A 276,196-nucleotide genomic window follows, 5' to 3' on the forward strand; every position below is an offset into this window, starting at 1 on the left:
CATTAGCCCAGCTGGAACTATTCAACAAAATTCAAGCATAAAAGTCAGTAGATAAAATGAAAGCGTATGCATACGAACAGTCAAAGGTAAAAACGTCTGCATGATGTCATGCACTGTGAAAGATGTGAAGAAAAAAAGTGTTTTTACTGCTTCAAACGATACGCTTCGTTCTTCTCCGATAAAGGAAGTTGAAGAAGTTTTGAATTTTACATGTTAAATTTTAAGTTTAAAATGTAAATTACAATAGCCTGTAGATATATGAATATCTGGTTGTAAACCTCTATGTGCACATGTGTGTGACGGACGACCAGCTCTGATTTACTGTGGGTAGAGACGGCGCACCATGTACCGGTCCACATCAGGATGATGTTATGGTACTTGAATAATTCCCACAGCGTGTATCTACTTGATATCATATATTGATATGCATACTTAAACTATATGAAAGTCAATTTGAGCACTACAAATTCAGTAACAAAAATTTCATTTAAAAATTTCTTGTTGACGATTACCTAAAATGAAATATGTAATCAAAACCTGAGCCGATGAAATACATAATTTTGGATAGCTCATGATATAAATGTATGGTCATTATTGAAGGTGTAATTAAACCTCCCTAATCCGGTCGTTATGCTGTCCGGGTTAACGAATCGTGGTGATCACAAGAACAGAACATAGGTACTTTGATTGGAAGATCTGGGCAGAGCCACTCGTCTAAAAATACGAGTCGCAGAGAGCATGGAGGGTGAACAAAATTTCAATAATATTTTCCTTTACAGTAAAGTACGTTTATAACGAATACGCTTATAACGAACTGACGGATATAACGAACTGATTTTTTTGTCCCGACTATTTGCTATTGTTATACTGTATATATGCTTATAACGAACTACGGTTATAACCAACTAAAGTTAGTGGTCCCTTTGAGTTCGTAATAACCGTACTTTACTGTATAAGCGTAGCAATGCATCTGGCTTGTAATTTAGGGTTGCCCTTTAGAAGGTGAAACAATTCGGATTCATCATCACTCGGAGTCTCCCTGTAATATTTATTAATATATTTAATTCTACAAAAATTGTATTTACAAGTTTATGCAATATTATTGTAACAATTCAAATGACTATACAGTACATGTTTCATATGACGGATCACTATGTGGTTGTGTTGCAGTATATGTGTGGATGCTCTTAACAGTAATCGCCCCGAAGGCGGGGTATCCGGATTAACGGGGGTCAACTGCATTCACAATTATCCTGTGATCTTCTATCACAAACTGTTTTCACATTCCGAGTACGGACCTGGCGGGGCGCGCGAAAAGGATACATAAAAATATATTTAGACAGCGTCGTCACTTTTAGACATATATATGAATGTAAATAAACAACAAAAAAGACGAAAAGCCTATATGATCAGATTAAACAATTTATTCTAATTTTATCGTCACAGTTGGACTTGGTTTAACCAATCAATATGAGCGGTGTCGGTGTAAGGGAGATAACGCTCATGTCCCGAAATGCCCTACCTTGTCACGCTATTTCATCATTGCATTAATGCTGTCCTCATCTGCAGTGTCACATCAAAGGGTGTTACCCGGATTTCTACAAATATTTTTTTTCTTCTGAATGGCTGATGTAAGTTTTATTTTTTATCTTTTTTATTTGTAATGATTTATTATGCATTTGAGTTAGGTGTGCCGATGTACACTTACATTAAATATAGGCTGTTTGCATTTTCGTGTCAAATAACATGATTATCGCATAGTGTGACCTCCCGACAAGGGTCATGTTTACATATGTGGCGCAGCCACTAGTGAAAATGTCAATTGTGTCAGGACACAAGATGAGGCAAACATATTTTTTACAATAAAACATATGTTATTTCTGCGAAGACCACAGAGTCATTGAGGCAGATTGAAAGTAGTTCAGGCATAAAGCGTTATTTCACTCGTTTAACGCATGTTATTCCACCTGAGTGGGATACAGATTGAATATTTTCAGATAATTACAGTATTTCATTACTAAATAAATAACAAAATATTATTAAGAATAAAGATAAGTTAACTCTCAACAGAGGGACTTATCTGTCTGGTATTTCCATACTATTTCTCAACATTTTCCTCATAATAATTTCACCAGTTTAGGCACACAGCTCTTGGCTACATATGGCCAAAGTGCTCTCCATGTATTGCAGATGAATTTCACTATCTTTGAAAAGTCCTTATTTTAGGTCTCATGGACATGTTATTTGAGAAAAGAGGTAATTTGGACAAGCGTTATATTAAACATAGATGTGTCATGCCCTAGAAGATTAAAAGTATTACCAAAAATAATCTAAATTATTTCTATTATTCTCACTACTGTGTACAATAAAGATTGCTGTCTAACATACCTGTATGTATGTGTCTGCCTTTCATCACGAGTAATTATGTACATGGTTCAAATAAACATTTACCTGACTTGACTTGGCCGCATGTGATAGAATTTGAATGGTTGGTGGTGATGGTGTGTGTGTGTGTGTGTGTGTGTGTGTGTGTTGGGGGGGGGGGGGGGGGGGGGGGTATTCGTGTAGCTCTGTCTTGTATCGAACTACGGATGATCATGACTCGATATGTTTCAATAGTCCCTCGGCCAACGCCGGATTTTAACAAGATGTAGCACCAATATGCTTCACTGACTGTTTCGAGTTGGTCAAATTAATTTCTTTGCATCTAATTAAGTCACATTTGTCGAACAGTAACGGACATGATACTGATGATACACATAGCTATAGGCTCGTTGCGACAATGAAAATTAATAAATTGCATTTTTGACGTCAGTCCTGGTTTTGTACATTGGCAAATATATGCCATGTTCCTCATTGATAATGGACAGACCGACAGGCAGATTGTTTATTAAAGTCTCACCTCACATTAAATGGTTACGTACAAAAGTACATCATTAAAAGTAAGCCATTCGTTAAGAGTTACGAGAGTCTATTAAGTATTAAAATAATACACATACAAGATCATACAACACATTTGAATCATAAAATGTATAGGCATTAGCATATTAACTTTATTAATAAGTAAAAGTCATTTCATTACATTATATTATGCTTATATAAAAGTACACAGAAATTATACTGAAAATAATATCAATGTTATACAGTAAGACTTTTGCTTCTAAAAAAACATGCACGTTTTGCATGTGAACTGTATAATATCTGGGCTTGACATAATAAAAATCACTTTCAGCGCGTCATTAAAAGCACTAAAACTACACACATTAAAACAAGCTCTCTCCACAAAATTGCGTTGGCGTACGCATGTGTTAATCGGAGTGTCAGAAGTAGGGATCAGTACACTGTGTTAAGATGCCTCATAAATCCGGTTGTTCACAACCTAGAAACATTTCCTTCCTACTGCGTTTTCAAAATATACATCAACAATGGACAAAGAGCGGAAACAACATTAACAGCTGTCCCATAACGGTTTCCAAACCGTTACATATTAAAATAAAATAATTGTTTTTACAATGGAACAAATGTTATTTGTGCGAAGACCACAGTGTCATTAAGGCAGGCTGAAATTAGCTCCGGCATAACAAAAGGTATTTAACTAGAGTAAAAATATTATTATTCCACTTGAGTAGGATAACGATTAAATAATATCAGATAAATACATATATATAACTGTTATTATTCATGTCCAGTAACATGCATGAAAGTGACAAGTATACCAAACGAAGTATAGACATATCACGTTAACAGGTAAGGAACCGAGTTTGATCACACGATGTGTATAATACAATTCAACAGAAGGCTTTTTGAAATATACTTCGAATACAAATGTGCCCCGAGACCAACATATTTAAAACATGTTTTAAAGAACTGTTACAATCCGACTTTTCAAGTTAAATCTCATTGTTGCAGCAGATTCCAAATTTTTGGACATTCGATGCCGTTCGTGTACAAGGGAGCCGCATTGGACTCGGGTGTGTCTGACAACGTACAATGGAACTACGTTTATTTTACATATTTGTAATAAAACAAACCCATAAATTCTCCCCGTCACTTTGGAAACATGATTGTCACGAGAAAGATTATTATTTTTTTTACTCAGAAAACAGGTTTAACAAAACTTTTGTGAGACACAAGATCTAACTGATGAACTAATTACAAATCAACAAACAACGAAAAGATAAGACTGTATTACCTATTCGTTCACACCCATCTACATATCAACAGGTAATATATAGTCAAGCTTCAAAAGTCCATGAAATGTGTGTCATCAATAGCAACTATTTTCACATTAATAGAATTGCCTTTACACAAGTACGTATTCAAAGTAAAAATAATGTACTATATACATCTGTACAACTAAAACGCAAAATAATTATGAATATATGGACAGTGTGGTCTCTCAGATGGATGAGTCTTGTAATTGTCACTTGTCAAGACAAACCTGGGAAGCCAGATCCCGTTATAATGGCTACAAGATCACAGAAGAAAGTCACAGATCAGATGTTCTTTCCTTGTCAACATGTGGGCAATAGAAGTGACAAGACATTTAGCCATAACTTGTGCAATTGGACCAGAAATTGATCGAAAGAATTGGAATTCTGAAAAAAAATTTATGTTGTGAATTTGTGAAAGTCTGTGGGTCCCTAACATCAATACGGTCAACCGCCCAAAACGAAGAGGGTGCTATAAAGTCGAAATATAACTCAGAGATTGATGACAGTTATTTTTTATATGTACATGGTAAGACTTTAGCACCTACTAATGATGATGGAAATATGCAGCAATGGCGGGAGACACACTCACAGACACAGACACAGACACACACAGACACACACACACACACACAGCCACACACACACAGACACACGTACACACAGGCACACACACAGACACACGTACACACAGGCACACACACACGTGCACAGACACACACACAGACACACACACATGTACACAGACGCACACATACGTATACACACACAGACACACACACCCACGTACACACACACACACACACGTACACACACAGAGACACACGTACACACACAGACATACAACACTCACAGACACACGTACACACAGGCACACACACAGACACACAACACACAGAGAGGATTGAAACATGGCAGTAACTGTGGGCTGCCTAGAAATGACGCATTTGATGCACAAAGTTTCACCGAAAGGAAGTCTCCTGCGATCGAACCACAAACCAACAATAACAACGATTTTTAAACAAAAACTGTCACGTGTAATGTATCTGAATACAGCGCCAGTAAAATGGTGCTAAATGTCATCACAAATCATGCTCGTTATTCCCGGTAGAGTTGTCTCCCTTTATAAACATATCCATGTTGCTGTTTCAAGAACACAGCTAATGAACAATGGCGGCAGACGCAGCTCAGCTTATCTTTCTATTACACATTCGCCAGTGTGTGTCTTGTGTTGCATAATGAAACACATCAACACATTCAGGCATCGCCATCCAGGGAACGAAAACCAATATTGTCATAACGCCCCCTTTTCGTGTGTGAGTGGCCATCGGTAGTGAAGGACACTATTTCGTCTTTTACACCTTTTACAACTGAATCGGCAGATGATTCTCATGGGTTGACATTTTATAGTTTCCTTCCACACACGATACCATGAACGTGTTGACGTCGTAAATACGTAACATGAACCCTTCCAATGCCGAGTGGGTGATGGGTGGACACATGTTCAAATGGACCACCTTGCGCTTTCAATTTCAATTCCCGGGTAGTTGATCAAACGCTGTTAGAAATTCGAAGTTTGGACCAACATTCCTGTTTCTTTTGTCCTTTGATGTCGACTTTGCCGTGCGATTCCAGAGAACATTGGAAATTGTATAAGTTTAAAAAAGTACCATGATATTACCTGACCTGATCGAGAAACATGATATAATAGTTCATCCCAATGATCGTTGTGATGCATTCTACTGATCCTATATTCTAATAATCCTATTTTGTATTATCTCATAATTGTGCGATCATTGTTTCATAGCTATCCGTGTTGTAAATGTAAGGCTCATCACATCGAAAGTCATCCAAGTTTACAACTTGGTGAAAGCCACGAGCCCGTGTATTGTGCTGACAAAGCAACGATGACAATCAGGTGCATCCTTACCTTGTTGAACGGAACGCATTCCGAGAACTGAAACTTCGAGACATTCAAAAACACATTACAAGAAACGCTTCCCGACATATACATAATCTTTGAGTCGACCAGGTACGTAAACGATACAATAGGTTTAACATGCCTTGTCTCGAAGTTAAACGAAACTCACAAAACGTTTCGAGAGAACCGGCATATATGTTAGTATGTATGTGTAAGGACAGGTGTAAGGTCATTGGTTAATTACAGTGCCGATATTTGTTTAGAGTTAGTAAACACTATTAGTACTGCAACTATCGTAAATCTATGCTAAAGTATGTAAGTATCGCTGAGATGGACCCAAGGATGTCTTTAGGCAGACTGCAGCCGTTTCAGCTTCCTTCTGTAATAGTTAGGCGCATGTTGTCCATATACAGTGTTCACCGTCTCCATATCAATATCACCCGACTTCATCATGTTTTTAAGGCTTGTCACCATGACCCTCACATCATTCACGAAAGTCTTCATCTCGTTGTTGCTTGGATCTGGCCCAGCCTCCTCCAGCACATTGCCCAGCTCCTTCAGAATACTCCCCACCTTCACCCTCGTGTCGATCATGTTAACTCCCGACGAGGGAGGTGCAGATGACATGAACACATACTTGTAGTGCAGGGCATTGATGTCCGTATTGCGAACCTTCTCAGCAAACTGCTCCATCTCTTGTTCCTTCTTCTCAACCTCCTCAACACACTCGTCAATGTCTGACTCCGACGTCAAGGTACGTTTCAACACCCATTTGTCCTCATAAAACGGAGAACTGTATTCGGCATACACAGAACATGTTCCGGAATAGGAATTGGCGTACGAACCAATGTCCTTGCTGAAGGATGAGCCGAACACCTTCACCCCGCCTTCTGATGTTGAAGAAGACCTGCTCGAATCCTGCTCGGAATCCAGTTGGACTGTAAGAGATGCTTCACCCCCGATACAAATAGTATTGACAAAGTATGTTGCCTTTTTGCAGATGTCTTTCCTACAGCGTCTTTCCTTCATAACTTTGGGGGTCTGGAGTGAAAGGGTGCCTTTCTGTATCCTGCAAGTGCTTTGTAGAGTGAGGGAGTTGTTGCTTCTGTTCGTCGTGTCGTGTTGACTGTAACTCGCCGATGCCTCTACCAGCCCCCACAGGACAGATACCTTCCCCCAGGCCTCTAGATCCCGTGAGTGACTGCTGGTGTCTCTACCAGCCTCCCGTTGGTAACCACAATACAGATGTGGATTCTCAGCAAAACCCTGAAACACATTCAACAACATTCAACGCCTCCGTAATTGTTCACGGAATAATTGTTTTGGTTTATTTTCAAGAAAATTAATATTACCATTTTCAGATTCACATGTTTTATTCTTGTATTCCCCCTGTTTTCAGTACCACGAGCTTGTCATAAGTGTCTTACAAGGGTCGGGTGGTGGATGTGTGACATGGTTGAGTCTCAACAATATTCTAGTTATATCACAGCGTCCCGTATATTACCGGTCAAAATGTGTCGTCTCTTAGGACAAGCCGTATACTGTTGGGCACCTGTTCTATCCGGGGTCCCGACGAGTACCCGACCAATTCAAACGAGATCGGGTCACTAAGAGTGACCAAGAAAGACTAGATAGGTTAATTATGGTGACCAAGCGGACTAGACTGGGTAACTATAGTGACCAAGACAGACTAGAGATGGTAATTACAGTGTATATGTTACTTTCATTTGTATCACGGGTGTATTCGCATGTAGTGTGCAAGTGGGTAACTAGAAATACAAGTCAACACAGCAGCGAACACAGTCGTAAAATCTGATGGACTGGACCAGTCATGTTGAGAAAAAATCATACATTTTGCGACCCTTCAGACAAACCCTTCCTACTTCATTCAAACAGTAAACAATGTGAGCGGAAACTAAACGATGCATTTGTATTTATGGTGGTTTGCATGAGTGAGTCAGTGCGTGAGTGTGGGAGTCTGAATGGCTGAGTGGAGAATGGCTGAACTAGTGAGTGGCTGAGTGAGTGAGGAAGTGATCATGCATTGATTATTTGATAATGCATTTGTATTTATGGTGGTTTGCATGAGTGAGTGAGTGAGTGAGTGAGTGAGTGAGTGAGTGAGTGAGTGTTGTTTCACGCTTCTCATAGCAATATCACGGCGATGGACACCAGAAATGAAGCATTAGATGTTATCTTCGTAATTGGTGTTGGACAGCTTGCCGATCAACAGTTCACAAATGTTGACAATGAATACCCTTTCTTCACGACAAGACAAATGGCTTACATACATATTGATAAAAACTGTTTCTCGTATTAATGCTCCTACCTCCGAAATCGGGTTTTGGACCATCGGAACTCCATGCGGACAATCGCCAAGCTTCAAGGACCGATGACGGCTAGGTATGTCTCTACACAGGACTTCCATTATGAGACCTAAACAGAACAATGGCTGATCTCATGTGTTCAATAAGGCTGAAATGGAACAACTCACCAAGTTCAAATTTACATGCAACATTCTTCTGCTCGGAGTGAAGTGTAGTTACATCAATCACGTTTACATTCTGTCCATAGAAGCACGTTATGGATTTTTTTATTTGGACATGATCTTATTTATAAAATGACTGAAGTGTTGAGAAAGATATATGCAAATTTAAAGGCTTGTGTTAGAAACAAATTGCCTGAAATATTTAACACTGACCTTGGTGTCAGACAAAGCTGTATCTTAAGCCCCTTTCTATTTTCATTCTTCATCAGTAAACTTGCATTGCACATTCATGATAACGGTGAAAATAGTGTACAATTACATCCAGACTTTGTAAATTATTCTTGTACTATTTGCTGATGATATTGCATTGGTATAAAGTATTATTTCTGCCATTTTCTATCTCTACAAATGCACCAACTTTAACAGTTATGAGTGGAAACTAACCGTTAACTGGAGTAAAAACTAAAGTAGTAGTTTTCAAAAATGTGGGTAAATTACCTAGAAATGATAAATGGTTATTTATAATTCTTCATATCACTATTTTTACCACAAAGGACTTTGATCTATACACAATTATACTTAGTGCGTGTGACTTCGTGTTTACACTGACAGGCAGCAACCATTTTTATATGGAAAAAGAACTTCGATTACAATTGTAAGACAACAATTATTTAAATGTGGTTATGACAAGCTCTATCAAAATTTAGATGTTCATCACATACGCTATTAATTACCAAGGACGAAGGAAATACGTACACAGTGTAAACATCATAGAGTTAAAGATGAGTAATACTATCATTTTCTGCTTGTATGTCTATTCTATTCGCAGTTTAGAATTAAAAAATACCATATGTATACATTGTAAATCCAATTATACATACATTTCTTTCCGTAAAAAGTTTTCATACACTTATTTTAAGAAACATCTCCATATATTTGTAGCTGCAAAGAATGCACGTAACATTAGTCAATTACTCAACATTGTATTTATATTGTACTATAGGCCTGTGGCCTCCTGAGTACTGACATGAAACAATTGACACACAATTGCATGTACATTAAACAGTGTAAGGGTATTTGTAATGAGCCATGCAAGGACACAGGATGACATATTAACAGCAACATCAGACTAATTCTAAGATCATTAAAACATCGTTAAAATTCAGCTTCAGGTCGGCCTACGGGGGACCTATTTTGACCCGGACTCACCCGTAATGTCACGATCCAAATAAAACCTTTTTTTAAACTTAAAATCAACAATCAACATATCTTTGATCCCAGCTAGTCAAAGGGACATAACTCAAGATTCATTTTCTCCGAGAAATCCGGTCTTCATATTCGATGTGGGCATTTCTTGATCTTAGATCTTTTTACTGACCTCCCCGTTCCTGGGACATATCGAAGCAGTTTATTACGACTGATCGACAGCAGGACAGGCGGACAGCATTCGTGGATGATACATTGTTGAGGTATTTGAGCCGGAAACATGTCCTCAACTCGAGTGTATCCTTACGTTTACAGAGATATTGTACCATCTCTGTATCTTAACAGTCCAAGTTAACGTGTTGGATAGATGACCCCAATTGCCATCTATTGTGTACACGAAGTATGCAGCCATTTGACGTGTAACTTTAGTTTGGGGGACTAATACATATACATATTTACCTGTGCTGTTACCTCTTCTTCCTGGTTTCGGTTTAAACGAAGGGAAGCAACTCTTGTACGCCGTGTGGAATATGTGTGTCGCTTCTTGGAGGCCTATTCACCAGAATGACCGGTAGCTCTGAACACATCTCCTCGGCAATATACCCACATGTAATCCTGTGCATTTAATTCAGCACGATGCATCTAAACTAATGCTTTCGTACATGTTCATATGATAGTGCTTCTCCGTGAAAGTAAATTCTGAAACATGTAGGATAACGATTCGTGAGGTATGTCTATATGTGCATGAGTCGATTGAGAAAGATAAAACTGAGGTTTGATATCATTAGGCCTGAGGGATTTTATGTATTATTACCAACGCGGTGAAGATACAGGTGGTAAGATACTAAATCCGTACGACACACGTGGGTCGTTATAAGGTTGAACTCGTTTTATTCGTTGTGATTGGATAACCGTGACCTCTGTCACACCGGGACTACTTTTTTCATTCATAAAAAAAATCTTTCATTTTGCAACTAAAAGACAGATTTATGCAATATCAAGAGAGCGAGAGATATAGAACCAAACAAGACAGTCACACGCATTAAATTGGGTTTTCATTCTATATGCATGAGCTTCTACAGACATTACATAATCGAGCTATATCCATTTACAACGTACGACTACCGATCAATAGATCGAGGGTCCCCATGAGCGTGACGCATCCGACCACTTTCGCAACTTTCCATTTGATTTAACGTAAAAGGGTAAGCGTGGTGAAATGAAGTCTGTTTAAACTATCTGGACAGATATCTTTGGACGATCGCTTTGTGAAACGGGACCCAGTCCTTGTTTTATTCCCTTAATACCGAGCGTTATAAGAGAGGAATACTAATAACGTGTGCTGACCTTATTTTATTTATTAATATTGGATGAAATCTACCGATTTGTTTATGTCAATTCGTCATTCCTAGTCAGGTGGCGTGGATCGTTGTTAACAAAATCAATAACTGGATTGTTTGGTGCAGACTCGATTATGTACAGGCCGTCGTCATACAGCTGGATTATTGCGGTGTTAAACACCTCCCACATTAAGACTGACTCGAAGAGACTAATTTTAAAATACTACTCAGCGGCGTTAAAACAAACACTCATTCACTCATTCTTCTTATAAGAACCTTCGCACTTATTCTCCAGCCTTCATACGACGCTGCATTTCATTGAGGCATTTGTTGTAGAATTAAATATCACACGCCCTGAGACATTGTCGTTTATTTTGGCTCCCGGAGACATTGTCGCTTATTTTGATACAAGTTGATATATCAGGCAGACGCTAATAGAGGAGGCCTACCCCTGGTCACACCGACAGTCGTTCCAGCCACATTTCTTTATCCGATAACGCCAATTTTAGTATGTTGTATGGAGAAAAAAAAGACAACAGTAACAGGAGCACACAGAGTCAATGTCTCAGTATCATACAAGACTCAAATTAAACATCTAGGCTTAGCTTAGGATAGATTAGGATGCACTAGGCACTGGAGCAGAATACCCCTTTGAAGGATGGGGCTCTGCAGGTCAGTGGAGCGGAACCTCACTCATTCACAGCTCCGTATTGTGCATCAAGATTTCCGTGATTGTTGCGTCTTGGGGTGTGGGACATTCTTTGTGCACGTAACACAGAAGACGCAAAACTATATGATACATACAGAAAAAAAGTATTTACCATCATTACAAATGCTTTCTCCATTGTAATATAATAAAGCTGGTTTTGGCAGTGAAATATACCTCATGTATAACAGTACACTACTACTCCTACTACTCCTACTACTACTACTACTACTACTACTACTACTACTGCTGCTGCTGCTGCTGCTGCTGCTACTACTACTACTACTACTACTACTGTTTCCTTGTGTCATTTTCAAATGATATCGGCATGTCATGTACATGTGGACTCGACAAAAGAAACATTCTTCGTCTGAAACGTGGCAAGGTGGAAGATTTGATTGATTGATTGAGTTCGGTTTTATGCCGCTTTTAGCAATATTTCAGCAATATCACGGCGGGGGACACCAGAAATGGGCTTCACACACTGTACCCATGTCGGGAATCGAACCCAGGGTTTCGGCGTGACGAGCTAACGCTTTAACCACTAGGCTACCCGACCGCCCCGCAATGTGGAGTAGGGCGAATCAGTCAGTTTACTTGGGGGAAGAGTTATTGACCATCTTGTGGAAGGTCAGGTCTATACGTATGGATGCAGGTTAGAGACAAATCCCAATATGCCCATATCAAAGACAAACTTCGGGCAGAAGTGCAGACTTAAGAAAATCTAGAGTTCAGAGATGAATGCTCACAATGAAGGCAAAGCCACAAATACTTATGCTGTAGCCGCCCTTTCGTATTCTGTTGGTGTTGTTGATTGGACAAACCAAGAAATTCGGGATATTGACTCCTTCACACAAAGAATCATGTCAGACAATAGATCCCACCACCCTCGCTCTTCCCTCAATCGCTAATATTTACCAATCATAATGGGAAGGCTCTTCATGATAGAATTGTTTGTGCACTTTTTCACACGTTTATTTGTCTGATGATCCTCTTGGGAAGCATGACAAGACTCATGATGATAACAAGACATGCCACGGTTTCCTTAAACAAGCCAAGGATGTGGGAAATACTCTCCATATTAATGTTGATTTAGCTGATGGTTCTGTACTGCTGGACGTCATATCTGAAGTGTCAAATCAAATCAGCCCAGACTCATTTACACCATGACGGCCAGGACATCTCTTTATAACCAAGATGGGGTATACCATGACGGGCAGGACATCTCTTTATAACCTACTTGGGGTATACCATGACGGGCAGAACATCTCTTTATAACCTATATGGGGTATACCATGACGGGCAGGATATCTCTATATAAGCTATATGGGGTATGCCATGACGAGGAGGACATCTCTTTATAAGCTATATGGGGTATACCATGACGGGCTGGATGTCTCTAACCTATATGGGGTATACCATGACGGGCAGGATGTCTCTAACCTATAGGGGGTATACCATGACGGGTAGAACATCTCTGTATAACCTAGGTGGCATGTACCATGGCGGACATGACATCTCTTTATAACCTATATGAGGTATAACATGACGGGAAGGACATCTCTTTATAACCTATATGGGGTACACCATGACGAGGAGGACATCTCTTTATAACTTATATGGAGTATACCATGACGGGCAGAACATCTCTTTATAACCCGGATGGGTTCAAACATGAGCAAGACATCTCTTTATAACCTAGGTGGAATACGCTATGAAGAGGACATATTTATAACCTAGGTGGGGTACACCGTGGCGAGGAGGGCATATCTTTATAACCTATATGGGTATACCATGACGGACAGGACATCTCTTTATAACCTATAGGGGGTATACCGTTACGGGCAGGACATCTCTGTATAACCCGGGTGGGTTACAACACGAGCAGGACATCTTTTTATAATCTACATGGGGTAAACCACTACGGGTAGGACATTTCTTTACAACCTAGGTGGAATACACCATGATGACGACATATCTGTAACCTAGGATGAGTACACCATAACAAGGAGGACATCTCTTTATAACCTAGGTGGAATACACTATGAAGAGGACATATTTGTAACCTAGGTGGGGTACACCATGACAAGGAGGACATCTCTTTAAAACTTAGGTGGGGTATACCGTGGCGAGGAGGACGTTAATTTATAACCTGGGTGAGGAAGACCATGACGAGGAGGACATCTTTTTTAAAACCGAGGTGGAATACACCATGGCGAGGACATCTCTTTAAAATCTAGTTGGGGTACACCATGACGAGGAGGACATCTCTTTAAAACCTAGGTGGGGCACACCATGACGAGGACATATCTGTAACCTCGGTGTAATACACCATGACGAAGAGGACATCTCTTTATAACCTAGGTGGGGTACACAGTGACGAGGAGGACATCTCTTTATAACTTAGGTGGGGTACACCATGACGAGGAAGACATCTCTTTTTAACCTTGGTGGGGTACACCATGACGAGGAGGACATCTCTTTATAACCTAGGTGGGGTACACCATGACGAGGAGGACATCTCTTTATAACCTAGGTGGGGCACACCACGACGAGGACATATCTGTAACCTAGGTGGACTACACCATGACGAGGAGGACATATTTGCAACCTAGGTGGGGTACGCCATGACAAGGAAGACATCTCTTTATAACCTAGGTGGGGTACACAATGACAAGGGTGATCTCACTTTAAAACCTAGGTGGGATACACCTGGACGAGGAGGACATCTCTTTATAACCTAAGTGGAAGACACCATGATGAGGAGGACATCTCTTTATAACCAAGGTGGGTTACTCCATGACGAGGACATCTCTTTACAACCTAGGTGGAATACACTACGATGACGACATATCTGTAACATAGGTTGAGTACAACATGACAAGGAGGACATCTCTTTATAACCTAGGTGGAATACACTATGAAGAGGACATATTTGTAACCTAGGTGGGGTACACCATGACAAGGAGGACATCTCTTTAAAACTTAGGTGGGGTATACCGTGGCGAGGAGGACGTTACTTTATAACCTGGGTGTAGTACACCATGACGAGGAGGACATCTCTTTAAAACCTAGGTGGGGCACACCATGACGAGGACATATATGTAACCTAGATGTAGTACACCATGACGAGGAGGACATCTCTTTATAACCTAGTTTGGGTACACCATGACGAGGAGGACATCTCTTCATATATGTAACCTAGGTGGGGTACACCATGACGAGGAGGACATCTCTTTATAACCTAGTTTGGGTACACCATGACGAGGAGGACATCTCTTTATAACCTAGGTGGGGCACACCATGACGAGGACATATCTGTAGCCTAGGTGGAATACACTATGAAGAGGACATATCTGTAACCTGGGTGGACTACACCATGACGAGGACATATCTGTACCCTCGGTGGACTACACCATGCCGAGGAGGACATCTCTTTATAACCTAGGTGGGGCACACCATGACGAGGACATATCTGTTGTGTGAGACGATCTCTACTTCCGTCGGAGACATTCGGTTTCCCTCGGAAGTGTTCGGGCAGCCGAGGCCGAGGTGCACGTGGCCGAGCGCTGCCGGAAAAGGGATCGTCTGCAACGAAGCTTCGAGAAAGGTAAAATCCCTAGTTCTGAGCTAACAGTCGCGGACCGCAGTTTAGAATAACACTACGCAGATCGTGCCGGACGATCACACTATTAATTGGCGAAACCATCAGGGCAGTTAATCACCATATTGTTCGCGGAAGTAAAATCACTACAGTGGCGCTGCGAACAAAAATACGATTTCTGCTTTTGAACGGGCCGCCATTTTGATTGTTTTGACCGTTGCCGATCTGAAGTGAAAATTTTGTCGTACGATTGGAAGATATTTTCCATGTACGGCAAATATTGTAATTATTGATGCTATATGTTATTATATGTATGTCTCAAACATTTTTCATTCATGTGCCACGCGAATTAACGTGTTTGGCAGATTTTGAGAAATTTTGACAGTCTGTTGCGAGCGTCAACAAAACCTCTGACCTCGTGACCTTTACCCTCGTCCGTGATACTTTGCATACGAGCGATTGTTTGTATGTATATGTATTTTCTGAACGAAATTTTTGTGTGAGATTGATTTATTACCACTTTTGGTCCACCGTGATACCTATTCATCGTGGATTAATCGTATAATAAAATTGAAATCTGTTGAATATTCTGTGGTGACAAGACAACACAGGAATCGTCAATATTGTCGAGTTTGGGATCACACACTCGCTGAGTTTTGCGATAATTTTTGCAAAATACAATATTGCTCAACAATTTGAAGTTTGGATCCCACACCTGCTGTGTGTTGCGATAGATTTTGATAAAAACATCTTGTTCATAAAGTGAATTAGGACTTCAAAATTAAATCAAACCATGGCAGAAGACAAAATTTACATTAACTTTTGTGAAATTCAAGATTTGGTCACAGTGCCTGGCATCGGCCGTTCCATAGCAAAATTAATAATGGCACACATTGAGAATAATGGGGAAATCACCAAGGAGGAATTTCTAAATTTAAAAATTCATAAAGTCACCTCCTTGGCTGACTATTTTGATTTCTCTGCACCTGGAAGCCCTGAAATAGGAAGCCCTACAATGGATAGCCAGCCTCTGGCTCAAAGCCTTCTACAACCAGGTATATCAAGTTCAGCCAACATGGGGCCAAATTCTGCGGTCGGTATGTCATCAGGGTATGGGGGTTTAATGACCCCAGTACATCAACCACCACCTGCTGGCGGTGTTGCGAGCACCCTTGCAACACCCACTCATATACCACCACCTGTTGGCAGTGTTGCGAGCACTCTTGCAACACCCCATCATATACCACCACTAGTTGCGAGCACTCTTGCAACAGTCAATTGTATGCCACCACCACTAGTTGCGAGCACTCTTGCAACCAGCATGCCCAACACATATCCGCACATCCTGGCACAGTACTCGCCTTACCAGTACTCACCATACTCACCGCCAGCGTTTGCTCAAGTCGCAGCACTCCGATATGAGGAAGAGTTGCGTCAAAGAGATGCATTAATTCAGTCATTATTGGCAGAACGCCAAGAGCGGACACAACAGGTACCGGTAAGCAGCCGAGTCCAAACCCCAGACCAGAATATCCATGGTGGGGTTCGACCCAACGTGCCAGCACAGGCAACAGCATCTCGGATTCAAGATGACCGATCAAGACAGCAAAATCATTTAATTTCTGTCATTGACAAATATCAGGCCACACATGTTCAAACAATTCCCCAGTCAGGAAGGGTCGAAAACCAACCAGGAAGAGATATACATCCTGGGCAATTTCTCAGTGACCGAGAGTATGGGGCAGGGGATGTCAGACGACGCACTCAGATTATTACCGAGCCTGGTCGCCCAAGTAACAGAGAACCAGAGATTTGCATAGAGCCAGCGCTTGATCATGTTGGTGATGACGAATACAGGTTTCCTAACCCAGGAAGGGCCAGACAGCATCAACCAAGGCAGAGCTATGCAAGTCAGGACAGACACAGCCCGGCAATCAAGGTACCTAGGGCCCTGGTCTTTGATGGAAAGAGTCGTTGGTCGGCTTTTATTTAAAGTTTAGGACTTATGCCAAACGAGAGAACTGGAATTCTGAGGAGTTACGGGACCAGTTATGCTTCTGCATGAAGGACGAAGCAAGTGAATACTTCGCTTCTTGCATTGAGCGAGATCCCGATATCCCATTTGAGGATCTCGTTAAGAAGTTTCAACGGTGGTATGATCGCCAAGAACTTCCAGAAACAGCGCAGGTGAAATTCAACACCATGCGCCAACAACCTGATGAGTCCCTCGAGAAATGGTCGGAACGGCTCACGTCAACAGCAACAATTGCATTTGACAGATTGCCAGAAGACTATGTTGAGCGACAAGTCATCATGAGGTTCTGTCTTGGATGTGAGCAGAAGGAGGCAGGTCAGTATGCAGCCAACCTACATCCCTTTTCTCTTGAGAAAGCAATGGATGCTGTGCGCACATTCCAGCACACCCATCAGGCCATCTATGGTAAGCCGAGACAGATAAGATACCTGGCATCTGATCGAGAAGAGGGTGGAGATTTTCAAGTCAGGGCTGTATCAAGGTCACCAGTAAGCAATTCCAGAACCCCAACCCTGGAAAAGAAAATGGACCAGCTGGAGGCAAGGTTCGACAAGATGGAAACCATGCTATTCAAAGTAATGGGAAGGTTTAGCAATAGGCGTTCCCGTTCCCCTAGTCCCGCAACATCACCTGGTCGCAGCAACAAATGTTACCAGTGTGGCCAAGTGGGACACTTTAAGATAAATTGTCCTCAGAGAAGCCCGATTAAAGACAAAAGGGTAACATTTCGAGAGGAACAGAGTTCCGGGGAGAAGGAGTTAAACTCCAACGGGGTGGGTCGAAAGGCCTAAGTCCTACCCCGCACTGGAGTGAAGGCCAGCTGGAAACTGCAATCAGGGCGCCACAGCTAGGTCTCTCAAATTCCTTTAAAGGTGCCCACGAGGAAGTCACTGCTCACGGCAATGGTCCTAGCAGACCACAAACTGCTGTGAGTAGTGACATCTTCAAAGGTCTATGCCCTGAAGTTACCATCAATGCAGTGCATCATGGAACAGTTTTTACCATCCCGCTATTGGTCCAGGGCACAAAGGCAATAATTGATACTGCAGCAGAGGTGAAGCTATTCAAGAAGCTTCAACATAAACCAGTGAAGAACCATGATGTCACCTTACGCACTGCTGGACGAGAATTGAAGATGCAGGGTTTTCTCACCAAACCAGTCACATTGCAGGTCCAAGACAAGCATTTCCAAATGCCTGTATATGTGGCTCCAATAGGAGATGATATAATCCTGGGCTTTGACTTCTTGCTGAAAAATAGTGCCGAAATTGACATGAAAAATCATATCCTAACCATAAATGGAACAACAGTGGACATGGTTTTAAGGGAGTCAGGTAAACCAGTTAATGTATGTCGCATCATGATACCCCGGCGTACGTTACTACCACCCCATTCAGTAACCAGGACACTCTGTTATATGGAGCAGGTTTTGGACGTCCTCGTCTTGGATGAGGGCGCCTCAGAGTTTGATGGTCAGTCCCTTGCGGGTCCCATCTCACCTCAAGCCATTGACTCTCATTGTCATCTGGATCGTCTCCAACTTAGACAGTTTGGCAAGTACCTAGAAAGTAGGTCTTTGGAGGACACCCTAAAGCCAGGACCCCAGCAACATCCAGATCGACCATTTCAGTTGGTTAGTGTGGTGTCCGTACATTGTGACCCGGGCACATATCCAAAGGTCACAGGCCAGGACACAAGGATCCACCACGCTATTGGTCTGCATCCTAAGAAGGCAGACCAATTTAACCAGGCTATCAAGGAGAAGATCTGCCACCTCCTGAAACAGCCTCAAGTCGTCGCCCTAGGGGAGATCGGTATCGACCAGTCCACCCCTCCAGCCTCCTGGGTGCGACAGAGGGAGGTGTTCCAAAGCCTGCTTAAACTCAAGCCATCAGGCCTACCGGTGATAGTCCATTGCCGTGGCAACGCAATGGACGAAAAGAAGAATTTTGGTGCTGTGGCCCATTGCCTTGCTATAGGCATCCTAGATAGGCACTGCCAGGAATCCAAAGCAGATAGTGTATCAGTCATGGCCATTCATGTCCATTGCTTTGGGGGAGATTACCAGGTTCTAGAGGCCTGGTTGGTCAAATTCCCCAGGGCCTACTTTGGATTTTCTGGAATGGTGGCGAGATTCACATCTCAACAAAAGAGAGCTGTAAGGAGGGTACCAGAAGATAGGCTACTCCTAGAGACAGATGCACCCTACCTGTCTCCGAGAAATAACAGGATCAGCACCCCCAATGATATAGGCGAGGTGGCCTACTTGGTATCAAGGATCCGTGGGACAACAGTGGAATCGGTTCTCGCCACCACCACAGCCAACAGCCAAGCCCTGTACCACTTCTAGTAAGTGACTAGAAGGACACCCGGGTTACTCCTGGGGGTCAGGAAAGTGGTACAGCCACGATAAACACAACTCACCCCATCAAGTACCCGTGTCCATTCATGGGTATTTTGCATCTTAATTATCCGATGCTAATTGTGGGGTACAAACCCTCAACACCTCGCCTGATTGAATGTGTGGAGTAGGGCTGCAAGGATTTAAAAACTACGTACAAGGAAATACAAGACACAGTGAATCAAGTACCCGTGTCTATTCATGGGTATTTTGCATCTTAAATTATCTGATGCCATAGGCTGTGGGGATACCATTAAACCTACAGACCCTTAACACCTCGCATGATTGAATGTGTGGAGTAAGGTTGCAAGAATATAGAAACTCCATATTGACACAGTAAATCAAGTACCCGTGTCCATTCATGGGTACAAACCCTTAACGCCTCGCATGATTGAATGTGTGGAGTAGGGTTTCCAGCAATATTAAAGCATCCCTCCCAGCGATGACGGACGTCTTCGGATGTGCCAGAGCGGCTAAAAAGTAAGGTGTTCCTCCAGCAATGACGGACGTCTCCGGATGTGCCTGAGCAGAAAAGATGGGGGAGGACCTTCAGCAATGACGGACGTCCTCGGATGTACCCGAGGTTAGAAAACAGGGAGGAGTGTTGTGTGAGACGATCTCTACTTCCGTCGGAGACATTCGGTTTCCCTCGGAATTGTTCGGGCAGCCGAGGCCGAGGTGCACGTGGCCGAGCGCTGCCGGAAAAGGGATCGTCTGCAACGAAGCTTCGAGAAAGGTAAAATCCCTAGTTCTGAGCTAACAGTCGCGGACCGCAGTTTAGAATAACACTACGCAGATCGTGCCGGACGATCACACTATTAATTGGCGAAACCATCAGGGCAGTTAATCACCATATTGTTCGCGGAAGTAAAATCACTACATATCTGTAACCTAGGTGGGGTGCACCATGACGAGGAGGACATCTCTTTATAACCTAGGTGGAATACACTATGAGGAGGAAACATCTGTAGCCTAGGTGTAGAACACCATGACGAGGAGGACATCTCTTTATAACCTAGGTGGAATACACTATGAAGAGGACATATTTGTAACCTAGAAGGGGTACACCATGACGAGGAGGACATCTCTTTAAAACCTAGGTGGGGCACACCGCGACGAGGACATATCTGTAACCTAGGTGGACTACACCACGACGAGGAGGGCATATTTGTAACCTAAGTGGGGTACGCCATGACAAGGAGGACATATTTTTACAACCGAGGTGGACTATACCACGACGAGGAGGACATCTCTTTATAACTTAGGTGGGGCATACCATGACGAGGACATATCTGTAACCTAGGTGGACTACACCATGCCGAGGAGGACATCTCTTTATAACCTAGGTGGGGCACACCATGACGAGGACATATCTGTAACCTAGGTGGGGTACACCATGACGAGGAGGACATCTCTTTATAACCTAGGTGGAATACACTATGAAGAGGACATATCTGTAACCTAGGTGTAGTACACCATGACGAGGAGGACATCTCTTTATAACCTAGGTGGAATACACTATGAAGAGGACATATTTGTAACCTAGAAGGGGTACACCATGACGAGGACGACAACTCTTTAAAACCTAGGTGAGGCACACCACGACGAGGACATATCTGTAACCTAGGTGGACTACACCATGACGAGGAGGGCATATTTGTAGCCTAGGTGGGGTACGCCATGGCAAGGAGGACATCTCTTTTTAACCTTGGTGGGGTACACCATGACGAGGAGGACATCTCTTTTAAACCTAGGTGGGGTACGAGGAGGACAAGTCCCTAAAGTTTAAAGCGTGTCCTCGTTTCTCCCGTTTACCGGATTTTACAGCAGTGCAACACCTGGTCCCCCGTAATTCCCCTAGCCAACGTGTTATATATCAAACGCCGGCATCTGTCACAGGGAGCAGTGTTCAGCTATAACACATCGGTTCCGGCATGCACATGTGTTCATTTATTGCACCTGAGTGGTACTTCCAGGTGAAACAAGAACCCTCTGATAATCCCGTGTAAGTGTTACAACCCTTTCCCTGCCATAAATCTGCCGTAAAGAATATTTCTTATCAATTAGAAACAGCCAAGATGGAGGTATTGTGTTTGAAAACTGGTAACGTGCCTTACATTCAAATCAACATCTTTGTGGGCCAAAATGGTGTTTTGTTTTCCTTTTTTTATAATTTTCACAGCTATTTTCGATAGTAAATCCAGTGGAATCTGTATTGGAGGGTGAAACTTGGTATTCTCTGGCGTTGACGTGTTATATATATATATATCTGAATCATAGTTTTATAAGAGTTCTTAGATGTTTCACCCCGATCTTTATTCCCCGGTGCGGTCGGGTGACCTAGTGGTTCAAGCGTTCGCTCGTCACGCAGAAACCCCGGGTTCGATTCCCGACATGGGTACAATGTGTGAAGCCCATTTCTGGTGTGACCCGCCTTGATATTGCTGGCATATTGTTAAAAGCGTCGTAAAACATACTCGTTCACGCACTCTTTATTCCCCATTCACCCATCCCTGTTCCATAGTGGGGGCACGGGTGGCCCAGTCGTCTAAGGCGCCGCGATTCACTGTGCAGAGTTGCGTCCCTTGGGCACGCCAGAAACCTATGATTGTGGGTTCGAATCCCGGTTCGCCCCGATTATGTTTCTAGGTTTGTCAGCACCATACCCGTGCTCGAGGGTTTTACCGAAGTGGTAAACGTCTGAGACCTGCATCACTTCGGGCTTTCCTCCCACATTAAGCTGACACGCCGTGATATAACGTGAATACTGTTAAAAGCGGCGTTAAACCCAAATCAGTCACTCACTCACTGTTCCATAGTGTGTTGTACGTCGTTTTCAGGTTTATCAAAGCAATATATTACAACACGAATATTAGGAATGGGCTTTACACATTGACGCATGATCGGAATCGAACCCAAATTGCAAGCATGACAAGCCAACACTTTACCGTGCGCTCGAGGTTACGTTTGGGGGTTAATGCTCCATAACTCACCTTACACGGTCGCGTCCCTTAGGATCGTAGGTTGAATCCTGGTTTGCTAGTTTGGTTTAACGCCATTTTGAACAATCTTTCAGTCATATCACGGCCTTACGGCAGAGGATAGCATATGTCAAACACGATAACGGGTATAGTGCTGACAAACCAAGAAACATAATTAGGGCTAACCCTGGATCATAAGTTTCTGACATGTCTAAGGGACGCACCACTGCATATGGAATTGGGGCTCTTTAGACGACAGGGTCTCCGAGAATAAATATGAACAGAAAATGGCAACTAGAGCAACGAAGCATTGTATACTGTATACTGACCGTCGTTTACCCCAACTCACTCGATCATTTACTCACCATCACTCACTCATTCAATAACTCATTCATCTCCTCACTCACTCACTCACTCAGCCACTCACTCGTTCAGCCACCCATGCACTCAGCCATCCATACTCCTCATTCACTCACTCACTCGTGCAAACCACCATAAATACAAATGCATAATCAAATATTCAATACATGATCACTTACTCACTCAGCCACTCACTAGTTCAGCCACCCATGCACTCAGCCATCCACACTCACTCACTCACTCACTCACTCACTCATGCAAACCACCATAAATACAAATGCATAATCAAATAATCAATGCATAATCACTTCCTCACTCACTCAGCCACTCACTAGTTCAGCCACCCATCCACTCAGTCATCCACACTTCCACACTCACGCACTCACTCACTCATTCACTCATGCAAATCACCATATAATGTGTATAATCAATGTATAATTAGCCACTCACTCATGCAAACCACCATAAATACCAATGTATAATCAAATAATCAATGCATGATCACTTCCTCACTCAGTCAGCCACTCACTCGTTCAGCCACCAATCCACACTTACTCACTCACTCACTCACTCACTCACTCATGCAAACCACCATAAATACAAATGTATAATTAAATAATCAATGCATGATCACTCACTCACTCACTCCCTTTATTCACTCACTCATGCAAGCCACCGTACATGTCAATGTATCACCAGCTAGTTGGTATGTCCAAACTACGTCATACTGATGCAGAAGAGATACATGCGGCTCTGCGAGATATGTTCAAAAATATATTTCAAAAGACAACTGTGCAAAAGATATTTATTTTCTTAACAATTGATGTATGCAACTGTTAATCGTGATGGTAGTGCCCCCACACTGACAAGAGTTACGTCAGCGAAAGTCAAGGACAACGGTCTCCTTTCGCGTCATCTACATGTCGAAATGTACAGCATCCTACACGGCACGATATACAGTCTGCATCATACGGGAATGCCTCTTAGTGCATCAGGACGTATTCCTGGTAGACATATGTTGGCATTACAAGTATCTGCTTTTACAGCTTCAATTACATGGCGTAAATCAGAAGAAGTGAGAAAGTTCTGTCTTTAAAGCCCAATCATCTACAATCGGAGAAGAGCCAAAGTTGCCACAGCCATCGTAAAGAACACAGAGCACTGGACGAAAGCTGCCCCACCTGAAATAGAAACAAAATTTAAGTCCACAACAAAATATATATGGTGAGACCGATTTAGTTACATGACGCGTAGACGTTTGACATTCACGAGAGAGACATGCTGTGCTAAGAAAATAATGAATGTCAGTGGTTTTATGCCGCTTTTTGCAACATACATGTAGCAATATCACGGCGGGGGAGACCAGAAATGGCCTTCACACATTGTACCCATGTGGGGTGTCGAACCCGGGTCTTCGGCGTGAAGAGCGAACGCATTAACCACTAGGCTACCCCTTCGCTCCAAGTAATGAAAGAGACTGAGATGGTGACGTCACGTTGGTGAAAGCTTTGGTGGCGAATAGAGGTAAGATATGCTGGGTCAAACGATGTCAAAATTGCGCAGTTATAAACGCTTATGTTTAACAGTTATATTACAAATCTGGATTCATATTGTGCCAGATGCACTTATTTACCAATGATCCAAACACATAAATGTACTCATCTCAAGGGGCACTCAGGGATAAAACAGGTTGTGCTAACAGTAATGTAATTCAATGTTGAACTGATCTTTAGTGAATTTAAACATACTGTCGGCTTTTAACTTCCTCAACGTGTTACAGCCAGTGGCGTTATTTTTAGACAAACAATAACAGTAGAAGCATGTCCTAGTTGTATTTTGGTTGTTTGTTGTTTAACGATGCAGTGAGTAATATGTCAGATATAAGGCGACGGTTTGTAAATATTCAAGTCAGGACCAGACGATGCAGTGATTGAAATCATGGTTGTTTGTTTTGTTTGTTGTTTAACGGAATGTGATTGTTTCAAAACATTCTAGCTGAAACTAAGAGATTACATTTAGTGAGTGAGTGAGTGAGTGAGTGAGTTGGGTTTAATACCGCTCTTAACATTATTCCAGTTATATCACGGCGTGTCAGCTTAATGTGGGAGGAAAGCCCGAAGTGATGCAGGTCCCAGACGTTTACCACTTCGGTGAAACCCACGAGCACGGGTATGGTGGTGACAAACCAAGAAACATAATCGGGGCGAATCGGGATTCGAACCCACAATCATAGGTTTCTGGCGTGCTCAAGGGACGCAACTCTGCACAGCGAATCATGGCGACTTAGACGATTGGGCCACCCGTGCCCCCACATTACATTTAAGATAAATAAGAGAATATTATATTGACGAAATATACAGTTTTGATGGGCGGAAATAATACCGACCACATTATACTTACTAATAGAGAATATATTCATGTATCAAGTATGTAAAAAAAAAGTTATCCCTGGAAACATTTTTTAAGATATTACATGATATATTCAAGACAAACATTTATTGCAAATAGAAATAAGAAAGTTTTACAATTTGAAAGAAAAGTCAAGTCAATTAAATGTATTTTCTTAAATGCATGTACTGAGGAATTTTGCCATCTACTCCAGAAAGTGTCCTCTACGAACATGCACATGTTATTCATATGAACACCGACTCCTTTGTCAAACTATGTAATATTGTATATGTGACCCATTTGTACCCACTGATTTATACATCGGTAACTGATACTTGCAATTTGAAACTTGCAACCAGCGTATGAATATCTATCAACGATCAATATTTCATATTACTTATAGTCTGAAATGTGAAGATTCCTTGTGCACCTTGTCAATTGATTACAGTGTTCGCAGTTTATTGTATGCCTAAATGGCCCTGTTCCACAAATCGACCATAGCTTTAAGACAACCGTAACCCATACTTGAACTAGACTTATGACAGTTGTAGCGTTTAGATCGGTTTGTGGAACGGGCCCCAGGATTCACTAATGCAGAACCTGGGACCAACACAGATGTGAACATACTTGGTGTGGTCGTTTGTGGTGCCGGGGTCGTGCCCGTCCCTGCCGAAGTGCTACTGCCTGTAGCGCCGGGATCTGGTATTGAGGACGATGGACCTGCAGCTGGAGACGATGATGAAATTGCTGATGCGAAAACACCAAGACAAGCTGAAAGAAAATTAAATGGTTGAATCTGCATGTATAAAAATAATGTACCGTGATGGGTTTCGAAAAAGGGTCATCCAATGTATGTGATTTATGGAAACTCGCGTCAATAATCCACGTATCTTTCTACAAATAACCAAATTTAGCCCTAAGGCGCCAACATGGATGTTGGAGATTGAGATGGTCATGCGTTGTGAGTCAATAGCAGATCATGAATTCTTTTTTCCGATGAGAATCGGTTCAAACTCTTTAGAAATAATGTTAAGTCTCCGACGATACACGTTGTTGTGTCCAGGAGTGCAAGTGCACGGCGGAGGAATTGACGTGGTGTTGGGATGACGTCAAAACAGACCTGGCCGTTTGCGAAGCCAATCTGACTGCCCAACGACCAGGTACTTGTCCCGTTGGCCTGCCTTTTCTGCAACAGAACCCTCAGAACAAGATCCCGCAACACAACGACAGACCGCACACGGCAAGGATTACGACTATCTTTCTTTGAACACTTCTTGCCGTACGATGTGCGCTGTACGCTGTACGCTGTGCCTTCAAAATGAAATTATTTGTTGTCTTTTAGCAAATGCGTTGTTGTGTTACATATCGTTTGTTTTGCCCTACGGTTTATGTGAAATATCCAGTTCGAAAATCGGAATTTCGGATTATCTGCCCATGAATGGATGCTGTGGTCTTCGATGTTCCCCATCAATTTGTAGGATATCGTTGTATCTGCAGAAATTAACCTCGAGCTATGAGGATTGAGGAAATCGGATTATTTGTTCCGAATGAATTATGTACGTCAGTTCTGAGTCATGGTGAGGACCTGAGGTACATTAATCATTGGGGACAAACAATCTGAGTCATGGTGAGGATACCCGTGAAAATCCGGGGTTTTCAGCAACCCGTGCTTGCCAACATAGGCAATTATGCTTGTTGTAAGAGGCGACTGAAGGGATCGGGTGGCCAGACTTGCTGACTTGGTTGATGCATGGATTTAATTGGATCGATGATCATGATGTCAGTCACTGGATTGTCTGGTCCATACTCGATCATTTACATACCGCCGTTATATAGCTGGGATATTGCTGAGTGCGGTGTTAAACAACAAACAAATAAACAAACAAAACAACAACAAAAATCCTGGTGAGGAACATTCACCAATATTTCAGGTCGGACAAATAATGTGCAATTCCGAGTACATTATTCGTTATATATAATACACACACAACCGCCCTTTTCCAAGCATGTATAACGTCATGTCAAGAAAGTGTGATCATGTAATGTCATGTTCAGGTGGGCCTCTTCGCAAATAATAACAGAAGAAAATGAAACATGTAAAAGTACAAAGCCAATCAGAAGGAAGCAAATAAGCAAATAATAAGTAAGGATAAGAATTTATGGAGCGACGTTTCGGTGTAGGTTCTAACACCGTTATCAAGCAAGTTATACACCGAAACACGTCGCTCTTAATTGTAATAAAGAAGTTGTTCATCCATAAATTCTTATCCTTACTTAGTACTCCAACTTCTAAATGCCTATCAAAAAAGCAAATAATACTCAGTGAGAATACAAGCCATGACCCTTTCACTAATGTCAACTGAATGTATCTTAATTTCTGACGCTGTTTGGTAGCATTTTCTATTCATTTAGTCAAATGTTATATGTCTTTGTTGATCAAGTCAAGCTGCATTGTGCGCTCCTAAACCAGGAAGTGAATTGTTAGTGTCGTCATTGGAGGAACACTATCTGTACAAACAATTTCGCTTTGTTTGCTAGAAGAACAGGAAAACTATTTCCTCAGCAGTTTCCACACGTTATATAGAGCTAAATGAATGCAAATGATTAATACAGGAAATGAGTTGCGATTATAGACCAATAATTAGCTAAATTTTAGTAGGGTGCACACCTCTGCACACACACACCCCTCATCGCAAAAATCACCCTCCCTCGCACCCTCGCCCCTCTGATTCCGCATATGATATCTGGTTGTAGTCAATAATAAAGGACGAGATATGAATGGCGGCCTGTGATGAGGAAGACAATGTGGATCACGCTTCTTGAAACTGTTCCTGTTGATCACGGGAGACATTGAACATGCAATCACTAAGATTTCGATTTGGTTTTCACATTAAATCGATGAACTTCAGAAAAGAGTGAATATGATTTTGCGCCGCTTTTCTCAACAAGAAAGCAATCACGACATTGGACATCAGACATGGGTTTTACACATTGTGCTCGTGTTTTGGAACTGAACCTGGGCCTTCAGTGTGGCGAGCCTACACATAAACCACTTGTCTACCCCCCAACGCCCTCGGTCGTCAAGATTTTAAACTTAAGGAAGATTAACTCTTTGCCTCAACTGTAAACCGCCATTGAGTCTTGAGCCAACTGAGAAACAAAAGGGTCACCAGGAGATGACATCGTAACAGATCCACCGAAATGGATTTCATTATCATAAAGGGCAAATAGCTGTGAAAGTTATATGAATAGACCACTGAAAATAAGTGATGACACCAGGTCTTCGCGAACAGGGAAGCATGGCCTGCCCTATAGGTATCACCTGCCATTCAAACAATGTGCATAAAAAAAGTAAGTATTACTTACTTTTAATGATTAAATGATAAATTTGAACATAATCACAGGCAATTTTGTCCTTGAGAACATATCTGGTCGACGACTACCCGCCTTGAAAATAAGATAACACTCACCGAGAACAACAAGGATAGAGAATATCGCCTTCATGATGTGGTGGGTGAACACGCGGTGTTTGCTGAACACGATATGCCTCTCAACTGCCGTTTTCCTGCTGACGCTATCGCTTTATACACAACGGGCCATAAATAATTCAGGGTAGTCATGTACAAAAATTCCGATCTGCTGATCTATTAAGGAAAGTCTCCCAGTTCGTGATTCGCTGTTCAATTCAAGTAGCACTTGTGGTATTGGATTATTTTTTTTGCTGAACATCAAACGAACGCCCTAATTGTTGATTTACCTGGGGGGGGGGGGGGGGGGGGGGGGGGGTCGGATGATGGTATTTTCAATGGTGTTCCTGGTTGTTGTGCGGTCAAAACATGTATGATACCCAGCAACCCAATAAAATGAGAATCGGATGGTCACAATGGATTTGGATGAGTGAGAAGTTGCTCATGCTATCAACCATTGTGGGGCGGTCGGGTAGCCTAGTGATTAAAGCGTTCGCTCGTCACGACGAAGACCCGGGTTCGATTCCCGACATGGGTACAATGTGTGAAGCCCATTCCTGGTGTCCCCCGCCGTGATATTGCTGGAATATTGCTAAGTGGCGTAAAACCATACTCACTCACTCACTATCAACCATTGTACTATATTATTCGCGGACCTCTGTTATACGGCTTGAACATTTCAGGCTGCGGCGTAAAACAATTATCATTTAAATTACGCTTAGTGTATCTAAGTAGGAAGGGATGCGCAAGACTGATGTATCAAATAAATTGAACTGCAGTGAACTACGGTTAAAATCGAACTCAAAGGGACCTCAATTTTTAATTTGTTATGACCGTAGTTCGTTATAAGCATATGTACAACATATTACAGAAAATAGACGGGACCAAGAAACAGTTCGTTATATCCGTCAGTTCGTTATAAGCGTGTTCGTTATAAACGTAGTTTACTGTATTTGAAATACACAGTAGAAACACTCAGAGTGTACACACAAATCTCTTGCGTGATTATCTTTCTTTGCGTTGGTTGCACTCTACTAGGTTAACTTCTGACGTCGTACTGACACTCCGAATCTACTACAATAGTCCAGCTTATGATTCATAAAGTCACATTTATGGACTTGTTGTGAACAAATCATGAATCATGTATCAAACAAGCGCTCGAATAAAAAGGGCGCTTACGAAATGTATAAATACGTCACAAAACACATTCAGGAAATATGTTCAAAATGCATAAACCAGGAAGTTGACTGATTCATCTTGTAAACTTTGATGAAAAAAATAAACACGTATCAAATATTCTGTTCCTGGTATGCTTCGGCGACCGCTCGGCCTTAACCTCGTAGATAATCTCATTAAAATTAGGTCCTTTCTCAGAGATCACTGTGCATCAGGATCTAAGGACACCTCGTCATGTAAAAGCTTAGCGGCTGTTACCGCTCAAACCAAATGAAGCATGCGCGGGGTCTTGAGCCAATCAGATGTCAGCTTCCTCAAACTATTCGGATTCATTTTGATTCGGAAACGTCGATTTGCAGTGAGTGAGTGAGTAAGTGAGTATGGTTTAACGCCGTTTTAGTAATATTCCAGAAATATCACGGCGGGAGACACCAGAAATGGGCTTCACACATTGTACCCATGTCGGGAATCGAACCCGTGTCTTCGGCGTGACGGGCGAACGCTTTAACCACTAGGCTACCCGACCGTACAAATGAAACCAACAAGGAACACATTTATTCCTTCGTTGGTACTCCCATGTGAGTGCCGATGCCACGTGGCTGCGAATCGACAAGAGGTATAACATCTCCACATCAATATAAAGGTGCGACTTTATTTTATGGAAGCCGGAAGTACCAGAAATATCAGATATGCTGGTCTGAATATTTCGCTCACTCGTGCCTTATTTATTTCCCTCAAACACAACCCCCTTCGCCGCACCTACTCAGTGAGGTATCAGAACCATTCACTGTCTCAACGTGTTCACATCATTGCGATCACAGAAGTGTTAGTGAGTAAGTGAGTTTTTTTAACGCCGCTTTCAACAGTATTCCAGTTATATCGCGGCGTGTCAGCTTAATGTGGGAGGAAAGCCCGAAGTGATGCATGTCTCAGACGTTTACCACTTCGGTGAAACCAACGAGCACGGGTATGGTGGTGACAAACCAAGAAACATAATTAGGTCGAACCGGGATTCGAACCCAAAATCATAGGTTTCTGGCGTGCCAAAGGGGTGCCTTAGACGACTGGGCCATCCGTGTCCCCGGTTACATAAGTGTAGTATCAGAACCTTTCACTGCCTCAACGTCTTCACGTCACGGGGATCAGACAATGGTTACACTAGTATGTTATCAGAACCTTTCACTGTCTCGACGTCTTCACGTCACGGGGATCAGACAATGGTTACACTAGTATGTTATCAGAACCTTTCACTGCCTCAACGTCTTCACGTCACGGGGATCAGACAATGGTTACACTAGTGTGTTATCAGAACCTTTCACTGTCTCGACGTCTTCACGTCACGGTGATCAGACAATGGTTACACTAGTGTGTTAACAGAACCTTTCACTGCCTCAACGTCTTCACGTCACGGTGATCAGACAATGGTTACACTAGTGTGTTATCAGAACCTTACACTGTCTCTACGTCTTCACTTCACGGTGATTAGGCAATGATTACGCCAGTGTGTTAACAGATCCTTACACTGTCTCAACGTCTTCACGTCACGTTGATCAGGCAATGATTACACTAGTTTGTTAACAGATCCTTACACTGTCTCAACGTCTTCACGTCACGGTGATCAGACAATGGTTACGCCAGTGTGTTAACAGATCCTTACACTGTCTCAACGTCTTCACGTCACGTTGATCAGGCAATGATTACACTAGTTTGTTAACAGATCCTTACACTGTCTCAACGTCTTCACGTCACGGTGATCAGACAATGGTTACACTAGTGTGTTATCAGAACCTTTCACTGCCTCAACGTCTTCACTTCACGGTGATCAGACAATGGTTACACTAGTGTGTTAACAGAACCTTACACTGTCTCTACGTCTTCACGTCACGGTGATCAGACAATGGTTACGCTAGTGTGTTATCAGATCCTTACACTGCCTCAACGTCTTCACGTCACGGGGATCAGACAATGGTTACACTAGTGTGTTAACAGAACCTTACACTGTCTCTACGTCTTCACGTCACGGTGATCAGACAATGGTTACACTAGTGTGTTAACAGATCCTTACACTGTCTCAACGTCTTCACGTCACGGTGATTAGGCAATGATTACGCCAGTGTGTTAACAGAACCTTACACTGTCTCAACGTCTTCACGTCACGGGGATCAGGCAATGGTTACACTAGTGTGTTAACAGATCCTTACACTGTCTCAACGTCTTCACGTCACGGTGAACAGACAATGGTTACACTAGTGTGTTAACAGAACCTTACACTGTCTCGAAGTCTCCACGTCACCGTGATCAGACAATGGTTATACTAGTGAGTTAACAGATCCTTACACTGTCTCAACGTCTTCACGTCACGGTGATCAGACAATGGTTACACTAGTGTGTTAACAGAACCTTACAGTCTCTACGTCTTCACGTCACGGTGATCAGACAATGGTTACACCAGTGTGTTAACAGAACCTTACAGTCTCGACGTCTTCACGTCACGGTGATCAGACAATGGTTACACCAGTGTGTTAACAGAACCTTACAGTCTCGACGTCTTCACGTCACGGTGATCAGACAATGGTTACACTAGTGTGTTAACTGAATCCTTCACTGTCTCATTCTTTTCACGTCAGTGTGGCCAGACAATGGTTACACTAGTGTGTTAACGAAACCTTACACTTGTCTCAACGTCTTCACGTCATGGTGGTCAGCCAGTGGTTATGATAGTGTGGTATCAGAACCATTCACCTTTCTCAATGTGTTCAGGTCAGTGTGATCAGCCAGTGGTTATAGTAGTGTAGTATCAGAACCTTAAACTGTCTCAATGTGTTCAGAAGGTTACATGTCTCATATTTTGGCTTCAGATTAAACATCTATAGTCGATTCAAAACGTCAAAGCCAGAGAAAAAACAGTTTTGATTAGTGTTCTGCCGAATCAAGCAAAATACTGATGAAAACTGTTTACGAATGTATCACTAAAAATCAGTGACACAGGCGTTCGCGAAAAGGGAAACCCCTGCTCTCTCCTGTTTATGGTAGCACTGATGTGTATTTCGGCCTTGTCACTGTATCGCACTTAACGCTAGTTAAGGAAACCTCTTGTGTATATAAGACAGGAACCAAAGGCAAGTACACACTTGCAGCAAACACCCTTATCAGATAACGTCATGTTGACACCACAGATTACATAATCCTACACAGCTGTCTATTATCTGAGTGCACAACTATATGCTGTAGGGTGTAGGCATTCTAAATAGTTGATAAAAAGTTCCATATATCAAACGTATGAACCAATCGATGTCAAATACTTGAAAGCAATTAATCGCAGATCATTTGAAGCCTTTTTTAAGGGTCAACATATGTGTGCATGTCCTGTCAAATATGTGCATGTTCTTTCTATATGGTCCCTTCACACACTAATATAACCATCAGCTGATAATATTGTCGTGAACACATTTAGATAAGTCTGTATGGGAGGTGATAAGAGGGTGTGAGTGTGAAAAGGAGATAAGAAAAATGTGTGTGTATATATGTGAGAAGGGGAAGAACATGGATGTGTGCGTGTGTGTGTGTCTGTGTGTGTGTGTGAGAGAGAGAGAGAGAGAGAGAGAGGAAGGAAGAGACAGAGAGAAAGGTAAGGGACAAGGGACTGGCTGCGTGTTTATGAGAGTGTGTGTTTGAAGGGGAGAGGACAAGGATGTGTGTGTGTGAGAGAGAGAGAGAGGGGGGGGCGGGGGGAAGGAAGAGACAGAGAGAAAGGTAAGGGACAAGGGACTGGCTGCGTGTTTGTGAGTGTGTGTGTGAAGGGGGGGGGGGGGGGGGGGGGGGCAAGGATGTGTGCCAACAGCAACGGTGTATTCCAGCAGGACAACGCTCGACCGCATACAGCACGGGTCACAAGAGCCTGTCTACACAACAACAACGTTGATGTTGTTCTCCCCTGGCCCTCCAGATCCCCGGGTTTGAACCCGATAGTGCACCTGTGGGATGAATTGGATAGACGGCTACGCCGACGTCAACCACAACCCCAGACGTTGCAGCAATTGGCTTTTGCGTTGCAGGACGTGTAAGCTATTCTCCAGGATGTAATTCGTATACTCGCCTCATCCATGTGCAGGAGACGTCAGGCCGCTATCGACTCCAACGGGGAGCATACGCGTTATTGATGCTAGCTGACCTTCACCTTCGACTTTTCCTGTGCACCGATAACTGAGATGGCTACAATCACCAAGTGTTCTCTCCACAACGTTTTGGCTCAATACCTTGTACGGTTCCTCGTATAAATGTATTGTCCTACCTCACACAAACCTGGCTTTGCGTTTCTTTTTTAAAGGGTATAGATTAGGACAGGGTCAGCTATTTGTATCTGTTCCTGTTCCATGTATATGACATATGTATCCCTTCCTTCATTATCAAAAGAAAGTAATTGTCGTTCATATTATACGGTGTGCAGGTTTTACAGGCGAGGCAGCGGAGGAGCATTGAAGGCACTATTTGATTGAAAACAGTCTGGTGGATATTATTGCAAACGTCAGCCAAAGAATGGACCAACTGAGCCAGCGTTACCAGTTGGCTCTGGTCCTGATTTAGGCATGGTTCTATCTAAACCAACAGAAACAGTCGATCATGGCAGTACAGCAATGTTATGCTGCTCAAAACATGTTACAAGACGTGTGGGCAGGCCTTATCCTGGTGCAGTGTGACGGTACGTCCCTGCATTTGCACAAAGCATAGAATGTGATCTCGAACTTCCACTGCACGTCCACCCCCAAACTGACCCCGCTGAAACGTTCTGCTGGACGCCTGTTGACCGTTCCACGACCATTAGAGCTGTCCAGATGAAACCTGTAAATAATATATTGACCCAGTCGTGTCTTCTGAACCTCAGATGTTGTCTACACAAACCTATATAGTAAGGCGTGCCTGACGGTGACGTGGAAGCACAACTGGGCGTATCGGTGGACGTCGGGATCGGACGTTGTGCTCTGTCAGCCGGTTGTGTACAGTTCTTCCACTAATTCGTCTAAACAAAGAACCGTAAGAGGCGACTAAAGGGATAGAGTGGTCAGGATCGCTGACTTGGTTGATGAATGTCATCGTATGCCAATTGCGTGGATCGAAGTTCATAATATCAATCACTGGATTGTCTGGTCCAGACTCAATTATTTATATAAACCGCCGTCATATAGCTGGAATATTGCTGAGCGTTGACAAGTTGACATGACCGGAATTATGTTCTGCGTTCAACCCATCTAACGCACTTTTCCTATAGCTTTTTAAACTGTTAATTTTTCATTACCTTCGTCAATACAGTAGAAACGACTAGGAGCACTCGTGAAAACCTGTCACAGAGTCCTACCACACAGTTGGCCAGGCCGTCAAAAGCACCGAAGTTTGCTGTGCAGAGTTACGGCCCTTCGGATCGTAGGTTCGAATAACCAGGTTTTCTCTGATCATGTTTCAAGGTTTACCATACATTGATCAAGGAACTGTTTTCTTCCCACACCAAGCTGACACGAGGTATTATATCAAAACTACTGTTCAAAACGGCATTTATCCCAGCTCACCCAATCATGATTTACATAATCTATTTAATTTATAACACAGTGGGATTTAATGTCTGAGCATGCTCACACTTGCCATGTCTCCCAAACGTAGCAATATTATGAGACATATAATTTATAAAGTCTGTCCAGTCTTTGATACTGTTTTTTCATGAACACAGTTTGTGTTGCAGTTATGTAATTGTCTGTATGTAATCGAGGTTAATACCATGAGGACACACAATCGAGAAATGGAACCATCCGATCCTCAATTTAGTCGGCTACACGAAACGAATGGGCGCTGATGTTATACCGCATTCCTCCTGTTACATACCCATGATTAAACGACCCTTACTCAACCACAGTTCCGGAACTCTATTCCGGGGGCGAATGGGTCCGCTCGGATTTTGTAGCCGACTTTTGTGTGAAGAAACAGGCATTGTGAGGCATTGTGTCACAAAGTGCATTTAGCAGCCTCGATGGCCAATCTGTCCATGATTTCGGGAACACCTTCACCAGCCTTTGTAGGCTGTCGGTCCGTGATACAGGTGACACTTTCAGAAGCCTCTTTTGGTCATCTGTCCAGATTACAGGTAACTCTTTCAGAAGCCTCTGTTGGTCGTGGGTGCGTGACACAGGTGACACGTTCAGCAGCCTCTTTTGGTCATCGGCCCGTGACACAGGTGACACTTTCAGAAGCCTCTGTTGGTCATCGGTCCGTGATACAGGTGACACTTTCAGAAGCCTCTGCTGGCCATCGGTCCGTGACACAGGTGACACTTTCAGAAGCCTCTGCTGGCCGTTGGTCCGTGACACAGGTGACACTTTCAGAAGCCTCTTTTGGTCATCTGTCCAGATTACAGGTGACTCTTTCAGAACCCTCTGTTGGCCGTGGGTCCGTGACACAGGTGACACTTTCAACGGCATCTGCTGGCCATCGGTCCGTGACACAGGTGACACTTTCAGCGACCTTTGCTTGCCATCGGTCCGTGATACAGGTGACACTTTCAGAAGCCTCTGCTGGCCATCGGTCCGTGACACAGGTGACACTTTCAGCAGCCTCTGCTTGCCATCGGTCCGTGAAAAAAGGTAACACTTTCAGCGGCCTCTGCTAGCCATCGGTCCGTGATACATGTGACACTTTCAGAACCCTCTTTCGGTCATCTGTCCAGGATATAGGTGACTCTTTCAGAAGGCTCTGTTGGCCATCGGTCCGTGATACAGGTGACACTTTCAGAAGCCTCTGTTAGCAATCGGTACAGGAAACAGGTGGCACATTCAGAGGTCTCAGTTGGCCATCGGTCCAGGAAACAGGTGAAACTCTCAGAAGCCTCGTTGGGTTATATGTCCAGATTACAAGTGACACTTTCAGAAGCATCTGTTGGTCATCTGTCCAAAATACAGGTGACACTTTCAGAAGCCTCTCTTGGTCATCGGTCCATGATACAGGTGACACTTTCAGTAGCCTCTGTTGGCCGTGGGTCCGTGATACAGGTGACACTATCAGAAGCCTCTTTTGGTCTCCTGTCCAGATTACAGGTGTCTATTTGAGAAGCATCTGTTGGTCATCGGTCCATGATACAGGTGACACGTTCAGAAGCCTCTATTGGCCATCTGTCCGTGACACAGGTGACACTTTCAGAAGACTCTGTTGGCCATCGGTCCGTGACACAGGTGACACTTTCAGCAGCCTCTGCTGGCCATCGGTCCGTGACACAGGTGACACTTTCAGAAGCCTCTGCTGGCCATCGGTCAGTGACACAGGTGACACTTGCAGCAGCCTCTATTGGCCATCGGTCAGTGACACAGGTGACACTTGCAGCAGCCTCTATTGGCCATCGGTCCGTGACACATGTGACGTTTTCAGAAGCCTCTGTTGGTCATCTGACCAGAATACAGGTGACTCTCCCAGCAGCCTCTGTTGGCCATCGGTTCGGACACGACATGATAGTAGTGACACGTTCAGCATTTTTTGAAGACTATCGATGCAGGATATATTGCGCTAGGAATAAAGAAGGATATAGTTCGATGATTTATTATGATTATGGAAAGGATTTTGTCACTTTAACTTTTAAACGCTTTAGGCCACGCTCCCAAATAGCTTAGCTTTGAAATCTGATTTCGGAGCGTGTGGTTTTGGCACTTCCCCGTGGACATTTCAATACTTTCTACGAAAGTTTTGATTTTTGTATCGGGAATTGATTAAATGTTCCCAGGGAAAACTGTTATTCGCCCCCAAATCCCAATCAATTCTTTCACGTTATTTGCAATTTAACGCTACATTACAAGATTACATTTAATAAATTGAAAAAAACTAGTTTTCGGGTATCTTCGTCTGAATTGAATTAAATGTTTTACAATTATTAAAAAAGTGAAATGTTTATAAACGTGATTTTCGGGAAGCAATTTTCTTATATTTGAACATGAACATGTACCAATGAGATTTTCTCAGGAGATGTAACTAAAGTTTATATAAATGTGGGAAAAAATATCTTTGGTCAAGGACATTGTCTTAAATTATTTCGTGAATAACTCGCTGAAGTTCTGTAAGTTCATGTCATGCGTTCAATCAATAACAAGACATAACAACTTTTCAGAAGTTTTCAGACTTCTGAAATATTGTTATGTCTGGTGAAGATATGATAAACACAAACCTGACATTGGCCTCCCTTCTGGTATAGTATTCTATCATTGCATGGAAGAGTAGAAATACTAGTATATTTTGTCTGGGCAATTCTTGACAGCTGTAGTGTTTCCAGAATGTGAAATAAAATATTCGTTACCTTAATAACAAATACTCCTTTCTTGCAGTAAATTCGGGAAGTAATTTCTAAGCAATATAACACATATGACAATTTGACATCGAAATGTCATTTTTTATTGATATACAATGTAATTGTTTTTCTTTATCCCCAAAATATTTAATAAACGAAAACATCATTTTTAATCTGACTGCTAACATCTCGTAATGAAATGATTCAACGCAATTCCTGCCTGTCTATATTGTATTTGAAAAACTAAAAAAGTCCCAAATCCTTAGCTGTATTTGTGTTTCAGTTTTAGATATTGAGAAAGATATCAAATTAACCTGCCATCCATTTTGTGTGCATGTATGTATTATTATATTTGTGTGACTAGTGGACTTAATTAATTAAATGACCCGTGAAGATTCCGTTGTAGAATAGGTCTTCAGCAACCCATACTTGCCGTAAAAGGCGACAATGCTTCTCGTAAAAGGCGACTAGCGGGATTGGTTGATACATGTCATCGATCCCAATTGCGTGGATCGATGCTCATGATGTCAATCACTGGATTGTCTGGTCCAGACTCGATTATTTTACAGACCGCCGTCATATGGCTGGAATATTGCTGAGTGCGGCGTTAAAGAATAAACAAACAAACAATAATTAATCAAATAAGATAACAATACAGTTTTTTCTTGATAAAGTCACCCAAAGTGGAGCTATACAACATTTCGAGATTGTGAAATGCAATAACCATCTACGAAACTTCAGAATGTATAAATGTGGTGTATGCGTCAACGGGGAGTCTCCTGGGCTCCTTGTTTTGAAGCATGAGTAGCATTTATGCGTTTGGTGGTTTATAGACATATATAGGTGATCGTGTACCCTAAGTGCTAAAGTATAAACTGACTCACTCAGTGATGTATGTTCAATAAATATAACACGCCTACCAATAAACCCAATTGTATCACGGGTTATTTGCTTTCGTCATGCTTTTGCGTATTTGCCTCTCCTCGTGTGTTGTGATATTGCGTCAATATCGCCGTCTAAACCTTACAAAATCCAGGAAAAGTCTTACGGCTAGTACTTGACAACTTTGCACACGACCCTATGCGGTATGTAAGGCATTGATAACAACTATATGTAGATGTTTGTCCAATGACTCATTCATTTTTGTAAGTTTTGTAACGCGTAGGTTTCGTGGAATTATTCCTAAACTTTAACGATCTTCACAGGCAAAGAGGGCTGGTGTAGTGGATAGATGGTCTGCCCGGAAAACGGAACCCGTGGTTCCAGTCCGACCACGTCAAACCAAAAGACGTTGACTTAGGTTACTTGTTGTTACCCGGCCTGACGGTCGGCATTGAAGGGTAACAACAAGGGCGGATCGGCTCGGAGTCAGTATACTGTTTCTGAGTGGGGTACCATGTTAAAACTTCGGCATGGTATCTCAGTGGCCTATGACTATACAACCGGCATTTGTCAGGATTAATACAAACACAGAGATCGTGCACGTCGCTGTATAAGTGCAATAATCTAGTGCGACATTAAACCCCACCTCACCTAGACTCGCTTACAATTTCCTCCAAGTCCTGGACCTTGTATGATAACACCTACCCATCATACCTTTCTCCCCATGCACTGAGTTATTGAGTGAAAACATGTCGGAGACGCCATGTCATAGTGATCCTGTATTGCGGTGACGAGACGGTGTTTTTTGTAGTCTTAACAGAACAACTCACGGGTTCGCGTGATATTTCATCTTCAGATTATATGCTTCTCGTTGACAAGTATAACATATAACGTCGTGGCCAGAGAATAACCAGACCCAATTATCCGACGAAACAGATTCCTTTGGCTTAATAGGCAAAATATTGGTGACAAATATATGAATGTATCAAGTCAGGGACGCCACCAGCTTGTTGCGAACACATATCATCACAGTGAGACTGTAGCAAGAACGCTTAAAAAAGCCTGTTTGGTTTGCTTTGTAGTCCGATCTTTAAAGGTGACTATTTCGACATAAGACGCCAGGACTGTTTCCAGTTATATAGAGATTTATTGTTAAGTGTTGCACCGGGTGCGCTCAGTAAACATTGCGTAACTGGCATATGCAGACTTAGCGTCAAGTAGGATCTTTGTGCAAATAAAACCCAGAGGAGTGTCTGAATAAACTGCCGGGGGAAAAAAAGCATGCACCCATGTTTGATGGTGACTGAAAATGAAACAAACAAGAAATGGAGTTTCGATGTAGATGTATTTGATATGGGTATCATTGATTACTGGTTATTCTCTGGCGTTGACGAAGGTTTTGAACCTTAAGTTTGAATTGTTTCGGCGACTGTTTTCAACGTAGTAACGTTTCGATAAAGGATGTAACATCAAATATTGAAATGTATACTCTTTTGCCCCGCAGTTTATATCAGCACCCGAAGAGTGGAATTTCTTATTATTCTTACATTTTGCATAAACTGAAATTAGAAAAATATATAATCACATTTGACAGAAGATTTTGGTCAACTCTCATTTACAATTAGGAGAAATAAATTTCATCACCACTGTTCGTAAAAATTGTGAATAATACGTATAAAACTATTTGTTCTAACAAAACAAACCAATCAATAATCATTCAGTATCGTTTTTCTACCCGTGAAGATCCGGGATATAATAGGTCTTCCAGTAACCCATGCTTGCTGTAAACGGTGACTATGCTTGTCGTAAGAGGCGACTAACGGGATCGGGTGGTCTGGCTGACTGACTTGGTTGATACATGTCATCGCATCCCAATTGCGCGGATCGATGCTCCTGATGTCAATCACTGGATTTTCTGGCCCAGATTCGATTATTTACAGACCACGTCATATAGCCCGAAAAGTGTTGGAGTGTGGAGAAACGAAGAAACAGATAGCACCATTGTGCAATCGAACTTCCTTGATGGAAGGACCTTGTTTTATAACTGTTTTTTAACTTATATTTTTTTTCAGCCACCTGCAATGAATTTAAGGTCAATTTGTAAGCCAACTAATACAAAACAGAAGGCCTTGATGTTCAAATGACTTTCCTATTAATCTCAATAGTGTTGACGGTGTGGTTCATTTAACCTATTAGTGTATCTTAATTCCTCGTGGATGTAGGCAACACTGTGTCACTATCACTGATCACGGCAGATTAGGTTTAAAACTATTAAACTATTTACGTATATGTCCAAGAAAATATAGCATGGACTTGTTAAAGATCAAGGAATGGCATATAATAAATCTGTCTGCTTTGGGGGCTACATTGCGATCGTGAAAACTGTTTGTTGTTGGTAGTGATGGTAGTGGACAGTCACTTCACTATCAGACAGGCCCATACACGTCAGTTTGTGATCATTTCAAGGAGTTTCGTGACACACCAATGCAGCCTACTCGTATGACTGTCGACTCTTGTTACAATCTTGTCACTGTAATAAATCATCTAGAGTGTACCTGAAGAAAGCATTCATGTGGGTGGTAGGGTTACCAAATGGTTATCTGTACCTCAGTGGTGAGATGTGTACATGTACGTCGCAGACATTTTGAGCTTCTGAGATATTGCTCGACATGGGGGAATATCTAGTTTCTTTCCCACTCTGAATCTGAGATCTCACCAACCTGTGTGGTGAGAGGTGAGTGGTGACGATGTCGGTCGTTGTCCTAGTGACGAGAGTACAGATGAACACACACCGTGTCAAGAAGCAACATAACTTGTAGGGTTATTCTCACTTGTCGAGTTATCCCCCGAGTTATGATGTCCTTATGAGCAGATTCGCAACCACCTTTCAACTTTAATAATTAATTACGTTTTTTATGCATATCTTTTCTATTCGACGTTACAGTTACGATAGAAATACAAGAAGTTACAATGGTAAAAGTTTAGTTCACGACGTCCTATACAACATATAATACATGTATTTTCCATTAAAAATATAAAATGCTCAATCCTTTGTGAACATCGCAGATTTGAGCTATTGCTCGACATAAAAGGAAAGTTGAGAGCTGATATTGACTATTGACATTCATACAGATGATATCTGTCGAGGATGATCTACTCGTAATTCTCGAGGAATGAAAAAGTACATCGTTCACCTGTTCTCGTTAAACCACGCTCCCCGAATACTTTGCAAATCAATTTATGCATATTTTTTATTAACGGACGTCTATGAATTTTATCTACGGGTCATATTGCGTAATGCCATGTTAAAGATATGTTTGTGAATATTTTATACCAGGAAGAGATCAACATGACATGGGTAGGCGGGTCGCGTTGACCTCTGTTCTATCAGCTCCATACTAAAACATAAACTCAATATCGTAAACCATAATAATTGTTACGATATTCGTCACGTTCATTTCAGTTTACTGCCAATCACATTCACCACAAATTATTTGCAAATTATGACACAATGTGGTTTCTATATTCAACATTTTATTTCAGTAATATGTACAATTTGAGCACTAAGTGACATACTTCACGGGAGGAATAGCACAGTACAGTAAGCTGTAGAGTCTGCTATCGCATCTTGGATATCTGCAAAACAATAGAATATGTAAGATGTTACACAAGTTCGAAGACATGCAGTGTGTTTTATGTGTTTTTTATATATTATTTCTCAGTTCAAGGTCTTCTTTCAGTTCTCATCACAGGCATCAGATGTTAGTTACTCACCATCTGAAGGAACAGTTTCACGTGTGGTCGTTTCCTGTACGGGGAACCAGACTTGAGAAGTTCAGGAAGTGTTTCGGCGGTGATGCATCTGGCTACGAACTCCCAACAAGCCTTGCGCAGATCTTCCAACTGGTACTCAGTGGAGGCACATATTAAACCTAAAAGAAAATAGTTTTGTATTAAATAATGTACAGTGTTATCGACGCAAAGGTCACTGTAAAAATGCAAAGGTCACTCAGTAGGAACTACTTTGAGACACTATACACAACAACCAACAAGACACGTTTGTTCAATATTGACCGACTATTTTACTTTTTCAAACGCGATTCAAGGTACTTTTTAAACATAAATTGCGTGTATAATTGCGCCTTAAATATCCTTGTGTGTTCTGCATTGCATATTAATACGCATAAAAGTTATGCATATGGAACCTCCTCCAATCTCTCTTTTAACCACGTGAATACACATATGACAGGTACAATCACCAGAACTTACCCATGACAGTGTCTGTCGTCACAGCCACGTGACCTAGGTGAATGAATGACACAACCCTCCTGAATACTTCGTGGTCGTAGTCGGGAACAGGGATGGTGATGTGGTTGTCTCCGGCGTGACAAGCTTGAGTTGAAGGCACGGATTCGCCTTTCGCCCTTTTCTTGAAGAGAGAGAACACGCCCCTCTTAGTGCGTGCTTTCTTCTTTGAGAGAAATAGTTCATAGAAGAATCTGCAATCCAATACGAAAAAGGTATCGATATTATATTCTTCAATATTGCCTATATTAATAACAAAATATTATGATATTTTACTGTACATCAGTCACTCTCACATTTTCCAGCCACAGACTAAAAACTCTTTCTTGAAACTCACCTTGATCGTGACCCCATGACCGCCTGCAATCCATAAACTGGTTCCTTCATTTTGCCAGCAAGGAATGTGACGTCACACATTTCCTTCACGCAAAGGATGTACTCGAGCGTGTGGATGAGCGGTTTCGTGTTCTCAAACACCACTCCGCCGTCGTCAACGTCGCTCAGATCATGCGGGCTGCTGGCACGGGAACTATATCCAGACGTGGCTGAAGACCCTGAAGGAAAAATGAGTTTTTATTGAAACTGGAATAAAACGAGATATATTGTTGAAAGTGTGTACTCTGCATCCATTAAGCGTGTACAGAAATTGATTATGATCGTGGGTTCGATCAACCCAGATTGGAACAGATTATTCTGGATGTTTGTCATACCGTTTGTCATAAAATGCTTGCAGACTCTTACCATCTGAGGACGATTCATCATCGGAGGAGTAAGCATCGTTCACAAACGCAATACGGCGCCCGTTTCTGGAATCTGAGATATGAAACAGAGTTAGATGTGGTGACATATTGCAATTCTTATTCAACTGTACCTTATTTTGTTGACATGAACTGTATTTGTGTATACGTTATTGTATCATCTTATGGCTTTTTCAAAATCCAAGAAGGATTTTTAGATCGGTACACTTAACACCTGGTTATATCCAGGATGGTGCTGTGCATTAATGTTCAAAGTGCACAAATGACATACATGAAGCCAATTTATTGAAGTCAGTGTTTTCTGTGAAACAAATAATGCTACTCAAATAAAACTACTCAAATCTTTTGCTTTTGACAATGAAGTCGTGAAATGATATCCGTGTGTGTAGAACTACTGACGGAACTAATGCCACGCTTTATTGTTTTAGGTCATTAATTTTGATCCAGATCTTCAGGGGTCAATCATATATTACGTACATCTTAAACAGTGATGACACTTTTTTCTGTTTTGATATGTTAAGGGATATGTTCTACGCGTTCATCTCAAACCTGATATAAATAAAGATCTTACCTCGGGATTCTAAGCCATCAAAAGAAAACATACTCTCGTACTGGGCGTTGTTCGAGTTCATAGTGGAGGCTCCGATTGTCAATGTTCAAAAGATGCGTCAGAAAATGATTGCACTTGTCGGATGTTTGAACAGATATGCCCTACAAGTTCGATTGCAGCATATTTATAATACCCACCAGCAACAGCTGAGGCGTGTGAGTTCGCTCACCAGTCATGACGCACGACATACGACAAGCCATGACGTCACGCTGGCGTGAGTGCAGTTCACACCTGATTGCCGCTAAGTAGTGGTAAGTTGGGATAATGCAGCTGTTTCCGTTGTTTATTTATCTATCAAATTGTCTTTCTGATAACATCTCACCAACTTGCGTCGTGACAGGTGAGTGGTGACGGTGTCTGTCGTTGTCCAATTGATGAGAGTACAGATGAACACGTACCGTGTCAAGATGCAACATAACTGGTAGGGTTATTCTCACTTGTCGAGTTATCCCCCTTGATGACATTAGCAGATTCGCAAACACCATCAGCATTAATAAAAAGTGACGTTTTTTATGCATTCTTTTCTATTCGACGTTACAGCTACGATAGCGATACAAAAAACTACAATGGTAAAAGTTTAGTTCACGACGTCCTATACAATATATAATACATGATTGTATTTTCCATTATGCACTTATGGTAAAAATTTAAAAGACTTAATTGTTTGTGCACGTTGAGTCAGTTTTAGCCCCGAATTGAATTTAATCAATTTAATTTGCCAGGGTTATCATTCCCGATGTCAGTATCGTATTGCCTCAATGAGATCAATAAAAGCGACAAAACTCCATATCCATAAGAAAACCCTGCTAAAACACAGAGTAGATCTCGGCTTCATCTTGATCATGTATGAGTCACTATCAAATAGTGATGGTGCCAGGTTACAGCGAAAGTTAGGGTGTATCCTACCTCGCAGGTCAAGTAACGCATACATTGTTTATCTCACACCATATCCTGCTGAAAGGAAGAAGGTTTCTACAGATTGCTGGTTGTATTGTTACAAAGAAAATACATGCAACAATATTGTCAGAACGACGTTGTATCATTTGCCAAGACTTCCGTTTAGTGACATTTGAAGAAGGATAGGTCCGTTACAGGGAAACATTGCCCGAGGTAGGTGTTAAGCAAGAAAAGCTTTTTACTGACGCGTCAGTATTATAATATGATTTCAGCTATTTACCTTGTATCTGAATGTAAAACATACATGTTGATATTTTATTAGTGTTTCTTGTCAAGCTATTTAAGACTTGTGATGTCGCTTAAAACTTTTGCTACACAACACCATGACAGTACGACGAGGTTCTACTGGTCTGTTCCAAACTCTGATATGTACATTTCGAATTTACATTGTATTTATAAATTAATACAAAGATATGGGTCATCTGAAATAATGAAAACGAAATTCCGAGTTACCGGTCAGCAGTAAAGGGGGCAATGAAATAGTGATACCAACACTGTAATTTGACGACGTCACTTAATATGTATGATGTCAAATCATCTTTTGTACTTAAGTATGAAGCCAGCCGGGTAATTTATTATTTAAACATGCTCACAGGGGATCAGGTATAGTTTAATAACACTATTCAATATTTTGCCGGATGTCGTGCACCGCAATAATCAATAAAAATTAAAATGTGTGCTTTATTTTTCGGCCAGCGAGATAACAGATCAATATTCTGTACGGGAGGGACCATTTGTTATTCCAGGATGACTAGCCAAAAATAAATATATCTCGATGGATGGTCAGAAAAAGAAATATTTAGTCTCTATGTACAATCGTGTATAAAAAGTTGACTCTCGGAGAAAGACCAGTCCCAATTATTCCTTCATCAGGGAATATCTTCTCAACCAACTGTGGTCACACCTACCTTTTCATCAGCCACACTTGTTTCACTTGTGTAATAAAATGGACGATAATGCACAAACTAATGATTTCTAAATTGATAAATATAGGGGTATATACATAAAAGAGAAATCCGCATTATTAAGGATTTCCACATGTTCCTTGGGGGCTGACCACGTTCTACTACCTACATGTTGTAGCAAATCAACAGAGTAAATTGTCTTGCGTTTAGTGTTTGAGACGGAAGTTCTTTTTAATAAGCGCCACCAAAAACATATTTCGCACAACGCATTATTTTCCTGGGCATCGAGCGTCTCCACTTTGTTTGTTGTTTAACGCCGCACTCAGCAACATTCCAGGTATATGAAGGCGGTCTGTAAATAATCGAGTCTGGACCAGAATATCCAGTGACATCAGGAGCATCGATCCACGCAATTTGAATACGATGACATGCATCAATCAAGTCAGCGAGTCTGACCACCCGACGTAAAGGTAATTAAACTCGCATTCAACCAAAATGTTTTTGATTACAATTGATGGCAAGATAAGTTTGATCCAGAGGTACCACACGGCGCAAAGAAATGTTGTAGCATACCTACCTGTTGATGCAAGTACTTATACTGTCGTAAAGCGCAAAGGTGAAACCCAGAAGAAAAACAAATTGTAATTTGCATGTGGTACCTTCATAATCAGGAATGAGAAGTTTCAGTTTAAATATTTATGTTATATAAAAGTATGAAATAAACATATTATGAAAACAAAACTGGTAATATGTTTTCACAACAATGACTTTTTCAAACATTCGGTGTTGTTTTCAAGGAACATGGGGTATTAAGTTGACACAATCATGGTGGTATACATGGTACTGTTGACATTGATATATCTACAGTGGTAAAGTTATTAATATTTTTTTTCAAATTAATCTTTTCAAAGTAATAGCTATAATGTTGTAATATTATTTTATAAAGAAGTTATTCTGTAAATGGAGACAAGCAGATATTGTCAAAATTGAAACCCAAAACATGGGGAGAGTGCGTATGTTATTTTTAACGATAAACCATATTTCTCTATAAAAGTTTTCCCTGTTGCCTGACTAGCGTTTAGGGACTATTGTTTGTTGCCTGTTCATACCCGGCGCATTTGGATGTTTGTGTGTTTGTTGGGAGCATGCTACTTACAAAAGGGTTTCTTTGTAATGAGAACAATGATTGTTCAGCTTTCGGGTGCTCATAAAAACACTTTTGTTGAACCGTAAATAATGCTTACTCAATGCCACAGACTGTTGAAAATCAACGTCGGAAAATTTTGCCTCATCGAGTAAATGAATGTTCGAAAAATCGTGGTGGTTTTATGCACTACTGGTCGTACTTCACTTCCCAATTTGTTCAAAATTATCATGCAAATATTACTAGAAACTAACATCTCTTTAGTTACTATTCCGGACATTTTAAGTTATTGTTGGAATATCCATATTTATGTATTTAGGAATGTTCATAGAATTTTCTTTTATGCTAGACAATTATGAGGCTTGCAACGTGGACGTTAGCCACAGCGTGGATGTCCTTGTTGTGCATTACCTCTACTACATCACAGGGTACAAAGGGTGAGTATGCTGGGGAGTCGGGGAGGTGGAGAGGCTGTTCCACTGAGTGATGCTGTTGTCCTTTAGTATAATTTATGATGAATATAATCATAAAGGTGTCAACATTTGCCCTTCTTTTTTGGCCTTGAATCGTTTACATATTCTTCATGTGTGACCATTTTATTTATTTTAATAGGTTGCTCAGGGGCATACACAGCTTACGTTGTCGTAGATGGATCGGAGAGTATCAGTAATTCAGGTTTTGAGGAAGTTAGGAATGCGTTGATTACGTTTGCTGATCAAAGTATCAGAAGCAACAGCCTTACCAAAGTTGGCGTCGTGCTATACAGCGATGATGTGACAGCTGTTATCACCGCATCCTCTGACATCAACTCACTAGTGAATGCAATACGTATGCTTGCTCATCCGAACTCAGGAACATTCACTCATCTTGGTATATGGAGAGCAAAGGGTCTTTTAGACGCGGACACGTCTGGTAACAATCACATCATGATTGTGATGACCGACGGTTTGTCAAACTTTCCAGCAGATACTAAAGCTGCTGCTGCAGAAACGAAGAACGCTGGGATAAGAGTGATTGCTGTTGGTGTAAATCCTTTGCTTAACTTCCCATCATCACCATACAAGAGACGTTATGAGCAGGAGTTAGTGGATATTGCCTCGGATAATGCGACAGCAATTCAAATCGAAGACTTCAGCAGTTTAGTCACAACAGTCCAAGACATTGTCCAAAGCTTGTGCCGTCGTGACATTGGCAAGTATTTTAAACTTTAATGGAATATATCAATTTTTAGCCAATGGCTGAAATAACATTGCAAACACGAAAACGTCGTTTTTTCCGAATTTGGTCATGCGATGAAAAAACGACTCAATATTCATTAAATTTGGTAATTGGTGAGCGTCGAGAATGTGTCTGTAAAAGCGTAAAATGGACGGGAAAACGATGCTTTTTGCTGCGCTATGTAGAACTGTTAACAGCCAATCAGATAGCGCTGGTCCCCTGACGCATGTGATGCCCAAGGCTTCCTTTAGGGAATTAGGTTTAGTATTAGGTTCCGTATGTGGCATGCCTTACTCTAGTATCTGTCGCACGCAGTGCAGTAAGATTTGCTGATAAGTCAGTTTTAGGATATGAAACCTGTTACTGGAACTCAGACACGCGCCAAGACGTCATTCCAAACCATGTTACCAAGTTTATTGAGATAACATATCCCTCCGCTATGCACAGTTATCCCTATCGGACAATGGGTTGTGTTTTATTTGGTTGTAACGGTAAATATTTTTGTTATGTGAAGTTTACACGATATACGGCTTTTCCTTTGGACGAGTGGTCGGTCACATGACCGCGAAACTGAAGTTCAATAACGTTCAACAACGGACTACTTGCATATTCCTTGGGGAAATCCCTGGGAATTCCCTTGCATGAATTACATACAGAAGCGTCGTTTCTCATCATTTAGACCCTTTAATTTTGAACTTAGCGTTTTCGCATACATTGGGAGAGTTTGATTGCTTGCCCGGTTAAGGATATCCTCTGTACAACCCATCCTAAAGAACAAAACGAAGAAAAGCACATCCAAACCATCGCTGTGACAGTCTACAGCAATCTATGAATGTACATTAGTATCTAATTGACACAACGTTACACTCACATTTCAATGATCAGCCAATTGTTCAGTCATGAATAACACTTGAAATGGCCACTGGTGCTTTAACGACTTCGGAAATATCTCCCGCCACGTTTTATCGTGTCGGCCATTTTGACGTCTTGTACTTGATGTAAATGTATTAAGACGCTCTGTCGTTGTGACTGACGTACTGGGGTAGTTCCTAACAGACCTTTCTCATCTTATGGGGATATTTTTGGAATAAACATCTTGAAAACAAAGTTTACTAAAACAGATGTTCCTGAAAAGCAAATTGAGCATACATACGCTCATGTGACCTCTCTTTTCAGGGAAATATTTTATTCCGCGATACGGCTTCTTGTTGTATGGCTGTGGGTGTAAACAAGAGGTCACACGTATAGATCTAGCCACCTTCACTTACATTGTAGACTCGACCAGGCAGCCGGTAAAAATAGAGTACAATACAATACCCCAAAACATGAAGACAAGTACCATAAAACCGAGAGGATTATGAGAGACATAATGTCATTAACAACATAAAATATACAAAGTAATGTTATTGTAAATATCGGAATATGAAGACAGAAATACTTTTCACAGACACATTTCAGTCTCCCTCTAACCCCAACCCTTTACACACGCAAACATACGCAAACATACACAAACACACACAAACACACAAACACACACACACACACACACACAAACTGAATGATATCAGGTCATCGATATACCAAAGCTTGAGCACATTCATCCGCACAAACACCCGATTACTCCTGACATACATGCACACACGAACCCTTTCGCACATCAGGCTGGTAAAACCGCACATGCGCTCACACACCCACACAGAGAGACACACACAAACATATACACTTAAGTTTATACAAACATATTTTCACACGTACATCTATTATATAATACATGCATGAATAGCTTAGTTAAATACCGGTGTTCTTATTGAGATACAATAGGCGAAGACATAGTCAATTAATAAGACATAATACATGAGTAATTGTTTGTAAAACTATTTTCTGTGGATAAACATTTTACAACCCACGGTAACTTTGGGGGAGCGGGGAGGTGGAGAGGCTGTTCCATTTAGTGGTGCTGTTGTCCTTTAGTATAATTTATGATGAATATAATCATAAAGGTGTCCACATTTGCCTTTTTTTTTGGCCTTGAATCGTTTACATATTCTTCAGGTGTGACCATTTTATTTATTTTAACAGGTTGCTCTGGGGCATACACAGCTTACGTTGTCGTAGATGGATCGGAGAGTATCAGTAATTCCAGTTTTGAGGAAGTTAGGAATGCGTTGATTACGTTTGCTGATCAAAGTATCAGAAGCAACAGCCTTACCAAAGTTGGCGTCGTGCTATACAGCGATGATGTGACAGCTGTTATCACCGCATCCTCTGACATCAACTCACTAGTGAATGCAATACGTATGCTTGCTCATCCGAACTCAGGAACATTCACTCATCTTGGTATAAGGAGAGCAAAGGGTCTTTTAGACGCGGACACGTCTGGTAACAATCACATCATGATTGTGATGACCGACGGTTTGTCAAACTTTCCAGCAGATACTAAAGCTGCTGCTGCAGAGACGAAGAACGCTGGGATAAGAGTGATTGCTGTTGGTGTAAATCCTTTGCTGAACTTCCCATCATCACCATACAAGAGCCGTTATGAGCAGGAGTTAGTGGATATTGCCTCGGATAATGCGACAGCAATTCAAATCGAAGACTTCAGCAATTTAGTCGTCACTGTCGAAAACATTGTCCAAAGCTTGTGCCGTGACATTGGCAAGTCTTTTAAACTTTAATGGAATTGATCAATTTATTCACACGATTTGTACTTTTTATACTGTTGTGCATTTCCATACAGGTTGGATCACGTGTTGTTTGAGGTCTCGATTCAGTTGACATGTTAATGTCGCGTTTGTTTCAGCTTCTATTACACATTCCCAGGGAGATTTAATAAATGAGTAGGCGTTATACTGTTTTGAGATATCTTTATTCGACATCACAAATAATGAAGATCTGGAACACAGAACAGGAATCAGAACTTAATGCAACACATGATTGTATAATGTACACTGGACAAAATATCATCCATTCCAAACAATCCAAAACTTATTTCCAAGCTTGGATTTGTTTTGGATTTTTTTTGGATTTGTTTGGATATGTTTGGATACGTTTGGATACGTTTGGATACAACATGTCATAATCATATCTGTTAAACGTTGTACAACTTTTGACCTTATGTGAGATTAGTAATGACATGAAAGTAAATAATTAAGAGTATTTTGGCACTATTTACCACGAAAAGACCAAATCATGAGCAAATTTAACTAAAAGAATTTCTGTCATTTAAAGTGGCTACTCTTTATATTTAATTTCTTATCTTCCTTGTCTATAATCATATGACATTGACTATGAACTTTGAACAATTAAACAAATATTTTGTTTTCCCATACCGACTTACGGTTGTCGTAGAACAAAGACCGTTTCGAGAATAGAGGGCCTCATTATTATAATTTGAACTAATATACATATGTACATAATAGTACTAGGTATAAATGAATTTTGATAAGTGTTCGTACAAGAATATGAACGAATTATCTCGGAATTATGCGCAACACATAGGGGTGGAAATTTTATAATTGGTCTGGAACTATCTGACGGTAATTCAAAACAGGGAACAAGATTTCGTCAAATGAATCATTGAGCCAGGAATGCAACGAGTTAAATGCTGACAAAATTAATAAACATATCTGGAACAGAGTAGACTGTTCATGCTGACAATTATATGCTACGTCTATTGCCAATGAAGTTTATCACCCCATGTTATAGCATTTGTTTCACATAAAAGATAGAAGCCAAATAAGTGGGACAATTAGTTGTTATGAATTAGCTTTACCTCTGTGACATATTACGCAACTAAAGGTGAATATGTTTATCAAATAATCAATTACAGTAATTAACCTAGTGTCCTTCTTCATACACAATTTAATTACGTATTGGGGTACAATATATAATACACATATACACGGAATGATTTCTTATTTTGTCAATTTAATCATAACCCAAATCATACAAATCGAACATGTGAAAATAAAAGTAGTGACTAACTTTATGATCAAGGGTATAAATACTCAATTGTATCTATTAATCCTAATAGTATAACAATAAATCCTGTGTATTTACTAAGCATATTTAGATACATCTACGACCGCAATCATATAATCAATCAAGGAAAGTATATTAAATTGAATTAAAAATGTGCTATCACTAAAACAAAATTTTCCGTTATCCACGTAAGCCTAAACCTGGGAGAAATAAAGTTCTGTTCTGTTCTGTTCTGTTCTGTTCTGACTGACTGACTGACTGATATAGAAGATTTAACGTGCGCTTTCCGACTGCAGCGTATTTCGCACACGGGCCTGACCAGACCATTTAGTGTATTCAGAGAAGGGTGAAAGTGGTGTGTGCAACACAAGAGGGGGCTTTTAGGGGTTGCTTATATCGATTTTTTGAAATTTTAAAATTTGGAATAAATGCCGAGGTGGGTGGCGGAGGGAACTAAGGGAGCCGGGTGAGGTGGGTGTATGTATGTTTATTGGATTTTGGATTGGTAGATTAATTTTTTTTAGATGCGCTTGATTAGGCCTGTTTTGATTAGGAATACGCCTAGGGCCTTGAAGTTTTCTAGTTTATTTTGAGGGTTTAGTATTTCATCTAGAGTAGGAACCTTATTTAGATTGAGGTTGGTTTGTAGTGTGGTTCTGTGTGTTTGGTAGTGGGTGCAGTGGATGAGTGCGTGTTCTGTGGTTTCGGGTTGTTTGCAGTGGGGGCAGTTGCCTGTGGTGTGTCTTTTAAGTTTTTTTAGGTGGTTATTTAGGTTCGTGTGTCCTGTTTGGAGTTTTGTAATTAATCTGTCAATTTTGGAGGGGTGTAGGATTTTAGGTTTGGCTAGTGGTTTTCTGAGCACTTTTTGGATTTGGCTATTTGAGTTTTGATATTGATTAAGCCATTTTTTGGTTATTTTTTGTTTGTTTACACTTTTAATTTCTGATTTTGAGGTGGGTATTTCTCGTATTTTGAGAGATAATTTAGCTGCTTTATCGGCGCTTTCGTTGCCGTAAATTCCTACGTGGGCGGGGATCCACAAGAAGGTTATTTGTTTGCCTGCTTTTGTTAGGTCGTTGGAGCTTTTAAGTATTTGGTTTATTAATTTAGGTCGTTTTTTGGTATTTTTGTTTTGGAGGGCTTGTAGCCCACTAAGCGAGTCAGTGAGAATTAGGATATTTTTGTTGTTTTTTTATTGTTGGTTATGCAGGGCTGAGGCCATGCCCATAAGTTCGGCCGTGAATATAGATTGGTTGTTTGGGAGTCGGTAAGATTGTGTGGATATAACTGGTTGTGTGGTATGGACTCCGAAACCTGTGTGGTTGGAGATCGGATCTGAAGATCCGTCAGTGTATATGTGACACCAATTTGGCCAATTTTCGTGTATGTATGACAGTGTGGTGGTTTTAGCTATGTTTGGGTCGGTTTGTTTATTTATTTGGTTAGTTAGCGTTGTGTCTATTTGGGGTATTTTGAGTTTAGGGGTGAAGATATTTGATTTTTTGCAGTTTTGTTTAAGATTTTGAGTTTGGTGTTCATTGAGGTAGTTAGTTATTCTTTGGGATATTAGGGTGAGTAAGGGGTGTTTGCGAGCTAGAGCTTGGTTTCTTGGGCTAATGTTTTGGTTAATTAGGTTTTGGATGAGAGGGTTTGTTTGGGACGCGGCCCAGAAATTAAGGCTAAGATGTTCCCTGCGTAGATTTAGTGGCATTTCTCCTGTAAGGGCCTGAAGTGAGGTGTAGGAGGTGCCATGTTGGGTGCGTGTAATTAGTTTAAGGGCTTGGTATTGTATTGAGTCAAGTTTTTTAGATAGAGAGTTGTTTAGGGTATTGTATATGGCGCAGCCGTAGTCTAGTTTTGATCTAATTAGTGTTGTATATAGTGAGAGGAGGGTATCTTTGGAAGCTACCCAGTTGGAGCCGGTGAGACATCTTAATGTGTTAAGGTCTTTGCTGCATCTAGTTTTTAGGTTTTGGACGTGAGCCTCCCAGGTGAGGTGTTGATCGAAAATAAGTCCTAAGAATTTGGTTTGTTTTTGGAATTTGATTGTTTGGTTGTTTAGCTGGAGGATTGGGTTGGCAGGTTTCATGTTTTTATGTTTGAATACTACTCCTGTTGTTTTATCTGAGTTAAGGGAGAAGCTTTTAGTGCGGATCCATAGGGCTCCATCATCCGCGAATTTTGAAGTGTTTAGTTTAGGGGATAAGCCCTCGAATAGATCATTTATCATTATATTGAAGAGGGTTGGGCTGAGAATGCTGCCCTGGGGAGTGCCATTTTCTAGGGGACACTGGTCCGATAGCGTATGGTCTATACCCACGGTAATTTTGCGATTGTTTAGGAAATCTTGGATGAAGTTTATTATTTGGCCTTTTAGTCCTATTTTTTTTGGTTTTTGTATTAGCCCGTGGTTCCATACCATATCGAAAGCTTTAGAGAAGTCGAGGAATATGCCTATGGTGTATTGCTTGTTTAGCTGTCCTGTTTTTATATCCTGTTCTAGTCGGGCAAGGTTATCGAGAGTTGATCGGCCAGGAGTGAAGCCGCTTTGGTCGGGGTTTATGATGTTGTTTTGGTCTAGGTAGTGCTGTAGCCTATTTTTAGTCATAAGTTCCATTATTTTGCAGAGATTTGAGGTTAGGGATATGGGCCTATAGGAGTTTGCCTGATCTGCTGGTTTATTTGGTTTAGGTATTGGGATTACTAGAGCTTCCTTCCATGAGGATGGGACCTGTCCGTTTAGGTAAACTAGGTTGTATAGTTTAAGTAAAGTTTGGAGTAGTTTGGTAGGTAAGTGTTTGATTACTTGGTAAGAGGTGAGGTCTAGGCCAGGGGCTGTTCCTTTTTTTCTATTGTTTAGTACGTGATTTAGTTCTTCTATGGTGTAAGGTTGATTTATTTCTAGGTTGTCTTGTCTGATTTCTTTGGAGAATTTTATTTCTTTATTTAGTTTATCTTGGAATTTCTTACTGAAGTTACTGTTGCTACTAACTTTAGAGAAGTGTTTGGCTAGGTTGTTGGCCTTTTGGGTGGGGTTAGTTGAGTTGTTTATATTGGGGCTTTTTTTGTGCCGTTTGATGCCTCGGATGGCGTGAATTTTGCGCCACACCTTCCTAACGTCGGTGTGGTGGTTTAGCTCCTCACAGAATTTTTTCCAGTTTTTGGTTTTAGCAGTTTTAACTAGGTTTTGGACTTGGTGGTTTAGTTCATGAGCTGTTTTGAGATGAGAGGGGTCTCGTTTAGCTCTGTTGAAAGCTGATTTGCGTTTTAGTCTAGTAAGCTCTATTTCCTCATTCCACCAAGGAACAGTGGGTTTTCCTGGGTTGGATGATTTGAAGGGGATTGCGGATTTGGCTGCGTTGATTATGAAGTTAGTTAGGTTTTGACAGAATGTTTCGGGGTCTGTTGTTTCTAAATCGTTAAGATTAGCTTCGTTGCATAATTCTTGGAATTGGTCCCAGTTGGCGTTTTTGTACTGAAATTTAGGTTCCTGTTTAGGGGTTTGATTTGGTATTTTTATATTTCCTAGGGTTATATTTATGGGAAAGTGGTCGCTGCCTAGAGGTACTGGGTGGACGTCCCACATCAGACTTTGTGCTAAGTCTGGCGTACATATTGTTAAGTCGATAGCCGACATGGTGTGGTGGATTTTGTCGTATCTAGTTGGTTGGTTATTGTTTAATAGTATTAGGTCATTTTTTTCGATCCACTCTGATATTAGTTGTCCATGGTTGTCTAGTTTATCTGCAATGCCCCAGGTAGGATGATGGGCATTGAAGTCTCCTAGGAAGATGGTTGATTTATTTCCTAATTGGTAAAGGATATCTAGGTCTGTATCTTTAATTGGTTTTAGTGTTGAGTGATAGATGTTAATGATTTTTATTTTTTGGTTATTGATGGTGACTTGGATTCCATTAGCTTCTAGATTAGGAGTGTTTACTTTAACTTCCTCGTAGTTTATATCCTCTCTAACGTAGATGATTAGACCTCCTCCTGTTCTGCCTGGGATGGTTTTGGACCTGTCGGTTCTCACTGCGTTATAATTTGGTAGGTTGAATTTAGTTTTATGTGAGAATTTGGTTTCTTGAATACAAGCTACATGGGGACCTTTATCTATTTTGAATTTAGCTTTAAGTTCAGAACCATGGCCGGCGAGGCCATTGGCATTCCATTGAAAAATGTTTAGGCCTTCCATTGGGAAACTGGGTGGATTTATGTTTGGTTTAGTCTTGGTTTAGGTATTTACTTTAGTAGGTTATTAAGGTTGCTGCTGAAACGGTCAAAAGAGGTGGTGACGAGTTTTAGTTTATGTGCTACACCAAAGAAGGCTTTGGAGCTGGCTTCTGGATTAGACTGCTTTAACATGTAAGCTAGTAGGAGGACTAAGTTGTTTAGTTTTTTGCTTGCTACGTTTTGGGTGAGTTTTTTTCTATAGCTTTTGGTTTTTGGGGCTGACAAGGTAAGATCGTTTATTTCCTCTGAGGATGTGTACTCGTCCTCTTCGGTTAAGTTATCTTTAGTTTGGTCACTCTGTTCGGTGGTGGGTTGCATGCTGGGTTTGGGTGAGAGAGTCTGAGTGGTTTCTGTAGTTTCCCTGTTGACTGGGTGTTAGGGGGGTGCCTGTAGGTTTTGGAGTGTTGTTGCCCTTGTGGCTGTGATGGCTTGTGTTGGTGCTGGTTGTGTGGTGGTCGTTGTGCTTGGGTTTTGCTTGCGGGTGTAGATGTGGTAATTGTAGGGTGAGAGGCGGGGAGGGTGAGAGTGTGAGTTTGTGGGATGTGTGGGGTGTTTGTTTCATTTGCGATGTATGCGTCTCGCTGATTTTGGTCCCATACGGAGACTGGGTATACTGTTTTGCGTGCGTGATTGTTGTTGTTTGGGGGTGGTTTTGGTAGTAGTGGTTTGTATGCTTGCGGTGTGGGTTTTTTGGTTTGGATTTTGGCCGTGTTTATGTCTATATGTTTGTTGGCCTGTTGGGTGAGTGATAGTCTGTGGGGGCATTGGTTCGAGAGTGATGAGTGTTTTATGGATTTGCAGTGGATGCACCAGGGTGTGCATAACCCTGGGCAGTCCGTTTGGGCACAGTTTTTGCATTTAGTTTTTTTGAAAGTACATTGGTTGGCGGTGTGATTATATTGTAGGCAATTTGAACATTGCTTTACTTGCTTGATGTATGGTTTGACCTCTAAGTTATGGTTAGCGCCGAAAGTGATATGTTTGGGGGCTTCAGGGTGTTTAGCTGTTTTTTTTAAGTTTATTATTACAATAGGTGTGGGGGTGGTTTTCCCGTTTCTGTTTGATTTAATCCTGCGGAGGCTAGTTATTTGTGGTTGGGTTTGGATAGTGTTAGCTTCTTTGGCGTATATGTCGAGGTCCTCGTCGGTTTCCCTTGGGTGCACTCGAATAACTCCCCTAGTGTATATTTGCCAGTTAGGTTTAGAGCTATTTACGGTGAATTGGAATATTTGTTTAATTTTAGTTGCTGCTATGTAGGATTCCTGATTTGGGAAGATTATCTGATATCCTTTGAAGCTACGTTTGATGTTTAGGTAATTGATTTTTTGTTGCCTTAGCCACATGCCTATTTTATTTATGGTTAGTGTTGGAGCTAGTTGTACTGAGGGGGTGGCCGAAAAGTAGAGGGCCCACGTGGTGATGAGGGCTGCGGGTGAGAGGGTGTGTGAGGTAGGTGATGCCGATGCGTCTAGTTTGCGTTTTTTTGTGTTGCATGCTTGGGGAGGTGGGGTGCTGGGTTGAGTTTCCATGTAGGAGGCTTGAGGGTCTTGATCGCCGTAGCCTGTTGGAATGAGTGAGGGTGTTGCCCTGTCGGAGGTGTTGTGCGCCTCCGCAGGTGTAGGGGATGTAATGCCAGAGATTTCACTTATCTCGATTTGTCTTTGGTCTGCCATGCTGGGATTGGGTGTATAGGATGTGTGTGTGAGTTGTGGTGTTTGAGGTGAGGGTTTGTGGAGGGAGTGTTTTGGAAGGGATGAGTAGTGTTTGCGGTGTTTTGGTTGTTTTGGGTTTGTGAGTTGTTAAAAGCTTTAAGAGATTAATTGGTAGATGTTGAGTGAATATGACCTGGCATATGATCAGCAACTGTGACTGTTGGTGTGGACGGATATACAGGAGTGTATTTGCGGAGGAACTTCCTGTTGCGTAGAGTCACTCTGCCTGAGCCATCCACACGTACAACATACTGGTCGAATGGGCGAACTTTGATCACACATCCAGTTTTGTCCCATTTCAGTGGGTGAGGACCTGTTTGATTTTGGATTCGGACGAGATTCCCAACAACAAGGGGTGGTTAACTGTTTGGTGTGCTCAGGTACCAGGTAGTATTGGTATAAAGTCCTTTATGGGCCTACCGAAGACGCACATCGCAGGGGATAACTTAGTGTCTCTGTCTGGAGTGTTCCTGTATTGTAGCATTGCACGTTGGAAGGCCTCAGTGTCAAGTTCCCCATTAGGTCCAGTGTTGTTCGTTATCAATCTTTTGATAGTCTTGACACCGACCTCTGCTCGACAATTGCTGTGTTTGGAAGGCAACAGATGACAGGCGATGATGCACACCACATGTTCGAAGGAACTCTCTGGTAGCTGAAGCTGTGAATTCAGGGCCACCATCAGAGGATAGCTCATCCGGAATGCCAAAGGTGAAACATATTCGGCGTAGATAATCAATCAGGCCAGATGCACCACTAGAGGTTCTTTCAACTATAGGCCAGTTGGAGTATCTGTCGACAACCACTAAGAAGTTGATCCCTTTGTAATTGAAAAAGTCAGCACACACACATTGAAATTGGTAGACTGGATAGTCCGGTGGCGTGGGTGGGCCACAAGGTACGGAGGGGGCCATACGGTTGCCGTGATTGCAATCGCTTCTGAGGGCTGTGATAGATGGAGTGATTACAGGCAGAAGACATATGCTTCAGCTCTTGACATCATCGATGACACGCCTTGGTGAGCGGAGTGGAATGCAGTCAGGACATCCTGTCGTAGTAATGGGGGAATCACGATTCGATCCTTATATATGACAACCCCATCGGCCGTATGAAGATGCTCACGAGATTGATGGTATTCATGGCGGAATTCTGGGATCCCTGATTCATCTCCACCAGCTTCACCATATCCTTGTCATTGCTTGTTGCTACCCGAACCTTGTCCCAGGTGATGGACTGGAGGGAGCTGATGGACGACACGGCTGAGAGTATAACTGAGTCCTCAATGCTGTCATCAGGCTTCTCGCTGCATCTTATTGAGGCTAGGATCATGTGACTGACATTTGAACAAGTTTGGAGGTCAAGCAAGTCGTCATCATGGCAGATGGCTGCGACATCATCTATTAACACCATTTTCTCAGGGTGGCCAGTTGGATGGCGAGACACAACATCAGCAGCGCGGTGTTTTGCACCTGGTAAATGAATCATCTGGAATTTGTAGAACAATGTTTTTTACTTTAGGTTTCGGAGTCGATCATAGGAGATGTGTTCGAGGGATCGGTCGCCAACCAACTTGAGGTGTGGTTTGTGGTCGACCGCAACAGTGAGATCGTTACAGCCGAGAACAAAGTACCCGGCTTTGTCTAGTGCATGAGCAACTGCCAATGCCTATCCTTCCACAGGGGCGCGGCGGGATTCAACTGCATGAGTAAATCGACTGCCAACCAGAGTGATTTTCCAACCGTCGTGACAACAGAAAGGCACTGTCTTGGGGCATTTGCAATGTTTTTGGAATAGCCAAAATCCAATTCCACCTTTTGACCAGTCAGTAGCAAGGCATGTCGGCTTGCGTTTGTCAAATATTCGTACACCCTCCTCAATCTCACTGACAATGACTGCCTTTGATTCCTGAAACAACATGTCTAAGTGGTCATCCCATCAAAAAGGTGCCGCAGGCGTCAATAGCTGACGGTATGGTTGCATCTTTTCTGCCATGCAACCAGGCATAAGATACCTGGTTGCTTAGGCCAAACCATGACCGCTTGTCTCAAATATTTCTCGGTGTGGCAAAGTCCAAGATGACATAGATCTCCTTTCGGTTTTGATTGGGGAATCATCACTGGTAGTGTGTGACAACACGTTATTCCAACTGCCAGGGCGGTATCCTCCCAAAACGTAGACCTGCCAAAACGCAGACCCGTTAAAACAACACTCGTTATGGCTGGTTGCATCGTATTTAGTACCCTGTACCCTTAAGTAAAATGGTATCACCAATGTAACAAGAAAGAAAGCTGGGTAGAGTTAACAATTTTTTATTCAAATGTTATTTCATTGTCATTTATTATTATCAGTCACTTTCACTTGTTTATCATCAGTGGACCAACTGCATCCAGGTACTGAAGGGGTGTCTTTTCACGGCGATGAAGCTGTTCCTTCTCTCTCAACATATTGATAATCCCTCATAGCAGGGGAAGTGGACCAGTCCATTCATTAATTAGGTGTGACCAGCATGGCCCAATTAATTAGTGAGCTAATTTTAACTGCTTTTTGGGAGGTCTGCATTTTGGAGGTCTACGTTATGGGAGGGAACCGCCAGGGCTGTTTGGAAATCTCCATCATAAATGAGTAGGTGTTATGCTGGTTTGAGATATCTTTATTCGACATCACAAATGATGGAGATCTGGAACACAGAACAGGAAACATAACTTAATGCAACACATGATTCTATAATGTAAATGTACGAGGGGCGTTCAATAAGTTTTGCAACTTGGGCATTTGTGTTTACACAAACAATGTCAACTTGTGGCAGGTGTGGCACTAGTCATAACATCAGGTTGACACGTGTCATAACAAGTTCAAGACACAACAATAAGTTAGATGTGATGGCTTCATTCACCTTAGGGTGAATCATTACACGTTTTGAATATACGTGTACCACTTAAAAGAAGTTAAGGACCACCCGATTATTTTACTATACTTAATATGCCATGAGATCAGTTATATACAAAGGTGTACAAATATACATACCTTTCACTGTCAAGTGGTATATTTAATCATTAAACGTTTTGGACCAGTGAAGATTCCGGGGTAGAATAGGTCTTCAGCTTCACCCTAAAAAGGTGACTATGCTTGTCGTAAAAGGCGACTAACGGGATCGGATGGTCAGGCTCGTTGACTTTGTTAATGCATGACATCGATCCAACTTGTGTGACGGTTCCGCTATTAGAATGCGCTGCGAATCATTTATCGTTCCAGATTTCAGTCTCGAAGTGCCTAAATGTCATCAATAATAGCGACAAAACTTTTTGTGTAGGATGTGTATTATACTGATATTCTGATCTGCACTGACAGCTAAACACGGGATACAATTACCAGGAATAGCTGTATTCCGACTACTGGATTCATACACATCTACACTTCCAAGAGATGCAATTAAAGCTCTGGATTACCCAGATTCTTTTCGACGGTTAATCAAGACTAGTTATTCTCTGGCGTTGACTTTTATATTTCAAAAGTCCACTCAGACCAAGTTTAAGCTTTCGGCTAAAACTAGCATGCATTGTCCGAAATATTACACAACATCTTCACTACTTTTATGGTAAAATTATTTAATATATTTCACCCCCGCACGCCGCACTACCAAACATCTCACCTGCAAATCATTTTAGTGTCTCCAAGTGCCTGCTGAGCAGACATACCGTATTCGACGTTATAAGCGACCAAGGCGCTCTCAAAATTAGAAATAGGGGGCTCTTATTAGAATATTATTTTGGTGAAAACAAAACAGAGTTGAAAGAAAAATTTCGCGGTTTATGCTAACAGCCTGAAATGTTTACATACGACAGATATATTTTTCCAGAATTTAATTGCCCATAATTAAGGGTGCATCCAACACACAAGTTATACTGACTGACTGACTGAGTATGGTTTTACGCCGCTTTTAGCACTATTCCAGCAATATCACGGCGGGGGACACCAGAAATGGGCTTCACATATTGTACCCATGTCGGGAATCGAACCCGGGTCTTCGGCGTGACGAGCGAACGCTTTAACCACTAGGCTACCCGACCGCCCCACAAGTTATACAAGTTATACACGAATATATAAGTCTTATGTACATTGATCAATCGGAAGGGGTGCTAATTGGGATCGTTCACTAGCCAATATATTAACAAATATCGCCGTGGGCGCTTATTACGTCAAATACGGTATTGCTAATATGTTCCTACTTACAACACATTATGAACTTCTCCACGTGCATTGTCGCCTTCCTAAAACACCAGTGTGCGAGATTTCCCGAAGCTCCCATTCTCGCGATCTCCAAGTCACGCAGTTTATGCATGTTTAGTTGTTTTCGAGATCGCGAGAATTCGTTCAAGTTTCAATATGGCGCCACATACACCTGATCATTGTGAGCATTTGTTAGATTTAGTGTTTGATAGTGTGTCACGAACGCATGCTTTTGAAAAAGTCGGATAAGGACAACGTACTGTGCTTTTAGCAGATATTTCTTATAATCATGGAAAGAGTTTTGTCGCTTTTATTTAGTATTCAAAACGGTAGATCCTCACTTCACCCACTTGTGTGTTTGGCATGTCGTATTGTCTTGTTTTAAAGTTTCTCCTCGTCCCTTGTTCTCGCAATGGTATCTTCATATCACGTTCCCTTAATCTAATAAGTAATGTTTTAGTCAGCTGAAACTGAGTCCGAAGTGAGACTATTTGTGTTTATATATACATATATGTATGTAGTTTATGTATTATAAAAAATCAAATATATTTAAAATACGTCTTGAATAATTCTATGAACATTTCGCCACAATTACAAGAGGGTGTTATTTGAACCCTGCAGGCACACTGCGGGGACATTTACGTATGCTTCGGTGATTATTATAAAAAAATGAAGTTAGCAATATTTTTAACTTTGCTGAAATGTTGTCCATGATTGGTTGGTTGGTTTGTTGTTTGACGCCGCACTCAGCAAAATTCCAGCTGTATGACGGCCGACTGTAAATAATCGAGTCTGGACCAGTCAATCCATGCAATTAGGATCGATGACATGCATCAACCAAGTCAGCGAGCCTGACCACCCGATCCCGTTAATCGCCTCTTACAACAAGCACAGACGCCTTTTACGACAAGCATGGGTTGCTGAAGACCTATTCTATCCCGGATCTTCACGGGTCCCAACTACATGAGAAATGCATGAGTGGTAGTATCTTCATCTGTTAATTCATATAATGTTTTATTGTCGACATTTATATTTTTTAACGTGTACTCTATCTTCATGGACTGGACAATACTTTTAACGGGGAAAATATTTTATGTTTTGGGGTGTCAATGATGTGACAGCCACACTTTCATATCTGTTTCACTCTCACACTATCATTTTGTGATCAAAGAGAGCGCTGTGGCACCTTGTTGATGACTGGCAAAGTTGTCCTGTTCTATTTTGTTTGCATTTTCAAGGAAGCACACTGTCGAGAAAAAGCGTGGTGATTGTGTATTACCTCAGCCCTTCGTTGTCACTTGTCAAGTATTTTTCTAATGGAGTTCAAATGTCTTTCTCCGATTCATCTTCGTGACGACGGCGTTTTACGGTGTTTATTCTTGGATTTATGACAATTATCAGACCAGTGAAGATCCTGGTAGAGATTAGGTCTTCATCAACCCATGGATGCCATAAGAGGCTGCTGTGCTTGTCGTAAAAGGCTACTAACGGGATCGGGTGGTCAGGTGCGCTGACTTGGTTGATGCATGTCATCGTATCCCAATTGTGTGGATCGGTGTTCCTGATATCAATCACTGGATTTCTGATCATTGTTTAGGCGTTGTCTAAAAAATGTGTATTTGTGTTTCCAAATCTTGCAAATCCAGCTGCGCTAACCTTCACCCTGATGAAATCAAAACACCCTTCTTTTGCCTGCATGTTGGATTTTCATCAGCTTATCAACCTCCATGCTGGTCATTGAACCAATCTACTCGTATGTGGGCAGTACGACCTCATCCATGGATGATGGTTTTTTTGCTAGAAAGATGAATTTTTGACTAAGTGGGGTTTTTTTAAGTCGAAGACAACTGTTTCATTGTTGATGGCGGAAATTGAATCCAAAACCTCCTGATTAAATGTTAGACACTCTAACCATCAGACCACAAACCTCGTTGAAAAGGTGGTTCATTGGAAGGTGCCATGTTTATCGCAGAGTCAGATATATTTTACGAGCGTTTCTTTACACATTTTAATACATAATATCAAACAAATATTAATAGCTGTTGTTTCGACGGTTTACAAGCCAGAGAAAACACCTCTCGGTTTGGTTGAGACATAAATCTTCGAGGTTGAATAGCCCCGAGGGTTTACATTTTCAACCAAAACCTCGGAAGCGTGGTTTACCCTATACAAGAGACACTGTACAAAGAGGATAGATGATTCATTATAACGTGGGACGAAAAACCCAATTTTTCCACCATTTATTGCTAATAGAAATATACACATATAAAATCTATCCACTTCCGAACATACAAGAACAACGCCAACTTAAAATTTGTAAATGTTCTTGAACTGAATTATGTGACTGAATGCGGAATGCACTTCATATCAGGAACCTGTTGAAGTCTTTATATTTAGACCAGTCTAGTGTCACTAGAACTTCCCAGAATATGCTTCTATCACGTTTGACATCCATCTATGCTATTCCGGAAGTTTACAGATAATTCGAACATCTAAATGTGACCACTGCTAACACTGAATAGTACTACACTCCTGACAACTAATCTCTGTCGGCACACAATTCAATGAATTTCTACTGAATCTCAACAGAAACAATAAATACAGTTTCAATCATTGTTAAACAATAAATAACACTGCCATTTTACAGGAGTGAGTGAGTGAGTTGGGCTTCACGCCGCTTTTAATAGTATTCAAGTTGTATCACGGCGTGTCAGCTTAATGTGGGAGGAAAGCCCGAAGTGATGTAGGTTTTAGATGTTTACCACTTCGGTGAAACCCGAGAGCACGGGTATGGTGCCGACAAACCTAGAAACTTAATCGGGGTGAACTGGGATTCGAACCCACAATCATAGGTTTCTGGCGTGCCCAAGGAACGCATCTCTGCACAGCGAATTGCGGCGCCTTGGACGACTGGGCCATCCGTGGCCCCCATTTTTCAGGAACGTCAACACAATGTACACGTTACACAGCCTCCACTGCTACTCGACCCTGTAAAGATCGTTAACACACATTCAACCTTGTAAACATACCTTCCCCCCCCCCCCCCCCCCCCCATCCTCACACCATGTAGCCATACCCTCCATCCCAACAATTTAGTCAATAATAGGCATGTTTCAAATTGTTGTATGCCGAACATATTTACAATAAATGCTCCCTTTTGTGCATTGCAGTAGAGTTCGTGCTGTTGATAAATTAAATTAGTCAATTTTTAAATAGACTGAAATGTTCACTAAGGCGGTTTACAAAATGCCGAAAGATTTCAGTAGATTTACAATTATATTTTCGTCATATTAACTAAAAATTATTACAAATTTAATAGGGCTTAAAAACATCGCCTTTGACTAATTATGCCGGGAGCGATAGGCAACAAAAAAAAAATATATACATTGACTTTCGTTTCCTTTCAATAATCTCATTTTCAGTCACTGGGTGATGAAATGGAGCATAAAAATGTTGGCAATTCCTTATCATAATATAATAAATGGAACAATAATTATAACATGTCTGCAATATTTTCGCGTTTGTAAATTTCCTACGTGAAAAGTTCAGTCATTTTACACAATGACTGTAACACACATACGTTCGCGATTCCTGCATTCGATCAGTAAATAAAGATCGGGTGGTCAGGCTCGCTGACTTTGTTGATGCATGTCATCGTATCCCAATTGCGTAGATCGATGCTCATGATGTCAATCACTTGATTGTCTGGTCCAGACTCGATTATTTACAGACCGCCGTCATAAAGCTGGAATATTGCTGAGTGCGGCGTTAAACAACAAACAAACAAACATCAGATATGCGACATGACCCATGTCTTCCTGTGGAAAAACGTACGTTCAAATTGTGCAATGGCTTAAGTTGTCACCCTGCATTAACGGGCATGTGTCGACCACGTGATCATTGTTTAGGCCGCGAGACTGCAAGAGAATAACGTCCAGTGACAAGGATTGCGTTCGATTGTCTGTAATTTGTCCGAGACAGGCTCCGGAATTCAAATACAGTTCCTATGGAAGCGGTCGTTAAATCTCGACCAGATCTTAGTAGACAGTCTGTTTTAAATGCTTATTCCACACTGTCAACCGCCCTGGTTTCAACATTGCCAAGTAGTTTTGTTTGTTTGTTGTTTTATGCCGCACTCAGCAATATTCCAGCTATATGACGGCGGTTTGTAAAAATTCGAGTATAGACCAGACAATCCACTGATTGACATCATGAATCATCGATCCACGCAATTGGGATCGATGACGTGCAAAAACATGCAGCGAGCCTGACCATCCGATCCCGTTATTCGCCTCTTACGACAAGCGTAGTAGTAGTAGTAGTAGTAGTAGTAGTAGTAGTTCTGATTGTGGTAGTTGTGATGGTAGTTCTAGCAGTACTGTCGGCGGTCTTATATGTAAATAAACGAGGAACGATCCCTGCCATCAGGGTGGACGACACGCAAGTAGCCACCCGGATACCCATTTTGGTTGACAAGAAAAAGTTACTTGGGCCCAACCGTATCCTGGATTCACAACACATTATAAAATAAAATATCACAATTCTTATCGACTGCACACACACACACACACAGACACACACAGACACACAGACACACACACACACACACACACACACACACACTCAGAAGAATGTGTCTGAAGCACACCATTTCTAGTCGGAAAAGGTGACAACAATACAATAATTATTGTTTTTTGTGGGTTTTATTTTTTTGTTAAAAATAATTAGTTCCTTGCAACCCATGCTAGTCTGTCGAGGAAATTCAATGGAAAGGGTGGTCAGGCACGGTCACTTGGTTGATACAATGTCTTCCTGAGTGAGCATTGCTTTTAGCAATATTCTAGCAATATCACGGCGGGGGACACCAGAATTGAGCTTAAAACTTTGAACACATGTTAGGAATTGAGCACAGACCTTCGGTGTGACGGTCGAACGCTTTAACCACAAGGCTACCCCACAACCCCATTGTCATAACACCCCGACGGTTTAGATCGTTCCTCATAATATCAATCACTGCTTTGTCTGGTCTAGACTGCATTATTTACAGGCCGAATATGTTTAGCTGGAATATTGTTGAGTGCGGCGTTAAATAAACACACACGCGAACGCGCGTGGGCACACGCACACACACACACACGCAAGACTGTGTAGATTCTCTCGTTTGCCCACATCGATTCCCACAGAGAGTTAACGCAGAGAGGAGGGGCCTTTCGTAATTTGTGCACCCGAATACGTGTGAGCCGTTTCCTGTGTATTGTGACGGCAACGCAGATCGTGTTAAAGTTACAAACACCGAGGAAATTACACAAGCTTATCGTGCTGTCGATGTGCCTGAGTCAAAATCTGTATTGTGTGAGTTTTCAATACATGCAATAACTGTCACATTATGTATGAACAAACTTGCCTCTAACCCAAGACTAGAGGTAAACGCCCATGATTAAACTCTCCTGTGTCATGTCTCCAAGTCGTATCAAAGACACATTTTTGATATGTTATGTTAATGTGTATTCAAACATATCGATCTTCTGTAACCGAGGATTTATCACAAGGTCAAAGGGGATCAGGAACTGTTTAATAACACTTTTCAATATTTTGGCGGATGTCCTGCTCCGCAATGATCAATAAAATTTAAAATGTGTGATTTATTTTTCGGCCAGGGATAACAGGTCAACATTCAGTACGGGAGGGGGACATTTGTTATTCCAGGAAGACTAACCAAAAGTAAATATATCTCGATAAATGTTCAGAAAAGAAATATTTAGTCTCCATGTACAATCGTGTATAAAAAAATGACTCTCGGAGAATGACCAGCCCCAATTATTCCTTCATCAGGGAATATCTTCTCAACCAACTGTGGTCACACCTACTTTTTCATTAGCCACACTTTTTAAATGTTGTTTCAAGGATTTAATTCCAGCTTTTCCACACATGGTCGGTCGACATAAAAATAAAAATAAATAGCAATGTCAATCATTTATTTATTTATATGAAAGTCATTATGTTGTTAAATTGCAAGTGGCCTCTTGAATCACTGATAGTGATGTTGACATGGAATTGAAAAATAACGTTTTATTCATAAGAGGGTCTCTCTCTCTCACACACATACACACACACTCAGAAGAATGTGTCTAAAGCACACCATTTCTATTCGGAAAAGGTGACAACAATAAAACTGTATTTTGTGGGGTTTGTATTTTGCTAAAAAGAATTAGTTCCTTGCAACCCATGCTTGTCTGTCTGTCCTTCTTTTGTTTGTGTTTGTTTGTTTGTTGTTTAATGCCGCACTCAGCAATATGCTAGCTATATGACGGCGGACTGAAAATAATCGAGTCTGGACAAGACAATCCAGTGATTGACATCATGAGCATCGATCCATGCAATTGGGATACGATGACATGCATCAACCAAGTCAGCGAGCCTGACCACCCGATCCCGTTAGTTGCCTCTTACGACAAGTATAGTCGCCTTTTACGGCAAGCATGGGTTGCTGAAGACCTATTCTACCCCGTATCTTCACGTGCTCCAGTTTGTTTGTATAATCTGAAGATAAATGTGTTTTTTCCTCTCATATCCGGAAACATATTTTGTGAGGGTATGTCTTATACGCCGCCATTTACTATATTCCAGACATATCACGGATGGCGTACCTCGGATAGATGTCACTGATCTACTCAATTGAGGAAGCACACCAAGGCATTCGACGGGACAAACAGACGCTTTAATCAAATGTCAACCCACCAACCTACCACATGCAGGTCAAGTGTGACTTGTAGCAGGAATAAAATGCAATGAAGACACAAGCGATATTCTACATTCAATAAATAGCAAAGGAATGTCTTCCTATAGAATAAACCACTTATCAATACTACAGTCAGCTCACAGTTATATGACCCTATACAGCGAACTGTTAATACTTATAAAATGGCGCCGAGTCAACAACTCAATAATGTTGATATGTGTGTGGTGAATAACGCCAGAATATAGCGTGAATTCATGTTATTCATTTGAATTCAGAAGTTATGGCAATGAATAAGTAGCACTGCTCCAAACACACGAACACGTGAACGCCGTGTAGATCCATATATATAGATATATAACACGGCTGCCAACAACACGATCGCTAACACGCACTGAAGACTTATTACAGATTGGAGTCTTTAATCGGATCCTTACAAAGTCACCGCCTTTAAAACTCATTATCTAGCTTTTTTATACATGTAAAAACTCAAAATCGACTGGGCCTCCCGGGATCATTTGTAAAAAAATATGTGCTTTTGCTACTGACATTCTGAAAGTTAAAATCGTGACAAAATCGTTTTGAACACTTAAATATTTCGAGGAGGTCTAGATCTGAACGTCTGATTCCGTCACATGAAGCAACCGAATCCCAATGAGGAGAGGCATGTTTAGCTGAGGCTAGAGCTCGCATGTACGTTAAATGTCTGAGACTGCATGAGTGGAAGAATGCACTTGGAAACATGTGTAACTTGTAGAAGAAATTAATACAAAGAATGGAGACAATACTCACTGTTGTAAGTGATTACGTTACTAACTGAGTTTATAGTGAGTGAGTGAGTGAGTTGGGTTTAACGACGCTTTAAACAGTATTCCAGTTATATCACGGCGTGTCAGCTTAATGTGGGAGGAAAGCCCGAAGTGATGCAGGTCTGAGACGTTTACCACTTCTGTGAAACCAACGACCACGGGTATGCTGCTGACAAACGTACAAACATAATCGGGGAGAACCGGGATTCGAAACCACAATCATAGGTTTCTGGCGTGCCCAAGGGACGCAACTCTGCACAGCGAATCGCGGCGCCTTAGACGACTGGGACACCCGTGCCCCGACTGAGTTTATAATAACATGTTGATATTTGCAGCATATGCACACGCTGACCTCGCAGTGAAACCTTTTAAACTAAAACTGGAAGTCGTTGTATGCTGTGTATGCGTAGTTTCAAGCAGCCAGACGTGGAACTGAAGCATGTTTATTGAGTGAAGTTAATGAGAGACAACGGTCAATTTACACATATGAATTACCCTTTTCTCTTTTCGTAACAGCATTCTTTAAAACACCAATAGGACATATACATTTGCCAGCGACATCAACGTCTTGAATTATAGGAAAAACAATAAATATACTATAAATATCGCCCGTACCAGGTTACTAATATTTGCCATGACTCAATCAAAGAGATACAAAGGCAAACGCATACAAAGGCAAGTCACTAGGAAGTCTACTTACCTATGGCATATATGTGTCCCTTCATGTATCACGCCATGAATCTCATCCCTGTTGGTATTCAGATGTCAAACTTGAGTGCATTTCAATTGGGTTTAAGTGAAGCGGCGCCTGTCAGACACACAAAGCTGCATACACTCGATCTAACCGGTTGTACACTGGTATAAATAATTTCAGTTGTGTCCCAAATTCAGGCGACATGCTTAATACCCGTGAAGAACCGGGGTAGATAGGTCTTCAGCAACCCTAGAATTGCTTTCCCGCAACCTGTGCTGGTCGAGGCGATCGCATCGTCAGGTTGGGTGACTTTGTTGACAGCGTTTTATGGTACACAGAATGAATCCATGGGGGTTCCCAATCACGAATAAATACAGAAGCGTTGTTTCTCATCATTTAGACCCTTTAAGCTTGAAGTTAGCGTTACAACATGCCCGTTCAAGGATATCCTCGCTACAACCCACCACACAGAACAAAACGAAGAAAGCACATCCAAACGATCGTATTACATCGAATCGACCCGTGTCCAGACTACAGTGACAGTCTATAGAAATCTATAAATTGAACTTGGTATCTATTTGACACATCTTTACAGTCACCACAACAGACGTTCACGTCGAGCATGCTGAGTATACATACGTTCATGTCACCTCTCCACCTCACCATATGTTCCTGTGGTACCCTTTTTCAGGGTAACAATTGACTTGCCTTTGCATGTGTTTGTGACGGGTGCTCCCGGTATGGAGGACACGCTCACATTTTGCGAACACTTGGTATCATCACTATTTGATAGTGTTTCATCAACACATGCTGAAGATATAGTCGGAATCGTACAATCGACACTGCGTTTGGCCGAGATTCCTCATGACTATGGAAATGTTTTTGTCGCTTTTATTTATTATATTTATGGATAACTAATATTCGTTTGTCACTTTTATTTATGTACCTTGGGTGTGTGTGTATAATGTTGTACTATACCTTTAGTTTTTTATTGTTCCTCGAGAACTATAAACACACATTACAGGTTTATGGCCTAAAATGAGTATTTTTTACATTAGGTATTCTCCAGATGTTATTGAATGGCATGTGGGGGCACGGGTGGCCCAGTCGTCTGAGGCGCCGCGATTCGCTGTGCTGAGTTGCGTCCCTGGGGCACGCCAGAAACCTATGATTGTGGTTTCGAATCCCGGTTCGCCCCGATTATGTTTGTAGGTTTGTCAGCAACATACCCGTGGTCGTGGGTTTCACCGAAGTGGTAAACGTCTGAGACCTGCATCACTTCGGGCTTTCCTCCCACATTAAGCTGACACGCCGCCATGTAACTTGAATATTGTTACAAGCGTCGTTAAACCCAACTCACTCACTCACTATTGAATAGCATGTATAATGTGTTATATGAACATTTGGTTGCATCGGTATGCGTCAATTCCTTTTTAAGATCACTTGACAGGTTCGACCTCTGCATCAACTTGTATCAACACCGCCTACATCAATTCTTTTTTTTTCTCGTATTTCTTATTGTCTTGTGATAAAACAAGGACTGGCCGGCTTCGATTCAGTATTCTATGTATGGTATGTATGTGATATCTATGCTAAACTGTGGTACGACATTTCAGTGGACTAGCTGTTTGAACTAGTACACGCAGCCACACACACATGTGCATGCACGCCGCTGTGTGTAATAATCATGAACGCCACTTTACCCATCCCGACACACTTCACCTCACCTCAGTCATGTTACTAGTAAAGAAGACAGAATACACCCTCCCAGCTACCTTAGGTCAGGGTCTTAAGGGACAATTTTTTTTACTATATTTAATGTCTGATTTAAAGGTGTGGTGGTGTGATTGTGTGGTGTTGCTAGTACGTTGCTCTGAGATGTAATCGTACAAAATGACACTAAAAGCATACTCCTTGGACTAAACGGATACCCTCAAAGACGTGTCAGAATGAAGATGCATGTACTCTACACAAGCATCCGTGGCAGAGTTCACGAAGAAGGGACAGGACTGTGAATCATGAGATATGGCCTCGTGGACTGCTTTGAACAAAATCTTTCTTTCACAACGCGATCATGACGGCTTTAGGTCGGAGGACATTGGGCGTAGGAGGCAAAATAACGGTGAAAAATACATGAATGGATCACTGATAATCGGTTTGAGACCAGGTGTTCGCGAAAAGGGTGAGCATGTCCTGCCCCACGGGAAGCACCTGCCACGCTCACAATGTGCATCGAAATACGTAGCCTGGCACCGTGCAGCAGTACTCCTGTATTGTGAGGGCGCGCCCTGTGAACAAACCAGGCAATCACGTGATGGACCAGAAAATCCAGTGAAACAATACCGATGAATTAGGGATTATAATTATAAGAGGCGACTAACGGGATCGGGTGGTTAGGCTCACTGACTTGGTTGGTGCACGTCATCGCATCATAATTGCGTAGATCGTGCTCATGATATCAATCACTGGATTGTCTGGTCCAGATTCGATTATTTACAGACCGCCGTCATATAGCTGGAATATTGCTGAGTGCGGCGTGAAAAAACCAACCAACCAACAGAAGGGATTAGTCTAAAACAACCAAACAAACATTTGAGCCAGGCGCCGTAATTTGTCCTCTACAAGGACAACATGTTCATAAATGCACCTTTGACTTTATGGAAAGACATAAACGATAGCGCACGAACATGATATATACATGGGTCACACCATCACGAAATATATTCAGAAAGTAAAAGCAGGACAACAGCGAAATCGCCATTGAACGTTCTTTCAAATGAAGTAACGTTCTTTCAACTGAAGTCACGTTATAGATTGAATACACTAACTGTTGTTGAATACTACCCAGTGATTTATTCACGCAGGGAAACGCATGAAACGCACTCAAATGCCCTATGTGAAGAATGATCGATCCCCAAAGACAACAGTTGTCGTGAGGAAAATAAGTATTTTAGGATCAATACGCGATCCATTGACAATCTAGTCATCTAGTCATCTAGTCATCTAGTGACACAACTGAACGTACGGTGTCGTTCTCATACTAAATAGACTGAAGTCGTAATCACGTAAAAGAACAGTGTACATCACACGGGCAGTTATAACGCATGGCTACATGAAATTGTATTTATCGTAACCGATGTCAAGCCATAACCATAATAACATGACTACTGAAAATAACTGCACGATATCCAACGTTATACCATACCAATTTTAAATGAATGATAAAAAGGTTTATTTGAAAGTTAGGGTCTCCTGTAAAATACATTCTTGTGTCATTTATCATAATGCATAATAACATTCATGTTCAAACCATAACACTTGATCAGACAGGTAAAGATATCGTGATTTGACAACCACGCCCATACCGTCCTTTCTCATGCTGCTTTCAGCAGAGATTTCTTATTAATATGGAAAGGGTTTTGTCGCTTTATTTGGAGAATAATGCAAACGCTACAGGGGACATAAAAAGGAGTAGTCAAGGTTAACATGCATACATTTCTTATAGATTATGTCTCTGGCTTTTCATATTTGCTTCGTCAAAAGTTTTTGCACAATTGTATGAACGCTGTTCTCTTGAAAAGTCAGAACCAACTAATATCCCGTAACTCAGTGGTAGTGCGTTGAATATCCGAGATTGCTATATAACACACAGCACACAGAAGACTCCCACAGTTGTGACTGTACGCTTTGCCATTGATTCACAGGGGAAATGTTCTTCCTTTAACGACTGGGCATCGAGGAGAAGGTAATTAATGTTCTTGATACGTTACGTCTTTCTCATAAAACATCTGGGGGCGGTCGGGTAGCCTCGCGGTTAAAGCGTTCGCTCGTCACCGCGAAGACCCGGGTTCGATTCCCCACATGGGTACAATGTGTGAAGCCCATAAGTAATTTCCTCTCGCGAGAATTTCGCGAAATTTTCTCGCCACTATTGCGTCACTAACGCGGAATTATCGCGCCACTTTTGAGACATTCACATGAAACTATTGCGCCACTATTGCGAAACACTTTCGCGCCATTAAAACATTAACGCCAATCCCACGAAACAGAAAACAGACAGTGATGACAACATTCGTTCACAGTATCACTGCAATCAACTGTCAACATGTACTGTCAATACTATTCCATTGAATCTGAGTTCTAAAATATGTTTACGAACAGCTTTTCTGAGTTTGTATCCTTAACATGTTTGTTTGCAATAAAAGCACCTACTTTTATTGTGGCTGGCGAACTAAATATGCATTGTTATCCTGCAGTGTTTATTGTAACTTTATTTCTGATGACGGAAAGTGGCAGCAAATTGAGGTGCTGTATAACGAGGACTGGTAGTTGCCTTAATTTGGAGTGACCTCCCCTGGTTGTTTGTAGTCCAAATTCCGTCCCTTGACAGCTTCATTAGCCTCCCAGTGGGAAAAGATCCGAGCTGACTTGTTGAGAGTTATCAATGTAAATGAATGTTTGACATATCGTGATGGTATTAGGCACTACTGATCGTGCTTCACTTCCCAATTCGTTCACTATTATCATACAACTATCACCAGAAACAAATATCTCTTACAATTCTTTAAATTTTAAGATATTGTTGAAATATCCATATTTATATATTTAGAAATTTTCATAGAATTTTCTGTTATGCTAGATAATCATGAGGCTTGCAACGTGGACGTTAACCACAGTGGGGGTGGCATTGTTGTGTATCACCTCTACTACATCACAGGGCACAAATGGTGAGTATACTGGGGAGCCGGGGAGGTGGAGAGGCTGTTCGATTGAGTGATGCTGTGGCCCTTTAGCATATTAGAATATAATCATAAAGGTGTCCACATTTGTCTTTCCTTAATATGCCTTGAATCGTATTCTTCAGGTGTGACCATTTTATTTATTTTAACAGGTTGCTCTGGGGCATACACAGCTTACTTTGTCGTAGATGGATCGGAGAGTATCAGTAACTCAAGTTTTGAGGAAGTTAAGATTGCGTTGATAGCGTTTGTTAATGAAAGTATCAGAAGCAACAGCAACACACGAGTTGGGGTCGTGGTATACAGCGATGATGTGTTTGCTGTCATCAACGCATCCTCTAACATCAACTTACTAACGAATAAAATTCGGGTGGTTGGACATCCGAGCTCGGGAACATTCACTCATGTTGGTATAAGGAGAGCAAAAGCTCTTTTAGACGCTGAAACTTCTGGTAACCCACACATCATGATTGTGATGACCGACGGTTTGTCAAACTATCCACAAGATACTAAAGATGCTGCTTTAGAGACGAAGAACTCTGGGATAAGAGTGTTTGCTGTTGGTGTAAATCCTTTGCTTAACTTCCCATCATCACCATACAAGAGACGTTATGAGCAGGAGTTGGTGGATATTGCCTCGGATAATTCAACAGCAATTCAAATCGAAGACTTCAGCAATTTACTCAATACTGTCCAAGATATTGTCCAAAGCTTGTGCCGTGACATTGGCAAGTATTTTAAACTTGAATGGAATTTATCAATTATTTGTCAATGAAAATACAGTAAACTACGTTTAAATCGGACACGCTTATAACGAACTGACAGATATAACGAGCTGTTCTATGTCCCGGCCATTTGCTGTATATATTTTAATCAAAATACATAACCAAAGAACTTAAACCAGTGGTTACTTTGAGTTGGTTTTTACCGTAGTTTACTGTAATACCAAGCACAAAAAATCACACATGTTATCAGATCTAAGGTATGACAGCGGTAAATAACACATCACAACTATGTATAACTGTGCTAAATCTTCATTTCGAGCTATTATGTTTCAGTGTCTGTCGTCAATCGCCCGGTCAGCATTACACGCTTGGTTAATAGCCCGGCATCATTCACAGTAGGCTTCAACCGACAACCAACAGGAGGCTCCTGGATAAAATTAACACCAAGTAGAATCGACTTGACTACTGATAACAGATTCCAAAAAACTGCCAACGGTTTAGAGAGGTCACTGGCCTTAGGCTCTGTAGTACTCTCAGATGGTGGAACATATACATATTCCGTTGGCAGCCTGAGTCCTCAAGCCATGTTAACTGTGTTCAGTAAGTTGAATAATAAAATCTTTGAATGCCAATTTAAAGTTGGATATGTAAAATAACGACATGATAGTATGAATCTTTTTTAAACAAATTTGATGATACATCCTTTTTGATTTTGAAGATTTATTTAGATTTTTTAGTGTATCTAAATAGTTTTTATCAAAGATGCATTCCAATATGTCAAACTGAACACCAATTTATCAATTAACCGCGCTCTCTTTTCAGCCCCTTTATCTAACGTCACAAGCAGCATTGGACAGAGCGTCATTTTTGAGACGCAGGTTACCCCAACCGAGGCAGCTGACGGCTTCTGGTTGAAAGATGGTGTACGTGTGGATACATTCAATTCGAAATATACCATCACGAAGACGGCTTTCGGACGAAGACTGGTTGTGAATAATGTTCAAAGTTCTGATCAAGGAGAATATACCTTTAATCTGAATAGTGTCACGACAAGAGGATTCCTGTCTGTCCGAGGTATATATTCCTATTTGTGAAAAGTGGAATGTACGTTTTGAAAAAGTTTCCATTTCAAATAAGCTTTATGAATTTTCGGAAGGATAAAAATATTTTAAAATGGATTGATACTGGATGTAAGATATAACTCCTCTCCACTCCATATCATGACCTAGGTCTTCAGAAACCCATGCTTACCGTAAAAGGCGACGATGCTTGTCGTAAGAGGCGACTAACGGGATAGGGTGGTCGGGCTCGCTGATTTGGTTGATGCATGTCATCTTATCCCAGTTGCGTGGATCGATGCTCATGATATCAATCACAGGATTGTCTGGTCGAGACTCGATTATTTACAGACCGCCGTCATATAGTTGGAATATTGCTGATGTCGGCGTTAAACAACAAACCAACCAACCATCATGGCCAACGTTAAAGGTCATTCAGACACACGATTTATACTTTTCATACTGCTTTACATTCCCACACATGTTGGGCCATGTGTTGTTTGAGGTCTGCATTCAGTTGACATGTTCATGTCATGTTTGTTTCAGCTGCAATTACAAATAACATGAGAGATGTAACTGTCCTTTCTGGCACAAGCCCACAATTGATAACATTTGTCGATCTTCCCGGTGTCACTAATGGCGTTTGGATGAGGGACGGAGTTGACCTGACAGGTGATAACAGGTATACGAAATATACAATCGGAGCTCTACAGTCACTGCCAATACCAAATGTGCAGACCTCTCAAGCGGGACTGTACAGTTATTCAGTTGATGGAGCAACCACACAGGCTACACTTACGGTGTTGGGTAAGATTTCGTGTTTTGCAATAAATGAAGATAATTAAAAAAATGTACACACTCACACTCTTTCGGTAATGTCTGTGTAAACAGAAGCGTAATAATGTTTTGGAATCATAGGTGTAACAGCACATACTTAAATCAACAACGCCTGAATTTATGTATTCAATCTTGTCTAAATTCTACTTCTATTTCAGGGCTAATGAATAATTTTACGAGGAGTGTGGGCGATTCTCAAAGCTTTCTTGTGAACGTATCTCCTGGTGCAACAGCTGGAGCTTGGTTTAGGAACGGCGTGCCGCTTACTAATGGTGCCAAGTATTCAATAACACAGAACATTGGTACTTTAAGACGCATGACTGTTCAAAATATCCAAACATCGGATTCCGGGGAGTATGTCTATGTGGTGAATGGCGTAGAGTCCAAGGCATACTTGACAGTGATTGGTATGTATTTTTACACCTTGTATATTACTAATGTCATGATATATTAAGTATAGTAATCTGAAATAATCGGGTAGTCCTTAACCTCCTTTGCGTTGTATATTTTATTATTACACGTTTTGACATTTGAGGGAAATATGACATTGATCTTAACGTAATTTCGTAATTGCTTGTACAGAAGCGGCAGTGAATGGGGGATTTTCTGAATGGGGTCAATGGACTGGTCCTTGTCCTGTCACATGTAGAGGTAGTGAACAAAAGACTCAGACCAGGAACCGACGGTGTGACAACCCGCCTCCATCAGGTGGTGGTGCAAACTGTGCTGGACCCTTGAGCGAGACAGTCAGAGTGAACTGTGGATTGATCGATTGTGCAAGTAAGTTCTTAGTCTTAGAGTCATAAAGATAATAAAAAAACATTCAATATATATTCACAACTTTATAAAACACCATATGGAAGAGAGTCAAGTGACGCTTGCTTAAGAAAATTGATCACAGTTACAACGTCGAAGACTAAGTGAGGGTTTTCACATGCCTTACTTTGGGCTTTCCTCTCACATCATGCCGTGATGTAACTGTAATCTCTGTTCAAAGCAGAGTTAAACCTCATTCACTCACTCACTCATTCACTCACTCGAATATTGTAAGGCGATTATTGTCTGTGCAAACCTGACCGGCCTTTCGTCCATGCACACCTTGGATGATATGCAAATAGTCTATATTTGTATTTATTCCCAAACGAAGTAGTTGTTTATTTATACTCTGTCACACTCATACACAATTGAACATACCATCAGCACTTATGCCATTAACTTGAGAGCTTTAGGCGATGTTGTAAACGGGACCTGCATCACCGATACCAGCTGTACATGGACTATACAAAACGGGGTCAACACCAATTCATTATTAGGTGCGTGCACCTCGAATTTTCAATGAAGCAAACACAGTTTCATAGTTACATTTCTGTTGCATTGTCTACATATTTGTTAAAAAAAGTAAGTTTATAACATCATCCTGTCTGAACATGTTTTGTTGGTGCGATGATTTATTGCATAAAGAGGGGGTTTGGTGAAAATTGTAATAAACACTATTGAGTCCATGACAAAAATGACTAGGACCAATACATCTAACTTTAATTTTGGTATTGCTATGATAAGTTGTTCTTTTCACATAAATATACACATATGTCATAGAAATCTCTGTTAAGTCATATTCAGATCCGTGAAGATTCGCTTTAGATTTGGCCTTCACTAGTCAATCGGGCGGTCAGGGTCGCTGACTTGGTTGATGCATGTCATCGTAACCCGATTGTATAGATCTATGCTCATGATGTCTACCACGAGGTTGTCTGGTCGAGACTCGTTTTGTACAGACCGCCGTCATATACATGTAGTTGGAATTTGCTGAGTGCGGCGTTAAACAACAAACCAACCAACCACCATGGCCAACGTCAAAGGTCATTCAGACACACGATTTATACTTTTCATACTGCTTTACATTCCCACACATGTTGGCCATGTGTTGTTTGAGGTCTGCATTCAGTTGACATGTTCATGTCATGTTTGTTTCAGCTGCAATTACAAATAACATGAGAGATGTAACTGTCCTTTCTGGCACAAGCCCACAATTGGCAACATTTGTCGATCCTCCCGGTGTCACTAATGGCGTTTGGAGGAGGGAAGGAGTTGACCTGACAGGTGATAACAGGTATACGAAAAATACAATCGGATCTCTACAGTCACTGACAATACCAAATGTGCAGACCTCTCAAGCGGGACAGTATCGTTATTCAGTTGATGGCGCAACCACACAGGCTACACTTACGGTGTTAGGTAAGATGTCGTGTTTTGCAATAAATGAAGATAATAAAACAAATGTACACACTCACACTCTTTCGGTAATGTCTGTGTAAAAAGAAGCGTAATAATGTTTTGGAATCATACGTGTAACAGCACATACTCATATCAACACTCAGTGTTGAAGCTGATATAAGACGATCATTTTCAAAAACGTCTGAATTTATGTATTCAATCTTGTCTAAATTCTACTGCTATCTCGTTTCAGGACGAATGGATAATTTGTCGAGGAGTGTGGGCGGTTCTCAAAGCTTTCTTGTGAACGTATCCCCTGGTGCAACAGCTGGAGCTTGGTTTAGGAACGGCGTGCCGCTTACTAGTGGTGCCAAGTATTCAATTACACAGAACACTGGTACTTTAAGACGCATGACTGTTTAAAATATCCAAACATCGGATTCCGGGGAGTATGTCTATGTGGTGAATGGCGTAGAGTCCAAGGGATACTTGACAGTGATAGGTATGTATTTTTACACCTTGTATATTACTAATGTCATGACATATTAAGTGTAGTAATCTGAAATAATCGGGTAGTCCTTAACTTCTTTTGCGTCGTATATGTTATTATTACACGTTTTGACATTTGAGAGAAATATGACATTGATCTTAACGTAATTTCGTAATTGCTTATACAGAAACGGCAGTGAATGGGGGATATTCTGAATGGAGTCAATGGACTGGTCCTTGTCCTGCCACATGTGGAAGTAGCGCAGAAAAGACTCAGACCAGGAACCGACGGTGTGACAACCCGCCTCCATCAGGTGGTGGCGCAAACTGTGCTGGACCCTTGAGCGAGACAGTCAGAGTGAACTGTGGATTGATCGATTGTGCAAGTAAGTTCCCCTTTGTATTTAGTCTTAGAGTCATAAAGATAATAAAAAAAACATTCAATAAATATTCACAACTTTATAAATACCATATGGAAGAGTGTCAAGTGACGCTTGCTTAAGAAAATTGATCACAGTTACAACGTCGAAGACTAAGTGAGGGTTTTCACATGCCTTACTTTGGGCTTTCCTCTCACATCATGGTGTAACTGTAATCCTGTTCAAAGCGGGGTTACACCTCACTCACTCACTCACTCACTCACTAATTCACTCACTCGAATATTGTAAGGCGATTATTGTCTGTGCAAACCTGACCGGCCTTTCGCCAATGCACACCTTGGATGATATGCAAATGGTCTATATTTGTATTTATTCCCAAACGAAGTAGCCTTTTGTTTATACTCTGTCACACTCATACACAATTGAACATACCATCAGCACTTACGCCATTAACATGAAAGCTTTGGGCGATGTGGTAAACGGGACCTGCATTACCGATACCAGCTGTACATGGACTATACAAAACGGAGTCAACACCAATTCATTACTTGGTGTGTGAACCTCGAATTTTAAATGAAGCCTACACAGTTTCATAGTTACATTTCTGTTGCATTGTCTACATATTTGTTAAAACATTAGCTTATAGCATCATCCTGTCTGAACATGTTTTGTTGGTGCGATGATTTATTGCATAAAGAAGGGGTTTGGTGAAAATTGTAATACACACTTTTGAACCCATGATAAAAATGACTAGGACCGATATATCTAACTTTAATTTTGGTATTGCTATGATAAGTTGTTCTTTTCACATAAATATACACATTTGTCATAGAAACCTATGTCAAGTCATATTATTTTTAATTAATATTCAGATCCGTGAAGATTCGCTTTAGAATTGGCCTTCAGTAGTCAATCGGGCGGTCAGACTCGCTGACTTGGTTGATGCATGTCATCGTATCCCGATTGTATAGATCTATGCTTTTGATGTCTATCACGAGGTTGTCTGGTCGAGACTCGATTTTGTACAGACCGCCGTCATATACATGTAGTTGGAATATTGCTGAGTGCGGCGTTCAACAACAAACCAACCAACCATCATGGCCAACGTAAAAGGTCATTCAGACACACGATTTATATTTTTCATACTGCTTTACATTCCCACACATGTTGGGCCATGTGTTGTTTGAGGTCCGCATTCAGTTGATATGTTCATGTCATGTTTGTTTCAGCTGCTATTATAAATAACATGAGAGATGTAACTGTCCTTTCTGGCACAAACCCACAATTGGCAACATTTGTCAATCCTCCAGGTGTCACTAATGGCGTTTGGAGGAGGGAAGGAGTTGACCTGACAGGTGATAACAGGTATACGAAAAATACAATCGGATCTCTACAGTCACTGACAATACCAAATGTGCAGACCTCTCAAGCAGGACAGTACAGTTATTCAGTTGATGGAGCAACCACACAGGCTACACTTACGGTGTTAGGTAAGATGTCGTGTTTTGCAATAAATGAAGATAATAAAACAAATGTACACACTCACACTCTTTCGGTAATGTCTGTGTAAAAAGAAGCGTAATAATGTTTTGGAATCATACGTGTAACAGCACATACTCATATCAACACTCCGTGTTGAAGCTGATATTAGACGATCATTTTCAATAACGCCTGAATTTATGTATTCAATCTTGTCTAAATTCTACTGCTATCTCGTTTCAGGACGAATGGATAATTTGTCGAGGAGTGTGGGCGGTTCTCAAAGCTTTCTTGTGAACGTATCCCCTGGTGCAACAGCTGGAGCTTGGTTTAGGAACGGCGTGCCGCTTACTAGTGGTGCCAAGTTATTCAATTACACAGAACACTGGTACTTTAAGACGAATGACTGTTCAAAATATCCAAACATCGGATTCCGGGGAGTATGTCTATGTGGTGAATGGCGTAGAGTCCAAGGGATACTTGACAGTGATAGGTATGTATTTTTACACCTTGTATATTACTAATGTCATGACATATTAAGTGTAGTAATCTGAAATAATTGGGTAGTCCTTAACTTCATTTGCGTCGTATATGTTATTATTACACGTTTTGACATTTGAGAGAAATATGACATTGATCTTAACGTAATTTCGTAATTGCTTATACAGAAACGGCAGTGAATGGGGGATTTTCTGAATGGAGTCAATGGACTGGTCCTTGTCCTGTCACATGTGGAAGTAGCGCAGAAAAGACTCAGACCAGGAACCGACGGTGTGACAACCCGCCTCCATCAGGTGGTGGCGCAAACTGTGCTGGACCCTTGAGCGAGACAGTCAGAGTGAACTGTGGATTGATCGATTGTGCAAGTAAGTTCCCCTTTGTATTTAGTCTTAGAGTCATAAAGATAATAAAAAAAACATTCAATAAATATTCACAACTTTATAAATACCATACGGAAGAGTGTCAAGTGACGCTTGCTTAAGAAAACTGATCACAGTTACAACGTCGAAGACTAAGTGAGGGTTTTCACATGCCTTACTTTGGGCTTTCCTCTCACATCATGGTGTAACTGTAATCCTGTTCAAAGCGGAGTTACACCTCACTCACTCACTCACTAATTCACTCACTCGAATATTGTAAGGCGATTATTGTCTGTGTCTTTCGCCAATGCACACCTTGGATGATATGCAAATAGTCTATATTTGTATTTATTCCCAAACGAAGTAGCCGTTTATTTATACTCTGTCACACTCATACACAATTGAACATGCCATCAGCACTTACGCCATTAACTTGAGAGCTTTGGGCGATGTGGTAAACGGGACCTGCATCACCGATACCAGCTGTACATGGACTATACAAAACGGAGTCAACACCAATTCATGTGAACCTCGAATTTTAAATGAAGCCTACACAGTTTCATAGTTACATTTCTGTTGCATTGTCTACATATTTGTTAAAAAATTAGTTTATAACATCATCCTGTCTGAATATGTATTGTTTGTGCGATGATTTATTGCATAAAGAAGGGGTTTGGTGAAAATTGTAATACACACTTTTGAGCCCATGATAAAAATGACTAGGACCGATATATCTAACTTTAATTTTGGTATTGCTATGATAAGTTGTTCTTTTCACATAAATATACACATTTGTAATAGAAACCTATGTCAAGTCATATTATTTTTAATTAATATTCAGACCCGTGAAGCTTCGCTTTAGAATTGGCCTTCAGTAGTCAATCGGGCGGTCAGACTCGCTGACTTGGTTGATGCATGTCATCGTATCCCGATTGTATAGATCTATGCTTTTGATGTCAACCACGAGGTTGTCTGGTCGAGACTCGATTTTGTACAGACCGCCGTCACATAGCTTGCATTTGTCAGTGTGCGGCGTCAAACAACAAAGAAATAAAGTAATGAATAATTATTTAAATGCAGTGTCAACGTGGAGTGAGTGAATGCTGTTGCAAGTCATAGGCACAGTTGGATAAACCAGTGATTTGTTGTGTGAGGGGACGATCTGCGCATTCTCTCACTAATTGATGTGTATTTTGTATGGTCCTCCCTTTAGCAGGCTAAGATATTTAGCAATTGCACACATACATTGGTATTATATGTAGTCGCTTTTTTTTGTTTAACGCCGCTCTCGGCAATATTCAAGCTGTATGACGGCGGTCTATAAATAATCGAGTCTGGACCAGACAATCCAGTGATTGACATCATGAGCATCGATCCACGCAATTATGATACGATGACATGCATCAACCAAGTCAGCGAGTCTGACCACCCGATCCCGTTAGTCGTCTCTTACGGCAAGCAGGGGTTGTTGAAGACCTATTCCAACCCGGATCTTCACGGGTCTTATATGTAGTGAATATTCATAGTAAAAGCATCAGCAGAATAATGGGTTTGCGTCTCAACGTCATTGTTGAATGACAATACATGTATGTTCTTCCGTCCGTTTTTTTCACCATTTCTACAGCAATGGAGGAATCTTAATATTACAGACCAACTCTAGCTACCATAATTCCTAGAATATATCTTACGGAAATGATGTACCATTGACTTACACAACACCGTGTGTCAAGTCTTCAACACATATTCTTCATATGTATGTAAATATATGCTACTCCTATTTATGTTTTAGTTGATGGTAGTTGGCAACCATGGCAGGGATGGACTGAAACTTGCCTCGCCACGTGTGGCGTGGATGTGAGAGGAATACAACAGAGGGAAAGAGGATGCAATGAACCTTCTCTAGGTGGAAGGCAGTGTTTCGGCGAAAGTCTTCAGACCAGATTTTCATTATGCACTGTACCATCATGCTCTGGTACGATGCTACATCACTACTCGTGTTTGGTACTCTATCCGTACAGTTACAACGAATACATATGGGTCCCTAAAAGTGATATCATTTACATAAAATCGTATCGTTTACAGAATGACAAAACGTTTAATCTCCCAGTATCTTTGAACGATTTATACTCCTTTTTCTCATCACTTACCACAATGCTGTTATAAATTATCTCCGTAGTATAAAGTAATCCACGGTAGTGTATCACTGATGTTGCTATCAGTGTTAATGCACAGTTTAGTATTAATACATAGTACATTTGACAGTCGATCACTTCGCCAGTGACCATCATGTTGCGACAGGCTCTTATAATATGTTGGACTCTACCTTGCAGTTGACGGTGGATTTACAGAGTGGACTTCTTGGAGCAACCCTCCTTGTGGTGTGACATGTAACCACCAAGCCACCAGAAGCAGGACCTGCACCAACCCAGCTCCACTGAATGGCGGCAGAAACTGCACAGGGCCGTATGATGAGATTCGTAATGTGAACTGTGGTCTCCCAGCGTGCCCAAGTAAGTCGTTGTTCTATTATGGACTGGTTGCAACTGACGATGGGTTCACAAATTCGAGTCAGTGGGGCCTGATGTCAAGATTATGTTGAACAGGTCAGGATCGTACGAAATTAAGGGTTATCATTGAAAGGTTTGCTGGTTGAATTTGATTCTTTTGTGAGGATGTAAAGTCCTTTGAAATAAGCTATAGGTTTTTTGACGGACAAAGACCTCTGTTTTGCATATCAAAATGTCTGCGATGTTCTCCCCAGTTACAAGTGTGATTCCCAGTGGACAGGCGGATAACTATGGTGACCGAGAGGGGACATCGCTTTCTCGTTCCATCGCTTTCTCGCTCTATCGCTTTCTCTCTTTCTCGCGGTTTAGCAATATCCCCTCTAGACCACTACAGGGGCCCCATGTGATCTCTGCTGCAATTGGGAGGTAATGTTGAACTTTTCTCACTATTTACTTAAAACATAATTTAACTGTAGAGACGTAGGTGGTTTTAAAACAATCCACAGATTTTTGCGAAAAATGTAATTGATTTTTTTATGGCCCTATTCAGTTGTATGTGACAATCACGCCGTGCAAATCTACAAATATATGTACTTGCATATAGTAATTTGATAGACACCACTGTGAGTGAGTGAGTGAGTGAGTGAGTGAGTGAGAATGGTTTCACATCGCTTTTAACAATAATCCAGTAATATCACGGGGAACACCAGAAATGGGCTTCACACATTGTACCCATGTGGGGAATCAAACTTGGTCTTCGGCTTGACGATCGAACGCTTTAACCACTCGGCTACCCCACTGCCCCCATCGCTGTGGCGTTACCACAGTTGATATGTGTACTTGTGTAAAATACACATATGGAGAGACATAATAATTAGTGTGGCCACATAGTTAATGTGTTTGTGTGTCCGACTCATTGTCTGTGTAAAAAGGTAGTAGATAACTACATAACTCACATCAGAACGCACAATTGTTAACCATACAGTTTAAATAGGTAGAGAATTGCTACATAAATATGTATATTCTTGCCTGAGCCTTTTCTATACTTGGATATCTAGTCTCTCCTGGCGGGAAAGTTAAACTTTATTTTACAAGCACTTATCATTAAATTTAATTCCTGAAGACAGTTTAATCGAAAGTCATTATAAGAAATATAAGAAAAATATTTACAACGCATTTCATTTCTATTGTCCAAGGAATGGGGTTACGGGTTAATGACGCTCACGAAAGTCGTATATGTACTATGAACAAAATGAAAATATGAACAGTGACCATCTGTATTCCGTGAATCTTGCTTATTTATTACACTACAAGAAAATATACAAGCTAAACGAGAAAACATTACGTGTGTATTTTGTAACATATTTATCTACTACAAAATCTAATCATAAGAGGCAAATAGCGGTGAGAATTATAGGAATGGATCACTAAATATTAGCAAAAAACGTTTTAATGTACGGCATTATGGGAAATATCGCTTTCTCGCTCTATCGCTTTCTCACTTTATCGCTCTATCGCTTTCTCACTTTATCGTTTTCTCGCTTTCTCGCTCTATCGCTTTCTCACTTTATCTCTTTCTCACTCTATCGCTTTCTCACTTTATCGCTTTCTAGCTCTATTGCTTTATCGCTTTCTCGCTTTTTCGCTTTCTCGATCTATTGCTTCCTCTAATGACTAACCATGGTCATATGAAAGAATCGGGTGTTCTTTAACTTCTTTTGAATAGTATGTACTGTAAATCTTGAAATTAACGTTAGAGTTAATTATAAATGGAAAAGAAGTAGCGTAGACTTAATTACCGTATTCGACGTAATAAGCTCCTAGGGCGCTCTCAAAATTAGAATATTATTTTGGTGAAAAAAGTTTAGTTGAAAGATAAATTTCGTGGTTTATGCTGACAGCCTGAAATGTTTATGTAAGACAGATATATTTTTCCAGAATTTAATTGCCCATAATTAAGTGTACATATAACGCACGAGTGCGTATTATAGGCGAATAAATAAGTCTTGTGTACATTAATCAATCGGAAGGGGTGCTTATTGGGATTGTTCACAAGCCAATATACACTGACGTCCAAAAGAAACTTTACCAGAGTTTGAAATCACTCTTGCTCAAAAACAACAAAACATACATGCATGAAGTAAAGTGTATTAAGAAGATCAATATATCAACATAATCAACACTGAAAATGACAATTATACCGCGACCGAGAATGACGTCAGAGCCCCCCCAAAGTTGGGTGTGGTACAAAACTCGAACTTTGAGAATCATGGACAATAGGCAGAGTACATAAACAATCGCTCACGTTCAATAACAAGTCATTAGTAGCGTGTGTGACCACCAAATGCCTCATTACACGCAAAAACTCTTCGACGCACAGAAAAAGTCAGTCGTCTGATGAGGTAACGTGGGATTTGACGCCATTCTTCTTGGAGGGCCAAGATCAGTTCTTGCCGGTTGGCTGGAGAGTGTGGTCGTTGTCGAACACGACGATCCATCTAGTCCCAGAGGTGTTCTGTGGGGGACCTGTCGGGTGAGCGTGCAGGCCACGGCAGGGCGTTGACGTTGTTGGCTGCGAGGAAGTTAGTGACAATTCTGGCTGTATGGGCACTTGCTTTGTCATGCTGATAAATGACACCACGTGGCTGCTGTTGGAAAAATGGTAGGACAACTGGACGAAGAATGTTATCCACGTAACGCTAAGCTGTCAAGTTTCCGTCAACGATGACCAGCGGTGTCCTCTCCTGCCCACAGATCCCTCCCCACACCATGACACTCCCTCCGCCATATGGTACGACCTCCTGCACGCAACACGCCGCCGTTCGTTCACCCCTTCGGCGGTAAACACGTTGTTTTCCATTAGCCCTAAACATACAGAATCGACTTTCGTCAGTGAAGACAACCCTCTGCCAGTCACGTCGTTGCCAACGTCGTACAGTCAATCGCAGACGTCAATGTTGCGCTGTCAATAGCTGTCCTCTGTATGGTCTAAAAGCCCTGATTCCATGAGCCCTGAGTCTCCTGTCGACTAAACCTGTGACCTAAGGCATTTGTCGCCGATGACGTCACTGTCAGGAAGCAATTTCGGAGGTGCAAGGTACGCAAGTACCGGTCATTATGGGGCGTGGTCATCCTGGGTCTGCCTGTTCTTGGCGCTGTCTGTCTGTAACGTTGCATCAAGTTGGTAACGGAAACCACGGGAGCAACCGAAGGTTCGTGCAATATGGACTTCCATCTGTAGCATACCCAAGGCTCGTTCACGTTGTTCGGCTGTGAGTCGTGGCATTTCTTTTGTGTTTTTTTTATCACTGTGGATGTCTGACTTGCCGTTGCAATCGTTTTAAACCCTTACCCGCACATGCATTTGCGGTTGTCCGTGGTGCCCGTGTTTTTCACTTTTTCGCGTGTTATCTCGCAAACATGTAACAGACGATTTACATTTTCTGCATACGCTATTGTTGTATTTAGGTTATGTGTTTTAGATAGACTTCATCGAAAAAAATTATACTTTGTCTGAAATTTATATTTTCAGTTGGTAAAGTTTCTTTTGGACGTCAGTTTATTAGCAAATATCGACGTGGCACTATATTAGAGCGGGGCGCTTATTATGTCGAATACGGTAATTATACTTTGCATTTATGTCTCAGAAATGACTGTTGATAAGACGGCCACACTGAACACTTTGAATAGCGGAAATACCAACTTGAATATAAAACCAATCAACTATCTATTTCCACATTATGGTTACTGAGAACAATATGTCATCCAAAAACTAGAAATTACATAATGGACATCCGGTAGTATTACCATTGCTTTGGTGATGACTTCCACTTTGATGACATCTCCTCCACAAACAGAATAAACATTGATATAAGCGTTGTTTTTAGGAAAACACTATTGCTTTTTAGGAAGTACGTACTACTCAGCGCTATTGAACGGTGTTATTTGCTATTTGTTTTTATAACTTGGCCGTGGGGCGGGGGATCCAATAGCTAAATAGGGCCATAAATCAATCAAATTCTTTCTTACGGAGAAATACGTGGATTGTTATAAAAGCACATATGTCTGTATTGTTAAATTATATTTAAGTAGATAGTGAGAAGATTTCAACATTCTGTCCATATGTGTTATTTGAAATGCGACTGGAAAAAGTCTCAGCTCTCTTTTATGATTAACCCCACCCCCCACCCCCCACATCAAAATCCATACTATAAAATTGCCTTACTGTCGCATTCCGAAAGGTGCTGAAGTGCGTATAAATGTTTTCGTAATGAGCAAAATCATTTGTCTAACTCAGATTTTATATCTCTGGTGGTTTGACTGGTATGCAGGATTCTAAAATGAAATTCTTATAAACGAATAATTCACCTTACGAAAATGTGTTTTATTTTCCTTGATTTAAACTCGAACTGTATTGCTTTTCGTACTCTTCAGTCAATGGTGGGGTAACACCTTGGGGAGACTGGTACCAGGTCTCAGACGTTTACTACTTCGGTGACACCCACGATCACGGGTATGGTGCTGACAAACCTAGAAACATAATTGGGGAGAACCGGGATTCGAACCCACAATCATAGGTTTCTGGCGTGCCCAAGGGACGCAACTCGGCACAGTGAATCGCGGCGCCTTAGACGATGAAAGCAAAGCAAGAAGCCAACACGACATTGTGTTTTGGGGGTGCATCCAATTTTTAAGAGTTTAGTTTCTTTTTAACGTCAGCTTATGTAACTGTACTTTGCGTGATTATACTTTAGTAGGAGGGTTTTATTCAAGGATAAAGGCCACATAGTCCAGAATTCGTTCACATACCTGTTATACACCATGTGCATATACACTAAAACATACACCAAAATCATATCTTTACATCTGTAATTTCACCGGAACAATTCTTCTGAAATATTTTTACAATAGATCTTTGGTGATTGACATCATGAGCGTCGGTCACAGCAATTGAGATACGATGACATACATCAACCAAGTCAGCGAGCCCCAACACTCGATCCCATTAGTCGCCTCTTACAACAGGCATAGTTGCCTTTTACGGCAAGCATGGGTAGCTGAAGACCTATCCTAACCCGGATCCTCATGGGTCCTGATCCATTGCCCTGCATAATAATGATATGAAGTTTAGCGCTATATCAATATCCTTATTATTATTGCTATACAGAGACAAATAAGTAAATGCAGCAAAGAGGGTTTGGGTGATCCTGGCACAGTCAGGCTGGTTAGGCTCATCATCAGCTCAGGGCCCTTGCCCCCTCTACACGCAGCCCAGACAGCGAATGGGACTTCACCCAGGAAGTGCTGCCATGTGGAACCCACCCTGGACTTTTCGAAAAATGTGAAGACTCCCCAACACTAAAGCCTTCTGCATTAGACAGATTGTCAGAAGGGCTGCATTCCTAGTAGCAAACCTAAGGCACCGAGAACAATGGGAAATCGGACAACTTCGTACTTGGGATGCAAGCGTGACATTTCCAAAGCGAGGTCCGCCATGTTTTTCCTTAATCTTGTCAATCACATTAGTGTCAAAAGGGACAGAACATTCAATGATGTAAATGGTTTGATTGGATATATGAAAAAGGACAAGATCAGGTTTGTTGGCCTGAACAGGTCCGAGGCTGTATACCGGTCTATTCCAAAGAGTTTTGTCCCTTTCATTTTCAATGACACCCTCTACATATTCGGGGTCGTCCCATGGATGGACCTCTGTGTCAAAACCACAAGCATGACGAAAACGGAAATGAAAAGATCTAGCGACTCGATCATGTCGCTTAAGATACCGTGTTTGTGCCAAAGCTGGGCATCCACTGACAATGTTTTGGGCCGTCTCATTATATTCATTGCAAAATCTACATTTCCTATTTAAATTTGATGCACAATCACACATTAACGGTTTCGAGTGGTCCTGAGCAGCAAACAGAAAAGCCAACAGACTTCATCAAAGCGAAGGATTATTGTAATTATTATTGTTGTTATTGTTATCATTCAGAGGGCAATTGGAGATTTTGGGAGGAATGGACAGAGACATGCTCAGCTACGTGCGGTTCTGGTGTCACGGAAATGAAATCCAGAACGAGAACCTGCTATGACCCATCCGGGACTGATTGTCCTGGACCAAGCAATCAGACAGAGGTGTCACGGTGTAGCCTCCAAGACTGCACAGGTAGGTTTAATCATTTACACACCCACATCCACACCCACACCCACACCCACACCCACACCAACACCCACACCCACACCCACACCCACACCCACACCCCTCACCAAACATCCCACACCCCACACCACCCCTATTGTGATGCAAAACAAACATAGATTTTAAAGGTAATTCATTACCTATAAGCAGCAGAATTTCTGCACTTTCAGACAGTATACTTTAATTCTAAATTAATATGTCACTTCACTGTCTGGTTGACAGGCCGGCGTCTCGCGGCACGAGTACTGCCGTGTTGCGCCTGTTTTGCCAAACGAGACTGGTTATTCTCTGACGATGACAAAATATATTTATCGAGGATTCAAAGAGCGCCACCATGCCTACATATCATTGCAACTGTACATGGTAAATATGAGGTTAACTAATTGCTCTTTCATTTCAGTGAATGGATCCGGCAAAATGGCATTTCAAACGCCGCTATTGGCAGTTGTCATCTTAACCAACCTCCTTGTCTATTAAGACAGGTGATAATCATGTTGATGCCAAAGGACACATAGAAACTCTCAAGGTCAAACTTGCACACCCGGGTCACCTATCCAGCCTTTGTCCACGGCCGTGACCTGTGTGCTGTGCACACCACAACGTGCCACCATGCGTCATATCTAAATAGCATGTCATCATACTCTTTTCTGTGAAAAAATGTTTTTTCATAAATATAGCGACAAAGTCCTTTCCATATCCAATAGAAATCGATAAAGTATATAGTACAGTTCCGACTATATCATGAGCATGTGTTTATTATGAATCACTCTCAAATTGTAATGATCCAAGTGTTCGCGATGAGGAGAATGTATCCTGCCCTACAGGTGGCACCCGTCACAAACACATACAAAGGCAAGTCAATTGTTCACCTGAAAAGTCAAATTAGGGAATTGCATCGGACATCATCTTTGTCACTGATGCGTGACACATTTTTTCCAGGACAACGATATTTCCAAAACAATAGGTGAAACCGAAGGACACACAATATGACAAACAATGTGTTCAATATGCTAGACATGTACGTACACATCGATTGTTTTAGAAACACGTAATTATGAAAATCCTGTTTCCATTTATAGCTTAATAACATTCACGCAAAATAGCTGTTATTGTGTTATTGTTTGTGTTTGATTGGCATTCTAACTGTTTGATTGGTATTCAAGAAGTTGGTGAGTAAATGAGAAAACATACAGCGTTATGGATAACAACTTCTGGTTTTTGCATTTTGCAACTTTTCAATATTTTGTTGTTGTATTTTGTTGCCTAAAACCACATCAGGATCCCAATCATAAATATTATTTAATATATTTGTAAAATACAGTCAAACCCTGTTGTTTCGAACTCTGAAGGTCTAATACCCGGTTGATAAATATTTATCACTATTTTAATCCGGATGTGTCGAACTGGATTTGTGGTTGTCACGAACTCAATTTATAACCATTAGAGTTACAAAGAAGCTCAAAGTTACTCTGGAAGTCGAACACAAAATGTGAGCACAAGTTAGATTGTTTGTTTATTCCAGCTATATGACAGCGGTCTCTAAATAATCGAGTCTGGACCAGACAATCCAGTGATTGACATCATCAGCATCGATCCAACGCAATTGAGATACGATGACATGCATCAACCAAGTCAGCGAGCCTGACCATCCGATCCCGTTAGTCGCCTGTTGCGACACGCATAGTCGCCTTTTACGACAATCACGGGCTGCTGAATATAGTATTCTACAAGTAAGAATAAGTATCACGTTAGAGTGAGTGAGTGAGAGAGTGAGTATGGTTTAACGCCGCTTTTAGCAATATTACAGCAATATCACGGCGGGGGACACAAGAAATGGGCTTCACACTTTGTACCCATGTCGGGAATCGAACCCGGGTCTTCGGCGTGACGAGCGAACGCTTTAACCACTAGGCTACCCGACCGCCCCTATCACGTTAGAATACGCATCAAGTACAATTACCTAAACCTGACATGGCGTCAAACCTCAAAGACAGGAGAGGCAGGAAGGCTTCTATGATCAAGTGCCATGACATGTCAGATTACTCAAGACGACTCAAGGAGGCTACTTCAGCTTTTTAATATGACGCGGGGCGGTCGGGTAGCCTAGTGGTTAAAGCGTTCGCTCGTCACGCCGAAGATCCGGGTTCGATTCCCTACATGGGTACAATGTGTTAAGCCCATTTCTAGTGTCCCCCGCCGTGATATTGCTGGAATATTGCTACAAGCGGCCTAAAACCATACTCACTCACTCACTTTAATATGACGGAAAGGCGAAACATGAGTTTTTGCTTTACCATGCAAACAAAACCCGCTAAACGTCTAGCGTCGACGACGTGAGTTTAGAATGAGTGGCTACTCCTATTCTCACTTTGACCTTCGTCCTTGACCATGACGTAATACACTGGAAAGGGTGACCTTTTACTTCTGCCCAGGTCATCCTAATTTCCCTTCCAAATACATTTTGACACGCCCAAATCAAGCACGCCCAACAATAAAGTCGATTAATCGCGGAGCCCCGGGGTACATCCACACAAGGTAGAAATCTTTACAATGCTCATGTGGCTACCACTTCAGGTTCCCTTGTCATTACCATTTTTGCATCTCGTTACACATCACGACCTCCAACTGACCTTCAAATGTAGGAATGTTTAACACTAAGTTCACCAGAGTATTCACGCAATGAGACATCTGTAGAAATCTGCTATAGCCTTCCGAGCATAAAGGGAATTTCTATCGGTTATAAACAGCCTGTTCAAATATTGAAAATGTTTGAATTTGTAATGATTCTCTCTTTATTATTCGTTTCGGGGGCACGGGTGGCCCAGTCGTCTAAGGCGCCGCGATTCGCTGTGCAGAGTTGCGTCCCAGGTTTTGTCGTTTTTATTTACATATCTGTGTTTTTCTGTTGTCATGTTCTTATATCGTTGCTTTACAGATTTGTTTGATACACGGAGCAAGAGGACTTAATAATTACTTTTATTAAATTGGATTCTCACCTACGTTAAATATTTATTAAAAACATTCCCTGTTCTTGTGTGTCTGAATATTTCTCTCATTCTTTAGCAACTCTAATAATGTCAGCAGTTAGAATTGCTGTAGATATTAGTGACCTATGAACCTTTAAAAAACTTGAACTGATATATGTTTAGATATCTTATAATACTAACGTGAACTGATTTCACTTCTATTTCTGATAATATATAGAAATAAGTACGAATGCACTTATATTGTTAAATTGAAGAACAACACTTCAACTGAACAATATATGACATCAACTGTCAGTGGAAATACTGCAAGAAGGGTCATATTTGAACATGGTCACGTGTTGATTCATTTGCCAGCATTTGTCACAGTTGAAAGTCTTGAATGGGGCACGTGCTTCGTTCTCGAATCCAGGAAACAGTGTTAGAAATAGGCAGATGTGAGGTGAAATTGGGTTTAACGTCGCGTCCAAGATTATTGCACTTATATAGCGACGTGCATGCACGTGTATGTGTGTGTGTGGCTGCTTGTACTAGTCCGGACTGATGCCGATTTATAGTGCTAGCTCACTGAGATACCATGCCGCAGTTTAACATGAATACCTCACTCAGACACAGTATACTGACTCCGAGCCGACCAGTCCTTGTTTTAGCCCCTTAATGCCGAGCGCCAGACAGGGTAACAACAAGTACAATCTTTTAACGTCTTTTTGTATGACGCGGCCCGGGATCGAACCCCGGACCTTCCGCTCTCCGGGCGGACGCTCTACCACAAGACCACGGAGGCGGTCGTTAGAAATAGGCAGAAAGCAGTTGATGAAACTAAAGTGCCAATGCAAGAGAATAAAACACCAGTCTAGATTGTCCTCCGAAACAGATTCCGTTTAGCGTAAAGGGCAAAACAGCGGTGAAAGTAATATGAATGGACCACTGAAAATCAAGACAAATTCAGCTCGCAGAAGAAAGGCCCAGAATCGCCCTCGTTATGCAGGTACACATGTACCCCACAGCCGTGAGGGTACACATATATCAGGCTCTTTGATGGAGTTTGGGGATGTCACCGCCAAGGCCCGAATATTGTCCCAGCACCTAAGTCAAATTAATGCCACTGACATTCAACACTGCTGCCTATAACAGTGAGTGAGTGAGTGAGTATGGTTTTACGCCGATTTTAGCAATATTCAAGCAATATCATGGCGGAGGACACCAGAAATGGGCTTCACACATTGTACCCATGTCGGGAATCGACGTGACGAGCGAACGCCTTAACCACTAGGCTACCCGACCGCCCCTGCCAATAACAAAACAACTGCCACGTGATACTATACCAAAGTGTCAGAAGTACATGTACAAGTACGGTAAACTGCAATGCCAGTGGAACAACATCCTTCAGTTCTTAAACTGAACGCCGTGATATGACTGGAATACTGTTAAAAGCGGCGTTAAACCCAACTCACACACTCACTCTTAAACTGAAACTTCTCTCTCAATATGTGATTTGTCACCACTGCTTTATCCTTTGTTGCAAAACAAGAAACGAATGTCAGACTTGCTTTGTCAGAATGTCTTTTTGGTTACTATATACATTTACAAAAATGTCGGTGACGTGAAATAACATGATATGTCCATGTTAAAGATGTCAAATCATATTTAATGAGGTGTTAGTTAAATTTATAAACATAGCATGTCACATGTTCCAGGAAGCAGTGTAGTAGATAGTTCTACTACATTTCTTCCTGGTACATGTGACATGCTATGTTTATAAATGTTTATTACTCATAAATGTTTGTAAAGCCCATGAACAGATATTACACACAATGCATTTATGTTACCTTCGTTGAAACCTTTTGTTAGATATTGCGTAAACTGGTTTGCAAGTCACGATCCAAGTTTATTTTAGGAAGGTGTTCATCAAAACCACCCACGCATAAGGAAACTCGGATCAAACACATTCAAAACCTGAATTGTGTGACCAACGAAAGCCATATAGGATCATGTTGTAACGGCGGTTGTTTCACCCGAATCCGTAGACTCATTTGAAGAAGCTATCCAACAAGGTGTCCCAGGTAAATATTGCTGACAACTGATTCCTGGTGTCGTATGATATACAAGACTCTTGAATATGAATGAACATGTACCTACATTGGCCTATATATTTGTAGTCTTTGAATGGCATTTAGAAGTGATACACATAAGGAAGAGAATTGATGGACGTCAACTTCTTTACTATAACGAAACATAACGTTTTGGAGTATATGCTTACTCCTTCACCGTTCACCTGATGAAGGAGTAAGCATATACTCTTAAACGTTGTGTTCCGTCATAATAAAGAAGTTGACATCCATAGATTCTCTTCCTCATATATATTTGTATTTGTCTAATGATTTTGTATTTTGACAGGCTAATGTTTAAGAAAGGACTGATCAGTATACGTAGTCGTTATTTATCGTACAATACAACACTGCAGGGAGAATATATCATGAGTGACGCAGACCCGAGTGGTTACTTCCTGCTGTGTTTTATTGTACGATAAACAACGACGACGAGTTGTCGAAGGATAAGTATTTATGGATGAACAACTTCTTTCTTACAATTAAGAGCGACGTTTCGGTGTAGGTTTCCTTTTTTTAACAGTGTATTTGTAACTTTTCTCCCAATACCGATTATCACATCTCTTACATTAATGGATGCGTTCGTTCAGCCATAGTGTTTATCTGCGTTGCCCAGCTACATCTATGGGGAACAACTTACTCGACACTGCCCTTTAAAATATAAGGTCGTCCAATTTACGATCAATTTGCAATTACAAGTTCGAGTCTCCAGAAATGACGTAATGATAGAACAATGTTTTATCGTGAAACAAACAACATACTTGATGCTTCTTTGCGATTTATCGTGTAACTATCTTAAACATCTTGATATTTCATTTTATCGTTACAAAACTATGTTCATGTTGTAGACTTACACCGATAAAGGACAATGTGGATACCACAGGCCTTGGCAACATTATGGATTATACTAACAGTTGTGTCAAATGCCTCATCTCAAGCGACAGGTATTGTATATGAAACATGTACTGATGAAAATGTAACTATATGTAATTCGGTAACAAACTACAGCAACACTTTAGATGATTTGGCAACCACTAAAATATAACGTTTTAAGTTTCGATTTTTTGAGACAGTAAATGTTTTGAATTTAACGCCAGTGTTTTCGGGGGCGTCAACATGGGAGGCATGTTATTAGGTCCTTAGGTGTTTTATTCAACATGATAATGCATACTGAGACACGATTGTATATCGAGTGTCACAACATCGCATGTGATATCCTGTCAAGTGAAATCTTCTATTCAGGTGTGTGATCATTTTTCGATTTTGCAGACAGCTGTTTTAGCACCTCAATCTTCCTATGTTTCAACTTTATTTCACTACGTCTTTCGTTGAATATTGTATTTCCCCTTTCAGTATGTTGAAGCTATAAGGTATAGTAACTCTCATCTCTCAACAATAAATACGACAAACACTTTTTCCATATTCACAAGAAATCTCTGATGAATTGTCCATCGTACGATTCCGACAACATCACAAGCACGTGTTTATGAATCACTATCAAATAGTGATGATACCAGGTGTTCGCGAAAACATTATTCTGCCCCAACAGTGGCACCCGGCACAAACACATGTAAAGGCAAGTCAATTGTTTACCTGAACAAAACATGTTTCATGTTGTATTTTCATAATGACTGCTTTACAAAAATGTTACTATAAGGACAGTCATTTACCTTAAACTATTTCTCAAAGAGCATATTATCATTAATGTAATTCTATAGGCTATCGACACACTTTGTTTTCGTATATTTGTATACACGAAAATTTGCAATTGTTTCACTGGAACGTCAAATGTGTACATGATAACCAGTTGGACTAGCAATGTGCCTCCCAGTTAACCAATGCTAAACAACTGAACTTGTTACTACTAAAACATCTCAAAAAAATTCTGTTTATCTTCGACCGCCTCCGTGGTCTAGTGGTAGAGCGTCAACCCGGAGAGCGGAAGGTCCGGAGTTCGATCCCCGGCCGCGTCGTACCAAAAGACGTTAAAAGATAGTACTTGTTATTACCCTGTCTGGCGCTAAACCCAATTTCACCTCACCTCACCTGTTTATCTTCAACATGAATAGATGTGTGGCCGTCCATACTGAAACACGTGTCAACAAACATACTTTTTATGCAAATTGTGTGAGTGGTAGGCTGTCGATAGGGCACCCGATGTCATCACAGGTTTTTAGTGATCCATTCATGATTTATCACAACTATTTTGCCTTTACGCCCGATGGAATCTGTTTCGATGGATAATCAATCCTGGTTATATGCTCTGGCGTTATTTGTTTTTCAAATCCTCAAGTGAAAACATCCAAATGATGGGGATGCACAGCGTACATAAGATACATAAGGACTGGTAACTTCATATTTCGAAGAAAGTTATGTTTTCCAATATCATATTTAAACCGTTCTATTTGAATATTTTTTTTGTTTCATGTTCTTTGTGGTCTTTAACAATATTTCAGCTAATAACAGCTGGGGTGTTTGGGGAAATTGGATTGAGTCTTGTCTAAGTACGTGCGGCTCGAACGTCAGAGGTATACAGACACGAGAGAGGAGTTGCACCGTTGGAACATCGTGTTCAGGCGAAAGCATTCAAACAAGGACGTCACAGTGTGTCGTGCCAGCATGCCCTGGTGAGCTTCATTGTTGTAAACTGACAGGCAAAAGAAAGTATACACCCATGTTTGAGTGAGTGAGTGAGTGAGTGAGTTGGGTTGAACGCCACTTTTAACAGTATTCCAGTTATATCACGGCGTGTCAGCTTAATGTGGGAGGAAAGCCCGAAGTGATGCAGGTCTCAGACGTTTACCACTTCGGTGAAACCGAGCACGGGTATGGTCCGGCCAAATCTAGAAACATAACCCCCCAATGTTTGATGAAAGCAAAACAAGAAGCCAACACGACATGGTTATTCCATGGTGATGTATCTGCTACGGGTATCAGCTGTGTTTTCGGTCTTCAGTTTGCAGTCTTTCGGTGACTGTTTTCAGCCCAGTAAACGTTTTCATAACGGTTGTTTTTTGGGGGGTGCATCTAATTTTCAAGAGTTTACTTTCTTTTTCACGTCAGCTTATGTAACTGTACTTTGCTTGATTGTGCTTTAAAAGAAGGAGGGGTTTATTCGTGAATAAAGGCCACATAGTCCAGAATTCGTTCACATACTTGTTACACACCATGTGCATATACACTAAAGCATACACAAAAATCATATCTTTACATCTCCGGAACATTTCTTCTGAAATATTTTTACAATAGATCTTTAGTGATTGACAGCATGAGCGTCGGTCCCAGCAAATGAGATACGATGGCATACATCAACCAAGTCAGCGAGCCTCAACACACGATCTCATTAGTCGTCTTTTACGACAGGCATAGTCGCCTTTTACGGCAAGCATGGGTTGCTGAAGACCTATCCTAACCCGGATCCTCATGGGTCCTGATCCATTGCCCTGCATAATAATGATATGAGGTTTAGCACTATATCAGTATCCTCATTATTATTGCTATGCAGATACAAATAAGTAAATGCAGCAAAGAGGGTTTGGTTGATCCTGGCACAGTCAGGCTGGTTAGGCTCATCATCTGCTCAGTGCCCTTGCCCCCTCTACACGCAGCCTAGAAAGCGAATGGGACTTCACCCAGGAAGCGCTGCCATGTGGAACCCACCCAGAACTTTTCGGAACATGTGAAGACTCCCCAACGCTAAAGCCTTCTGCATTACTCAGATTGTCATAAGGGCTGCATTCCTAGTAGCAAACCTAAGGCACCGAGAACAATGGGAAATCGGACAACTTCGTACTTGGGATGCAAGCGTGACATTTCGAAAGCGAGGTCCGCATATTTGCCATGTTTTTCCTTAATCTTGTCAATCACATTAGTGTCAAAAGGGACAGAACATTCAATGATGTAAATGGTTGACATGATGTATGAAAAAGGACAAGATCAGATTTGTTGGCCTGGACAGGTCCGAGGCTGTATTCGGGTCTATTCCAAATTTTGTCCCTTTCATTTTCAATGACACCCTCTACATATTCGGGGTCGTCCCATGGATGGACCTCTGTGTCAAAACCACAAGCATGACGAAAACGGAAATGAAAAGATCGAGCCACTCCATCATGTCGCTTAAGATACCGTGTTTGTGCCAAAGCTGGGCATCCACTGACAATGTTTTGGGCCGTCTCATTACATTCATTGCAAAATCTGCATTTCTTATTTAAAATTGATGCACAATCACACATTAACGGTTTCGAGTGGGAAGTGAGTGGTCCTGAGCAGCAAACAGAAAAGCCAACAGACTTCATCAAAGCGAAGGATTATTGTTATTATTATTGTTGTTATTGTTATCATTCAGAGGGCAATTGGAGATTTTGGGAGGAATGGACAGAGACATGCTCAGCTACGTGCGGTTCTGGTGTCACGGGAATGAAATCCAGAACGAGAACCTGCAATGACCCATCCGGGACTGATTGTCCTGGCCCAAGCAATCAGACAGAGGTGTCACGGTGTAGCCTCCAAGCCTGCACAGGTAGGTTTAATCATGTTGAGGTGAGGTATGTTTACACACCCACACCCACACCCACACCCACACCCACACCCACACCTACACCCACACCCACAACCACATCCCACACCCCTCACCCAACATCCCACAGAACATTCAATTATGTAAATAGTTTCATTGGATGTATGAAAAAGGACAAGATCAGATGTGTTGGCCTGGATAGGTCTGAGGCTGTATACGGTCTATTCCAAATTTTGTCCCTTTCATTTTCAATGACACCCTCTACATATTCGGGGTCGTCCCATGGATGGACCTCTGTGTCAAAACCACAAGCATGACGAAAACGGAAATGAAAAGATCGAGCCACTCCATCATGTCGCTTAAGATACCGTGTTTGTGCCAAAGCTGGGCATCCACTGACAATGTTTTGGGCCGTCTCATTAAATTCATTGCAAAATCTACATTTCTTATTTAAATTTGATGCACAATCACACATTAACGGTTTCGAGTGGGACGTGACTGGTCCTGAGCAGCAAACAGAAAGGCCAACCGACTTCATCAAAGCGAAGGATTATTGTTATTATTATTGTTGTTAATTTTTATTAATCAGAGGGCAGTTGGAGATTTTGGGAGGAATGGACAGAGACATGCTCAGCTACGTGCGGTTCTGGTGTCACGGGAATGAAATCCAGAACGAGAACCTGCAAAAACCCATCCGGGACTGATTGTCCTGGACCAAGCAATCAGACAGAGGTTTCACGGTGTAGCCTCCAAGCCTGCACAGGTAGGTTTAATCATGTTGAGGTGAGGTATGTTTACACACCCACACCCACACCCACACCCACACCCCACACCCACACCCACACCCACACCCCACACCCCACACCCACACCCACACCCACACCCACATCCCACACCCACACCCATACCCACACCCACACCCAACACCCACACCCACAACCACACCCACACCCACACCCCAACACAGCCCTTATTGTGTTGCAAAACAAACATAGTTTTTAAAGGTTATTCATTACTTATAAGCAGCAGAATTTCTGCACTTTCAGACAGTATACTTTAATTTTTAAATTAATATGTCACATCATTGTCTGGTTGCGCCAGTTTATGCCAAACGAGACTGGTTATTCTCTGACGATGACAATATGTATATTTCGAGCATTCAAAGAGTGCCGCTATGCCTACATATCATTGCAACTGTACATGGTAAATATGAGGTTAACTAATTGCTCTTTCATTTCAGTGAATGGATCCGGCAAAATGGCATTTCAAACGCCGCTATTGGCAGTTGTCATCTTAACCAACCTTCTTGCCTATTAAGGCAGCTGATAATCATGTTGATGCCAAAGCACACACTCACTTTAATATGACGGAAAGGCGAAACATGAGGTTTGGCTTTATCATGCAAACAAAACCCGCTAAACGTCTAGCGTCGACGACGTGAGTTTAGAAAGAGTGGCTACTCCTATTCTCACTTTGACCTTCGTCCTTGGCCATGACGTAATACACTCGAAAGGGTGACCTTTTACTTCTGCCCAGGTCATCTTATTTCCCTTCCAAACACATTTTGACACCCACCAAATCAAGCACGCCCAACAATAAAGACGATTAATCGCGGAGCCCCGGGGTACATCCACACAAGGTAGAAATCTTAACAGTGCTCATGTGGCTACCACTTCAGGTTCCCTTGTCATTACCATTTTTGCATCTCGTTACACATCACGACCTCCAACTGACCTTCAAATGTAGGAATGTTTAACACTAAGTTCACCAGAGCATTCACGCAATGAGACATCTGTAGAAATCTGCTATAGCCTTCCGAGCATAAAGGAAATTTCTATTGGTTATAAACAATTATTTGTTCAAATATTTAAAATGTTTGAATTTGCAATGATTCCCTCTTTATTATTCGTTTCGGTCATGAGGGGTTTTTGAAACAGCTTGGAAACTGTTTACTGGTATGCATGTCATCGATTGTGTATCAGATTAGTTAATATTCATATACAGTAAACTACGCTTATAACGAACTCTAAGGGGCACTAATTTTAGTTCGTTATAACCGTAGTTCGTTATAGGGATATGTACAGCATGTATACAGCAAATGGCCGGGACCAAAAAAATATGTTCCTCATATACGTCAGTTCGTTATAAGCGTGTTCACGGTATTTCAATTATGTTGTAAAGTGTTTTCATTGTTGTGTAAACGTGCATATTCTGCATAAAAGATAATCATCATACCTTTTGTAATATATCGCTTTCTTTCAACTACCCGCCTGAGCGCCTTGTCGTGCAAAAATGCGTGGTGTCATCACTGATTTTCAGTGATCCATTCATATTATTTTGTCGTTTTCGCCCTGTGGAATGTGCTTCGGCAGATAATCGACTGTCTGGCGGGAGATATTTAATTGATCGTGCTGACTGCTGATTGTAGTTGAGGTAACGCTGAAATGAATGAACGGGAGGTAGATAGAAACTTCCTTGAGGATCGGTCAAGTTCTACTCCATCTGGATCAATGTACAAATATACAGGGGAAACACTTGTTTTATGTTTAGATAATTCCCATGTGGGGTGAATAACTAGTTCTTACGGTGGCCCATAAGGGACACGGAGTCTGTTTTTCAATATTTTAATATTTCACTTACATTTATCGTAACCTTTTGCAAATTAACACGATTTGTCTTACAAATATGTGATAAATCATGTGTAAAGAAGATATTGAATCGCTGAAAAACGAAACGAAAATGTCAAAAACTAAAATGAAAATGTCAAAAACACAAAACGAAAATGTCAAAAACTGAAATGAAATGAAATGAGCGGTTCAAGCATTCGCTCGTCCATTCGAAGAACTGGCGTCGATTCCCAGCATGGATTCAGTGCCAATGTGACTTTCCAACATATTTTGAATTCATATGTTAATTTGCAAGGTGCGCTTAAGATGTTTCTTGTTGTCAAGAAATGAAGTAAAAGAAAAACAACCACTGGGTGTCGGTGTCAAAATTGGACCATGCAGAGATTCATGATTAGATGTCAAATACGTTTATTATATTCTCACTTTGTGAATCCCAGATTCGCCTTCTGTATCATCTTTTGTGTGTGAGAACACCACCCTTACTCACGGGTTACAAGAAAGAGAAAGCTATCTTGCGTTACTTCGGGTCCCCGCTGTTTAAAAGCAGCGTTAAGGTCCATTCTGTTACTCACAATGGTGTCACGTACGTTGCCTTTCAACTTCATAACACCCGCCCTCTATATCAGACCGCCAAGGAGTATGAATTTGATCGTTAAGAGTAGTCTACCTTGTTATATATGTGTACGAATCGCCTGCTGCGAAGTATACGAGCAGTATCAAGTGGTCATCAGTTTAAAATAGACAACCCTATTATCAAAGGTGAGGTGAAATTGGGATTACCGCCGCGTTCAAGATTTTTGCACGTATATAGCGATGTGCATGCCCGTGTGTGTGTGTGTGTGTGTGTGTGTGTGTGTGTGTGTGTGTGTGTGTGTGTGTGTGTGTGTGTGTGTGTGAGAGAGAGAGAGAGAGAGAGAGAGAGAGAGGGGGAGGAGGGGGTTGTGCTGCTTGTACCAGTCCGGACTAACTCCGGTCGGTTTTATATTGTTAACCAGCTGAGATCCCATGTCTAAGTTAACATGGACATCCCACTCAGAGACAGTATACTGACTAACCAGCCCCTGTTTTGTCTCCTTAATTCCGAACACCAGGGAGGCTAAGAACCACCCCGAATTGCTCTCCGGGTATGTAAGGCGTATCAAAGGTACAAAGGTACTAACATCTTCAGTGAGACTATAGTTGGTTGGTTGTTGTACGCCACACTCAGCAGAATTCCTGGTATATGACGGCGATCTGTAAATAATCGAGTCTGGACCAGACAATCCAGTGATTGACATGATGAACATCGATCCACGCAATTGGGATCGATGACATGCATCAACCAAGTCAGCGAGCCTGACGAACACAAAGTCGGGTTTTACCACAAGCATAGTCGCCTTTTCGGCAAGCATGGGTTGCTAAAATCCTAGTCTACCCAAGATCGTCACGGGTGTAAAGAGACTAACACAATGTTGATATCTCATATGAGTAATTAACGACTCGCGGTCGTTGTTTATCGGAAAATATAACACTGCAAAGCGGTTGTCTGTTACAAATTGTGTCAGTTGTGTCAACTGTAAATATTATTTGTCAATGCAAGAGAAAAATCAGACTCTTCAGTCATTACAAGTAGCCATTCGCATGTCATCACCTATTTCTCGTAGCCCGTAATTTTATCTGTAAGTCGTCATAATCAAAGAGTGAGGAGTTTTGTAGTCACGTCGTCAGTACTTCACCCATATGATTAACATAATCAAAGAACAGGTATACAGTTTATAACATTGCTTACATCATGACTATAAATGGGAACTTTTGAAGCAACCGATGGACCCACGTCGTGTAATCATGGTCAACCTCAGGCTGTTTTGTCACGTGTCTGCGTTGTCAAGGAGGTACTTACATCATGATAATGGTAATCATGGTCAACCTCAGACTGTTTTGTCTCGAGCCTGCGTTGTCAAGGTGATACTAACATCATGATAATGGTAATCATGGTCAACCTCAGACTGTTTTGTCACGAGCCTGCGTTGTCAAGGAGGTACTAACATCATGATAATGGTAATCATGGTCAACCTCAGACTGTGTTGTCACGGAATCTGCGTTGTTAAGGAGGTACTAACATCATGATAATGGTAATCATGGTCAACCTCAGACTGTTTTGTCACGAGCCTGCGTTGTCAAGGAGGTACTAACATCATGATAATGGTAATCATGGTCAACCTCAGACTGTGTTGTCACGGAATCTGCGTTGTTAAGGAGGTACTAACATCATGATAATGGTAATCATGGTCAACCTCAGACTGTTTTGTCACGAGCCTGCGTTGTCAAGGTGATACTAACATCATGATAATGGTAATCATGGTCAACCTCAGACTGTTTTGTCACGAGCCTGCGTTGTCAAGGAGGTACTAACATCATGATAATGGTAATCATGGTCAACCTCAGACTGTCACGAGTCTGCGTTGTCCAGTTTCAATTTATTCTCAGAAAGCCCCGCCAACGGTGGTACATCAGAAAAACGTAGAATATAAATTCATATATTATAATAATAATAATAATAATAATAATAATAATAATAATAATAATAATAATAACCAAGATGACGGTTATTGTGCAAATACTTAATATATATGCATATGGAGTTTAATGAAATATTGCAAAATTAAAATAACACGTATCTCATACACAGATGGTATTGATGAATTTGGACAAGATTTTTATATATTTAGCTCTTATGCTCGATAAACATTTTTGTTTCAATTTAAATATATTAGGCTATTCGGAGAGGTCTTTAGGTATGTACATAGACTGCCACTGGAGAGGAGGTTCACACCAGAAAAAGGTAATGAAACTCGTCACCAACCGCGTGAGAACTGTCATGAGTCTGCACCTTAAAAAGAGCTTACTTCGCATTCTAACCTTAAAACATCGGACTCAAATACGCACGGTGTGTTCTGAAGGAGTTTCACCTTCATATTTCATTACGACGTCGAGCACACGGATCAAAGACATACCGTCCATGCCCAGTTTCACAACTTATTTGAAATAGAGTGATGTCGACGAAGCGCTCATAAAATATATTCTATTGCGTCGGTGTCAGAGGACACAATAAAGTGAAATGTCTGGGGGTGTTGGTGTGTGGGGGAGAGGAATGAGGGTCAGGGGGCTTTGAGGGTGGTAGATGGGAATTTTGTGGGAGCGCTCGACCAGATTTTTCTGAGTACTCATGAATCAAATGAGCCATAACGAGAATGAGCCGGGTATCTGACAGTTCGGACCAGGGGTCGCCATTTTGTTGTTGTTGTGCGCGTCCGCTGTCCCCGTGAACCGAGCCCCCTGGCAGTGTGAGTCCGTGGTTGGGGAAGGAGTTCATGACCCTTTCAAAGAATGCTCCCAAACATCTGTAACTTTCAATTTTGAAATGTGCATTTGATAGGCCACATAATCAGTATTACGACGGGTTACAAAAAAAACATGGTTTAACACCTGTTAAAACACGTAAAAATGGTAACCTTGGTTCATAATATATTCATATTCACAGATATGAGTGAAGAGACTTCAATACGTGTCGGTAATGTTCCGAAAGAATACATAAATATCTTTATTGAAGATTTTAGTAGTCAGTATTGTCTTTATAAGCAAGAATATAACAGACATTACTAGTAGTACTTGACAATTACTACACATGAAGATAATTGATAGATCCCCGTGTTCAACACATACGCACAAGCTGTTTATTTAGAATCGTTCACTGGTTTCTGCTGACACAGCAGGACGTGGAAAGAGAAGCCAGTTAAATATATTATTGATATCCCTTCATGACAACATCGTCATAAATGGTTCTACTAACTAACGGCTTAAGTGACATTTTTAGTGTATGATAATGTTTATATTGCGAATAAAACACTGAACTAATATCCAATATTCGTCCTCGAATACATTATATAAATATATAATATATCATATATCATATGTATATACTATTAATATAAGTCAGTTTAAGAACTGTTTCTGGAATTAGCAAAACATGCAACACAACAGCGGAAGTTTATTTGAAAATAGATGGAAACATGTCGCTTTTTGATGAAAATAATCCGTCGTCAAGATCATCGTGATTTACATATTTACAAATATGGCCTTAATCTATTCGCCGGCGTATTACTGTGGTAGCAACAGCTTGTGTTTGCTTTTAGCCTAGAAATGAATGAGTGTATACCCTTCTTTGAATGGCGATTGTTTACACCCTTAAGTAATTGATGTAACTGGCAACCCGCATTTCGCTTTGCTGGAACATTTATATTTGCCCAGCATTGCGAACGAGAGTGATGAAATAGTATGTATGCATTACCCTTAAGAGAGCGTGTTCCTCACAATGTAGCCACACAAGCTTTTGTGTAGTGGGTTGGTTATTGATATTAAGTGTATGGGAAAAACGCCCTCCCGCCTTCTTTTCTCCGCTCCCATCCCCATAAACAGGTTGTGTTGGTTCGTACCGCGCTATACAAAATGTGTGGTATTTGTCAGACACGTCTATGCTCCATTCAATCAGTTCTGGCCGTGGGCAGAATTAGTAATGGTAGTTTATCGCTCGAGAATATCACTCTCAAATTCTATTCCATATCAAAGTATGGTGCCTGCAAGCAATAAAATCGTATCTCACGATATTTGAAATACGTCCGACAGACTTCGCTTTGAAAAGGTATATATTTGCAGAGCGCTAAATGTAAATTCGCAACCGTTTTGAGCTCATAGGTTGTTTAATATCATAATATGACGTTTTGGCTTGCCTATGTTTGCGTAAAGTGTCACCATACAGTTCAGTCAATATGCAATGACGTGTTTGTTCTACGCTTTATATGAACCAACATTTGAGTAATCAGGCTTTCTGTTAAAACAGATGGTATTTTTTGTATCGACAAAATGTTTACGTTAAACTCTGTTATTATTCTTAATTAATCCGATGCGTCTCAATTGATGTCGGTTTAACCTGTGTCGTTTTAACCTTGTTTTATACTGTGGATAAGACAGGGTATAAGACGTTATGTGAGTTAGTGTGAACCTTTGGAAACACTCTGGATAAGAACAAAATTGGATATAGTTTCATGGATAAAAAACAATTAACGGATGTAATGAACTGACTGAGAGGACAATAATTGCACATGACAATGAGTTAACCTCACGTTGACCCAATATTACCAGATTCAAAATACGATAATGGTAGATAAAAGATCTATAGTGGAACTGCGCCGTTTTCGAAAACCTTCCTCAATCACAGCAAAGAACATATGTTTTTTTATTTATGCTTACCTGAAAAACCTTTCGTTATGCATGTATTTACATATATTCCAAGTAAGCTTTTCAATGCATATGCCCTGGTGTTATATGTCCAGGCATCAAATCCAAATTGGGTAGATAGATGCTCATGATGTCAATCACTGGTCCAGACTTGATTATGTACAGACCGCCTGAGTTAAACAACAACCAAACGTGTCCACGTGCACAATGAACCACACACATACACACATGCATGTACACGTGTCATGTTTTCACATGGAGCATATTGATTATGTGAACGCTTTGCAATGAACGTATTATTTCCTTATTTATAGTGCAGCAGCAAAGTGCTGCAAAACTTTAAATATGAATTCATCTGCTGATCTTCTCACACATGTTTCATAACAAGCATCGCACAACTTGAACTACCGTCTCTTTCAAACACGGAACTGCCTCCTGACATTAGGCAGCAGTTTTGTAGCTTGTGACCTTGACGTTTGTTATGCTAAATAGTGACTTTAAACCTCGGGCATGACGCCATACAATGATAATGTACTCTCACCTGCACTCGATGCAGAATCAACAAACAGTCAAATATGAAAACATTACATGATGGTTAGGAATTTTTGAAGTCATCTTAAAGATTTGACAAAAACAGCAATGCAGCATTTATATCAGACTTTCACTTATAATATTGTAATCAACTGTATTACCTAGAGTAAAGACCAGACCAACCACACGACTAATCCCGTCCATGTTTATTTTTCATTTTGATATTTTAATGTTTTGATTTATTTAAATCACACAACTGATTGATAAGAACATTCGTATGTGAAGCGATCTATGTATGTAATCCATTCGTATTTGTAAATTTGTAAGGATACCAAAGTAAGAAAACATCGTTCCACGGCTTGTTATATAGTCCATGGAACATTTAATACGTAGGTGGGTGACCGTAGGTCGAAAGCACCCGATATGGTAAGGGGGTTAAACAAGTTATATGGCGGTTAACACCCTTCCAGAACCAACCCCAGAGAATAGTGACCAAACGGTCTTACCCCACAGGTTGTGGATTATTCATGCGGCCACTTGAGCGTCTTCCCAGCCCAGCCATTTGACATTTCCATAACAGTTGCCCTAATACAGCCTGATAGCAAATAGACCGTGACGTAGAAATAACTTAAGTATGCTGCCATTTCATAGGATGTATCGCTTCATTAATGAATAGAATTGATCATACTGGTGAGTGGGTTTCAATGACATTGTCAGAATGGCCTACGTACAATATGTATAATCTGGTGACAAGCAATAAATACGTATTCGGATACGCCCAGTGTTTGTGAACCAAACAATACACAAAAGAAGTTCTTATAACCTTGTTGCACGAAACGTATTGAAAAGTCACTACCATCTTAACAGTCACGGTTATTAATTCATATAAAGAAGGTATTTCAAAGTCAATGACCTTTATTTGTGTACATTTATACCTGTGATAAGTGTAGATCGCCATTCCCACCCCTCAAGATTCTGCATATCTTTTATTCAGCACTACCCATGCCGGTATTCGGTAGGGAATTTAATTGTGTAGTGTCATTGGCCGTACATGATACAAAACATAATGGTTATATGCTTTTGCATATATTGACATATTTTCACATTTTGCTAGAAATGTTAATACCTGTATAGTGTTTCAAAAGCGTACCTGGCGATTATATAAACATGTGGACTGAGTTTTTACTGCTCTGGACGCGTAATTTTGTGTATAAAGAACAACTTAAATGTGATCTGGTCAGCGCTACAGTTCCCTGTACTGTGTTGCGTCCCTTTGTAGTGACAGGATCCGCTGCCATGGTCGAATCCAAGAACTGCCATGGTTATGATTAGCAGTATATACCTTCCCGGGGGTAAACCCCTTTCTTTCACCTACATTATTCGTAATTGATTATTACTACTACCAGTATCCATCACGAGCAAAATTTATTCAACTAGTAGCAACAAAAAATGTTAAGCTAATGAAAAATATTGCTATATATTTGAAAAGAAATTTGCCTGTATAATGTATCATAAATATTGTATTGAGATAGTATAACAGTTGTACTACCTGTCCGTGTGCAAAGATTTATCTCATGTATTGTACTCTTGGCCATGTGGCCTTTGATACCGAATAAACTTCTTCTTCTTCTTCGATTACACGCTGTGATATTCAATTACCCAAAAGACTGTTCAAAGTAGCCCTTATCCAACTCAACAGGTCTTTCACCTTGACAGCCAAGGGGCTAAATACGTCAACAAAGATGGTAAAGTTGTAAATCTGAAAAATGATCTCCCATCGAAAACACTCATAAAATCTTTCCATTTCAGTTTGGTTGCACTCTGATACATCTTTAAACAATGATCTCTTGAGTCATGTGTCACTATCAGCATCAGCATCACACCGAAAAGTTATACAGTCCTTCTGATGAACCATCACAAATACTATGCTTAGGCCACCAATGAGATTCTGTTTCGAATCAACATGTGAATGGCCTGTGTCATGGATACTGCGTACTGTGTACTGCGTTTAAGATCATTGCACTTGTGTAGCGTAATGATTCAATTTTATTGTAGCGATATCTGCTTGGATATTGCGTGATCTCATCCAAGCGTTATATCCCGTGGAATCAAGTTTGGGATTATGTACATAAATCTGTTGATTTATTAATTTGACACATTCTCTACACGTTAAATTTGTCAACAGAGGGAATGAAAGGAAAGCAAATATTCTCCTTGAGTGACATAAAATTTCGATGGGATTTTGTGAGAAATTTCTCAGTACGGAACTCGTAAAACGTTTTTACCGTCTCCAATATATTATACAATATTAATTCTTCGTAGTGTTTAATGCGTCGGAGATCCATGACATTGCATAAATCCTCGTGTCAAGAGTGCTCACGACATGTATTGACAAAAATGCCTGCTCCATTCTGTATAGATTTAGCACCACTGTTCATGTCAACCTAAGAATCTCAGTCCTACGCCCTGACTTACTCACGCTGCTAGTACGTCACCAATGATAAATAACCTCCAATCACGAATCAGTTCCACTTGTGACGAATCACTTACCGTTATCTATGAATACTTGCCTTGCTTACGTAACGTGAATAATTTCACACACAAAAATCTCGACATATCAATCGCTTTGTGAAACTCCAATCTATAAAATGCGCAGAACATTAGTATTGTACTTTAAAAGCCTATCTATCCATGAGTGGGAGTAACTATTAAGCACACACCTAAAGGCTTACTCAATCCCAAACCGGTTTTCGAATAAAAAAATCACGCCTGTAGCATTACTATAAGTGACCTTTATGTAAATTTCAAATGCCCCCGCAGTATCATAGATTGTCATACAAACTAGCCAAATGGCGCGCCCTTGTCCATTCATTTTGGGAGTCGCTGGTATGACTGATGCCTTCGCATTTCAAGAAGTGCAATGTATTAATAGCCTGTCATAACTGCTCATCCAACTAAACAGGTTGCAATATTGTATCGACAATCCGTGAGCCGCCACCTCAATTCCTACTCGGCGTAAAGCGTGAAGGGTAACCGGGCAGGCCCTTGTTGAGCGACGGGTATTTTGTGTGGAGGTTGGTTATTATAATAACACAGGGGAGGGAGTCACCTCGCCTACTACACCACAGCGAAGACTCCACACAAATTCTTCGGACATTTTCGTACCTGTTCCCCATTCTAAAATGTTTCGAGACTTTTCGGATACACGTGAACATTGGATTTAATACACGAAAGGTAATTATTCATTGTTATATTTTCTAGTTACAACGATTTATCCATCTTCTCCACCTTTCATCATGTATTAGCAGGTGGATATTGATGAGGGTATTTTTCATGACCAATAAGGTTTGGGAGGCTTTCGTCAAATCAGTCGTTCGTATTGGTAATATCGAAATAACCTGAAAATTTAAAATCAATGGGACAAATGGAATGGGTGGCTAACGGGAGGGAATCTTGTCCCACTGCCTTAATGCAGAAACAGTTTACGGTTCTGTGAGCACATGCTTCCCCATTGTACGGCCTCTTCTTCGTCAGCTTCTCGCTGTTATTGCCATGATGTAAGAAGGGTGCTGTCGGAAGAGGTTGCCCATGTGTGTCGAATAACCCGAGCTACATGATCGTCGGCAGTCTCATTCATCTGATGCTGGAGATGCTTATCGGTAGTACCTACTGAGATTTTGTGTTCAGTTTCAGTCGTGAGCCTTCTCCAAACTTTCGGATTTTCGTTCTGAAGAATGCTGTTAGAAGATAGTGTAGCTTTGTAAGGTAATTATCCTAATTACTTTTTACTATAACTCATGGTGCTTAAAGTCCGTGGGATATGCATGTACATGGTGATCTAGGTTACCCTGTGTGTCACACATATTGATCATTGGGATACCTGATATAATGGTATACACCAACTGAAAACTATCTCCATCTGATGAATAGAAGAGCAATATAGCATTATTATATACGTTTATTATATAACAATTAAGAAATTGACATGTACTATATATTGACCGGGCTTCCAATGTACTCGACATATTATTCGTAGCCATATTATGTGTTTAAAATGCTTGATACACTCACACCAATCGTGTTATTAAAACGTCAAAAGGAAGTTTTCGCGGTATGCGGTGTATTATGCATTGACCCCACCCGAAGCCGGTTTGGGCACGATTGGCGAGACGGGTGTCTCAGCATTTACTACGACTAGAAATACCGGTACATGTTCTCTCCTCCATTGTTAATAAATGGGGAATCTATTTTTGTTTAGGCGTGAATGTAACTGGCTATATGTCTGTGAGCGAAAAGGCCAGTCGACACCCAGCCATGTAACTGAAGCTTCGCTATACATATTGTCGCGAGGAGCACGAAATACTCGTTTGTCAAAGATTATCCTTAAAACAGATTATCTAAAAATGTAGTTATCGAATGTATCCGTCAAGTAATATTCAAGGTTTTATATATTGGTTAAATTAATCAACGAAAGTAGCTGTGAAACGAATGTTATTTTGTCCATGGCATATCACTGCAACGTGTATTCATCAATCTTTATTGTCAATAATAGCGATTAAACCATTTCCATAGTCATAAATTTCAATTGTATGATTAGGACCATGTCATAAGCATGTGTTTTTGAATCAATATTAAAAAGTATGATACCAGGTGTTCGCGAAAATGCGAACGTATCCTCCCCCACCTTTGGCACTCGTCACAAACACGTGCAAAGGCAAGTTAAGTGTTCACTTGAACAGACATTGGAATACATATGGAATATGGAAATGCATTGACTAAATTGTTTACACTGATGCGTGAAATGTGGAAGCATCCTCCACATGTCTACCACAAAACCTTTTGAAAGATGTATTAAGGCCTTGAATGCTGTAAACCCTGATCAAATAACTTTTGAGTAAGAGTTTTTAAAAGAGAATTTGTGAATGTGAATTGAAACACCACTTACTAGCCGGGGAACCGTTATTACACCAGACCACGCTGTCGATGTTCCTATACAGTGACACCTCGTTATTCCGTGATACCTTTGTTTGTAAACTCATAGTGCCGGGTGATGTCTTTGAGAAATGTCTATATATTTTGCAACTGATATTAGTGGGTAGGAGTGATTCGTTAAGCCGGCTTTCCTTTTTATATAACGAGTTCATAGAGAATGTCAAAAATAACTATGAAAATGAAAATCCTGGCCTTCACCAACCCATGCTTGTCGTAAGAGGCGACTAACTGGATCGGGTAGTCAGACTCGCTGACGTGGTTGATACATGTCATCGTGCCCATTTCCGTAGATCGATGCTCATGATGTCAATCACTAGATTGTCTGGTCCTGACAATATGATCTGTATAAACACAACCCAAATTCACGTTTTGCCATCACAGGAAAATACATTCATAACAGCACTCTGTAAAGTAGTACAGGTTCAGGGAACTCCCAATGGACAAAAAGGCGTATTGTACACATTGGTGATATGTTAACGTGCAGACCGCCTCCGTGGTCTAATGGTAGAGCGTCCGCCCGGAGAGCAGAAGGTCCGGGGTTCGATCCCCGACCGCGTTATACCAAAAGACGTCAAAAGATAATACTTGTTGTTACCTTAGCATTAAGGGGCTAAAACAAGAACTGGTCGGCTCGGAGTCAGTATACTGTGTCTGAGTTGGGTATTCATGTTAAACTGCGGCATGGTATCTCAATGAGCTAGCGCCATAAATCGGCATCAGTGCGGACTAGTACAAGCAGCCACCCACACACATACACGTGCATGCACATCGCTATATAAGTGCAATAATCTTGGACGCGACGTTAAACCCCATTTCACCTCACCTCACCTCACCTCGCCCCACCCCACCCCACCTCACCTCACCTCACCTGTTAACGTGCATGCAAACCTTTCAGGGCCTAACATGCAGCTGGAGTTGTATACTCTTCAAGGGACCGAGAAAGTGATTTAAAGTGCACACTTCAATGCATTCTCAGCTCATAAATAAGTATCCGTCAAGTATGTGAATATATTAAACCTCAACGCCAGAGCATCTGTGTTGATTATCTCCCGAAACAGATTGGGCAAATAGAAGTAAAGATGTTATGGATCACTTATCAGTCTTAGCTCTAATTTTCCCTTGCTCCAAATGTACGGTTACAAGTTACCACATCACTAGGCAAAAACTGAAGTTTTACTGCAACCAAATGACGTTAGACGTTTTGCACAGTTAATGTACGCCAGCAGGCCACAGCAATCTGCATCCGGCAGGTGTTTGTTGTAGGGGTTGACGACTATTAATTAACTATTCAGCGACAGAAAACAGCGCTTTCAAGTGTGCTTTTTGGACAGTCTTTAATGGCTGGTTGAACGAACAGCTTATATGGGTTCTTATCCTTAAACATAGATATAAAGGAAGTTTTGGTTTGGTTTGTTGTTTAACGCCGCACTCAGCTATATTCCAGATATATGACGGCGGTCTGTACATACTCGAGTCTGGACCAGACAATCCAGTGAATAATATCGTGAGCATCGATCCACGCAATTGGGATCGATGACATACATCAACCAAGTCAGCGAGCCTGACCACCCGATCCCGTTAGTCGCCTCTTACGACAAGCATAGTCGCTTTATAACGGAAGTAATTATGACATGTACATGTGTGTGTGTCCTCTTATATTTGGTTTAGGACCTGAACCTATACAAGCTGTTAATTTCCACCGACCCTTAAAGACATAAAGCACACTTGATATTACTGTTCTCTATCGCTAGCATCCAGAAGCGAATACATATGTGATCCGTATTCTTATATTTAATTTACGAGAATCTATACTTTACTTAGAAAGTGTTATCCAAAACATAACATTTGTTACATTTGAGCTCTTTCTAAATTCCATTGTGTGTTCATACATTTAATTTCTTGTGCTTTTTTAAAGCATTTAAACATGTACTTTTCCCGTTGTAATCCTCCCTGAACGGTTTGCAATTAGTGTAACCGTTCAGATGGCAAGAGAGTTGCTTAAAGTCCAAGAAACTACACTAAGGCGGCATAACCAAAGTGAATAAACGTGACTAAACTGCATGACCACAGTGCAATGTATGCTCACATGTACTGGAACGTGAAGGGTAATACATGACAAGGATCGCGTTGATATAAAGCGCTTGAGCTATTCAGGTTCGTATATCCACCACAACAATTTCTACTTTCGTTCTCCATGACTGATTTCCAAAGCATCAACTAGTGTATACCTGATAGGACCTCAAGCAGTTTACTGTCAACACTAGGTCTAGAAAAACCGTCACCAAAAGTGCAGAATTCATAACAGAATAATTCTCTCGTCACGCTGTGGCAATGGTTCGATACCAAGCATGTTAAAATATGTAAATGCAAACATAGGTCCCATGGTGTGCTCAACTGAAATATTGCTAAAAGTGGAAAAATCTAAACACACTCCTTGCGGATCATTTTTTAATTGTATTAACACAAACGCCAAGAAACCTTACAGTCGTGAACATATCCTGTATTGTTGTCATTTTTTGTCATTTTTAATGAAAATACTCCAATATAATGTAGCCACAGTTTTAAAAAGACATCGACTAAAGTTGTATCCACTGTTTCTCCAACATGACAGTTTGATCAGTGCTCGTACGACGAATAAAATTGGTTTTGCCTTCCTAGTGTATACGTTTAATGGTTGTCAGTCAAGGTATACCCTCGTGAAGATCTGGGTTAGAATAGGCTCTTCAGCAAAAAGGAGACTATTCTTGTCGTAAGCTGCGACTAACGGGATCGGGTGGTCAGGCTCGCTGACTTGGTTGATGCATATCATCGTATCCCAATTGTGTGGATCGATTTTCATGATGTCAATCACGAGTGCGGCGTTAAACAACTAACAAACATACATTAAAGGTGTATGAATACATTTCACTGTCATTGCAGCGAGCTTTGCTGCCTCTGTTGATCCTCCGATCAATATAGTTAATTTGAATTGGTATTGAAGTTACCACATGAAAGGGTACTGGTTACCGTGTATAGGCCGCTCAATGCACCGTGACTTTAACAATCAGCACACTGTGACTGTGAAGGGGCAGCTTAGGGACTGTGTAATCTAAAACTGAGAACCTTGACCAGTTCAATCTAACTGCATCGTGAGCCAGGTGCTAAACATGTGCAGTACTCCTTTGGGAGATCGTACACGTCTACTTTTCTTGTGATAAGTTAAAGCATTTAAGTAAATGAACAGTTTGTTATAGATGTATGTTTATAAGACAGTGGGAGTACAGTTTCATTTTTTCCTGAAAACAAAACAGGTTATATGTTGTAGGTTGTAAGACATTTTAAAAAAACTGGACGCGTCTGTGACAAAAATTATGTTCGATGTAATTCCCTATTTTTTCTGGTACGATACGTTTCCGCGTTTTGTATTGTGAACGCCTAACGTGTCAATGCATGTGTTTGGGACGCGTGCTTACCGGTAGGGCAGAGTAAGCTAACCACTTTGTAGATACTCGGTTTGACTGGGGACCACCAGAACGCGCTTCACATAATATACTCATGTGGAGAACCAAACCCGGGTCTTCGGCGTGACGAGCGACCGCTTTAACCACTAGGCTACCCCACAGCCCCATATTCACTGGAGACAACACAGGCCACACAGTTTCGCCAAGCAAACATTTGTTGTATTTCTCTGTGTTTATGTCATAAATGATTCGACAAATGTGAAAACCTTAGAACCGGTCACATGGCACCAAAGTATCTATCTGTATCTAGCGCCGATTAAATAAATAAAGAATGAAAGACATCAAATAAATAGCATTTTACAGGAAAAGCTACTTGTTATTCTGGAGGGGCTCGACGGTTTTTTCTTGGAATACGTGTTTGAATTATAATGTCTCAACGAAACAACATTTTGTTTACATTACATAAAGCATACACATGCACAGGCAATATCTTTATTCATGTCCGTATTAAGATATTTAGAAATACATTACGTTTATAACGAACACGCTTATACCGAACTGACGGATATAACGAAAATATTTTTGGTCCCGTACATTTGCTATATATATGCTTATAAGTAACTATGGTTATATCGAACTAAAATTAGTGGTCCCCTTGAGTCCGTTATAACCGTAGTTTACTGTATTCGTTGTATTTTCTTTTATGCTAGATAATCATGAAGTTTGCAACGTGGACGTTAATCGCTGCATGGATTGCATTTTTGTGTGTCACCTCTACAACATCGCAGATCACAGATGGTGAGTACACGGGAGAAGTGGGGGGGTTATTCCTTCAGTTGATGATATTATCCTTTGATATGCTTTATGATGAATACATTCTTACAGATGATGTTTTTTGTGACTCCTGTATAGCCTGCATCGTTTACAAATTCTTCAACGATGATTGTTTTGTTTACAGGTTGTACTGGGGCATACACAGTTTACTTTGTCGTAGATGGATCGGAGAGTATCAGTAATTCCAGTTATGAGGAAGTTAGGAATGCGTTGATAGCTTTTGTGAATGAAAGTATCAGCAGCAACAGCAACACACGAGTTGGGGTCGTGGTATACAGCGATAATGTGTATGCTGTCATCAACGCATCCTCTAACATCAACTTACTAACGAATGAAATTCGGGTGGTTGGACATCCGAGCTCAGGAACATTCACTCATCTTGGTATAAGGAGAGCAAAAGCTCTTTTAGACGCTGAAACTTCTGGTAACCCACACATCATGATTGTGATGACCGATGGTTTGTCAAACTATCCACAAGATACTAAAGATGCTGCTTTAGAGACGAAGAACTCTGGGATAAGAGTGTTTGCTGTTGGTGTAAATCCTTTGCTTAACTTCCCATCATCACCATACAAGAGACGTTATGAGCAGGAGTTGGTGGATATTGCCTCGGATAATTCAACAGCAATTCAAATCGAAGATTTCAGCAATTTACTCAATACTGTCCAAGGCATTGTCCAAAGCTTGTGCCGTGACATTGGCAAGTATTTTAAACTTGAATGGAACTTATCAATTATTTGTCAATGAAAATACAGTTAACTACGTTTAAATCGGACACGCTTATAACGAACTGACAGATATAACGAGCTGTTTTATGTCCCGGCCATTTGCTGTATATATTTTAATCAAAATACATAACCAAAGAACTTAAACCAGTGGTTACTTTGAGTTGGTTTTTACCGTAGTTTACTGTAATACCAAGCACAAACAATCACACATGTTATCAGATCTAAGGCATGAAAGCGGTAAATAACACATCACAACTATGTATAACTGTGCTAAATCTTTATTTCGAGCTATTATGTTTCAGTGTCTGTCGTCAGTCGCCCGGTCAGCATTACACGCTTGGTTAATAGCCCGGCATCATTCACAGTAGGCTTCAACCGACAACCAACAGGAGGCTCCTGGATAAAATTAACACCAAGTAGAATCGACTTGACTACTGATAACAGATTCCAAAAAACTGCCAACGGTTTAGACAGGTCACTGGCCTTAGGCTCTGTAGTACTCTCAGATGGTGGAACATATACATATTCCGTTGGCAGCCTGAGTCCTCAAGCCATGTTAACTGTGTTCAGTAAGTTGACTAATAAAATCTTTGAATGCCAATTCAAAGTTGGATATGTAAAATAACGACATGATAGTATGAATCTTTTTCAAACAAATTTGATAACACATCATTTTTGATAGCAGATTTTGAAGATCTATTTAGAATTTTTAGTGTATCTAAATAGTTTTTATCAAAGATGCATCCCAATATGTCAAACTGAACACCAATTTATCAATTAAACATGCTCTCTTTTCAGCCCCTTTATCTAACGTCACAAGCAGCATTGGACAGAGCGCCATTTTTGAGACTCAGGTTACCCCAACCGAGGCAGCTGACGGCTTCTGGTTGAAAGATGGTGTACGTGTGGATACATTCAATTCGAGATATACCATCACGAAGACGGCTACCGGACGAAGACTGGTTGTGAATAATGTTCAAAGTTCTGATCAAGGAGAATATACCTTTAATCTGAATGGTGTCACGACAAGAGGATTCCTGTCTGTCCGAGGTATATATTCCTATTTGTGAAAAGTGGAATGTACGTTTTGCAAATGTTTCCATTTCAAATAAGCTCTATGAATTTTCGGAAGGATAAAAATATTTAACAATGGATTAATACTAGATGTAAGATCCTATCCACTCTATGTCATGGCCTAGGTCTTCAGAAACCCATGCTTGCCGTAAAAGGCGACTATGCTTGTCGTAAGACGCGACTAACGGGATTGGGTGGTCAGACTCGCTGACTTAGTGATGCATGTCATTTATCCCAGATGCGTGGATCGTCTGGTCCAGACTCGATTATTTACAGACCGCCGTCATAAAGTTGGAATATTGCTGAGTGCGGCGTTAAACAACAAACCAACCAACCATCATGGCCAACGTAAAAGGTCATTCAGGCACACGATTTATACTTTTCATACTTCTGTACATTCCCACACATGTTGGGCCATGTGTTGTTTGAGGTCCGCATTCAGTTGACATGTTCATGTCATGTTTGTTTCAGCTGCTATTACAAATAACATGAGAGATGTAACTGTCCTTTCTGGCACAAGCCCACAATTGACAACATTTGTCGATCCTCCCGGTGTCACTAATGGCGTTTGGAGGAGGGACGGAGTTGACCTGACAGGTGATAACAGGTATACGAAAAATACAATCGGAGCCCTACAGTCACTGACAATACCAAATGTGCAGACCTCTCAAGCGGGACTGTACAATTATTCAGTTGATGGAGCAAGCACACAGGCTACACTTACGGTGTTAGGTAAGATGTCGTGTTTTGCAATAAATGAATATAATAAAACAAATGTACACACTCACACTCTTTCGGTAATGTCTGTGTAAACAAAAGCGTAATATTGTTTTGGAATCATACGTGGAACAGCACATACTCATATCAACACTCAGTGTTGAAGCTGATATTAGAAGATCATTTTCAACAACGCCTGAATTTATGTATTCAATCTTGTCTAAATTCTACTTCTATCTCGTTTCAGGGCTAATGAATAATTTTACGAGGAGTGTGGGCGATTCTCAAAGCTTTCTTGTGAACGTATCCCCTGGTGCAACAGCTGGAGCTTGGTTTAGGAACGGCGTGCCGCTTACTAATGGTGCAAAGTATTCAATTACACAGAACACTGGTACTTTAAGACGCATTACTGTTCAAAATATCCAAACATCGGATTCCGGAGAGTATGTCTATGTGGTGAATGGCGTAGAGTCCAAGGGATACTTGACAGTGATAGGTATGTATTTTTACACCTTGTATGTTACTAATGTCATGACATATTAAGTAAAGTAATCTGAAATAATCGGGTAGTTCTTAACTTCCTTTGCGTCGTATATGTTATTATTACACGTTTTGACATTTGAGGGAAATATGACATTGATCTAAACGTAATTTCGTAATTGCTTATACAGTAACGGCAGTGAATGGGGGATTTTCTGAATGGGGTCAATGGACTGGTCCTTGTCCTGTCACATGTGGAAGTACCGAACAAAAGACTCAGACCAGGACCCGACGGTGTGACAACCCGCCTCCATCAGGTGGTGGCGCAAACTGTGCTGGACCCTTGACCGAGTCAGTCAGAGTGAACTGTGGACTGAGCGATTGTGCAAGTAAGTTCCCCTTTGTATTTAGTCTTAGAGTCATAAAGATAATAAAAAAACATTCAATATATATTCACAACTTACTTTGGGCTTTCCTCTCACATCATGCCGTGATGTAACTGTAATCCTGTTCAAAGCGGACTCACTCACTCACTCATTCACTCACTCACTCACTCACTCACTCGAATATTGTAAGGTGATTATTGTCTCTGAAAACCTGACCGGCCTTTCGTCAACGCACGCCTTAGATAATCTGCAAATAGTCTATATTTGTATTTATTCCCAAACGAAGTAGCTGTTTATTTATACTCTGTCACACTCATACACAATTGGACATGCCATCAGCACTTACGCCATTAACATGAGAGCTTTGGGCGATGTTGTAAACGGGACCTGCATCACCGATACCAGCTGTACATGGACTATACAAAACGGGGTCAACACCAATTCATTACTTGGTGTGTGAACCTCGAATTTTCAATGAAGCCTACACAGTTTCATAGTTACATTTCTGTTGCATTGTCTACATATTTGTCACAAAATTAGTTTATAACATCATCTTGTCTGAACATGTTTTGTTGGTGCGATGATTCATTGCATAAAGAGGGGTTTGGTGAAAATTGTGATAAACACTATTGAGCCCATGACAAAAATGACTAGGACCGATATATCTAATTTTTATTTTGGTATTGCTATGATAAGTTGCTCTTTTTACATAGATATACACATTTGCCATAGAAATCTATGTCAAGTCATATTATTTTTAATTAATATTCAGATCCGTGAAGATTCGCTTTAGAATTGGCCTTCAGTAGTCAGCCGGGCGGTCAGGCTCGCTGACTTGGTTGATGCATGTCATCGTATCCCGATAGTATAGGTCTATGCTTATGATGTCTACCATGAGGTTGTCTGGTCGAGACTCGATTTTGTACAGACCGCCGTCACATAGCTGGCATTTGTCAGTGTGCGGCGTTTAACAACAAACAAACAAAGAAATGAATAATTATTTAAATGCAGTGTCAGCGTGTAGTGAGTGAATGTTGTTGCAAGTCATAGGCACAGTTGGATAAACCAGTGATTTGTTGTGTGAGGGGACGATCTGCGCATTCTCTCACTAATTGATGTGTATTCTGTATGGTCCTCCTTTAGCAGGCTAAGATATTTAGCAATTGCGCTCATACATAGGCATTATATGTAGTTGCTTTTTTTGTTTAACGCCGCACTCAGCTATATTCTAGCTACATGACGGCGGTCTGTAAATAATCGAGTATGGACCAGACAATCCAGTGATTGACATCATGAGCATTGATCCATGCAATTAAGATACGATGACATGCATCAACCATGTCAGCGAGTCTGACCACCCGATCCCGTTAGTCGCCCCTTACGACAAGCATGGGTTGTTGAAGACCTATTCTACCCCGGATCTTCACGGGTCTTATATGGAGTTAATATACATAGTAGACCCATCAGAAGAATAATGGGTTTGGGTCTTAGCGTCATTGTTGAATGACAATACATGCATGTTCTTCCGTCAGTTTTTGTCACCATTTCTACAGCAATGGAGGAATGTCAATATTACAGACCAACTCTAGCTACCATAATTCCATAATTCCATCTGACATACACCAATGGCATAAACAACCCCGTGTGTCAAGTCTTCACCGAACACATATATGTAAATATATGCTACTCCTATTTATGTTTTAGTTGATGGTAGTTGGCAACAATGGCAGGGATGGACAGAAACTTGCCTCGCCACGTGTGGCGTGGGTGTAAGAGGAATACAACAGAGGGAAAGAGGATGCAATGAACCTGTTCTCGGTGGAAGGCAGTGTTTCGGCGAAAGTCTTCAGACCAGATTTTCAATATGCACTGTACCATCATGCGCTGGTACGATGCTACATCACTACTCGTGTTTGGTACTCTACCCGTACAGTTACAACGAATACATATGTGCCCCTAAAAGTGATATCATTTACATAAAATCGTATCGTTTACAGAATGACAAAACGTTTAATCTCCCAGTATCTTTGAACGATTTATACTCTTGTTTCTCATCACTTCCAAAAAGCTGTTATAAATTGTCTCCGTAGTATAAAGTAATCCACGGTAGTGTATCACTGATGTTGCTATCAGTGTTAATGCACAGTTTAGTATTAATGCACAGTACATTTGACAGTCGATCACTTCGCCAGTGACCATCATGTTGCGACAGGCTCTTATAATATGTTGTACTCTACCTTGCAGTTGACGGTGGATTTACAGAGTGGACTACTTGGAGCAATCCTCCTTGTGGTGTGACATGTAACCTACTAGCCACCAAGAGTATCTCCAGAAGCAGGACCTGCACCAACCCAGCTCCATTGAATGGAGGCAGAAACTGCACAGGGCCGTATTCTGAGTTTCTTAATGTGAACTGTGGTCTTCCAGCGTGCCCAAGTAAGTATTTGTTCTATTATGGAAGTTGTATTAAAGAAGTTGTTATCCATCAAATTGTGTCTTTATTTTGGACTGGTTGCAACTGACGGTGGGTTCACCAATTCGAGTCAGTGGGGCCTGATGTCAAGATTATGTTGAACAGGTCAGGATCATACGAAATTAAGGGTTATCATGGAAAGGTTTGCTGGTTGAATTTCATTCTTTTGTGAGGATGTAAAGTCCTTTGAAATTAGCTACAGGTTTTGTGACGGACAAGGACCTCTGTTTTGCATATCAGAATGTCTGCGATGTTTCTCCCCAGATGCAAGGGTGATTCCCAGTGGACAGGCGGATAACAGACTGTTTACCTAATTGATTATGGATTGTAGATATTTATTTCTATCAATGTACATTTCAAAGTAAATATTGACATTACTCCTCAATATAAACAGTTATATACAAATACATTAAAAACATTTTCAGTGATTGTGCGACATTTGATTGGCTGAAAATAATGAAGCTATCCGATCTAATGAACTAATGTTTTCTGATTGGCTGATAAAAGAATGGGCGGGACTTTGGTTGTATTATTCCACTGAATCATATCCCTGATTTTGTACTGTTGTTTTTTTGTTTTTTTGTTGTTGTTGTTTTTTGTTTTTTTTGTTTTTTTTGTTTTTTTTGGGGGGGGGGGGGGGGTTGTGCGCGGTTATGATTATTTATATCATTAAGAAAACTTTACTTTAATATTCTTTTGCGTTTATGGAGTTATGAACGTAAAGCCGGTATTCTGATTTGATATTCAGCCACATAAGATACATTGTGGCAAGATATATTTTCAATATTTCGTCTCATAGTTGTTAATTAAATAAATGTCTGGTTTTGCAGAATATATAACCAGAATATAAAATGGTCGATCCCTGTTATATAACTAACCATACCCCCATTACACATATATACCAAGACCTGCTTTATGAGAGGCAGAAGAAGTCATTTTGACAACCCAAGTTGCTGAATTCCAAGGCTGACTGCAAACATGCTGCTTACATTGCTTATATTGCTTGTGTTTTCACTTGATAATTAGGAGATTTACCTGCTGTGTCTTACGTAAATGTAAATTCTATTCGAATCAGAATGAGTTAATCTAAGGGTTCAAACTTGAAATGATTCATATATACATGTATAAAATGATGGCTTGATACCTATAACTTGTAAACACAGTAGGTTCCTCTCCATTTTATCATGACGAAAGCTTTCATTGTGACAGAAATGATGGATCATATAGCATCGATTGTGTCTATTGCGTACAATAGGTTGAATGTATAAATTCATCAATCAGTGACGATAACCCTGTGTTTTATGTCCCACACCATATTTAGTACCATGGCACTTTAATCACTTTAGGATAAGAGTATAAAAAAAATCATGCTAACGTCCATAGCGAACTTTACAACCCATACTTCTGATTTATAGTGAACTATTTTGACTTTAAGATATCAAATAGAATCAGATTTGATACCTCTGGCGGTTCGACTGGGATGCAGGATTCTGAAATGGAATACAAGAACTATTATCAATGAATAAATCACCTAACCTATATGTACCATATTTTCCTTGCTTTAAACTCTGTATTGCTTTTCGTACTCTTCAGTCAATGGTGGGGTAACAGATTGGGGAGACTGGTCCCCCCCTGCATGTTCCCAGACATGTGGTGTGGGTGTCACTGGATTTTCCATTCGTCAGCGACAATGCACTAACCCCCCACCAACGAATGGTGGAGCAGATTGTACTGAACCATTACAAGAAACAAGCAACAGACCCTGTTCTATTCCTGTCTGTCCGAGTGAGTGCCTAGAACATAGGTTCACTTTCATTTGTAATATAAATCCCATTATATAGTTTGGAAGGTAATTTAAGGTACCGACGTTTACTACAATATCTGAAAAAAACTATCCGACCTACTCCAGTCAAAGTTGGTATGAGATTATTAAACAGTCATGCATAACTGGGTATTACATTTAAAGACAATCGGTGCATGCATAAAAAATCCGTATTTCATCAACAACCAGACCTGTTCGTCACGGGTGGAATGAGCATTCATTGTAACAGCCATCTGCATAATGCTACCCCTGCGTCACAGGCCATATGACACAGTTGAACCAATCAACTCAACTCGAAAGGGTGCACGGGAATCACGCACGCACGAATACGGTGTTGGCGTTGGGCGTCTCAACGTCGGTACCTTAAATTACCTTCCAGACTATACACTGAACACATAACATGACAAAGAACATTTAGTTAACTGACATGCACACTACATATGTGCTGTTTTGTGCATAGGAGATTTATCAGTGCTAGGTCTTCTGTGATTTGATTCACGAGTATACGTATGATCTGTGTTTTATAAAGCCCATGTAAAAGGTTTGATTCAAAAAGTTTCAGTACATCGGATCTTTTTGTTTAAAGGGTGTTGGAATCTTTCATAATGTCTATTGTATGCTACCACCTGCATTTGTCTCATTTGATCCATGTGATAATCGCTTTCTGTGATACATAATCCCGCCTATTCATTGTGTTGGTTCTTAATAGTCGCCAGTCGCTTATAATGCCAGACATGCATTTTTTCGACGCCTGCGCTTGTATCCAATTTCAAACTAAATACTTAACCTCGCATAAAAATGTCCATTCATGTATATATCATATACATGTATGTACAATATATAACATGTAACGAACGTGTTACAAGACGGGATTGTTATTGAGTTGCTTTTATAGATATTTAGTTGTTGCTATTAATGTGGGGGCACGGGTGGCCCAGTCGTCTAAGGCGCCGCGATTCGCTGTGCAGAGATGCGTCCCTTTGGCACGCCAGAAACCTATGATTGTGGTTTCGAATCCCGGTTCGCCCCGATTATGTTTCTAGGTTTGTCAGCACCAAACCCGTGCTCGTGGGTTTCACCGAAGTGGTAAATGTCTGAGACCTGCATCACTTGGGGCTTTCCTCCCACATTAAGCTGACACGCCGTGATATAACTGGAATACTGTTAAAAGCGGCGTTAAACCCAACTCACTCACTGTTATCAATGTCCAACGTAAAGGCACTGTATATCTGTTATCTTCTTGGTAGTGAATGGTTAAAACATAGTAAACTTTTGTTACCCTGAATTCCTGTTTTCAATTACAGCGGACGGTGGGTTCACTCCCTGGAGTGGTTGGAGCCCAATAGTGTGTTCCGCAACATGCGGTACTGGTCAAACCGCCACGGTCACCAGGAGGAGGACCTGCACTAATCCACCTCCACAGAATGGTGGGAGAAACTGTCAGGGCAGCTTCGACGAGTCCCTTATTGTAAGCTGTGGTTTCGCTCCTTGTCCAGGTAAGCTGTTGACCCTTATTTAGTGACAAATGTTCAGGTTTGACATTCCATGACCTATAGTTGGTGAGTGAGTGGGTGAATGAGTGCGTGCGTGCGTGCGTGCGTGCGTGCGTGCGCCCCCCCCCCCCCTCCTCCCCCCCCCCCCCCCCCCCCCCCCCCCCCCCCCCCTGTTATTCTAAATGCTGATCCTTTATACATGATAAATGCGATACTGCATTGCCGAATGCATCGTTTTTAAGTTTTGGATTGATGAACAAACATGCTCATCAGTATCTATATTTATGCGCAGGGAAACGTCCACAAGATCTCATGTGTTCCCAAGTTCATTTTGCATTTCTTTTGAACCAATACGATAACAACACATACTCCTATTCGTTTTGTCATACTACATCAACAAGAAAGTCAAACCTTATATTTTCTTTTCTCTTTCACACTGTCTAAAAGAACACTACTACACCAAAACTGAACTGTAAACTAAAGCTATTTTATCTTGGAGTAATAGTGCAACTTATTTCAAGGTATGCCTTAATGTATTGGTCACTTCTGTGTTACAGTTGATGGAGTTTTTAGTCCGTGGACGCCATGGGAAAACGCAACAGCATGTTCGCCAACATGTGGTACCGTTGCAACAAGGCAAATGACCAGAAGAAGATTTTGTAACAATCCTTCCCCTTCTAATGGTGGTAGAAACTGCACCGGGGCGTATGACGATAGAATCGTTGTGAACTGCTTCATCAACCCATGTCCGAGTGGGTACTTTATTTATCATTCAAAAATATTTCTCGTCTTTAAATAAGTTTTTTTGCACCTCTGGTTTGCTTTTTGCGCCCGGTGGATTCTGTTTCGGGGGATAATCGAGAATAGTTGTTCTCTAGCGTTGTCGTATATTTATCTATGTTAGTGCAACAAACATAGGATTTATATGTTTCGGTCTGACTTAAAGACAATCGATTCAGTTCATAATGATAAATTGAACAGATCTGATTCATGCTTATACCGTCTGTTATATTCAGTTGATGGGGGTCTAACTCCATGGACTGAGTGGAGTGGACCTGCCTGTTTACAGACATGTGGTCCAACATTTACAAGGACGGTGACCAGAACCAAATCCTGCACTAACCCTACACCACTCAACGGTGGGCGGGACTGTTCACTACTTGGAAGTACATTTCAGGCGGAAACAAGAAGCTGCAATCTTCCTAACTGCCCAAGTAGGTCATGCCGAAGCCGTATAAGATATTCTTTACTTGTAACTGCCCATACACTATATTTGACCTCCGTATTCTCATTTTATTACCGGAATGCGTTACAATACCTGAGGTGAAATTGAAATTTGACGGTCAAATACCTGTTTAAGTCAAAAGGTATCACAATAGATTCTACATGCCTGAATATTAGCATTGTAAGGCCGCAAAAAGAAAATATTATATATCTTTTTTAATCATAATTGGCATGCTCAAGAGTTATAATATGCCCATGAAAGTATACTTTTAACATTCCGGGCATGAGTGATATCTTTCCATGTGTTAATGTTTCAGAACCAACTTTCTCAAACATAATCCATCTTTTCAGTTGATGGAGGCCTCACGCTGTGGACCCAATGGAGCAATCCCCCATGTCCACTTACATGTGGTAGTTTTGCTACTAAAGCTGTGGACCGGAGAAGAACCTGTACAAACCCTACCCCAGCCTTTGGTGGTGCTGATTGCCCGGAACAAAACCGTTTTGAGAGTAGAACTACATCATGTTTACTTCCGGATTGCGGAGGTACGTTTATTTGTAATAGTCGTGTTTACTTGTCCCTAATAATCGTTTAATTTTAGTATTACTTCAAGGTCGAGGTGAAACTAAGACAGTTTGATTAAATAGTCAGAGCGGCTAAATAATTTATTTGCACACTTTGGAAATCTATACTGTTTTGTTGGTAGATTGTTTACTTATGTAATAATAACATTTCAACATCGTTCTTCAGTTGATGGAGGTTACACACAGTGGACGCTATGGAGTAATCCTCAATGTACACAGACGTGTGGTCCAACTCTAACTGGGCAGGTGTCTAGATTCAGAACATGCACCAACCCAGCACCACGAAACAATGGCAGAAATTGTTCATTGCTTGGAGAACCATCTCAGTTTTCCAACAGGAACTGTGGTCTTCCATCCTGTCCAAGTGAGCTATATAAAATCATAGTGCATATTTATTAAATTTGTTGAGTCAAGTTGGACTCTAGGCATATCCTCCATGTTTTATACCAGAGATTCTATATTGTTAATTTTAGATTGTGTCATAAGGCGATTGAAATAACACAATGCCAATGTCAGCACTTTATAATTTGATATGAATGATAAAGAATATGTTGAGTACATGACCTCAAAAATCAAATTTCGATATAGAAGTGTGTTTATTGTGATTCTTTTAGTTGATGGAGGTCTCACTCTATGGACTGAGTGGAGTGGTCCTCTGTGTCAAGTGACATGTGGCTCATCCACCAGGAGATTGACCAGAACCAGAACTTGTACCAACCCATTACCAGCTTTTGGTGGACGCGACTGTACTTTCCTTGGCACTACATTTGATACGAGGACGATCAGCTGTAATCTTCCTAATTGTCCAAGTAAGTATTCCAAGCTGCAGGAAGACAGTTTGTTTATGACTATACCCTCCTACAATAATGGCAATTTCGCAAAATTGTCTGATATGATGTTGAAGCCTAAACAATATAGGATGAAAATTGTTGGTTTATATTTATGCGTTCCTGTGTACACAAACGGTTCCTCATTTTACTTATGTCCTTGTAGTCAACGGCACCTTCACACAGTGGGGACCATGGGACAATCCGGCGTGTGGTGCGACGTGTGGACAGACAGCTACAAAGACAGTGAGAAGAACTCGGATCTGCCTCCCCCCTCAGTTTGGTGGATTTAACTGTCTGGGACCACTCAGCGAGACTCAAGAAGTTTCCTGTGGGCTCGGTCGATGTCCTTGTAAGTGAAACAAGAAATGGGTTATGGGTACATGTGAGACTTTATACAGCGTAGTTTGTTTTCTAGACATATGATTTGAATCAAGAATCTTATAGCAAGAATTTCTTTTATGCAAATTGTATGACTGACGGATGCTACCCGGTTGCTACCGGTAGGGCAGGACATGCTTACCCTTTTCGCAAACAACCTGCGGCATCACTGATTTGTATAATGTCACCAAAACCAAACCTAACTATTATCCTTACATTTTCTTTAGAAAAGCGTCGAGATATTTAGTGTATTTTCTCTCACAATCAAATGGATATGAAGCCACTGTAAAACATAAAAATCAAATTTTGAATAGGGTTTTGTCTTTATTGAATTTCAAAGCTAATAACGTAAATTAATAGTAAGTATATTTGATTGTAACTTATGTTGACTGTTGGGGTTTCTTTTGGAAACATTCACAATAGAAAGGAAATGCGATTTTAAGGAACACTTTTGTATTGTGTTTGACTATTTGGTTCTCTGTACGTCAGTGGTAAACGTACACATTTGATTCACGCCCATTTAGTATTGTTACAATAATATTTATGTTTTGTTTTAGTGGATGGAGGTTACTCACTGTGGACGGAATGGAGTGGCGTTGCATGTGCAGGTACCTGTGGTACATCGTACACGAGAACAGTGACCAGAGTTAGAACATGTAACAACCCAGTACCTGCCAACAATGGCCGCGACTGTAGCCAACTTGGGCCTGCGACAGAATCAGTCGGAAGGCTTTGTACTCTAACACCTTGCCCAAGTGAGTACATGTGTACAATTATTGTATAAATGTGTTTTTTTTGCAATTGCAGTTGTCCAACACGGTAATACGGAAGACAGTTAATGATAATGCTAAAGTATGCTTGATTAATCAGTTATAACACGTCCTTCCTTAATATACCGTTTGATATGAACGTCATAAGAAATGTTTATTGTTTACCCTCATTCAAACAAGAAAAACTATTATGAATTATGAATAGTGTATCTGCTTTTCCTTGCAATGTTTGGAATACAGCTATTTACCTGTGTGTAACTTCTGACTGCATCTAACATAACTGATTTTTTAAATATGTACAAGACTTGTCTGCTACCAATGATAGTATCAAAATCAATGAGAGAATCCAGAGATGCTGATTGTGTTCAATGCGAGACACAATCAAAAGCCAACTTATATCAGCGAGCTTCTTGAAGAGTACGTGCCTGGGAGATCTCTCATATCAAGCTGCCAGTCCCTACTCTCTGTGCCTAGTGTTAGAACGGCGACTTTTGGAGGTCGGAGTTTCGCCAAAGTTGCCCTGAGCTATGGAATAGGCTGCCATTGGATATCAGGAACATTGACAGTCCTACTTTGTTCCGATCAAGACTCAAAACCTATCTTTTCACCAAATCTTTCTTGGAGTAGTGAGGCTTTGTGTTTTCCTAGCTGTGTAATGTCTCTTTTTTTGTGTAGACTCATTATCATTATCATTATTATTATTATTATAATGATTATTATATACATGATCATGTCTGATACTTCAGTTGATGGAGGCTTCACTCCGTGGGCCCAATGGAACATTCCTTCATGTGGACGCACGTGTGGTACTTTTGTCACCAGAACAGTCACTAGAAACAGAACTTGTACCAACCCATCACCTCAGTTCGGAGGTGCGTCATGCACCGGCGAAGTATCACAAAGTGAGGTCAGGAATTGTGGACTTCCCTCTTGCCCAAGTAAGTTCCCGTAATCATCTGTCTGTTGTGTCCATACAGATATAGGTGAGGTGAAATTGGGTTTAACGTCGCGTCCAAGATTATTGCACTTATATAGCGACGTGCATGCACGTGTGTGTGTGGCTGCTTGTACTAGTCCGGACTAGTGCCGATTTATAGTGCTAGCGCACTGACATACCATGCCGCAGTTTAAAGTGAATACCCCACTCAGACACAGTATACTGACTCCGAGCCGACCAGTCCTTGTTTTAGCCCCTTAATGCCGAGCGCCAGACAGGGTAACAACAAGTACCATCTTTTAACGACTTTTGGTATGACGCGGCCGGGGATCGAACCCCGAACCTTCCGCTCTCCGGGCGGACGCTCTACTACAAGACCAGGGAGGCTGCCTCCATACAGATATAAGACTGTTAACTCAATGTATTGATTATGATACTTTGTGTTACAATCCACCCTTACAGTGTCATGAGTGTTAACGGGTTAGCTTCCGCAGTCAAATGCCAGTCAAATGCCAACGTCATGATATTGGCTTCATGTGTTCTACATGTAATCCTTGCAATGTAACAACATGGTCATCAGGAATCCATCAATATTCAATATTTATACTTTACATAAGGTCGGGACCCGTGAAGATTCCGGGGTTGAATAGGTTTTCAGCAACCCATGCTTGCCGTAAAAGGTGACTATGCTTGTCGTAAAAGGCGACTAACGGGATCGGGTGGTCAGGCTCGCTGACTTGGTTGATGCATGTCATCGATCCAAATTGCGTGGATCGATGCTCATGATATTAATCACTGGATTGTCTGGTCCAGACTCGATTATTTACAGACGGCCGTCATATAGCTATTATATTGCGGCGTTAAACAACAAAACAACCAACCATCATAAGGTCGGAAAACAGCTTGCAGCCTGTCATGCATCAGTTTCAATACTCTTAATAGTCTTCCTATCTGTAGCGAACGTATTCTAATATATGTGAAGACCTGGGTTAAAATTGGTCTTCAGCAACAAAGACTTGTCATAAGAGGCGACTATCGGTATCAGGTGGTCGTATTCGCTGGCTTGGTTGAAACATGGCATCGTGTCCCAATTTCGTATATCGATGCTCATGACGTCAATCAATGGATTGTCTGGTCCAGAGTTGATTTTAAATAACTGTCGACATATATGTAGAATATTGCTGAAGTAAGTAATTGCTTCCGACACCACTTTATGTCTTCATTGTGTGTGTACTGCTGTTCACAAAACGCATTTGCTGATTAAACGTAAATATTCGTGTAATGTTAATATCCAGATCGTCGATGCTATATAAACGCAATATGATTATTCATTAGCAAATGTTGTTTGTCACAGTTGATGGAGGCTATGGTGCTTGGAGTCCATGGAACAACCCGGTGTGTAACGTTACCTGTGGACGGTTGGCCACCAAGCAGATCGCTAGAAGCAGAAGCTGTAACAACCCTACACCATCGGCTGGTGGTGCCCCGTGTTCAGGGCCTGCTATAGAGTTCAACATCGTCAACTGTAATCTTGGCGCGTGTCCTAGTAAGTTCCCCAGCTTAATAGTCCATAAAATAATTTTATTTAAACTGCATACACTACCTCACATATAAATCAATGTGAAATGTAAAACGAATTATAAAAATAGCGAATATACGACAGGCAGCAAATGAATCACATTGAATGATTTAATTGAATGATTGAATGACATACACTACCTTACATATAAGTCGTTGTGAATCATGAACCTTCAAAACTTTTGTGCAGCACTGGTTAATTCCAATTTAGATGTACAAGATATAAGCTTTCCAATGATGCAGACATAACACAACGTCTTACAAAACATACTGTTGAAAACATTTTTAGATTTTATTTCACGATGCTTTACTAAACTTGTATTATGCGCACAGTTGACGGAGGGATAACGCAGTGGACTCAGTGGGTCGTGCAGCCATGTTCTGTAACATGTGGACAAGGGGTGACTACAGGTGCCTCGAGAACAAGGACTTGCACCAACCCCACCCCGGCTTTTGGTGGGGCCGATTGTACAGAAACTCGCGTGGCTACAGAAAGGAGATCGTGCAGTATTCCGAGATGCCCAAGTGAGTTGTACAAAGATGTACAGTAAACTCCGTTTATAACGAACACGCTTATAACGAACTGACGGATATAACGAACTGTTTATTGCCCCGTCCATTTGCTGAATATGTGTTGATATGTGCTTATAACGAACTTTAAAATGAGTTGTTGTTGTTGTTGTTTTTAAAATAAATTTATATCACCCACAAATATCACGCCTGCATGTGCACTCGGACAAACATAAACAATTTGTCGTTCGGCACCGATGTTTTCTTTTCAGCAACAGTAATTCTGCTATAACATTTTACGTACCCGTTCCAGTTAATGGTGGTTTCAACCAATGGTCCCCGTGGGATAACCCAACCTGCTCTGCAACATGTGGATCTTCCATCACAAGAACACTCACGAGAAGAAGGCAGTGTATCAACCCTTTCCCACAGTTCAATGGTAGAAACTGTACAGGATCGTACGTGGAACAGGAAATAAGAAGCTGTAATTTTAATGCTTGTCCGAGTAAGTCACCGCTCTGTCACATATCACACATCGTATTGTCTTGTAGTGTAAGGGTACAGAAGGGTCGGGCAAATTGTCAAATATGTTTTAAGCCGATCAAAAAACATTGTTTTGCTGTTAACCAAAATCGTGTAATACATATCAATCTATATACTACTCAAAAGAAGTTAAGGATCACCTGATTCTTTCATATTACAATAGTTAATCTTTCATGCCATGACAGATTAACATTACTAATATGAAAGAATCGGGTGATCCTTAACTTCTTTTGGGTAGTATATTAATGATTTATCAAAGTGAAGACACATGTGTCATTGTTACACAAATCCCACATCTGGACCTGGGCTGAAAATGTTCAATAGGTTAAAGAGCATAGTTTTAGTTGATAATCGTCTGTACTCAATGCAATTGTTCCTTTGCAACACGTGTGTCGTGTCTTGAAACAAAAGAGGAGCATGTCAGAGTGACAAAACGTATCCACAAGGCTGTATGACAAGAGATCACTTCAAAATTCAAATATACAGCTTTCCTTTGACGTTGAGCAATATTCAATCAGCTTCATCCTTTGTTGAATTTTATTACCCTTTAGGCTTTTAAACAGCTTAATGTACACAGATTACATTCAAGAAATGTTATCTGTCATTAGTGGATCTTAATTTGAGGACACATTTTGTTAATTTTTTGCAACGTTCAGTCCACCAAACAGGTTAACACATGCATGTGTATTAATGCAACAGCCTTTTAAAACATTTTGCTGAATGTGGTGTGAAACAACAAACAGATCAAAACATTTATTTTATGTGTTTATATTTTAGTCGATGGCGGATACACGCCATGGGGAGAGTGGGCTATTCCTGCTTGCCCTGCAACGTGTGGAATCTCGGTCAATAGAACCGTCACCAGAAGACGATTTTGCACCAACCCCCCGCCTCAGTTTAATGGTGCACCGTGTGTTGGAAATCCCACACAAACGGAAATCAGGAGCTGCAATCTTCAAAACTGCCCAGGTAACGTATAAATTGCATATTCCTTCCAAAACATGTACATTAAACACACTACTCTGTATTTCTTAAGGGGGCGGTCGGGTAGTCTAGTGGTTAAAGCGTTCGCTCGTCACGCCGAAGACCCGGGTTCGATTCCCGACATGGGTACAATGTGTGAAGCCCATGTCTGGTGTCCCCGGCCGTGATATTGCTGGAATATTGCTAAAAGCGGCGTAAAACCTTACTCACTCACTCACTCACTCACTCACGTCACGCCGAAGACCCGGGTTCGATTCCCGACATGGGTACAATATCTGAAGCCCATTTCTGGTGTCCCCCGCCGTGATATTGCTAAAAGCGGCGTAAAACCAAACTCACTGTATTTCTTAAGCTACCTTCAAATTTACTATTGATACACATGACAATATTTTTATGTTAATAGGTGATGGCTTTTACACCCAATGGAACAGCTGGGAAATTCCATCTTGCGGTGTAACATGCGGGTTTACTTTGACGAGGACAGTCACCAGACGGAGAACATGTATTCCGCCTACGAACGGCGGACTTCAGTGTGAAGGGCCAGCCATTCAGACGTTGCTAAGAAGTTGTGATCTTCCCAACTGTCCAAGTAAGAACACCATTTATTCAGAGGTAATTAAAACAGATAACACCGTGTACTAGTAAGGAGCGTGCAGCACCTACATATGCAGCTGCAATAGATACTGTAAACGTTTTTCTTTCTTTTCTTTTTTTTTCTAATTTTTTTTTTACATATATACTTTATTTACAACAAACAACAGACATCAGAATTTGGGTTTCCGCTGTCGCCCTGTGTACTTTGTGTCTGGACGGACATCTCTCCCCTGCCTCCGCCGCCTCTCTTTCTTCTCCCTGATCCAGTCCCGGCTTTTCTTCACCGACTTCCCTCGGAGTCAATTATATATTACGTATTTCAATTATATCCAGCGACAGCGGGGCGGTCGGGTAGCCTAGTGGTTAAAGCGTTCGCTCGTCACGCCGAGGACCCGGGTTCGATTCCCGACATGGGTACAATGTGTGAAGCCCATTTCTGGTGTCCCCCGCCGTGATATTGCTGGAATATTGCTAAAAGCGGCGTAAAACCATACTCACTCACTCACTCACTCCAGCGACAGCAGGACAAGCCCCAGAAGCGATAAGAAGGTAACTGGTTCATGTTTGATGCTGAACTGATTTTCTTATTTTGATTTCAGTCAATGGTGGTCTCTCGCAATGGTCACAGTGGTCCCAACCCAACTGCCCAGACAGGTGCGGAGCAAGCGCGACAGTAACAATAACAAGAACTCGACAGTGCAACAACCCAGTTCCCCAATTTAATGGACAAGCTTGCATCGGGTCCGTTTTTCAACCTCAGCAATTCACCTGTGTTCTACCGGGATGTCCAGGTATGTAACAATGACAAACACAAAACTGTTCTTAAAATAGTAGAAGTAGGAGTAGTCGCAGCTGTCGTAGTGAAAGTAACAACTGTCGCAGAACGTCGTTTTAGAAACACAGAAGTAGAATACTTCCAGTATCGATAGTCTTAGCAGTGGTTAAAGGAACAGACGTGGATTGAGTTGGTATTCCTCATCCTACCTGCAACGATATTCCAATAATGAATACCAAGAACGAGTTTCACAGGTTGTAATAAAGTGTGGAATCGAACACGTATCACTATTTATATTTGTCGAACGTCAGACTCTCAACGAATGAAGCAATCACCCATTATTCGGGACATGCATGGATTAATACATTAAATAGGCATGAAACGTGAGGTGGCGTAATTAAATACAGCGTTTTAACAGTAAACTACGGTTAAAACGAACTCAAAGGGGCCACTTATTTTAGTTCGTTATAACCGTAGTTCGTTATAAGCATATATACAGCATATATACAACAAATGGCCGGGACTAAAAATAAGTTCGTTATATCAGACAGTTCGTTATAAGCGTGTTCGTTATAACCGTAGTTTACTGTAGTTGTTGAATCTGATTATTTCAGTTAATGGCGCATATACCCCGTGGAGTCAATGGGCGGGTACTTCCTGTGATCGAACCTGCGGGATTGACGTATTTCGGGAACTCTCAAGATACAGAAATTGTACCAACCCACCTCCTTCTAATGGAGGGTTGGACTGTGTCGGATCTCCGGCTGAGTATACAAGAACGGTCTGCACTGTTCCCAGATGTCCAAGTGAGCGTAACTTATTCTTGTTTGCCTCATATATCGTATTTGTTTGAGAGGAAATGTTTTCCAATTTACATTAGATTATGAAAGTCGAAATTTATCTTGCAATGTTCTTAACATTAATTTTACCAATATGAAAACACTTTGCTTGTTTTACTGACTTTATGTATATTAATTTTGGTTCATTGTTATTAATCTTGAAATTACATTAACCTTGAAATATACATTCGGGCCCCTTCATAACATGTAAGCTTGATTATACTATTCTCTCGACGGCATTTTCTAAGATATTGATGTTTTTGATGCAGTTAATGGTGGAATATCCCCATGGAGTCAGTGGATTGATTCCGCATGTCCTGTGACGTGTGGTACTGGCCTCAGGACAGTGAACAGATACAGAACATGCACACAGCCTTCACCTCGCTATGGTGGCGCTAACTGTACTGATAGCAGACAGGAGACTATTAACAGGCCATGTACAGGACCAATCTGTCCAGGTAAAGTACCATTGACTCTCACACAGTGAATCGCAGTTAATTTGGACGAGAGCGTTCACACTGAAATTGAATGCAATCTAATGGTCCTTTACATTGCGCTACAATGTCAACACAGTTTTAAAAAGTGGTCAAATGTAAGATATGTTGTATTTGGGATAACAGATTCTGGTACTTTGTTGGGTTGAGTCCCAATCGGGATTCGAACCCACGATACCAGACTGAGGCACCTGGGCGCCAGCACACAAAGTCGCAACCTAACCCACTCAGCTACTGGACTCAACCCTAGAAAGTACTAGAATCTGTACTTTACTAAGAAAGTGTTATCCCAAATATAACATATGTTACCGGTTTAAGTGGCGTTATAATTTTATTTGTTATGTAATCACAAATTTAGATGTCGACTTTGGGGTTGGGGACTCAGCCTTATGATCTTGTATACAAAATGGGAACGACGATATCGTTAGCGATTAAATGACATCAAAGGAATGTTTTCCACTTTAGAATAGGTTACATGCATCGATGTAATGGGAGGCTATTATTCCAGCTTTGCGGTTTCTTTAAAAACTTCCAATTCTCCAAATATTTGTAATGCTCAGAATACGAAACCTGATATTAGCAGTATTGTCTTTGAATTCGTTTGATTTCTTTATTCCAACAGTCGACGGATTTTTTACACAATGGACCCAGTGGGCGGGGACATGTACGGAAACCTGTGGCCCCGCTTCATTGACCAGGGTGGAAACTAGGACCAGGACATGCACGGAACCGACCAATGGAGGACTGGCATGTTCCGGGTCTCGCCAGGAGTCTCGGACGCAGGCATGCAATTTGCCAAGATGTTCAGGTATGGGCCTGACCCACGCCCCCACCCCCCAACCCCCAATACCCCACCTCCCAACACCCCCTACACCACCACCAGAAATTTTATGTGTTTAGTTTATACCCTGGGAAAATTGTGCTCTGATCATAATGTTATATCCTGCGTTATTCTGAGGAAAATGTTAACCAGCATTCATAATGCTTATAATCATATTTATATCATATACAAAACATATACAAACATTCTGCACCGGAGATTTCCGAGCGTCATACTGATCACGGCATATATTCATGTGCCCTATTTCTCTACGTTCCATGCCCAATAAGTTCTATTTTGCTCGGTCAAGGTCCAAATTTTATACGGCCCTTTTGATAATGCACACTGCATAATCATTACAGAACATGATGTGTTATTACTGTTTCTTATGTCAGTGAATGGACAACCAGGACCATGGTCAGAATGGACACTGCAGTCATGCTCAGTCAGCTGTGGTATAGATGCTACTAGAACACAATCAAGAACAAGGCAGTGCAACAATCCGTCGGCAGCATTTGGAGGAAGTCCTTGCTCCGAATCTCTATTTGACTCAAGAACTACAAACTGCGGACTTCAACCATGCCCCAGTAAGTTACCTAGATTACCTACCCACTTTACCTAGATTCTCTCCTCTCTTCTGACCTGTGAAGATTGGTCGTCAGCAACCAATGCTTGCCGTAAAAGGCGACTATGCTTGTCGTAAGAGGCGAGTGGATCGGGTGGTCAGGCTCGCAGACTTGGTTGATACATGTCTTCGTATACCAGGTGTGTGGATCGATGCTCATGATATCAATCACTGGATTGTATGGTCCAGATTCGATTATTTACAGACCGCCGTCATACAGCTGGAATATCGCTGAGTGCGGCGTTAGACAACAAACCAACCAACCAACCAACCAACTATGCCTCCTCTTCCATTGTAATACTCTTTTAATATACCTCTTCTCTATGTAGCTGGAACAATGCCGATCGTGCCATATGACCTTTTACCATCTCCCCCTTTCGTGTTTGTAATACAAGTGTCAGTCAACATCAGGTGTTCTGTTACAGCGCAACTTACATTGCTGCCATCGTTTATTTTCAGTCAATGGAGGGTTTACGCAGTGGACGGAGTGGTCTAACCCTCCCTGCCCCGGGACCTGTGGGACTGCCTTCAAGACTGTGACCAGACGAAGGTCCTGCACAAATCCACCTCCGCAGTTCAATGGAGCCACGTGTGTTGGACTCTCGACGGAAACTACCACGCTACGCTGCAACAATACAAATTGTCCAGGTCAGTGATACATGTACAAGGCGATGTGGTACATGGATTAGGGATAAGAGGGACATGGTTATCAATGTTGCTCGTGTAACGTCTATCTGTGTGAGGTGAGGTGAAATTGTTGTTACCCTGTCTTGCGCTCGGCATTAAGGGGCTAAAACAAGGACTGGTCGGCTCGGAGTCAGTATACTGTGTCTGAGTGGGGTATTCATGTTAAACTGCGGCATGGTATCTCAGTGAGCTAGCACTATAAATCGGCATCAGTCCGGACTACAAGCAGCCACACAAACACACACACGTACATGCACGTCGCTATATAAGTGCAATAATCTTGGACGCGACGTTAAACCCCATTTCACCTCACATGTAAAATCGTTAAAGGTTGCACAGTAACAAGTCACAATATTTCTAAATATTGCTGAGGTGGTGACCTTATATTCAAACTTACCCATGTGTTCGCATTTGATAACACTCTAGGATATTGCAGTAAATCCGGCATATGTTGAGTTGTCCTATGTGAACGTATGTGTGTATCAGTAAGCCGTGGACGGTGTGCGATTCTTTCTCTTACTCTCGTACACCCCCGATTGTACGTGTCATGTTAGTACATCACTACTCGAATTTGGAGCCCCACAAAATGCCTAACCCGTGAAGATCCGGGGTTGAATAGGTATTCAGCATCCCATGCTTGTCGTAAAAGGCGACAAACGGGATCGGGTGGTCAGGTTCGCTGACTTGGTTTATACATGTCAGCGGTCCCAATTGCGTGGATCGATGCTCATGATATTAATCACTGGATTGTCTGGTCCAGACTCGATTATTTACAGACCGCCGTCATATAGCTGGAATATTGCTGAGTGCGGCGTTAGACAACAAACCAAGCCAAACCACAAAATGCCTATTTTGACTGTGAACACATGCTTTCTTCTAGTTGATGGAGGGATATCTCCGTGGACTCAGTGGACCAATGTTCCTTGCCCTGCTACGTGTGGCTTGGTATCAAAGATTGACATCAGGACCAGAACCTGCACAAACCCGAATCCCCAGTTCGGCGGACGGGAGTGTTCTGAAACGAGGTTCGAGACCCGATCGATAGTCTGTCTCAACAATCTTTGCCCAAGTAAGTTGATGTAGAGTTAAGAGATATTTGACTGTACAATGACACCTTTACAAACAGAGCATGATATTCCCAAATCTGCATGTATGTAGTATGTAAGAATAATGCATATCGGTATGTTGTAAGTGAATGATAGAGATTAACCAAAGTGTACTTTAATTGTACTTTAAGTGTAAATTAATTGACTCCCAATGTGTCTTTCATGTCTGTTTCACATTCGAAACAGAGAAAGTTCCTACCCTCGGATTCACATTCAGTTTATCGTATTTAAGATGTCAAGCATGGATGTGCGAACAAAGATGTTAGAAATAGTAATATTTAAATGATCTTGTCTTGTTTCACAGTCGATGGAGGCTTGTCCAACTGGGCCCCGTGGTCTCAACCAGCATGTCCGGTCACGTGCGGCACGAGCTCATTGTCACGCACGAGAGAGAGATTCTGCAACAACCCCACGCCTGCTGGTGGAGGACGAGCGTGTACACAAACGTTGCGTGAAACGGGGACACTCATATGTGGAACTGACGCTTGTCCGAGTGAGTACGAATGGAACATGACGCTTTTTAGAAACTGTTCCGTCAGGCATCCAGCACCAAATGCCACTTCAAATGTTTGTGTTATGCATTGCCATTATATTTCAAAACCTGGATATGACTGGCGCAAAGAAACAGACACATCCAGCCTTAGTAGTGTATCCATAAAGGTGTCAATAGTATGTGTGTCTTAACAGAAAAGAGAAATCTTAGATTAATGGCGTGTTCGCAATAGGTTAAAGTGCTAGAGGACTACGACCGTCAAGAGTATGGAGAAGGTAGGGTTAGGAACTGTTTCCCAAAGTAACACTGTAATACCAAATATTACTTTGCTTCCAGTTGATGGAAATGTCACTCCTTGGGGAAGTTGGTCGCCACCTAATTGTGTTGGAACTTGTGGATTAAACACCACTGCATCAGTTCAAAGGACGAGGACTTGTACTAATCCTGCTCCAAGTCGCGGAGGACGATTTTGCCCTCAACCACTTTTCGAGACAACCGATTTCAACTGTGTTGTTCCCAGCTGTCCAAGTGAGTAGATTTTATCATGACCTTATCATCACGTTGTTAATAGTTGTAGAGGTTATAATATTTTTGTAAGAAACTCATTCCTACTTTCAGGACATCCGTGTTCAAAAACAATGTAATGTTATTCTAAAACGACCACTCTCTTGTGCTGTACAGTTGATGGAGGCCTAACGCAGTGGTCAGAATGGGCAGGTGCTGCGTGTGTCTGTAGTGGTGTGAACAAAACAATGTAACGTTATTCTAAAACGACCACTCTCTTGTGCTGTGCAGTTGATGGAGGCGTAGCTCCATGGACAGAATGGGCAGGCGCTGCGTGTGTCTGTAGTGGTGTGAACAAAACAATGTAATGTTATTCTAAAACGACCACTCTCTTGTGCTGTGCAGTTGATGGAGGCCTAACGCAGTGGTCAGAATGGGCAGGTGCTGCGTGTGTCTGTAGTGGTGTGAACAAAACAATGTAATGTTATTCTAAAACGACCACTCTCTTGTGCTGTACAGTTGATGGAGGCGTAACTCCATGGACACAATGGGCAGGTGCTGCGTGTGTCTGTAGTGGTGTGAACACGCGAACCTTGACAAGGACCAGGAGTTGTACAAACCCAGTACCAAGCAACGGGGGACGACAGTGCACTGACACTCTGTTCGCTTCAGAGACGAGGAACTGTGACGTCAGTAGCTGCCCAGGTAAACCACGAAATTTACAGTATCTCATTTAACCTGCATAATCATCACAGGAAAACTTTTTACCAATCATAACTGCTTGTCGATATGATTCCGAGGGCTTCTGCAAATGATAATGCCCTTAAAAATAGCGTTACCGTTATTATAGCAAAAATGGATGGAATTTGTAATCAAATAAAAAGAATCAACAATATCGGTTTTCAAACATTTACTGCAATCAACACGAATGTCAATGACCTACTTTTACAAATATGGAAACGTCATAGAACAAACCAGATGCCGTCACTATTCAACGTGACGTCACCTATCCCTATCTTATGACGTCACCTAACAACGGGCATGATAAGCGATAATGAGGGCATTATCAAGTTACAGTGCCCCGCTCATTTCTGATAACATGGGGGCGGTTTAACGATAATTCTATCCATTTCAGCCATAAATTTGCTTTATACGCCCAATGGAATCTGTTTCGGTAGCTAATCGAGACTGGTTATTCTCTGGCTTTGACGTATTTACAGAATCGAAAGTGTAATGAACAGTAAATATGTTACCTCAATGCAAGAGAATGCTTCCTCAACGCCGCAGTCAGCAGTCAACATGATGAATTAAATAGAGAATAACAGAGAATAACTAGTCTTGATTATCCACTGAAACAGATTCCAGTTCAGGGTAAAATAGCGGTGAAAATCATATGAATGATGACACTCTTAGTGAATGTTCGTAACGTTTGTTTCCTCCATCATCAGTGGACGGGAATGTCAGTGCCTGGAGTGAATGGGTCGACCAGGCATGCACACAGACTTGTGGGACCTCTGCCACCAGATCAAGATTACGAACAAGAACATGCACCAACCCTCCACCTATCAATGGGGGAACCGGATGCTCAGACCCACTCACAGAAACAATAAGCAACAGCTGTAACCTTGGACCCTGCCCAAGTATGTTCGTTTCGATCTCATATAGGAGTCTGCAGTTGTCTGCACCTCATAAATGTTAATATACGACTGTAACATCAACTTACGATGCACCTCGATTAGAAATCAATTGAATACTACGACCTCGTTTAAAGTAGAAATTACTAAAATAATCTGAAGATGGCTCTTTTTTCCTGACAATGAATCACATTACACAAAAGTATATATTAAATTTTCTTACAATACCAGTGATATGTATCAAGCAGGTGACATTAATGAAGTACAAATGTTTCCTTGCAAGGTTTACATAATGGTCAAACGTTTTAATAAAATCGATATCTGAATTAACTCAAAAGGATTACATTAAAACGTGTTACAAGTAGGTAATGTCATGTTATAGTTGATGGTGGAGTGACACAATGGACACAGTGGACTACCCCTGCGTGTTCAAGAACCTGCGGTCCTGGACTAAGATCGAGGACAAGAAGCAGGACATGCACCAATCCAACCCCAGCTTTTAATGGAAAGACATGTACAGAACTGCTGGAAGATAACGATGTAGTCAACTGCACTGACCGAAACTGCCCTGGTGGGTATATGACATGTCTAAACCAGTCCATCATACATGACCAATGGCCGTATGTTATATACTGTTAACAAAAAGTTATAGAACAACCGATATCTTTCATACCATCATAGTTACGGATGTTCTTAAACTTCTTTTGAGTAGTATATATCTACTATTCTTTGAGCCATTAATAAATGTTGTTTGCACTACTGGTTAACAATAATATTAGCTTTTTGTTTCGAGTAACATTTTTAATGGCGCAGCCATTGGATCAGATAAAGTGACATATATTCTCTGTGTTGTATGAGTTTACTGTCCGATCTTAGTCTGGAAACCATATTCTCATGAGGTTTTATTTCACTCTAAAGACACGTCGATTTAATATTTTCATATCAACATAGTTTTTCATCACGGCAATATAAAAACACTTTTCAGTCGACGGCGGTTACACACCCTGGACTGATTGGACGAATCCCGCGTGTTCCCGTACATGTGGCAATGCAACCAGGCTGATCAATCGATTCAGGTCGTGTACCAACCCTACACCAGCATTTGGGGGAGCAGTATGCACAGGACTTTCAGTTGAAACTAGTACTGTCAATTGCAACAACCCAGCTTGTATAGGTAAGCTTATGTGCGCATGCTATCCACCTGGTTGATATTAAAGTGTATACGGACAGTGTAAATTTCAGAAGACGATATTCAGTGAATTGGAGTTTAACGCCGCAATGATATATTTGGATTCTTGTCGCGGCTTTATTCAGTCGAGATTTAAACAGATGCTAAGATGTGGGAGAAAGGACTCCTGTCAATATAGAGCAGATGCATTATGATGTATAGCAATAGGTTGACAAAGGTTTAATATCCAATATCGCTGCTCTTTTCACAACCATTTGTATTGAAATTTCAAGAGAGAGGAGAACAAAATAAATCATTTTAGACTAAATGTGCAAATGTCATCATTTGAAATAGACAAATGTTTGTGCTAAACTATTCCATTATTACCTCAGTCAATGGTGCCTTTACGGAATGGTCATCATGGGTTACAACCCCCTGTCCCCTCACATGTGGAAACGTGAACCAACGTCAGTATCGATTCAGAAGTTGTAACAACCCACCTGCCGCATTCGGTGGCCTGGACTGTGTCGGGAATAGCTTTGACACAAACTTAGTGAGATGTCTTGTGCCCTCGTGTCCAGGTGAGTTCCCTTTGGTCATCGATTGTTTGTTTGTTTGTTTGTTTGTTTGTTTGTTTGTTTGTTTGTTTGTTTGACGCCGCACTAAGCAATATTCCAGGTTTTTTACACAGCCCGTATGTAATCGATTCTGGACCAGACAATCCAGCGATTAATATTGTGAACAGCTGTCAATGAACGGATGACAAGCTATCAACCAAATCATAAAGTCTGACCACCCAATCCATTTGGTCTCGTCGACCAGGATAGGTTGTTGGATACCTGTTGTGACCCAGAATATCCACGAGCAAGTATCCATGTAACGAACCTCTGTAAATGGCGGAGGAAGAGACAAGATACGTTTCAGAGAAAGAGCATATATTCTAAAATGCCGTGGTAAGGAGATGGAAAGAACGAAGGACACACAGACCAACTTGGTACCCGTGAAGATCCGGGTTAGAATAGGTCTTCAGCAACCCATGTTTGTCGTAAAACGCGACTATGGTTGTCGTAAGTGGCGACTATCGGGGTCTGGTGGTCTGGCCTGGGTGCATGTCATCGTATCCCAATTGCAAGGACCCGTGAAGATCCGGGTTAGAATTGGTCGTCAGCAACGCACCCTTGTCGTAAGAGGCGATTATGCCTGTCGTTAGAGGCGACTAACGGCATCGGATGGTCAGGCTCACTGACTTGGTTTGATGCATGCCGTCGTATCCACATTGCAAGGATCGATGCTCGTGATATCAATCATTGGATTGCCTGGTCCACACTCGATTATTTACAGACCGCCGTCTTTTAGCTGGAATATTAATGAGTGCGGCGTTAAACAACAAACAAAATAATAAAACAAGATAGACTTATTTAGAGAAAAATGTCATAAGAAGTGTGACATTGACTCGAATTTGACATAAATTAGAGCATGAGACGGAGAGAGGAAGGATAACAGAATGAAAGAGTACGATGGAGAGTAAGACAGTGAGATAATTAATGGACACCGAACAGAGAACAAGAGTATGTAAGGATATAGATTAGTTCATGTTTTAAATAACGTTATTATGTTTAGTTGACGGAGGTTTGACGCTGTGGAGCGTATGGAGTAATCCCCCATGTGGTCTCACATGTGGACGGACCGCAACAAAAACTGTATCAAGATTAAGGAGCTGCACAAATCCCGCACCAAGCGCCGGTGGCAGACCGTGTACAGAACCCACTACTGAAACTGACCAGAGAAACTGCAATCTCCCTGACTGCGCTGGTACGTCTTATTACATGTACAATGCCAATATAGTAAAACGGAATATGCTCAAGGATTGTTCAACATCATGATAGACACTGTTATAAGGTAAAAATGCATCCCCAACACCTTAGAAAATTATAACAAAGCCAACCTTTAAATTGATGGTTATAGCTTTAACACGAGGCTGGCAATGAGCCGACAACTTTTTCTAAGATTTTGGGGACGCATTTGTACGTTATAACAATACGTGCATGCATTATAAACTGTATTGTTAGCCAAACACTAGTTCATGTTCATAACGTACTGATATACATGTATAAATGCTGATTTCAAGTTTATATGTACTAAGTCGGTATAACACTTCACTGGAGATACATAATGCTTTATGTTTGATGTGTAATACCAAAATGTCTCATTTTCTGTGAATAGTTAATGGTGGCATCAGTCAATGGAATCAGTGGGTCGATATTCCTTGTCCTGCGACGTGTGGACCTTCACTCACCAAGACTGTCATCAGGTTCCGGACATGTTCCGCCCCCTACCCGCAGAATAATGGACTAGACTGTACTCAGTCTCGGAATGAGACTCAGGTCAGAAGCTGTGGCCTTCCCGCCTGTCCAAGTAAGTCAAGTGTCTTCCTTCAAAGTCATTTCATTGGCCATCAATTCGAACGAGTTTTTACTTGGTACATAATGTTTCTATGTCAGAAGCAGAAGCAGTTTTCGAATAAGCCAACAACAATATGATTGTTCATAACGGAGAAGGAGTAACATCTTTGCGTTGTTTATATGTGTTCGCGAACACCTGGTGTCATCGCCGACTTTTAGTGATTTATTCATATAATTTTCATCGCTATTGTAGTTTTAACGCCCAGATTTTGCCTATTTCCTGCCGTTGACGTCTTCTATTATATTTTGGTGACATATACGAAACGCTTCTTACATATATGTACCTCTTTCGATAGAGTTTGGGTCTTCTAGGGTATTGACTAAGTGTTGGTTATCTGAAAAAGAAATAATCGGTCAAGATCAGACTCTGTTTGTTAAGAATTATCAACGCAATTCTATTCTCCAGTAAACGGAGGATACACACCGTGGACCACGTGGCTTCAACCAAACTGCTTTAGGACCTGTGGACGCAATGAAACTACAGTTGCAACACGGTCAAGAGCCTGCACCAACCCGAGGCCCTCCGCAGGGGGAGAGCCATGCTCAGGCAGCACATTTGAACAAGACACAAGGGAGTGTAACCTGCCCGAGTGCCCAAGTAAGAAAACATTGTAACTCACTGATACATTTACATCAGCATTCTTCTCCAACCCGACCGCCTCCGTGGTCTAGTGGTAGAGCGTCCGCCCGGAGAGCGGAAGGTCCAGGGTTCGATCCCGGGCCGCGTCATACAAAAAGACGTTAAAAGATTGTACTTGTTGTTACCCTGTCCGGCGCTCGGCATTAAGGGGCTAAAACAAGGACTGGTCGGCTCGGAGTCAGTATACTGTGTCTGAGTGGGGTATTCATGTTAAACTGCGGCATGGTATCTCAGTGAGCTAGCACTATAAATCGGCATCAGTCCGGGCTAGTACAAGCAGCCACACACACACATACACGTGCATGCACGTCGCTATATAAGTACAATTCGACGCGACGTTAAACCCAATTTCACCTCACCTCTTCTCCAACCTAGTCACTTACTGAGATTTGTCTTGCTCCAGTATACATATGACTTCATGAAATTTAACTTGTCTAAAATTACATTACTTCGATGTATTACATTTCTTATTCTTTATTAAGAAAACAGGGCTATAAAGAGTGTTAAACATTTGCTAGGCCCATTTCCTATGTACTTTGCATAAGCGGGTAAAAACCTGTTAAAAGGTATACACCAAATATCATGGTTGCAGCCTCCTATCGAAATATACAGAGGTTCATTTCTATTTGGCCAGCTACAGAATTTATCATCTTGTCAGGTGATGAGAAAATAACGGTTAAGGTTAACGATCCAAAACTTGACACAGGCATGTGTGACATAGCGTTTTGACATAGCTCCGGGGCAGGCCTGACGATCATACTATAACATAGACTTGCGATAGTAGTTGAGATACGACAAGGCACTCATCATCAGTCACACCCTCGAACATAGTAGTAATTCCAGTGTAACTTCATCAGTGCTAGCCGGTACCGCCCACACCATGTGTAAATGGGGGTGGGGGTGGGGGTAGGGGTGGGGGTGTAGTAGCCAGCTACCAGTCACGTTATTTCACCATATCACTTTGGTTTAGTTATGTCGGAGTTGTCGGATTCAGTATTGTAACAGATAGTTCAGACAGTTCAAACGAACAATCAGATGTCTATTTAATAGATGTAGCTATGTACGTATATCTCTTATACGAATTACTGCTCTGGAATCTTGTACTGAAGCTTGTAAAACAGGATCAACCGGATATTTCAGCGAACCGGTTTTACCAGCTCTTCTCCCATTCATGCCTTTTATATATAGGTTGACGTGTTACAGCCTTGCATATAATACATGTAATACGCACACTGTCGACAAGTGGGTGGGTGGGATCCTGTTACATGCCTGGTGTTTTCTTTAGGGGTGTTTTCTTAGTGATTCAGCCATTCAGATTCAATATCTACTGACAGTAATTCATCAGAGAAACATAAGTCGTTCCAAACTTTCTTAGGTTTTGCTTCAGTTAATGCATAACTTTTACAGTCCTCTTGGTCCATTGTACACACAATACCTTCCTAGGTCCATGTGAATGTTAATCTTGCTTTTGTTTGTTTGTTTGTTTGTTTGTTATTTAACGCCGCACTCAGCAATATCCCAGCTATATGACGGCGATATGTAAATAATATAGTGATTGGGATCATGAGCATGGATCCACGCAATTGGGATACGATGACATGCTTCAACCAAGTCAGCGAATATGCCCACCCGATCCTGTTACTCGCCCCTTACGACAAGCATAGTCGCCTATTCTACCCCGGATCTTCGCGGGTTAATCTTGCATTTCCCAGGGAACCTACAACGATCCCAACTGATTGCATATGGCTTTTGAGGGACTTGTACAATAAGTTATTGATGCATATTGCATTTGTCCCAGATAGTATGGACATTACATCAGTACAAGTGGAGACATTTGTAGACTTGCCTTGTAAACAAGGGTATTTGGAAACTTGAGCATTTGGTCAGATTTAAATTCGTGGGATGAAGTCAGGAAAGTACTTAACGATAGTTAGACAAACATGTTTTTGTTAATTCATTTTCTAGTTACGTTCAGGAGTATGAGTGAACGCTTGTTTCTTTATCAATATACATGTATTTTGAGATGAGTAAGTTCATAAAATGAAGTGCGAAAGTGAAAAAAATGTTAAATTTTTGAACTTGTTGGCATGATATTTATGTCATTACAGTGATGAAGTCATATTGATAGAATATTACGGCATTAAACAACAAACAAACGTAAGGCTCACTATATAAACCTCCTGGTTTTTGTTACAGTCAATGGAGGTATATCGCAATGGAGTCAGTTTGACAACCCCGAATGTCCTGTCACGTGTGGAGCTTCTGCCACGAAGTTTGTCACCAGAAGAAGGACCTGCACAAATCCAACCCCACGTTTCGGTGGCGCCAACTGTACAGAAACAAGAACAGAAACGACGCCACGGAATTGCCTTCTTCAGGGTTGTCCAGGTAAGATACGAGATGACCAAGCCAGAAAAGCTGTGTTCAATCCCTTATCTTTTATACATTGCCAAATGTGTTTGTAGAGTTCTCAGTCCTCAGGTCACTCCGGAGGGCTGTCTGCGTGTTATCTCTGTAGTGCGACGTTACCTGTTGAGCTTATGACAAAAACTGAACATTCTAATTTCAGTTAATGGAGGCTTTACACTGTGGTCCCTTTGGGATGAGCCTGCTTGTCAAGTCACGTGTGGGGTTGCCTTTAGGACTGGAACGCGAAGAAGGAATTGTACCAATCCAACTCCAAGTTTTGGTGGATTAAGTTGTGTTGGATCAGATTTTGAGACACGAAGGCAGAACTGCTTCCTTCCTGTATGCCGCGGTAAGAAATACCATTTTAGCTATCATTTTCATATAGTTGTAACCATTATGGTTTTATGGGGCCCACTGATCTGATTGGAGTGAGTCAGTGAGTTGGGTTTAGAGCCGCTTGTAACAGTATCGCAGTTATATCACTGCGATTCAGCTCGACCACGCTCTTGCCCTCGTCCTCGACCTCGCCCTCAACAGACCCCGACCTCAAATGGATTACTTTGGGTTTATGCCATTGCGGTTCACATGTGGATGTCACCCTCGCCCTCCCCCTCGTTCTCGCCCTCGGCCTCGCCATCGCCATCGACCTCGAACTCGACCTCACCCTCGCCCTCGCCCTCCTCCTCGACCTCTACCTCCTCCTCGCCCTCACCCTCGCCCTAGCCCTCATCCTCGCCCTCGCCCTCGTCATCGCTCTCGCCCTCGCTCTCGCCCTAGCCCTCGACCTCACCCTCAACCTCTCCCTCGTCCTAGCCCTCGTCCTCTCCCTCTCCCTCTCCCTCGCCCTCGCCCTCGCCCTCACCCTCGACCCCTCCCTCACCCTCACCCTCACCCTCATTCTCGCCCTCGCCCTTGCCCTCATCCTCGCCCTGCCCTCGCCCTTGCCCTCGAACTCGCCCTCGCCCTCACCCTCGCCCTCGCCCTCGCCCTCATCCTCGCCCTCGCCCTTGCCCTCGCCCTTGCCCTCATCCTCGCCCTGCCCTCGCCCTCGCCCTGCCCTCGCCCTCGCCCTCGCCCTCACCCTCATCCTCGCCCTGCCCTCGCCCTCGCCCTCGCCCTCGCCCTCACCCTCGCCCTCGCCCTCGCCCTCGCCCTCACCCTCGCCCTCGCCCTCGCCCTCGCCCTCACCCTTACCCTCATTCTCGCCCTGCCCTCGCCCTCACCCTCGCCCTCGCCCTCACCCTCAACCTCTCCCTCGTCCTAGCCCTCGTCCTCTCCCTCGCCCTCGCCCTCGCCCTCGCCCTCGCCCTCACCCTCGCCCTCGCCCTCGCCCTCGCCCTCACCCTCGCCCTCGCCCTCGCCCTCGCCCTCACCCTTACCCTCATTCTCGCCCTGCCCTCGCCCTCACCCTCGCCCTCGCCCTCACCCTCAACCTCTCCCTCGTCCTAGCCCTCGTCCTCTCCCTCGCCCTCGCCCTCGCCCTCGCCCTCGCCCTCACCCTCATCCTCGCCCTCGCCCTCACCCTCATCCTCACCCTCGCCCTCGCCCTCGCCCTCGCCCTCACCCTCATCCTCGCCCTGCCCTCGCCCTGCCCTCGCCTTTACACTCGCCACCGCCAGTCTGACTTTCTACTTTTTTCAACAGTTGACGGTGGAATATCTGTGTGGGGACCGTGGGAGGACCCACCATGCTCCGTTACATGCGGTGTCGGAAACAGGATCAGAACTCGATACAGATTCTGCAACAACCCCACTCCTCAGAATGGCGGCAGAAACTGCACAGACGCGAGGACACAGACCCTCTTCCAGACATGCAGTGGTAGCAACTGCCCAGGTATGTTCACGAAAAATACTGGACTACGTTTTATTCATGCGTCTTCGGGAAGCCTGTACCTACATGTTCATGAACACAGGACACATTAATATATGTATAAATCGCCCTATGATTTCTGCTTACAACTTGGTTCTTATTTCACATGTGATATTATGTTGCATTTGTTTATCTACAACTGTAATGATATTTTGTACCCTTTCTGCATGAACATGCAATCATTACATGTTATAATGGTCATCTTCTAAGCTAGTCACGTTCCCATGTAACACCCCTTATGATACATTTCTTCTTATCCAAAGAATAATTTGCAAATGTCTAAAATACATATAGAATTAACAAAACCTACAGGGTGCCACCTCCACTTTTAACATGAAACTGTAACGGTAAGCATTTTATGTAAACGTAAAGATCTATAACATGATGCATGCAGACTAAAGGTCACGAAGAACATATATACTGATGCAGACAAGTTGCCAATTTATATTAAATTGTTATAATTTTATGAATCACATGTTTCACGCATTGTGTATATTTGTGTTCAACACAATGTATACTGATATAAATGTGAATAGTTGAACTGGGAAAACTTTTTGTCTCACCAAATATAGTCCTGCGGACGATTTAGATACGACCAGTGGTGAATACCCCTGATGGCAATAACTTTTCAATCTTTGTAATTTCATTAGGAAATGAGGCATGTGTTAAATAGAGAATCTCACCCTCGTGTCTTTTGATATCAAATATATCAACACGAGTTGATAAAAGTGGAAAAGATCCGAGGCTTGCCGAGGATTTTTGCCCTTTTATCAACGAGTTATATTTATTTATCATCCAACATCATTCTTTCAACTTTTTCAATTTGTAGACAGTAATTAGCAGTGTCTTCAGTGTAAAAAGTACTGCAAACAGCTTCAGTAGCAGAGCCATTAGTGATGTCATTTGATTGTGACGTCATGGTAGTGACGTCATAATGGTCTGCAAAGCATTGTGATGTAATTTCATCGCAGCGATATCTACAGTGTAGATATCGCTTGATCTCATCCAAGCGATATCTCCTCGGGAGCCAGTTTTGGATGATAAAAGTAAAATCCATGTATTTTAAGTTGATGGAGGCTTTACGCAATGGACACCATGGACTCAGCCAGCATGCCCAGTCACGTGTGGTCGGGAAGCTACTAAGATCGTCACGCGAACCAGGACCTGTACTCTCCCATCACCAGGCAATAACGGCCGGGATTGTGTAGGGGAACGTTTGCAATACAATACAACGAACTGCAACAATGATCCATGTCCAAGTAAGAATAATATTGCTTTTCATGTATTTGTATATAAACATAAACATCTATGACATTGTAAGTCGTTATTTTACTGTGTCCTTTTTCGTCGTTCGTTCTTCTTGTAACAAAAGGTAGCATTGTACTTTGTTTCTTTAATATAGTTCATGGTGGCTATAGTCCGTGGGCGCCTTGGAATAATCCATCCTGTGCTAGTACCTGCGGAACCGGAGTTACGCGCACGCTCCTCAGAACCAGACTGTGCAATAATCCAGCGCCAGCATTTGGAGGGTTAAACTGCATCGGGATAAGCCTAGAAACCGATGCCAGAGTCTGTTCACTCCCTCTGTGCCCAAGTATGTAACTAAACCATCATGGTTGCAATTGTTACCGTTTACTTAAACATATGTGTAACAAAACAATAGACAAAAAAATATGTTTATAAGATTAATTTATTATTCTAGATTTGTAAAACAGATGAAGATGTACATATTTAATATTGTATATTTAATGGCGACCATCATTTTCTTAAAAGAAAATAATCAATATGTTATCTTTCTTGTCATGATGTGCTACTGGTAGAGCAGGACTTTGTGAGATGAATTGATTATTCTAAATTTGTAAATCAGATGAAGATGTACATATTTAATATTGTATATTTAATGGCGACCATCATTTTCTTTAAAAAAAATAATCAATATGTTGTCTTTCTTGTCATGATGTGCTACCGGTAGTGCAGGACTTACGTACCACTTTCTCGACACTTGATCATCACTGAGTTTCAGTGGTCCATTCCTATAATTTCCACAACTTTTTGCCCTTTACGCCAAGTGGAATCTGTTTCGGAAGAAAATCAAGGCTGATTATTCTCTTGCATTGACAATTTATGTTTACGCATCTTTGATTTCATTTTATTTTTAAGTCAATGGGGGTATTTCGGTGTGGACCCAATGGACAAATCCTGGTTGCACAGTTACATGTGGCACTGGAGCAACCAGAACCGTCACCAGAGAACGAACCTGTACTAATCCTGTACCGCGGTACAATGGATTACAATGTACCGAGACAGTGAGGTTTCAGAGTATCCAGAGAAGCTGCGGACTTCCACCATGTCCACGTGAGTTACACTCTTGTTCTAATAAAATTAAATTACACTTTAGTTTAAAAATACGAACAGCTTACACTAAATTATTTAACACATTTCATCAAAGGCGTGCAGTTTAAATGAGACGCAGAAACTGTATTTGAATTCCTTTTCAGTTGATGGTGGCTTTTCTCCGTGGTCGTCGTGGGACAATCCTCCCTGTGGCGCTACATGTGGTCCTAGAGCTATTAGAACTCTCGCCCGAATAAGAACTTGTACCAATCCAGCTCCTCAAGTTGGTGGTGCCAACTGCACTGGTCTTTACAGGGACACAGAGGTCAGAGCCTGCGGTCTTCCTCTTTGCCCAAGTAAGCTTATTTTTATATGCATGTATTAAGGTCATTCTGTTACAACCATTCTATCATAAAGGATAATGATGTTATAACACATATATTCTATTTGGTTCAACACCCAGCAACGTCTTTTATGAGGTGGCATACGGCTGCTGTCAGAAGCGCCATCATGAAATTATATTACCTGTGAAATGTATTATTTATATGAAATCCGATAAGATTCTCTCCTCTACTTGTTTCCGCTTATCAGTCAATGGGGGCTTGACCCTATGGTCGCAGTGGACAGAGCCCGCATGCTCAAGAACCTGTGGACCTGGAACACGGACAATAACCAGGGAGAGAACATGTACTAATCCAACACCTAGGGACGGTGGTAGAAACTGCACAGGGAATTTGATTGAAGTACAGAGCGGTGTTCCGTGTTTCCTACGAGGCTGTCCAGGTAGGAATCATACTGTCCTTGATTATTTTTTGGACTGAAATGGAGTAAAAGTACTGGTTCAAATGTATGTGAATGATAATAATGCATAGCAGAAAATGTCTTCAAATGATATAGCAATGCAGTTAAATGCGAACAGGACGCTTCACACATATTATATCCGTCAAGCCTAGAAATCTATATATGGTGCCACTATATGATAAGGATTCATAAAAAAAACATGCTCATGATATAGTCAGGACTGTACAACGGACTTTGCTTTTATCAGAGAATTCTCATGATTATGGAAACGGTTTTGACCTTCAAATGATAAAGCCCTCAGCTTTGAACATCTTAAAAATTCTTTAGAATGTGATCCCAAATGATGTTTCAGTTAATGGTGGCGTATCGCCCTGGGGATCGTGGAGCCCCCCACAGTGCACTGTCAGTTGTGGGTCAACCGCCACATCACCTGTCCTCAGACTACGAAACTGTACCAGCCCCTCTCCGTCGAATGGAGGGGCATTTTGTACTGAGCCTTTGCAAGAGACTGCCACTCAGAACTGCGGTTTAAATCCATGTCCAAGTAAGCACAACACTATTCATTGTACTTTGATTGCTGAAATTATATTTCCATTTGAACTGCATTTTTTCCAAAGTCGAACTGATTTCCATCTTTCTTCAAACACCTTTTATCAAAGTTCATATAAACAAACATATTGTGTTTCTGAATGGTACTAATATTATCTCCCGACACGGGTACAATGTGTGAAACCCATTTCTGGTGTCCACCGCCGTGATATTGCTGGAATATTGCTAAAAGCGGCTTAAAACTATACTCACACACTAACTAATATAATCTATCTCATTCAGTTGATGGCAGCTTCTCTAATTGGTCCCCATGGAACAACCCCGTGTGTCCTGCAACTTGTGGACCAGGCATCACAAGGACATTTGTCAGAAGTAGGGTCTGCAACAATCCATCTCCAAGTTTTGGTGGGGCAAACTGTACAGGCCCTACAAATGAGTTGGACACAAGGAGCTGCAACCTTCCCCAATGTCCCAGTAAGTCCGTAGAATACTTATGTCAGTATGCACCTGATATTGTTGACCCAAGAAGATCCAGGTTCGAAATGGTCACCCACGCTTGTCGTAAGAGGCGACTAACGATATCGGGACATGAACTCTTACCTGATGCATGTCATCGTCAATTACCTTGATCAATGCTCATTGTGTCAATCACTTGATTGTCTTGTCCACAGCCTATTATTTTCAGACCGCCGTCGTATAGCTGGGATATTACTCAGTGAGGCGTTAAAGAACAAACAAACGATATTGTTGGTGCCGTGTCGAATAATTGTGTTTGCACTTCTTTCTGAAATATTTTACATGTAATGTATTAATTTGTTTGAGCACTTACTTGCAACTGAAGAAATACATGTAACGCCTTTAATAAAATCTTTCATAGCAGTAGAACTCGCCAAGGAGTGTTACGAAAATAGATTCTTGCCACTTACAGTTGTGGTGTTTTTGTCATTTGCAGTTAACGGTGGAATATCACAATGGTCTCAGTGGTCCAACGTAGACTGTCCGGTTACTTGTGGAATATTAGCAACCAAAATACCGACCAGAACAAGAACATGTACCAACCCTCGCCCACAGTTTGGAGGCAGAGAATGCACACAATCTACCTTTGAAACAAAAAGCGAAAGCTGCAACCTTGGTTCATGTCCAGGTAAAATATTTTAATTTGTCGCCTTATACTGTGTTTATTTTATTTTACCTTAAATGAATTGTCATACGAGAGTTTTTTTCCAACATTTTGTTTCACTGATAACTAACTCAATATCGAAATCAATATCGTCATAATACGTCTAAAATGATAATAATTGTATGTTAATATGTGTACAAATAAAATTACGATTATATTGAAAAAATCAGTCATCTACAAGGATTTCTCCCTCAGTGTAATTAATTGGTATGGGATTGGTATATACGTAAGAGTGTGTTGTTTGAGAGGAAAACTACATATCTGCAAACTAATGCAACTCTTTGTTATAAGATTCCAAATGAGGGTCTTGAAATGCTTTGTGATCCCACTAGTCATTTTATCACCTTGGCAGAAGCATACCACATGTACAACGACCAAACCTTCCGACAATGCACACTTGAAAGTTATACAGATTTACAAGCCTAAGTTCATACTGTATTAGATTCTACTAAAATAGTTCGCATACCGCGAGTGGGATTTCCAGATTTTCCATGAGATCAAATTTATAAATAGATGCTTGTAGCTGCTGGATTACACTGCCATTCTGATAACGATGCTGTTTTGGTTTCAGTTAACGGAGGATATAACCAATGGACTCCGTGGTCAGATCCTCCCTGTGGACTCACCTGTGGGACAACAGCCACCAAATCGGTGACGAGAACCAGACAGTGTAATAATCCAACACCTGCGTTCGGTGGAGCCAACTGTGTGGGACCAGCCTTTGACACCAAAACAACTAACTGCAGACTATCAAATTGCCCAAGTATGCACTGCCTGAACACTAAGACGCCAGATAGATAGATAGATGGTGGAACCTTGTTCACTATTTCACTTAACTATTCAATAAGGGTATAGAAACTAATCACGTTATCTGTTTACCCTACGAACCGACCCACATGTTAGCTACTTGAAACAGTAATGGATAAAGCGATACTCATACCGTTCCAAAAGCTTACATGTATTTTGATTATCATTCACCATAAAGCATTTGGAAAGGAGTTGCAGTATCAAGAACAAATGACAAATAACTTTTCTCTGCAGTCCAGCAACATGTATGGGTTTTGTTGCTCAAAGTAGCAATATTACAATAAATATACATGTATTGCTAGTCTTCTCTTCTTTCCTTAACTCTCTGACCTTAACATGCAGATTTGGTCAAAATGACGTCATGTGTTAAGGGTTGAACACCAATGATTGATAATAGTTACTTTATATGTATTTTCTTTTGTTTTTTTCAGTCAACGGCGGTTACTCCCCCTGGGGAGAATGGAGTGTTGGTGCCTGTCCAAGGACATGTGGAACTGCTTCCAGGACCTACACCAGAGTTAGGGTCTGTAACACCCCATCACCTCAGTTTGGGGGACGCGACTGTTCCCTTCTCGGGTCTTCAACCTCGACTGAAACCAGACCATGCACCTTACCTCTATGTCCAAGTGAGTTCACACAATCCATGACTTACAAGTATCTAATACCTAGGGGCGGTCGGGTCGCCAATATGTACCCGTGAAGATCCGGGTTAGAATTGGTCTTCAGCAACCCCTGCTTGTCGTAAGGGGCGACTTACGAGGTCGGGAGCTCGCTGACTCGCTGACAGCTCGATGCATGTCATCGTATCCCAATTGCGTGGATGCTCATGATATCAATCACTGGATTGTCTGGTCCAGACTCGATTATTTACAGACCGCCGTCACATTGCTGGAATATTGCTGAGTGACAAAAAAAAAAAAAAACCCTATAGTCGTTCTTATTCCCCACGTACGTGCTTTCTGTGAAGTCCTGGGGTCTCATGCCGTGATATTTATTATAATGCTAAACGATGCGTAAAACCAATTTACTCCCATAATGTAAAATTATGTAACATTATGTAAAAACTTTTAGCCACTACGACAATAACAACAGATGGCAGAACACGACATAGAAGCTAAGCGAAACGCCTTTCAGCCGCTGTGATTGCTGTGATCCTTGATGACCTTCTTGTTGTTAACCGAAATATATATATAATCAAACTAATTCCAAATAAAAAAGGACCTCAGTCTCAGTGACATACTGTGATATGGTAATATATGAGTTTTTGTATTCTATTTAATTGTGACACAAAACCCTCAATACCTAAACGGTTCTTATTCATATAATATTACTACCCTTCTCAATGTTTTAAAGTGATTAAGTAAGTGTGCTAAGTGTTTTCAAGGCAGGATGATATATTTATTTTTGACTTTAATTTGATCAGTTGATGGAGGAATCAGTCAGTGGGAACAATGGGCAGGACCCGCCTGTCCTGAAACGTGTGGACCCTCAACACGTACCCGCACTGTTATCAGGTTAAGAACTTGCACCAGTCCTGCGCCTCTAAACGGCGGCCGGGAATGTCCAGAGAGTAGAAGTGAGACACAGGAAAGATCTTGCGGACTTTCATTATGTCCAGGTGGGTTATAGACATGGAAGACTACAGGCCTGGCATTGGAATTATAACGTGTCCAAAACACGTATCAAATGAATATTGGTAGAAATCCCACCACATAAATATACACATTTCTTTGAAAGGCATTTAGAAGTGATACACTTAAGGAAGAGAATATGTGGATGTCAACTTCTTAACAATGAGGAACACAACGTTCCGAGATATATTCTTTAAATATACACATTGTTGCCTTTTTTCGATAAATGGTTGATATTTATCTTGATAAGTTTCTAATAACGTGCATATTTCCTATTTTAAATATCTACCTGTGATTTTGAAGGAAAGAACATAAGTTTCCTATCATATCACTATGATCAGGAAATCCCATTTACGTCCTATTGACATTGCTAGTCAGTGTGTTCTCCGACTCGTGCATTACGTATGTGATTTGTAAACACATGATAAAGTCGGAATCGTACAATGGACTCGGCGTTTAGTAGATGTTCCGATGATTATGGAAAGGGTTTTGTCAATTTACAAAATGACTTATGTTTTTCAATGAAACATCCATTTTCATATTTCTTGTACACTTCCTCTTCATTTCAAGTTAATGGAGGATTAACCATGTGGGGACCATGGGGGCCACCGTCATGCACTGTGTCATGTGGAGCCGGAGCTACAGGGTTAAGCACCAGAATTCGAAGCTGCACCAACCCAAGACCTTCCAATGGAGGCGCTTTTTGTACCGACACGTTGATCGCTACCAAATTCGCCAGTTGTAATCTCAACAATTGTCCAAGTAAATATGTTTTTGTCACTGTTTGCACGTTTATTGCAAATACATTTTAAACGTTTCACATTGGTAATGTATCTTTTTTAATTTGAGTTGAATAGTTATTATTATATTTTATTACTCAATTAATTTCAAATGATCATACAAAATCCCAATAAGGATTACCGTTTCTAATTTATATTTAAGTTGTGATATGCATGTAGAGTTGCCATTGAAAAAGCATACTGTTGTTATGATTTAGGCCGTCTTCTGTTACTGCCTGTTTTTGGAACCGTCGTATTTATTTTGAATCCCAAATTTCAGTTGATGGCAATTGGACACCTTGGACACCTTGGCTGGATGCAGGGTGTCCACAAACATGTGGTGCCGATGTCACGAGAGAAAACTACAGAGTACGAACCTGTTCCAACCCCTCCCCGCGGAACGGAGGAAGGAACTGCACTGGCTCTGATAGAGAATCGTTTCAGCGCAACTGTGGTTTAAGCCATTGTCCAGGTACATTTTTGAATCAGTTACAAGAAGTACACATTAGTAACTCCGACGGAAACAAACTCATAAAAATTAAGACCTGGCGTAGGAAACACCTTTAAACTTCCAACAACATATAATTGACTTCAATAATAGGTACATCACCTATGGCCTTACGAACAAACACACATAATGATTCCATCGATTCCACTAGCAGTATCATCTTTAATCAGAGATACGATTGCTAGTTTTAAATGATTAAGACTTGACACATGTTCATTAGATATTATATGACACAATCGATGTCTCTATTCATAATGCACTATTACATAAATACTATCTTCACCTCGTAGTGTCATTCATTTTGAAAATTATTAACGGAATTTTTGTTTCCTTTGTTCCAGGACAAGTTGAAGGTGAGTACAATTTGATTGCGATTTTAAGCAATGTTGCAAAGGCTGCTGTAGATCCTGACAATAATTGTTACCTACGTCATTGTGCATCAGAGAACAAAATAATTTTACTTCCTTTTTGTTCGCATTGTATTATCCTGAATTTCGTCTCTTGTTCTTTTAGTTATATATCAACAAATATATTTTGTTTAAGTGCCACTACTCATTTCGGTATTTGAATGATAATTTGTCAAGTTATAATTGTGTACAAACATATGTTCACTAAGTCTAACGATAGTTTAACTTGAATGTATTCTTTTCAGGCATTTGTCGGGACACAGTGAACGTCAAGGGCGTGGGATATCGTTACCACCCCGAAGACTGTGATAAGTACATCATGTGCTACTACAATACTACTAGTGACGTTGTTGCTGTCTTCAAATCATGTCCATTTGGTTACTACTGGGACCAGACACTTCTCAGATGCGACCGCTCATGGAAGGTTAAATGCCCCCTTGGTAAGATGATCTGAATATATTAATCACGGCGACGTATTTTCTTGACACGTGAAGATCCGACGTAGAATAGGCCTTCAGCAACCCATGCTTGCTGTAAAATGCGCCTATACTTGTCGTAAGAGGCGACTAACGGGATCGGGTGGTCAGGCTCGCTTACTTGGTTGATGCATGGCATTGATCCCAAAAGCGTTGATAAATGCTCATGATTTCAATCAGTGGATTGTCTGGTCCAGACTCGATTATTTACAGACCGCTGTCATATAGCTGGAATAATGGTGAGTGCCGCGTTAAACAACAAAAAAACAAACATACAATACGTATTTTCGTAATATAGCTGGAATATTGCTGAGTGCGGCGTTAAACAACAAATAAACAAAACATTCATGATCTAACGAAATCTCTTTATCTTCCGCAGAAAAATGCAACTCCGACTGTGAGCCTATCTACGACATGGATGGCAGCTGTCGTGCATACTGGGCATGCACCAACGGGACATCAGAGGCACAGTGTTGCAGTACAGGTTACAGGTTCATGCCAGGGAGAGGATGTATGCCCGATCCTTTCTGTACAGACCCTTGTCCTGTGCCGTGCTTAGATGGCAAAGGTTAGTTGACACAGCAGGCCCACACCCATATCACCCCATACATGACTCGTCCCAACCAGCTGTACTCATTTCAAACCCACAAAGGTATTACAAACCAAACTCCAATCCTAGAACTATTCATCACCAGGGATTGGTATATTTGACAATTATTATTTCTACGGTCGCATATTAACGCATTAACCTAATCCTTTATTGCCCATCCCTTTACAAGCTTGGATTGTCAGATTCTATTTACAATTCGTGTTTCTACTAAGTCTCTACCAGCTATCTCGACATGCCACAACGTGCTTTCATTCCTTCATAAATCTATGTTGTTTTGTATGTTAAGTTTTGTATTCCCAATTTTCACCAACTACAAGTATTCTAACATATTCATTGAAAGCAGAAGAAAGTGACGGAGAGTTTTCATCACTTTTAGTTTTTACGTAAATGACATATAATCATGGTAGTAACGAAATGCAATGGATTTGGTTCATTGATAATAATACTGTCAGCATTGTTGTCATTGAATTTGTGTTAACTTTCGTCATTCCACCCTAGAATCCTGTGACAAGCGCCCCGTTTGGAACGCCAGAACCTCCTATGCCATTCAAGCTGGTTCCATTGGATGGATGAATAGTGACTGTCCATTTGGACAGGTCTATGACATTGCTAAATGCCAGTGTGTTTCCCAAACACCATGTAAGTCAGGTTTGACCTTTATTGGCATAAGACTTAACCTTCCAGATTCGTTTTTCAAAGTTACTGTAGGATGAAATAGATTTCTGTTTAATTTTATAGATTTTGTAGTTTTCTGGAAGAATTTTCTTTTTCATTTTCAAATGTAAAATAAACAGTTTCATACATGTGATTTAAGTCACCTAATCCAGATGTGAAGCAGTAACATGGCATTGACTGTTTGCAGTGACGATTGCTTGATATGTCTATATATTTACCTTTATATCTGTCTTATTTTGTGTTTTAGCATGCCCCCTTGCCTCCTCGGCCGAGTTCAACACTGCCAATCCAACCGGCTGGATCATTCAAAACGCTCCTATACGCATTAATCAATATGGTAGCTTTAACGGAAACAGCTTTGTTTCAACCAACCAAGACCTGAGTCGCGGATCCAACACAGCATCAAGTATAGCTCTTCGTTTCCGATACAGAGAGAACACGCCTGTTGCATCAAGACAACTGCTAGCAAAAAGCGTAGAATGTGCTGACTGTAAGAATGCTAGTTCACTTGTAATGTATCTTGAACCGTCGGCGGTGCGTGTTGAGATGTCGACATGGAGGGGTGGAGTGGTCCGACTTCTTGCATCAACATCGGTGAGATACAGAGACATATTCAATTAAAGACAATCATGTATATTAACTAAAACCAACATCGGTGAGATACAGAGATATATTCAATTATAGACAATCATGTATATTAACTAAAACCAACATCGGTGAGATACAGAGACATATTCAATTATAGACAATCATGTATATTAACTAAAACCAACATCGGTGAGATACACAGCCATATTCAAATACAGACAATCGTGTATAATAACTAAAACCAACATCGGTGAGATACACAGCCATATTCAAATACAGACAATCATGTATAATAACTAAAACCAACATCGGTGAGATACACAGCCATATTCAAATACAGACAATCGTGTATAATAACTAAAACCAACATCGGTGAGATACACAGCCATATTCAAATACAGACAATCATGTATAATAACTAAAACCAACATCGGTGAGATACACAGCCAAATTCAATTATAGACAATCATGTATAATAAATAACAGCAACAAAACCCTTTCCATAATCATGAGAGATATGAGCCGATTGTACGATTCCCACTATATCATGAGCATATGTTTATGAATCACTACCAAATAGAAAACATGGGCCCATCCTACCCCCCCCCCCCCACACACACACACCTACCAGCCCCCCCCCCCCACCCCCAGCCCCCCCCCCCACCCCCCCCCCCCCCCCACCCCCACCCCCATGACAACAGCATTCAAAATGCAGATGTAACCGAACAAAATGTGTGATTTCCAACCAGCCCCACGTAGCATTTGGCTCATTGAGCTAACTTTTTTTCTCCTGAAAAAAGATGTTGTTTAACCGTTAAGTTTTATCATGCAGGGCTTCCCAACCAGTGAGTGGAAGACTGTGACACTGCTATATGAGGCATCGGCTCTGACTGTGGTGATTCAGACCACGAACTACGAATACATCAACAGGGAATCGGGTAGGTCTTTTGTATACGAAATCTATGCTTGGCTTGCAATCTTCTTTTCGGTGTCAATAGCTTACTGCGACCTAAATGATAATAACAGACGATATATAAAGCGCCGGTCTCCACATGACAAAAGGTCATGCCCAAAGCGAATGACATTACTAGCATAACTACCCTAGTCAACTGATAATTGTCATTCACATTACACTCTCCACTGCTTTGAGGGCATGCAACTATCAAAAGGAATACAGAAGAGCGCCTTTAATAATTATGAATCAATCATGTATGCATCCAGCTTGTTACAGTTGACTATCTGTTATCTGGATCTTTCAAAATGTATATAATTGGTTACGTGAAGAAGACACATCAGAGATATTACTTTGCATGTTATTTTTGAAAAATTCATAAACGAATAAATAGAATAGCAAATCTGTGATACGGAAATATTTAAATGATAAACAATCCATAGTGAATACATTTGCTCTTTGTACTTCAGCTCCTGACGCAATTCTGATGACATGTGGTTTCACCTTGGGAGGAGATGGATCTGCAACAGGTGGCTTTACAGGGGACGTCGACTATGTAAGTACCCCATTTGTGTTTAACTACAGTTTGTAGTACACACGCCGCCCTCCCGTATACACACAGGGGGCTAACATTACCATCGTCAGACACCTCAGTTCAGCATTCTTTACAAAACTGCACGCTCTGGCAAGACACTGCAGTCGTGGGAGCTATGCTTTCAGCAAAGTCATGTCAGTACATCTGAATGAAATGAAAGACATCCTTTCATGTCGTAGACTCTGAATGAATACGTTTACATTAAGGATATTTAATATGAATTATCAGAGCTACACCCTTAAGTAATATTCATACTATTGAGACACCGCTTTTCGTTGTTAGGGAAGGTCAAATGCAATCAAATCTTTCAGTTTGTGTTCGCAAATGGCAAGCTGCATATATATACGCCAAGACATTTTTTAGAAACACTGAATTTCGTATATTCCATATGAGACAAATTAAATGTCAATTTCAATGTGCCTTTGTTAATTTAAACTGTCAAATAAGGTATGTCATATCTTTGGAATATAAACTCATAATTTGGTCATCCGTACGTAAAGCAGTGTCCTCCAAAGGTTAGACATTTTATGATCCTCAACGGTCAATGACGCATTGTAATGTTATTTATTTCTTGTTTCGGTGGTACGTTTCCTTTACTAGTTCGTTTAGGTTGTTCTTACCTTTGTTTTTCTACTATGTTTCAGATACGGTATTATAGGTGCAAGCCTACAGATTTCTACTAGGCAACACAGTGCCAACTTGCCATTTCTTAGTTACAGGAACTGAGGCACCTCGCCATGATATCACAAAACATACACCGATCCTTAAAGACATACGTGCATTACGTGCTAAGTGTGTGATTCCGATCGAAATATGAATCACTTATTTTTCATTCTTAATAGCTTATGCTCAATGATAACATATAGTAGCATTCAGTATGATAGACACTTACCAGTGCTATGTATAGGACATACGGCATGTGACAATTGCCATATATACCAATTGCTTTACAGAAACCTCAAGTTATATGGCGAATCTCTGCGAGAGAAAGACAATGGTGCCATGATAGTTCCAACGTGATATTAGTATTGTATTGTTATGAGATTAGTTTGTACAGTACATCGTTGATCGAATTGTTCTTACCTATATAAAGGCTGTAGTTTTGTCTTTAGATAGGTGTTCTATTGTGCTGTAGTTCATGTATGATATATTGGTAGTGTTATGACTCCAACACATGATATCCATTCCCACCTCCAAATGATACCAGATCGAATTGTAATTTTGTTCTTAAACATGTTGTTACCGATTCGAATATTTATTCATATAGTATTTCAATGGATCTCAGTTGTTTTCCGAAGATTGTTCTCCTGTTAATGGTTCATGCCGTAGAAAAAATGTTGTCATTTCCTGTTTGTGTTTCGCTATTTTCATAATAAAATGTTCCTATTACATCTAATATGAGTTTGTCTTGTATGTTTAGATTAAACGTAGCTTAGCCAAACCAGGTAATAGAGCTTAAACAGTCTATGATAAAGGACCGTTCAGTTTATCCTGTGGACGGAATGTATGCCGACTTATTTGTACGTTTAGAATGAATTGACTTGCCTTTGCATGTGTTTGTGGCGGGTGCTACCAGTAGGGCAAAATAAGCTCACCTTTTTGTCGGACTTTCATTTTGTGGAAGCCTCGGTGGCTGAGTGGTTTAGATCGCTGACTTTATGTGCTGGCGATTTGGTGCCTCAAACTGGCAGTCCCGGACGGGACGCAGCCCAAAACTTTACTCAGAAAGCGTGAGCCCACTTATATAACATTTGTTACATTTGACCACTTTCTGAATGGCATTGTGTGTGCATAGTGATACGTTATTTCTCAAGTAATTTGAGGATTCAGACATGTCTTTCCGTTAATTATGCAGGTGGGGGCACGGGTGGCCCAGTCGTCTAAGGCGCCGCGATTCGCTGTGCAGAGTTGCGTCCTTTGGGCACGCCAGAAATCTATGATTGTGGGTTCGAATCCCGGTTCGCCCCGATTATGTTTCTAGGTTTGTCAGCACCATACCCGTGCTCGTGGGTTTCAACGAAGTGGTAAACGTCTGAGACCTGCATCACTTCGGGCTTTCCTCCCACATTAAGCTGACACGCCGTGATATAACTGGAATACTGTTAAAAGCGGCGTTAAACCCAACTCACTCACTAATTATGCAGGTATGAAATTGAATTGTAAATAAATGAGTGCGTATCGTTTTATGCCACAGTCAGCAATATTACATATTATAATGAAGCATGTTATATGTACCAGTGGTTAAAAGCTCGAGAAGACAAGCATGTAGAAGCTCTGGGCAGTCTTAGGTAGACAATAGTTCAACAAGACAGTAAGGTCTAGGAGATGGCGTACACTTGCATTGGTACCCGTCTTAGGTACACCATAGTTCAACAAGACAGTTAGGTCTCGGAGATGGCGTACACTTGCATTGGTACCCGTCTTAGGTAGACAATAGTTCAAAAAGACAGTTAGGTCTAGGAGATGGCGTTCACTTGCATTGGTACCCGTCTTAGGTAGACAATAGTTCAAAAAGACAGTTAGGTCTAGGAGATGGCGTTCACTTGCATTGGTACCCGTCTTGGGTAGACAATAGTTCAACAAGACAGTAAGGTCTAGGAGATGGCGTTCACTTGCATTGGTACCCGTCTTAGGTAGACAATAGTTCAACAAAACAGTGAGGTCTAGGAGATGACGTTCACTTGCATTGGTACCCGTCTTAGGTAGACACTAGTTCAACAAAACAGTGAGGTCTAGGAGATGACGTACACTTGCATTGGTACCCGTCTTAAGTAGACAATAGTTCAACAAAACAGTGAGGTCTAGGAGATGACGTACACTTGCATTGGTACCCGTCTTAAGTAGACAATAGTTCAACAAAACAGTGAGGTCTAGGAGATGACGTACACTTGCATTGGTACCCGTCTTAAGTAGACAATAGTTCAACAAGACAGTAAGGTCTAGGAGATGGCGTTCACTTGCATTGGTACCCGTCTTAAGTAGACAACAGTTCAACAAAACAGTGAGGTCTAGGAGATGACGTACACTTGCATTGGTACCCGTCTTAAGTAGACAATAGTTCAACAAGACAGTAAGGTCTAGGAGATGGCGTTCACTTGCATTGGTACCCGTCTTAAGTAGACAATAGTTCAACAAAACAGTAAGGTCTCGGAGATGGCGTTCACTTGCATTGGTACCCGTCTTAAGTAGACAATAGTTTAACAAGACAGTAAGGTCTAGGAGATGGCGTTCACTTGCATTGGTACCCGTCTTAAGTAGACAATAGTTTAACAAAACAGTGAGGTCTCGGAGATGGCGTTCACTTACATTGGTACCCGTCTTAAGTAGACAATAGTTCAACAAAACGGTGAGGTCTAGGAGATGGCGTTCACTTGCATTGGTACCCGTCTTAAGTAGACAATAGTTCAACAAAACAGTAAGGTCTCGGAGATAGCGTACGCTTGCAATCGTATCCGTCTTAGATAGACAATAGTTTAACAAAACAGTAAGGTCTAGGAGATGACGTTCACTTGCATTGGTACCCGTCTTAGGTCGACAATAGTTAAAAAAACAGTAAGGTTTAGGAGATGGCGTACACTTGCATTGGTACCCGTCTTAGGTAGACAATAGTTCAACAAAACAGTGAGGTCTAGGAGATGACGTTGACTTGCATTGGTACCCGTCTTAAGTAGACAATAGTTCAACAAAACAGTAAGGTTTAGGAGATGGCGTTCACTTGCTTTGGTACCCGTCTTAGGTAGACAATAGTTCAACAAAACAGTGAGGTCTAGGAGATGACGTTGACTTGCATTGGTACCCGTCTTAAGTAGACAATAGTTCAACAAAACAGTAAGGTTTAGGAGATGGCGTTCACTTGCTTTGGTACCCGTCTTAAGTAGACAATAGTTCAACAAAACAGTAAGGTTTAGGAGATGGCGTTCACTTGCTTTGGTACCCGTCTTAAGTAGACAATAGTTCAACAAAACAGTGAGGTCTAGGAGATGGCGTTCACTTGCATTGGTACCCGTCTTAAGTAGACAATAGTTCAACAAAACAGTAAGATCTCGGAGATAGCGTACGCTTGCATTGGTACCCGTAGTAGGTAGACAATAGTTCAACAAGACGGTAAGGTCTCGGAGATGGCGTTCACTTGCATTGGTACCCGTCTTGGGTAGACAATAGTTCAACAAAACAGTAAGGTCTCGGAGATGGCGTTCACTTGCATTGGTACCCAGATGAAGGGGAAATTGTCCATGTCATATTTGAAGTCGTCCCTTCTACCTCAAATTTCGAAGCACTGATGAGTAGAAAAATGAAAAGCAATTCTATTTGGTTGTATATTGGGTCCAAAGTCAGTTAACAAAGTATCAAGTCACCACATTGTTCAACAAGCTGAAAACAAATATTCTATACTCCACTTCTGGAGTTCACATCTACATCCAGATCTTCGTTGGGATTCCGGGTCAGAATAGGCTATCAGTGCCTCGTGCTTGTCGTGAGGGGCGACTCAAATTGATATTGAGTGGTCAGGCTCTGTGACAGATGGCGTTAATAGTCACTTTTTCAATATATCTGGATGAGACGTTATAGTGTGTGAGTGAGTTTGGTTTAACGCTGCTTTTAACAGTATTCCAGTTATATCACGCGTGTCAGCTGAATGTGGGAGGAAAGCCCGAAGTGATGCAGGTCTCAGACGTTCGGTGAAACCCACGAGCACGGGTATGTTGCTGACAAACCTAGAAACATAATCGGGGCGAACCAGGATTCGAACCCACAATCATAGGATTCTGGTGCACTTTAGACGACGGGACCACCCGTACTTCAACCACCCCCACCCCCACCCCCAACCCCAACCCCAACCCCAACCCCAACCCCAACCCCAACCCCCAACCCCACTCCACCCCCCACCCCCGACGTGTTATTATTTACCGGAGTATTATTATCATGGAAAGGGTTTTGTCGCTATTATTTAATTAAAAGTTTAAACGTTTACAGATATACTGGAGAAAGAAAAGTTTAGAGCTTGTAAATTCAAACTGGCAACGCCAGAGCAATATTAAATCTCGAATATTTCATTGGGTGTAAAAGGTGGAACAGTGAAGAAAGTTGATATCATCCTATGCGTCATTGATGACACTATGTGTTCGCGAAAAGGGTATAACGAAAACGTCAACACCTCAAAATAACCAGTCTCCAATATCCGCTGAAACAGATTCCACTTGACGTAAAAGAAAAATTAGCGGTAAGAATGAAATGAATGGATCACCGAAAATCAGTGATGATACCAGGTGTTCGCAAGGATAAGAGTAAGCATGCCCTTTTTCTACCGGTATCACCCGCCATACTTTCGGTCCACATAGCACATTCTCCAAACTTGCTGATGCGCCAGATTGTCACCCAGCAAGTCATCATATCAAGGGACACCGTTTATCGGTTTTGTTGTCAAAGAAAACAGAAGTGGCTGTCTAAGTTACAGCGCCCTACTGGTAACGCCAGTCAGGTGTGGAGATACAGGCCACTGTTATGCTATGACACATCGATGGCGTATTTGTAATGGCGCCTCTTGATGCTCGGACAGGCAGTGTTCAGACAACCTCAAGATAGTTATTACCCGTTCAGCTTGGATAGTCTTTGGCATTTAGGGAACAGAGTCAACTGAAAGAAACACATGTGGGGAATGTCTTCATTCTTGACAAAGGAACCATACATTCATAATGTATTGTACATAATCGACCGCTGTAATAAGACCAGAGTCGAGTTCCACAAAGCGATCGGAGAGATAACGCTGTAGGGAATCCTTGTAATGGGGTTGAAGAAGGCACCTTATGTACAAGTAATAGCAGAGTATATCTTTAACATAGACATACTGTGTCCCCAGATTGTCAGGGGTTATTGAGTGTTCGATTATATCTGGAGGTTTCAAATATTCAAATGATAGGACTGTGAAAATAACACCTTCGAATCTGAAAATACTCACAATGGCAAAAGTAACTTTGATCTGTGAACTTTAACGAGAGACACGAATCCACGCTGTGACCGACATTTGACATTTACGATAAACTACAGTACAGTAAACACGTTTATAACGACCTGACGGATATAACGAACTATTTGTTGGTCCCGTCCATTTGCTGTATATGTGTTGTACATATACTTAAAACGAATTACGGTTATTACGAATTAAAATTAGTGGTCCTTTTGAGTTCGTTACAACCGTAGTTTACTGTAATTGTATAGGAGGACGGAATTTTGACGTGGTGGTTAATGGGTGTTTGCTAACCGATAAGGTTAGGCTGGTTAATATACAGATAGAAATACTGCTTTTACCTGTGTTTCTATTTTATTGACAAACAGTTATATTATGACACAATTTAATGTTTATACTGTATGTACGCAGGATGCTAAATATTTTAATGTAAATGCACATGCCATTGCCGCTCCCAGAGAAGACTTTGTTCTCTTCATATGCTGACTGCTGTGGCAAAAGTATGTGTTTGTTTGTTGTTTAAGTAATATTCCAGTTATATGACAGCGGTCATATACGGGTTGTTGAAGATCAATTCTTTGCCGAACGTTCGCAAGACAAAGCCTAGATACAATCATTTTGATCAATTATTGTTATAAAGTAAGCAGATGCTTTTGTTTGCTATTTGTAGCTGTATATGTTAAAGTGAGTGAGTATGGTTTTACGCCGTTTTAAGCAATATTCCGTCAATATATGGGCGGGGTACACCAGAAATGAGCTTCACCCATAAAAATATATGATTTTTTTCTTCTATTTTTCGATTAGGTCCCTTGTCAACCAGTGTAAAACAATCATCTCTTTATATGTTTTGTCAGTCAAAACTGAGTGATGTACTGTTTTTAAGGCCCTGTCGCAAACACGCAGAGACACGCATGGTTCAAGACGTCATGTACTTAACACTATATCTATTGAAGCGAGCTTTCATTATCGTCAACGAACCTACAACACTGTGTCGTTCCCATGGTTTGCAAAGCGAAGTAATCCATATCCAGAGAGAGATATTAAAAAATAACAATCCTTTTTAAGTGGCTGTATTTATAAAACGTGGGTTCCATATTGATTTATATAAATAAATAACATTATTTAACAAAGAGAAAGACCCCATGCTGCGACTGTTGTTCTCGGACGTTATAGAAAACTTAGAAACAAGATCAGGTTGTTGATTAACTCGCTCATCACATCGATATTTGTCTGTAGACGCAGATTAAAATTTTAAGGAAGTTAATGATTATCCGTAGTTGATAAAGAGATTGTAGCATTCGTTAAAGTCACAGTGGTTTCATATATCATTAATGATCTGGTGTATACTGTTAGTGATTAGTAGTATACTCAACAACAAAAGTTCCTGTGACACCAATATTTTAGTGTATTTTTCAAACAAGTAAAGTTTGGTTTTAAATATTATATACATGTATGGAATCAAGTCACAAAAACGCAACTGCTACAGAAAAGCATGCATTCCATGCAAAAGTTGACTTTTATGCCAGCCTCATGCATTTCACAACCCAAGAATGGGTATAAAAACATGTGCGTTAACGGGATTCCATATGCATTATTTAGCATCGTGCTGATAACAACCACTCAAAACAAATAAAAATTACGCAATTTTCAACATTACGAAATGCCACGCCTGTCCGAAAATGAGCGTCTGCGAGCCATTGGTATGCTTGAAGCAGGATCGAGTCAACGTGATGTTGCAAGACAATTTAACGTCCACAGAAACACTATTTGGTGTTTATGGCAACGTTGGCAACAGACGAATGCAGTCAGAGGCCACGCGTAACCAATAATCGACAAGACACCTGGATTCGAACAACACACCTACGAAATCGATTCCAGCCAGCAACAGTGACTGCAAGAAGCATCCCTGGCCTTCGACGAATATCTTCACAAACCGCACGTCGTCGCCTCAGATGTGCAGGGATTGTCGCCAGAAGACCCGCCAGACGTTCCATTTTGACAGGAAACCATCGTCAAGCACGTCTACAGTGGTGCAGACAGCGTCTACGCTGGACGGCCATGCAGTGGGGACACTGACGAGTCCCGTTTTCACCTCAGCCACAGCGATGGACGGATTCGAGTGTACCGACGTCGAGGTGAACGTTACGTCAATCATTGTCATGGTTCGGGGCCGGCAGCGTTATGGTATGGGACAGAGGACCCGTTTGGTAGTGGTAGAGGGAAATCTCAATGGACAGCGCTACCGCGACGAGATCATCGGCCCTGTTGTTCTACCGTTTTTGCGTCGTCATGGCCCAAGCATTACCTTTCAACATGACAACGCCCGGCCTCATATTGCTCGACTTGTTCAGGATTCCCTTCAAACAAAACAACGTGAATGTCATCTCTTGGCCGACTCGCTCCCCTGATCTCTCACCAATCGAGCACATGTGGGATGAGATGGATCGGCGCCTTCGACGTCAACCACGTGTTCCACAGACACTCCAGGAACTTCGAAGCATGCTCAAGCAGATATGGACAGATATCCCACAGGACTTTGTGCGACGCCTGGCCCATTCCATGAGACGAAGATGTGTTGCTTGCATCGCAACCACAGATGGACACACACGCTATTGATATGTATATTGACATTTTGGCATGTTCATGTATTTTATGAAAAAACTCATTTTCTGAAGTCAGTATGGCAAATTAAACCATTTGAACACTTACAGGAGTCATTAATCTGTTTCAAATTTGGTAAAAACCATAACTTTGCATTAAATCTTATTCAATGTCACAGGAACTTTTGTTGTTCAGTATATGATTTCGGCTATTGTTTAACTGCTTATGACACAATACCAAGAAACAGTGTGCAATGCATGTACAATAAAACGGATAGGGTGAGTGAGTGAATTTGTGTTCAACGCCGCTTTTAACAGTATTCCAGTCATATCACGGTGTGTCAGCTTAATGTGGGAGGAAAGCCCCAAGTGACGCAGGTCTCAGATGTTTACCACTTCGGTGAAACCCACGAGCACGGGTATGATGTTGACAAACCTAGAAACATAATCTTGGCGAACAGGACTTCGAACCCACAATCACAGGTTTCTGGCGTGCCAAAGGGACGCAACTCTGCACAGCGAATTGCGGCGCCTTAGACAAGCTCGGTGACTTGGTTCATTGCGTGTCATCGTACCCCGACGGCGTAGGTCGTTGTTCATAATATCGATCACTGGATTATCTGCTCCCGACTCGATTATTTAAAGGCAGCTGTCATATAATTTGAATATTGCTGAATGCTAAACCCATAGTATACTTGATCAACCGAAACTTAATGACATTTTATATGCACGTGGTTCTGAACTTGGTTGGGCGGGGGTTAGCCTAATGGTTTAAGCGTTCGCCCTTCTCGCCAAAGACCCGGGTTCGATTCCCCACATGGATACAATATGTGAAGCCCATTTCTGGTGTCCGTGATTTTGCTGGAATATTCCTAAAGGCGATATAAAACCATACTCACTCACTCACTCATAACCTGGTGATACTTGGTTGTGTTTCGTTAATAAACTCGTTCTCGACCGAGGAGGTGGAAGTTTCTTTCAGCAATAGTGTAACTATTAAGGGACATATTACAAAAGTATTGACTCAAACACATCATCCCATTTATCCACTTTGAGCACCATTTGACAACGCGCCCACAATTCGACGGTTATACAGTAACTTACAAACACGACAGCGATTTGCTCGCCTTGGGTCACGTTACCCAAGCCTTGATATGCGACAACTGAATGCATACCAATGTCGTTATGAATCCAGGACTCCTTGGGGTGCATATTTGCGCATGTACTCTGCTTAAGAAAACATCTTCCACTGGGGTGTGACAGTGCGTTGGATGTGTCAATGCAAACTCCTCACATGATCTATGAATACTGACGTTGTTGATGTCACCGGTGGCGCATTTATCAAGGGCTTGGAGTATTCAGCAATATGTCCTCTCTCTTGCAGCCATTCAGTGACATAAAACCATGCAGTGAATGACAGAGACCGCTTTGTCAGGAGTACGTTGAACTTGAAAAGTAGGTTGAATTGCAATCTTCCTTGCTAGTCTGGCATGCGCAGACAGTGAAGTTTCATACCTATTTAATTATGCCTATATATGCCTATCAAGCTGACGAAAAATACGCATGTACATTAATAATAATAATAATCCTCCAGAGTCCTTCCCTTGGATGAAGTCGTCTGGCCTGAAAAGTGAAAATGAAGGCTTTCTGTTTACTGCTCAGGACCAGTCACTTCCCACTCGAAACCGTCAATGTGTGAATTTGCATCAAGATGTAAATATGAAATGTAGATTATGTAATGAATTAAATAGACTGTCCAACACATTGTCAGTGGATGCCCAGCTTTGGCACAAACACAGTATCTTAAACGACATGATGGTGTAGCTCGATCATTATATTACCGTCTTCGCAATGTTTGTGGTTTTGACGACCCGGAATATGTAGAGGGTGTCATGGAAAATGATAAATACAAAATCTTTGGAAAAGGCCCAATTACAGCCTTAGACGTATCCAGGCCAACAAACCTGATCTTGTCCTTTCTGATGAATCCAATGAAATTATTTATATCATTGAATTTTCTATCCCCTTTGACACTTACGTGATAGACAAGATTGAGGAAAAACATGGCAAATATGCGGACCTCGCTTTCGAAATGTCACCCTTGCATCCCAAGTACCAAGTTGTCCGACTCCCCATTGTTCTCGGTGCCTTGGGTTTGGTACCTCCCAATCTGTTGACAGAAATTGGGAGAGGTTTGCTGCCAGGAATACAGCCCTTCTCACAATCTGGGTAATGCAGAAGGCTGAAGTGTTGGGGAGTCTTCACATTCTCCGAAAAGTTCTGGGTGGGTTTGACTAGACAGTGCTTCCTTGGAGAAGCCCCATTCGCTGTCTGGGCTGCGTGTTGAGGGGGCAAGGGCCCTGAGCTGATGATGAGCCTGACTGTGCCAGGATCGCCGAAACCCTCCAACACAAAGTGTCATGTTAATAACATTAATTTTACAATACAAACGGAAACTTAGAGGAACGGAAAGCTACATTTAAATGTAATTTAATTCTGATCCCTTCGCTTCCGTTTACTGCAGCTCAGTTGCTGTTCACGACAGGTTAGCAATGCGGACAGTAAACCCACGTAAGTTGATTAATAGTATTCAAAATAACTCAATAATGGTCTTAATCCGAGCAAGTTTTGAAAACCTGTTTTACGTGTCTGATAACAAAACATGACCTTTCCAACCAGTAGAATCGTTATCAGTCCTGCAAACTTGAAGTAACTGGTCCAACACACGCCACTTACATAAACGTGTAAACTGACACTCTACGGGCGGGGACGAGCTCTGTCAGAAACACATCTCCATTGACACTTTCAGTTGTTGTAAATTCCTGTTTTAGAATTATTCGACTCCTGTCTGTTCAACTGTATATGAGCTCAGTGATACCTCGTACGCCTTCTTAAGCAAATGTGGGGGCACGGGTGGCCCAGTCGTCTAAGGCGCCGCAATTCGCTGTGCAGAGTTGCGTCCCTTGGGCACGCAAGGAACCCATGATTGTGGGTTCGAATCCCGGTTCGCCCCGATTATGTTTCTAGGTTTGTCAACACCATACCCGTGCTCGTGGGTTTCACCGAAGTGGTAAATGTCTGAAACCTGCATAACTTCGGGCTTTCCTCCTACATTAAGCTGACACGCCGCGATATAACTGGAATACTGTTAAAAGCGGCGTAAACCCAACTCACTCACTCTTAAGCAAACGCTACCTGTGCGTATACAATTCACACAGGGAGAATAGAATGGGTTTGTACATGCTTATTAGCCCTTTCACATTTCACGGTTTGTAATTGATGTAAATAAAACCGACATAATCATAAAAAATGTTGTCCATTGTACGATTCCGACTATATCACGATCCTGTGTTTATGAATTACTATCAAATAGTTATGAAACCAGGTATGTAGCTGGTTGTCAATTGCTAATATATGTACCTTTGTCACATACATAACTCCCTTATCTGTATAAAACTCGGGACGAAGATTGTGCAACGTTCCCAACTTTCATTTATCTCTAACATATGATGCGTTTTTGCCTTTCAGGCTAACATTTCTTGTATACTATAACACGCTTATTTGTCATATGTTTAATATGATAAATAAAAGCGACAAAATATTTCTGTAATCATAAATGTCCAGTGTACGATTCAGAGTGAGTGAGTGAGTATGGTTTTACGCCGCTTTTAGCAATATTCCAGCAATAACCCGGGTCGTCGGCGTGACGAGCGAACGCTTTAACCACTAGGCTACCCGACCGCCCGTACGATTCAGAAATACATCATAAGCATGTGTCGTTAATCACTACTAGACAGTGACACCAGGTTTTCGCGAAAAGGTCTTTTGTGCAATAACGGTTAACAGGTGGCCGCAAATCGCGCTTCAAAGAAATGTAACTGAACTATTGTTTAAACGACACATAACCGCTCCAATATAACTTGTTATGATTCATAACACTCACGCTATAACGGATACTGTCTGTATAATAGCCGAGCTCGAATCGTAATATACAATGAACTGTTACGGATAACGTTTCTGATTGTTACGGAGTATACATGAAAAGTGTATTGAGGAGTTTTGATATATTTCTTCTTATTTTTTAATGGTTTAATGTAGTAAATCATTTGCAGAGAACATCTTTCATTTTTTGTCAAACTATAATCTGGGAAGGTTCCAAATTCACATTACACATTCAATCGATAATTCGTGCTCACAAGGTCTGAGGGTAAATATCTTATAAACAGCCTACTTATCATATGACAAACCACTTGTTGACTGAATTGGGAATGTTCGACGCCATCGGAGCACGGTGACACAGCACAATCCAGCCAACACATCTTTCGTAACTTGGGTGGACTGGCTTACATGCATGAGATGCTTCAGAGTGAATCTAGCCTCGAGGCACAGGGCGAGAACGCAGGTTTCAGCAGATCAAATAGATGTAAGCGTTCACGATGAGGAGGTTTGAAATAGCATCCTTGATGTGAGGCGGTGTTTTGTTTATTCATCGTGCATGTGCAGCAGGGGTCTAATCTGACACAAATGAATACGTATAACCTATTTGCATATGAAAAGACAAACACACCCGTCCGGCGTTAAAGTGTTAGTGGATAGATTCTCCCTCTGGGCACAATAAAATTCAGTTTTAAATGACTCACTGCATCTCTAATCTTTGAAGTCCTCTTAACATCAGCGTCATTTTATTTTACTGATCATTTATCGGAAGGCGTGTCAGAGGGAATTAAAATAATATACATATTTTGGAAGATACGTGTAAGCAATGTGCAGGGCCATGGAGAGGGTCGTCCAAAAATATTGCAAACATTAGAGGCGGGTTGTATACTGATAACACCAACTAAAACATTAATATCAACATTATCCCTATGTCTATGTTAAGCTATGTTAACGTAAACCTGGTGGGCACGGGTGGCCCAGTCGTCTACGGCGCCGCGATTCGCTGTGCAGAGTTGCGTTCCTTGGGCACGCCAGGAACCTATGATTGTGGGGTCGAATCCCGGTTCGCCCCGATTATGTTTCTAGGTTTGTCAGCACCATACCCGTGCTCGTGGGTTTCACCGAAGTCGTAAACATCTCAGACCTGCATCACTTCGGGCTTTCCTCCCACATTATGCTAACACGCCGCGATATAACTGGAATGATGTTAAAAGCGGCGTAAAACTCAAGTCACTCACTAACGTAAACCTGGGTGCATAAATTTGATGAATTTATGTCCAGTGTAAATAAACGTAAAGATAAAGATATTTAAAATCATATAAATATGCATGTTAATAATGATTCTCTGTCCAGCCTGAAATCTATTGTAAATCTAAAGACATTTTTGTATCCATATTGTTTTATATAGCGCAAACATCGTGATGCATGCTGGTATCTAAAACTTCAAAAATAAGCACAATGGAGTACTACATGGAAGATTCATTGCATCCACTGTTCCCTTCTACGCGACATTCTTGCACACATGCGGGAAACAGAACCACGGCACATGTATCTTTGTATTCACATTTGTATGGGCCTACGTAAGGCGCTCTTCCTTAAAATTAACACCTTGTGTGTTTTATCAGTCAAGCATGCGATTCACAGCACATGAGCAGCTAAGCTTGAAAGCAACAAACAAGATGCACCTGAAGTCCAAACTGTTTTTCAAGAAATTCTAGAATTCGACATTTGAAAGCAGACGTTTCTTAGCGTCTAGACAAATGTACTCGGCGATTCAAGAATGCATGTGAAAGGCTTCTCAGGTGATGTATTATTCATGTGTTGTATCATGCAGTTTACGGGGTACCTCCTGCAAGACAAGTTTTAAGGTGTAGGGTACAGAAACACATGAAGCGTGTCCTGTTGCGTGGATACTCGGATCGCTGTAACATGAGTTAAGTCCCTAATGATAACAGTTCGAGTTGCCAGTTTGCCGAACCAGAAACCTCGGTCAATACCCATTGTCTGGCCTTTGAACAACATTTCAGCACGTGAATTGTATCAGTGACCTAGAGATGTTGGTCGCCGGGTTGATTGTACCCGACTATAAAAGCGACCATTTTATAAGGGGGTATCGTGGGGGTGAGAGAACAGCCCTGTCACAGGGTGCACAATGGAAACCGCCTGGAGTTCACGGCCCACTCGTTGAGAGGATATCGTGGGTGTCTTTGAAATGTGATTTATGTACAAGTCGGTCGATCTAACGTTATCAGTCAACCCCGTGAGTCATAACATATTTAAGGAAGCCATATTGGGATCGAAAATATATTTGATCTTTTTTTATGGTTTAATGTTTGTAATTGGCAATATATCAAGGGCTACCACTTAAATTAGGACTCTGTCTCGAAAGCCCATATGACACGTCATATGTACGTATTGATTTCTGTATATTAAAAAGATAAGATAAGCTATGAGCCACGGGCTTTAGACATTATGATGTTATTTCGACTAAACGTGTGATGGAATTAGAACGAGTACAGTCCCCATGCCCATCTTGGACATCTACGAAACATGCTTGGTCCTTGAATGTTCCTTGTGTACCTGTCAGAAATACTGCGCCGTCATGATCTGTAAATAATCAAGTCTGGACCGGACAAAATTGTCATAGATGATCAATACACTAACCTCTCGGGGCGCGGTGCCCAACAATCAATCAAGTTACTAGGGATCTGACGGGTCGAAAACATGAAGCTTTTTTGAACGGTAATTGCCACACAATAGACATGTTGTCATGAGTCAAAGTACGTCCAGACACTGTTCTGTGTGCCTTCCATGTGGGCACCACGCGTGTTAGAGAAGTGAAGATGTGAGTTATCTCCCCTGTCGGGTATTCTCGTGTGACGTAGAGCTTCATCTTAATTCGACCGTTAGAGAAGTGAAGCCTGAGTTATCTCCCCTTGTCAGGTATTCGCGTCCTTGACGTAGACCATCTAAATCCGACCGTTAGAGAAGTGAAGATGTGAGTTATCTCCCCTTGTCAGGTATTCGCGTCCTTGACGTAGACCATCTAAATCCGACCGTTAGAGAAGTGAAGATGTGAGTTATCTCCCCTTGTCAGGTATTCGCGTCCTTGACGTAGACCTTCATCTAAATCCGACCGTTATAGAAGTGAAGTTGTGAGTTATCTCACCAGGTCGGCTTGAAATGTTGGTGTGAGCATTGTCTCCCTTTCCTGACGTTCATGTTCAGATGCGGGGCGGTGGGGTAGACTAGTGGTTCAAGCGTTCGCTCGTCACGCCGAATGCCCGGGTTCGATTCTCCACATGGGTACATAGTGTGAAGCCCATTTCTGGCTCTCCCCTGCCGTGGTATTGCTGGAATATTGCTAAAAGCGGCGTAAAACCACACTCACTCATTCGCACATGTTTGGATGCCCACTGTACAGCTGAGTGTTCGGTTTGGTTTGCAGCATCCCAACAGGAGTAACAGTTGTAACTAACTGGATTCGTGAAGATGTAAAGCAAACCCCCGGACTCTTTTCATGATACCCCCGCTGGGATTTCGACTTAGAGCAGGGCCCTTTCCACAAAACGATCTCAGTGCTACGTTAATCGTAAGCCTATGATAAAGTATGGGATGTACTACCAACCTAGCACTAAGATCGCTATGTGGATCGGGTTCCAGGTCCCTAGTAGCCTATACGTGTTAGAGGCGACTCAGTGGATCAGGTGGTCAGACACAGGGGACTTGATTAATCGCTTGTCATCCAGCATGGGACGTTGCTGATAATATTAAAAATTGAATTATGTGATCCAGACTCGGTTAATTACAAGGGGTCGTGGTGTTGCTGACTGGTGCATAAAACAACATTCCATCACTCACCGTAATCTAGCCGTTAATTTATTTGTGTTCTGGTTAACACATCCGCCTAACCCAAGAGGAAAAAGTATATATAATATCATATGCATGGGGGTATCCTTACTTCTTCACAGAAACTTTTCAGACAGTAATCGATTCCTGGTAATATCTTAGGAACCATACGTGTGCTCTTGTACTTGAAGCATAAAATGAAAGGGTGACTATACTTCACCCTGTCCGTTTGCAATCTTGGACGTTGTAATTATGTCTAGGCGCTGTTTTATGGGAGGCTTGTGGAACACATTTCCACATTTGACGCATCTGTGAAAACAAATATGTCCACAGATATCCCTATTTCGATTTATACTTGATGTTCCCATGTGTCTCTCAGGTGAACAATTGACTTGTCTTTGCATGTGTTTGAGACGGATGCAAAGGTGAGGCAGGATACCCTCACCTTTTCACTTTCGATTCATCGGAAAAAAAATCTCCGTTTACTATTTCAATCATCTGGTAATAGTAACAGACACGGCTAAGGCTCTAGCAGTATATATAAAGAACAATCTACTGGCAATGCTGACATGATAGCTACGATAGACAATATGAAGCTGTTTTTCAGCAAACATCTTAGTGAGAATAAAACGAGAGTGACCAAATTCGTTGACGCAGTGCTGAAGAGACAGAAAAAATAAAGAAGGAATTTGTGACACAATTAATGCGTCAAACAACTCGAGAATTAGCAGAAAACTGATGCTGAAGATACAACAAGGAAAAGTTTTATCTGTTCGTTTGTTTATTTGTTTGTTGTTTAAGCCGCACTCAGCCAATAGCTCAGCTGTATGACAGTGGTCTGTAAATCGAGCCTTGGCCTATAGTGACATCATGAGCATTGATCTACGCAACTGGGATGCTATGACACAGACCATGTCAGCAAGCCAGTCTACCCTATCCCGTTAATCGCCTCTTAAGACAAACATGTGTTCCTGAAGATCAATTATAAGCCGGGTCTTCACGGGGGACAAACATGTGTTGCTGAAGATCAATAATAACCCAGATCTTCACAGGGGACAAACATGTGTTGCTGAAGATCAATTATAACTCGGATCTTCACGGGGTACAATCATGTGTTGCTGAAGATCAGTTATAACCCGGATCTTGACAGTGGACAAACATGTGCTACTGAAGATCAATTATAACCCGGGTCTTCACGGGGGACAAACATGTGTTGCTGAAGATCAATTATAACCCAGATCTTCACATGGGACAAACATGTGTTGCTGAAGATCAATTATAACTCGGATCTTCACGGGGTACAATCATGTGTTGCTGAAGATCAATTATAACCCGGATCTTCACATGGGACAAACATGTGTTGCTGAAGATCAATTATAACTCGGATCTTCAGAGGGGACCAACATGTGTTACTGAAGATCAATTATAACCCGGATCTTCACGGGGTACAATCATGGGTTGCTGAGGACCAATTAGAAATCGGATCTCCACGGGGCACAAAGCAATGTAATTGGTGGGATAGATCCTTGAATACTTTGGAAGAGGAGAAGTGGAGGGATCAGACAAGAAGAGCACTCGTCGATAAAAGTTTTAATACTCCTCGGTAGCCACGGGGACTGTTAATATATTTGATATCAAAATGCATGAGGGAGAGGTTCTCTATTTCTCCCCAATCTTCGCATATACATCTTATCCGATACAGTGCATTAACATGTACAGTCATACACCGTTGTGTCGAACTTACGCTTGTCTCTAAGTAAAAGCATGATCCCTGAGTATTCCTTCTCTTTTCGTCATTCTTGTGTCGAATCTCGGATACCTCGATGTATTCAACTTTGAAACAACGGTGTCTGACTGTACATGTATTCTCTACACTTACCATCACCAAATTAACCCCATAGAAGCAAGGCAGTGTTGACCCTTTTGGTTGGAATGGTAACGAAGTAGATACTGAATCGTATAGGCATCACTGCGAAACGTTATATATTGGTACAGCAACAAAATATAGTGTTGTTTCTATTTTCCGTATCCTTACATTTGACTCTTACATAAAGTAGAAATGGTTAACTCGAAATCATGGGAGTCGTGTCATCCGTATCTCGAGTCAAGCGAAGTGCTCTAATACAACGGGACATTAAATATACCTCGTCTTAAATGACATATTGTGGCATTGTATTTCGAGTAAACGAGGTGTATAATATACAATTGTAACTTATCGACAAACATCTGGTTATATATATGACTGTAGGGTAAGTCCTATTTAATTTGGCCTGGATGACCTCTTCCTTTATCTGATATAAATCAATAGCAACTGAAAAAGGTGCCCTCGAGAAAGGGGACAAACATGTAAGGCATTCACATAAACCGACATTACCTTTTGTGGTGTGCCAACCCTACAGAAATTAAGGTTTAGTGTTGTATTGACCTTTTATGAAACATTTCAACTGCTGTGAGGAATCGCCATCTTTAAATTTTTTCTTCATTCTTTGCCTCACAATATCTATTAACAGAGGAGCTGAGGCTGATAGTTCATTGAAATCCGACCGAGTTTCGTTTTCATCCCTTTCAGTATGTACCCGCGGCCCTTCGTCTGGTTCAGAGGGGTCATTCGTCACACAAAACACGTCAAATGGTAGTTTTCAATTTCCTTACAAAGAAATTAAGATGATGTTACGATAACATGACCTATCTATTGTCGTCAGTCTGTGATACATAAGAATAGTATACTTTAAAGCAGCACGTGTGGTTGTGAAAGGCAATATTTCACGTTTCGATTAAGGGAGCCCTTTAAGTACTGCAAATGTGAACGCATTCATGTAGCAATGCTTACGCACGGAATCTTAGACGTTTGTGTTTTGATAAACGAATTACTTCCGAATAAATACATTTAGGTTTTGAGGTGAATTCTTATCTGATAGATATAAAGGAAACGACATCGAATTTTGTTGTATTTGTGCATAAACCATTATGACAGGTGTGGTCTTCTGTGGGCATGCTTGAATAGGGCGCACTGGGGTATTTTATCTGCGCTTCAATGAATTAAACGCCAACACCTCATTAATCACCAGTGATGGACGGCCAATCCAGTGCTTAATTCACTTACTGGCGAATTTATCTGTTCTCAAAGCTGCAGGATGCTTCATATAATTCAAGATTTTAAAATAAATATTCATTTGCGGGACTCTCAATATTCATCACTCGGTCGGAGAGAGATTAAAGACATTTCTGATACGCTCTTAAAACATTTGTTGGAATCTAAGTGATCTGCGTGAAGGATGTTTCGTAGGGAATTTATGCAGGTGCGTCTTGTGACTCAAGGGAAAAAAATGCTATTCACGTATGAAATACCACCTAATAGGATACTTCTCCCTTGATGACCCATAAGAAAACGAAATCACCTGTTCATCATTGTTAATGTAAGCGTGGGAAACAGTCTACATTTGTATACACCCGGCATCATATTGTGATCATATACAACCAGTAATATAATACTTTTTAAATGTATGTATATAATTCAATGCAATTTACCGTTTTCTAAAGAACGTCTTCCTAATCACTAGTTTCCATTTTATTGTTCTAGGCTATTGTTTTGGGGGAGGGGCAATTCTCAATGAAAGGGTTTCTTTGTTGTTATGCGTGTTCGAATTTTGAAAATATTCTTTTAAATGTGTTATAAAAGCAAACCCACGCATCCGAATATTTATCTCATGGGCGTTCTGCGCTACTGCGTTTTACGACATGCACGACGAATAAATGAAAACATTCTGTAGTGAGGTTGCATAAAGTGAATAATCGAAGAAGAATTCTACCAACTCGTCTAACCTGATTCTCCACCCGGTTACATTCATAGCAAGACAGCGGAGTTGCCGTGGAGCTATACAAGAAAGGGCGGATAGGTTTGGGAATAAAAATAGAACAAGTCGGGTAGGACTGCCGCTCCTTGCCGCACGCCTCTAAACATAGCCGACTGGCGTCCATGTTTCACGAAATAAACGGCCTGCTGACATTATGTGAATTGAGGAAGGGGTTTTAACGGAGTTTCTCATCTAACGTCAGATTTAGGTAACGTAGAACATTGATATTTGTGTGTGCTTGATTAGTGTTGAATTGAGGTTGTTTTATAAATCAGACGGACTGTAATAGTGTGTCGTATAAGCACGTACTATGGATACTGTGTACTTTGATGAACATCTGATGGCATGTACAAGCATGTGTGAAGGAAAAGGATACATGTACATGTAGGATTACATACGAGTACTATTAAAATTGTATGAATATGTTCATATAGGTGATATGTAGCTATGTTATATGAATGAATTATTTATTTTCGACTAGTTACATCCGGGAAAGGGAATAATTGTGTTTATGTATTATCTGGTATCTTTTATTCAGTCTGACGAAATGTTCTTAAACAAATATTATATCTAAATTATTCATCAATTATTACCTTGTGTAATTAAATCATCTATAAATTCTAATGAGTGTTCTATCTGTCTGTCTGTATTTACACGTGTGAATATGTTCATGAATATGTTAGTGTGTAGAGAAATAGCTGTACAGTATAAACCCCGTTAGTCCGATATACTGCCCTGCGGCCGATGACAGCTGGAACCCCCTTAATCCGGAAACCTCTTAGTCCCGACGATTACGTATGTGCCGGGATTAGTAGCATCCGGATAAACGGAGTTTCACTGTTTACATACTGTACATACAACGGTACAGCACACTGTACTTTTTACTCGTTAATTCTTTAATTATTATTAATTATTATTTTTTATTTCTTATTTATTTATGTATTTTATTAATTTTTTATTATCATTATTATGTACAGATTAAAATAACAAATGCAGCAAAGAGGGTTTGGGTGATCCTGGCACAGTCAGGCTGGTTAGGCTATTATTATTATTATTATTATTATTATTATTATTATTATTATTATTATTATTATTACATACGACAAGGTTACCGTCCAGTTTAACTGGGATCCACTTTATGCGAATACCAGCGTTAATCTGACAGGTGCTTTACAAGAACCTAGTGAGGACGCTATTGCCTGTTCTATATTGTGTTCACACAGAATAGAGATAATCACAGCTTTCATTTCAATTAACACTGCTGATTATATGTACATGTGACTTTAATGATACGTGATTATATGTACATGTGACTTTAATGATACGTTGCATCGACGAGGCTTGCGTTGATTGTATGTTACAGCGTTGCGATGGAGCCCCGTTAATCCGGCCGGTTTTAGTCCCAGTGGAAACATTATTATCAAGTCATTTTCTGTACTGTCCTTGCTGAGCAAGTAGACGATCTTATCAACTTTCCCCTGAAACCAGGCAGTGTCCGGATTATCAGGGTTTCACTGTATACACTTTGCATACTTTCTATATATTGAGATGATTCCAAGTTAATTGTGAGGTAGTTGTGTATTTCTTATTATTGACATGAGTCGTTTCTTCGAGTCACTGATACATTATATTTGCTACTCTGTTTATATGAAGTACGTGTGCAAATAGCATTGTGCTTCTCTTCACTTTTGTAGAGTATACACTAAAACGTCTCCAAAATGTTAATATGCTGTATTATTAAAATACAATTGGATGGCAACTTTATTTATGTAAATTACGTGTTATATAGCATGTGCTTCTCTTCACTTTTATATAGTATACACTAAAACGTCTCCAATAGTTTAATATGCTATATTATTAAAATACAAATTGGAATGCTACTCTATTTATGTGAAGTAAGTGTCATGTATATTTGTAGATACCTGGACATAGGATTCACAATCACCAAAAAAAAGAAATATTTATATAGATGCGCTGGACTTAATCATGACAAGTAAGGGTCCGGTTAAACAATGGCCGTAATATAAACTGATTGTTCAGAGAGCGGTGTCCAACTAGGTGGGATTCAGTGAACATGTACTGACAGAAGAGTAGAGGTAATATACTACTCAAAATAAGTTAAAGAACACCCGATTCTTTCGTATTACTATAGTGTACATGTATCTGTTATGTCATGAAAGAATAGGGTGTTCTTTACAGATTGACTATAGTAATGACAATATGAAAGAATCGGGATTTCGTTAACTACTTTTGAGTATTGTATATACCTTCATGATTTTAGTGAAACAAATGCATCTGTTAGAATTAATATCTGATTTTAGTTTTCAAGATTCATCATCAATGTTCATCTTTTCAGTGATGATGTGGTCGACACTACTCGTGCTGTGTTTGGCAGCGGTCCTCGACAGTGTACACGGTAATATACCTTTCTACTAAAGGGGTTGCCTTGCTATGTTTTAAACATCATATCTTAACTTTTTGTACTCGGAAGGAAATTTGTAATCGAGACAAAGCATTTCCGAGGAACATATAGCATGTCCTTCAATATTCAAGTTTCACTTGAATTGCTGTCGGTTGGGTGGAATGAATAAAATATAAAATAAACGACAAATGCGATTTGTAATGACAGGTCAAAGAGTTACCTCCCCTACTACTTTGCTCAACCTTCATTTGTTCCAATACTGAAAATATTAACAAAGGACAGGCATGTGTACAATTCAGGGTCGGTGTATATACGACTATGTTACCGATGCTTATTGAAGAAATGCCTACGTTATGTTAACAGGTCAGCTAGCTCTATGTCAAGAGGCTCCCCTGGTGGCGAACATCGGGTACAGATACAGCACCAGTGAATGTGGACACTACCTACAGTGTCATAATCGCCCTGTTTCTGAGGGGGCCGGTACTATAGTCGTGTACAGGACTTGTCAACACGGTTACTACTGGAACCAGGACCTCAAGGAGTGTAGACCGAACAGACAAATCACTTGTCCTATTGGTAAGTGGAAGTCAGGTCTGGGGGGTAGAGTAGAGTACATGGCTTGTTCTCTGGGTGGTGTAGGTGGGTCTGTGTGGGTAGAGGAGAGTACAGGACGTGTTCTCTGGGAGGTGTAGGTGGGGTCTGCGTGGGTATAGTAGAGTACAGGACTTGTTCTCTGGTTGGTGTAGGTGGGTCTGCGTGGGTATAGTAGAGTACATGGCTTGTTCTCTGGGAGGTGTAGGTGGGGTCTGCGTGGGTATAGTAGAGTACAGGACCTGTTCTCTGGGAGGTGTAGATGGGGTCTGTGTGGGTATAGTAGAGTACAGGACCTGTTCTCTGGGAGGTGTAGATGGGGTCTGTGTGGGTATAGTAGAGTACAGGACTTGTTCTCTGGGAGGTGTAGGTGGGGTCTGCGTGGGTATAGTAGAGTACAGGACTTGTTCTCTGGGAGGTGTAGGTGGGGTCTGTGGGTATAGTAGAGTACAGGACTTGTTCTCTGGGAGGTGTAGGTGGGTCTGTGGGTATAGTAGAGTACAGGACTTGTTCTCTGGGAGGTGTAGGTGGGGTCTGTGGGTATAGTAGAGTACAGGACCTGTTCTCTGGGAGGTGTAGATGGGGTCTGTGTGGGTATAGTAGAGTACAGGACCTGTTCTCTGGGAGGTGTAGGTGGGTCTGTGTGGGTACAGTAGAGTAAAGGACTTGTTCTTTGGGAGGTGTAGGTGGGGTCTGTGGGTATAGTATAGTACAGGACCTGTTCTTTGGGAGGTGTAGGTGGATCTGTGTAGGTATAGTAGAACAAAGACCCTCATAAACTGCAGACAGCATAGACACATCAATTGTCCTCTGGATAAGTGTAGGTTGCAGTGTTTGTGGGAAATGCAGACAAGGGGATCATTTATTGAAAGACTTCGGCAAGTCGATATCCGATGCCCTAACCTGTCGTTGTTAGATCACTGTTGTGGTAGTTGTATTACCTCCCTTGGCCTCGCAAAGACGTATCGCGGTGTCTTAAATTCGATGTCGATTATGGAAAGGTAACAATAATCATACGATAGGTCACATTTAATATCTGAGTTCATTTCGACGAGAAATAATAAAACAAATCTCAATGTTTCCCCCGCAGTGAAATTTATGCGATGATGTGAAAAACACGTCTGCTTGATCTTTCTTCAGCTATATGTATTAAAATTCGTTTTAAAACAAAGCAACTCGGTCTACGTCATACACTTATATAAGACTGGTAGCAAGTGTTCTAAACTTTAAAATGTCATAGAATAGGTAACGGGGGTGGTGGCGGGTGGGGTAAAAACAAATATCTTTTTTCACCCGCTCTCTTTCTGTTTGAGGTTGGAGATGAGAAACACATAAAAAATGGAGGGCCTAATGTTACCTGATGTGTTATAGGTTTATCTATTTATGTACATTTGTTTGTATTAGGTAATCGGTCACGGTGTGTGTGTGTGTGTGTGTGTGTGTGTGTGTGTGTGTGTGTGTGTGTGTGTGTGTGTGTGTGTGTGTGTGTGTGTGTGTGTGTGTGTGTGTGTGTGTGTGTGTGTGCTCAAAGGGGAATTCACCACGGTTGACTTATACATCACTTTCCTCCTACATTATTGTGACAGGCCTTGACAGAAACTTGAATGCTGTTCACGTCAGCGTTAAACCCAACCCACAGTTAAGACCCGTGAATATCCGGGGTGGAATAGGTCTTCGGCAACCCATGCTTGCCGTAAAAGGCGACTATGCTTGTCATAAGAGGCGACTAACGGGATCGGGTGGTCAGGCTCGCTTACTTGGTTGATACATGTCATTTCTATCCCATTTGCGTGGATCGATGCTCATGATGTCACTCACTCGATTGTCTGGTCCAGACTCGATTATTTACAGACCGCCGTCATATAGTTGGAATATTGCTGAGTGCGGCGTTAAACACCAAACAAACAGTCAAGGTTAAATGCTTACTGTGTATTGTTACAGAGAAATGCAGCACCGTCAATGCCAGGCACTTCAAGATGGAGGGAAGCAGTTGCCGCGCGCACTGGACCTGCAACGCGTTTCGGAGCACCGCCGAGTGCTGCAGTCCTGGGTTTCGTTACGTCCCAGAGCAAGGCTGTATTGGGGATCTGACATGCCTTGACCCGTGTCCTGGGACGTGTGGACTCAATGGTCAGTTCCATGAGGCTCAACGAGCGTTTGTGAATATTTCAACTGGTATTTCATTAGAAGCGTTGCCATGATTAATTAATCTATATTCTGATTAACACTTTGGTACATTTTGAATGACAAAACTGAGTAATAAAGTATGTTCTAATTGGCATCATTTGTTCGCCAGGAAAGCTACACACCTGCACAATACAATTACTAACAGCCCGGCTGCTGTAGGTGGGGTTTGGCTGGACGAAAAATAATTTGAAATATATTATATTTCGGATTTCCTCAAAATGTACCTTTGGGAAAAATTGTGGGCGGGAGGACGACGAAGAAAAGAAAAAACTTCAACGTTTTAATTATTATAATTGAATTAGTTTATTTATATTGATAGCGACAGTAACAGATTGTTTTATTGCGTTTTACATGTCTTCGGTGGAATTAAAAGAAAGCTGCTTTTCAAAACGATTTCACATTTCAGTCGGGTGTCAATCGGCGGATTCGTGAACAAAAATTTTAAAAGGTGGCCTTACATGTACTGTTCATTTGTAATTAACATAACCTCGTGACTACACAGAAATATGCCGCGCTGTGCCTGATTGGACCAGATCCGAGTACTACTTCCACTACGAGTTGGAAAGGGGAACATGGAACAGATACGAACGCAAATGTCCTTTGGGGAACGTCTTCGATGTTCTTGAGTGCGGCTGCAACAAGCCTGTGCGTCAAGGTAGGGGTGATGCAGACAGCGAAGTGCACATTGGTATTAGTTGATACACAACAATAAATTGAGATGCAATAATTTATTTTGTGCCCGTCCGATGTTTGTTTAAGTACCGTAGAACAATCATTAAAGTGTCATTGATGTCAAGGCCATGCCGTGGACCATTTGTAATAGTTCTGTGAAACGTCTGTGGGGACATGGAGGTTTAGGGGTAATTGTATAGCAATTCTAATTTTGTCTACAATTCAGTTTTGATAAATGTGTTTTATAATTCCCTTCATGTTGTTAGTTCTTCAGTATCTTAACGAAACCCTAAAATTCATAAAATGTGTTGGCAAATTTGTCTCAATAGTAAAAGGGAGACCCGGAATAGTCTACCGTGCTTATTCCATGGGGAGGTAACGTCATCGATCTGTTAATAATCGAGTCTGGACCAGACAATCCAGTGCTTGATATCATGAGCATAGATCTACGCAGTTGGAATACGATGTCATGCATCAACCACGTCAGCGAGCCTGACCACCCGATGCTGTTAGACGCCTCTTTCGACAAGAATAGTCGCCTTTTACCTCAAGCATGGGTTTAATCAGATTGCAAACGGCGGATTGTCTGAACAAACGAACGAAACATTTAAACATGATTTCTCAACAATTTCCTAAACACTCTCCATTGTATTGTTGCAGATTGCACTGCCGAATTCAGGATCAATTTTTCGTTTAATGCTACCGACGATTTTAGACGTGCAGTTTCCAGCAATGTTGATATCAGACAAGGCACCGCGCAGTTCAGAAATGGCAGCAGCTACGTCATCAACAACGTGATGACGACTCCAACACTAGAGCGTCCTATGTTCCTCAAATTCCGCTACAATGAGGCGTTCAGGAACGGTACGCAACGTAACCTGTTCCAAATCCAGGACAACATCCAATGCAACGCCATGACAATAGACCTCAAGGATGAGTTAATTGAAATTGCTCTCACCCACCTCGGGAACACACAAGCCTCTCTAGTTCTTTCTACACGGGTAAGTCGGAACGAGGGGTTATTGGGACTGAGGTGAGGTGAAATAGTGAAACAGGGTTTAACGTGGCCTCCAAGATTGTTGCACTTGAACGTGTGTGTGTGTGGCTGCTTGTACTAGTCTGGACTGTAGTGCAAGTCAACTGAGATACCATGCCGCAGTTTAACATGAATACCCCACTCAGACACAGTGTACTGGCTCCGAGCCGAACAGTCCTTGTTTTAGCCCCTTAATGCCGAGCGCCAGACAGGGTAACAACAAGTACCATCTTTTAACGTCTTTTGGTATGACGCGGTCGGGGATCGAACCCCGGAACTTCCGCTCTCGGGGCGGACGCTCTACCACTAGACCATGGAGGCGGTCTACTGGGAATGAGTTATTGGGTTAGTGAGATTAAGTTATTGTCTTTCTATGTAAGTTTCAATCTTTCTTTCTTTGTTGTTTAACGCCGAGCTCAGCAATATTCCAGAGATATGACGGTGGTTTGTAAATAGTCAAGTCTGGGCGAGACAATCCAGTGATTGACATCACGAGCATCGTATTGTGTTGGTCGGTGTAAGGTCTTGGTTGAGCCTCTTTGATGTATCTAGTAAGTGATGGGGTACTGATTCAGTGGCTGTAACGTACCGAGTTAGTAGGATAGGTATATCGGGTTTTGATGTCCAGCTCATTCTGCTATTTGGGGAGAGATACTGAGTTCTTGGGTATAATTATTGAGTTGTTGGTTGTGAAGTATTGTGTTGGAGTGTCATATTGAGTTGTTGGTTGTGAAGTATTTTGTTGTTGGAGTGACATATCGAGTTGTTGGTTGTGAAGTATTGTGTTGTTGGAGTGTCATATTGAGTTGTTGGTTGTGAAGTATTTTGTTGTTGGAGTGACATATTGAGTTGTTGGTGGTGAAGTATTTTGTTGTTGGAGTGACATATTGAGTTGTTGGTTGTGAAGTATTTTGTTGTTGGAGTGACATATTGAGTTGTTGGTTGTGAAGTATTTTGTATGGAGTGACATATTGAGTTGTTGGTTGTGAAGTATTCTGTTTTTGGAGTGACATATTGGGTTGTTGGTTGTGAAGTATTGTGTTGTTGGAGTGACATATTGAGTTGTTGGTTGTGAAGGATTTTGTTGTTGGAGTGACATATTGAGATGTTGGTTGTGAAGTATTTTGTTGTTGGGGTGACATATTGAGTTGTTGGTTGTGAAGTATTTTGTTGTTAGAGTTACATATTGAGTTGTTGGCTGTGTGGGGTGGGTTTTGGGGGTTGGTGTATTCTTTAAATGATAGAGAAGTATAAGGTTTTTACTGTGTAACATAAAGTTTTCTGACACAAACACATATTAATGAAGCGTCCTGAAAATATGCTTAGATAATAATATATATAATAATATAATAATATTCAGCGAGAAACGTGCGTCAGGTTTGAAAATGTTGATGGAAACTTTATCCTGAATGTTAAACGTTCTGGCGAATCTTTGTTATATTGAAGGATGTCTCCATGCAAACAAGCTGCCCAAAAAACTGTATTCGACGATTTATGAAGACATTGGTCAATTTGGTCTGACTGGTGGCGTATCAGAAGAGTAGCCTCCCTTGTACATTCTACGTTACATTGTAATATTCAGATCTACCCCTACTGGCATAGCCATTGAATAAAAGCGCCAATGACAAGGGTTAGTTGTGAGTTGGGTTGAACACCGCTTTGAACAGTTTTCCAGTTATATCACGGCTTGTCAGTCTAAATGTGGGAGGAAAGCCCGACGCTATGCAGGTCTCAGACGTTTACCACTTCGGTGAAACCCACGAGCACGGGTATGGTGCTGACAAACCTAGAAACATAATAAGCGTAAACCGGGATTCGAACCCACAATCAAAGGTTTCGTCATGCCCAAGAGACGAAACTCTGCAAAGGTCATACGAACACTGTACATGAACAAATACAACAATAAGGCAATATTTGAGCTGTTTTATGAACTGGCAAACGTAATAATCCTTATACCCACTAACCGAATGAATATACGTTATAAAAATTTAACGTGTGGCTTTATGTTAGTTTGTTGGTTGGTTGGTTTGCTTGTTTGTTATGTAACGTCGCGATCGGCAATAGTTCAGCTATATGACGGCGGTTGGCTTTTTGACAACGTGGTTGTTTAATTATTTTTCTTGTGATTTTCAATTTTTCCAGCGATTCACCGACTTCATTGACGTGGCAGTGATGTACACAGGCAGGGAGATCGTCGCTGTTGCCCGATCTGGATCTATGGTCCACATCAACAGAGTCAGCGGTAAGACAACATACGTTACGCCCGCTGCGTGCGGCATTAGACAACATGCATTCGCTCAGGTACCTTGTACCTCAGACATCATCAGAACATGTATTACCAAATACAAGTGGATCTAATTTCTTGAATCAGCACTTTTTTCTAAACGTTCGCAAGTTGAAAGCTTAGATTCTGGTTAATCTTCGTCCAAACGTCCCCTTTTTCTGTTATGAAAACATCTTTCCTGAGCCAGGGTCTGTTGGTAGCCTAGTGGTTAAAGCGTTCGCTCGTCACGCCGAAGATTCGGGTTCGTTTCCCCACATGGGTATAATGTGTAAAACCCATTTTCTGCAGTCCCCCGCCTGATATTGCAGGAATATTGCTAAAAACGGCGTAAAACTATCCTCACTCATTCAAGTAACTCAAGTGGGTCAGTATTATTTTAAGCATAGTAATGGAACCAGTACGATTTTTTCACTTGATTTTTATGTCTTCTCCGTCGTTATGAAACATGTCAGAATACATGCAATACAATACACCAATGTATATTTTCTTCCATTTAAACATGACAAACATATAAGAACTTGAAGATTTGCTCCCACAAAGCTGACAAGCTCACACGTGGTGATATAAGGGTAACGCTATTTTTCAGCGTATTATCATTTGAAGAATCCCGAGGTCTCCCATTAACTGCCTGGAGGGCAGATGAAAAGGCCGAGGGCTTCTGCAAATGATAATGCCCTGAAAAATAGCGTTACCGTTATAATAGCTAAAATGGATTGCATTTGTTATCAAATAAAAAGAAACAACAATATCGGTTTTGCAACATTTACTGCAATCAACACGAATGTCACTGACCTACGTTCACAAGTATTGAAACGTCATAGAACAAACCAGATGACGTCACTATTCAACGTGATGTCACCTATCCCTAACAACCTTATCCCTATCACCTAACAACGGGCGTGATAATGGCCCGTCGTCAAGCAATACGAGGGCATTATCAAGTTACAGTGGCCCGCTGATTTCTGATAACATGCTGGCGGTTTAATGATAATTCTATTCATTTTACCTATAATATAAGTCAACCATGTTTATACAGGCGTAGTAACGTCACTCATGTCCTCATCCTATCGTTGTTCCTCAGCTCCAAGCTACCGGTTGATGAACAGCATCAGGGTTGCATCCAGCGCTGCTTTTCCATTCTACGGATCCTTTGACGATGTAAGTGAACTATTTGGCGGAACGCTTTCATTTCGGCCCAACTAATTTGTAATCCATTTCATACTTAAATCTCCAAGGTAGATCGATGTAAAAGGGACGTAACTCTTGGTCAAAGAGTTGCTTATTTCATGTTTGAAACTCCGAGGTTGAGCGACGTGAGAAGGGAGGTAACACTTTGACCAGGAGTTACTTCCCTTTTCACATCCTCCACACGTTCGGCTTTTCGCCCATGATATCATGTGTGAGGTGACATAGCCTATCTCATAGTCCCTAAATCGTATTATTTTTCCGTCAACTCTTTAATGCAATGGAAAAGACCTAAATGAAGCCTAGATTTCCCACAGGTTCAGTTTGAATCTCCGTCTTACTGGGTCTCCTTTTCAATTTAAATATAGATGTTTGTTTCCATCAATATTATATAATTTCAGAGACTAAGCGTTAGTCTAGCGGTAACATAATTAAAATATGTTTTAAAATTGTGTGAAACGCGCTGATTCTAACCATAATTCTTCGTCCATTTCAGCTTGCCCTCTACAACTGCCATCCTGCGGGAAGAGTCGTCGATCTGGTGAACTACATCTGAAGACACTTTTAAAATACCGTATTGTACACAATAAGCGCCAAGGGCGATCTCAAAATTAGAAATAGGGGGCTCTTATTAGAATATTATTTTGGTGAAAAACACAGAGTTGAAAGATCGTTAATTTCGTTGTTTATGCTGACAGCCTGAAATGTTTATATACGACAGAAATATTTTTCCAGAATTTAATTGCCCATAATTAAGGGTGCATATAACATACGAGTGCGTATTATACACGAAAACATTTAAGTCTTGTGTACTTTGATCAATCGGAAGGGGTGCTTATTAAGGTTGTTCACTTGCCAATATATTAATTAGCAAATATCGCCGCTTATTACGTACATACATTACTTACAGTGTCACACTACAGTGGTGCTGAACATATCTAAAAACACGCAGGTAAAAAAGGCTCACGACCATTCCAATACTCATGATTAAGTGCTTTGTAGCTGAGCTCTCCCTATTGTTTTTTGTTAGTTGTACATACATTATAAGATAGCTATATTTTATATTTACTCTTTTGACATAGATTGTGTGAAGTGAACCTACAGCCAGTAGACTACGTGACCATAAGGATATGATGTGATATTAAGGACTAGAATGAAGAGCTTCTGTACAGTAGGCTATTTTACACTGTCACGCCCACCATCGTTTAGGCAAGAGCTATGTTTTTTCATCGTTGCATTGTCTGTTACATATCTTTTCGTTGAAATGATGTATATAATTCTTTTAATAAAAAAAATTAGATAGAGTTAATTTGTTAATTGTATTTGAGATTTAGCGTTGTTCTATTGTGCATGAAGATATTCTAAAACAAATGCACTTCTCTAATGGGGATTCCTAGTTATCGTTGTCCCCGGAGATCAATGCTTGTCTGAAGAGGCGACTAAATGTCTTGACTGTTTGGATATCATCCGAAACCGATGGCGCGTGACGTGTTCATATCATCGTAATCTGTCTCTACTCAAAAAAGGGTCCGTGGGGTAGCCTAGTGGTTATAACGTTCGCTTGTCGCGCCGAAGACTTGGGTTTGATTCCCCACATGGGTACAGTGTATGAAAACCACTTCTGGGGTCTCCCGCCGTGGATTTCTGGTAAAATGCTTACGCGGCGTAAGACCTCACTCACTCACTCACTCCCCCGCCCACCCACCCACTCACTCACTCATCCACCCACCCACTCACTCACTCACTCACTCACTCGAAAACACCATCACGGAGGTACAAGATAAAGTACATTTAGAAAAAGTCAGGAGATGGCCGTGCAGCAAGGTCATAATACAAGTTATTGGATGTACAGTGTGTATTAACATCTTTTGTTTGGAAAACTTAGACATGACACATAAAACCGCTGAACAAATATATTCCACAAATATTTGATAACGGTTATTTAATGCATTGCAAATATAAAATATCCATGGATATTTTTTTATATCAGGGTTATCGATACTTATATAGATATAAAATATTTGGGAAAGTTTATTGCAATCAATTTTTCAGCACTATGAAGCAAGCGTGGATTCAAACGCTGATAAAGACAATCAAGTGGTAGATTATATTTTTGTATATTTTTTATAAACATAACACTGCATTTGTTAGCATTTTAGTTTCCATAACTAATCTAAACTGCCTGGGAAAAAGAATGTATACACTTGAAAATTGGATTTTACAAAACAAATTACACACGTCAAAACGCAACTAGGCTGAAAACAGTCGCTGAAACACTGCAAACGTTAGGTCCAAAACACAACTATCATACCGGTATCAAATACATCACCATCGAAAAAACATTTCTTGTTTGTTTCATTTTTAGCCATCATCAAACATTAATTTATACTTTCTTACACCCGGTAGTTTATGAAGCTTTGTTCTAAGACAGGCACATGTGTCGACGGTTTCAAGACGTTTACCGCCATAAGTAAACGGAAATTATGAGTTCTTTTATGATCTTCCTCTAAAGATTGGTCTTCGCTTTTGGTAAGTTAACTTTTAATTTCCAGAGTGAACAAAACTCGTAGAATGCATCTACTGTTTTCAGGAGATCATAAGGTCTCTTACTGAATGTGGCAGTGTCATCGGCATAAACTACGACTAAAAACTACAAGATCATTCTAGTTTTATACCATTACTATCTTCTCCAATATAAGATAGCTACGGGATAAATCGCAAAGAACCATGAAGAACGTAGCGTGGGAAGTTTCACGATAGAATATTGTTCTATCATGACGTCATTTCTCGAGATTCGAACATGCGCTCGCAAGTTGATAACGTTGTAGATTGGACGTGTCTAGTGAGTTGTTCCCCATGGATGTAGCTGGGCATCTTAAATAAACGCAATGTCCGAACGATCGCATCCAATAGTGGGAGAGATATGATCATAGGTTTTGGGTGAAAAGGTACAGATGATCGACGTGAAAATTGTGAGAATACCCGGGAAATACCAGACCTAACCCACCTGATACATGGACCTGTCCAACATTGCCGACGTCGGCTTGTATTCCAGGAGTCACCGTGATTTAAATTTGGGTAAATATTTTTAAAGCTTGTACTTTTTATTAACATCCTTAAAGAGGCTGTAAAATATTGTTCATATCTCATACAAGAAATACACGACTCGTTGTCTTTGTTTTTCGTATAATATAACACTGCTGCGCCCCTCATGGTTTATTCTCCCTGCAATGTTTTATTTTACGACAAACAATGACCATTCGTCATTTATTTCTTAAATACACCAGGCTCCAGATTGTTAATGAACACAGAGAACAAGGGAGGGATCAGTCCTTGTCACACACCGAATCTGCACACATACTGTGGAAGGAAAGACCGACGGGTATGTTGCTGACAGACATAGAAACATAATTGGTTGGGTGGTTGGTTGGTTTGTTGTATAACGCCGCATTCAGCAATATTCCAGCTATATGACGGCGGTCTGTAAATAATCAAGTCTGGACCAGACAAACCAGTGATTAATATCATGAGCATCGATACACGCAATTGGGATCGATGACATGCATCAACCAAGTCAGCGAGCCTGACCCCCCGATTCCGTTAGTCGCATTTTACGACAAGCATAGTCGCCTTTTACGGCAAGCATGGGTTGCTGAAGACCTATTCTACCCCGGAATCTTCACGGGTTGCGTCACACATGAGCATCTATCTACGCAAATGGGATATGATGACATGCATCAACCAAGTCAGTGAGCCTGAACACTCGATCTTACGACAAGCACAATCGCCTTTAACACCAAGCATGGGTTGCTGAAGACCAATTGAACCTCCAGATCTGCACAATATGTATCGTATAGTAAGAATGTAGGGATGTGCGTTTCCGTTGGTCTGCAATCGCGAACCAGTTGAAATACATAAACGTAAATTCATCTAGGGAATAGTCAGCCAGTCGTAAACCTTGCCCCAATTCACTATAATGGCATTGTCACAGACATACACAGAAATATATATTTGTTGTTAAAGGGGACGTGTTCAAGATTCGTGTAACGGTCACTTGCAGGCCATGACAGCAATGATAACTGGAATGTAAGACAAGGAACACGTTGCTGGCATGGTTCACCTCCAGGGTGCCAACATTCTCAAAACCAACACTGATCAGTCAGGTGGAGAACAGGCGCCCCAGTAGACGCTGCATGATCCCAGGGTGGTGCAATCTGCAGACTATGTGAATGAGAACTGGGTAGGAGGCAACCACGCCAGAACAATGTGGACCATTGAGGTACCACCAACGGCGTCGAGGGATGGCACTCGACGATAACCTCAACATGAGCATCGCTCCACCCCAAGATCTTCAAACTCATCAACTTCCTTAAACACTTACTTAGCTACACCCCAACGACAAGCAACGCCCAAAGAAATCTTAATATCGCCAACTGTAACTGAGGCTACAGACACAGACAAACCAACTGCAAAGCCGAACTAAAACAATTTATGAATATACTGATACAGTTTCGAATCTATCTGGCTTGTACATGTGTGTTGGCCTTATGGTTGAAAATAGTGAATATGTATATATTGTACATAATAAAATGGAATGTGTATTGTGGAACATTTGTAAATACACGTGAAATAAGATCCTTTAAAAGGCCCTATCCTCTTATACTTGACGATATAAAAGAATTGGAGGGACTCTGCTGGCACGGCGAAGGGACGCTAGCTACAAAGTTAAAAATCTTAATCGAACTCAACGTGAGACACAGCAGTTGGAATCTAGGGGTTAACGTGTCCTGTGTAATTGGCGTATAATATATCATGTTAGACAACTATCGGATAAGAGACATGATTTAACTAGGTGAGATAGAAGTGGATTTTGTATTTCAATAGAATCGATCGGATAACTGTTTTCCAGGATGTCTAATCCGACAGCCTTGTTTTCTTTTAACCCTTTTATTTACTTGTTCAATGTTTCGGTTTCATATTTGACTTCTTCCAAACGATTATCATTCGAGATCTGGATTCTTGAAACTTTCACTCGTTTGACTCTCTAAAAGATGTGAGGAAGTATATTTACACATGGAGTATTGTCAATTTTGTGTCATTCTTTTTAACACTTCCCAGCGAGCCCTCGGTGATTACGTAATTTTGCACGAAATGACTGATAGCCATTTGAATTTATCAATGCACACTTCATAAATGAGGTCATTTCATGATAAAGTGCCTTAAGTTCTGGGGAAGCTCTATTTTGTGCGTTTCATGCTTAATTCTAAAGGTTGTCGAAGCCGTTAAAGTTCGCATGACTTTCACGTGCTCGGTTATTGATTTGGCGGGGGGGGGGGGGTGGGGGGGGGGGGGGGGGGGGGGGGGGGGGGGGGGGGGGGGGGGTGTCATCTCACTCAGTTTTGGATGATAAATCACTTTCTTCTCCAATAACAGACAGACCGGCTGCAATTATGAGGAATTTCAGATGCACTCATAATATCTGACTGTATTTTCACCCAGTTTTGGACGACAAATCACTTTCTAAACAATCAAGCAGCAGGTTTAAATTCCGTGCTTATTTTCAACAGACCCACTGTAAAATATGTTTAAAAGTGTAAACACATACAAGACATGTTTAGATCTAAACATATCTAGGAATGTGTTTAAATCTTCTTAAACGGAATACGCATTTGGTGTGTTCTGTCTAAACACATGAAATTAGCTCACAGTCTAAACAACACCTAAACACAACATCCCTATAACCTAATCATGTTTAGAAATTGAACAAGTTAACATGTTTAGAATTTAAACACGTTTAAACATGTTTACAGTTTGAACATGTTTAAATTTAAACAAGTTTAAACAAGTTATAATTTAAAGATGTTTAAAGCTTTAACATGTTTGAAATTCAAATTTGTTTAAGTAAAGTGCATATCAACAGTACCCGTGAAGATTCGGGTTAGAATAAGTCTTCAGCAATCCATGCTTGCCGTAAGAGGCGACTATGCTTGTCGTAAGAGGCAACTAACGGGATCGGGTGGTCAGGCTCGTTGACATGGTTGATGCATGTCATCGTATCACAGTTGCGTAGATCGATGCTCATGATGTCAATCAATGGATTATCTGGTCCATACTCGATTATTTACAGACCGCCGTCATATAGCTGGAATATTGCTGAGTGCAACAAACAAACAAACAAACAATGCACATCATCAGACAATAAGTCAAATATGGCTTAGATGTATAATATATACTGAACCGCAAAAGAAACGTCACCTTGGATAGATATATGAGAAACCTGATTTGTCCAAACACTGTAAACATACTTTGAGACATATTAAAAAGATGAAACTTGGCAAAACTGATCATCAAGGTTGAAATTAAAGTGCCAAATGTTCTTAAAGTGAAACACAACACTAGTCGCTGAGAAAATTGCATCACAAGTCAGTATCACGGGTGTCCGCCATGTGCATTGATTTACTGCCGTGCGACGTCAATATATGGAATGGAAGAGGCGGTTGATGAAGGCCATAGGCACTTGAGCCCACACTCTGAGGAACGCCTGACGCAGTTCAGCTGCAGTTGTCGGCCTTGGTCGGACGTCATTCAGCCGTCTTGGAATCTCGTCCCACAGGTGCTCAATGGGATTTTAAATCGGGACTGAGGACAGGCCACTGCATGGTTCTGATGCCATTCTGCGGGAGGAAGTCTCTTGTTGCTCTCGCAGTGTGGGCACGGGCGATATCATGCTGAAACTCGTGGTTGCGTCGACGTGCCAAATGAGGTATGGCGTTTGGTTTCAAGGCTTGATCAATGTGCCAAGCTGTTGTGACACCATTGCCTATCCCTGATTTCTTGTCAATCTTAATATGTGGTAGCAATTCAATAACAAAAGAATATTATCCGATCTGGGTTGATTTTTATACGGCAAGAAATAGGGGAACGCATGTGCATTTCAATTTGCACGGAACTCACGTGCATTGGATTACCATGGCCGTTGCCGTGATGCGTTTGGGCGATCGGTTTTATTGTCATCTGTTCTGTTTTTGTATCATCAAATTTCATTTTTCCGGACAGGTAATGTTAAATTTTAGAAACTTTGACAAAAATTACCCAGATATTTAAATGACAACTTTTCATGCAATGTTACTTGGGGTGACGTTTCTTTTGCGGTTCAGTATATATTGAAATTAGATGTGCAAATGCACTTACCTAACACATATGCCACCAGGACTTACAACAAACCTTGTACAAATAAATGTACAAATAAAACAAGCTCAGTTAATCGTAACTAGGAAAATTGACACTTGTAAAGACAACAGTTTGGTAGCGGTAGCATGACGGACTGCAAATCCAGCGGTCGCCTAGGTTTGAAATTCTAAGTGTATATATATTGTAAATCCTCTGGGTTTTTTTACGGAATTAAACTCTGGTTTTTTTACGGACTTAAACTTCGCCACATAGGAGGATAAGGTGAACGCCGAAATAACTGACTCTATAATGATACACGTAATTTGATAAAATAAAAATCATGAACACAAAACAGAAACCTATGTTTTCAATAATCTTTGTTTTAAAAACTTACAACAAATATTAGAAATACTATTATATTGCTCAGGCATTTTGTCAGACCTACCAAGATACTTCCACTCCTGTAGCTGCTGTGAACAAAACGACACAAAAACAATTATGTGTCTAAATCCTAGATCTGTTTATTTTCCGGATCTCAATTTCAAGAAACCACGCAACAACATGATCAAATATGGCCTCTGCACGGAGATGAGCTACCGTTGTGTAACTTAAGCTTCAGGTATATCGATAATCTAATATCGTTCAATTACAATCAAATAGCCAATTCCCTCCCACTGATTTACGCACCTGAACTAGAAATACAGGAGTCCAGTGAGACCGCCTCATATAGATATATAGATCATATTCATATTTAGATGAAGACTGTATGACAAGAGGGATGACTTCAACTTTCCCTTCATTTAGAGCAATATTCCAGCAGCTCCAGTCTTTGGTGTGTACGTTTCACAACTTTTGAGACACAATTGACCATGCTCTTTCTACCAAGATTTCAAAGAGCGTCATACGACTCTTGCTCAGAAGTTGATTGATCAAGATTACAACATTCAAGGCCTCAGTAAAGCTTTCAAAGCACACACACACACACACACACACACACACACACACACACACACACACTTGGGATCTACATTTCTTACAGTACTGTCCATATATTTTGTGACATTTTCCCTTATACAGTAAAGTACGGTTATAACGAACTCAAAGGGACTACTAATTTTAGTTCGTTATAACCGAAGTTCGTTATAAGCATATATACAGCATAACTACAGCAAATAGTCGGGACCAAAAAGTAAGTTCGTTATATCCGTCAGTTCGTTATAAGCGTGTTCGTTATAACCGTAGTTTACTGTACCTATAGTTCATAGACATGTCCATTGTTCCCAAGCAATTGGATTCCTTGGTTTGTATAACTACATAGTATCAACAATTTTTCACAAAACAGAACCAACAAATATTATCTTTGTCTTGGCGATACTTACGTTGCGTTCCAACGTGGTGCAATTAAAAATCATTAAAGAAAAACCCAGAGTATTTTGCAGTCCCTGGGGGAATAGTGCCATCAGCATAAAGAGGATGATAAACTGAAGCCAATTAAGACATTACTTACATTACTCTCACACACCCCATACTTACACCGAGCCGGCCAGTCTCAGTCTCGTCGTGTACTGATTTATGCCTTTTGATAATTTGGATTTGTGAAAAATTCTGCACAGCTTTGTTTTCTTCCCTGAACATCATCGCCTGAGAACCAGTATGCCCTGTCTCCATTTGTAGTGGTTTGGAGTAAATAACATTTCAAAATTTGAATTTATATAAATTAATTTGACGAACTGTATTTTGAAATGCTATATAATATATCAGTGCACAGAGCACTTAGCACAGTGAATGCTGCGCAATACAAATTCATTATTATTATTATTATTATTTTTTACAGATTGAAATAAAAAAATGCAGCAAAGAGTGTGTTGGTGATCCTGGCACAGTCAGGCTGGTTACACTCATCATCAGCTCAGGGCCCTTGCCCCCTCTAAACGCAGCCCAGACAGCAAATGGGACTTCTCCCAGGAAGTCCTGCCTTGTCAAACCTACCCAGAACTTTTCGGAGAATGTGAAGACTCCCCAACAATACAGCCTTCTGCATTACCCAGATTGTCAGAAGGGCTGTATTCCTGGTAGCAAACCCGGGTACTCTCCCAATGTCAGTCAACAGATTGGGAGGTACCAAACCTAAGGCACCGAGAACAATAAGGAGTCGGACAACTTGGTACTTGTGATGCAAGCGTGACATTTCGAAAGCGAGGTCCGCATATTTGCCATGTTTTTCCTATTATTATTAGGGCTCCAAGCCGAAAGGCTGTAGAGCCCTATTGTAATCGTTCGATTTATTATTATTAGGGCTCCAAGCCGAAAGGCTGTAGAGCCCTATTGTAATCGTTCGATTTATTAGGGCTCCAAGCCGAAAGGCTGTAGAGCCCTATTGTAATCGTTCGATTTATTATTATTAGGGCTCCAAGCCGAAAGGCTGTAGAGCCCTATTGTAATCGTTCGATTTATTATTATTATTATTATTTATTATTATTATTATTATTTATTATTCCGCCGATTTTTGTACCTGCCCTAGCAAAATAACCACTGGCTCGATTCTGTTCAAATTTTGTGTGTGTTTGTAGACCGTTGGGTACTAGTGCCCGCCAGAAAGCCAAGGCCGTAGGCCTAAAGGCCAAGGGCAGATAACTGAAAAACAAGTATTTTTTGACGATATATTTTACCCTGCTGATCCACAACCGTTTGTCCGTTTACTTTGAAACCTTGCATGTATCTGATGCTTGAGCTGCTTGACATTTTTTGTTCTTTGACTTTGGTCATTGGTCATGTGGTTTGGCAGCCATATTGGATTCAAGGTTTTGACAGGGTTTTTTGGGCACCTGTCTTCAAATACTATCTCCTCTGAATCCCCTGCATGAAATGATTTCAAACTTTATGAGAATTGTCTCCATACAGAACACAACAAATGAGCATAGCCGTTTTTTTATATCTTTTTTAGTTGCGGCTATATTGGATTTTGATTTTGATAAAAAAAAAATTCACCCAAGTACAAATACTGAAGGAAGCGCCTCATAAATCTACTATAAACCCCCATTCACTGGCTTTGCAGAAACCCTAGCGTTCTCCACAGCCTTGTTCAATATTATGTGTGCTACCCTTGACGACCAGAGTTAGAATTGGCCTTTTTCAACCGATGCTTGTCTTAAGAGGCAACTATGCTTGTCACAGGAGGCGACTGATCGGATCGGGATTCTTCATTTTCTCAATTGCCAATTGCTACGGTACCTTATTTTTGACAGCGTTGTTAAAAGCAAACCATTTGCAAACCATTTGCGGATTAGAATATGGAGGTCGGCATTTAGTCCACTCTGGGAAACTGTGGCACACGCCAATTTGGTAGCGGCAATGTCCTGCAAACGTGGACTATCTTTTGATGGAGTTGGTACAAGCAAACCATGTGCGGATTCGAACATGGTCGAAGTCAAACATTGGTTAAGAACACACTGGGACACATGTCATGATGTCTCACACGCGGTTTATTACATTTAACGACATTGGTACAACCAAACCATTTTGGGATTCGAACATGGTCGAAGTCAAATGTGGGTTAAGAACACACTGGGACACATGTGGTGATGTCTCACCAGCGGTTCATTACATTTGATGGCGTTGGTACAAGCAAACCATATGCGGATTCGAACATGGTCGAAGTCAAGCATGGGTTAAAAACACACTAGGACACGTGTGGTGATGTCTCGCAAGCGGTTCCTTACATATAATGGCGTTGGTACAAGCAAACCATTTGAGGATTCGAACATGGTCGAAGTTGGAAATTGGTTAAAACATCCTGGGACACCCAGGCACATGTCAATTTAGTGGTGGTGATGTCTCACAAGAGGTTCCTTACATTTGACGGCGTTGGTACAGGTAAACCCTTTGAGGATTCGAATATGAACGAGGTCGGAAACAGGTTTAGCACTTTATCTCAGCAATGCGACAGGAACCTGGGGCCCGGACGAACGCAGAACACTAATCCGTTTGACTGGAGCCCAACTGACAAAGAAGTTACAGCCTGTTAAAGAGTCACCAAGCCGAAAGGCTGAAGAGCCCCAGTGTTAGCGTTTGATTTAATATTATTATTATTCCACCGATTTTTGTACCAGAGCTAGCAAAATAACCACTAGCTCGATTTTGTTCAAATTGTGTATGTGTATGAAGACCGTTGGGTACTAGTGCCCGCCAAAAACCCAAGGCCGTAGGCCCAAAGGCCAAGGGCAGATAACTAAAAATCAAGACGTTTTTAAAGATGTATTTCGCCCTATTGCTCCGCAACCGCTTATCCGATTACTTTGAAAACTTGCATGTATCTGCTGCTTGAGCTGCTTGACATATTTTGTTCTTTGACTTTGGTCATTGGTCACATGGTTTGGCAGCCATATTGGATTCAAGGTTTTCAAAGTGTCTTTTGGGTACCTGTGTTCAAACGCAAACAACTCCGAGTCCACTGCATGAAATGCTTCCAAATTTTCTGAGAATTGTCTCCACACACAACACAGCAAACTCTCTTAGCCGTTTTTGGATATCTGTTTTAGTTGCGGTTGTATTGGATTTTGATTTTGATAAAAAAAATTACCGAAATTTTACTTTAACGATCATATCTTGTTAGCTTGTTGACAGAAACTATTGCAAGTTTACATGAAGTTAGTGTATCATATGCATCTTATTTTCTGTTCTTGGGTGCATGGAAAAAGTAACAACACTTGGTGGTAATATTTGATTAGAATTTGGGACACCCCTGGAACACGCCAATGTCCTGCAAACGGTGACTATCTTTTGACAGAGTTGGTACAAACAAACCCTTTGAGGATTCGAACATTTTTTATGTCGGAAATGGGTTTAAAACAGACTTAGCACACGCCAATTTCGTAGCGGCAATACCCAGCAAGTTGTGCCTACTTGTGACGGATTTGGTACAAGGAAACCCTTTAAGGATTCGAACATGGACGTTTGTGCACAGTGTAACTTGGAGCCCGCCATTGCTGCTTGCAGCTTTAATTATTATTTATTATTATTAGGGCTCCAAGCCGAAAGGCTGTAGAGCCCTATTGTAATCGTTCGATTTATTATTATTTATTATTATTATTATTATTATTTATTATTCCGCCGTTTTTTGTTCCAGAGATAGCAGTTTAACCACTGGCTCGATTTTGTTCAATTTTTTTGTGTGTGTGCAGGTTGTTAGGTACCAAATACCACAAAAATTCCAAGGCCGTAGGCCCAATGGCCAAGGGCAGATAACTGAAAAACAAGTATTTTTTGAAGATATATTTCGCCTTATTGCTCCGCAACCGCTTGTCCGATTACTTTCAAACTTTACACATGTCTGCTGCTTCGGGTGCTGAACATTTTCTGTTCTTTGATCTGGGTCATTGGTCACGTGCTTTGGCAGCCATATTGGATTCAAGGTTTTTACGGGGTTTTGGGGGTACCTGTCTTCAAATCCTATCTCCTCTGAATCCACTGCATGAAATGCATCCAAACCTTCTGAGTACTGTCTCCATACATATCACATCAAACTCTGTTAGCCGATTTTGGATATCTTTTTTAGTTGCTGCCATATTGGATTCAAGGTTTTCACAGGGTTTTTTGGGTACCTGTCTTCAAATACTATCTCCTCTGAATCCACTGCATGAAATGCTTTCAAACTTTCTGAGAATTGTCTCCACACATAACACACCAAACTCTGTTAGCCGTTTTTGGATATCTGTCTTAGTGACGGCTCTGTTTGATTTTGATTTTGATGATTTCTTTCACCGAATTTTTCCTTTATATAAAGATCACATCTTGTAAGGTTCTCCACAGAAACTATTGAAAGTTTACATGAAGTTAGTCGGGCACATGTATCTCATCTTTTGTTCTTGGCTGCATGCTAAAAGTAACACCGCTTGGTGGTAATATGGACAAAATACTGAATACATCGCTCAGAAAACCTAGGGTTATTTCCCTTTGACCGTCAAGTGTCTTTTGCAGTATGTATGCTGCCCTTGAAGATCAGGGTTAGAATTGGTCTTCAGCAACCCATGCTTGTCTTTAGAGGCGATTATCAAGATTCGAACATTGTCTGGGTGGTAAATGGGTTTAGAACATTCTGGTTGACTCTGGCACACGCCAATTTCGTAGCGGTGATGTCCTGCAAACAGTGACTATCTTTTGACGGAGTTGGTACAGGCAAACCATTTGAGGATTCGAACATGAGGATTCGAGGTCGGAAATGGGTTAAAAACACACTGGGACATATGTGGAGATGTCTCAGAAGCGGTTCATTACATTTAACGGCGTTGGTACAGGCAAACCATTTGAGGATTCAAACATGGTCGAAGTCAAACATGGGTTAAGAACACACTGGGACACACGTGGTGATGTCTGACAAGCGGTTCATTACATTTGAGAGCGTTGGTACAGGCAAACCATTTGAGGATTCGAACATGGTTGAAGTCAAACATGGGTTAAGAACACACTGGGACACACGTGGTGATGTCTGACAAGCGGTTCATTACATATGACGGCGGTGGTACAGGCAAACCATTTGAGGATTCGAACATGGACGAGGTCGGAAACAGGTTTAGCACTTTATCTCAGCAATACGACATAAACCCGGGGCCCTGACGAACTCAGAACGCTCATCCATTTGACTGGAGCCCAACTGACAAAGAAGTTACAGTCTGGTTCAGAGTCACCAAGCCGAAAAGCTGAAGAGTCCCAGTGCTATCGTTCGATTTAATATTATTATTATTCCGCCGATTTTTGTACCAGAGCTAGCATAATAACCACTGCCTCGATTCCATTCAAATTTTGTATGTGTATCCAGATACTTACGTACCAGATACCACACAAATTCCAAGGCCATAGGCCCAAAGACCATGGGCAGATAACTGAAAAATAAGCAATTTTAAAAGCTATATTTTGCCCTATTGCTTTGCAACCGCTGGTCCAATTACTTTCAAACTTGAGATGTGTCTGCTGCTTTGGGTGCTTGACATTTGATGTTCTTTGACTTTGGTCATTGGTCACGTGGTTTGGCAGCCATATTGGATTCAAGGTTTTCACAGGGTTTTTTGGGTACCTGTCTTCAAATCCTATCTCCTCTGAATCCACAGTCTGAATTGCATCCAAACTTTCTGAGAATTGTCTCCATACATTATACATTAAACTCTGTTAGCCGTTTTTGGATATCTTTCTTAGTCATCGCCCTATTGGATTTTGATTTTGATGATTTTTTTCACCGAAATTTTACTTTAAAGATCATATCTTGTAAGGTTCTCCACAGAAACTATTGAAAATTGACATGAAGTTAGTCTGACATGTATACCTCATCTTTTGTTCTTGGTTGCATGCTAAAAGTAACACCGCTTCGTGGTAAAATTTGATCAATATTTGGGACACCCCTGGGACACCCCTGGAACACGCCAATTCGTAGCAGCGATGTTAGGTGACAATTTTTGAACGGAGTTGGTACAAGCAAACCATTTGAGGATTCGAACATGTTCAAGGTCGGAAATGGGTTTAGAACAGACTTGGATGCCACTGCACATGACAATTTCGTAGCGGCAACACCCTGCAAGGAAACCTTTGAGGATTCGAACCTGGACGTTTGTGCGCAGTGTTACTTGGAGCCCGCCATTGCTGCTAGCAGCTTTAATTAGGGCTCCCTGCCATCCTGGCAAGAGCCCTATTGTAATTGTTCGATTTATTATTATTATTATTATTTATTATTATTATTATTATTATTATTATTATTATTCCGCCGATTTTTGTTCCAATCCTACCTCCAAAACTACTGCTCAGAATCTCTTCAAAATTTCCACAAAGATAGCTTAGGTCCTGAAGCAGATACCACAAAAATCCCAAGACTCTAGACTCAAAGACTAAGGGCAGATAACTCAAAACAACTTTAAAAATCGCGATTTCAACAGCTAATATCTCCGCCACGAAAGCTCCAAAGACTTCCAAAATTCTTGAACTGGTGCGCAATCAGATGGCCAACAAATTCTCTACACATCCAATGTAGCGAAATTGCTTCGTTTGGCCTCCAGATCGGATTAAGTGTTTTGGCACTGTTTTTTAGCAGATATCTCAGTACTTGACTCCCAAAATCTCCTCAGCTCAAACTACCAGCTCCAAAGCTTCCAAACTCTCCAGACTTTGGCTCCAAGTACCATACTAACAACTTCAAAGAAAAAATGCTGAGATATGTCTTCAATGGCCGCCATATTGACTGCAACTTCCGGCTGAAAGTTATTTTCAAACTTTTTATAGGACATCTTTAGCAAGCTCTAGCATTGGAAACTTATCAGGTAAGGCACTTGAACAACTACTGATGAGTCTTGCTTTGGTTGCTGAACAAGATCTATTCTTGCTCTTATGTCAAAAGTCACGTGATGTGGCGGCCATATTGGATTTTGGTAGCCTCTCATATTTTTACTTTGCAAACTACGTAGCTGCTAAAGTTCTTGATAGAAAGTGCTACAAATTACCACAATGCACCAGCATCAGACGCTGAACATTTCCTGTTCTTAGCTGTTTGTCAAAAGTTGCGTCATTTAGCGTCCATATTGGATTAAAGACCGTGAAAATGCCAAAAGTGATAAAAACGGCACAAAACAGCATATATCTCCGCCAAAATTGCTCCAATAGCTACCCTATTTTGCATGTGACACCGTCATGAGATACCGATCATTTTCGATCGGGCCGTCAAAATGGATATTTCCAGCCGTTTGGCCGCCATCTTGGATTTAAGTTTTTCTTCGTCAGGTTGCCATGGAAACCAAACTTGACAACGAAATGAGTTGATATTCACAGCACTATTAGATACAGACCATGGGAAGATGTCTGCAAAGTTTCAGCTTTGTAAGTTAAATAGTTCGTGAGAAAATGACAAAACAGAGTTTTGGTGGACAGACGCGCGGACGGACGGTGGACATGCATATCATCAAAATTTACCTATACATGTGCTAGAACTGGTCGGGGTAATGCATAATTACCAACCACTTCCACCATACATGCAATAACAGTCGCGTGAGAGCTCGCCCCAAAAAGTACATTTTCGTTTGACGGACCACCTAAATGACCTTGACCCCGTGACCTTGGTGACCTTGAATTTTTTTAAATGGTTTTAGTCCAGCTACCCGATCCCAGGGTCAAAAGTGCCAAAATCGCAAAAATAAGGATTTCTTATTAGGGCTCCCTGCCATCCTGGCAAGAGCCCTATTGTAATTGTTCGATTTATTATTATTATTATTATTTATTATTATTATTATTATTATTATTATTATTATTCCGCCGATTTTTGTTCCAATCCTACCTCCAAAACTACTGCTCAGAATCTCTTCAAAATTTCCACAAAGATAGCTTAGGTCCTGAAGCAGATACCACAAAAATCCCAAGACTCTAGACTCAAAGACTAAGGGCAGATAACTCAAAACAACTTTAAAAATCGCGATTTCAACAGCTAATATCTCCGCCACGAAAGCTCCAAAGACTTCCAAAATTCTTGAACTGGTGCGCAATCAGATGGCCAACAAATTCTCTACACATCCAATGTAGCGAAATTGCTTCGTTTGGCCTCCAGATCGGATTAAGTGTTTTGGCACTGTTTTTTAGCAGATATCTCAGTACTTGACTCCCAAAATCTCCTCAGCTCAAACTACCAGCTCCAAAGCTTCCAAACTCTCCAGACTTTGGCTCCAAGTACCATACTAACAACTTCGCAAAAAATATACGTATGTGATATGTTGACCTGATAGCCCTTTTCCTGACCTTTCCAGAACACCAAACCGTTTGCCTATAGCTCAATGGACAACGAAGCTACAGAGTGTTAAAAATTGGACTCTTTGGCCCAGGTCCATAAACTTGCCAAATAGCTGAACTCTAAATACCCGTAGCTGAAATCTAAATACCCGTAACTCCGTAACTACTTGTCCGATTTCGACCAGATTTGGTATATGTATATTGAGTGGGGATGTCTGCTACCACGACCAATTGTAGCGACATAGGAAATAAGACGACGGGGAGAGAAATTATGCATAATTTATGTATAACAACATCTTTCAGCATCTTGCTCCTAACCAGATCATTCTATAACTGGCTGACTAGGCAATCTTTAGTATTTACATGTGCAATTCGATATTAAAATGCAGTCACAAATCACAAATCCTACATACATCAAACTCTTATTTCACATGTTCTGGAAATGTCATTTAGTGGGGGTGACATGGGTGCTTTACGAACTCTTCAAACATTTTTTAAAGTAAAAGACACTGAAAGAAGCAGCCGTAGAATGACAAATAAGTCCCGTTCACTGCACTTCAATCGACAGCAATACTCGTGCATACGATTCCGTTCTCTTGGAGCTATACGCTACATTATTGTCGGTGTAGGTTTATTTATATAACAAACTACAGTCTGTAATACGTGAGCTTTGTGTATAGTTTTAGGCTATGGACCACAGAAATCAGTTATCAGGGTCAATGAGATACAGTGTTAAAACAGCTGATGGACAACGCAAGCAGAAACGGACTATAGAAATACATTTACGTTTGCGCTCGTACGTTCAACGGTTCTGTATAGAAACTTGGTGTAAATATCAACATCGCATGTTTTGTTATGTCAAAGCTCATATCTACATCAATTGGCGCGAACACATTGTCAACAGAGTTAAGCAAAGAACTGCGCATACATGTTTATTGGCCTCACAGCGTGTCAGCTTACCTCAGTCCCATGCGGCTGGGTCGGTCGGTTGCATATTGGAACGTGATCCACGTGCACGGTAATGGTAGCGCGAGGCAGTGATAGCGCGATAGCGGATTACATAAGCTGCTGTCAGCGGGGTCATCTGAGAGCCACGTGTGGGCTCCTCCGGTCAAAACAGGACCCCCCCCCAGAGGACACCTCCTTCATAAATCTTTTTCGGACTGTGGGATTTACGGTAGGTTTGTGATTGAGAGTTTGATATTCCTGAACTCTCCAATTTACTCGTACTTGTCATAATTGTATTACCGCAACTTCCAAGTATAGTAACCGACGGGTTATATGTTAACTTCATGTTTCGATAGCAGCGATTTCTATAGTCTGTTTCTTTATGGATTTTCTTCACGCTGTTTTCAGTAGTCTCTGCTAGCAGAAAGCACGCATTTTGTACGTTTGTGATTTAATATCGCTGAACTCTCCGTTTAATTGACTGGTACTTGTCTTCATGTTTCGATAGCAGCGATTTCTATAGTCTGTTTCTTTATGGATTTTCTTCACGCTGTTTTCAGTAGTCTCTGCTAGCAGAAAGCACGCATTTTGTACGTTTGTGATTTAATATCGCTGAACTCTCCGTTTAATTGACTGGTACTTGTCTTAATTGTATAACCACAATTTCAAGTAATAACAGACCATTTATATGTTCACTTCCTTTCAATAGTAGCGACTTCTATAGTCTGTTTCTGTATAGATTCTCTTCACGCTGTTTGTAATACATTCTGCCAGTGGAAAGTGCACAGTTTCCCGTACTTGTACACTAGATCCGTTCAGTTGCTCCCTGTCTAAAAGGATCGTTGTACAACATGTTTGGTTTTCTTTTTATAAAATGCCTTATTTTCCTTGGAACGGATTTCCGCACTATCAAATTACCTTTTAATAATACGAACCTGTTCATTTTTGATAATTCCAATTTTTCCTGAAAGATCCCAGATATAATTCCAACTTTAAGGAGTATTATTTACCCATATCATTATGGTTTAGAAACCAGTCCCTTTCTCAACCTACTTAAGTGCATTGATCTCCATTGTGTTTACAGCTAATCTTCTTTTAAACTTTGATCACAAACGCTTGTAAGACTTGGGGTTTTCTTAGCTGATTGGTTGAATTGCTTCAACAAGGAGATGCCAAGAGGTGACCGACATGTGTTGTTACTGTTAGATAATGGTCTAAGCCATCTCATCCCTGAGCACGGGTCAAATGACAACATCCATTTCCTGCATATTACAATAACAAGTCACCAACACCTCTGCATGCTGGTATCTTCCATACTTAACAGGTACAGGGCCAAAATGGGAATTTTTTTCTTGGTCAAAACGGACAGGTGAAATATCCTATTGATAATCCAGATCATATTATAGTCGTGCACAGTATAGCACATATCCTTCCGCATATCCGAATGCTTTTATATAACAACAGGAGAAAATGCCTTAATGGTAATCAATTAGTTTTATTAAGAACTCAGTTTCAATGGTTTTTAGTACTCTGTATAACCAAAGTGCAATTTTACAAAAGTACATCTATGAATAGAACAGGATCCGCTTCCACAATTCTTACCCAGCGGGAGCCCGACATCGCTGCTTGCAGCTATATTTATTATTTATTATTATTATTATTATTATTTATTATTCCGCCGATTTTTGTACCTGCCCTAGCAAAATAACCAATGGCTCGATTTTGTTCAAATTTTGTGTGTGTTTGTAGACCGTTGGGTACTAGTGCCCGCCAAAAACCCAAGGCCGTAGGCCCAAAGGCCAAGGGCAGATTACTGAAAAACAAGTATTTTTTGAAGATATATTTTGCCCTGTTGCTCCACAACCGTTTATCCGTTTACTTTCAAACCTTGCATGTATCTGCTGCTTCAGTTCTTTGATATTTTTTGTTCTTTGACTTTGGTCATTGATCACGTGGTTTGGCAGCCATATTGGATTCAAGGTTTTTGACAGGTTTTTTGGGGTACCTGTCTTGAAATACTATCTCCTCTGAATCCACTGCATGAAATGCTTTCAAACTTTCTGAGGATTGTCTCCATACAGAACACAACAAATAAGCATAGCCGTTTTTGGATATCTTTTTTAGTTGCGGTCATATTGGATTTTGATTTTGATCATTTCTTTTTACCGAAAATTTACTTTTAAGATCATAGCTTGTAAGGTTCTTAACAGAAACTATTGAAAGTTTGCATGAAGCTTTGAGACTATGTGTAGCTCATTTTGTCCTGGGTTACATACTGAAAGCACCACTGCTTGGTGTGGTATTATTTGATTTAAGAAAAAAAATCAGACTTGAGTACAAATATTGAAGGAAGCGTCTCATAAATCTACCATACACCCCCATTCACTGGCTTTGCAGATATCCAAGCGTTCTCCACAGTCTTGTTCGGTATTATGTGTACTACCCTTGACGACCAGGATTAGAATTGGCCTTTTTCAACCGATGCTTGTCTCAAGAGGCAACTATGCTTGTCACAGGAGGCGACTAATCGGATTGGGTGGTCAGACTCGCTGGCTTGATTCTTCATTTCTCAATTGCCAATTGCTACGGTACCTTATTTTTGACGGCGTTGTTTAAAGCAAACCATTTGCGGATTAGAATATGGTCGAGGTCGGAAATTGTTTAGTACACTCTGGGAAACTGTGGCACACGCCAATTTGGTAGCGGTAATGTCCTGCAAACGGTGACTATCTTTTGACAGAGTTTGTACAAGCAAACTATATGCGGATTCGAACATGGTCGAAGTCAAACATGGGTTAAGAACACACTGGGACACGTGTGGTGATGTCTCACAAGCGGTTCATTACATTTGATGGCGTTGGTACAACCAAACCATTTGGGGATTCGAACATGGTCGAAGTCAAACGTTGGTTTAGAACACACTGGGATACGTGTGGTGATGTCTCACAAGCGGTGCATTACATTTGATGGCGTTGGTACAAGCAAACCATATGCGGATTCGAACATGGTCGAAGTCAAACACGGGTTAAGAACACCCTGAGACACGTGTGGTGATGTCTCACAAGCGGTTTATTACATTTGATTGCGTTGGTACAAGCAAACCATATGCGGATTCGAACATGGTCGAAGTTGGAAAATGGTTGAAACATCCTGGGACACCCAAGCACATGTCAATTTAGTAGTGGTGATGTCTCACAAGAGGTTCCTTACATTTGACGGCGTTGGTACAGGCAAACCTTATGCGGATTCGAACATGCGCGACGTCTGAAATGGGCGTAGAACATCGCGGGACGTTCCGGGACACGTCAGTTTCGTAGCGGCGATGTCTCGCAAGCGTTTCCTTGCTTTTGACGGCGTCGGTACAACCAAACCATCTGGGGATTCGAACATGGACGAGGTCGGAAACAGGTTCGGGTTCGGCACTTTATCCGAGCAGTGCGACAGAAAGCCGGGGTGCTGGCGAGCTCGGAACGCTGATCCGTTTGTCTGTAGCTCAATGGACAAAGGAGCTACGCTCATTCTTCTCCCGGACTATTTGACCCCCTGTCACAAAGTGCCACCCGGCCTGTCGGCCTGTCACCCTGCCACCCACCCTGCCTGTCACCCTGCCACAAGCTGCCGTACAGCAGACCTCTGAATGGCAGACCTTTGAACACTTGTAACTCGGAAACTACTGGTCCGATTTCGACCAAATTTCCTGTGTAGATTGGGATTGTCGAGTTTATTATTGTAATCATGTTGTCCTGTTGATATCTTTCGATTTATTAGGGCTCCAAGCCGAAAGGCTGTAGAGCCCTATTGTAATCGTTCGATTTATTATTATTAGGGCTCCAAGCCGAAAGGCTGTAGAGCCCTATTGTAATCGTTCGATTTATTATTAGGGCTCCAAGCCGAAAGGCTGTAGAGCCCTATTGTAATCGTTCGATTTATTATTTATTATTATTTATTATTCCGCCGTTTTTTGTTCCAGAGATAGCAGTTTAACCACTGGCTCGATTTTGTTCAAATTTTGTGTGTGTGTGCAGGGTGTTAGGTACCAAATACCACAAAAATTCCAAGGCCGTAGGCCCTATGGCCAAGGGCAGATAACTGAAAAACAAGTATTTTTTGAAGATATATTTCGCCTTATTGCTCCGCAACCGCTTGTCCTATTACTTTCAAACTTTACACATGTCTGCTGCTTCGGGTGCTTAACATTTTCTGTTCTTTGACCTTGGTCATTGGTCACGTGCTTTGGCAGCCATATTGGATTCAAAGTTTTTACGGGGTTTTGGGGGTACCTGTCTTCAAATCCTATCTCCTCTGAATCCAATGCATGAAATGCATCCAAACTTTCTGAGTACTGTCTCCATACATATCACATCAAACTCTGTTAGCCGATTTTGGATATCTTTTTTAGTTGCTGCCATATTGGATTCAAGGTTTTCACAGGGTTTTTTGGGTACCTGTCTTCAAATACTATCTCCTCTGAATCCACTGCATGAAATGCTTTCAAACTTTCTGAGAATTGTCTCCATACATAACACACCAAACTCTGTTAGCCGTTTTTGGATATCTGTCTTAGTGACGGCTCTGTTTGATTTTGATTTTGATGATTTCTTTCACCGAATTTTTCCTTTATATAAAGATCACATCTTGTAAGGTTCTCCACAGAAACTATTGAAAGTTTACATGAAGTTAGTGTGCCATATGTACCTCATCTTTTGTTCTTGGTTGCATGCTAAAAGTAACACCGCCTGGTGGTAATATTGACAAAATACCGAAAACATCGCTCAGAAAACTCAGGATTATTTCCCTTTGACCGTCAAGTGTCTTTTGCAGTATGTATACTACCCTTGAAGATGATGGTTAGAATTGGTCTTCAGCAACCCATGCTTGTCTCAAGAGGCGACTATCGGGATTCGAACATTGTCTGGGTGGTAAATGGGTTTAGAACACTCTGGTTAACTCTGACACACACCAATTTCTTAGTGTTGAAATCCTGCAAACGGTGACTATCTTTTGACGGAGTTGGTACAGGCAAACCATTTGAGGATTCGAATATGAGGATTCGAGGTCGGAAATGGGTTAAAAACACACTGGGACATATGTGGGGATGTCTCACAAGCGGTTCATTACATTTAACGGCGTTGGTACAGGCAAACCATTTGAGGATTCGAACATGGTCGAAGTCAAACATGGGTTAAGAACACACTGGGACACATGTGGTGATGTCTGACAAGCGGTTCATTACATTTAATAGCGTTGGTACAGGCAAACCATTTGAGGATTCGAACATGGTCGAAGTCAAACATGGGTTAAGAACACACTGGGACACATGTGGTGATGTCTGACAAGCGGTTCATTACATTTGACGGCGTTGGTAAAGGCAAGCTATTTGAGGATTCGAACATGGTCGAAGTCAAACATGGGTTAAGAACACACTGGGACACATGTGGTGATGTCTGACAAGCGGTTCATTACATTTAATAGCGTTGGTGCAGGCAAACCATTTGAGGATTCGAACATGGACGAGGTCGGAAACAGGTTTAGCACTTTATCTCAGCAATACGACATAAACCCGGGGCCCTGACGAACTCAGAACGCTCATCCATTTGACTGGAGCCCAACTGACAAAGAAGTTACAGTCTGGTTCAGAGTCACCAAGCCGAAAAGCTGAAGAGTCCCAGTGCTATCGTTCGATTTAATATTATTATTATTCCGCCGATTTTTGTACCAGAGCTAGCATAATAACCACTGCCTCGATTCCATTCAAATTTTGTATGTGTATCCAGATACTTACGTACCAGATACCACACAAATTCCAAGGCCATAGGCCCAAAGACCAAGGGCAGATAACTGAAAAATAAGCAATTTTAAAAGCTATATTTTGCCCTATTGCTTCGCAACCGCTTGTCCAATTACTTTCAAACTTTAGATGTGTCTGCTGCTTTGGGTGCTTGACATTTGATGTTCTCTGACTTTGGTCATTGGTAACGTGGTTTGGCAGCCATATTGGATTCAAGGTTTTCACATTGTCTTTTGGGTACCTGTCTTTAAATGCATACTCTTCTGAATCCATTGCATAAAATGTTTTCACACTTTCTGAGAATGGTCTCCATACATAGCACATCAAACTCTGTTAGCCGATTTTGGATATCTTTTAAATCGACGGACCTATTGGATTTTGATTTTGATCATTTTTTTCACCGAAATTTGAATTTAAAGATCATATCGTGTAAGGTTGTTGACAGAAACTATTGCAAGTTTACATGAAGTTAGTGTGTCATATGCATCTCGTTTTTTGTTCATGGTTGTATGCTAAAAGTAACACCGCTTGGTGGTAATATTTGATTAATATTTGGGACACCCCTGGAACACGCAAATTTCGTAGCGACGATTTCCGTTGACTATCTTTTGACAGAATTGGTACAAGCACACCCTTTATGGATTCGAACATGTTCGAGGTCGTAAATGGTTTTAGAACAGAGCTGTACACCCTGGCACACGCCAATTTTGTAGCGGCGATACCCTGCAAGTGATGCCTACATTTGACGGATTTGGTTCAAGGAAACCCTTTGAGGATTCGAACATGGATGTGCACTGTCCACACTGTTACTTGGAGCCCGCCATTGCTGCTTGCAGCTTTAATTATTATTATTATTATTATTATTTATTATTATTTATTATTCCGCCGATTTTTGTACCTGCCCTAGCAAAATAACCACTGACTCGATTTTGTTCAAATTTTGTGTGGGTTTGTAGACCGTTGGGTACTAGTGCCCGCCAAAAACCCAAGGCCGTAGGCCTAAAGGCCAAGGGCAGATAACTGAATAACAAGTATTTTTTGACGATATATTTTGCCCTGCTGCTCCACAACCGTTTGTCCGTTTACTTTCAAACCTTGCATGTATCTGCTGCTTCAGTTCTTTGATATTTTTTGTTCTTTGACTTTGGTCATTGATCACGTGGTTTGGCAGCCATATTGGATTCAAGGTTTTTGACAGGTTTTTGGGGGTACCTGTCTTGAAATACTATCTCCTCTGAATCCACTGCATGAAATGCTTTCAAACTTTCTGAGGATTGTCTCCATACAGAACACAACAAATAAGCATAGCCGTTTTTGGATATCTTTTTTAGTTGCGGTCATATTGGATTTTGATTTTGATCATTTCTTTTTACCGAAAATTTACTTTTAAGATCATGGCTTGTAAGGTTCTTAACAGAAACTATTGAAAGTTTGCATGAAGCTTTGAGACTATGTGTAGCTCATTTTGTCCTGGGTTACATACTGAAAGCACCACTGCTTGGTGTGGTATTATTTGATTTAAGAAAAAAAATCAGACTTGAGTACAAATATTGAAGGAAGCGTCTCATAAATCTACCATACACCCCCATTCACTGGCTTTGCAGATATCCAAGCGTTCTCCACAGTCTTGTTCGGTATTATGTGTACTACCCTTGACGACCAGGATTAGAATTGGCCTTTTTCAACCGATGCTTGTCTCAAGAGGCAACTATGCTTGTCACAGGAGGCGACTAATCGGATTGGGTGGTCAGACTCGCTGGCTTGATTCTTCATTTCTCAATTGCCAATTGCTACGGTACCTTATTTTTGACGGCGTTGTTTAAAGCAAACCATTTGCGGATTAGAATATGGTCGAGGTCGGAAATTGTTTAGTACACTCTGGGAAACTGTGGCACACGCCCATTTGGTAGCGGTAATGTCCTGCAAACGGTGACTATCTTTTGACAGAGTTTGTACAAGCAAACTATATGCGGATTCGAACATGGTCGAAGTCAAACATGGGTTAAGAACACACTGGGACACGTGTGGTGATGTCTCACAAGCGGTTCATTACATTTGATGGCGTTGGTACAAGCAAACCATATGCGGATTCGAACATGGTCGAAGTCAAACATGGGTTAAGAACACACTGGGACACGTGTGGTGATGTCTCACAATCGGTTCATTACATGTGATGGCGTTGGTACAACCAAACCATTTGGGGATTCGAACATGGTCGAAGTCAAACGTGGGTTTAGAACACACTGGGATACGTGTGGTGATGTCTCACAAGCGGTGCATTACATTTGATGGCGTTGGTACAAGCAAACCATATGCGGATTCGAACATGGTCGAAGTCAAACACGGGTTAAGAACACCCTGAGACACGTGTGGTGATGTCTCACAAGCGGTTTATTACATTTGATTGCGTTGGTACAAGCAAACCATATGCGGATTCGAACATGGTCGAAGTTGGAAAATGGTTGAAACATCCTGGGACACCCAAGCACATGTCAATTTAGTAGTGGTGATGTCTCACAAGAGGTTCCTTACATTTGACGGCGTTGGTACAGGTAAACCCTTTGAGGATTCGAATATGAACGAGGTCGGAAACAAGTTTAGCACTTTATCTCAGCAATGCGACAGGAACCCGGGGCCCGGACGAACGCAGAACGCTAATCCGTTTGACTGGAGCCCAACTGACAAAGAAGTTACAGCCTGTTAAAGAGTCCCCAAGCCAAAAGGCTGAAGAGTCCCAGTGTTAGCATTTGATTTAATATTATTATTATTCCGCCGATTTTTGTACCAGAGCTAGCAAAAAAACCACTGGCTTGATTTTGTTCAAATTTTGTATGTGTATGAAGACCGTTGGGTACTAGTGCCCGCCAAAAACCCAAGGCCGTAGGCCCAAAGGCCAAGGGCAGATAACTAAAAGACAATAATTTTTTTGAAGATGTATTTCGCCCTATTGCTCCGCAACCGCTTATCCGATTACTTTGAAAACTTGCATGTATCTGCTGCTTGAGCTGCTTGACATTTTTTGTTCTTTGACTTTGGTCATTGGTCACATGGTTTGGCAGCCATATTGGATTCAAGGTTTTCACAGTGTCTTTTGGGTACCTGTCTTCAAATACTATCTCCTCTGAATCCACTGCATAAAATGCTTCCAAATTTTCTGAGAATTGTCTCCACACACAACACAGCAAACTCTCATAGCCGTTTTGGGATATCTGTTTTAGTTGCGGTTGTATTGGATTTTGATTTTGATAAAAAAAATTACCGAAATTTTACTTTAACGATCATATCTTGTTAGCGTGTTGACAGAAACTATTGCAAGTTTACATGAAGTTAGTGTATCATATGCATCTTATTTTCTGTTCTTGGGTGCATGGAAATAGTAACAACACTTGGTGGTAATATTTGATTAGAATTTGGGACACCCCTGGAACACGCCAATGTCCTGCAAACGCTGACTATCTTTTGACAGAGTTGGTACAAACAAACCCTTTGAGGATTCGAACATGTTTGATGTCGGAAATGGGTTTAAAACAGACTTAGCACACGCCAATTTCGTAGCAGCAATACCCTGCAAGTTGTGCCTACATGTGACGGATTTGGTACAAGGAAACCCTTTAAGGATTCGAACATGGACGTTTGTGCACAGTGTAACTTGGAGCCCGCCATTGCTGCTTGCAGCTTTAATTATTATTATTATTTATTATTATTTATTATTCCGCCGATTTTTGTACCTGCCCTAGCAAAATAACCACTGACTCGATTTTGTTCAAATTTTGTGTGGGTTTGTAGACCGTTGGGTACTAGTGCCCGCCAAAAACCCAAGGCCGTAGGCCCAAAGGCCAAGGGCAGATAACTGAATAACAAGTATTTTTTGACGATATATTTTGCCCTGCTGCTCCACAACCGTTTGTCCGTTTACTTTCAAACCTTGCATGTATCTGCTGCTTCAGTTCTTTGATATTTTTTGTTCTTTGACTTTGGTCATTGATCACGTGGTTTGGCAGCCATATTGGATTCAAGGTTTTGACAGGTTTTTTTGGGTACCTGTCTTGAAATACTATCTCCTCTGAATCCACTGCATGAAATGCTTTCAAACTTTCTGAGGATTGTCTCCATACAGAACACAACAAATAAGCATAGCCGTTTTTGGATATCTTTTTTAGTTGCGGTCATATTGGATTTTGATTTTGATCATTTCTTTTTACCGAAAATTTACTTTTAAGATCATAGCTTGTAAGGTTCTTAACAGAAACTATTGAAAGTTTGCATGAAGCTTTGAGACTATGTGTAGCTCATTTTGTCCTGGGTTACATACTGAAAGCACCACTGCTTGGTGTGGTATTATTTGATTTAAGAAAAAAAATCAGACTTGAGTACAAATATTGAAGGAAGCGTCTCATAAATCTACCATACACCCCCATTCACTGGCTTTGCAGATATCCAAGCGTTCTCCACAGTCTTGTTCGGTATTATGTGTACTACCCTTGACGACCAGGATTAGAATTGGCCTTTTTCAACCGATGCTTGTCTCAAGAGGCAACTATGCTTGTCACAGGAGGCGACTAATCGGATTGGGTGGTCAGACTCGCTGGCTTGATTCTTCATTTCTCAATTGCCAATTGCTACGGTACCTTATTTTTGACGGCGTTGTTTAAAGCAAACCATTTGCGGATTAGAATATGGTCGAGGTCGGAAATTGTTTAGTACACTCTGGGAAACTGTGGCACACGCCAATTTGGTAGCGGTAATGTCCTGCAAACGGTGACTATCTTTTGACAGAGTTTGTACAAGCAAACTATATGCGGATTCGAACATGGTCGAAGTCAAACATGGGTTAAGAACACACTGGGACACGTGTGGTGATGTCTCACAAGCGGTTCATTACATTTGATGGCGTTGGTACAACCAAACCATTTGGGGATTCGAACATGGTCGAAGTCAAACGTTGGTTTAGAACACACTGGGATACGTGTGGTGATGTCTCACAAGCGGTGCATTACATTTGATGGCGTTGGTACAAGCAAACCATATGCGGATTCGAACATGGTCGAAGTCAAACACGGGTTAAGAACACCCTGAGACACGTGTGGTGATGTCTCACAAGCGGTTTATTACATTTGATTGCGTTGGTACAAGCAAACCATATGCGGATTCGAACATGGTCGAAGTTGGAAAATAGTTGAAACATCCTGGGACACCCAAGCACATGTCAATTTAGTAGTGGTGATGTCTCACAAGAGGTTCCTTACATTTGACGGCGTTGGTACAGGTAAACCCTTTGAGGATTCGAATATGAACGAGGTCGGAAACAAGTTTAGCACTTTATCTCAGCAATGCGACAGGAACCCGTGGCCCGGACGAACGCAGAACGCTAATCCGTTTGACTGGAGCCCAACTGACAAAGAAGTTACAGCCTGTTAAAGAGTCCCCAAGCCAAAAGGCTGAAGAGTCCCAGTGTTAGCATTTGATTTAATATTATTATTATTCCGCCGATTTTTGTACCAGAGCTAGCAAAAAAACCACTGGCTTGATTTTGTTCAAATTTTGTATGTGTATGAAGACCGTTGGGTACTAGTGCCCGCCAAAAACCCAAGGCCGTAGGCCCAAAGGCCAAGGGCAGATAACTAAAAGACAATAATTTTTTTGAAGATGTATTTCGCCCTATTGCTCCGCAACCGCTTATCCGATTACTTTGAAAACTTGCATGTATCTGCTGCTTGAGCTGCTTGACATTTTTTATTCTTTGACTTTGGTCATTGGTCACATGGTTTGGCAGCCATATTGGATTCAAGGTTTTCACAGTGTCTTTTGGGTACCTGTCTTCAAATACTATCTCCTCTGAATCCACTACATAAAATGCTTCCAAATTTTCTGAGAATTGTCTCCACACACAACACAGCAAACTCTCATAGCCGTTTTGGGATATCTGTTTTAGTTGCGGTTGTATTGGATTTTGATTTTGATAAAAAAAATTACCGAAATTTTACTTTAACGATCATATCTTGTTAGCGTGTTGACAGAAACTATTGCAAGTTTACATGAAGTTAGTGTATCATATGCATCTTATTTTCTGTTCTTGGGTGCATGGAAAAAGTAACAAGACTTGGTGGTAATATTTGATTAGAATTTGGGACACCCCTGGAACACGCCAATGTCCTGCAAACGGTGACTATCTTTTGACAGAGTTGGTACAAACAAACCCTTTGAGGATTCGAACATGTTTGATGTCGGAAATGGGTTTAAAACAGACTTAGCACACGCCAATTTCGTAGCGGCAATACCCTGCAAGTTGTGCCTACATGTGACGGATTTGGTACAAGGAAACCCTTTAAGGATTCGAACATGGACGTTTGTGCACAGTGTAACTTGGAGCCCGCCATTGCTGCTTGCAGCTTTAATTATTATTATTATTATTATTATTAACTTAACGAATGTATTTTCTCTACATAAAACAAACAAATACAGATTAATTCATATGCTGATAAAGCAAAATTTATAAGCCCTCTTCTCATTTACAGATATTTGTTAATTAATATAAAAGTACCTAAGAACGTGGGACATTTATTTTAAGACCAATAATGATCTAACTTCCTTTCCTTATTCTTAATCGTACCTTTATTACAAATTTAAATTTATTTTTGGTCAAATACGGTCAAATACCGCTGAGTAGAACTTACGGTTGTCTCGAAGTAAAAGTTTGGTTCCTGCTTATTCCTTCTTTATTCATCATTATTCAACCTGTGTTGAAGTTAGGGTTGTCTCGAAGTCATTTTCCGGTCCCAAACATGTACTTTCAGCACAACTTTACTTTGATAAGTCGATCTCGCCTCAACACATCGGTCAATCACGGTCAATAAACAAGCCGAAAACTTGCACTGCATTCTGTTCAACGGGTCTCAAAAGCATGTAATGGTTTCATAATCTACCATTCTTTACATTGATATTGACTCCAGAATTGAGTTATTTTATATCATTTTGGTCCACAATACAAAAGGTACAAGATTATATGACAGTAAAATATCCCATAATTATCTCTACGATTTCCAACGGTCCAAGGTAATGTAATCAAACCGAACAAAACCAACTGTTCAAGGTAGTGTAACAAAGAAGAATTTTAAAAAGTTGTTTATCGCCTTTTCTGCTATATTGATTCATTATGCACAGAAAAATCCCACTCATGGACATAAACATTTGATCACTCGTTGAAAATACTAGTATTGTCATCGTTTTAATCACAACAATGTTTCATTAATTTCATTAATTAACCTTTTAGTCCAGGCTGTCGTCTGCATGTGGATTTTGAACGCGCCGTTAATCTAATCTTCAATAAATTAAATCATCCTTCCGCGGCAGCTTGTGAAGCAGGGTGTGGCGTGGATTAAGCCAGGTGTTGTATGTGACGTTCCAGCCCCACGAGTGAACTGGGCCCGAATGCAAACAGAACGTATTGAACTGAGTTGAAACTAAACACTGCTACATCTGATATACTGCTACAATTGAATGTACTGCTACATGCGAAGCTCACATGGGGTACCAAAGCGGTAAGTTGGAAAATGTTTGGCAAAATTAAATATTCATGATCCTACATGAATAATGCATGAGTCGAGTAGAATATTGTGGTGAATATCACGGTAGGTAAATGATCATGAGTAAGGTTTACCTCATTTATAATGCTATTATTTACCTGAATGTAAACACATGCGAGATATGTTTAAATATGTACATGTTTAAGAATGTTTTTAAATCCTAAGCCGACTATACACTTGGTGTATTCTTTCCAAACATGTTTAGGGTCTAAAAACATGGGATATGATATCGGCTCACAGCCTAAACACCCAATAAACGCAGCATTTCTAAATCGAAACATGTTTAGAATTTAAACATGTTTACGATTAAATGCATATCATGGTGTTTTATCTCGACGTAAATGCGTTGTTGTTGTGTGAGTATATCTGCCATACAAGAAACAGAAGTTGACAATGAAAGTATGTCTGATTAATCCGACAGACTCTCAAACATTATAAGCTACCCCCATCCTTCTTTATCCTAATTGGGGCGGTCGGGTAGCCTAGTGGTTAAAGCGTTCGCTCGTCATGCCGAAGACCCGGGTTCGATTCCCGACATGGGTACAATGTGTGAAGCCCATTTCTGGTGTCCCCCGCCGTGATATTGCTGGAATATTGCTAAAAGCGGCGTAAAGCCATACTCACTCACTCACTCACTTTATCCTAATTAAACGCTAAAGACATAAAGAAAGTGCCTCTCTGTTAAATTACCTGCAATGAATTTCAAGGATATACAGGTCTTTCCCACATTTAGACACTAATCATGTTTAGACCTAAACACGTGAAAAGTATGGGACTAGGGGCGTGTTTGGGTTGGGGTTTCGGATCAAAACATATTTGTTACATTGTATTTACATGATGTAAGGGATGAGTAAGTTGCATTTAATGCCACATTAAACTGTGTGAATGAGTTTAAACCGCAGTTCCATGCCGTAGTGAACAGTATTTATGTATACACATGCACAAAAGTTAAACGCCACCATATTCATACTATTAGTCTCTTGATTTCACGTGTGGGAATCAGAATTACGAAATATGATGATGTATGACTGAATTAGGCTTCCATAGTTTCATGAACCCAAATTTGTCCAGATACCACAAGGAAAGCGTGCTTTACGTGTTGCTGCAGTTCCCCTACCCAAAAATAGTGAAATTAAAGTTTCAGACACGTGGTTGCATTTTGCTCCTGTGTGAGATTCCCCTTCCAATAGAGGTTGAAAATCAGCCATGGTGAGGAGAAAGTTAAAGAACACTGAAAGATGGCAAGTGATAGGCATGAAAAATGATGGCATGTCATGCAGGGCTATTGCAAGACAAATGGGTCGTCATCACAGTGTTATCACTCGTTTGATTGTCAAACATGGTCAAACCAATGATGTCAATGACAGGCATAGGTCTGGTAGGCCAAGAAAAACCTCTAACAGAGAGGATAGACGTCTTTTCAGGATAGTCAGACGAAATCCATTTGCCACTTCAACAGATTTAAGACTGCAGTGGATTACCCATCAGAGACTCTCGACGATGACCGTAAGGCGTCGCCTCAGAGCGGCTGGTTATAACGCCAGACGACCAGTAAAACGTCCTCAACTGACTGAGAGGCACATGCGGAATCGTCTGATATGGTGTCGTGCCCGTAGTCGATGGAACTGGGCCAACTGGAGAAGGATCCATTGGTCTGGCGAGTGTCGAATGCTGCTACGAACTGTTGATGGTCGAATACGTGTTTGGAGGCAACGTAACACTGGTTTTGCACCAAGGAACATCCAGAAGACCTTAGCATGTGGCGGGGGGTCTGTCATGATATGGGGTTGTGTTTCCTTCGGCTGCAAACTTCCGCTGGTGACAATTCGTGGAAACCTGATTGGCCAACAATACCAAGATGCCGTTCTTCGTCCAGTTGTAGTCCCTCATTTTGACAACCATCCTCTTCAGACAAGACCTGTTTACAAGGACAACAATGCTAGACCACACAGATCTCGGGCAGTTTTGGCTTATTTGCGTCAAGACGCTATTGCCACTCTTCCTTGGCCGACCTGTAGTCAGGATCTTAATCCGATTGAGCATCTCTGGGACATTCGTGGCCTGAAAATCAGACATCGTACGTGATCCCCCAGTTCAAAATCTCGCTAGATTGGAAGCCGCACTTCATGAAGAATGAATCTGTTTACCTCCGAGAAGCATTCAACGACTTGTAATGAGTTTGAGGCGTAGGGTTGAAGCTGTGGCCAATGTCCGTCGATCATACACACGTTACTGACGTTTCTGTCTTGCAATAGACTCTGCACTCCCTAGGGTGTCTATGTGACACCTGATATGGTCTGCTGATATCATGACAGTTACATGACAAAAAAAGTTTTGCAATGTTTTCTAATCCTTCAATTTCTGGTCTTCGGTAAAATTCCTTTCTGCTCATATTCTTTTGGAACACAAGATAAACTTGCTTTGGGACAACTTTTGCATCACATGAGGTTTACATATACGGCTTATAACAATCGTACATCTCGTTATAATAGTCATTATTAAGTGCCAAAAGTAACAGTTCACACATATGGTGGGTGGCGCTTAACTTTTGTGCATGTGTATAATTGAAAGGGGGTTGGTTTGACGCAGTTGTGAAGAGTTTTTATGTAATAGTGAGTGAGTTTGGTTTGACGCAGCAGTGAACAGTATTTATGTAACAGAAAGTGAATTTGGTTTGACGCAGTCGTGAACAGTATTTATGTAATAGTGAGTGATATTCGAAGGATATCTCAACCTGTTGGAAGGTTAATTTTGATTATGCCAGGTGTGGCTTGTTTATTGCATGTGTACGTGCCGTGTCATGCAAATTAGCGAGGTGTGCGACACACAGTAGTTAGTCCGGTGTCCTCCCATTAGTTAGACGTCCCAATAGTTAGACAGCTTATAACAACACTTTAAACGGTTGAGTGCACACTAATCCTTATGCTTGTTACCTCAGACTTTAAAATGGAATAGTCCAGATAAGATCTGACAAACAAAGCAAAGCAGCTTTAAATAGATACTTTAATATTATACTTAACTTTTAATGACACTTTACATTTGATAAATTTTATACAGTTTGTAACAACACTTTGTGACAGTTTTTGGTAATGTACACTATTCATTTAATAACTTTTACAGTTTATTTATCCCAGACGAAGCAAGTGTGCTAGGTGACAGAGGTCTGTTGAGTCGCTCTTGAACTTCTGTCTTCAGTTGTCGAAAAAGCCGGCCATAGGTTGTTGCTTGGCGATCTGGCAAAAGGGCGAACACTAGAGGGAAGATGTTGGGGCCAACTCTGGCATGAATGACGTATACTTGATCCCATAAATCTGGACATGCTGTGAAGGTACCATCCATGTAAAGATGGATGTGCTGAGTCTAATTAAGCCTAGATGTGCGACACACAGTAGTTAGTTCATACGGATGTGCTGAGTGTAATTAAGCCAGGTGTGCGATGTACAGTAGTTAGTCCATATGGAAGTGCTCGGTCAGTGTAATTAAGCCAAGTGTGAGATGTACAGTAGTTAGTTCATGTGGATGTGCCGAGTTTAATTAAGCCAGGTGTGCGATGTACAGTAGTTAGTTCATGTGGATGTGCTGAGTGTAATTAAGCCAGGTGTGCGATGTACAGTAGTTAGTTCATGTGGATGTGCTGAGTGTAATTAAGCCAAGTGTGCGATGTACAGTAGTTACTTCATGTGGATGTGCTGAGTGTAATTAAGCCAGGTGTGCGACACACAGTAGTTAGTTCATATGGATGTGCTGAGTGTAATTAAGCCAGGTGTGCGATGTACAGTAGTTAGTTCATGTGGATGTGCTGAGTGTAATTAAGCCAGGTGTGCGACACACAGTAGTTAGTTCATATGGATGTGCTGAGTGTAATTAAGCCAGGTGTGCGATGTACAGTAGTTAGTTCATATGGATGTGCTGAGTTTAATTAAGTCAGGTGTGCGACACACAGTAGTTAGTTCATGTGGATGTGCTGAGTCAGTGTAATTAAGCCAGGTGTGCGATGTACAGTAGTTAGTTCATATGGAAGTGCTCGGTCAGTGTAATTAAGCCAAGTGTGCGATGTACAGTAGTTAGTTCATGTGGATGTGCTGAGTGTAATTAAGCCAGGTGTGCGACACACAGTAGTTAGTTCATGTGGATGTGCTGAGCGTGACTAAGCCAAGTGTGCGATGTACAGTAGTTAGTTCATATGGAAGTGCTCGGTCAGTGTAATTAAGCCAAGTGTGCGATGTACAGTAGTTAGTTCATGTGGATGTGCTGAGTGTAATTAGGCCAGGTGTGCGACACACAGTAGTTAGTTCATGTGGATGTGCTGAGTCAGTGTAATTAAGCCAGGTGTGCGATGTACAGTAGTTAGTTCATATGGAAGTGCTCGGTCAGTGTAATTAAGCCAAGTGTGCGATGTACAGTAGTTAGTTCATGTGGATGTGCTGAGTGTAATTAAGCCAGGTGTGCGACACACAGTAGTTAGTTCATGTGGATGTGCTGAGCGTGACTAAGCCAGGTGTGCGATGTACAGTAGTTAGTTCATGTGGATGTGCTGAGTGTAATTAAGTCAGGTGTGCGACACACAGTAGTTAGTTCATGTGGATGTGCTGAGTCAGTGTAATTAAGCCAGGTGTGCGATGTACAGTAGTTAGTTCATATGGAAGTGCTCGGTCAGTGTAATTAAGCCAAGTGTGCGATGTACAGTAGTTAGTTCATGTGGATGTGCTGAGTTTAATTAAGCCAGGTGTGCGACACACAGTAGTTAGTTCATGTGGATGTGCTGAGCGTGACTAAGCCAGGTGTGCGATGTACAGTAGTTAGTTCATGTGGATGTGATGAGTGTAATTAGGCCAGGTGTGCGACACACAGTAGTTAGTTCATGTGGATGTGCTGAGTGTAATTAAGCCAACAGATTCGAGTGATTTCAGTAGAAATAGTAGTTCAGTAATGTCTCGATCAAAATAACATGAGTCTGTTTATTTCTGGAGTGTAGGCCAAAGGTACGTAGAGCAAGCACGATGATAATCATCGGTGAGTGGTACATGTGAGTGTACGCTTTGACAGTACATGGTGTATAAAGGTAGCCAAAGTCTGTAGAAGCTGGTCATTTTCTGTTGACATTATTATACAAAATGTATTTATTGATGTACACGACGTATATTTAGATAGAATGTAATTATTCCTTGGATCTTTGTAATGTGTGCCGATAAGGACACGATATTCATCTTCCATATTATTTCTGTCACATATTCTACAGAATAGGGTCCCCGTGGGATATAATAGGTTTTTTTCGTAAACATTACATCATAATAACTACATTCTTAATTTTCTTATATTTGCAGTGGTCAAATACTTTTCACATAAAAATGTTGTTTATGCAGTGAATAAGAATAATTACAATTTACACTTTGAATATTTCTAGTCCATTCTTGCTGACAACCGTCTGTACATCTTTGCTGCACAACTGATAAAAGCTGTAACATCCCAATTCCTTACTTACTGACTTACTTACTTACATTGGAGATTTTACGTGCGCTTTCCGACTCTAGCGTATTTCGCACACGGTATACCCAATTCCTTCTCCAATACACGCATATCCAAGACCCAGTTGAAAACGTGTAGCTTTAATTAATGCAGCCCAGTGAATTTTGTTTCCAGGATCACTTGCAATTTCAGCAAGATAAAGTAACGCTTTAGGTGGATAGTGGTTAGGATGCATGGAGATTAGTTTTAAAGCCCATTTCACCTCAACTCATCTCTGGCGCTGACGTGTTGTATTTACAAGGTGTTTTGGCAGGATGGGAAAACTGGTACGATCCTCAAAAAATCAGTATTACCTGCGCCCTAGGAAATGCGACATTCAGGAGGGTCGTACTTGCCTGCAATCATTGGAACTAATAGTGTACATTAAACCTTCACTTTCATAGACGTAAATAGTTTAATCATTTCGAGCTTGTGGTGTTATGCAGGCCTGTCCTCATCTGGGCTACACCTCATATCGCCTACACTACTATTAAAACAAATTTATGGATGAGTGCACATCACACTTGTACCCTTATCCCTTAAGTAAAATGAACTCTTCCAACAAGATAACAAAGAATGTAAATGACGTTTGATACTGTAATTTCATTTTGTATAAAGATCATCTTCACAACTTCAAATATTCCCAAATTGGAGATGAGGTCATCCTGTTAACATTGCGAAAGCTATTTCGTTGATCAAAGTAAAGAGAAACAATAACACTTACTAAGGTATATATATATATACACTAAGTCTTACAGAAATTTGGAGATGGGTAGACCTGTTAAAATGCTCAGATTGGATTATATCAGGTAAGTGGACAGTACCATTCTACACAACTGGGGTGTGGAAGTAACCATTTGTATTTAGTGAAGGCCATATGAGGTGTGGGCGATATAAGGTGTAGGCCAGTGAAGGCAAGCCGTTATGCAGGTGTTTTATCTTGGACACCTGATGTTATCACTGATTTTCAGTGATCCATTCATATAAAAATTTCACTGCTGGTTTGTCGTTTACCCCCACTGGAATCTGTTTCGTCGGTCTGGTTTTTCCCTGCAATGAGCGTCTACCGACTATCAACAGAAACAATGAAACATAGTTATATCATTGTTCAACATGTTCAAATATGTATTATTTGTATTTAACACTTTGAATGCTAAATCTAAATGCACACAGCCGTCTTGATGTACATATTATATTTATCTCTGTACTTTATGTATGCTCTTGTACCGCCGTCGGTGGTCTATGGAGAATAGAGAATCTGAAACAATAAAATACTCTGCCATATAACAATATTAATCCATGTATCCATGTTAATTGTCCTTTTAGTCCAAGCTGTTGGCTGCATGTGGATTTTGGACGCTCCGTTAATCTAGTCTTCAATAAATTATTTCCTCATCCCGCGGCAGCTTGTCAAGCTCGGCGTTGCGTATACCAGGCGAGGATTGAGCCAGGCCAGGTGTTCTGGCTTATCTGACAGGAAAATGAGATGGTATTACACGTATAAATGCACAATTTTTTGTTTGGCAAAATGAAATATGAATTATCCTTGATGAATACAGCGTGAGTCGCGATGAATATCGTTGTGAATATCACGGTGAGGAAATAAGTAGGGTTTAACATCCGCATTGAACATTATTTCCCTGAATATGAACACATACGAGATATGTTTAGATATGAACATGTTTAAGAATGTGTTTAAATCCTAAACGGAATACACATTTGGCATTAAGTCACGGTGACTAGGAGAACTGACATTTGTGGAGACAATACAGCACAGGTGGTAGAGTGAAGTACTTCAAATCAAGGACCTCAGGTTCGTATACCTGCGATTTGTGAAAGAATTAAGTTCGTAAATGCGTTGTTGCTGGGAGACTTATAGTAAAGCAGTCAAGCAGGAAAGAGGCTGACAATGAAAGTAAGTGGTTTAAACATATTTTTATTTCAAAAGAAATCTGGATCGGTAAAAAAGCGAAACTTGCTTATGTAAATACCTCTCCAGGTAATAACTTTACAACAGTTGGTTATATATCAGATTATATGTAAAATAGTGCTAAACATAAACATACTGAATGCATAAATGAAATATATGAAGCCAATACAAGTGGTGTCTGTGAAATAAGATATAGCAGTTTTCCATTGCTACATGCATAAAATTAAGCTACTCGAATCTTTTGCTTTTGACAATGAAATCGTGAACTGATTTAAGAATAGTCATGTTTGTAGAACTGCTAACTGAACTATTGCCATGTAATACCGTTTTTAAATCATACCCATGTGTGTAGAAGTACATAGTGTTACCGATATTATGGTATTTCTGACAGGTATAGAAAAAGTGAATTGCGTCTTCAAAGTGATACCCACAAGTGCAGTCTGATATGTCAGATACATGTCGTCTAAACTTATCAGCGTTTAGGTCACTGCAGCCGAGCCTAAGGCGACAGTGGACAATTTGGCATGATCTATGACCGTATTTTAGGTCAAAATTATTAATGAAAGTAAGTCAGATAACTCCGACAAACCCTTAACTTTATAAGCTACCCCCATCCTTCTATATGCCAAAACATAAAGAAAGTGCCTCTGTTTAATTACCTGCAATGAATTTCAAGGATTTACAGGTCTTTCCCACATTAAGACCCTAATCATGTTTAGACCTAAACACGTGAAAAGTATGGGACTAGGAGCGTGTTTAGGTGTGTGTTTCGGATCTAAACACATTTGTATTTGCATGATGTAAGAAATGACTCGAGGGTAGGTTGCATTTAATGCCACGTTAAACTGTGTGAATGAGTTTAAACCGCAGTTCCATGCCATAGTGAACAGTATTTATTAATAGAAAGTGAGTTTGGTTTAACGCAGCAGTGAACAGTATTTATGTAATGGAAAGTGAGTTTGGTTTAACGCAGCAGTGAACAGTATTTATGTAATGGAAAGTGAGTTTGGTTTGACGCAGCAGTGAACAGTATTTATGTAATGGAAAGTGAGTTTGGTTTAACGCAGCAGTGAACAGTATTTATGTAATGGAAAGTGAGTTTGGTTTGACGCAGCAGTGAACAGTATTTATGTAATGGAAAGTGAGTTTGGTTTGACGCAGCAGTGAACAGTATTTATGTAATGGAAAGTGAGTTTGGTTTGACGCAGCAGTGAACAGTATTTATGTAATGGAAAGTGAGTTTGGTTTGACGCAGTAGTGAACAGTATTTATGTAATGGAAAGTGAGTTTGGTTTGACGCAGCAGTGAACAGTATTTATGTAATGGAAAGTGAGTTTGGTTTGACGCAGTAGTGAACAGTATTTATGTAATGGAAAGTGAGTTTGGTTTGACGCAGTAGTGAACAGTATTTATGTAATGGAAAGTGAGTTTGGTTTGACGCAGCAGTGAACAGTATTTATGTAATGGAAAGTGAGTTTGGTTTGACGCAGCAGTGAACAGTATTTATGTAATGGAAAGTGAGTTTGGTGAGGGGTGTTTACGAGCTAGAGCTTGGTTTTGGGGGCTGATGTTTTGGTTTATTAAGTTTTGGATGAGAGGGTTTGATTGGGACGCGGCCCAGAAATTTAAGCTTAGCTGTTCCCTGCGTAGACTTAGTGGCATTTCTCCTGTTAAGGCCTGAAGTGAGATGTAGGAGGTGCCATGTTGGGTGCGTGTAATTAGTTTGAGAGCCTGATATTGTATTGACTCGTATGATCATGAGTCAAGTTTTTTAGATAGAGAGTTGTTTAGGGTGTTGTTTATGGCGCAGCCGTAGTCTAGTTTTGATCTAATTAGTGATATGTAGAGAGAGAGGAGGGTATCTTTGGATGCTCCCCAGTTAGAGCCAGTTAGGCATCTTAGGGTGTTTAGGTCTTTACTGCATTTGGTTGTTAGGTTTTGGATGTGAGCATCCCAGGTGAGATGTTCATCGAAAATAAGTCCTAAGAATTTGGTTTGTTTTTGAAATTTGATTGTTTGATTGTTTAGCTGGAGGATTTGGGAGGCGGGTTTCATGTTTTTATGTTTGAATACTGTTCCTGTTGTTTTTTCTGAGTTAAGGGAGAAGCCCCATTTATCAGCCCATTGTTGTATTTTATTAAGAGATTTTTGGAGTAAATTTTGGACCATGTTCATGCTTTTAGTGCGGATCCAGATGGCTCCATCATCCGCGAATTTTGATGTGTTTACTTTAGGGGATAGGCCCTCGAATAGATCGTTTATCATTATATTGAAGAGGGTGGGGCTGAGGATACTGCCCTGTGGAGTACCATTTTCTAGGGGACATTGGTCCGATAGAGTTTGGTCTATACCCACGGTTATTTTACGATTGTTTAGGAAGTCCTGGATGTAGTTTATTATCTGACCTTTGAGTCCTATTTTTTTAAGTTTTTGTATTAGCCCTGGTTTGACGCAGTAGTGAACAGTATTTATGTAATAGTGAGTGAGTTTGACGCAGTAGTGAACAGTATTTATGTAATAGAAAGTGAGCTTGGTTTGACGCAGTAGTGAACAGTATTTATGTAATAGAAAGTGAGTTTGGTTTGACGCAGCAGTGTACAGTATTTATGTAATAGTGAGTGATATTCGAAGGATATCTCAACCTGTTGGAAGGTTAATTTTGATTATGCCAGGTGTGGCTTGTTTATTGCATGTGGACCTGCCGTGTCCATGCAAATTACAGTAGTTTGTTCATATGGATGCGCTGAGTCAGTGTAATTAAGCCAGGTGTGCGATGTACAGTTGCCAGTTACAGTTTGGTTCAACTTGATCTGACCCAGATTTAATTATTTACATGACGTTGTCATATAGCTTGAATATTGCCGAGTGTGCCTGCAGGTAGTGTCGTGAAGAAGAAGAAGAAACCTGTTTTATTTATGTGCCACCCGGCGTTGTATACAATAATACTTCAATTTGGTAAAATACAGGCAGATATATATAAAAAGAATAACGCCAGCCGGCCTATAAAGGCCTATGAGACACATGTTACACAGTAAAAAGCGTGTATTATACAAAAGAATGTCATGTAAACCCTCATTCATAATCCATTTGGTTTATTGGCTTCATTTTAACGAAAAAATAACTGTTCTCATTTTGATTATCAAACCGTGGCGTTCGTCAATACCAGAGTAAACTGTCATCTGCAGAGTTGGTGTCACGAACTATTGTTTATTGATGGGATGTCGCGGATGATGATATCACATCGTTACAGAAGTAGCTTCCAATAGTGTATGGGCATCCGCACTACACGTGTATACTATACACATCAAATGTTCGGGGGGCACGGGTGGCCCAGTCGTCTAAGGCGCCGCGATTCAATGTGAAGAGTTGCGTCCCTTGGGCCAGAAGCCTATGATTGTGGGTTCGATTCCCGGTTCGACCCGATTATGTTTCTAGGTTTGTCAGCACCATACCCGTGCTCGTGGGTTTCACCAAAGTGGTAAAAGTCTGAGACCTACATCACTTCGGGCTTTCCTCCCACATTAAGCTGACACGCCGCGATATAACTGGAATACTGTTAAAAGCGGCGTAAAACCCAACTCACTCACTCAATGTTCGAATTCCATCAGGACATGATCGACTCAACCATGCTGTGCATGAATACCAATCCACACATTTATCAATGGGAACCCAAATGGGGTGTGAAGCAAACGAACCCAGGGTGTTTCAACAGTGATAAATACCCTTTTCCGTTGTCACGATGAGTACATTTCATATGAATGGGAAGCCGCATGTGGGACCTCCTCGTACAAACAAGCTGTTTAACTGCGTGAATCAGTTCGAATAGGTCCCCCGCAACCTGTGCTTGTGAGGCGTAATGGATCGGGTGGTCAGAATCGGCGACCTGGCTGACGTAAAATGTATGTTACTGGCGTAGGATTACTTGAAAAACAGACATTCTTAAAAGCATTGTAATTTATAAGCGCCTCTGTAGGCTAGGGTTACATTCACTGGGCTACAGAAACGAAGGTTACGTCCGCGTTCGAGCCGCGAGAATATAAAGAAAACCTTTGTCATTTAATTTTACATTTCATTACATTCTGTTCAAATGAAAAATAAATTTCTTTAGAGAAACATTCATATGTTACAATATAAACTTAGGTTGTGTTAATAAAATTACTACTAGTAAACAAAATCCAAGCGCTATTATCCCTGTTTATGAGTTTGTATGTTTGTTTGTTTGTTGATTAACGCCACACTCAGCAATATTCCTGCTATATGACGGCGGTCTGTAAATAATCGAGTCTGGACCATACAGTTTGGTGATTAATATCATGAGCATCGATCCACGAAATTGGGATCGATGACATGCATCAACCAAGTCAGCGAGCCTGACAACTCGATCCCGTTAGTCGCCTATAACGACAAACAAAGTCGCCTTTTACGGCAAGCATGGGTTGCTGAAGACCTATTCTACCCCGGTTTATAAGAGAGGATTTTGATGTTTTCGACCCAACGTTTTTAATATTGCTGGATCCACCCATGCGGACCTCTAACTACTGAAATAGTGAATATTATTGCTGTTGGTTATGTAAAAGTGATTATATAGTAACATTATACATAATGTATTATCGTATAAAAAGTTCCATACATATGCATTAAGACAAACGTGTCTCGTCGACCATAAGAAGAAAGACTGAGTTCTTATTATGCCTGTGATGCATCATTGTTGCCTTTTACGGCAAGGATTGCTGATGACCTATTCTAACCCGGATGTTCGTGGGTAACACACTCATCAACATCCGTATGTTGTGAACACCGTCATTAGCATCTGTACATCGTGATAAAGCTGGCGCCTGTTTCCTAGGAGCATGTTATACGTATATGTGGCAAGCAAATTAGATGGTCCAAAGACGGTCGTCCGCAGACATGTGCATCAATAGACAACGTTTGTGGTGTGAGTGAGTGAGTTTGGTTTTACGCCGCTTTTAGCAATATTCCAGGAATATCACGGCGGGGGACACCAGAAATGGGCTTCACACATTGTACCCATGTCGGGAACCGAACCCGGGTCTTCGGCGTGACGAGCGAATGCTTTAACCACCAGACTACCCCGTTTGTGGTGTGTATTTACCCAGCAAGAATCAAAACCATTTTCCATATTAGCATGACCCATAATGAATTTTAATCACGACGATTCACGCTCTGAATTTTCAAACAAACTGTATCCTTTGGGCAGGGCAGTATACCTCTTTTGTTCATAATAACAAAAACATAGCCGCATGATAAATGAAATATGGGACCTAACCTGCTGCAACAAAGAGTGTAACGTTTTACTAATTGTTCCGTTTGAAGGAGAAGACAGAAGTAAATAATACCAACTGAAGTCGGGAATTTGTAAGTACAAGAACGTGTTTCAGATGGCGAAAAGTAGACTTGTAACGACGTCGTCCCACGGAACAGCACCGAGGAGATCTTGTCTCCGGCTGCCGTGTGATATATGATATGCGTGCACACGACGCATTATCAGCGTCCTACATAAGTTGTGCAAACGAGGGTCGCGGTTGTGTCTCCGTTTCCGTTCAGCGTTACATGTTGATTCGGGACGGACTTTGGGAAAGGAAAAAGCTACATCCGGACGTGTCATATATGCCATTAAAGTTGCAATAACGACACGACGCCGTCCCCGCATCGATTCTGGTTACCCCACCGATAATTTCGGAAGCTCAGCCTCCCGTCGAAGTGTATCTGCCGGCGCCTACCCTTGTTTCAACCAGGAAATTAAACGGTGAGAAATTAAGATTTGTATCACTAAATAATTAGACTTTTGGGAATGAGAGAGAGGGGGGGGGGGAGTATTTATTTGTATTTCTTATTTATTTTGTCTGTATATTATCCCATTTGTGTTTAGCCATTATAAGGGCGTTGCCACTTTTAATGGCTCGTAGCAATATAATCACTCGGCAATATATTCTAATGACTATATTAATGCAATTAGTGTCTGTGCGGCCGGGAGTTATGCCTACCCTTCTGTCATATGACGTGACTCTTTAATAAAGTAGTAGTAGTAGTAGTAGTAGTAGTAGTAGTAGTAGTAGTAGTAGTAGTAACTTATTTCAGTGGCATTTAGAAGTTGGTGTGAACTTGTCTTACTTCAGTAGTAGTAGTAGTAGTAGTAGTAGTAGTAGTAGTAGTAGTAGTAGTAGTAGTAGTATGATTTAGTTGTTTTTATTATCAAAGTTAGTTTGCCTGACCAACTTAAGTTTAAAATTCATGTTAATAGCTGAAACTTATTTTAAAAGATATGAACGAAGATCATCATAAAAAAATCAGTTAAAAAGTGACATTAATTTTCAAGTAAAGGGTACAGGTATCAGGTAAAGGCGTGGAAGGCTTTGGGTATCGACCGGCCATATAATTAATATATGATAGCAGAATACCATCTCGTCGATGATCTCTAAACCTAACATTTCTACCCGTGAAGATCCGGGGTAAAATAGGTCATCAGCAACCCATGCTTGCCGTAAAAAGCGACTGTGCTTGTCGTAAGAGGCGACTAACGGGATCGGCTGATCAGGCACGCTGACTTTGTTGATGCATGTCATCGATCTCATTTGCGTGGATCATGATATTAACACAAGGGAAAATTCCAATATATACAAAATATACAATTTGTATATATGGTATATTCAAAAATATTCAATTTTGATTATATGGTATATCCAAAAATATACAATAATTATTATATATATGGATATGGATAGATTTACCACTGCTTTCAGTTTCTTCTTACTGGATTCTCACAATATATGTGGTTGATATTGAAAATATTACTAATAATACCGGACAGTATTATTGCATGTGACAATTATACTTTAAAACTATGTTCATTATGAGAACTGTATTTGGAGTGTTATGAAATAATTGGCATTTATTCATGTTGACAGCATTTTACATAATAAAGAAATAGAAGATTTGAGCAGACTTTTGTAACAGTTAGATATATAATACGTTCGCCTACTGTTTACAAATAAGATGATTTATACATACAAGTAGTTCAGAGTAGTTTTAAACAATGACGGTAAAATAAATTTATCATGAATAGCGGCAAATATGAATATATACAATTTGATATATATATGTTTCTGTTATGTCATGGTATGGTGATTCTAAATCTAAAATATTGCTTCATATTGTTTGACAAACAGTTGTATGCACTGTCCATCGTGATACTTCTACTTAAGTATATAAAAAAGGATGTTCGTTTAGTCAATTGACATGCGTTCATTGTAAACAAGGATTAGTGTGACTAGATAACTAAGTTTGTCATCTGGTATAATGCACTTCCTCGATTAGCATAATTAGAACAGAGTTTGTAATTAGTTATATCCGGACTCCAGTTAACCAAGGCAGCTAGCATCAGTGGAGAGTGTGAGCAGCTGGAGAAGAGGCGAGCAACTCAATGTGATTTATGAATTTGTGGAATTTTAATAAATAAACGAACACCTGTCACAAAAATGCAGTCAAACATTGAACACACAGAATCGCAGAATTTTCTATCGTACATTTGAGGGTAAACGTGAACGAAGCCGTGCAGGATGCCTTACAGAGGTTTGACTTCAGAACACACAGTGAGCTCAGGCAAGTTTATTAATGATGATATGTTCATTCATGCGTGCAAGAGATATGGCAATCATGAGCGCAGACTCTATATGTGTTCGCAATAGAACATTTGGAAGAAATAAAAGTTACTTACAAGACTAGTACACAACAAAGTCATTAAGTGAACATTAAATATATTGATTCACAATATGACAATATCAAATCCTATATTTGTTTAATGAAACAGGTTTAAAGCAATCCAAATTGTACAATCATTATTATAAAATATAGCATGTTTATATATGCGTGTCGCTCCCCATCTAAGGTCAAATACATAAATGTATAAAAATGTTTTAATACAATTCAAAATTACTATAATTATTTTTACATTATATGTAAAACTATGGAGCCTAGCATGTCGAGCCAACAAACTATTGTATATATTTTTCATCCTTAGAATTTCTGTTTACTGTGTTTGCGGCGGGGTCCAGACAATTCCCCAAATGGACAATTCCAAATACCACTGCGTAAAATATCAATGCCAATTTGGAGAAGTTTACCAAATGGATTAAAGCAAAAATAAAATTTAATCCAAAGAAAACATAAACTATTCAATTTCAAGTTAAAGTCTGCCCTCGTGCAAAACCTAATCTTAAAATGAAAGGATTTTTTTTAATGACTTTAGGAATAATATTTCAGTCAGATTGTTTATGGCATTCTTATATTGTCGTTATAGTTAAAAAGGTAAGCCCTATGATTAATTGCCTTAGAAATACCTTTCTGGTGTCCCCCGCCGTGAACCATACATACTCATTCACTCAAGTTAAATACCTCCTTTCACATAAATCGTTAGAAGTTATGTACAAACATATATTGCCCATATGTTTGCTCCCATATTTGGGATAATTCTACCAAAGAAGAAGAATCAATCCTAGGAAGTTTACTCCTAGATTCATTACGGACTATTTGTGGGGCGACAAGGGGTACAAGTCATGAGGAACTTTATAGAGAAACTAACAAAGCCAAAAGAAAACACTATTTTACAAGATTGAAAACATCTCTTCTGTTAGTGATTACTTTTAAAGAAATCGAACCAAGTTACAGGCTACAAGTTGCAGAACAGAATGTTATGCCAAGTCCTTCCTTCCTGATACCATTAATAATTGGAATAGTCACCTGATACAGACGCACGCACACACCCACATCGCTATATAAGAGCAATATTCTTAAACGCGACATTAAAACCTATTTTACCTCACCTTCAAGGTTAAAAGAAATTTTCCCAATACCATTGTCAAATGGAACTACTTTCATGGCCCATAACCGTCCTAAAATAAAACTATATCTGCAGATTGTATTCTCATAAGTCACTTATCATGCCTCTTCGTTAAATTGAAAAATGTAAGGTAACTTAGTACTGACCATACAACTGACTTTTTTCATATTATGATATAAGAACTTATTAGTGAAGTTTCAATGCATTCTTTGATTAAATGAGTAATTTTATAATCGTGTTATGATTACGAAAGTGGTTATTTCAATACAAGTCTACATATACATATTCGGGGAGGGTGAATACGCGAACAGATAATTTCAGTTCATCAGAATTGTATTGACTTCATATCATTGGCAAATGAATATCCGGACTAGAATGGATCTTCAGCAACCCACGCGTGCCGTAAAAGGCGACTATGCATGTCGTAGGAGGCGACTAACGGGATGGAGTGGTCCGGCTCGCTGACATGGTTGATGCATGTCATCGTATCCCAATGGCGTGGATCGATATTCATGATGTAAATCACTGGATTGTCTGGTCTAGACTCGATTATTTACAGACCGCCGTCATATAGCTGGAATGTTGTTGAGCGCGAAGTTAAAGAACAAACAAACAAACAAGCAAACAAAGAAGTCATATAATTTACCGTAAGTCTGTGATATATGTGGGGTCTAATGCCAGACTGAATAAAGCCACCCACTGGCACACTGGACTTTGCCTGTATATCTAACCATCAAATGTTGAAGAAAAATCGATCACTAAAGAAGCCCCTGTTAGATACAATACGTTCTTTACAACGATTGTGCTTCAGAACGTATTTAACGAAAGAAAGCGATTTAGATACATTTTGAAATACACGTATAAGGAAAGCATACCGTGTGATATAATGCCTGACGAACGAATGCAGTAATTTATTTATTGCTCGCATAAACATTGCATATTATTATTATTATTAAATTATTATTATTATTATTATTATTATTATTATTATTATTATTATTATTATTATTATTTAGGGTTACGGTTTATTATTTAATCAATATTTAAGGTTGAAAAAATACCGATGGTATGAGAGTGGATTATGAATACAACACTTTAGCTTATGATTCGACCATATACGTTCTTGCAAGTAATAATAACCTTTTTAATGCTTGCATTACTGCAATACAACAGTGAGAGTCCGTGGACTCTCTCTATTTCAAACATGACAGTACGTGTTTGTTCGCGAGTACCGCGTTAAATCAAAGACAACTGCAAAAACTTACGAACTTAACAAAGTACACTATGGCAGTTATACAACAAGTTTGGAGATGCATGCTTGTGTCTATGCATGTCTGGTGTTTCGCGAAAATTAGTAGACCTATCGATAGTGTTTAACCCTTCTGGGAGCAGAGTAGACGTTGACGAGTACAGTTGCACAGCGATACCTACATATGTACGTCCTCATTGGAATCAGTTAACGCCAAAAATAGCCCCGCCCTACGTGATGATATTATTCAATGTGTAATACAGCTGTATATGTGTATTAAGCAGTGCACGGCTGAGTCATACATGACAGTCATATGTAATATGCCATCAGTAATCGTGATAAAGTTAATGATTCAACGAGACATACTTTACATCGGCCATTTTCAGTGTACAGTAAACTACGGTTATAACGAACACGCTTATAACGAACTTACGGATATAACGAACTTACTTTTTGATCCCGACAAGTTGCTGTAGTTATGCTGTATATATGCTTATAACGAACTACGGTTATAACGAACTAAAATTAGTAGTCCCTTTGAGTTCGTTATAACCGTACTTTACTGTATATGCTAATAGAGGGGTCGGGGTAGCCTTGTGGTTGAGGCGTTCGCTCGTCATGCCGATTCCCTAAATGGGTATAATGTGTGAATCCCATTTATGGTGTGCTTCCCATAGTGATGCTGCTAGAATATTGCTAAAAACGACGTGAAAATAGGATGCTTATTGGAAGCGGCATCTGGCGTCCGGAAAACCCCTGGATTGTTACAAAATGGAGCAATACACTTGGTGTTCTGTGCAGGATAACACGTCCTTCGGTTTTATCCTCTGATTCTGGTATATAATCTGAGGGGAAGTGTTTTATCGAACGTATAAACGACAAAAAATTAAAACAACATTCTATAACCAATTTTATGTTTCAAACATACTTTCCATGAACTTTAGAAAAGGGTGTAAACTATCTCATGTTGGCGTATATATACTTGAAGAAGAGACGTTGTGATTTAGCAGCGAAGGTTCGATCCACTGAGATATACAAAGAACATTTGTCATCGGAATTTACATCATTTTCATATCACTGCAAACACGAAAACGTCGTTTTTTCCGTATATGGTCATTGGACGGAAAAACGACGTTATTTGGACGCTTCCAAACCATCGTTTTTCCGTCCAAATAAAGTCGTTATTTAACATCGGAATTTACTGGGAGAGAAACGATATCATCAAGCTCCTCCCTTTCTTGATTGGCATTGTCAATCAAGCAACAGCGTCTACCGGTATTCCTACTTCTAAGATTTCATTGGTCAGTTCTCGCCCGAGTTTGACGCTGTACTCGAAGCGCTTAGCGGAAGTACTGAAAACAATCGTTCTGCGCATGCGGATTGCTCAATGCCTTGTCCAAATTTTCCGTTCTGTGCATGCGCGATTTCGCGTATTGTTTCCACTATATGTCACCACTATTTGACAGTGATTCATAAACACAGTCTCGTGATGAGTTCGGAATCGTACAATGTCGCATTAATTTATGGCACGTACTTGATCGGCGCGTATTTCCCATTAACAAATACAGTGATAACGGTAATAATTTTAGTCAAAATAATTAGGAAAGCGCAAGGCTCAGGAACGTCTGAGTATAGGAAAAGGATTTATACTTTCGAACGTTATATAATCGTCAAATACGCAAAAGAATATCAACCGGCTTTTAAAACTTATTTTTGTACAAGGGGATCTTGGTGTTTATTGCCAGATAGTATATGCATAATAATTATACATTTTCCCGATATTGCTTATTTTAATGTTTATTAATAGTTTTAAGGTTCGTCCGCCTAATTGACGGGATTCCACTTTCTCATTTGTACATGACACTTAGTCTCTAAAACTGTATAGTTTTGAAAGAAACAAGTAACTCCATTTAAATTGAAGAGGAGCCCCAGTTATATGGGAGATTCCGAGATGAACCTACTCTATGGATATCTAAGCTGCCACCCAAACCGACCCAAACGGGACCCGAAAGCTTATTGTATGCTATATAGTCCCATGGAAGTGCACTAGAATTATACATTGTATTCCGGACGATTGTGTTCTTTCATCTACTTTTAAATGTTGCCTATACACTAATCTGGACGTACTACTCATTGTTCTTTTTATGTCATCCTATTATATATATATATTTATATCAGATATACATTAACGCATGTTACCATTCTAAAGTCATACTCTCATATAACCTTATATTGTTCATAGTATCAAAGTTTATTCGACAACATCAAGAACAGCAATTTAAACTACTGAAACACCCAAACACAAGGCTGTTATCAAGCGCTGGTGCAGACGTGATGCATCGTAAAAAAACTGTATCGTGATGTCATCAGAAATACAATTCCTTGCAACATTTATACTACGAGATAGTAAGGCTAACGCTTACTCACCGGTGGAACGTAGACAATATCGCTAATACAGATATCACGTATTTGAATGTTAATACTAAAGACAACACTCATTATTTTTGCAGTGACGATATAACACTTATACACGTTTATTGGTGACTTTCATCAGTTTTGCTATTAATTTTAATAACTTTGTTTTCACATATACAAGTAACAATACCCGACTAGCCTGTCATATATACTTATGGGGCAGTTTCAATCTTGTACTGACTTACTCTGGTGTTCCTGAGGGGAGGTTATTGGGTTGGGTGTTATACCCCGTTTTTCTGGTAATGCTATTATTACTTCATTTTTATCTAATGACGCCCTGTTCTCTAGATCACGGCTCCGTGACTATCCATAACAATTAAGATGAACATTCAGATCAAGTACATGAATGAGTTTGTTTTGACGCCACAGTCAATCAAAGACCAATGCTATGCGGTTTGATTACACACTTCTACCAGGTCGAACATCATGGATCTTTTTCTACCTAAAGAGAATCATAGTTCATATGCTAATTCATCTATATCCTACGAAAACCGTCCCGCTCAAGATGACCTTACTTGTTGTTAAATCCATCATCTATCCCCCAGTTCTCACCCCACCCCACCCCCCACCCCCTCCCACACACACAAACACGCGCGCGCGCACGCACGCACGCACACACACACACAACGGACCTAAATAACCTGGACAGGAAATACTGCTGATAGCCTCTGGTCAACACCGCCGCGAGCGCTACCACAGAATGCACGTCGAACTCTGCAGGGGGCATTCTCAGTAGCTTCAAATGCGCTGAAATGTGCGTGTCAAGGACAGCTGATGTCCGATGCTGAAGAACCGTGTTCACAGCTGACCGACTTGGTATTTTTCTGCACTGACAGAAACTGACCCACAGCTGTTATAGATATTTAACTAACCCCTGATCAAATAGATGCCCTTCGTTAATCTCTGTGTGGAGTACCGTATATACCTGTGATAACGATACCGGTGGCGATGCTGATGCTTATGGTGGTGGTGATGATAATGATGGTGACGGTGATGATGATGGTGATGATGATGATGATGATGATGGTGATGATGATGACGATGATGATGGTGATGGTGATGATATGATCATATGATCAAGGCCGCTGGCGTTGCCTAGTGGTAAAAGCGTTCGCTCCTCGTGCCGAAAGTCCAGGTTCGATTCTCTGCATATCATAGGCACAATGTGGGAATCCCCCGCCGTGATATTGCTGTAATATTGCTAAGGCGGCGTAAAATCCGACTCACATAAACTCTCATAAATCACTGTGCCATTGCTACCCAAGGTTCTGCAGATGGCACCGGAGTATGTCAAGATTCAACTCTCGGTTGGTCTTCTTCCATTATATCTCACTAGGTGGCGCTACTGGCCTCGCTAGGTCGTTCATTCATCCACAGGGGTGTGTACATGAATGGCGGCACTTTCTTAAAGCGGTTGTCAAGTAGGAGTTTATGTCATCGGAAGTTCACCTCAACCGATTCCAGCAGTCCTGCTTTTATCTGATCCATTGACCTAAGTTTGTGGCTCTATGACAACACGTACAAAAGAAAGTCTTTGTACAGGAGATGCAATGGGCTATTCATGGCATATCACATGCTTTTACGGATTGTGAACCGGCCTGGCGATATCTAATCCGCTGTCCTCGCATAGATATTAACATATCTTCGAGATCTGTCTGAATGAATGGCGTGACAACATTCAAGAATTACGTTAACGGTTATGTGAAATATTAGAATGATTCCACCACAGAAGCCAAATCTTAAAGTTGTTTGATTCTTCGGTAGCATTTTCAATAAATGTTGTTCACGAAAGGTTCCTGAATACATTAATCGAGATGACGCTATCCGCATGGATGACCTATTCCTGCATAGATATATCTAGATCGGTGACGCTAAGCCGGTGACCCGTACCCAGATCCGGACATACCAGTGACACAGGCACTCACTCACTCACTCACTCACTCACTCACTCACTCACTCACTCACTCACAATGTATCAATCTATCAATCAATCTATCAATCAAACAATCAAACAATCAATCAAAATGGAAATCGAGTGGCGGATGCTTGACTCATTGTAAGTCTTTGTACGCCATTGTATCGTTGCTAGTGGTACCAGTTACCGGTTTGGGCTAGACGAAACATTGACGAAGCAAAGAGTTTAATCAGACGACTCCTTGAGGGAGACTGGTATCACACCTGTGATCCCTGGCGATAAGAATTATGACATTGCGTACCAGGCCAGCAGTTAGACGTATCAACGTATAATCGTAAATTCTCCTCGGCGTAATATATATCTTGCAAGTGTACGTAAACAGGATGTGTTTGGTAACTTGAGCAGGAAGTACAAGTGCACGAAGGGATGGTATTTCAGATGATAAATGAAAGAAGACAGAAAGATTGTTACCCAAATTAAGTGACTAGTGGCCGTGTCGCACACACGAATTTTTATTAAATGTATCCTCGAGAGTCACTGTTATCTGTCTGTACCATCAACTTAACTGCCCTCACACCCTGCAGTTTTCCCGTCCCATATTGCCAAGCAGGTTACCCACAAGGAGGAAAACGGCCCTCCCTCAGTCCAGAATCATGAGTTATACTGTGCCTACCACAATAATTTATGAATACGTAGCCTTGCTGTGGCCAAACATTTTGTAACAATTTGGCAAACTTTGATATGTAAACAGCACATATCATTCAGTTTTATTTCATCTTAACATATCAGTTGAATCCCACTTGACCTTTGAAGATCCGGTTAAGAATAGATTTACACCAACCCATGCTTGCCGTAAAAGGCGACGATGCTTGTCGAAAAAGGCGACTAACGGGATCGGGTGGTCAGGCTCGCTGACTTGCTTGATGCATGTCATCGATCCCAATTGCGTGGATCGATGCTCATGATGTAAATCACTGGATTGTCTGGCCCAGACTTGATTATTTACAGACCGCCGTCATATAGCTGGAATATTGCTGAGTGCGGCGTTAAACAACAAACAAACAAACAAAACAAACAAACAAGACAACAAAACATCTTGAGGAGAAGTCTTAAGTGTGGAAGCTGAAGTGTTCATTAAGTCTAGATTGTGCATTTTGAAATACTATCCATTGATCTATTAAACTCATAGTACAATGTATCACGGAAGAAAACTGAAAGTTGTATATACGTATATATACATGTATCTCCTCAACGCAGCCTCTGGATTCTGGGTTAGAGTGATCATGAGTGAGTTAAACTTTAACGTCGCTTCGGCATTATCTCAGCCACATAGCGACGAGACAAAGTTAAAATATTTACAATTTAGTTTTTTTATGCAAAGTTTTATTTAAAAACAAGTTGTGAACCATATTTGAGCATAATTTATTAAGAAACAATTCATGAAACTTATTTGAGCATAACAATATCATGTATACAGTTTAAAAACACGGGCTATAGGCCACCAGTAACCAAAGCTAGGCCACCTCGCTGGGGATAATGGGGACTGACAGTACCTCTGCTTCCTGTATGATACCCAGCAGGATTTACGTCATCACTTTAGCCACTGGTGGTTGTGCACAATGCTAGCCAATATTAGAAAATACTCAGGAATGAGTTGGCTTAAAAACACTGGTTGATGATAGTAACATCGATTATGATAGGATTACGATACTTTAACCCCCTGGACAGAGCTTTCAATAATGTCAGTTGATAATAGCATCACACCAAATTTGAAAAAAAGCATTTATGTATTCACATACATATTTAAAATTTATTATACAGACAAATTTCTTTCAAATAGCTGATAATAAGATGCCCGCTGACACGGGAAAAGAGATTAACGCTTTAATAACGTGCATCCCTTGCGATTGCAACGTCGACACGGTCAAGCAATATATGCTTGACGGTGAACCTTTAATCACAAGGGATTCACTTAGGAGGTTCGTCCTTATCTGTCTCAAGCAGATATTCGTGTGTAAACCGACTGCGGTCAGTACGACATAGTCATATCTTTACTGACAACCAAGTAGGTTTGGCCGATTGTTGGTTTAAAATCGTTGTGTATTGCTTCCTGCCTGGGTGTTCGACCTCTTTTGCATGAGATCCTGAGTATAACTTTTAAAGTTGGTTTAAAATCGCTTTACAGGATAAGTAGTGGAGATATTCTGCGTTAGAACAGGCCCGTCGTGACCTATGCATTTCTTAAACTACAGCTGTGACGTCACTCTATTGTTTCAACTGTAAATTATCTATAACGAATTGACATCTTACTGACCTACTTTCTGCAATGCAAATGTTGAACTCGTGCATTATTCTAACCACGTGCATTACGAATGTACTTTCTGCAACGACCAAATTGCACATAATGCACGTGCATTTCGAATAAGCGGGCTTGGCCAAATGTTGCACGGATATCGAAGCACGAAGTAAAGGATTCTCATGTATAACAAATGTTCTGCATGACATTTCCGGGCAGAATGGTTGTGTTGTTTTTATTTTCATTTATTTATTAATTTATTTGAACTTTCCGATTGTACTTTAAATCTTATTACGGGGTATTTTGTTACTATAATGTTGTATATTAAGTCAGATAACACACAAGTATCTGGACAGTTTGGTGAAAGCCACGAGCACTGGTATGGTGCTGATAAACCTAGAAACATAATCGGGGCGAACCGGGATACGACCCCATAATCATAGGTTTCTGGCGTGCCCAAGGGACGCAACTCTGCACAGCGACGACTGGGCCACCGGCAAAACCCTTTCCATATTCATAAAAAATCTCTTAGAAGTTATCGTTACCGTAAGATATTAAATGGATAGGGTTGTCAGGTTTGGTGACGTGACTTTTGATTACATGTCACCGTACGTTGCTCATAATATCAGTCACTGGTTTGTCTGGTGCAGACTTGATCAATATGAAACAAATAAGGTATTGCATGCGTGCAATCCATCTGCTATCTTTTACTGAGTATTTAATTAAATAAACTTTCCAACCTTTGGTCTCAGTAAATCGTAATTACACGAAGTTCATTATTTATCAACATCAACGTTCTCCATCCTCCTTGTGATGAAATCTCAGTTCATGTCCCAGGTAAAAACAATAGCAACACTCTAATTCATATATAATAAATAATAAATATTCCCGATACTCATCATACAGGTCAAGCGTGTCATTCACAGTTTAACCTTCATGGCATGTCCGTCACCATAGCAACAGCAACATGAAAAACACATAGCGTGTCAGCACCATTCAGGTAAAAGCAGGTAATCAATAAGCTGTTTGATACAGTTCAACCATTTCTAATTGGAAATATGCAGTATCAGGGCCACGATTGTTCCCCCTGTCTCCCCATAAGGTGATTTCACAATGATCCGCTGGCGAAGCTGTCAGTCACGCCCGGTTTGGGAGCGCACTCTTGTGTCACGCTATTGCATCTGCTACTCCGACTAAACAAAGGTACAAGCCGAGTTATGGGATTTGTGGAAGAGCGACATCGACCTCCTTGCACAGGTAGTTCAACCTTTCTTGATTTTCAATTATTTCAATTTTCGAGAAGGTATCTTGCTCGTGTATATGTTCTGGGCACGTGGTCGTTGTAGGTAATTCTTGGACACTGCTTACTAAAAGTCGCCAAAATATAATGATTGGCCAAGTATAGGTAACAAGAGTTACCAAGATCTAGGGATATGGATATACAACGGAAGGTATTTCAGGTAAATACAGATGTCATTGGAGTAGTATGTCGTACTGACAGAATGTTTGTGAGGGAAATATATGAAACTTTCGGACATTTAGAATATACACACATAGATGTATTGATCTATGTTTGTTCCATACCTGGTAATTAGATGTTTGTTTGTTGCTTAACTCAGCACTATTCCAGCTATATTACGGCGATCTGTAAATAATCGAGTCTGGACCAGACAATCCTGTGATTGACATCTAGAGCATCGATCCACGCAATTGGGATACGATGACATGTATCAACCAAGTCAGCGATCCTCACCACCCGATTCCGTTAGTCGCTTCTTACGACAAGCATAGTCGCCTTTTACGGCACGCATGGGTTGCTGAAGACCTATTTTACCCCGGATCGTCACTGGTCGATAATTGGATGTTGTACCAAATCAGTATCTGACGCTGAGAACCATGTCACAATTCAATTGTATTCCTTGGACGTTGACATTGTGTACACAGCTTATTATGCCATCGATCCCAATTGCGTGGATCGATGCTCATGATATCAATCACTGGATTGGCTGGTCCAGACTCGATTATTTACAGACCGCCGTCATATAGCTGGAATATTGCTGAGTGCGGCGTTAAATAACAAACCAACCAACACGGAACCGCCTGAGTAGTCTTGTGGTAGAGCGTCTGTCCAGAGAGCAGAAGGCCGGTTTTTCTATCCCCGTCTGCGTCATATCAAAATGCTTGAAAGATGGTACTTGTTCTTACCCTGCCTGGAACTCGGCATTAAGGGGATAAAACAAGGACTGGTCGGTACGTAATCAGTATACTGTGCCAGAGTTGGTTAATTCATGTTAAATTGCGGCATGGTATCTCAGTGGGCTAGCACTGTAAAACTGCAATTTCTCCGGACCAGTACAGGCAGATATTCACACGAGTATGCACCTGATATATATGTGGAATAATCTTGAACGAGAAGTTAAACGCCACCTCACCTCACCTCACCTCACCTCACCTCACCTCACCTCACCTCACCTCACCTCACCTCACCTCACCTCACCTCACCTCACCTCACCTCACCTCTGAATCCATTGATGATTAATACATTAAACTTCTATTCCATGAGTTTGATAGATACATGTAATTTCTGAATTGAATTGACATGTACCTTCCCGGTCAATATCATACAGCAATAACTGCCCGTTTAAGGATATCGAAAAGCGTTTGCCAATGTACACATAGTTAAGTAGCAAACGCTGCAGCGTCGTCCTAATGTGAGCCAGATTGCAATTATGTATAAAACATGGCATAGTACAAAATCGAATAAACGTGAATAAACATCCAAAATGTAGTCAAATGTGGACAAACAAAACTCTTACATGGTCTATGTGAAACTAGATCCTTCGATCCACCGTACCAAACACGAACCATGATCACTCGATTCTTTGAAATTAGATCTAGCGCTGCTCGTACTGCTAAGTTAAAAACAAAATGTAATTATTACAACTGAAATTAACAACGTAAAACATATAACTCGCGTTTTAGTTTCCATGATATGAGTGAGTGAGTGAGTTGGGTTTAGCGCCGCTTTTAACAGTATTCCAGTTATATCACGGCGTGTCAGATTAATGTGGGAGGAAAGCCCGAAGTGATGCAGGTCTCAGACGTTTACCACTTCGGTGAAACCCACGAGCACAGGTATGGTGCTGACAAACCTAGAAACATAATTGGGGCGAACCGTGATTCGAACCGCCATTCATAGGTTTCTGGCGTGCCCAAGGGACGCAACTCTGCACAGCGATTCGCGGCGCCTTTGACGACTGGGCCACCCGTGCCCCCTCCATGATATGACCTTCACGTGGCGTTTTCACTCCTTCTTGCTTACGGACTCTTGCTGTGTAAATGAAAATTGCGTGAGTGGAGGGTGTAATCGATAAAGCAGAACATGCTCAACCTCTTCGAGAACACCTGGTGTCATTATAAGTTGCCTTTTACGTCGTATGAAATGTGTATCGGCAGATATTCAATAACGATAACGCTCTGGCATTGACGTTTTGAATTTACTACGCAAGGCAAATAATACGAGTGTATGATAAAGTTTAATCAGAATTTATTCATGTAAATTACAACTTTATGGTGAAACATAAATGTCCAATAAGTATTCCCTCGCCCGTATTCTCTGGCGTTGACGTTGACGTTGACGATTACAAAGCATGTTAACTTCTTCATTTGTCCGTAGAATTTAAGTATTCTAGACTTGATCAAAAGTTGTGTGATCGTCACGGGTCGAAATTAGGTCTTGCGCTGCTCGTACTGCTAAGTTATACAAGAATGTAATTATTACAACAGTTACTGAAATTAATAACGTAAAACATACAACTCGCGTTTTAGTTTCCATGATATAACCTTCACTCGGCGTTTACACCCCTCCTTGCTCAATTACTCTTGCTATTTTAATTGCTAGTCCGTAGATTTTAAGTATTCTAGACTTGATCAAAAGTTGTGTGATCGTGGTTACAGCATTCAAGGCATAATCAACGGTTGCTAAACGTAAAGTGGTGGACATGGAGTGATCCTTACCAACGATGTAATTCCCTATTTTCGACTTGTTGCATATGTTTTTCATGTGATTAATTCACTTGCCTTTGCATGTGTTTGTGACGGGGGTTGGTTGGTTGGTTGGTTGTTTAACGCCGCACTCAGAAATATTCCAGATATATGACGGCCGTCTGTAAATAAACGAGTCTGGACAGCCAATCCAGTGATTGATATGAGCATCGATCCATGCAATTGGGATCGATGACATGCATCAACCAAGTCAGCGAGCCTGACCACCCGATTCCGTTAGTCGCCTTCTACGACAAGCATAGTCGCGTTTTACGGCAAGCATGGGTTGCTGAAGACCTATTCTACCTCGGAATCTTCACGGGTCTTGTGACGGGGTGGGGTAGGATACGCTCACAACTTGTATCATCACTATTTGATATGTGATCCATAAACACATGCTCACGATATAGTCGGCATCGTACGTACAATAGACTTTACTTTTAGTAGAGACTTTTTATGAATATGGAAAAGGTAATGTCGCTTTTATTTATATTCATTCAAATCGGTTCAAAATATTGGACTTAATCCATGGGGTTTCGCTCACCTTTGCTCTAACAACTGATATTTTCTCATGGTAGAATGGACATAATCAAAATACATGTATTTCAAAGTATGGCTATGTTTTATTTCCTAATTATGATGACATGTAAACAACAAATATATCTTAATTATTTGAGTGTATTCATGTTCTTCCAACTGTAATTGCCTATCAAAGACTTCGTCAAACTTATTGTTCAAGATATGATTTGAATATTGAGCGATATGACACGTTATTATTCACATCGCAGGTTTGTTTGGTTGGTTGGTTGGTTTTTTGTTTAACGCCGCACTCAGCAATATTCCAGCTATATGACGGCGGTCTGTAAATAATCGAGTCTGGACCAGCCAATCTAGTGATTGATATCATGAGCATCGATCCATGCAATTGGAATGGATGACATGCATCAACCAAGTCAGCGAGCCTGGCCACTCGATCCCGTTAGTCGCCTCTTTCGACAAGCATAGTCGCCTTTTACAGCAAGCATGGGTTGCTGAAAACCTTTTCTACCCCGGATCTTCACGGGTCTCGAAGGTTTTACTTTGTATGTTGTTAGGCCACCAGCTTAATCACTTCTCTTCATCGGGTTGCCAGTTCTTCAGATTCAGATTCTCTATTTCTTCACAGACCACCGACGGTGGTACAAGATCTAGAGCATAACTTGATAGTTCCTAAGACAATTGAGTTGGAGTGTGGGAGACCAGGGTTTCCAAATACATTTGAGCCATTGAGCGTTTACTCATTCACACTAGGTATTGATAGTTTGTTGGGGTATTATATTATATTATTACTCTCTTCCTGTCTACTAGGTTTCGTAAAGTTATGAGTGACCTTTTTGAAAATAATTGACTGTACTTCTATGCTGTTTTCGGTTTTAACCTCTAATTTGCATGCGTTGTGTTGAATACCTTCATTACAATGTTACAAGTTACATTAAGCAAGATGTTGCACATTTGTGAATTATTCACTGCAGTAGACGTCTTGTATACACCAGGCCTACATTCAATAAGTAGTGAGTTACGCCGCTTTTAGCAATATTCCAGCAATATCACGGCGGGGGACACAGAAATGGGCTTGACACATTGTACCCATATGGGACTCGAAACCGGGTTTTCGGCGTGACGAGCGAACGCTTTACCCACTAGGCTACCGCACCGTCCCCATTCATTCAGAATAGATCTGTAAAAACATTTGTGTACGCAAGCTGAAAAAGCGACATTGGCTAATTACGCACAGTGGTCTTACACTTTTGGGTTATCCAATTTTTCAAGCAACTCAAATGGGTTATGGTGATTTACAAATGTAGTTTGCGTATGTTCCGCAGATACTAGCTTATCAGGTGCTCTGGAGAAGTGTGAATACATTAACATCTTGCACAGATCCCCCATTCCCCTACCCTATGGAATTTTGGAGAATACATCACACAAATATGCTGCACGTGCACATGCACATGCACACATGCTAGCACAGCGTCATAGCAAAGCACTAGGATAGCCTTGACACAGTCTATGAAATGAAGCTCTTATAAAATTAATGATTTCAAAGTTTGCCAGTATATGTGTCGCCAGCGGGGTTCGAACCCGCATCGTTGATTTGGGGACGTGTAACTATAAATATGTTCAATTATTTGCATACTCCTTAAACGCTAAATCAAATTGTACCTATTCTTGGCCTAAAAAAGAGTACCTATACCAATGTTCATATCCAAAGCAATTAGGTAAGCCTTTGACGAAATATTCAGGCAAACATGTATACCCTTAGGGCCTAGTTCAATTACCTCCATGGGTTAGTGGTCGAGCGTCCGCCCGTAGAGCGGAAGGTTCGAGGTTCGATCCCTGGCCGCGTTATACCAAAAGACGTCAAAAGATAAAAATAATACTTGTTGTTACCCTGTCTGGCGCTCGGCATTAAGGGACTAAAACATGGACTGGTCGGCTCGGAGTCTGTGTATTCATGTGTATTCTGTGTATTCATGAGTGAGGTATTCATGTTAAACTGCGGCATGGTATCCCAGTGGGTTAGCACTATAAATCGGCATCAGTCCGGACAAGTACAAGCAGCCACACACACGTGCGTGCACACGTCGCTTTAATATATATGAGTGCAATAATCTTGAACGCGACGTTAAACTCCATTTCACCTCACCTCACCTAGTTCGAAGCTCTACATTTGCTAAAATCTCCATCAGCATGCATTTTACAACATACAAGCGACTGATACAATACAATTTTAGGACCCTACGAAATTATGACGAGCCGAGTACCATGCATCAGCTCGCGACGGGGCTTGGCGCACGTGCAACAGCGGCAGAGAACGTATTCCTCGTGCATAACGCAACGGCGACTCGCACTGTACAAACACAGTCTACAAAGCGTTCTGGCTTATTTTTCAAATATACTCAACAACACCAATATTTTAGTGTATTTTTCAAACAAGTAAAGTTTGGTTTTCAATTTTGTAGTACATGTATGGAATCAAGTCACCAAAACGCAACTGCTACAGAAAAGCATGCATTCCATGCAAAAGTTGACTTGTATACAAGCCCCATGCATTTCACAACCCAAGAATGGGTATAAAAACATGTGCGTTAACGGGATTTCATATGCATTGTTTAGCATCGTGCTGACAACAACCACTCAGAAAAAAAAACAGAATTACGCAATTATTCAACATTACGAAATACCAGGCCTGTCCGAAAATGAACGTCTGCGAGCCATTGGTATGCTTGAAGTAGGATCGAGTCAACGTGATGTTGCAAGACAATTTAATGTCCACAGAAACACCATTTGGAGTTTATGGCAACATTGGCAACAGACGAATGCAGTCAGAGACCATCCTCGGAGTGGCAGCACACGCGTAACCAATAATCGACCAGACAACTGGATTCGACAGCACACCTACGAAATCGATTCCAGCCAGCAACAGTGACTGCAGGAAGCATCCCTGGCCTTCGACATATATCTTCACAAACCGTACGTCGTCGCCTCAGATGTGCAGGGATTGTCGCCAGAAGACCCGCCAGACGTCCCATTTTGCCAGGAAACCACCGTCAAGCACGTCTACAGTGGTGCAGGCAGCGTCTACGCTGGACGGCCATGCAGTGGGGACAAGTTCTATTCACTGACGAGTCTCCTTCTCACCTCAGCCACAGCGATGGACGGATTCGAGTGTACCGACATCGAATTGAACGTTACGTCAATTATTGTGTCATGGAAGAAGATCGGTTCGCGGCCGGCAGCGTTATGGTATGGGGTGGGATTAGAGCAAGACAGAGGACCCGTTTGATAGTGGTAAAGGGAAATCTCAATGGACAGCGCTACCGCGACGAGATCATCGGCCCTGTTGTTCTACCGTTTTTGCGTCGCCATGGCCCAAGCATTACCTTTCAACATGACAACGCCCGGCCTCATATTGCTCGACTTGTTCAGGATTCTCTTCAACAAAACAACGTGAATGTCATCCCCTGGCCGGCTCGCTCCCCTCATCTCTCACCAATCGAGCACATGTGGGATGAGATGGATCGGCGCCTTCGACGTGAACCACGTGTTCCACAGACACTCCAGGAACTTCGAAACATGCTCCAGCAGGTACATGTATGGACAAAAATCCCACAGGATTTTGTGCGACGCCTGGTCCATTCCATGAGACAAAGATGTGCTGCTTGCATCGCAGCCAGAGGTGAACACACACGCTATTGATTTGTAAATTGACATTTTGGCATGTTCATGGTGTGTGTTTTTTATGAAATCACGCATTTTCTGAAGTCAGTATGGCAAATAAACCATTTGAACACTTACAGAAGTTTTTTATCTGTTGCAAACCGAAATTGTTTCAGATTTAGTAAAAACCATAACTTTGCATTAAATCATATTCAATGTCATAGGAACTTTTGTTGTTCAGTATATTTTCGCAAGAGAATGTTTTGTCAAAATGTAAGGATATGTTTTCAGTAGTAGAATATCATCGTAATTCTCCATTCCCTAAAAATAATGGGCATTGGCTCCATTATTTTTAAGGAATCGAGAGTTAATCGGACATTATCCTCTACTTAAGGGAAGTAAATAGGATTTAGTTGTGTGCCGTTTCACCAATAAAGAGAACAACCTGCAAGATTGCATAATCAGGGCTTGTTTCGGCCCATGATAACAGGGTTCTGGCACGTCTAAGGCCCATAAAACCTACCTGGTGAAAGCTATCATTTGAAATCAAAATAACAAACCAGATGTCAGTAAACCACACACCATTAGGTAAAAGTGAATCTAAATTACCATTTCATCGTGTTTCTAGAAAGAAAAGTTAACTCTATTTTTCAATTAATTCACTGAACATTTGTCAGTGTGTTTATTCAGTAAACAAATGAAAGATCTGTGCTGACAGGGGCTTTATTTCCGGCATGGAACTCACGCTGCGCTTATCACAACTGGTGACTTTGTAATCTCTGTTTGAATAATGCAGTTGTTAGGGCTGTTAACGAACTAGCATTTGTTTGGCAAATAAGGTATCTTTAAAAAATATGGCGTACAATGACGACAAACCACCTTGCGGAGACGCTTTAACCTATGCAACGTGGAAATTAAATTGTCCAGGAAGTCTAGATTGTGCATTTGGAAATAATATCCATTGATGTTTAAAACTGACGGTACAATTCGCGAATATCACGGGAAAAAACTGAAAGTAAGATAGACGTAATGATACAGTTAAACCGTTTCTAAATGGAAACATGCATTGCCAATGTGACACTCGTTCCCTGTGTCGTCTCACAAGGTTATTTCACAATGATCCGCTTGCAAAGCTGTCAGCTATAGCATCTGCCGCTCCCATCAAACAAAGGTACAGGAACGCCAGGGACCTCCTTGCACAGGTCATTTTGAAGTTCGGGGCGGTCGGGTAGCCTAGTGGTTAAAGCGTTCGCTCGTCACGCCGAAGACCCGGGTTCGATTCCTGACACGGGTACAATATGTGAAGCCCATTTCTGGTGTCCCCCGCTGTGATATTGCTGTAATATTGCTAAAAGCGGCGTAAAACCATACTCACTCACTCATTTTGAAGTTCACTGCACATATCGGTTATCACTCTTTAGTTTCACGTCCCATTTGTCACACACCTCTATATCCCCAGTCGTTACACAGCCTGGGGGAGGCCAGGAGGGGATTAATTAAGACAACACCTACTGAGTAATGGACCAGTCCTAACTGGAGTACATAAGATTACCTCTGAGACCAAGGACAACATACTGATTTCCAAGCTGGAGTTTTAGCACAAATGTTATTGTGAAATGTTATGATATGACTAAAAGGCAACTAATCTGTATTGAATGTATGGTTAATCTGCCCTATTACATTATATATGAAACAATAAGATATTCTTTGGTGAATTAATTGTTAATGTATTTATTTTATTTTACTAGAGTCAGGTCTGAACTCCAGTTTTAATCTATTTTTTAAAGTTTGTTACCTGGGTGGACAGGGTTTGTTTCAGCCGCAAAGCCATTAAGGGCAAACCAATCAAATTCGAAAAATTCGTAATGCGTAATCGTGAAAATCCGTAATTCTGGGGGGTTATCCTTGATCAACACCTCACCAACACTACTCACATGTAGAATATGTGGAAAACAGATGTCAAAAAGACCTGCCCGTATTTCGGGCAGATTCAGGCACATCTTGGGGCCCATGGAGGGACACTCAGTAGACATACTATAGTTGAGCACTTCGGTGCATGACAGAGCATTTATTCTTGATAACCTGTTAAATAATCTTATAATCACTGCTCACCCATACACGTACAATAACTGCAGTCGTGGTGAAAAGGTTACATGGGTAAAGCACAGGGATATTTCACAAATCCGAAAAAAACTCCAGGCAGCCCTGGACGGAGTAGATCAATGGTGCAATAAATAGGGGTTTATCCTTTCAAGTGAAAAAAACTGTTGGAGTTCTTTTCAAACGCAGGGGGAAAGATGATATGATACCCCGTGTCTCCATAAAAGGCAAACCAATCAAATTCGAAAAATCCGCAATATTTCTTGGTGTGATGTTTGATCAACACCTCACTTGGCGCAAACATATATAATACTGAATTCGGCTAATAACTGAAGATGTGAAAGAGAGAAGAGATTATAAAGTAAGCATTTCATAGCAACAACAAATGAATTATACTTACATGTCTAGTGGAAAGGGCAAAGTGTATAATCGTGAAAACGTGAACCTATATAGCCATGTTGCGCTTCAGACACAATACTTCTATGAACAATAAACTATTTGAGAACGGTTTCGTAGAACTGCTTGCGCTCGTCCGGACTAATGTTTTAAATGTAAGCCACTGATATATCATGCCGATAAAAAATACCATCTTTTAACGTCTCTTGGAAAGACGCTTTTAACAGTATTCCAGTTATATCACGGCGTGTCAGCTTAATGTGGGAGGAAAGCCCGAAGTGATGCAGGTCTCGGACGTTTACCACTTCGGTGAAACCCACGAGCACGGGTATAGTGCTGACAAACCTAGAAACATAATCGGGGCGAACCGGGATTCGAACCCACAATCATATCGCGGCGCCTTAGACGACTGGGCCACCCGTGCCCCCTTCTACTGTTGTAGGAATCGTGCAGAGTAATGGGAAATGTAATCACAGTGCGATGAAATTAAGCATGTCAGAAGAGAAATGTCGATCGTTGTGTGAGACTTTTTAATTCCGTTTGTTTGTTTGTTTTAAACATATTTTATTGACATACATGGTTTGGGCAAAAGTTATCAAACTTAGGTGGCCCTTTCCCTAATGTATTTGCACAGACAATTATTTTTTATATATATTATCATATTCACATAATATGTTAAGAAAAATATTAACATCATGTTTGGAAGAAGAACATAAACATACCTTAAATGTCTATTTGAACACGGTGTACTTGTATATACACATAAATACATAAACACAAATACACATGCAAGCCTACATATATCTTACGCACGCACGCACGCACGCACGCACGCACGCACACGCACGCGCATGCGCATGCATGCATGCATGCATACATACATACATACATACATACATACATACATACATACGTTCGTACGTACGTATGTATGTACGTACGCACACATATATACACACATACATACACACATGCACAAACATACAGATGTATATATACCCATACATATTATGCTTGCAGACAGAGGCAGATACACCCCTATATTCATATATATGCATGCAGTTTGCACACTAATGTCGTAATTAATAGTAAGTGGTCACAGAGCGATATTATATACTTATGATAAAGAGTTATTCGAATATATATATGATTGAACGCTGTTGAAAATTGTGACTTTCCTAGCATGCATTGATTTGGAAAACACTGTCACCTTCGTGTAGTGTTTCGAGTCGATAAATGTCATGAGTCAAATGTGTCTTGGTATGTGTGCAAGTTTTACTATAGCTGTAAGTTATACACACAGTCTAGCTGCTTTCACAAAATGAGTTTGATTTTTTTTATATTTAACAATGCTTCTTAAATGAAACATGACACTCGGAGGGTTAAATTTCCATATGACCTTTACGTTTTCTCAGGTGTGTTCATATTAAAAAAGTGCATCAGATATGAAACATGCCACTCGGAGGGTTAACCGGCGCAGTTTAAATTGTAGCCTTAAAAATAACATGCAACGAACTATCAGTTGCGCAGATAATCTCAAATCACGACCTTGACACAAGGACTACGCCATGTGCAGACGAGGTGAGATTATATGATTATGCTGTTTTCTCCCTGTATTGTATGCATCGTTTATGATATGGGATCCAATCATATGTTTATATGACCATGGGGGCGTTGAGGGATAGGGGGTGTAGAAAAGAGAGGATACGTGTGTCTGTTCTGTATGTGAAACATACCTCCCAAGGCTTGTGGATAGAGCGTCTGCCCAGGCAGTGGAAGATCCCCTGGTCTCGTCACACCAAAAGACGTTACAAGATCGTACTTGTACCCACGCCTGTCGCTCGGCATTTACAGGCAAACACAATGACTGGTCGGTACGGACTAAATGTACCTGGTCGGGAGTCCATTATATACAGGCCGCCCTGATATGGCTGGAATATTGCCGTTTGTGGCCTTGAACAATCGATATTGATTACTACGATATTGATAAACATATCTAAAAATATTATCCAAGGATGTGACATACTTGAAGCACTAAGGTAATTTAAAGTGGGAAATCCCTTGTTACTGATCAGAATGGCCGATTGCCACATTACGTAACTGTTCGATTTATCATATTTTCAAAAATATTATCATCATCGTCATCATTATCATTATTATTATTATGTACAGATAAAAATAAAATGCAACAAAGAGGGTTTGGGCGATCCTGGCACAGTCAGGCTGGTTAGGCTCATCATCAGCTCAGGGCCCTTGACCCCTCTACACGCAGCACAGACAGCGAATGGGACTTCTCCCAGGAAGCACTGCCTAGTCAAACCCACCCAGAACTTTTCGGAGAATGTGAAGACTCCCAAACACTACAGCCTTCTGCATTACCCAGATTGTCAGAAGGGCTGTATTCCTGGTAACAAACCCGGGTACCCTCCCAATGTATGTTAACAGATTGGGAGGTACCAAACCTAAGGCACCGAGAACAATGGAGAATCGGACAACTTGGTACTTGGGATGCAAGCGTGACATTTCGAAAGCTCGGTCTGCATAATTGCCATGTTTTTCCTCAATGTTGTCAATCACATTACTGTCAAAAGGGACAGAAAACTCAATGATATAAACGATTTTATTGGATTTATCAAAAAGGACAAGATCAGGTTTGTTGGCCTGGATACGTCTGAGGCTGTAAATGGGCCTATTCATGAGAATTTTGAATTGATCATTTTCCATGACGCCCTCTACATATTCCGGGTCGTACCATGGATAGACTTCTGTGTCAAAACCACAAACATGGCGAAGACGGTAATAAAATGATGGAGCTACACCATCATGGCGTTTAAGATGCTGTGTTTGTGCCAAAACTGGGCATCCACTGACAATGTGCTGGACAGTCTCATTAAATCCATTGCATCATCTACATTTCATATTTACATTTTGATGAAAATCCCACATTGACTGGTCCTGAGCAGCAAACGGAAAGCCTTCTGTTTCACTTTTCAGACCAGCCTACTTGATCCAAGCGAACGACTCTGCAGGGTTGCTCACCTTATCAACACACTGCACATAAACGCGAAGCAGTGGTCGTTCAGAAAGCCTTTTCTTGAAAAACTGAGTCTGGGTCGATTTGATATGGCACTTCGCTTGGTTGACACTCATTTCTGTACCGTCCAGCAGTACAGAAACATGAAAAAGTCAATACTGACGTTGAGATTATGTCCCACATCCTTTGCTCGTTTACGAAAACTGTGGATTGCCTTGTTTTCATCATGAGCCTTGACATGCTGCACAAGAGGATCATCAGACAAATAAATGTGTGCAAATGTGCCCAATACAATTCTATCATGAAGAGCCTCCACGTTAATCAAACCACGCCCTCCCATTATGATTGGTAAATATAAGCGATTAAAGGAAGAGCGGGCGTGATGGGATCTCTTGTTTGACATGATTCTTCGTGTTAGGGTGTCAATACCGTGAATGTCTTGTTTCTTCCAATCAGCAACACTAAAAGAATACGAAAGGACGGGTACAGCATAAGTATTTGTGGCTTTAATTTTATTGCGAGCGTTCAGCTCTGAACTCCAGATTGTCTAAATTTGTACTCTGCCCGAAGTTTGTCCTTGATATGGACATTCTGGAGTTTCTCCCTTACCTGCATCCCTAAGAACGTGAAGGCCTGACCTTCCACGAGATGGTCAATAACTCCTCCTCCAAGTAAACTGACTGATCCTCCCTCTTCTATCCTGCCACGTTTCAGAAGAAGAATGTTGCATTTGTCAAGTCTAAAGGACATGCCGATGTCATTAGAAGAGGACTCAACTCGGTTTTTTTAGAGTGGATCCATTGGCAATAAGTTCAATAAGTTCAAGGTCACCCATGTAAAGGAGGTAAGTAAGGGGTGTTGGGGATATGTGCTGAGGAGGTGCCGGATGATACCCTTCCTCTTTGCTGAGCAAAAGGCTTAAAGTATTTAGTGACAAACAGAAAAGCAAAGAGCTGAAAGAATCGCCCTGAAATATTCCTCTTCTGATGGAAATTGGTTCCGAAGTCACCACCTGCCCCTGCAAATACATCTCAAGTTGGGTTGACCAGCAATAGTAGTAGTAGTAGTAGTAGTAGTAGTAGTAGTAGTAGTAGTAGTATTTCGCAAATTTTTGTACCATCTGTGACTCAAGAACCAGTCGTACGATTCTGTCTCAGAAATCCCCAGCAGGTCAACAAAGAAAACTTACACTCGTCGGTCACGACACTGATGACAAATAATTCGAAATTATTTCTTTTAAAACGATATTGCTGCTCAACAGCTTATCAAATTGCTGTCAAATTTGGCACGTTTAAGCAGCATCGGATGCCAGTCACGTTTTGTTAATTAAGCTCTTTGGACATGTCATAGGTCATGCACATTGGCAGCCATATTGGATGTAAGGTTTTCCAAGTTCATTTTGAGCTCTTTCAGGGTACATTTCTTCCAAATTCTTCTCTGAAAATGCAAGTCAAAGCTCTCTCCCAATGTCCTCTGTTGTACACAACTATGGTTTGGCATGTTCTAAAATGTCTCTTTGAGGCGGCCATATTGGATTCTACTTCTCACCTTTCTTTCTAAGACTTTTTTCGTCTGGGTGTGTACGTCTGCTGTGTACAAGTGCAGAAATTTTGCTGCTTATAAGTAAAGAAAAACGTAAAGAAATATATTCATTTTTCAACACAGTGGGGCGCTGTTCTAAAATCTCGGCCCAAACATTTCCTTTGTAGTTGACTCAGCATAGATAAATGCTACTGAGTTCATGATGACTCAGGGACTTCAGTCCACCAGCAGAAACATCGACCCAGTTCAGGTTAATATAAATTGTCAATGCAAGAGAATAACAAGCCGAAACAGATTTCACTTGGCGTAAAGGGCAAGTTGCTGTCGAAAGTATATGAATGGACCACTGAAAATCAGTAAAACAAGAAATTCTGAAGAAAGTTATAAAATATTGGGTAGAAAAAATCTCTTGCAAATTCCATCCTTTACGGTGATATTAAATTATAATCGACTACAGTCAGTGCAGACGTTCCTTTCTTATTAAAACGCACACAGTGTACTATGTATCTCACTCGTGTAAAAACATCAATTTTAGTCATACAAATCAAAAAAGGAATTCGTTAAACGTATACATTTGGAAATATTCCATATTTCCGGTTTACTAAAATACATGTAGATACGCGTAAAGTGATGGTTATACTCGTCTGTAGCTAATCACATATGGTTAAAAAGTTGAGCATAATTTCAATAACGGTGGTTTGTGTTTAACTCCGCTGTTAAAATAGACACAGTCGATACTGAACAACATATAAACACACATTACCAAATCTAACCAATATATATAGAAAGAGGTAGATATTTAAGGGAGCAGTTTGGAAGTGCATTGTAGGATTAAAACTTAATATGTTGTGAGAAAGTTGATTTATTAGGGTGAAAATCGCGTACGTTTTATCGACAACGAACGTTCATTAAGTACCAAGAACTGATCCACAGTAGTATAACAAATAGTGCCACGGTACTGTAGCTCATATATATAAAAGTTGAACATGTCAGCAAAGACACACTTAACATCCGGGGTACGTAGAATAGGTCTTCAGCATCCCATGCTTGTCACAAAATGCGACTGTGCTTGTCGTAAGAGGCGCCTAACGGGATCGGGTGGTCAGGCTCACGGACTTGCTTGATGCATGTCATCGTATCCCAATTGCGTGGATCGATGTTCATGTCAATCACTGGATTGTCTAGTCCAGACTCGACTTTTTACAGACCGCCGTGTTAAAGCTAGAATATTGCTGAGTGCGGCGTTAAACAACAAACAAACAAACTTAACAAACGTAACTGTCAACTTTGTTATTCAAATATTTTGGGCGTAAGAACTGAGGATAAAAGAATGAACATGTATGATACAAGCAGCTAAATATCCACAAGAAGAAAAGGACGTTTGTGTAACATTGTTACAACACGCTATATATATAGATGTACTTCACACCAAGTTTCAGCTCTGATGTTGATATACCTTCTAAGGACTCATTTTTCACAAATGCTATTGATTCTTGCTTGATCAATTTTTAATTAGCAGTGGGAGCATGCCAGAAGGTACTTTTACGAAGTGTATGTAACGGACATATGTTATTATTCATGCAGGGAACAAAAGGACCCGGGTTATGGATATTTATAGCAAGGTGAACGGGAATTAACACCCGAGTCGTAGTGAGTTGTTGAAATGAATAAATTATAGCCCCTTTGTGATTCTTGAATGAGTAAATGAATAAATAACACATGTTGAAAATACATAATTTGATTTTAAAAGCGTGGTTCGTCCTCGCGGTGTAAAATTTCTAGCTGACCAGATTGTCATTAAAGTTTCACATTTACGCAATTTATCATTGTAGTTAAGTTCAATCATTACGTCCACATCAATATTGAATTTTACGCCAGGGAGTTCCAAAAGGCTCTTGATTCTAGGCAGGATTCCATTGTGGGATTTTAGTGGGTTATAGTTTTGATAGAAATAATAAAGATCAGCAATAAATTTAGGATTGTAACGGGCGATCTAATACTTCCTAACTCAAATCATTTATTTTCACTATTACCTGACGCACCTGATACTATGACAGAACCATTTCAAAAGAATGGTCTTCAGCTACCCATGCGTGCCGTAAAGACCTATTCTAACCAAGATGTCAACGGGTTTTGAAAGTCATGATAAAAACAGGTACTGAGACATGTCATGTCGGAAAGAGATGATAATAACAAGTACTGAGTCATAGCATATCGGAAGATCATGATAAGAACAAGTACTGAGACATATCATGTCGGAAAGTCATGATAATAACAAGTACTGAGTCATATCTTATCGGAAGATCATGATAATAACAAGTACTGAGACATATCATATCGGAAAGTCATAATAATAAGTACTGAGTCATATCATGTCGGATGTCATGATAATAACAACAAGTACTGAGTCATATTATATCGGAAAGTCATGATAATAACAAGTACTGAGACATATCATGTCGGAAAATCATGATAATAACAAGTACTGAGACATATGTCGGAAAATCATGATAATAACAGGTACTGAGACATATGTCGGAAAATCATGATAATAACAGGTACTGAGACATATCATATCGGAAAGTCATGATAATAACAAGTACTGAGACATATCATATCGGATTAGTCATGATAATTACAAGTTCTGAATCATATCATATCGGATGAGTCATGATAATTACAAGTACTGAGTCATATAATGTCAGAAAGTCATGATAATAACAAGTACTGAGACATATCATGTCGGAAAATCATGATATAACAAGTACTCAGACATATGTCGGAAAATCGTGATAATAACAGGTACTGAGACATATCATATCGGAAAGTCATGATAATAACAAGTACTGAGTCATATCATATCGGAAGATCATGATGAAAACAAGTACTGAGTCATATCATGTCGGAAAGTCATGATAATTACAAGTACTGAGACATATCATGTCGGATCAGTCATGATAATTACAAGTACTGAGTTATATCATATCGGATTAGTCATGATAATTACAAGTACTGAGTCATATCATGTCAGAAAGTCATGATAATAACAAGTACTGAGTCATATCGTGTCGGAAAGTCATGACACTTACAAGTACTGAGCCATATCATATGATGCAACAGAGGGGTAAGTTACTATTACCATCGGACAGTTACAAAACATTTCATTAGATAATCGATATGTGAAATCGTTTCGCTATGTGTAGACGTTTGACGCTGTAGAAGACCAACGACGGTAAACAAACAAAGGGAAATAACTCTTAACGCGCCTTGTAATGTATTTTATTTGATATTTGTTGCTTTTCTCAATAACGTAAATATGGGTTTTACCGTTTCAGTCTTTAATTAGTTGTTCTAACCTCCTCTTACACGGAATTACATGTAACACTGTTAAGATGTATATTTTATACATGTACCACGCTCAGGTAATAATGGAAAATGCCATTTTATAATTACAGGGTGATCAAATTGATTTCTACGGTTCCGCATACATTGGCTATTAACTAATCAGAATTCAGCTAAGTGATCTGAAGGGTAGTTATAATCAGTAGTGTTCAAGTTATGAAATGTGTGTAATGTGTATGACTCCAGACGCCGTTTGAACCTACTTGAAAGTAATCAGCCGACAGTGATAAAAGTGATGTTCGGTGAACTGCCTGTTGCGCTGTCTGTGTGCCTGTCTGTCTGTCTGTCTGCGTGCGTGCGTGCGTGCGCGTGTGTGTGTATGTCCATTGAATATATAGGGCAAACTGTTCCCTTGACGTGTTATCTTAAATCCCAGCAACCAATGATTTGCGTAAGAGGCGCTAGACTGGATCGGACTTGGTTGACTGCCTGTCGTCGTTGTTGCTCACAATATCAATAATATATTTACAAGCCGCCGTCATTTAGCTGGAATAAACAAACAAACAAACGCTAGCAAGTTTGAACGTGAGTCAATGTTCTTCAATAAAATAATAAATAATGGACATGTGAACACAGGAGAGTTCTTGGAGCGTAACAACCTCTTCAGACGCAGTGCATATCGCAATTGGTGTGAACATATTCAATGACTGAAATGTAAAAGTTCAACGTCAACTGATTATTCTTTGACGTTGACGTTTTATTTTGCAGTCTGTGAACACAGTCAATGACTGAAATGTAAAAGTTCAACGTCAACTGATTATTCTTTGACGTTGACGTTTTATTTTGCAGTCTGTGAACACAGTCAATGACTGAAATGTAAAAGTTCAACGTCAACTGATTATTCTTTGACGTTGACGTTTTATTTTGCAGTCTGTGAACACAGTCAATGACTGAAATGTAAAAGTTCAACGTCGACTGATTATTCTTTGACGTTGACGTTTTATTTTGCAGTCTGTGAACACAGTCAATGACTGAAATGTAAAAGTTCAACGTCGACTGATTATTCTTTGACGTTGACGTTTTATTTTGCAGTCTGTGAACACAGTCAATGACTGAAATGTAAAAGTTCAACGTCAACTGATTATTCTTTGACGTTGACGTTTTATTTTGCAGTCTGTGAACACAGTCAATGACTGAAATGTAAAAGTTCAACGTCAAAGAATAATCGGTCTCGACTTTCTCCCGAAACAGATTCCAATGGGAGAAAAAGGGAAAATAGTGGTACAAATAATATGAGTGGATCACTAATAATCAGAGATGACACCAGGTGTTCGCATAAAAAGTAAGCATGTCCTACTCGACCGATAGCAACACTCACACAAAGAACGTAGAAAAAATGTTTGTTGCCTAACGCTGCAAAGTCACGTGACTCAAGGAAGCTGGCTGTGTTAACGACAAACAAACGAAATCTCTCTCACCGCCAAGGAGATTATATATTGTACGGCTATGAACAGCTTTCGTGACAAAACCCTATGACATAATCTTTGTGTGTATACTCCGTCGCCTTCCTACCTGTGAGACATGTAATGTAAATGGATCATTTGGCAATAGCTAGTGTACAAGGGTTGTGTGATTGTCCAACTGCCAAGGGCATATGATTAAGATTAATACATGAAGGTCACGTGAATCAAGTAAGTCCGTTATATAAACAAATGTGGGGTATTTTTCTCGTATTACACAAGCAGGAGGTTCTCCATGAGTTTAGCACCGACTGTTTACCGGTAAGATGCATTTATGTATTGGTTTGTGTTTTCGATATCGGGTCGCTTCTGTTCTCAATTAACGAAACAATCTTCGTCACATGAAGTAGTACAAAGTTGAAGATATTAAACAAATTACATTAAATTAACGTATGAGTATCAAAGTGTCGTGTCGCTTTTGAGAGAAAAACGAAAATCTATGTGCTGTAAAAGTTTGCCATTAAATATGTAAATGACTATAAACATTGTGAACATATATATGTTGCTGGACATTTAGATTTTTTCGTTTTTATTAAAGTTTTAAACCATTCTTCGCCAAATAAGGCAGATTTTAGGTTTAATCCTTCTGGCTTTAAACACATGGACCTACTTGCTCCAGAATATCACCGGAGCAGCTTATTAGTTGTTGCTTGTTTGTTGGTTGGCTGGCTGGTTGATATATGACGGCGGTCTGTAAATAATCGGGTGTGGACTAGACAATCCCGTGATTTATATCATGAGCATCGATCTTCGCAATTAGGAAACGACCACGTAGTGACAACATTATACATCTTCTAATGTCACTGGTGTTCAAACTTAGTAAAACTGTACACGGTACTATTATTGTGTTGCTAGGGGCGATGGGTAACCCGGTAGTTAAAGCATTGGCTATGCGGGCCGTTCCGCATGGGGACAATGAGTGAAGCCAATTCTTGGTGTCCCGCGCCATGATAATACTGGAGTAATGGTAAAAAGCATACTCATCCACTCTCTTCAGCTCAAGAAAACTGAAAAATCCGTTAGAGATCATGAATACTTAGGAGAGATTTTTATGAAAGTGTGTTCTCAGTCTTCATTTAAAAAAATATATTCAAAAACAAATTCATGATCTGTAAGTTTTTTTGTTCACTATATGGACCTGTTAGGTAGAATCCGAAACGTGGCAGCATTAAGGCATCTATACTTTACGCCAGGAACGGGAACACAATAGAAGCCCTACCATCAAAGGGATCATCACCCATAAATTATTAAACAAACAAAACCAATTTCAAATGATTAATTACGATCAATTTATAGTGACAATTCAAATCAATCAATTTCACTATAAAGTGACAGGATATTTAAATCCATAGAAAACAATGCCACGGCTACGGACATGGTTTGTGAGCATTGAAGAGTTTATCAGGCTCGTTAAAGCGTGTTATCTTTGTTTGTTGGGATTGGGTACGATGACATGCATCAACCAAGTCAACGAGCCTGACCACCCGATATCGTTAGTTGCCTCCTAGGACATGTATGGGTAGCTGAAGGCCAATTCTAACCCGGCTATTCACGGGAGGGAGTTCCAACGATACTAAGGCCATGAGCCTTCACAAAGGCCATAAGCCTTTACAAAGGCCGTGTGCTGCGATATAATTTATGTAGAGTAAACTACGTTTATAACGAACACGCTTGTACCGAACTGACGGATATTACGAACTGTTTTTTGGGTCCGGTCCATTTGCTGTATATAGGCTACATGTGCCTATAACGAACTACGGTTATAACGAACTAACATTGGTGGTCCATTTTAGTTCGTTATAACCGTAGTTTTCTGTACATGTATTTAATCAAACCGATCTAAATTATATAAGTATACCATTCTCACATGAAACATGTATATCACAAGCAAT

At 40.9% G+C, this 276,196-nt stretch overlaps 8 protein-coding genes across 11 annotated transcripts in view; 6 read left to right on the forward strand and 2 right to left on the reverse strand.

The window, feature by feature from the left end:
• Positions 1-5,066: 5,066 nt before the first annotated feature.
• Positions 5,067-10,437, reverse strand: LOC124135435. Its single transcript, XM_046500759.2, has 3 exons — positions 10,286-10,437; positions 8,462-8,568; positions 5,067-7,398 (listed from the first exon to the last, which is right to left on the reverse strand). The coding sequence occupies exons 2-3, from the start codon at positions 8,558-8,560 to the stop codon at positions 6,481-6,483; spliced, it is 1,017 nt and encodes a 338-aa protein (XP_046356715.2). The 5' UTR covers positions 8,561-8,568; positions 10,286-10,437; the 3' UTR covers positions 5,067-6,480.
• A 7,100-nt stretch (positions 10,438-17,537) lies between these two features.
• Positions 17,538-18,302, forward strand: LOC125374725. The gene has a single exon (XM_048385993.1). It carries the CDS (start codon positions 17,538-17,540, stop codon positions 18,300-18,302), a length of 765 nt encoding a protein of 254 aa, XP_048241950.1.
• A 626-nt stretch (positions 18,303-18,928) lies between these two features.
• LOC125374726 (uncharacterized metal-dependent hydrolase YcfH-like) lies at positions 18,929-19,861 on the forward strand. Its single transcript, XM_048385994.1, has one exon. The coding sequence runs from the start codon at positions 18,929-18,931 to the stop codon at positions 19,859-19,861; it is 933 nt and encodes a 310-aa protein (XP_048241951.1).
• Positions 19,862-43,015: 23,154 nt separating this feature from the next.
• Positions 43,016-44,326, reverse strand: LOC124124629 (serine-enriched protein-like). The gene is made up of 4 exons (XM_046487847.2): positions 44,120-44,326; positions 43,747-43,976; positions 43,252-43,409; positions 43,016-43,113 (listed from the first exon to the last, which is right to left on the reverse strand). Exons 1-4 carry the CDS (start codon positions 44,197-44,199, stop codon positions 43,096-43,098), a joined length of 486 nt encoding a protein of 161 aa, XP_046343803.2. The 5' UTR covers positions 44,200-44,326; the 3' UTR covers positions 43,016-43,095.
• A 1,748-nt stretch (positions 44,327-46,074) lies between these two features.
• LOC124135434 (collagen alpha-6(VI) chain-like) lies at positions 46,075-52,221 on the forward strand. Its single transcript, XM_046500757.2, has 4 exons — positions 46,075-46,260; positions 48,506-48,593; positions 48,769-49,347; positions 51,454-52,221. The coding sequence occupies exons 2-4, from the start codon at positions 48,512-48,514 to the stop codon at positions 52,047-52,049; spliced, it is 1,257 nt and encodes a 418-aa protein (XP_046356713.2). The 5' UTR covers positions 46,075-46,260; positions 48,506-48,511; the 3' UTR covers positions 52,050-52,221.
• A 29,811-nt stretch (positions 52,222-82,032) lies between these two features.
• On the forward strand, positions 82,033-169,475 carry LOC124135428 (SCO-spondin-like). The gene is made up of 75 exons (XM_048385996.1): positions 82,033-82,211; positions 83,435-83,695; positions 83,928-84,177; positions 84,353-84,550; positions 86,334-86,516; positions 86,875-87,054; positions 93,044-93,217; positions 102,688-102,861; positions 103,448-103,621; positions 114,322-114,524; positions 120,433-120,520; positions 120,681-121,256; positions 121,587-121,853; positions 122,083-122,334; positions 122,830-123,090; positions 123,323-123,571; positions 123,747-123,944; positions 125,646-125,828; positions 126,186-126,377; positions 128,008-128,199; positions 129,541-129,732; positions 130,287-130,481; positions 130,746-130,943; positions 131,305-131,499; positions 131,705-131,902; positions 132,153-132,347; positions 132,532-132,717; positions 133,304-133,501; positions 134,263-134,454; positions 135,808-135,999; positions 136,365-136,556; positions 136,855-137,046; positions 137,862-138,053; positions 138,472-138,657; positions 139,262-139,453; positions 140,052-140,243; positions 140,546-140,734; positions 141,393-141,578; positions 141,986-142,177; positions 142,675-142,863; positions 143,783-143,971; positions 144,313-144,501; positions 144,838-145,029; positions 145,525-145,710; positions 146,454-146,645; positions 147,022-147,210; positions 147,625-147,813; positions 148,200-148,388; positions 149,428-149,619; positions 150,031-150,222; positions 150,676-150,867; positions 153,106-153,297; positions 153,479-153,667; positions 154,963-155,151; positions 156,255-156,446; positions 156,590-156,781; positions 157,348-157,542; positions 157,686-157,877; positions 158,113-158,304; positions 158,675-158,866; positions 159,154-159,345; positions 159,824-160,015; positions 160,623-160,814; positions 161,290-161,484; positions 162,282-162,476; positions 163,060-163,251; positions 163,549-163,740; positions 164,118-164,129; positions 164,429-164,623; positions 165,039-165,227; positions 165,768-165,908; positions 166,192-166,538; positions 167,365-167,470; positions 167,955-168,040; positions 168,724-169,475. Exons 3-75 carry the CDS (start codon positions 84,087-84,089, stop codon positions 168,760-168,762), a joined length of 13,959 nt encoding a protein of 4,652 aa, XP_048241953.1. The 5' UTR covers positions 82,033-82,211; positions 83,435-83,695; positions 83,928-84,086; the 3' UTR covers positions 168,763-169,475.
• An 18,911-nt stretch (positions 169,476-188,386) lies between these two features.
• Positions 188,387-199,964, forward strand: LOC124135427. The gene is made up of 9 exons (XM_046500745.2): positions 188,387-188,491; positions 190,640-190,699; positions 191,069-191,281; positions 193,238-193,426; positions 193,986-194,138; positions 194,816-195,156; positions 197,334-197,433; positions 198,557-198,633; positions 199,157-199,964. Exons 2-9 carry the CDS (start codon positions 190,642-190,644, stop codon positions 199,214-199,216), a joined length of 1,191 nt encoding a protein of 396 aa, XP_046356701.1. The 5' UTR covers positions 188,387-188,491; positions 190,640-190,641; the 3' UTR covers positions 199,217-199,964.
• Positions 199,965-236,977: 37,013 nt separating this feature from the next.
• Positions 236,978-276,196, forward strand: part of LOC124135425 (beta-1,3-galactosyltransferase 5-like) — a 43,611-nt gene continuing 4,392 nt past the window's right edge. The window contains exon 1 of one of the 4 annotated variants that reach the window (XM_046500743.2): positions 236,978-237,322. Coding sequence is in view for 1 of the 4 variants with exons in the window: in XM_046500741.2 (XP_046356697.2) it covers positions 255,347-255,386 (40 nt within the window). In the remaining 3 variants the exon portion in view is untranslated. Of the gene's footprint in view, positions 237,323-242,737; positions 243,105-255,233; positions 255,387-276,196 lie in introns of those variants that run through there. The other 3 variants (XM_046500744.2, XM_046500742.2, XM_046500741.2) reach the window with 3 other exon arrangements.

Source organism: Haliotis rufescens, unplaced genomic scaffold (genome assembly GCF_023055435.1).
Source record: "Haliotis rufescens isolate VD_foot unplaced genomic scaffold, xgHalRufe1.0.p SCAF_6, whole genome shotgun sequence".
Taxonomy (NCBI): domain Eukaryota; kingdom Metazoa; phylum Mollusca; class Gastropoda; order Lepetellida; family Haliotidae; genus Haliotis; species Haliotis rufescens.

Bases quoted from the DNA above. Each gene is read 5' to 3' on its own strand.
- LOC125374726 (XM_048385994.1), top strand. From the start codon at position 18,929: ATGGAGCAGGTTTTGGACGTCCTCGTCTTGGATGAGGGCGCCTCAGAG.
- LOC124135434 (XM_046500757.2), top strand. From the start codon at position 48,512: ATGAGGCTTGCAACGTGGACGTTAGCCACAGCGTGGATGTCCTTGTTG. The intron at 48,594-48,768 runs GTGAGTATGCTG...TTATTTTAATAG, and splicing joins TACATCACAGGGTACAAAGG to GTTGCTCAGGGGCATACACA. The intron at 49,348-51,453 runs GCAAGTATTTTA...TTATTTTAACAG, and splicing joins CTTGTGCCGTCGTGACATTG to GTTGCTCTGGGGCATACACA.
- LOC124135435 (XM_046500759.2), bottom strand. From the start codon at position 8,560: ATGGAAGTCCTGTGTAGAGACATACCTAGCCGTCATCGGTCCTTGAAG. The intron at 7,399-8,461 runs GTAGGAGCATTA...AATGTGTTTCAG, and splicing joins TCCAAAACCCGATTTCGGAG to GGTTTTGCTGAGAATCCACA.
- LOC125374725 (XM_048385993.1), top strand. From the start codon at position 17,538: ATGAAGGACGAAGCAAGTGAATACTTCGCTTCTTGCATTGAGCGAGAT.
- LOC124124629 (XM_046487847.2), bottom strand. From the start codon at position 44,199: ATGTGTGACGTCACATTCCTTGCTGGCAAAATGAAGGAACCAGTTTAT. The intron at 43,977-44,119 runs GTGAGTTTCAAG...ATTGGATTGCAG, and splicing joins GTCATGGGGTCACGATCAAG to ATTCTTCTATGAACTATTTC. The intron at 43,410-43,746 runs GTAAGTTCTGGT...ATTTTCTTTTAG, and splicing joins GACGACAGACACTGTCATGG to GTTTAATATGTGCCTCCACT.
- LOC124135427 (XM_046500745.2), top strand. From the start codon at position 190,642: ATGATGTGGTCGACACTACTCGTGCTGTGTTTGGCAGCGGTCCTCGAC. The intron at 191,282-193,237 runs GTAAGTGGAAGT...GTATTGTTACAG, and splicing joins ACAAATCACTTGTCCTATTG to AGAAATGCAGCACCGTCAAT. The intron at 197,434-198,556 runs GTAAGACAACAT...GTTGTTCCTCAG, and splicing joins CCACATCAACAGAGTCAGCG to CTCCAAGCTACCGGTTGATG.
- LOC124135428 (XM_048385996.1), top strand. From the start codon at position 84,087: ATGACTGTTCAAAATATCCAAACATCGGATTCCGGGGAGTATGTCTAT. The intron at 132,348-132,531 runs GTAAGTATTCCA...ATGTCCTTGTAG, and splicing joins TAATCTTCCTAATTGTCCAA to TCAACGGCACCTTCACACAG. The intron at 138,054-138,471 runs GTAACGTATAAA...TTATGTTAATAG, and splicing joins CAATCTTCAAAACTGCCCAG to GTGATGGCTTTTACACCCAA.